We start from the raw sequence: 244829 nt of genomic DNA on the forward strand, positions 1-244829 counted from the left end.
TATTTATCCATTATTTTACCAGGTAAGTTGACTGAGAACACATTCTCATTTACAGCAACGACCTGGGGAATAGTTACAGGGGAGAGGGGGGGGATGACTGAGTCAATTGTAAACTGGGTATTATTAGGTGACTGTGATGGTTTGATGGCCAGATTGGGAATTTAGCCAGGACACCGGGGTTAACACCCCTACTGTTATGATAAGTGCCATGGGATCTTTAATGACCGCAGAGAGTCAGGACACCCGTTTTAACATCCCATCCAAAAAACAGCACCCTACACAGGGCAGTGTCCCCAATCATTGCCCTGGGGCATTGGGATATTTTTTAGACCAGAGGAAAGAGTGCCTCCTACTGGCCCTCCAACACCACTTCCAGCAGCATCTGGTCTCCCATCCAGGGACTGACCATGACCAACCCTGCTTAGCTTCAGAAGCAAGCCAGCAGTGATATGCAGGGTGGTATGCTGCTGGCATAGACTGACCAGGTGAATCCAGGTAAAAGCCATGGTCCCTTATTGATGTCACTTGTTAAATTCACTTCAATCAGTGTACATGAAGGGGATGAGACAGGTTAAAGAACAATTTTTTAGCCTTGAGACAATTGAGACATGGATTGTGTATGTGTGTGCCATTCAGGGGGTGAATGGGCAAGACAAAATATTTAAGTGCCTTTGAATGGGGTATGGTAATAGGTGCCAGGTTCACCGGTTTGTGTCAAGAACTGCAACGTTGCTGGGATTTTCACGCTCAACAGTTTCCTGTGTGTATCAAGAATGGTCCACCACCCAAAGGACATTCAGCCAACTTGACACATCTGTGGGAAGCATTGGAGTCAACATGGGCCAGCAATGCTTTCGACAGAGTCCATGCCCTGACAAATTGAGGCTGTTCTCTGGGCAAAAGGGGGTGGGGTGTCACTGAATATCAGGGAATTCATTTGGAGCTCAGGTGACTGTCGTAAATGAAAAGAAAAGTGTCCTTCAAACAGTATTATATTTATGATCTTGATTGATGTGCTGTGGTAGCGTAACGTCATATAAAAACTAGTGAAGTCATGTCAGGGAAGATATATGCAACTTTATCACTCAGCAACAAACACAGTAAGGCAAGTTGCCTATCCTTAGAAACACTCTAATAGCAAAATAAATGGTAGTCACTGAGAAAGGGGATGGAGAGAAGAAAGTGACTTCACCAGGCCTGGTCCTGAAAGAGTGGATTCATGTCAGAGAGTCAGAGACCTGGCTCTGTCAGTAGGAAATGTTTCTGACATTACAGTGGCTGACTCTCTGTCTCTCTCTTTTTCTCTCCCTCTCTTTCTCTCTTTCGTGCTGACGAGTGTAAACAGAGTGGCAGATGGTGAGCGACCAAGGCCCAGTCAATCTCTGCTTTCTGCACTCCACTCTGCAGAGGGGTACAACAGAGGGGGAAAACTTGGCTGCTCCGGCTAAGGCTAAGCTCAAACATGCTTTTAATCTCCCTCATACAACCCCCATTCCCAAAGGCCACATCCGCAGAGACTATGAGTCTCCCATACATTCTGGTTGAAGTGATAACAGTATTTTTGGGGGATGATTTGTGGTTAGCTGGATCAGGCTTCTGAAGCCTCACCGATCATCTCTGGCTAATGGCTGCTTGTTCCCGTTCCATCATGATATAAACCTAAAAAGTATCAATCCCTGCAGTCCTCTGGGGCTTGGATGGACTCTATAAACAAACATATCTCTCAGGAGGAATGGCTGTCTATGCTTCCCAAATGACACCCTATTCCCTATTCAGTGCACTACTTTTGACCAGAACTCTGTGCACTATATAGGGAATACTATGTCAGCCAGGCACAGGAGAACCAGGTTCTCCCTTTCATCCTGTGCAAACGTGTCACCCTGATGGATATTAATGACTTCCCAACCGTCCCAGTTCCCCTCAGCTTGAACAGAGAGGTAGAGCATGAGAAGAAGGGGGGCAGACAGACCATATGCCCACAGCAACACACTGCCCTAGCAACACCTCCCCCGCTCACCCCACCTTATCGTGAAATTGGGATTACCCTCTTCATGACTGACCCAATCATATTTGTTCTCCATTATTATGACAAACACCTGCCCTCAGACAAAAACACCTGGTTCACAATGTTCTAGACTACCCTGTATGTGGTGTTTAGACTGGCCAGGGGGATGTCTGTCTCCCCCCACACTCCAATCACCTGGCTCCAAACCTCCAGATGGTTTCCCAGGTGCTCTCATCCCTTCTCCCTCTACCCCTCCACCTACCATATACACACCCAAAAATAAACAAGTGGTTAGAAGTGAGAGAGGAGTTCAGTGTCTTAAAATAAACTCTGACTCTTTTGTGAACAAGACTTTTTCAGAAAAGCAACCAATCTTATGTTAAGGTTAAGCCATTATTTTTGCAATTGTGTTAACTGTTGGCCAGGACAAGCTGTGGGACCAGTGTTGTATTTTAGCAGAGTACATTTTGGCCAGACCCCCCTTCGCCCCCTCAACCAGACTACTCCTTGAGGTCAAGTGTGTAATTTCAGAAGGAAGTTGGCAGCTGTCTACCTGCCAGGTTGCCACTATCCAATCACTTGTCTTGAATCGTCCCACAAATAAACACAGGTGTGCCACACGGAATCACATGTAGGTGGACATGGAACCAAAACACTATGTCTATGTGTGTCACTGTCTGTCTCACTCAGATACATTATTATCCTATCAAAATATACCCTTTCAACCAGCTGCAATTACTCTTACCACAAAATACAGGAAATGGGTGAATTTATCCAGGTAAAAAATAGCAGGACAAAAAAAGGCACACAGACAGGACAGGATAACACAACACAAACTTATGAGCTATAGGCCTACAGACACCAGGGTGAGTCTTAAGGAGTTTTGGTGTGAGGGGGAGTAATCATCACAACAATGTGAGCCATCCCAACCCAGACAGATTACAAACAATTGAGACCTTGTTCTTTCTGATGAGACAGATAGTTTTTGTTTTGGGAAAAGTGTTATACTCGGCTCATGCACCGGTGATTCCCTGATTCCCAGACTCAACAGCGGCCAGTGACTTACTTATTTAGAGCTTTGAGACTATCTTCAAAATAACAGGAAGCATGCTGATGGTGAGGTTTTCCACACCAACCTCATGTGTCTTAATGTCACTATTAGGTTAATTAGCTTTCCACTTCTTTCTGTTTTTAGAGGAAAGGAAAACATCAACATGCAGCTGTAATTACCTCAGTCTCAGACACACAATAGCACAATGTTCCCTATTCACTGCTGGTGACCCTAAACTATATGTATATACTGTATTCTATACTATGCTACTGTATCTTAGTCCAATGCAGCTCTGACATAAACTAAACAAAAAAAGAAATGTCCTGCGTTAATTTTCAGCAAACTTAACATGTGGAAATATTTTTATGAACATAACAATGAGCTACAGGCCATAAACGGAATGACAACTGAGACATAAACTGAAAGATTTCCACAGACATGTGACTAACAGAAATGAAATAATGTGTCCCTGAACAAAGTTCCTGGTGTAACTCTGGCAGTTGTTGTTGTCATCCTGCACCTGTCCCACAGGTGTGATGTTCGATGTACCGATCCTGTGCGGGTGTTGTTATACGTGGTCTGCCACAGAGAGGACGATCAGCTGTTCATCCTGTTTCCCTGTAGCGCTGTCTTAGGCTTCTTACAGTAAAGACATTGCAATTATTGCCCTGGACACATCTGCAGTCCTCATGCCTCCTTGCAGCATGCCTAAGGCACGTTCAGGCAGATAACCCTGGGCATCTTTCTTTTGGTGTTTTTCAGAGTCAGTAGAAAGGCCTCTTTGGTGTCTTAAGTTTTCATAACTGTGATCTTAATTGCCTACTGTCTGTAAGCTGTTAGTGTCTTAACGACCTTTCCACAGGTGCATGTTCATTAATTGTTTATGGTTCATTGAACAAGCATGGGAAACAGTTTTTAAGCCCTTTTACAATGAAGATCTGTGAAGTTATTTGGCTTTTTACGAATTATCTTTGAAAGTCAGGGTCCTGAAAATGGGACGTTTCTTTTTTTGCTGAGTATTATATGTATTCTTAATCCATTCCTTACTTAGATTTACATGTATTTTGGGTATATGTTGTGAAACGGTTGGATATTACTTGTTAGATATTACTGCACTGTCAGAGCTAGAAGCACAAGCATTTCGCTACACCAGCAATGACATCTGCTAACCATGTGTATGTGACCAATACATTTGATTTGATTTGATTTACTACCTCTGATAGTTAATATTCCATATTGGTTGTTTAACTTTTAGAACACATACCTAATGACATTTTACTTATATAAGAAGACTGAAATGTTCTCAAGTATACCTGATGTTTGAGAGCAGGGCTGGCCCCTAGCCTTTTGGGGGCCCTAAGAGAGATTTGGTTGGAGGGGGGGGTTCCCCTCTCCTTGCCGGCAAAACATTTGAGTGGTCCCCCTCTTGATGGCAGAGAGAAAAATGTAAAGACATGCTCCCGTACTTTGGCAACTAAGAAAGTATTTTTTAAACCCCGCTTTGGGCAGGATGTGTCAATGTTCATACGTGCATAATCTATGAGCAGAATTACTGTAAATTACTCCAGTGACTGATTTCTTGAAGCTGTGCCGCGCAATTTTTGGTACATTTCCCCACACGTGGGCCAGCCCCCTGGCCCTTGCAGTTGAGAAGCCTGCCCAGCGTTATCCAATGAGATTGCAGAGCAGGCCCAATGGCTCAGAGGATACATCAGAGAGAGATTGAGCAATGAGGTGATGCACATATCTGTGCATACAATATGTGACGTGGTACGCAATTCTTTGGGACCACTTTTGGCTCATGAGTGCTACTTTCAGAACTACTGGCTAAAAAGTATACAAAAGTACCGGATAATCTCTTTAAAGCTGCAATATGTCACTTTTTGGGTGACCCAACCAAATTCATATAGAAATGTGAGTTATAGATCTGTTATTCTCATTGAAAGCAAGTCTTAGAAGCGGTATATACACTACCAGTCAAAAGTTTGGACACACCTACTCATTCCAGGGTTTTTCTTTATTTTACTATTTTACTATTTACATTGTAGAATAATAGTGAAGACATCAAAACTATGAAATAACAAATATGGAATCATGGAGTAACCAAAAAAGTGTTAAAAAAATCTAAATATATTTAACATTTGAGATTCTTCAAAGTAGCCACCCTTTGCCTTGATGACAGCTTTGCACAGCTTTTCGTTTTTTGAGTCTTTTACTTTCAGTTTTGTACACCAGCTTTAAAAAGCAGAAAATACAATATCTGTGTCACACCCTGATCTGTTTCACCAGTCCTTGTGCTTGTCTCCACCCCCCTCCAGGTGTCACCCTTCTTCCCCATTATCCCCTGGGTATTTATACCTGTGTTTTCTGTCTGGGTCTCGCCTTGTGTTGTTATAGTACGAACTGGCCATGACTGACCCAGCAGACTTGGACCAGCTCTGTCCTGTATCCCTGCAGGGAGCTACCATTAGGAGAGGAGGAGCTACTTCAGAACCTGATGGAAGGGTTCCGATCTCTGGCAGAATACTACGACCTGGGGTTCAAGGCGTTGACGGAGCAATTCCGTGAATTAGCTCGCAAGCAGCACGCCACATCTGAAACTTCCCAGCCACTCAGTAGTGGTGGGTCTGTTCAACCTACCCTGGCTCCCCAAGAACACCACTTACCTCGTCCGGAGTGATATGCTGGCGATCCTAGAACCTGCCGGGAATTTCTTACTCAGTGCTCCCTCAGTTTTGAGCTCCAGCCATCTTCGTTCCCTTCGGATCGATCGAAGATATCATATCTAATTACGCTAATGTCCGGAAGGGCACTCTCCTGGGCGATGCCGTTTGGGAGCAACAGTCCGCCGTTTGTCATAACCTGGAAGATTTCATGACGGAGGTGAAGAAAGTATTTGATTCTCTGGTGCCCGGGAGAGAGGCGGCCCAAAAACTAATGAAGGTACATCAGAACTCCCGTAGTGTGGCAGACTATGCGGTAGAGTTTTGCACATTGGCCGCCAAGAGTGCCTGGAATCCGGAGGCTCTGTTCGATACCTTCCTTCATGGACTGTCGGAGGGAATAAAAGATGGAGTTACGATTGGACCTCGATTCCCTCATATAGCCACCTGTCCGGTTAAGAGACCTATTTCTTCAGTAGGTACAAGTGTACAAGTGTAGGTACAAGTGCTCTGGGGAGCCAGACTAGGAATCCTGTAATTCCCATCACCTGCACTCCCTTTTTAGTGATACTGCTGTGGGGAGACCAGTCTATGTCTCTCCGGGTGCTCATTGACTCTGGGGCGGATGAGAGTTTTATGGACGCTACCTTAGTTTCTGAATTAGGTATCCCCACTCAACTCCTCTCTGTTCCCATGGACGCTAGAGCACTGGATGGTCGCTCCATTGGAAGAGTTACTCACAGCATTGTTCCTGTTAATCTGAGGGTTTCAGGAAATCACAGTGAGGCTATACAGCTACTCCTCATTGATTACCCCATGTTCTTGTTGATTTGGGATACTCTTGGCTCCAAAAACAAAACCCCGTTATTGACTGGACCACGAGTTCCATCCTGGGTTGGAGTCCGTTCTGCCATTCCCATTGCCTCAAAGCAGTGCAGCCTTCCCTGAGACGTCCTCCTCGGGGCTTAAGTCAAGCCTCGGACTTCTCTGATGTCCCCACAGAGTAACACGACCTCCTGGAGGTCTTCAGCAAGGCACGGGCTACTTCTCGTCCCCAGCATCATCCCTATGATTGTGCCATTAACTTTCTCCCAGGCACCACACCACCTCGTGGTCGGCTATATTCCCTATCCTGTCCGGAGACCAAGGCCATGGAGGAGTATAATGAGGATTCTCTGGCTACTGGAGGCATCTGTCCTTCTGCATCTCCTGCCGGCGCAGGGTTTTTCTTTGTGGAAAAGAAGGACAAGACCCTGCGTCTGTGCATTGACTACCGGGGCCTTATGACATAACGATCAAGAATCGTTACACCTTACCACTCCTCTCCTCGGCTTTCGAACCTCTCCAGGGGGCGGAATGCCTACCACCTAGTTTGGATAAGCGAAGGGGATGAGTGGAAGACAGCCTTCAACACTATAGGGCAGAGAGAAAAAATGTATAGCTTTAAAGCAAATTTTCTGCAATTCTAAAAAAAGATCCAAGACATATAAGATGATGATGTCTGAGTGCGAGTGACTAACAAAACCAATGGGAGCACAATGTAGGCCAGGGCCCCTCGGCACATGCCCAGTGTGACCAGTCAGTATTCAGCCATGATTACTATACGTTTAGATAGCTGGCTAGACTAACCTAAAAATCAAAAAATTGTTAGCTGACATTGCTAATTGAGTGACTGTCAGTGACTAACATAACATGAGAAAAACTGCTGATGCACAACCAAATGTTGAAATTGCAACTTGGGTATTCTACTATTCCAACTCTCAACAGTAAGTTGAGGGACCCACTGAGATCCTAAAAATATACAGTTGAAGTCGGAAGTTTACATACACCTTAGCCAAATACATTTAAACTCAGTTTTTCACAATTCCTGACATTTAATCCTAGTAAATATTCCCTGTCTTAGGTCAGTTAGGATCACCACTTTATTTTAAGAATGTGAAATGTCAGAATAATAGTAGAGAGAATGATTTATTACAGCTTTTATTTCTTTCATCACATTCCCAGTGGGTCAAAGTTTACACTCAATTAGTATTTTGTAGCATCGCCTTTAAATTGTTTAACTTGGGTCAAACGTTTCGGGTAGCCTTCCACAAGCTTCCCACAATAAGTTGGGTGAATTTTGTCCCATTCCTCCTGACAGAGCTGGTGTAACTGAGTCAGGTTTGCAGGTCTCCTTGCTCGCACACGCTTTTTCAGTTCTGCCAACAAATGTTCTATGGGATTGAGGTCAGGGCTTTGTGACGGCCACTCCTATACCTTGACTTTGTTGTCCTAAGGCTTTGTTACTTTGGTCCCAGCTCTCTGCAGGTCATTCACTAGGTCCCCCCGTGTGGTTCTGGGATTTTTGATCACCGCTTGTGATCATTTTGACCCCACGGGGTGAGATCTTGCGTGGAGCCCCAGATTGAGGGAGATTATCAGTCGTCTTGTATGTCTTCCATTTCCCAATAAATGCTCCCACAGTTGATTTCTTCAAACCAAGCTGCTGTCCTATTGCAGATTCAGTCTTCCCAGCCTGGTGCAGGTCTACAATTTTGTTTCTGGTGTCCTTTGACAGCTCTTTGGTCTTGGCCATAGTGGAGTTTGGAGTGTGACTGTTTGAGGTTGTGGACAGGTGTCTTTTATACTGATAACAAGTTCAAACAGGTGACATTAATACAGGTAACGAGTGGAGGACAGAGGAGCCTCTTAAAGAAAAAGTTACAGGTCTGTGAGAGCCAGAAATCTTGCTTGTTTGTAGGTGACCAAATACTTATGTTCCACCATAATTTGCAAATAAATTCATTAAAAATCCTACAATGTGATTTTCTGGATTTTCTTCTTCTCATTTTGTCTGTCATAGTTGAAGTGTACCTATGATGAAAATTACAGGCCTCTCTCATCTTTTTAAGTGGGAGAACTTGCACAATTGGTGGCTGATTAAATACTTTTTCGCCCCACTGTAGATACTTTTGTACTGGTTTCCTCCAGCATCTTCACAATGTCCTTTGCTGTTGTTCTGGGATTGATTTGCACTTTTCACACCAAAGTACGTTCATCTCTAGGAGACAGAATGCATCTCCTTCCTGTGCGGTATGACGGCTGCGTGGTCCCATGGTGTTTATACTCGCGTAATATTGTTTGTACAGATGAACGTGGTACCTTCAGGCGTTTGGAAATTGCTCCCAAGGATGAACCAGACTTGTGGAGGTCTATCATTTTATTTCTAAGGTCTTGGCTGATTTCTTTTGATTTTCCCATGATGTCAAGCAAAGAGGCACTGAGTTTGAAGGTAGGCCTTGAAATACATCCACAGGTACACCTGGAATTGACTCAAATGATCTCAATTAGCCTATCTGAATCTTCTAAAGCCATGACATCATTTTCTGGAATTTTCCAAGCTGTTTAAAGGCACAGTCATCCTAGTGTATGTTAACTTCTGACCCACAGGAATTGTGATACAGTGAATTATAAGTGAAATAATCTGTCTCTAAACAATTGTTGTAAAAATGACTTGTGTCATGCACAAAGTAGATGTTCTAACCAAATTGCCAAAACTATAGTTTGTTAACAACAAATCTGTGGAGCGGATGAAAAACAGGTTTTAATGACTCCAACCTAAGTGTATGTAAACTTCCGACTTCAACTGTATATATTCATGTATTATGGTCAAGTGCCCCTAAAGAAAGATGCCCAGGGTCCCTGCTCATCTGTGTAAACGTGCCTTAGGCATGCTGCAAGGAGGCATGAGGCCTGCAGATGTAGCCAGGGCAATAATTGCAATGTCCGTACTGTGAGAAGCCTAAGAAAGTGCTGCAGGGAGACAGGATGAACAGTTGATCGTCCTCGCAGTGGCAGACCACGTGTAACAACACCTGCACAGGATCGGTACATCCGAACATCACACCTGAGGGACTGGTACAGGATGGCAACAACAACTGCCCCTAGTTACACCAGGAACGCACAATCCTTCCATCAGTGCTCAGACTGTCCGCAATAGGCTGGGAGAGGCTGGACTGAGGGCTTTTAGGCCTGTTGTAAGGCAGGTCCCCACCAGACATCACTGGCAACAACGTCACCTATGGACACAAACTAGCATCAGAAGTAAAAAATAAAATAAAATAAAAAAAGTATTAATAGGAGACTGAATGCGATCGGACCACCATCTAATTGGCCTCTGTACACAGTAACTCTTACATAATTTCCATGTGGATTGGGATAAAGCCTATTGGAGACAATTTGTTCATAACTTAGACAAAATAATTAATAATTGACTTTTTTCTCCACAACATAGGTACAGCAGATCCCATTATTGTATGGGACACTTTTAAATGTACTTTTAGAGGTCATTCAATACAATTCAATACTCATCATTAATTTAGGTCAAAAGAGATGAGACTAATAAAGGAAATGGAGGAAATAACAGTGCAGGTAGATGATAATGGAAACTGTACTATAGAGGCACATAATAAGTTAGCAGAAAAACAAAAATAATTGGAGGTACTTATTCAAGAATGATCAAGTGTAATGTATTACAAATATAAAGTTAATCGGATGGAAAATGGGGAAAAATGCAACAAAACAATCTGGAATTTTCAATATCGAAAAGCTACCAAAAAGAATTTACAGAATCTTGTTACAAATGATGGACTCTTCCATTATTCACCAAATTATATTTTGAAAGAGGAAGCAAAATATTTTAAGCATGTGTTTTCATTCCAGTCTCCTCCATTTACACTGAATGATGTTAACTGTAAGGTTTTCTTTCCTAATAATAATAATGTAAAATTAACAAATGTTCAGAAAGACCTCTGTGAAGGCCAACTTACAGAAGAGGAACTTTTTGAGGCAATTAAATATTTTCAGTCTGTAAAAACACCAGGGCTTGATTGTACCAGTAGAGGTATATCAGACCATTTTTGATGTACTCAAAGATGCATTATTGGCATGTTTTAATTACTCCTATAAAAATGGTAGACTTTCAGGTACTCAACAAAAAAGTCTGATTTCATTACTACTAAAACAGGACCCAGGTGGTACTGTAAGTATAAAGATCCAGTCCATTTAAAAAATTGGAGGCCTCTACCACTTCAATGTTGGGATGTGAAAATCCTGGCGAAATGCATAGCACATAGAATAAAAAAGGTTTTACCAGATATTGTTCATCCTGATCAGACAGGTTTTTTACATGGACGATATATTGGAGATAATATACGACAATTATTTGAAACAATTGAACATTATGAAACATCAAAGATACCAGGCCTGGTCTTCATAGCATAGCATAGAATTTTGAAAAGGCATTTGATAAAGTACGACTAGAATTTATTTATGAATGGCTGGATTACATTCATTCGGTGAATCTCTTATACAATGGGTTAAAGTTATGTACAGCAAACGAAGATGTAAAATAGTAAATAATGGTTACTTCTCAGAAAGTATTGAGCTTTTAAGATGAATAAAACAAGGCTGTCCATTGTCTCCATATCTATTTATTATGACCATTGAAATGCTAGCTATTAAAATTAGATCCAACAAGAACATCAAGGGGTTAGAAATTCAGGGGATAAAAACAAAAGTGTCAATGTATACTGATGAATCATGTTTTTTTATTAGTCCTCAATCTGGATCCCTGTACAGTCTCATTGAAGATCTTGATCACTTTTCTAGACTCTCTGGACTAAAACCTAATTATGACAAGTATACCATATTACATATTGGATCATTAAAAGGGAAAGGGGGATACCTAGTCAGTTGTCCAACTGAATGTATTCAACTGAAATGTGTCTTCCGCATTTAACCCAAACCCTCTGAATCAGATAGGTGCAGGGGGCTGCCTTAATCGACATCCACATATTTGTTGCCCAGGGAACAGTGGATTAACTGCCTTGCTCAGGGGCAGAACTACAGATTAATACCTTGTCAGCTCGGAGATTTGATCCAGCAACCTTAAGACACAGTGTTTACACTACCTTATAGTTTACCAATAAAGTGGGTATATGGTGAAGTAGACATACTTGGAATTCACATCTCAAAAAATATAAATGAACTTACCACAATCAATTTCAATAGAAAGTTTTCAAAAATAGATAAGCCCCTCAACCATGGAGAGGTAAATTTAAAAAATCACATTGATTAACTCTTTGGTCCTATCACAGTTTACTTACTAATTCCACTGCCTACTCCAGATGACTCGTTTAAAAAAATGTTTTTATCATATGAGCAAAATATATTTCATTTTATTTGGAATGCTAAGCCAAACAAAATTAAACTTGCCTATTTATATAATGAATATGAGTTTGGGGGGCTAAAATGATTAAATATTAAAGCTTTAAACCTCTCACTAAAAGCTTCACTCATACATAAGTTATACTTAAACCCTAAATGGTCCTCCAGTAGATGATTAAGAAAGGCTCATCCCGTTGCTCAAAAATTGCCTTTTTAATTTATACAGATTACAATTTCTCATTTCCGACTGATTGAAAATTAAATTTCATTTAAAGTATCGCCCTTTCTTAAACAAGCCATACAAAGCTGACTACAATTTCAGTTTTATCCTCCAGAAAAGATAGAACAAATATTATAACAAATGTTATTGTTAAACTCAAATATACTGATTAATAAAAAAAAGTATATTTATTAATTATATTGTGAATATAAACGCGCTATACAGGTTGCAAAATAAATGGGAGGAGATTTTCGGTACAAAAAAACACCACTTGATACAACACTTAGAGTTTTTCAATTTAAATGATTATACAAAATTCTTGTCACCAACAGAATGCTATATATATGGGGCGTACAAGAATCTCAGCTCTGTACATTTTGCTGTGAAGAGACAGAATCACTAGATAATTTATTCTGGTATTGATCCTATGTAGCTTGTTTCTGGTTACAGGTTCAGGAATGGTTTAAAAAAAATCACAACATTCACTTAAAAAAGACAAGGCTGCCTATCATACATTCTTCCACTCATTGCACCTTGTTGCGCCTTGTATCCCCCGTAGTTGCAATGCAACCAGAACAGATAGACTTCAGTACTCGGCGTTTGTCCAGGTCCATTTTCCACAGGACCTCGGGAGATGCCTTCAATACCGTCCAACAGGGACAAGTTAACCGTACATGTTTTAATGCTTAACCATCAAGCCTTTTCTGTTTTAACCACCCTTATCTACTTTCACTCCACTCATAGACGTTTATCTCTCCCTGGACAAATGTTGCACTTTCCTCACGTGAGACCATCTTGTCGAGCTGATCATTTCAAACCACACCGCTCTCATTGGGCAAAAACTGGTTGAATCAACATTGTTTCCATGCAATTTACACCAAATAAGTCAATGTGATGATGTTGAATCAACGTAGAAAACTGCTTGGATTTACAAGAAGTCATCAACGTAAGGGAATTTAGTCTTTTTTTCACCCACCTTTTAACCTAAATCCAATGACAGGTGACATTTTTGGTTGATTTCACGTTGAATTCATGTTAGTTGGCAACTCAATCAAATATAAATCAAAACTAGACGTTGAACTGACGTCTGTGCCCAGTGGGCTGTTTCATCCATGGCAACGATGTTGCTCTCCTTTCTCTTCTTTTGCACAATCTTCACGATTACTGAAGTTCACTCCTGAACAATTCATTTAGACCCGTCGTTTATTTGAAACAAGTGTTTATTTTCTGAAATGTGTGCCGATGCCCAGCTGTTAAAAGGGACAGGCGGCTATCTGAGACTCAGCGTTTAATTGATATTTTAAGTGACAAACACATTTAATTAATTGTTTCTGGCATGTCATCTGAGCCTCACATCACAGACAATTTTTGGGTGGGATGTTCAATTTGGTCACTTATCACAAGTCCCTGGTAAAATGACACAGAAAATTGGTTGCATATACCTTCCCATAATACGGAATTAACCTTCGGATTAAAAGATTCCGTGCCCTTCAGTTCTCATAGATATAGCACATGAATATCCTGTCACCTCAGCCTTGAAACACTACTGTCTATTCTGACCTACATACAACAGTACATAGTGAGACGGGTAGTCGGGTATACAGGCTCCAGAGACCTCTAACACACAGACACACACGGCAGCCACAGCCGTATCCCCTCATCCCAGGCACAGGTTTCAAAAGAGACAAAAGGGCTCCAACTGAACCAAAATGCACTGGAGAGTGCATGTTACATGTTAAATAAACATACAGGCTGGCTGTAGTCTGTGGTTCTGTAATCCTGGAGGCCCCTCTCTCCTCTCCGTGCTTCCCTTTGATATGTGGCACAACCTGCCACCTTCAGGGGCAGACGAGACTCAAGGGGAATGTTAAACGCTGCTTCCTTTAGAGATGAAATGCTCCACATAAATCATTGATTAGCCTCCACCCCTCCAATACCCACCCCCCTCTACCACCTTTAGCTAGATAGCTGAAATGGTGCAAACAAATGTTATGTTCTCATTAAGAGTACTTTTGTCAATTAGGGACTACTTTTTGTCAGTTCGGCCTAATATCTGCTGAGCTGTTTGAAGAGAGCAGTCGTAAAGGAGTGGCCACGCTGTTCATCTTCAGAGGGGAAATAGCAGTAACAAAAGAAAAACAGAACAGAGGTTGTTGTGGATGTGAAGTTGGTGATGCATGCTCAGTTATTTGATGATAGATGATAAATGCATTGTGTGTGCACGTGTGTGTGTGTGTGTGTGTGGGGGGGGGCTCTCAACTTTGTTTTGGTTGGAGAATTCTATGGGTCATGTGAATCTCTGACAGTGGTCCTCATCTCTTGTCCTGTCTTGCCTGAGGGCTGCTAGCCTATACTATTAATTTGATGGCACCCATTCCCCTGACATGTGTCTGTCCAGCTCTGTCCCACCACGGATGTGGAGCGAGACAGATACTGTATAATGATCCTGTCCTACTAGTGCCTCTTCAGCTCTGGTTACAGTACAGACTGTTCCCTGCAGATAGTGTCACAGACATCTATGTGTGAAAGCAATACAGTGTTTAACAGAAGTATAGCAGGTTTAACCAAGGCCAGCTAGTTAGTTAGTTAGTTAGTTAGATAGATAGATAGATAGATAGATAGATAGATAGATAGATAGATAGATAGATAGATAGATAGATAGATAGATAGATAGATAGATAGATAGATAGATAGATAGATAGATAGATAGATAGATAGATAGATAGATAGATAGATAGATAGATAGATAGATAGATAGATAGATAGATAGATAGATAGATAGATAGATAGATAGATAGATAGATAGATAGATAGATAGATAGATAGATAAAGACATTCAAACTCAGTTTTTTTTTTTTTTTTTTTACAATTCCTGACATTTAATCCAAGTACAAATTCCCTGTCTTAGGTCAGTTAGGATCACCACTTCATTTTAAGAATGTGAAATGTCAGAATAATAGTAGCAAGAATTATTTATTTAAGCTTTTATTTATTTTACCACATTCCCAGTGGGTCAAAAGTTTACATACACTCAATTAGTATTTGGTAGAATTACCTTTAAATTGTTTAACTTGGGTCAAATGTTTCAGGTTGCCTTCCACAAGCTAGCCACAATAAGTTGGGTGAATGTTGGCCCATTCCTCCTGACAGAGCTGGTGTAACTGAGTCAGGTTTGGAGGCCTCCTTGCTCGCACACGCTTTTCCAGTTCTGCTCGCAAATTTTCTATGGGTTTGAGGTCAGTGCTTTGTAATGGCCACTCCAATACCTTGACTTTGTTGTCCTTAAGGCATTTTGACACAACTTTGGAAGTATGATTGGGGTTATTGTCCACTTGGAAGACCCATTTGCGACCAAGCTTGAACTTCCTGACTGATGTCTTGACATGTTGCTTCAATATATCCACATAATTTTCCTACCTCATGATGCCATCTATTTTGTGAAGTGCACCAGTCCCTCTTGCTGCAAAGCAGCCCCACAACATGATGCTACCACCCCCGTGCTTCACCGTTGGGATGGTGTTCTTCGGCTTGCAAACATCCCCCTTTTCCTCCAAACATAACGATGGTCATTATGGCCAAACAGTTCTATTTTTGTTTCATCAGACCAGAGGACATTTCTGCAAAAGTACAATCCTTGTCCCCATGTGCAGTTGCAAACTGTAGTCTGGCTTTTTTATGGCGGTTTTGGAGCAGTGGCTTCTTCATTGCTCTTTGTTGATATAGGACTCGCTTTACTGTGGATATAGATACCTTTGTACCTGTTTCCTCCGGCATCTTCAAAGGGTCCTTTGCTGTTGTTTTGGGATTGATTTGCACTTGTCGCACCAAAGTACATTAATCTTTAGGAAACTGAACACGTCTACTTCCTGAGCGGTTTGACAGCTGCGTGGTCCCATGGTGTTTATACTTGCATACTATTGTTTGTACAGATGACCGTGGTACCTTCATGCGTTTGGAAATTGCTCCCAAGGATGAACCAGACTTGTGGAGTTCTACAATTTATTTTTTGAGGTCTTGGCTGATTTCTTTTGATTTTCCCATGATGTCAAGCAACGAGGCACTAAGTTTGAAGGTAGGCCTTGAAATACATCCACAGGTACACCTCCAATTGACTCAAATGATGTCAATTAGCCTATCAGAAGCTTCTAAAGCCATGAGGTCATTTTCTGGAATTTTCCAAGCTGTTTAAAGGCACAATTAATTTAGTGTAAGTACACTTCTGACCCACAGGAATTGTGATACAGTGAATTATAAGTGAAATAATCTGTTTGTAAACAATTGATGTAAAAATTACTTGTGTCATGCACAAAGTAGATGTCCTAACCGACTTGCTAAAACTATAGTTTGTTAACAAGAAATTTGTGGAGTGGTGGAAAAATGAGATTTACTGACTCCAAAGTGTATTTTATCTTCTGACTTTAACTGTAGATAGATAGATAGATAGATAGATAGATAGATAGATAGATAGATAGATAGATAGATAGATAGATAGATAGATAGATAGATAGATAGATAGATAGATAGATAGATAGATAGATAGATAGATTAGTTTATTAGTCACATGCACAGGGTTGTAGATGTAATCGCAGGGTAAGGTGGAATTCTTATGCTCTGAGCTCAAACAGTATTGGTCAAAAAACGAGAAGTGAATGACACAATAATAAACATAATAATAATAATATACACCGAATGTACAAAACATTATGAACACCTGGTCTTTCCAAGACAAACTGATCAGGTGAATCCAGGTGAAAGCTATGATCCCTTATTGATGTCACATGTTAAATCCACTTCAATCAGTGTAGATGAAGAGGAGACAGGTTAAAGAAGGATTATTAAGCCTTGAGACAATTGAGACATGGATTGTATATGTGAGCCATTCAGAGAGTGAATGGGCAAGACACAATATGTATGTGCCTTTGAACGGGGTATGGTAGTAAGTGCCAGGTGCACAGGTTTGTTTCAAAAACTACAATGCTGCTGGGTTTTCAAGCTCAAGAGTTTCCTGTGTGTATCAAGAATGGTCCACCACCCAAAGGCCTTCCAGTCAATTTGACACAACTGTGGGAAGCATTGGAGTCAACATGGGCCAGCATCTGCTTTCAGACCTTATAGAGCATGCCCCGGCGAATTTAGTCCGTCCTATTTGCAAGGTGTTCTGCCTTCAGTCGGCTACAGTCGGCTGAGGCGGGCTTTAGAGCGTGGGGAGGTGTGACAGATACTGTAATATCTTATTGGCCAGACATGCTAGACAAACAGCCTGAACATCAAATCAGCAACACTAAAATATGATGTCGTTAATATCCAGACATTCCCACCGCATCATACGTAATGTAGCCTAGCCTATGGATAAATCAACGTGATATCGGGCAATTCAAAGAAGAGATTACACCTACCCATCCCCCGTTCTCTTGAATCCAGTTGTGCAGCGGTCCATTTAGATACTCCGCCATCCACCCGGCGATGTGGTCAACCTGCGACGTCATTTCCTTGTTCACGCATTCCACACATATTGTGCCACCGAACTCGAAGAAGGCTACAATTCGTCCCCAGTTAACCCCGTCCCTGAACAGCTCGTCTATCACCTCTCTGAATCTCCTTTCTGCCATAGAAGACGTGAGATACAATTGGTGTGACATCTCCGCAAAGTCGGGCTGGTACAGTCGTTCGAGTTCGTCCCCGGCCTCACGCAAAACTCTGTGAATAGCTGCATGCGGGTCCGTTTGGGAGAGCCGTTTGGAAAGATGGGGGACGCTGCCCGGTCTGGCGTTATTGGCCCCGTGGCACCGCCGTGCCAAACCAGGCGGAGGAGAAATCATCGACCCATTATTATCAGCATCTTCCTCGGCATTCTCGAAATCCCACGCATATCCCCTTTTCAAGAGTTTGTGACAAATGTACTTTTCCACTATACAGCGGTTGTCGTCGTTTGCCATTATGATTGGCACTGATAATGACCTCCACAATCCTAGTTTTTAAGAATAATACATCGTACTTATCAACATGCACTGCGCCGCGCAATACATCAGATCAGACGAAAACTGTATTTCTGAGAAAATGCTCCTGGTCAAGTTTATAGGATACTATCGAACCGTGCAAAACGAAACACTGCAACGGGAGCGATGTGCGTGGATTGAAAAACGGTCCCTTCACCCAACTAGGCTGAAACCGTGAAAAAGTCCAAGTATATCCACGTAAGAATATCAAAATGTTTCCCCAATTGTGCTATCAAAGGAAATATTCGAAGCCTTGATCAAAAAGTGGCTACAGTTATCTGTAGACTCCCAAATCCAGACAGCCAGAAATACGGAAGAGATTAAAATATTCTCGATGTGCACATAATGTCCACACTACAAAAAAAAATACATGACCGAAAAACCACATAAGAAGATCAACGTCGCATGCATCCAGAATATTGTTATGCGTACGGAGAGCCGTTTCGAGGGACTGTGCAGTGAAGACTGTATCCCACAATAATATTGCTGTCTGTGTTCCAGCTACACACTGTGGGTTGGTTGAACATTCTTTGCTGCTTTGCTGGTGAGGTATTTCTTACGTCACCCATAGAAAGTTATCACTTGTGCATTTGGAAACTCCACGTAGGCCTATGTGTCGTTCCTATTTGGTTACGTTTGATCTGTAGAGAAATGTTTGCCATGATAGGATTTTAACCTTTAATTCTTATCTAATGCAGAAAATGTTGCAATAACCCTAACATTTCCCCAATATTTTATGGGTCGAAATATGGTGAATAGCCATTTCAACTATTACGAACAGTAGCCTATCAATTCGGATCAAGTTGTAGAAATAGGTGAACCTTTCCTTATTTGAAGAATTAGAAGCTTCAAGCTTGCTTTCTTTAGCCCTGCCTGATTAACAATTGCTGAGCCTACTAGACAGGACTACACCATTCTGATTCCCCATGAGGGGACTGCTTTTATCTAGCATCCTTATGGACATCCATCCATCTCATTGGTGGACATATATTTTGATGTTCTCTGTGTTTTTCTCTTTCTTCCAGTGTGTCTGTGTATATCTCGCTCAGTCTCTCTACCTGCCTATATCTTCGACACACTCTGACAGGGCAACGCAGCCTCTAAATCCCCATGCAGTCTTCCTGCTGATCTGAGGGCACTATACCATAGCTACTGTCTGCCCAGGCTGTTCTGTTCCCATCATGGAAGATGAAATAATACTCATACAGAATACGTAAAACTGAACACCTGCCCCCCCCCCCAACAACTGCCCGGCCACAAGCACCTACTGTACATCAAAACTGTATAATGGTATGGAGTGGCACAGAACACCCACTCCACTCAGCTTCTGAATAGACAGGAGTCAGGATGGATCAACTGTAGCCATAGTCCAACCCTCAGCAACTGAATAATGTAAGTTCAGAATCCAGCAAACACAGCTACACGTACAGTATAGGTTATACAGAATCACATAAAAGTTCTTTCAAATAGGAGACTAACCATAGTTGTGTTTTAAAAGGCCTGTGTCAACAGTACTGAGAGCAGACAAAAACATAGGGGGCATTTAGCAGAGGAAATGTCATTTTCCAAGGTTATTTATTTAGTTTTATCATGTAAGAAAATAAGACAAAGCAACATTGTTCTACTTCTTACATTTTTCTTTTCAATGGCACACAAGGTGAAATTCGTACACAGTTGGCCAAAACAAAACAACCAATAAGATAGGAATGATATTCAGTAGCACTGTACTTAAACATTTTATAATCTTCTTTTAAATATCTCTGGACAACACCAATGAATGGGAAAACTAGAGCGTGACTGAGCATTTTAACAATGGTACAACTTGGTTGTAGTGTTTTAACATATTGTAAGCATAGGCTTGATTTGCAAAGCTTAAAATGTGTTCAAACAAAATAGCTTTTCCCATGAGCTACATTATATCAAATGTCTATAAACGTCAACATATATGTGTTGCTACCTAATGATGACAGAGAGTCAGAGCTAACAATGTACAGATGAGGAAATGACAGGTATCGACACACTAAGCGCTGGACAGTGACAATGTGCCTTGAACCAATGTTAAATGAGAACCTCCGAGTTGAATCATCCATTCTCACGTTCTAATTTTGGGTTTGAGTAAGGCCTTTTTGAACAAAAACTAATCTGAAATTGACGAACAAAACACACCAAAAGAGTTGGCATTTTCGCAGAAAAAAATCGAATTAACTGGTAAACCACAAGCGTCTTAAGCCACATTATTTTCTGTGAATAAATTCTATTATTTTATCATTAACATCATTCGTAGTTCTCTCTTAAGGCTTGGAATGGGTCCCCACAGTTGTAGTGCTTGGCTGAACTACAAACGGTTTATAGGATAGTACAGACCAGCAACATCAAACAAAATAAATCACAAGTAGTTGCACTGCATTTACAGAAATGGTCTCTTAATACATTTTGGCATTCAAATATTGGTGGATTAAAAAAAGTATACTTTCTGATTCGTAGCCTATGGTTTGCATTAAAGGTCAGTACATTCTCCCCACAGTTGATGGATGGAAGGAAGACTTGCATGAGTTCACATTTGATCTTTTTTCTCCCCATTAAGCAGAATATTGAGAAGGTAAGAAGGTACCGGGATGTTTAAAAGGCTTGGAGTTAGAGGACTTCGGGAAGGAACTGTGAATACTTACTGAGATAAATTACACAGTTAAGAGAGTATAGGATAGTGTCCACGGTGACTGGATGAAATGTAAAATTAGACAATACAATAGCACACATAGCTCCTTTATGTTGCTCTGCACAGACAGAGTTTGCCAGTCCCTCTTAATCTCTTGGCCTCTATATAAAATAGAGCTCTAGTGCCCTCTCCAGGCCTGAAGGGTCTTTGCTGGAACCTGCGAGTCACACCCCACGCCTTGTCCAGACACTACCCCATCACTTTAATCACAGAGCCCACTTGGATGCTACGTGGCAAAATATGTGCACAGATCACACATACACAGAGATCAACAACTGATAAGACATCATAGGAAGACAGGAAAGAGTGAATGAGGCTGGCATCAGATGTTAGCAGATTTGTTCTCATACTACATCGCACGACTGTCCTATGCCTACCTTTTACATACCGCTTCTACCTCAGGTAAGAAACACAAGTAAAATGTGAAAGTGGCATGCAAATAAGAGGAATAGAGGTTTTTCTTTTTTCCCCAGCCACCACCAGTGTCCAATGGCTTCTCTCTCTCCCTGGAGTAGGTTTGGTCAATGTACAGTCATTTAAACACATTGTAACACTGAATTAAAATCTTTCCCCTCGGCTTCTTCACACGGCTCCTACACAGCACACACATTCTCTCGTACTTGCACATACAATCATTTTACCTAAAAATGCCTTGGATGATCATTTCCAGGAAGTAAATTTACATTTTTGCTTTGCCTTCTCTCATCACTGTTAAATCACATCTAAGCTCCGTTAATGCATCCACAGCACGGGCCAATACGCCACTCTACATAAACAGCACATGGAAGGGCACCGGGTGACACAGAGTGAATAAAGAGAAGCTTTGCCTGCAAAGCTTGGGAAGGAAGGAGGAACACATTTGGTGAAAATAACAGTAGTTTGACGTGATAAAGATAGCTTACTCAGAATGGTCTGTATGACACATGGTTTGTTAGTGTTCTTGTTTCTTCTGATTCTTGGGATTGCAGGTCAACATGCTGACATAACCAGTCAGACTGGCAATCCCTTACTTTCCTCTCTGCATGGAAAAAAATAGGATAGGGTGTCCCAAAAGTAGGCTAAAGTTTCAGGTGTTGACAAGACCTACTTTAACAGCAAGCTAGTAGTGTTTAGTCTGCCCTCATAGACCCTTGGGTAAAGCAGCCTTAACAATAAAAGCAGGTATACAGTTACAATTAAAACGTTTCACAGAGCACTTGAGTAAACAATATCACTGGAATGATGAAAAAAAGGTGGACAAACAAAATAACTGCCAAGAATTGTATGTGTTAATAATAAGTAACAGGACACCTGCCATTTTCTTTACTTCGGTATTATCACTGGCGCACAAGATATCTGGCCATTTAGCCTGTCCAGGGTTGTGCCCTCTAAGGAATGGAGGGGAGGGGAGAGGAAGAGGAGATGAGGGCTGGCTGGGGTGAGTTCTCCAGTGGCAATAATAGTGGAGGATGGGGGGTTGTTACTCCCTCTTGTCCGCTGCTTTGGCCTGCTCCCTCTGGATCATACAGCGACGCACAATGCTGTCGAAACTCCCCAGGTAGAACAGAGCAATGGTCCGGAACAGCCCCATGGTTACAATCTGCACAGAGATCAGAGGCCACATTAACAATTTGGGCTCTAGACAGTAAGACAGTTTTGGGACAATCTATTATTATGTTATAACCATAAAATTGTCATATTTCTAGCTCTATGGTTACAATATATGTGTAATAGATACAAAATGGCTTTGGTAAGTTGATAGTTAAGGTTCAGTTAACACATGTTTAGGAAAATAGTAATATTTGGGGTGTGTTGTAGTGAGACAGTGACAGTGTTGTTCCTGTCGTGTAGTTACCTGCTGGAGGCCCTCTGTGATGGAGGTGACAGGTGACATTCCACAGGTGAGAGCTGAGAGCATGTAGCCGTCAGGCCCCACAGAGCTGTTAAAGTTCCCCTGCTGTGGGGGGCACAAAGACATGACCGTCAGAAAAACTGCTCTATCACACTTTTAGAGAGCAAATTTCTCTGTGTTTCTGACTAGAAGTTATTTATTGATGAAGGTTTTTATGTAGGCCTGAGGCCTGGTGAATTTCATAGTGACATTTGCTGAGAATGCAATGTCTTACCACTGCATCCTTGACAACGATCTTAGCCACCTGCTCCGGCTGAGTCACCCCAGATGTCTCAGAGATCAGCCTAGTCTCTAAAGGCTATGGAAGGACAGAGACAAAATATAACTTGAGGCGTTAGAATAAAATACAAAATATGAGAGCGTTTACACTTTCCCCTTTTCCTGAGGAGACTCACCTTTGTCCTATTCTCCTCTGCTAGTCCTGGAGTGTCAGTGTCAGGGGGGTAGGCCACCGTTACATAAATGTTATATGGCTTCATCTGCAGGGACGAGTAGAGGAAAGAGTGCTCTCAGCCTTAAAAAGACTTATCCAAATTTTATGTTGAGAATTTGACCCATTGGCCCCCAATGTGGGCAGGAAAAGGAACAATTGGATACTACTCACCTCCATCTGCAGGGACTCAGCCAGCCCACGCAGGGCAAATTTGGATGGAGAGTAGGCTGTGTAGCCGAACAGGCCGATCTGGCCAGCCTGGGAGGAGATAAACAGTATGCGTCCCATCCTACGCTCCTTCATTGTGGTGATTACAGCCCGTGTGGGATACACACTGCCCAGGTAGTTCACCTCCATCATACTCTGTTATAGACAAGGGAAGGATCACAAAAAGTAATGAATGTATTATTATTAATAAAAAAGGTATATTACTACTCAGACTGAATAATATACATACTATCAAAGAGTATTCACTTGAGAAAAAACAGCCTCCTAACATGGTAATTGTTATATTTCTGAGCAGTTTCCATGGTAATAGCGTTTCTATGGGGTGAGGTCTAATGACTTCAGACCCTTAACGAGGCATGTGACCAGCATTGGAATGCCAGGATGAGAAGGAACTAGCTAGCAGCACCAGCACAGCCTAGCTCCCTCCAGGAAATCTAATTAAGTACATTAAATACATTAGGGTGTGGGGAACACACACACACACACACATTCACATTTTCCATTGGTCATGATTATTATCTTAGTATCAGAATAACCCCTTCATGCACACACACTCGCAATGTGTACACACAACCTAATTTCCCTGGGTCATTATTGCGGTATTGGTACCATCCCTTCACTGTCAGAGAGTGAAGAAACCAGCCACCTCTTCAGCCTGGAATTAAACCTCTCTCTCATTCTTCCACTGCAATTAAATCTACAGCAGACCTAGACTGCAACCAAATCTAACCTTCTGGCTCACTAGCTACCTCTAAACTGAAAACTGAACCCTTGGTTCCACCTTGGACAGACATCAAACCCTTTGAATCTTCAATCTGGGAAACATCTTGTCTCATTGCCTATTCAGAGTTAGTTTCAAATTATGTTAATTTTGGCACAACATCAAGGTTTTCTGAGGCACACACTAAGGAGTTGGGTTTCTGCATTCTCCCTTCCAGACCTGTCGGTCTATTCCCCTCATTAGTTACAGTACTTACTCTGAAGCGCTCCACCTCCACCTCCTCAAACTTTCCAGAGAAGGACGTCCCAGCACAGTTCACCAACATGTCCACCGGACCAAGCTTTTCTTGGCACTAGATGGATGAAATTATATTGATATTGTTACTTGCAGAGAATTATTATAAAAGTTAGGAATTGATATGATGGAAAAGGCCCCTATCACTTGTGATTTACCTGCTTAATCACACTTTCCACCTGTCTGTAGTCCTTGGACACGTCAACTGATATGCAGAGCACCACCTGAGTGGAAGAGGAATACAAATACCAAAACAGTCAGCGGTCAAGTGAGTTGCTAATGAGATCATCCAGGTCAACATTCAATGATTTGCTTGCATCCCCCCAAAAAGCAAACAAAAAAAAACATTGTCTTTCTTCCACGTTGTCCCAAAACATGTACTGTAGCAACGATATACATACCTGCTTGTCATTAATGGCACATTTCTCCACTTCTTTTTTCGCTTGAACCAATTTACTCTAAAGGAAATTAAAGAATGATTGATAAATGTGCTGACTGAGTGATGCTCTGAAAAATATATATATACACAATACACTTCAAAAGTTTGGGGTCACTTCGAAATTTCCTTGTTTTTGAAAGAAAAGCTATTTTTTTGTCCATTAAAATAACACCAAATTGATCAGAAATACAGTGTAGATATTGTTAATGTTGTAAATGAATATTGTAGCTGGAAACGGTAGTTTTTTAAATGGAATATCTACATAGGCGTACAAAGGCCCATTATCAGCCACCATCACTCCTGTGTTCCAACAGATGCCTCACAAGTCATAAACTGGCAGCTTCATTAATTAGTACCTGCAAAACACCAGTCTCAACGTCAACAGTGAAGATGCGACTCGGGATGCTGGCCTTCTAGGCAGAGTTGCAAAGAAAAAGCCATATCTCAGACTGGCCAATAAAAATAAAATATTAAGATGTGCAAAATAACACAGACAGTGGGCAGAGGAACTCTGCCTAGAAGGCCAGCATCTCGGAGTCGCCTCTTCACTCTTGATGTTGAGACTGGTGTTTTGCGGGTACTATTTAATGAGCTGCCAGTTGAGGACTTGTGAGGTGTCTGTTTCTCAAACTAGACACTCTAATGTACTTGTCCTCTTGCTCAGTTGTGCACCGGAGCCTCCCACTCCTCTTTCTACTCTGGTTAGAGACAGTTTGCACAGTTCTGTGAATGGAGTGCTACATAGCGTTGTATGAGATCTTCAGTTTCTTCATAATTTCTCACATGGATTAGCCTTCATTTCTCAGAACAAGAATAGACTGATGAGTTTCAGAAGAAAGTTATTTGTTTCTGGACATTTTGAGCCTGTAATCAAACCCACAAATGCTGATGCCCCAGATATTCAACTAGTCTAAAGAAGGCCAGTTTTATTGCTTCTTTAATCAGAACAACAGTTTTCAGCTGTGCTAACATAATTGCAAAAGGGTTTTCTAATGTTCAATTAGCCTTTTAAAATTATAAACGTGGATTAGCTGACACAACGTGCCATTGGAACACAGGCGTGATTGTTGCTGATAAAGGGCCTCTATACGCCTATGTAGATATTCCATAAAAATTCTGCCGTTTCCAGCTACAATAGTCATGTATAACATTAACAATTTCTACACTGTATTTCTGATCAATTTCATGTTATTTTAAATGGACACATTTTCTTTTGCTTTTCTTTCAAAAACAAGGACATTTCTAAGTGACCCCAAACTTTTTAACGGTAGTGTATATAATTATAAGAAGCATGGGTGCGCCTAAATTGGGAAATGTAGATGCACACAAAGACATTTTGGAGCACATTTTGTAGACGCACTAGTGTTCCTAAATAAAAAGTTCCAGGTCACAGCAACATATTTAGCCGCATATACAAGTAAAATGGTTGCACTGTAGAGCCCTGCAATGATGTTGATTTGAAGTGGATTTCTACTCACCTCATCTCTTGCCACTAGTGTGATGAAGGCTCCTTGTCTGTAGCACTCCATAGCGATGCTTTTCCCTATTCCACTGGAACCTCCAGTGACCTGTGGGTTGAAAGGTGGTGGTAGGTGAGAGAGGAGGGTCATTCCCTTTAAAAAGTTAAATACAAGGGATGGTCCCCTAGGGTCAAAGTCCAAGTTACAGTAAATACAGTAGGTCATTAGAATGTTGCTTTTTTCCCAAGTTAGTACATGTGTTTCTGCTAAAATGTGTAGTCATTTCTATGAAATTGAGTGTCATTGACTGGCTGGCCTACTTATTGCCATACTAGAGTTTTCACTTTAAGCTTGCAACACGTTGCAAAAGACAATACATTGTCAACTCTGTTACAAGCTGTTAATTGTGGGCGTGTCGTACTTGAAGATGATCTGCTGCGTGCAAGCGCCTTTACTTACGAAACACCTTCACCTGCAACACCCTATAAAATCTACGGTGCAATGGTTATGCAATGCAACGTAGCTAACATAGTACCTTGTTTCTAACTAGCACGTCTGAATATGATACCGTTGTCTAGTTAGGACAATGAGCACTTACCACGACGTGGGCCCCATTTAATTTGAGAGGTTTGGGGCTAATCAAAGGGGATATCATGTATAACAGCAACACGAAGGCAACGACGAATGCAACAACGACTAGAAGCATAATGAAAGGCAAAAGGAGCCACCAGGAACTGAAGAAAAGCCAATCCGTGATCGTTGAACTCAATTCTTCCTCAGAGGACATGGGTGAAGCTGGCAGTTCGGTTAGCTTCTAGACTCAGTAGGAGCGAATCGCGGGGGCTTGCCCTTGTCAAAAGGGGTGGCGATTAAACACAGAGGAGTTTTCTAGCAGTATATTTGGCAGCGTGTCAGCGGGTTTACTTCCAAGATAAAATGCCGTGGTGGACCTTGGATCTACGATATTTTCCTGCCTAGCTGCAATATGAACCAAAACAAGTCGTATTGTGCACTTTGAACGGATGCGACAATTTGACCACCGTTCTAGGTATTTGTAGTTTTTAAACCATGAAGCAAACTGCCACCTAACCGAGGTTTGCTCATATTAAGGACAGCACTTCCCAAAATGCAATGGTGTACTTCCTCATTGTTGGTGCACCCATTTTATTCTACCGACATAACAATCTCAATCGCCAGATCTTGATCTGTCAAATGAGATATTTGTTTATTTAACTAGGCAAATAGGTTAAGAACACAGTCTTATTTACAGTGACGGATATTGGCATTTGTAAAGATTAATTTGAATCCTCAACCTGGACCATGAGACAATACTTTTAATTAAAAAGTCAAAAGTTCTCAATATTACTTTTATTTACATATGCATGGGAAAGAACCATATACATTGACTTTTCAACTCACTGATATATACTGTATCATTCTCTACACTTTTATACTGAGTTAAAAAGATAAACACAAGATGTCCAACACTTTGAAAGATTTGTCTTCGGAATACAATCTCTATAAGATAAGAGTTTACATGAAATGTGCAAATATATTACATTTCAATACAACGATGACAAAACACAATATAGCTGTGCCTCTGGATATCAACTTCCACATTTTTAAATGAACCAAACAAAATAACAATGTATATGTTCTTACTACCTAAACTTGTTTCGGAAGGCACATGGTGCGCATTGCTACATCTTAAAATGTAGTACTGTAAGTTCAAGCGAGCTGCATTCCACCAATGCCATAACAAAAAAGGACATGACGCTGTTATGTGCCTAAAATGTCAATTTCAGGTTACCTCTACAATTCCATTCACAAAAGTATCAGCCCTGTTGTTTCTTCAGCACTGTTAGACAGTGTGACTGGATCTCCATAAGGCATCGCTTTTCAGTAGTTCATGTTGGGAAGATAAGCAATATGTAACAAGGAAATGTGGATGGTCAGGGGGAAAAGTACTGAATCCTAGTCTAGAAGGTGTCTGGTCCAGTACTTTTGGTGATCCTGAGAGTTTAATCAGAATGACAATGAACAAACCACAGAGTAGCCTTCTTGAGAAAAAAAAAGTACATATACACAATATGTCCCAAAGAAGTTTCCACCCCGATTGTTGTCGGTAGTTCTTTTAACCCTAGCCGAAGCCCCACAAATATCTTGTGCATGTAGAATGACATACATTTGCAGTGCTTCAGCTACCCAAACCCATGTCTTTTACACCACCTTGAGATTACAAAGGCCTTTGAAAGTACAAATGGCATGCATTGTAAGTTTCATTCTCTCCAGACCAAAGAGCCATACATCTCCATAAAGTATCTACTATAAAATGAGTTCTCTCTTGTGTACAAAAATAAGTAGAGTATATGGGTGCTTACAATGACAAGTGAGGTGCAATTTGATTGATGGCAAGTGGTACTTGAAAACTGAGCGTAGATATTTATTGGGGAAGTTAGATAAGCACTCTGCACAATAAGCAGCATCTTAATTTGGTTAACAAGCTTGTATCGGTAACTCGAATCAAACTCCCATTGACTTCAAAGCATGACATATGCAAATGTTTGAGTTGAGCATTGTTCTCAAGTTAGGATTCGGGCCAAGATGCTGCTAAACAGATTTCACAGAACATATGCCTATGTAACACCAAGGTTCTTAATTTCCATGCAGCGTTCCATCCACCAATCAAGTCTACCTCAGACATCTTGCAGCAGTGAAGTGATCCGTAATTCTTTGGACATGGGGGGGCATCTAAGAAAATATCCACCTTTGTTTAACCCCTTATGTGGCCAATAGTCAAGCTCAGTAGAGCCATAGAAATTGACTTAAATGGGGATATCGGTTCTAGTAATTCTATGAGTAGAGCAGTCATGTGGCACACTTCTGATGAGCCAACAGAGCATAAAGGGGAGAATGAACACTTTGATACAATCATAATTTGGTTTTGGTAAAAAAAAAAAAAAAGCCACATTTAGCCCTCCTGTCCAAAGTCATCTGTGAATTTTCTCAGTTTGTCCAAATCATGATCATTGACAGTTGGCTTCGTGCTGGACAGGGACCTCAGCATGTCAGACTACAAAGAATAAAGAGAGACATGATCAAGCGTTATTCAACAGTCTTGTTTTCCCAAAAACATTACCATTGAGAAAGAGAAACAGATAATTTTGCACACTCACCATACAAACGACTGGCTCACACAGCTTTTCCCCAGGGACCTCCATCCATGTCATCTCGACGCCGTTCGGGTCTCCCGGGGAGCACGGGGTCAAAAAGTCATCTACCAGGATTTTGGGGTTGTCTCTCAATGGCCCTCGTACCTTCAATAACAAACACAATTTATTGTGTTAAAAATAACAAAACTCAATAGAACAATGGCATAACTTGATATAAAGATTAACACTGAAGAATACACAGACGTTGTTAACTGGTTGTCAATATGGCGACGTACCCGTTTGAAGTGAGTGGCTGATTGAACTTTCCTGACGGGCTGCATAAGCGCATCTCTGACGATGACGCTGATGTCGGCCCCCGAGTACCCGTCTGTCTTCTTTCCGAGGGTGACAAAGTCAGAGTCGTTGAGGCTGGTGGGGGTGGTGCCTAGGTGGAGCTTGAACATGAAGGTGCGGGCGTGTTCCTCTGGCAGGGGGATGTAGATCCTCTTCTCAAACCTGAGATAAAAGTTCCAATGCAGTTATCTCAATATCAAATCATTTCTGGGTAACAACTAAGTACCTCACTGTGATTGGTCAAAAATGTCTTATTAGCAAAGAGCAATTTCTCAAGCAAGAATTTTGCTAGGACTGTCTGGGAGTGGTCTGAGTGGAGAGAAGGGCAGTTGGTGGTTCTGACATTTTGTCAGTCAGTTATTGCCATGGAAAAGACTGCCGGTCACACGATAATTGACCATTAATTAACAAACATGTTTAGCATCTCCGGGCCTCCACACATACAAGCTGCTGATGTGCGCCCTTGGTATCGTCTATATTTCAAAAAGTCTAATAAATCAGTTAAATATACACCATCACAATAAATCCATTACTTTAGGTAGGTCTAAAGAAACATTATGATATGAAGAAAATGGATTTCAGAAGAACAGAATATGAGTTGGCCTGCTGCATGTTATCTGGCTATGCGCCATGCCATAGGCTTGTTCATTTAGCAGACAGGATATGCTTATAAGTCCAGTGCCATTATTTTATATTATATGATTTCATAGTAAGAAGAATCCAAAGGAAAGGAGTAGGTGGCCAGTACATTGCAATAAACTTGACTCAACTACTAACAGAATACATTTACAAAATAATGCATATGGGAACAGCCAGCATAGTGCATCAGGACGCACAACTGCAATGCGTTTTGACTACTAGTCTTCCTCAGGCAGCATTCTGTGAGAAGAATATAACAGAACTTAGCTGAATAAAATAGAAAGGATATTTTTCTGATTCCAGAGCGAGAGTGTGCATACAAAGTGGCTAAGTTAAGCGTAAAAGTGAATATTTGAAACAGGTCCTATACGCTAGATTTACAGTTATTTGACAACTTCAGTTGTGAATGATACAAACCATAGAATTCCTTCGAAAATCAATATATTTGGGCTGCATGATGAGACTATAGGCTATTGAGGATATGAGAAAGTCGCAAAAAAAGCTGAAGCTCTGTTCCTTGCCTCAGGCTGCACATGCTGTTCTCTCATCAAGTGACCATACTTTCACCCATCAGACTATTCTCAATTGAATCTTGTCTTTACCAATATGTTAAATGAGTTTAGATTTAGAATGATCAAATGGGCAGGAACAGGGCAAGAGAAAAAAAAGACATGTAACCTATATGCACTTGAATAGCAAATGGAGGCCACATTCCCACTGGTTCGTTTCACTCATGTTGGGTAGGCTACTCCGGTTATTTCACAGTGGTACAGGTGATATTCCACCCAAACTCTGTATGCCATGAGCTCTCCAACTCTGTTCCTGCAGCTACCCAGTGCTTAATTTTGGAAACCAAGTGAAATATGTTCAGGAACATCAATAGAAACAGGTTTCATTAAACTGTTGACAGCTCCTCCCTCTGCGCGCTGGAGAACGGAATGAAGGAGAGGAGATGGAAATGCATGGCGGCGAGAAATTCTCTAGCTAAAAAGGTCATGTGTCAGGCTATTATAAAAAAATACCTATTTTATTGGGCACATACACATGGCTAGCAGATGTTAATGAGTATAGTGAAATGATTGTGCTTCTAGTTCCGACCGATCAACATCAAATACATTATAATTGTTGGCTAACTCTGAATTTGTTTAATTTAGGCTAGACCAATTATGCAATGAAAGATAGCTTTAAAAAAATGCAGGATTTAAGATAACATGCATATGGGTGTTTTGAATTAATCATCACCTTAGAAAGCACTGTCCATTTCGTTGCGTTAGGCTTTGAAACAACATCCACAACGACCATATTCTCCACTTCGTTTCAACCCGTTGTTGAACTTTTTTTTTCAAATGATCAATCACAGCAAGGTGAGTTTTAAAAGCACATACAAGTGTTTGATGTGATTTTCGATTTAATTTGCATTGATGTCAGAGTGGTTAGAGGGACAATAGAGCCCTGAGTACTAGGCCATTAGCGATCTGGGTACTATCTCCAGAGTGCATAAAAGGAGATTACCATGACTCAAATGTCGCATAGAATTTTACTGTGGTCATGACTGCCGGTAATGTGGTCACCGCAACAACCCTAGTGGGGAGGTGGAAAACTGAAAACTAGCTGTTATTGGTGGGTAGTTTGTATCTCCTTTTATTGTATTGGTCTATCAACGATTTACCGACTGGTGATGTCACCAGGCAGGCCAAAACTCCATCCAACCAAAACAGGCTGATATTTCAGGCAGTCTTTTCAAACAGCTCTTACACTAAAAGGTCCTTATCATAATGTTCACAATATTATTCCAACCTCATAGGTGTGGAAAAATATATAAAATCACAAGGAAATCACATACTCTACAGAAAGAAGAATACATTTACATCCCATACAGGGTAGATCTGAGCAGCAACACAAAGATAAGAAGCAGTGCTGCTGAGTCACAGTATTCTAACTTCAGAGATTTCACATTATTATTACCCAAACGAGTTAAAGCAGGGTGGTACATCTTACCATACATTTGTAAGGCTGTTGTGTCACAGTCAACCATAAAGAACAAGTTATTTGGTACACAGTTGAGAAGGTAGGCTAAGCCAGTAAGAATGTGTCATTACCGTCTTCTGATGGCAGAGTCCAATGTCCAAGGGATGTTGGTGGCCCCTAATACCAGTACCCCATCGTTGTCATTCCCCACTCCTGAGGAAGAATATCTTATTAAACTGGTTTTGAAATGTTAACTTAATATGACCAAAACACCAATACAGTCCACTATAATCTACATACACACACAAGTTTGGGTACACCTACTCATTCAAGGGTTTTTCTTTTTCAAGGGTTTTTCTTTTACTATTTTCTACATAGCAGAATAATAGTGAAGACATCAAAACAATTAAATAACACATTGAATCATGTAGTAACCCAATTTGAGATCTCAAAGTAGCCACCATTTGCCTTGACAGCTTTGCACACTCTTGGCATTCTCTAAACAAGCTTCATGAGATAGTCACATGGAATGCATTTCAATTAACAGGTGTGCCTTCTTAAAAAGTTACACTTCTTAATGTGTTTGACTCAATCAGTTGTGTTGTGACAAGGTAGGGGTGGTATACAGAAGATAGCCCTATTTGGTAAAAGACCAAGTCCATACTATGGCAATAATACCTCAAATAAGCAAAGAGAAATGACAGGCCATCAATACTTTAACACATAAAGGTCAGTCAATACGGAATATTAAGAACTATGAAAGTTTCTTCAAGTGCAGTCGCAAAACCCATCAAGCGCTGTGATGAAACTGTCTCTCCACAGGAAAGGAAGACCCAGAGTTACCTCTGCTGCAGAGGATAAGTTCATTAGAGTTACCAGCCTCAAATTACAGCCCAAATAAATACTTCAGAATTCAAGTAAAAGACACATCAACAGTTCAGAGGAGACTGCATGAGTCAGGCCTTCATGGTCAAATTGCTGCAAAGAAACCACTACAAAAAAGGACAATAAGAAGAGACTTGCTTGGGCCAAGACACACAAGCAATGGACATTAGACCGGTGGAAATCTGTCCTTTGGTCTGATGAGTCCAAATTTGACATTTTAGGTTCCAACCGCCATGTCTTAGTGAGACGCAGAATAGGTGAAAGGATGATCTCCACATGTGTGGTTCCCACCGTGAAGCATGGATGAGGAGGTGTGATGATGGTGGTGACAACGTCTGTGATTTATTTAGAATTCAAGGCACACTTGACCAGCATGGCTACCACAGCATTCTGCAGCGATATGTCATTCCATCTGGTTTGTGCTTAGTGGGACTATCATTTGTTTTTCAACAGGACAATGACCCAATACACCTCCAGGCTGTATAAGGGCTATTTGACCAAGAAGGAGAGTGGTGGAGTGCTGCATCAGATGACCTGGCCTCCACAATCACCCAACCTCAACCAAATTGAGATGGTTTAGGATGAGTTGGACTGCAGAGTGAAGGAAAAGCAGCCAACAAGTCCTCAGCATATGTGGGAACTCCTTCAAGACTGTTGGAAAAGCATTCCTCACAAAGCTGGTTGAGAGAATGCTAAGAGTGCGCAAAACTGTCATCAAGGCAATGGGTGGCTACTTTGAAGAATCAAAAATATAATTTAATTTCTTTAAACACTTTTTTGGTTACTAAACGATTCCATATGTGCCATTTCGTAGTTTTGATGTCTTCACTGTTACTCAACAATGTAGAAAATAGTTTTAAAATAAATGTTTAAAAAAAAAAAACATGAATGAGTAGGTGTCCAAACTTTTGACTGGTTGTGTGTTTGTGTGTGTGCACAATGCCTTCGGAAATTATTCAGACACTTTGACTTTTTCCACATTGTGACATTACTGCCTTACTCCAAAAATTGATTTAAAAAACAATTAAAATCCTCAGCAAGCTACACACAATACCCCATAATGACGAAGCGAAAACAGGTTTAGAAATGTAAGCAAATGTTTAAAATAAACAATTACCTTAATTACATAAGTATTCAGATCCTGAGCACAGATGCATCCTGTTTCCATTAATCATCCTTGAGATGTTCCTTCAACTTAATTGGAGTCTACCTGTGGTAAATTCAATTTATTGGACATGATTTTGAAAGTTTGGAACCAAGACTCTTCCTAGCTGGCCGCCCGGCCAAACTGAGAAATTGGGGGACTTTATCAGGGAGGTCACCAAGAACCCCATGTTCACTGACAGAGCTCCAGAGTTTCTCTGTGGAGATGGGAGAAACTTCCAGAAGGACAACCATCTCAGCAGTACATCACCAATCAGAACATTATGGTATAGCGGCCAGACAGAAGCCACTCCTCAGTAAAAGGCATGACAGTCCACTTGGAGTTTGCCAAAAAGCACCTAAAGACATAGACCATGAGAAAAAAGATTCTCTGGTCTGATGCAACCAAGATCAAACTCTTTGGCCTGAAGGCCAAGCATCACGTCTGGAGGAAACCTGGCACCATCCCTACGATGAAGCATGGTGGTGGCACATCATGCTGTGGGGATGTTTTTCAGCGGCAGGGACTGGAAGAGTAGTCAGGATTGAGGGAAAGATGAACGGAGCAAAGTACAGAGAGATCCTTGATGAAAACCTGCTCCAGAACACTAAGTACCTCAGACCTCAGACTGGGGGAGAAGGGCCAGGAAGCAGCAGCGACTCGATCAATAAAAAAAGTGGTCAGATGAAGCAGATGCTAAGCTACAGGACTGTTTTGCTAGCACAGACAGGAACTGCAACTGGATCCTGGACTTCCTGACAGGCCACCTCCAGGTGGAAAGGGTAACACTTCCACCACACTGATCCTCAACACAGGGGCCCCTCAGGGGTGCATGCTCAGTCCCCTCCTGTACTCCCTGTTCACGCATGACAGTACGGCCAGGCACAACTCCAACACCGTCAATAAGTTTTCCGATGACAACAGTGGTAGGCCTGATCACCTACAAGACAGCCTATAGGGGGGGTAGGTCAGAGACCTGGCCGTGTGGTGCCAGGACAACAACCTCTCCCTCAATGTGATCAAGACAAAAGGAGATGATTGTGGACTACAGGAAAAAGAGGACCGAGCACGCCCCCACTCTCATTAACGGGGCTGCAGTGGAGCAGGTTGAGAGCTTCAAGTTCCTTGGCGTTCACATCACCAACAAACTAACATGGTCCAAGCACACCAAGACAGTTGTGAAGAGGGCACGTCAGAACCTATTCCCCCTCAGGAGACTGAAAAGATTTTGCATGGGTCCTCAGATCCTCAAAAGGTTCTACAGCTGCACCATCGAGCTTCCTGCCATCCAGGACCTCTATACCAGGTGGTGTCAGAGGAAGGCCCTAAAAATGGTCAAAAACGGCAAGTGGTACCGGAGAGCCAAGTCTAGGTCCAAGAGGCTTCTAAAACAGCTTCTACCCCCCAGCCATAAGACTCCTGAACATCTAATCAAATGGTTACCCAGACTATCTGCATTGCCGCCCCCTCTTTTACGCCGCTGCTACTCTCTGTTGTTATCATCTATGCATAGTCACTTTAATCATGTACATATTACCTCGACTAACCGGTGCCCCCACACATTGACTCTGTACTTGTACCCCCCTGTATATAGTCTCGCTATTGTTATTTTACTGCTGCTCTTTAATTACTTGTTACTTTTATTTCTAATTCTTTTTTTAACTGCATTGTTGGTTACGGGCTCGTAAGTAAGCATTTCACTAACGTCTACTGTTGTATTCGGAAGGCTCACCTTCCAATAGGACAACAACCATAAGCACACAACCAAGACAAAGCAGGAGTGGCTTCAGGACAAATCTCTGAATGTCCTCAAGTAGCCCAGCCAGAGCCCAGACTTGAACCCGATCAAACATCTCTGGAGAGACCTGAAAATAGCTGTGCAGCAATGCTATCCATCCAACCTGACAGCGGTTGAGAGGATCTGCAGAGAAGAATGGGAGAAACTCCCCAAATACAGGTGTGCCAAGCTTATAGCGTCATACCAAAGAAGACTCAATGCTGTTATTGCTGCCAAAAGTGCATAAACAAAGTACTGAGTTAAAGGGTCTGAATACTTATGTAAATGTGACATTTCCATTTTTCATTTTTTTAAAGAAAAACCTGTTTTTGCTTTAACATTATGGAGCATTGTGTGTAGATTGAGGGGAAAAAACATTTAATCAATTTTAGAATAAGTGTATGTAATATAATGTATGTATGTATGTATGTATGTAAGTAAATTGTTCTCTGTCGCTCTCACCCTGCATCTGAACCAGAAACTCTGTCTTGATGCGGCGAGCTGCCTCACTCTCGTTCTCACTCCTGGAGCCGCACAGTGAGTCTATCTCATCTATGAAGATGATGGAGGGTTTGTGCTCCCGTGCAAGAGTGAACAAATTCTTTACTAACCTGGAGAGGAGAAAGGAGGCTCAAAGAAACATAAAGCTGGTCATATTATTTTCCCCAATACACACATGGAGCTGGTGTCCCGCACACAGATTAAACTTAAATCCAGGACTAAAAATGCTTTTTCCCCGAACGGGGAATATAATCTCTATCGAGTTTGCTTTTTAGTCTAGGACTAGGCTTAATCTAGGCCTAATTTACAACCATTAAAACGGCATCATTGGATTTATATCTACAAATAATCACTAATGTTTCCCTGGATTAAGAGTAAAATCTCACTTTTCACTCTCTCCCAGCCACTTGGACACCAGGTCAGAGGAGGAGATAGAGAAAAAGGTGGAGTTGTTGGCCTCTGTGGCCACAGCTTTAGCCAGGTAGGACTTTCCTGTACCAGGAGGACCAAAGAGCAGGATCCCCCTCCATGGCGTTCTTTTACCTGACAGACAGACAGACACATGTCTTTGGGAGTGGTCGTGAATAAGTGGGGAAGAAATAGGCTAAACTTCTTATTTTCAAATGACTGAACGGTAATAATCAATTGATTCTATACAATGTTGTTGGATAGACTCATTTTCAGTAGGTTCCAAAGGCCCAACAAATTAGCCAATAGTGGAAGTTTCAGCATGTTTCTCATACATTCTGATATTACATCATCATTAATTCTCTGGAGATCTGAGGCAGTAAGAATGCATTACCTGTGAAAAGATGTGGGAATTTAATTGGCAAAATAACAGCTTCTTTCAGTGCCTCTTTGGCTCCCTCTAAACCGGCAACATCATTCCACTTGATGTTTGGCTTTTCCATAACGATGGCGCCTAAAAAAACAAAATCCAGTATGAAGGGAACATACAAATAATTTTACAGTAAAGGAAAATATTCAGATACATTCATGTGAAAACCTAATAATAAACTGATTTATTAGACACCTCAACCGGGTGAGGTAAAAGTAAAATGAAACTGAGCCAAATAACCTCCTATAAAATTGTGACAGAGCGTTGTAATGCAATTCAAAAGTAAAACTTTCACACAGTATGTCAGTGATACAACTAACCTGAAAGTTGGTTTTGGAACTTCTTTTTCTCTGGGTCATCTCCTTCATCGCTCTCATTTCTGCACAATAATAATCCATCTCAATTATGCTGAAGAGCACACGTGTACACAGAACCACAAGATGTTTTTGATCCAACTAATTGACTCATCACATTCCAATAACCCCCCCCCACACACACACACACACACTCACAGCCAAGCCTCATTGCATGAGCAAAGACTGCGTGCGCACACACACACCCTTTGTCGTCAGCTTGGGACTCCTTCACAGGCTTGGCGGGTGGAGCCTTCTCTTTCTTCTTCAGATAATCTTTGAGCTTCTCTGCTCTGTCAAGGTACTCAGCACACTTGGCCCTGATGCTCTGTTTGGCTTTGTCACCCTGGGCTTCATCTGGAAGGAGAGGAATGCAAGGATTGTATTAAATTTGGTCTCAAGTATCTGTTTTTATTTAGAAAATAATCACAATTACAGTAATCCCCCTGGACTGTGTGAAATGGAAAAATGCATTCTGCTGACAAGATGAAAGAGCAGCATGCAAATATCTCATGGTCTTGAAGCGTACATTTTACTACGTGTAGGAAGTACTGAACAGCGTGTTGGTATAGACGCAGGGCCTCGTCGTAGTTCTGAGCTTTATCCTCCTGGGCTGCCTTGCTGGCCAGATCTATGGCTTTCTGAAAAACAGAAACGAGAAAGTTATTAAAAAGCAAATATATAAGGAAAGCAACAAATTGAAAGAGGATTAGCTGCAAGAAGTTTGATTTTGCTAATCAGAATTAATTGACTCTTCAAAGCTATGGGACTTTCACTAGGGACAGGAGGACATGTCATGAATTTAATGCAATTGTAATCTTTCTATGAATTCGGTGCTAGCATTTAATATAATACAAGTAACATAACACAGAAAACACTTAGTATTCAGAGGAATGTACTGTACATCAAAGCTGGGACCGAGAGACTGAAAAACAGCTTCTATCTCAAGGCCATCAGACTGTTAAACAGCCATCACTAACATTGAGTGGCTGCTGCCAACATCCAGACTAAAATCTCTAGCCACTTTAATAATAAAAAATTGGATGTAATAAATGTATCACTACTGCATCCTGCCTATGCAGCTCAGCCATCGCACATCCATATATTGTTATGGACATATTCTTATTCCATCCCCTTACAATGTGTGTGTGTATAAGGTAGTTGTTAGATTACTAGTTAGATAATACTGCATGGTCGGAACTAGAAGCACAATCATTTCACTAAACTCGCATTAACATCTGCTAACCATGTGTATGTGCCCAATACAATTTGATTTTATTTAAAGGCCGGTCACATCTGCTGCTGGCTTTCACCATCCCTAAAGAGTGGTTATCAATCAGAGCTCTAATAAAAAGGGGCTTGTCAAAGGTGATAGACCAATATCATCACAAAATGCATCTTCAATGACATGAATCAGCCAGGAACTCCTCCTTTCAACCTGGTCTCAGAGCCTTTCGAATTATTCTGCATTTACACTACATGACAAAAAGTATGTGGACACCTGCTCGTCGAGCATCATTAATATGGAGTTGGTCCACCCCTTTGCTGCTATAACAGCCTCCACTAGATGTTTGAACATTGCTGTGGAGACTTGCTTCCATTCAGCCACGTGCATTAGTGAGGTCAAGCACTAATGTTGGGCGATTAGGCCTGGCTCACAGTCGGCGCTCCAATTCATCCCAAAGGTGTTTGATGGGGTTGAGGGCAGGGCTCTGTACAGCACAGAATCATTTAGAATATCATTGTATGCTGTAGCGTTAAGATAATTCCAGTGAAGGGGTAAGGGGCCAAGCCTGAACCATGAAAAACAGCCACAGACCAATATTCCTCCACCAAACTTTACATTTGGCACTGCGCATTGGGGCAGGTAGTGTTCTCCTGGCATCCGCCAAACCCAGATTAATCAGTCGGACTGCCAGATGGTGAAGCTTGATTCATCACTCAAGAGAACGCGTTTCCACTGCTGTCAATGGCGACAAGATTTACACCATTCCAGCCGACACTTGGCATTGCACATGGTGATCTGGGTTTTCATGGCTGCTCAGCCATGGAAACCCATTTCATGAAGCCCCCGACAAATAATTAATTTAGCTGAAGTTGCTTCCAGAGGCAGTTTGGAACTTGGTAGAGTGTTGCAACTGAGGACAGATTATTTTTTACGCGCTACGTGTTTCAGCACTCGGCAGTTCCGTTCTGCGAAATTGTGTGGCTTACCACTTCACAGGTGAGCTGTTGTTGCTCCTAGAAGTTTCTACTTAACAATAACAGCACTTACAGTTGACCAGGACAGCTCTAGTAGGGCAGAAATTTGATGAACTGACTTGGAAAGGTGGCATCCTATAACAGTGCCATGTTGAAAGTCACTGAGCTCTTCAGTAAGGTCATTCTACTGCCAATGTTTGTCTATGGAGATTGCATAGCTGTGTGCTACATTTAACACACCCATCAGCAACGGGTGTGGCTGAAATAGCTGAATGCACTAATTTGAAGAGCTGTCCACATACTTGTGTGTGTATGATTACGTATATACATACACCACCGGTTAAAAGTTTTAGAACACCTTCTCATTAAAGGGGTTATTTTTATTTTAACTATTTTTCTTCATTGTAGAATAATAGTGAAAACATAAAAACTATGAAATAACACATATGGAATAATGTAGTAACCCCCACCCCCCCTAAAAAAAAATAGTTCTATTTTTACATTTGAGATTCTACAAATAGCCACCCCTTGCCTTGATGACAGCTTTAAAACACTCTCAACCACTTTCACCTGGAATGCTTTTCCAATAGTCTTGAAGGAGTTCTCAAATGCTGAGCAATGATTGGCTGCTTTTCATTCACTCTGCGGTCCAACTAATCCCAAACCATCTCAATTTGGTTGAGGTCGAGGGGGGATTGTGGAGGCCAGGTCATCTGATGCAGCACTCCATCACTCTCCTTCTTGGTAAAATAGCCCTTACACAGCCTGGAGGTGTGTTGGGTCATTGTCCTGTTGATAAACAAATGATAGTGGGACTAAGCCCAAACCAGATGGGATGTCGTATCACTGCAGAATGCCCTGGTAGCCATGCTGGTTAAGTGTACCTTGAATTCTAAATAAAAATCACTGACAGTATCACCAGCAAAGAGCCCCCACACCTCCTCCTCCATGCTACACGGTGGGAAATACACATGCAGAGATCATCTGTTCACCCGAACCGCATCTCACAAAGACACGGCGGTTGGAAACAAAAATCTCCAATTTGGACTCATGAAACCAAAGGGCAGATTTCCACCAGTCTAATGTCCATTGCTTGTGTTTCTTGGCCCAAGCAAGTCTTCTTAATAGTGTGCTTTAGTAGTGGTTTCTTCGCAGCAATTCAACCATGAAGGCCTGATTCACGCAGTCTCCTCTGAACAGTTGATGATGGGATGTGTCGGTTACTTGAACTCTTTGAAACATTTATTGGGGCTGTAATGTCTGAGGCTGATGACTAATGAACTTATCCTCTGCAGCAGAGGTTACTCTAGGTCTTCCTTTCCTGTGGCGGTCCCCATGAGAACCAGTTTTTTCATAGTGCTTGATGGTTTTTGCGACTGCACTTGAAGAAACATTCAAAGTTCATGAAATTTTCCAGATTGACTGACCTTTAAGTAATGATGGACTGTCGTTTCTCTTTGTTTATTTGAGCTGTCCTTTACCAAATAGGGCCATCTTCTGTATACTCCTCCTCCTCCCCCCCCCCACCTTGTCACAGCACAACTGGTTGGCTCAAAACGCATTAAGGGAAGAAATTCCACAACTTAAGGCACACCTGTTAATTGAAATGCATTCCAGGTGACTACCTCATGAAGCTTGTTGAGAGAATGCCAAGAGTGTGCAAAGCTGTTAAGACAAAGGGTGGCTATTTGAAGAATCGCAACTATATTTAGAAATTGTTTAACAATTTTTTGGTTACTACATGATTCCATGTATTATTTCAAACTTTCGATGTCGTCACTATTTTTCAACAATGTACATTTTTTGGGGGGTAAAATAAAGAACAACCCTTGAATGAGTAGGTGTTCTAAAACTTTTGACCGGTAGTGTAAATAGTGTAAATCCAAGACACTCCATTTAGTATGATATGTTAATAATTACAATTCCTATTAAATATTTAAAAAATAATAATAATCTAGGTAGCTAGGGGTTAGGGTTACATTTGGGAGTTAGCTAACCCTAACCTTAAAACCCTTTAACCTAAAATGCCAAGTAGTTGCAAGGTTGCTAAAAAGTAGTAAGTAGCTGAAAAGTTGCAAATTAGCTAAAATTGTCCATGATGAGACTCAAATTCACAACCTTTGGGTTGCTAGACATTCAAGGTATGTAACCATACCAAACTTAGCATGTCATACTAATTTGAGTGTTTTTTTTTTTAAACCTTTATTAAACTAGGCAAGTCAGTTAAGAACAAATTATTTTACAATGATGGTCTACCCAGGTCAAACCCGGACACCGCTGTGCCAATTGTGCGCTGCCCTATGGGATTCCCAATCACGGCCGAATGTGAAGCAGCCTGGATTTAAACCAGGTACTGCAGTGACGCCTCTTGCACAGATGCAATGCCTTGACTGCTGCGCCACACGGGAGCCCAAAGATACTGGTGTTACTATGTTATTTCTAGTCTATGAGACCAGGCTGCTCATTCAGATAAAGGCCTGCTAAAATTAAAGCACATTATTTTATAAAATGCTGAGGGTATGAAAAATATTGTTCCAAAGCTAAGATGTTTAAATTAGTGTTTTGAGTGACCCAAATAAAATGTGAAGGATGTTTTGTTTTTTTGGACTTCCATTTTTCATGTACCCTGAAAAAAGTATATGGGGCCAGGAGAGACTAATGCACCGCTTTGTTTTGTTTCAAATGCTACTGCAAAGCTTAGCAAAATTATGTGAACAAATCAACTGAAAGACTTGATTTGAAACAGATTTTCCGTTAGGAAAACGTGGCGCCGGATATTTAATTTTTTGTTAACCGACATTTGAGAAATTTACCAGACCCATACGCATTGGGTGCGTAACCGGATTTAGATAATTGTTACACATCTTTACCTAATTTTGATGCAGACTGCCACATTTACTTTTCCCTCTGGAAACAAGACTAGTAACAAAAAGTAAAATCACCAGCCTATGTCAACCTAATATTGCCCTTAGTAGAAAAGTATACCTATTCTATTGGTGAAAACAAACGTTATTTGTCACATGCGCCGAATACAACAGGTGTAGACCTTACAGTGAAATGCTTACTTACAAGCCCTTAACACTTATTTTTCTTAACTGCATTGTTGGTTAAGTAACAAATCAGCAGTAAAATAACTGTTGCAAGACTATATACAGGGGTACTGGTACAGAGTCAATGTTCGTTCGGGGGCACTGGTTAGTTGAGGTAATTGAGGCAATATGTACATGTAGGTAGAGTTAAAGTGACTATGCATAGACAATAAACAGAGGATAGCAGCAGCGTAAAATAGGGGGTGGGCAATGCAAATAGTTTGGGTAGCCATTTGATTAGATGCTCAGGAGTCTTATGGCTTGGGGGTAGAAGCTTATTAACAGCCTCTTGGACCTAGACTTGGTGCTCCAGTACCGCTTGCCGTGCAGTAGCAGAGAGAACAGTCTATGACTAGGATGGCTGATCATTTCTTGGGCCTTCCTCTGACGCCGCCTGGTATAGAGGTCCTGGATGGCAGGAAGCTTGGCCCCAGTGATGTACTGGGCCGTGTGCACTACCCTCTGTAGTGCCTTGCGGTCGGAGGCCGAGCAGTTGCTACACCACCCAGTGATGCAACCAGTCAGGATGCTCTCGATGGTGCAGCTGTAGAACCTTTTGAGAATCCGAGGACCCATGCCAAATCTTTTCAGTCTCCTGAGGGGGAATAGGTTCTGACGTGCCCTCTTCACAACTGTCTTGGTGTGCTTGGACCATGTTAGTTTGTTGGTGATGTGGACGCCAAGGAACTTGAATCTCTCAACATGCTCCACTACAGCCCCGTCGATGAGAATGGGGGCATGCTCGGTCCTCTTTTTCCTGTAGTCCACAATCATCGCCTTTGTCTTGATCACATTGAGGGAGAGAGGTTGTTGTCCTGGCACCACATGGCCAGGTCTCTGACCTCCCCCAATAGGATTTATCTGCGTTGTCGGTGATCAGGCCTACCACTGTTGTGTCATCAGCAAACGTAATGACGGTGTTGGAGTCGTGCCTGGCTGTGCTGTCATGAGTGAACAGGCAGTACACGAGGGGACTGAGCATGCACCCGAGGTGCCCGTGTTGAGGATCAGCGTGGCGGATGTGTTGTTACCTACCCCTATCACCTGGGAGCAGCCCGCCAGGAAGTCCAGGGTCCAGTTGCAGAGAGAGGTGTTTAGTCCCAGGGTCCTTAGTTTATTCATGAGCTTTGAGGGCACTATGATGTTGAAGCATTCATTCAAACAGCACTTTCATGTGTTTTGCCAGCAGCTCTTCGCTGTGCTTCAAGCATTGAGCTGTTTATGACTTCAAGCCTATCAACTCCCGAGATTAGGCTGATGTAATCGATGTGAAATGGCTAGCTAGTTAGCGGGGTGTGCGCTAATAGCGTTTCAAACGTCACTCGCTCCGAGACTTGGAGTAGTTGTTCCCCTTGCTCTGCATGGGTAACGCTGCTTCGAGGGTGGCTGTTGTCGATGTGTTCCTGGTTTGAGCCCAGGTAGGGGCGAGGAGAGGGACGGAAGCTATACTGTTACACTTGCAATACTAAAGTGCCTATAAGAACATTCAATAGTCAAAGGTATATGAAATACAAATGGTATAGAGAGAAATAGTCCTATAAATACTATATTAACTACAACCTAAAACCTCTTACCTTGGAATATTGAAGTCTCATGTTAAAAGGAACCACCAACTTTCATATGTTCTCATGTTCTAAGCTAGGACCTAAGCATCTAAGCACCTTTTTGGGATAGGGGGCAGCATTTTCACTTTTGGATGAATAGCGTGCCCAGAGTGAACTGCCTCCTACTCTGTCCCAGATGCTAATATATGCATATTATTATTAGTATTGGATAGAAAACACTCTGAAGTTTCTAAAACTGTTTGAATGATGTCTGTGAGTATAACAGAACTCATATGGCAGGCGAAAACCTGAGACAAAATCTAACCAGGAAGTGGGAAATCTGAGGTTTGTAGCTTTGCCTACCGAATACAGTGTCTATGGAGTCAAGTTGCACTTCCTACAGCTTCCACTAGATGTCAACCGTCTTTAGAAACTTGTTTCAGGCTTCTGCTATAAAGGAGGGGGGAATGGGAGCTGAATGAGTCATGGGTCTGGTAGTGTCTCAGGCTCGTGATGTGCGCTCCCGACAGAGTTAGCTCTTGTTCCAGTGCTTTTCTTCAGACAATGAAATTCTCCGGTTGGAACCTTATTGATGATTTATGTTAAAAACATCCTAAAGATTGATTCCATACATCGTTTGACTTGTTTCTACGACCTGTAATGGAACTTCTTGAGTTTTTGTCTGGACGAAGTACTCGCGCCTGAAGATGGATTGCTGGGCTGAACCCGCTAACAACAAGTGGCTATTTGGACATAAATGATGGACTTTATGGAACAAATCAGTCATTTAGTGTCGAACCAGGATTCCTGGGAGTGCCTTCTGATGAACATCAAAGGTAAGTGAATATTTAGTGTTATTTATAACTTCTGTTGACTCCAACATGGCAGATATTTCTTTGGCTGGATTGGGCTCTGAGCACCGTTCTCAGATTATGCTTTTTCCGTAAAGTTTTTAAAAAATGTGACACAGCGGTTGCATTAAGGAGAAGTATATCTTTAATTCTGTGAATAACACTTGTATCTTTTATCAATGTTTATTATGAGTATTTCTGCAAAATCACCGGATGTTTTGGAATCAAAACATTGCTGCATGTAACGCGCCAATGTAAACTGAGATTTTTGGATATAAATATGCACATTATCGTACAAAACATACATGTATTGTGTAACATGATGTCTTATGAGTGTCATCTGATGAAGGTCATCAAAGGTTAGTGATTAATTTGATCTATATTTCTGCTTTTTGTGACTCCTGTCTTTGGCTGGAAAAATGGCTGTGTGTTTTTTTGACTTGGCTATGACCTTTTTTTGACTTGGCTATTACCTATCATATGTTGTGCTTTCGCTGGAAAGCCTTTTTGAAATCGGACACGATGGGTAGATTAACAAGAAGCTTTTCTTTCATTTGCTGTATTGGACTTGTTAATGTGTGAAAGTTATATATTTCTAAAAAATATTTTTGAATTTCGCGTGCTGCCTTTTCAGTGGAATGTTGTCAAGGGGTTCCGCTAGCGCAACGCCTGCACTAGAAAGGTTCAACGTTAGCTTTTTTACATGGCACATATTGCACTTTTACTTTCTCCAACACTTTGTTTTTGCATTATTTAAACCAAATTGAACATGTTTCATTATTTATTTGAGGCTAAATTGATTTTTATTGATGTATTATATTAAGTTAAAATAAGTGTTCATTCAGTATTGTTGTAATTGTCATTATTACAAATAAATACTTTAAAAAAAAAAGTTTTTAAAATCGTCCGATTAGTCGGTATCGGCTTTGTTTGGTTCTCCAATAAATCGGTATCGGCGTTGAAAAATCATAATCGGTCGACATCTATTACATAACTGTGGTGCGTTAAACCTAAAGCCGGATTTACTAAACGTTGTGGAAACAAGCGGGACCTGAAGAGTTAATTAACCAACCTTGCGAAACGATTTTTGGTATCTCATATTTTTATATTTCAAAAGGGAAGTGAGGTATGTTGGAAGCTTGTGGAGCACGGCTTTGTAAACAAGGGAATAATTAAGTGATCTACAGGACTTTAGTGAGGTCCAGGCGACATTCTGATACAGGATGCAGTGATGAGTACTAAAACTGTCACCTGTAATAAAGTGAAGAGCGCTATGGCAGACAGCACCCAATGGTTTAAGAGTAGTGGCTGCCGCATTCTGGTAAATGGTGACAAAGTCAAGAACTGTCAGGAAAGTTGACTGCACAATCTGTTTCCTTCTGTTCATGTAGAGGCAACATCTATTTCTAAAAAAGAAGCCCACTTTAAAACCTTAGCTTTTTAACTAGCTTATCAGTATATATTTTTAAACATTATATCTTTAGCAATCCAAATACCCAGATATTTATTAGCGGGAACCTGCTCAATGAGAGAGCCACCCGAATGGGTGAATATGTAGCCCATCAGATCTTCCGTGAATTAGAGAACAAATTTAGTTAGACAATAGATCCCAAATTAATACAACCATTAGGCCCAGGATACATAGGAAAAACACATAAAAAAGCAAATGAGGCTGATGCAACAGATAACGGTTATCTTAAAAATGTTAAACTATTTATTTATCCACATAAGCGTACAAGGTAGTAGCCTACGAGTGAATGTTCGTTCCATAATGCAATTAATGGGAGAACACCACTGTAGCAGCAGCTTTCAAGTGGTCTGACAGATTTTCCGCTCATAGTTTATTACAGGCAGAGCATACACAGCCTATGAAACTACAGTGGCCAATTCAATTCCGCTAAACCGGTCAATATAATTCCATCGCCTAGTATTTCTATCAATCAATTCTTCTCCCGGACAATTGGCTGGTGCCAGGTTTACTTCAGCTTTTTATTTATTATCTATAAAATTTAAAAATACTTTGATATAGATATCACACACACAAAAAAAAAGTTACAGTGCCTTGCGAAAGTATTCGGCCCCCTTGAACTTTGCGACCTTTTGCCACATTTCAGGCTTCAAACAAAGATATAAAACTGTATTTTTTTGTGAAGAATCAACAACAAGTGGGACACAATCATGAAGTGAAACGACATTTATTGGATATTTTAAACTTTAACAATTCAAAACCTGAAAAATTGGGCGTGCAAAATTATTCAGCCCCCTTAAGTTAATACTTTGTAGCGCCACCTTTTGCTGCGATTACAGCTGTAAGTCGCTTGGGGTATGTCTCTATCAGTTTTGCACATCGAGAGACTGAATTTTTTTCCCATTCCTCCTTGCAAAACAGCTCGAGCTCAGTGAGGTTGGATGGAGAGCATTTGTGAACAGCAGTTTTCAGTTCTTTCCACAGATTCTCGATTGGATTCAGGTCTGGACTTTGACTTGGCCATTCTAACACCTGGATATGTTTATTTTTGAACCATTCCATTGTAGATTTTGCTTTATGTTTTGGATCATTGTCTTGTTGGAAGACAAATCTCCGTCCCAGTCTCAGGTCTTTTGCAGACTCCATCAGGTTTTCTTCCAGAATGGTCCTGTATTTGGCTCCATCCATCTTCCCATCAATTTGAACCATCTTCCCTGTCCCTGCTGAAGAAAAGCAGGCCCAAACCGTGATGCTGCCACCACCATGTTTGACAGTGGGGATGGTGTGTTCAGGGTGATGAGCGGTGTTGCTTTTACGCCAAACATAACGTTTTGCATTGTTGCCAAAAAGTTCAATTTTGGTTTCATCTGACCAGAGCACCTTCTTCCACATGTTTGGTGTCTCTCCCAGGTGGCTTGTGGCAAACTTTAAACGACACTTTTTATGGATATCTTTAAGAAATGGCTTTCTTCTTGCCACTCTTCCATAAAGGCCAGATTTGTGCAATATACGACTGATTGTTGTCCTATGGACAGAGTCTCACACCTCAGCTGTCATTCAGAGATCCTCACTGAACTTCTGGAGAGAGTTTGCTGCACTGAAAGTAAAGGGGCTGAATAATTTTGCACACCCAATTTTTCAGTTTTTGATTTGTTAAAAAAGTTTGAAATATCCAATAAATGTTGTTCCACTTCATGATTGTGTCCCACTTGTTGTTGATTCTTCACAAAAAAATACAGTTTTATATCTTTATGTTTGAAGCCTGAAATGTGGCAAAAGGTCGCAAAGTTCAAGGCGGCCGAATACTTTCGCAAGGCACTAATTATTTATATTTATATATATATATATGCCCCAATCACTTCAATAATTTTTTGTTGGCTAAAGATAGCTCAAGTCGGCATTGACTTTTGAAACAAATCATTTCTCTTTCATAACTTTTTCTCCCCAATTTTGTGGTATCCAATTGGCAGTTTCTTGTCGCATCGCTGCAACTCCCGTACGGACTTGGGAGAGGCGAAGGAAACACGATCCTCCGAAACACAATCCAACCAAGCTGCACTGCTTCTTGACACAATGCCCGCTTAACCCGGAAGCCAGCCACACCAATGTGTCAGAAGAAACACCATACACCTGGTCCGCCACAGGCGTCGCTAGAGCATGATGAGACAAGGACATCCCTGCCGGCCAAATCCTCCCCTAACCCGGGCGACGCTGGGCCAATTGTGCGCCGCCCCATGGGTCTCCCGGTCGCAGCCGGCTGCAACAGCGCCTGGACTCGAACCAGGCTCGCTAGTGGCACAGCTAGCACTGCGATGCAGCGCCTTAGACCACTGCACCACTCCGGAGGCCCGACTTGTTAAACAAATCTTAACCATGGATGACCAGCTCTCTCCTGGCCCCATATATTACTTTCTGGGTAAATGACAAAATAGAGTCATAAAAAAGGTGAAGTTAATTTAGATATATATATATATATATTCATAGAAACTTGAAATATTGTCTGAGTAATTCAACATAATGGTTTGATATAGAAGTCTTCATAAAGACCATCAAAAGTTTTTAAATGGCTAAATAAAACTTAGTTATTTGGTTCAAGGTGCAACACAACATTTATTATTTAATGACCTTTACTCAAGTTCGGTCTTTCATCAATCACTTAAACATGCTAAATAATTATCTTGTACCTACCTCGATGCTTATTTTTGTTATAAAAATAACTACATTGAACAAAAATAAACGCAACATGTAAAGCGTTGGTCCCATATTTCATGAGCTAAAATAAAATCTTAGAAATGTTCCATATGCACAGAAAGCTTCTCAAATTTCGTGCACAAATTAGTTTACGTCCCTGTTAGTGAGCATTTCTCTTTTGCCAAGATAACCCACACAACACAATGCCATGTCTCATGTTGAGGGAGGATGAAATTAACACGCCGACTGCTAGAATGTCCACCAGAGCTGTTGCTGGAAAATGTAATGTTAATTTCTCTAACATAAGCTGCCTCCAACGTCATTTTAGAGAATTTGGCAGTACGCCCAACCCACTTCACAACCGCAGACCACATGAATGGCGTCATGTGAGAGAGCAGTTTGCTGATGTCAATATTGTTAACAGAATGCCCCACTGTGGTGGTGTGGTTATGGTATGGGCAAGCCTAAGCTACGGACAACAAACACAGTTGCATTTTATCAATGGCAATTTGAACACACAGAGATACTGTGACGTGATCCTGATGCCCATAGTCGTGCCATTCTTCCACCGCCATCACATGTTTCAGCATTTAATGCACAGCCCCATGTCGCAAGAATCTGTACACAATTCCTGGAAGCTGAAAATGTCCCAGGTCTTCCATGGCCTACATACTTAGACATGCAAATATGTTAAGGCAAAGGCTGATTTCAAGGTTTTACTGCTAACCTACAAAGCATTACATTGGCTTGCTCCTACCCATCTTTCCGATTTGGTCCTGACGTACATACCTACACATACGCTACGGTCACAAGACGCAGGCTTCCTTACTGTCCCTAGAATTTCTAAGCAAGCAGCTGGAGGCAATGCTTTCTCCGATAGGCAGACCATTCCATAAAAATGGAGCTCTATCTATGTGAGAGACGCAGACTCGGTCTCAACCTTTGAGTCTTTATTGAACACTTATCTCTTCAGTAGGTCCTATGATTGAGTGTAGACTGGTCAGGAGCGTGAAGGTGAATGGAAAGGCACTGGAGCCACGAACTGCCCTTGCTGTCTCTACCTGGCTGGTTCCCCACTCTCCCCCCCTGGGATTCTCTGCCTCTAACCCTATTACAGGGGCTGAGTCACTCGCTTAGTCCCTAGGAGGGGTGCGTAACTTGAGTGGGTTGACTCACTGACGTGGTCTCTGACGTGCCCCCCCCCCTTGGGTTGTGCCGTGGCAGAGATCTTTGTGGGCTATACTCGGGCCTCGTCTCAGGATGGTAAGTTGGTGGTTGAAGATATCCTTCTAGTGGTGTGGGGGCTGTGCTTTGGCAAAGTGGGCGGGGTTATATCCTGCCTGTTTGGACCTGCCCGGAGGTATCGTCGGACGGGGCCACAGTGTCTCCCGACCCCTCCTGTTTCAGCCTCCAGTATTTATGCAGCAGTAGTTTGTGTCAGGGGGCTAGGGTCAGTCTGTTATATCGGGAGTATTTCTCCTGTCTTATCCAGTCCCCTGTGTGAATTTAAGTATGTTCTCTCTAATTCTCTCTCGGAGGACCTGAGCCCTAGGACCATGCCTCAGGACTACCTGGCCTGATGACTCCTTGCTGTCCCCCAGTCCACCTGGCCGTGCTGCGGCTCCAGTTTCAACTGTTCTGCCTGTGGCTATGGAACCCTGACCTGTTCACCGGACGTACTACCTGTCCCAGACCTGCTGTTTTCAACTCTCTCGAGACAGCAGGAGCGGTAGAGATACTCTGAATGATCGGCAATGAAAAGCCAACTGACATTTCCTCCTGAGGTGCAGACCGGTTGGACCCTCGACAACCACTGTGATTGTTATTATTTGACCCTGCTGGTCATCTATGAACATCTTGGCCATGTTCTGTTATAATCTCCACCTGGCATAGCTACAAGAGGACTGGCAACCCCTCTAGGTTTCTTCCTAGGTTCTGGCCTTTCTAGGGAATTTTTCCGAGCCAACATGCTTCTACACCTGCATTGCTTGTTGTTTGGGGTTTTAAGCTGGGTTTCTGTACAGTACTTTGTGACATCAGCTGATGTAAGAAGTGATTTATAAATACATTTGATTGATGTCACCCATTGAGCATGTTTGGGATGCCCTAGATCGACAGTGTGTATCCAGAAAATATCAAGACACTTCAAACAGACATTGAAGGAGTGGGACAGCATTCAACAGACCACAATCAACAGCCTGATCAACCTAATGGGAAGGAAATGTGTTGCGCTGCATGAGGCAAACACACATGTATATATGCACATCTTATCAGAAAACTAGGCATATGTCACATGTCACTACTTCACAGGAGAGGCATTTGAATGTAAACATTTTTTATTTATTAAAATGAGTTTGGCAGAAATGCCATCTGGAACGATATTCATGTGCCTTAATTGTATGCCATCTGTAAATACAACAACAATTGTTAAATTACAAGCCTAGTTGGTTTAGCCACAGAACAAGACAGAGACTTTCCTGCTAGCCATGATTAGCTGTGATAATGGTTGGGCTGGATATGGCGAGAGATGAGTTCGGATTGGTCTGCCATGTAGCAAGTTTGTCTATAAAATGAGCTGCTCAGTATGCGTAGGTAATCCTTTATAACATGTTTTTTCTTAAAGATGCTATTCGCTTTCTGGAGGATCAAGTTTTGAAATCAGTGGAATGTCCGATGGAAGCAGAGTATGATAGCTAAGGATTAGATGGAGAAGATTCTGGCGTTTGATTGCAAATATGAAGAGGGAGTCGAAAAGAGAACACACAAAAGGCTGTTGTATAAAACACCTGTCTCCGGATTTTATCTTCAAACTAAGGGCCACCATGGCATCCGTGACAGAGGGAGAAGCATTCATCCATGTATTCGTGTAAGACAGTCTAGCTAGCTACTTTTTTCAGATATTCTAAATTTCTAATTTTGTCAGAAATCAGTTCCCTTTTCAAGTTAAAGCGTACTGTTAGATAGCTGGCTCCCTAACTAAGACCACATGTATGATCTGTATAGTAAAATTGTATTTCAGAGCCATCTGCATTGCTAGTTATAGCCAAATGTTGGCTAACATTGAACCTAGTTTGTTAATATTAGCTGCCAGCAGATTCATGCAGGGTAGTAACGTAATGAGTTGGGATTATGGTTCATTGCTTAGCTAGATAACCGTGTAAACAAGACTCCACTATGCAAGTAACCATTTCACTGTACCGTTTACACCTTCTGTATCCTGTGCATGTGACAAACATCGATTTTATTTGAAATAGTGTTTACCAGTGACGGTAATGTGAAGAACAACATGACCTGCACCAAAGTCAAATTAGGATATAACGTTAGGCCAACGAGACAGTGTCCCACATTTTAAAATCCTCCGGGGAATGGCCTGCTTTTATATATTCACACTCACAAGCGTAATCTATTTTCTGTCATTAGCTCGCCATTAACGCTTATTTCATGTGAGTTTATTTTCCTGTAATAATGAATACTAATTATCTCAAATTAAGACGTCGTCAGCTAACTGGCTAGCCAGCTAACTTAGCATTAGCTAGAAACGAACCAAACCATTGTTCATTTGCTTAACAGTTAACTAGTCAATTACATTATCATGGTACTAGTTTATTGAAATGTCAGATTGTCTTGGCCTTGCTGGGGGCGCGCTAGTCATCGAGAACGCAAGGCAAGGGGTCAATTATTGTACAAATTTACACCAACATGAACATGTCAACTTTGCTACTGTAACTAGCTTCTAGGAAACGTGCATGCAATCAAGTTTCAGGTAACAGTTCATGTTAAAGTTAGCTAGTTAAACAGGCTTCAACGAATTCTAATGACTAACGTTAACGTTAGTTGCTGCTCTATCCTCAAATCGGTAAACTCGCAGTAACAAAATAACGTTACTCAGCTAGCTAGCTAACGTTACCTAACACGTTAACATAACTTCACCGTAGCCAGATAGCTAAAGCTAGCTAGCGCACATCAACACTGGTATAACGGCAAGTTGGTCATTTGATTACCTAGTTAACAAGATAACCAAAAACGAATCACGCCAAACGTTAGTTATAAAGCTAAACTGTGTGTGTTGCTAACTAGCTACAATAGTAGGCAGCTTTCCCAACTTACCTGTAAATTGTTGTTGGCAGCCATAACGGCTAATTACTTGTCAATAAAATAGTTTCAAATATAATAAGCGCCAAAACAGGCCTTATATTTGTTAATAATTAAAACTACAGCCCAACAGTCGCTATTTAATTTAAAATCAACTGGATTGTTTTCCTTTTCAGGTCGTTGAATAACACTGAAGCTTAAAAAAAAATCCGCACTCGGGGTCGCCACAATCATAAACCCCGCCCATTTATACAATTTATCTTATTAAATTATTATTTTAAATCTAACAGTAAACGCTTTACCCTACATTTTGTTTTCACGATATAGACATTTTTTTGACTTTGTGGCTGTGCTATCCCAGTGAGACACATTATGAGATGTGTGGTTGATTTCCGTAGAACTCTCACGTGAACACGAAATTACGTAACTGGTCGTCAGAGGTGCGTTCAGTTTACTTGAATGTTTGTTACATTGTTAACTGGCGTCCAATTTGTCTTCTTATTAATAGTAACTATAAGACATTAGCCTTACTACTTGCAAAAATAATTGAAGAAGTCCTGGATGCAATCATTGATGAAACACAGTATGGCTTTGAGGAACAGACATATTTCTAAAAATATCTGACTAGTATTAGACATACTTGAGTACTCAGAACTAATAACCAAGGATAGGTTCATAAACTCAGCGAAAAAAAGAAACGTCCTCTCACTGTCAACTGCATTTATTTTCAGCAAACTTAACATGTGTAAATATTTGTATGAACATAAGATTCAACAACAGACATACACTGAACAAGTTCCACAGACATGTGACTAACAGAAATTGAATAATGTGTCCCTGAACAAAGGGGGGGTATAAAAAAAAGTAACAATCAATATCTGGTGTGGCCACCAGTTGCATTAAGTACTGCTGTGCATCTCCTCCTCATGGACTGCACCAGATTTGCCAGTTCTTGCTGTTCTTCCCACTCTTCCACCAAGGCACCTACAAGTTCCTGGACATTTCTGGTGGGGAATGGCCCTAGCCCTCACTCTCAGATCCAACAGGACCCAGACGTGCTCAATGGGTTTGAGATCTGGGCTCTTCGCTGGCCAATGCAGAACACTGACATTCCTGTCTTGCAGGAAATCACGCACAGAACGAGCAGTATGGCTGGTGGCATTGTCATGCTGGAGGGTCATGTCAGGATGAGTCTGCAGGAAGGGTACCACATGGAGGAGGATGTCTTCCCTGTAACGCACAGCGTTGAGATTGCCTGCAATTTCAACAAGCTCAGTCCGATGATGCTGTGACACACCGCCCTAGATCATGACGGACCCTCCACCTCGATCCCGCTCCGGAGTACAGGCCTCGGTGTAACGCTCATTCCTTCGATGATAAATGCGAATCCGACCATCACCCCTGGTGAGACAAAACCGCGACTCGTCAGTGAAGAGCACTTTTTGCCAGTCCTGTCTGGTCCAGCAACGGTGGGTTTGTGCCCATAGCCGACGTTGTTGACGGTGATGTCTGGTGAGGACCTGTCTAACAACAGGCCTACAAGCCCTCAGTCCCGCCTCTCTCAGCCTATTGCGGACAGTCTGAGCAATGATGGAGAGATTGTGCGTTCCTGGTGTAACTCGGGCAGTTGTTGTTGCCATCCTTTAACTGTCCCGCAGGTGTGATGTTCGGATGCACCGATGTTACACGTGGTCTGCCACTGCGAGGACGATCAGCTGTCCGTCCTGTCTCCCTGCAGCACTGTCTTAGGCGTGTCACAGTACAGACATGGCAATTTATTGCCCTGGCTACATCTGTAGTTCTCATGCCTCCTTGCAGCATGCCTAAGACACGTTCACGCAGATGAGCAGGGACCCTGGGCATCTTTCTTTTGGTGTTTTTCAGAGTCAGTAGAAAGGCTTCTTCAGTGTCCTAAGTTTTCATAACTGTAACCTTAATTGCCTACCATCTGTAAGCTGTTAGTGTCTTAATGACCGTTCCACAGGTGCATGTTCATTTATTGTTTATGATTCATTGAACAAGCATGGGAAACAGTGTTTGAACCCTTTACAGTGAAGATCTGTGAAGTTATTTTGATATTTACAAATGATCTTTGAAAGACAGTTTATTTTTTTGCTGAGTTTATTATTATTTTAAATAAAGCATTTGACACAGTAGAGCATTAGTTCCTCTTCCACTCCCTTGAGAAATTTGTTTTGGGGATTTTTTCTGTAAGGCTATTAAGACTCTCTATACAAATGGTAATAGCTCTATCAAATTGAAATATGGCACCTCGCCTATTTGAGTTAAAGAGAGGAATTAGGCAAGGTTGTCCTATCTCTCCGTATCTGTTTTTATTAATCACCCAAATTCTTACATTCTTTAAATAATGGTCCTGTACAAGGTATTTCCATAGCTGGTAAAGAAATTATTTTAAGCCAGCTGGCTGACGATACTACACTTTTTCTGAAAGACGCTAACCAAATTCTCATATTGATCAATGTGATACAATCCTTTTTCAAAGCGGCTGGTCTATATCTAAACATGAATAAATGTGTGAACTCATGGCTGTCAAAGATTGTGTGACACCTTCATATTATGGTTTTCCAGTGAAAGAAGAACTTACATATTTAGGCTTAATGATTACTAAGGATCAGAAGTCTAGAGACTTACTAAATTGTAACCCTTTTATTTAAAAAACCCAGAAGAAGCTAAATCAATGGCTACAGAGGGACTTCTTTAAAAATTAGAGTCGTAATAACCCAGGCTGAAGGTATCTCTATGGCGCTCTATCTTTATATCTTGACGGTAAAATAAGCAAAGAGATAGACCAGATGCTTTTCAACTTTGTGGAGAAACCGTACTCATTACATTAGGAAAATTTCCAATGAACACTTATGAGTATGGTGGGCTGAATTTTCTGGACTTTACTACCTTAAATTATACTTTCAAGATCAAATTATACTTTCAAGATCAATTGGATAAAACAATTCCTAAGAAGACCCACTTCTATGTCGAATTGTATTCCTCATCATGTCTTCTATACTTTTGGTGGCCTTAACTTCATGTTGGTTTGCAATTATAATATTGACAAAGTTCCAGTGAAACGTTCTGCTTTTCATCGGCAGGGTTTCTTGTCATGGTCCTTAATTTATATGCATAATTTCTCCACACAGATATTACACAGTTGAAATCGGAAGTTTACATACACCTTAGCCAAATACATTTAAACTCAGTTTTTCACAATTCCTGACATTTAATCCTAGTAAAAATTCCCTGTCTTAGGGCAGTTAGGATCACCACTTTCTTTCAAGTATGTGAAATGTCAGAAAAAAATAAGCAGAACGATTGATTTGAGCTTTTATTTCTTTCATCACATTCCCAGTGGGTCAGACTTTTACGTACACTCAATTACTATTTGCTAGCATTGCCTTTAAATTGTTTAACTTGGTTCAAATGTTTCAGGTAGCCTTTCACAAGCTTCCCACAATAAATTGGGTGAATTTTGGCCCATTCCATCTGACAGACCTAGTGTAACTGAGTCAGGTTTGTAGGCCTCCTTCCTCGCACACATTTTTTCAGTTCTATAGGATTGAGGTCAGGGCTTTGTGATGGCCACTCCAATACCTTGACTTTTTCTTTAAGTGGAAGTATGCTTGGGGTCATTGTCCATTTGAAAAGACCCATTTGCGACCAAAGTACGTTCATCTGAACGCATCTCCTCCCTGAGCGGTATGATGGCTACATGGTCCCATGGTGTTTATACTTGCGTACTATTGTTTGTACAGATGAACATGGTACCTTCAGGCGTACATGGTACCTTCAGGCGTTTGGAAATTGCTCCCAAGGATGAACCCGATTTGGGGAGGTCTACAATCTATATTCTGAGGTCTTGGCTGATTTCACCATGATGTCAAGCAAAGAGGCACTGAGTTTGAAGGTAGGCCTTGGTACACCTCCAATTGACTCAAATTATGTCAATTAGCCTATCAGAAGCTTCTAAAGCCATGACCTCATTTTCTGGAATTTTCCAAGCCGTTTAAAGGCACATTCAACTTAGTGTATGTAAACTTCTGACAAACTGGAATTGTGATACAGTGAATAAGTGAAATAATATGTCTGTAAACAATTGTTGAAAAAATGACTTGTGTCATGTGTAACCGATGTGAAATGGCTAGCCAGTTAGCGGTGGTGCGCGCTAATAACGTTTCAATCAGTGATGTCACTCGCTCTGAGACCTGAAGTAGTTGTTCCCCTTTACTCTGCAAGGGTCGTGGCTTTTGTGGAGCGATGGTCAACTATGCTTTGTGGGTGTCAGTTGTCTGTGTGTGCAGAGGGTCCCTGGTTTGAGCCTGGGTAGGGTCGAGAGGACGGATGAAAGCTATACTTTTACACATGCACAAAGTAAATGTCCTAACCGACTTGCCAAAACTATAGTTAACAAGAAATTTGTGGAGTGGTTGAAAAACTAGTTAATGACTCCAACCTAAGTGTATGTAAACCTCCGACTTCAACTGTATATGGAATAATCGGGATATATTGTATAAAAATACTTTGTTTTTAGAATATTGGTTCTGAAATAATATCCTATTGGTGAGCCAACTTGTAAATGCAGAGGGTTTTTTACTTAGTTGTAAGGAATTCTTATCACTTTACAAGGTCCCTGTAACACCTAAAGATTTTTCAATTGCTTGCCATTCCCTCAGGTGTTGCTTTATTATTCAGGAACGTGTCAAGACCAGACCCTCAGAGCCTACCTTCCATTAACCCTGTTGACTCATCAGTAGGAAAGATTTGTTTCTCTTTTGGTCCAGTCAACGACCTTGTTTCAGCAGTATGTTGTATACCTTATGTCATGCATTATTGGAATGGTTTGATTGATAACATCTGTTGGAAAAAAGTTAGGATGTTGCCACACACATACCTACTATTAACAAAATTAAGGAAGTTTCCTTTAAAATGGTTCATAAATATTATCCTGCCAACCATTATATGAAGAAGTTTAAGGAAAACATCAACTCAAATTGTACCTTTTGTAATGACCACCCAGAAGTGATGTTGCATCTTTTTTGGCATTGTATTAATTTAAGGAAACTGTGGCAAGACATCAGGAGATATATAATTGAACACATTTATGAAGATTTTACACTATTGTGGAGAGATGTACTGCTTGGGTTCTTTACCTGCGATAGAAATAAGCTGAAACTATTTTATGTAATTCATTTCATTAGGTCAGATTTCATATTCACAAATGTAAATTTACATCCAAAACACCACATTTCAAACTATATTTTAAGACAATTAAATACTCTAACAAAAAGTAAGTGTAGTTTTTAAAGAGCAGTGGCCATGCTGACAGTGTTCCTCAACTCCTCTGCGTTTTTCAACTGGTCGTTCAGTACAGCACCGTTTCCGTTCAATTGAACGTCCCAGAATGTTAAAACGTCACACAGCCCTGTTACCACAGCAATAAAATCATAATTATGGCTAAACCCTGCTTATTTCTAACATTTCTCTTAACTTCTGATTATAAACCTAACCATAACCACACTGATAATCTTATACCTAACCCTAAATTAAGACCAAAAAGCTCATTTTTGTTTTCATGATTTCTTAAGATACAGCCAGTGACAACCCCTTATATTGGAGACTTTTATCTCCCTCACCAACTTCAAACATCTGCTATCTGAGCAGCTAACCGATCGCTGCAGCTGTACATAGTCTATCGGTAAATAGCCCACCCAATTTACCTACCTCATCCCCATACTGTTTATATTTATTTACTTTTCTGCTCTTTTGCACACCAGTATCTCTACCTGTACATGACCATTTATCACTCCAGTGTTAATCTGCAAAATTGTAATTGGCCTACCTCCTCATGCCTTTTGCACACAATGTATATAGACTCTCTTTTTTTCCTACTGTGTTATTGACTTGTTAATTGTTTACTCCATGTGTAACTCTGTGTTGTCTGTTCACACTGCTATGCTTTATCTTGGCCAGGTCGCAGTTGTAAATGAGAACTTGTTCTCAACTAGCCTACCTGGTTAAATAAAGGTGAAAAAAAAAAAAAATATAGGGCGACTGTACTTTCTGATTTGGCTTTGCTTTCGATCATCAAAGGTGAGTTAGTTTAGGGGTATGGTTTGATGTGGGTGTCTCGTGTGTGTGTTCACAGGTGGGAAGAGTTACACAAATTATTTGTCAAATTAGCTTCAGCTGGCTGGTGTGCACCCCTGGCAAAATTGGTGTGACTTTTGATAGCCTATCTGAGGAGCTAGTTAGCGACTACCAATAAATTACACAATGTAAAGGAGGCCATATTTATGTTGCACACCTTTTAGTTCTCATTAAATAATTTCAATATTTGTATATGGATTTCTACAATTTATAGTTGGTTTGAGGTTGTCCCATGTACATTGTGTCATTTAGGGACAGATGGTCCCTAACTAGGGACATCCAAAGTCAAACCAAATTTTACCACAGGCATTAAGATTGTCAAGTGAAGCTTGACAAACCCAACCCTCATTTACCACAAGTCTCACAAAACTCAACACTGACTTTATAACCAAAATGATTTTTAGTAAATTTAGTCAGTAGACTAAATGTTTGACACATATCGATGCTGCATAGGCTGTTTTCTAAATGAGAAGTTGTTAGGGGCAGTTGCTCTTTAAGACATTCATATACAAAAGTGGTTAGTTATCAGTATCTTTTCACTCACCTTGTATTCTTCTTCAGTGGGGTTTATTGTTGGTTGGGATCCAACCTTGTATTGTAGAGGGATGAAATGTCAAATAAGGATGATTCATGTTGACATGTGAAGGATATGCACATCTTCTATTAGCTTTATCCTTACCACAGAGTTGCCGGTCAGATTCATGATAAATATATATAGTAGGCATAACATTGGACCTACTTGTTAGACTACATTATTTATAAAATGTTCAACCGTCTAATAACCTCTTTCTTTTCTAGATACTCCTGTAGTTCTTCCACTCTGTCCAGGTACAGTTTGCACTTGTCCCTGATCTTCTGGTTGCCCTCTTTACCCTGTGGTTGACCTGAGAGGGAGAGAAGTTGGAAGAGACGGTTAGCAATGGTTTTGCCCAGGTATTTTACCACATGCTCTTATCCAGAACTTACATTTTTCTTACTAGTTCTCCAGTGGCAATCAAACCCACAACCCTGGTGTCATGCTTTACCAACTGAACCACAAGGCAATACCAGTAGCCTGTAAACTCAAGGCTAGAGTAGTAGCAGAGATGGAAGTGAGATATCCCACTCCCTAATTTGTTGTGGGTCAAAGTCAATACACTAAGCAGATCAGAGCCAGCTGTTGTCTATGGGAGAGTCACCCAATAAGCAGACTGAACATTTTTTTCTATGGCCTGAGTGAACGATCTTCAATTATCCACCATCTTTGGTAGTAGGTGGTGACAATATACCTAATAGGTGTAGAAGAAGGGGAGAGTAGGCCTATACCTATGGGTAAACTGTAAGCCCCTTTTGTTTCACAGTAGGCTGCTGCCTAAGGCCAAACCCTGATTTTGATTTCTGTAGTGAAATTCCTTTTTTTGTGGCCTGTCTGTCAAGACCGTAATAAACATTAGCCTTTTACAAAACTATTTTGTTTAACTTGTGATTCATAAAACAAAAGCATCTTTACACCATGTTGTATATCAGTTAATTGTATTGACTCCTTGTTTGTCACTGGCTCCCTGGGTACCAGAAAGTGACCATTACCTAAATTAGGCTACAATTTATCAGTAGGCCTAGGCCTAAATAGTATATTTTTTGTCATTTAGCAGATGCTCTTATTCAGGGTGACTTGCATGGGCAATTGGGGTTGGGTGCCTTGCTCAAGGGAACAGTGACAGATTTTTCACCTATTCAAGTTGGGGATTTGAACCAGCAACCTTTTGGTTGCTGGTCCAATGCTGTTCACTGCTAGGCTACCTGTTGCTGCTGCATGCAAGTACGAGCTGTAGGCTAAATGATATGCATTTCCTTAATCAGCATGCATTGACATAAGAGCATCTGTTAAAATGTAATATTCACAGACAACAGAGACTAGACTGTCATCATGTCTGTATGACATTTCCTCAGGAGTCATGGTTACATACATTTTACAATGTGCAGGAAGTACTTGACAGCATGTTGGTAAGATTTGATAGCCTCCTGGTAGTTCCCAGCCTGGTCCTCTTGGGAGGCTTTCTGTGCTACAGCGATAGCTTTCTGACGAGAGGGATGAGTTGGGCAGAAAAGTGTGGGATATAGGGGTGAGTAAGGTAGAAAAGAGAAGGAAAGAGGGATGAGTTGGGAACTGCTGCACTCAGTCACAACATCACTACCTGTCATTGTTCATCACATATTTTCCTATTATGTCTACATTGCTTCATTTGAATGAGACAGACTCACACAATTCTTATGCTCTGATTAGATAATAGAATACATGGGATGGAGCATCAGCATCACAAGCCACTATGGAATTTCTCTTAGCTATGTGAAAGTTAAACACTATTTTATTAAGTAGCTGACAATGGCTTTTACATGTTTGCATGTTTTTCATTTAGACCTATTTATAACGTATTGTGCTCTTACTCTATAGACAAATTGATTAGCTGATCAAAAGTGACAACAGCACGAACACAAGCGACATTTGCCTGACTAGAGTTCTATGTTGGCGCTATCCCCAAGACAGCTTGACCGTCTCATTCTGACAAGTGGAATCAAACCCGTAGGCCCATAAACATGTATTAATCATTTACAATAAAACGTACATCAGCCTACCAAGCTAATCACATAAATTGTCAGTTACTCTATACCTGTAGATTTGTTGGCTCCATGGGAAGTTTCATACGGTCAGTTGCTCTTGAGAACCAACACAGTCTGAGCCCCTTGCCTTGATATTACTGTTTCGTTTACACAGCTATTTCCTTGTTGCTCATCTCACAGCACACACGCGTCAGAGACTTGCCTGAGACTAGTGCCGCGTTCAAAACTACTCCGAACTCGGAATCTTCCAACATGCGACTTTAGTGCGTCGGAGCTCTAGAAAGATGCCAGAGTTTCTGACTTGGAATTCCGAGTTGGATTTACCGTTCAAATGATTTTTTCCCCAGTCGGAGCTTGTTTTTTTCCCCCAAGTTAAAAGTTGTCTTGAATGCACTGAAGACGGAAGTCGACGATTTGAGAGTTTCCAGTTGTTTTGAACAAGGCATGAGAATCCGCCTGCCTGTGAGTCATGATGATAAAATTGTTACATTGAGATAGATAGAGGACTCAACTTTATGTCTGTGCCGTTATAGCGTATGTGACAGCTTGGAAATTGCCATTGAAGCTCAATGGCTCTGCCCATGGTAAACGGCCTTTTGGTCACTAGAGGCATCTATCATTATTCATGGATTGTTATGTAAGTATAGTCAGCAGTCCAGGAAAACATGAGAAGCGCCATTCGTGGTAGGCATTCACTTTAGGCTAATATCTTTCTCCCATATCTGTCCCCCAGTTTGAAACTCCCCTCGAGGGGATATAAATCAGAAAAAAGTATACATCAAATCTAGATAAAGTGCAAGTACATAATATGATCTACCAGTATGAGGTCATCAACAGCACTGGTGTGAGTTTTTTTGCTCAGGAATATTGTAAATTCCTCTCTTGTAAAACTCCCTCATGCAGTGCTGTTGATCCCCACAAGGTGTCCCCCTAGGACCAGTGGTTTACATTGGGATAATGTGGAATCTACTGCCTCACAGGTGGACTTATTAGGTAGTACAGTGTATATATATACCTTTATTTAACTAGCCAAGTCAGTTAAGAACAAATTTGTATTTTCAATGACAGCCTAGGAACAGTGGGGTAACTGCCTTGTTCAGGGGCAAACGACAGATTTTTACCTTATCAGCTCGGGGATTCGATCTTCCAACCTTTCAGTTACTAGTCCAACGCTGTAACCACTAGGCTACTTGCCACCCCATGTGAGTAGACCATGTATTTTTAAGATACTTTTGATCATGAAGTGTATTTGAACACCTGCTCGTCTCATTCCAAAATCATGGACATTAATATGTAGTTGGTCCTCCCTTTGCTGCTATAACATCCTCCACTCTTCTGGGAAGGCTTTCCACTAGATGTTAGAACATTGCTGGGGGGACTTGCTTCCATTCAGCCACAAGAGCATTAGTGAGGTCGGGCACTGATGTTGGGTGATTAGGCCTGGCTCACAGTCAGCGTTTCCAATTCATCCCAAAGGTGTTTGGTGGGGTTGAAGTCAACGCTCTGTGTAGGCCAGTCAAGTTTTCCTACACCGATCTCGACAAACCATTTCTGTATGAACCTCGCTTTGTGCACGGGGGCATTGTCATGCTGAAACAGGAAAGGGCCTTCCCCAAACTGTTGCCACAAAGTTGGAAGCACAGAATCGTCGTTTGCTGTAGCGTTAAGATTTCCCTTCATTGGAACTAAGGGGCCTAGCCCAAACCATGAAAAACAGCCCCAGACCATTATTCCTCCTCCACTGAACTTTACAGTTGGCACTATACATTCGGGCAGGTATCATTTTTCCTGGCATCCGCCAAACCCAGATTTGTCCGTCAGACTGCCAGATGGTGAATCGTGATTCATCACTCCAGAGAATGCGATTCCACTGCTCCAGAGTCCAATGGCAGTGACCTTTACACCACTCCGGCCGACGCTTGGCATTGCGCATGGGGATCTTAGGCTTGTGTGCCACAGCTCGGCCACTGTCCCACTTCATGAAGCTCTCAACAAACAGTTCTTGTGCTGACATTGCTTCCAGAGGCAGTTTGGAATTTTGTAGTAAGTGTTGCACCCGAAGACAGACAATGTTTACTCACAATGCTCTTCAGCATCCGGCGGTCCCGTTCTGTGAGCATGTATGGCTTACAACTTCGTGGCTGAGCCATTGTTGCTCCTAGATGTTCCCACTTCACAATAACAGCACTTACAATTGACCGGGGCAGCTCTAGCAGGATAGACATTTGAATGACTTGTTGGAAAGGTGGCATCCTATGACAGTGCCACGTTGAAAGTCACTGAGCTCTTCAGTAAGGCCATTCTACTACCCATGTTTGTCTATGGAGATTGCATGGCTGTATGCTCGATTTTATACACCTTTCAGCAACGGGTGTGGCTGAAATGGCCGAATCCACTATTTTGAAGGGGTGTCCACATACCTTTGTATACACGTATAGTGTATCTGAACTGCAAATGTAATATCAGTGAGTGAATATTGTATTGCAACGAATAGTTCACAAAGGTGGGAGCTGATAACACAAACAATCTAAACAGCACATTATTTATGTTGCCCAATTGAATATATACGCCCAATGTGTAATTTAACAAATTCTGTAACTACCTTTGGGTGGTATTTAATCTGCTCATAATCCACTATGTTTACATCCTGCACATAATCCCTGACCATGGCACTGGAAATAGCAATGGTATGCAAGAGAAAGGAGTGTATCTCTGGATGAATCTGGGTTATGTTTGCTCGGGTTGGGTGTGGCACAAAATGGCCTGCTGGGGTGTGGGGAGTCTGTTTTTGGATGAGATGGATGGATGTGTTTTCAAACACTGTGATCTGCCAGTTACATTCCACTTTTTCTCTCTGTCAACAAATGCTCATACAGCCTCCTTTATTTGCAGCTAATTAAATCAAGATTCAGTGGATCCCTGCACATTCATATACTGTTTGTGTGGTCTTATTATCATGGCCTTAATGCAATATTACATTTTACTGTGAAACAAATCAGTGGTCAGTTGAAGAATGGACATCATTCAGGAATCACAATTATTGTATGATGCTGTATTTTGAAAGAATTGTCAACTTTGTCTAGAGCATTTCCATCAAAGGAGCCAACATGTGAAGTTCATGGGAGCATACCGAATTTGGTGTGAAATGAAAGCTAAGAGTATATATTTTGGGGATATGAAGGCAAAGATCCATTTTGCAACAATTTTCCTTCTTAAAATTAGGCATAAGTAAAGGGACAGATTTCCAGATAAACAGATGGAACAAAGGTTTTAAAAAACATCTATCAGTTAAAGTAATATAAAAGGCATCAGAAATGCATTAAAACGCAATAATGTTGACATAAAGACCCCTGCCAACTAATATGAACACTCATATTTAGTTTGAGAAATTGTTTACCTTGTGTAAATTTAAGAAATATTGCCGTGTGCCTTGTAATTCTGTTTACCAAAAACTCACAATATATTTTCTAAAGTTCACAGAAGTAACAATTAATGGTAGACCTATCAATTAGTTATAGTGATTTTACTGATATCAATTTTGTTTATGAATTATTAAGTGATTGAAACTCGTAATTCCGATACCAAATTGGTAACGGAACTATCAAGAATGTGAGTAACGGAATTGCTTCAACTGAATTGGCTACAATGGGAAATCATAATAGTCACAAGCCACATTTGGGTCACTTGCTACAGTCCTCCCTTCCACTGGCATACTGTTATGTTAAACTCATAACTGTTTTTAGACTGTAAATCTCTCTGGATAAGAGTGTCTGCTAAATGACAACATTTTTAAATGTGGTCAAACCAAGAGTGTTAAAACAGTCTGAATCTGGACAACCCATCCCTCTCTCTCACTCTCCAGTTAATGTAACCTCTCCTGGATCTTACTGACAACTGCCCATGAGCCCCCTCTCCATTCCATTTACTGTAACCAGCAACCTCACCGAATGAGCATCGAACGACACCAGATGTCCATGGACATTGAAAAGTGGTTGACATTTGGTCAGGCTCAGTCCACGCTGGCATTGATGTTAATGTCCACAGACAGACCAGACTGGGCCAAATCTGAACCTATTAATTTGGATAGCTCAATACAGTACAGTGAGCACAGTACTGTACAATACAGTACAATATAGTACAGTGAATAGGGCACAGTACCGTACAATACCATACGGTAAAGAAAAGTAGAGTATAGTAATGTTTATTGTACTGTACTCTATTGTACTGAACTATACTGTACTGAACTCTAGCCTACTCTGCTGTGCTGTATTGTACTGCTCTGTACTATACTGTGCTCAGCTGTGCTGTCCAAACCTGTGAAACATGAGGAGAATGACATTCATATCCATAATTATGCATTTCTGTGTAGTACCGATCAGGGATCCATGATGTAATTCCATTACCGGGTGTAAATCCACTTCACTTACAGTAGTTCAATAACCAAAATGTATTTTTTTCAAACTCAAGGTGCCACGATATCTAAGGAATTATTGAGGTATTGCTCAATTGAGGAAGAGTATCTCATGATATGCTGTAGACCACACTATTACCTAGAGAGTTTTGTATTTTTGTATCTGTATTTCTTGTAGATGTCTACATACCACCACAGACCGATGCTGGCACTAAGACCAATGAGCTGTATTCCGCCGAAAGCAAACAGGAAAATGTTCATCCAGAGGTGGTGCTCCTAGTGGCCGTGAACTTTAATGAAGGGAAACTTAAATCATTTTTACCAAATTTCTATCAGCATGTTAAATGTGCAACCAGAGGGAAAGAAACTCTGGACCACCTTTACTCCACACACAGAGACACGTACAAAGCTCTCCCTCCCCCTCCATTTGGCAAATCTGATCATAATTATATCCTCTTGATTCCTGCTTACAAGCAAAACAATAAAGCAGGAAGCACCAGTGACTCAGTCAATAAAAAAAGTGGTCAGATGAAGCAGACGCTAAGCTACAGGACTGTTTTGCTAGCACAGACTGGAATATGTTCTGGGATTCTTCCAATGGGGGAGTACACCATATCAGTCATTGGCTTCATCAATAAGTGCATCGACGACACCGTCCCCACAGTGACCGTACGTACATACCCCAACCAGAAACCATGGATTGCAAGCAACATCCTCAATGTGCTAAACGCGAGAGCTGCCGCTTTCAAGGAGCGGGACTCTAACCCGAAAGCTTATAAGAAATCCCGCTATGGCCTCCGACGTAAGCATCAATATAGGACTAAGATCGAATGGTATTACACCGGCTCTGAAGCTCGTCAGATGTGGCAGGGCTTGCAAACCATTACAGACTACAAAGGGAATCACAGCCGAGAGCTGCCCAGTGACCCAAGCCTACCAGACGAGCTAAACTACTTCTTTGCTCGCTTCGAGGAAAATAACACTGAAACATGCATGAGAGCTCCAGCTGTTCCAGATGACTGTGTGATCACACTCTCCGCAGCCGATGTGAGTAAGACCTTTAAACAGGTCAACATTCACAAGGCCGCAGGGACAGACGTATTACCAGGATGTGTACTGCGAGCATGCGCTGACCAACTGGCAAGTGTCTTCACTGACATTTTCAAACTGTCCCTGTCCGGGTCTGTAATACCAACATGTTTCAAGCAGACCACCATAGTCCCTGTGCCCAAGAACACAAAGGTAACCTGTCTAAATGACTACTGACCCGTAGCACTCATGTCTGTAGTCATGAAGTGCTTTGAAAGGCTGGTCAAGGCTCACACCAACACTATTATCCCAGAAACCCTAGACCCTCTCCAATTTGCATTCAGCCTCAACAGATCCACAGATGATGCAATCTTTATTGCACTCCACGCTGCCCTATCCCACCTGGACAAAAGGAACACCTATGTGAGAATGCTATTCATTGACTACAGCTCAGCGTTCAACACCATAGTGCCCTCAAATCTCATCAATAAGCTAACGACCTTGGGACTAAACACCTCCCTCTGCAACTGAATCCTGGCCTTCCTGATGGGCTGCTGCCAGGTGGTAAGGTTAGGTAACAACACATCCGCCACGCTGATCCTCAACACAGGTCCCTCAGGAGTGTGTACTCCGTCCCCTCCTGTACTCCCTGTTCACTCATGACTGCACGGCCAGCCACGACTCCAACACCATCATTAAGTTTGCTGATGACACAACAGTGGTAGGCCTGATCACCGACAACGACGAGCCAACTTACAGGGAGGAGGTCAGAGACCTGGCCGTGTGGTGCCACGACAACAATCTCTTCCTCAACATGATCAAGACAAATGAGATGATTGTGGACTACAGGAAAAAGAGGACCGAGCACACCCCCATTCTCATCGACGGGGCTGTAATGGAACAGGTTGAGAACTTCAAGTTCCTTGGTGTCCACATCACTAACAAACTAACATGGTCCACGCACACCAAGACAGCCGTGAAGAGAGCATGAGACTTAATAGATTTGGCATGGGTCCTCAGATCCTAAAAATGTTCTACAGCTGCACCAACGAGAGCATGGTTGCATCACTGGTTGCATCACCGACTGGTATGGTAACTGCTCAGCCTCTGACCGCAAGGCACTACAGAGGGTTGTGCGTACTGCCCGGTACAACACTGGGGCCAAGCTTCCTGCCATCCAGGAGCTCTATACCAGGCAGCATCAGAGGAAGGCCCTAAAAATGGTCAAAGACTCCAGCCACCCTAGTCATAGACAAGTCTAGGTCCAAGAGGCTTCTAAACAGCTTCTACCCCCAATTCATAAGACTCCTGAACATCTAATCAAATGGCTACCCAGACTATTTGAATTTTCCCCACCCGCCCACCCTGTCTTTTACGCTACTCTCTGTTATTATTTATGCATAGTCATTTTAATAACTCTACCTACATGTACATATTACCTCAATTACCTCAACTAACTGGTGCCCCCGCACATTGACTCTGTACCGGTACCCCCTGTATGTAGTCTCTCTATTGTTATTTTAATGCTGCTCTTTAATTACCTGTTCCTTTTATTTCTTATTCATATTTTTTAAACCGCATTGTTGGTTAGGGGCATGTAAGTAAGCATTTCACTGTAAGGTGAAATACCTGTTGTATTTGGCACATGTGACTAATACAATTAGTTTTGATGTCATAGCTGACACACTCCTTTTTGCAGACATCTTTTAAACTTAATTCGGAGGAGATATTTGAGTGTTTGGAAAACATGGTCGCATTAAAACCTGAGGGGAGATTTTACCATAATTCTGTTACCAAAGTTTTCATCTTCAAAGTTCTTCCACTAAATTTGTTTTGTACATTTTTAAGTATAAGTTGTTACAAGTAGTCATTGTGCATAGACTTGTATGGTTTGTTAAACTTTGAAATCAAGGTTTTGTGTTTGGTAAACATTTTAATGTAAAAAAACGGAGTCAACGCATAATTCCATTATCATGGAATTGCCCTCTAAAATGTCTACTCTGAATTAGGCATGCGAATTCTTTTCATTTTGGCTGTGATTCAAGTGCTGACATTTCTAGAGACCTTTGGACCGAAGTAGTCAATGTTGACACCTGATACGGCTCTGGGTGGCAGAGTTTGGTCAGGGAGAAACGTGAACAAGCTCTTTTTCACGAAGAAACATGTTGTCGAAGGGGATCACAGAGGCAACAGCAGCAGAGCAACAAGTCTAACTTTTACATCAAGAGCCGCACACTGGACGCACGAGTCGTTCCATTGCCAGGATCAAAGGATCCGCAGTGTTTCATGCGTGGAGAGTGCATATTATTTCATTACGATCTAGAAAACATGAACTTGAACTGCGAGTTACTATTTGAATTCAGCATCTACAGGGATTGTTGAGGTGGAACATGGCGAGGGGGATGAAGGGAGCTCATCCCGCCGCTTTATTATGTACTTTTACGCTCTTGCTTTGGGGGGACGTTTACGCGCAAGTGTCTTTTAACGAAATAACGGGGTTTAGTTTGAGTCCTCCGTACTTCAACCTCGCGGAGGGGTCCCGGATCTCCGCCACCGCAACGTGCGGTCAAGATGAAACCGGGAGACCGAGATCTGATTTGTACTGTAAACTTGTCGGAGGACCTACATTCGGACTTCCTAGTCAAACCATACAGGTGAAGAGTGAACCAAATTGACAATTTTATGATTGTGGTTTCATTTTGAAACGTTAATATTGTTGACAACTTTTCTGCCTTTGCTTTTTCAGACAGCTAATAATGTTTACAGTTCAAATGTAAGTTGCAAGTATGCAAGAAATTGGCATGATGAGTGCGTGCGTAAAATACTAAATATTAATGCGCATGTGTTAATAGAGTTGTTCTGAATATGAAGTGAATGGAAAGCCTACCAACAGAGAAACAACAATCCATAAAATCGTATTTGTATTATCCAATCGAAATGGAATCAAGTTGGTTCCTTGCAAACTAGTGATTTTCTTATGATTTTGCCTTCCATACATATATATATATATTCCCATGTGAACTACCATATTTAGTTACACTGTTATTACAGTTGAATCAATGCTCCTTGCTTCCTTTCTCTTGCGCCCATGCTCCAGAATGAGTCACTATAGCACTATGGGAAACATGCCTGCTCTAACCAAGTTTACACCATTGTGTTTAACTCCTGAGGTCTCTAAAGTGAATGCCCTCTTAATAAACTTGCCCCTTCAGGAGTTTGAATACCTTTGGGACACTTAAGGCCCAGGGGCTTTAGAACCTACACAAACAAGGTCTATATATAGCTTTTTACCATTATTGTATAGAAAGACTGTTACAGTAATTTCAGATATCATTTTTACCGTTGTTCACACTATGCATGTGATTACTTGCACTGTCTGCAAAGTGTTTGTCTATGTTTGCATGTTTTGTATTTTGTGTAACTTTTATGTACGTTGTGACTGGCCTATTCATGGACTTGAATACATCTGGACTCTTTATATGTTTTTATGTGTTTTGGGCTCAGAGTAACACCATTTAATTTGCCCTTTCCCTGCAGGGACAGTATTGTGACCGATGCAACTCCAACGAGCCTAACAAGGCCCACCCAGTGAGCAACGCAATCGATGGCACCGAGCGCTGGTGGCAGAGCCCACCTCTCTCCCGTGGACCCATGTACAATGAGGTTAATGTCACCTTGGACCTTGGACAGGTGAGTGAGAAACCCTGGTGGTCTTACATTGGTTCCTACTCAGCCAAGTGCTCTACCTTCACGGTAGCTGTTGATTGATTGACAACGTTGACAACGTTACCATGGTGAGAGTATGAAATGTGACAGTGGGATGTCATGGGGTGAATAGAGACAAGGTTTTCCCTTTCTCAGCTAATTCGAGGTGCATTATGTCATTGGTGTGAGGTGGCAACCTGCCTTCAGTGATGTAGACAGACATCACACTACCTAGTGGTCATCTTAAAGAGGGACTGAGAGGATGAATGGCAATGAGTGGGAAGTTAGTTTTTCGGCTTCTTCAGTGCACTGTTCAGTGTTTGAGTTGAGAGTTGAGTTCAGTTGAGTTGAGTTCAGAGTTGATTCTAGCCATCGTCGACATGAGTGTGTGGAGATAATTGCTGAATGCTGATGTGAAGCAGAGTGGCTGTGTGCAATGTTCACTCTAATTTCTTTTGGCACTGAGCAAATTTCTGCGCAGCGCAAACTTGAACATTGTGAAAATTCTGTGCAACTTCCAGCACGCATTTACTGTGAACACTGAGGCTGTACCCGCTTTAAGTTATAGTTTTAACATTGGCCAAGTAGGCTACTCTGGTTTCCAGTGGAGGCTGGTGGGAGGAGCTATAGGAGGACAGGCTCATTGTAATAGCTGGAATGGAATAAATGGAATGGTATCAAACCACATGTTTGACTCCATTCAATTTATTCCATTCTAGCTATTACAATGAGCCTGTCCTCCTATAGCTCCTCCCACCAGCCTCCACTGGTGACTATTTGATCATAATGAAGGCCTACCAGAGTAGCCTACCATCAAAAACAATAGAGAAAATGCATCCCATGACATTTGAACATGGAAATAACTATTCTATCATTCAGCCTACAATAGCAGACAATGTGGTGTTCAATGTAGGCCTACATTCCATGAGACTTTAAAAAAAATATGCAGGGCTTGACATTAACCTGGCTATCCACTTGACCTTCAGACAAGGAGGTGACTGAAAATGTTGTTGTGTTGTTTTGATGAATGAAACCACATTACAAAATAAAATGCATTATTATTCTCATACCATTCTTACAGAGAATCTGACAAATTATGCTACCCTCAGCCTATTGGCTACTTAGCTTATTCAAGCAAGTCTCTAAATACAGCACTGCCTCTTTAAGGGAAAAAAAGCTTTTCACCTGACTTGCTTTTCAAAGATGTCTAGAAATGTACATGTTTTATTCTCTTGTAGGAAGCAAACACTTCCCTATTGCTGACTACAAATGATCTAGCCTAGTGGTTAGAGCGTTGGACTAGTAACTAGAAGGTTGCAAGTTCAAACTCCCGAGCTGACAAGGTACAAATCTGTCGTTCTGCCCCTGAACAGGCAGTTAACCCACTGTTCCTAGGCTGTTATTGAAAATAAGAATTTTTCTTAACTGACTTGCCTAGTTAAATAAAGGTAAAATAAATAAAAATATAACTGGGCTAACAACTCACTAACTAGCAAAGGATATGAACAAAATGTGCACATGTGGCAACATGCAGCTCTAGCTTTAATCTCAAAACAAGTGCATCTACTCATGACAGCTCATGTTGTAAACACAGTCCAGTTCAATGTAAATGGCACAGATCCATATATGGCAATGATCTATTTGCAAATAGGCCTACTGCAGCTTTGATTGGTTATTCCGCACCGTCTGTGTAGAGTACGGGCTGAGTTGTGCATGTCAATGCAATAGAATCCTACTCTGATCCATTATGCCTACAACAAAATATCTTGCATCATTTGTTTTGTTTTGGTATGTTGGATTGAAAGCTAACATTGCATTTATTCGATCACAATTGCCACAATAAAGGGAAATGTTGATAGTGTTAACAGGGAAAACTCAGGGAAAACTGAGGTCACCAAACTTTTCTGAGTCATGATCACTTTCTGAGTCAAAATGCAACCCGAGATCTACCTTTTTTTTTACCATGACTTAAAAAACGTAAGCCTATGCAACATTAACCAAATAAAACAGTACTGTAGCAATGAGGTTTGTGCAGTAAGCTAATAGGCCCAATACATTATCACCGCATATTAGCTTTGCTGGAAGATGCCCTGCCAATGCATTGTTGTTCGGACCATTTAAAAAAACAAAATGTATTTTTTTCGACAAGGTAGGCTATATGATCACACCGGTAATAGATCTGTTGTTGTATTACTTGTGAGGCACAACTGAGTGAGCATACATTTAAATAATTTATATTTTAGTGGGCTGATGATGCCTGCATCTGGTGGTCAGTCTCAGCGGAGGGAGAGAGCAGTAGACTGAGGGTACACTGACACTGAACAAAAAGGGACACCGTCTTCCTGCTGATGGCGGAACTTGAGTCTCACTGCATTATTTCTGCCTCATGCACAAATTCATGTTACTCCTTTGAACAAAGAAAGTGAGATATTCCTTGATATTAAAAAATACCCAAGCCGCTAATTATACAACAACGCAAACACATCAATACGTTTTCCTACTCATTCATTACTGCTGCAGTGCTTGTTGTAGCGCTGAGTGGAAATAGGAATATCGCACATTTTATGGCTTATAAAAGTGTTGACAGTGCTGAGTAGGAATTTAAACATGAACTCACTCATAAAAACAGCAGCTCTTTGCTGTATTCGTTGACATACTCTCTCTCTCTAGTCATGGTTTTAAACGTTTTGAAATCTCACAGTATCAACTTTGCTGTAGCTTTCTTTTAGGCCTGCTATATTACTGCAGACACGTTAATCTGAGCCATCCAATTGGCCAGTGATAGGTCTATAGTGGATTTGATTTTCTCTCTAGGCCTGCCATGAAGGCAGAGTTTGTACCTTCAGACACATGAAATGGTTCAAAATGGCAACAGTTCACCTACCTGGAACAAGGCTTTATCATTTATCATTTGTTTTTTGTCACAAATGTTTGGCGATCGACTAGGAATGCCTTGGAGATCGATAAGTCGATCACTATTGTCCGGTTGGTGACCACAGGTCTAGAAAGTGGAGTGAAGTTCAATCTTGTGCTTCTCTCCATGGGCTGTTATTTCTTCTGTGTGGCAGTCCTGGGGAAGCGGTGCAGCCGTCTCGGGCTTCTGCGCACCCACGCATGCGTGCAGTTTAGAGGGAACATTGGCTGTGTGTATGTATGAATGCATTTGGGATTGCGATTGACTCTCCGCATACAGCCAATGGTGGGTTTTCTTCTGTCAGTCTGCTTATGCTTTAAGTTACAAGTGTAAGTCAACCTGTCTGAGAAAGACGAGCAGCTGTAGTCATGTGAGTGATGTCCCACAGCTGGCTGCGTGCCAGGAAGCAGACTCAGATCATGCTCCTGTGGCTGGAGGATAGGTAACCATTAGGACCTGTGGCTGCAGCAGGAGTTTGGCTCATAGCCCATGAAATTGCACCTTACGCTCAATTGTCCACGGTGAGGGGGAAAAGGGAGAAATTGTGTCCAGGGATTAGGGATCAGAGGGATTTTAAAGTCTGATCTGGGGGAGTAGGTCTGGGTTGGGTGGGTGGAGTGGGTTCAGAGCTGGACCTGTTTTGATTTGGAAACAGGTTTTGTCTGCGGTTAAGGGGTGGGAACCAAATGGAGACACCTATAAAGTAAATCTTCCTAAAAGTGAGTACCACACTTCATCCATGTTCCCCAGGAGCACTGTGGGAAGAGAATGGGTAGCAGTGGCAAATTCTTCCATATCTGTTTTTAGCTGGGCTGAGCTGAGTTGTGCGGAGCAGCGGGGCTTGGGAGAGGCTAAATATAGTGCCCGCATGGCTTGAAAAAGCGAGGGACGTCTGCGTTTAAGATGTGGTAATACTCAGTTTATTTGGGAGCGGGGAAAGTGGCATTACTGCATTAAGGCGTGCTATAAAGGGCACAGGGATGAAGTATTCTCAGAAACTACCAACCACACGGCTCCCCCCTCCCCATTTGTCCCGCCCAAACAGCAACTGACTGATTCCTCACGAAGCCTGGACAAAACAAAACGACCATGGTTTTTGGTATTTTCATGAGATTTAACCCATAAAATGGTCCTTTGGTGAAATATTGTTGACATATATTTGACATTTGTATATAAAAGCATAATTGAGAAATAATTAATAAAAGTTTGGAATTAAAAAGTTCCTTTAAAACTCCATAGTGTTTAATCTGTAGGTGCTAAAAAGCTAAAGAAATGAATGAAGTTTTATGCTTGCTCTGTAATATAAGTTGCATTATGATCTCAATAATAATTTACTTATATCTATTTATGAATATTGAAAAATATAAACATGCATATTGAAAATAAACCATTTTTGATTTGGCAATTAATTGTTGAATATAATATACTCTACAGGCATATCAAAGTTCCAGAGTGGGATCTCTGCTAGCTTAAAAGTTATGGCCCATTTTATACAGAGAAATTGGCGTAGTAGGCAATGTAACCAATAACAGCCCTCCTTTTACTTGTATCATTGCACATCCTGCAAATTAGCAGCAGAGGGCGACCATTTTGAATATATTTTCACATTCATTTAGTTGGAAATGCTTACAAATTGGATCATATCTCTAAAAGTAGCAAAGATCCCACTTTGAAACTTTGATATGTCCATAGAGAATATTATTTTCAACAATTTTTTCTTTGTAGCACCTACAGATGAAACATTATGGAGTCTTAAAGGAGGTCTGTCATAAATATGCCACCAACTTTAATTATTTCTCAATTATTCTTTAAGATATGTTAACAACCTTACAAAGGACCATTCCATGGATTAAATATTTTTTGTTGTCCATGAGGAGTCACTCAACTGTGATCCAGTGAGGCTCCAGACCAAGCTCACCTGGCCCCTCCCCCCTTATGTCATCCATTTGTTTTTAGCTTCCACTAAGTCTTTTGTCAATGCCAAGAATGTATTTATGAGGCTGTGTGTGCTGAGATTCAATCTGCTTTCATTAAAACAGCTGGTTTTATTGGAGTGTTGCCTTCCAAGGTTATCATTTCACAAATTAGAGCAGACTGATTTGGCAGCATTGACCTGAGACTTATCAATTCAATGGAAGGCAAACAAAAAAGCTAGATTGGCTGCCAATCTATGCTAATTTGTTAAACAGCATAGATATTATGTTCTTCACAAAATCATCCCACCTAATAGAGAAACAGCTGAAAACTGAAAAACGAAGTTAAAGCAGTATTCTTCCATGATAATTGTTAAATACTGTATCCCATAGAATAATTAAGTTTGGTAAAGTTGTACAATGTTATTTTGTGGTTATTAACTCTGGGTATGCATTCTTGTGTAGGCCATGTGTTCACATCAGAGGTGTATGTAGATAAGGAAAGGTGTTGTCGATGCCTCTGAAAGAATTCAGTCAACCACACTTCCATGTGCTTTCAGCACAGATGTCTGTCAAATAGTGTTGGTTCCTATAACCCTTTGATGATTTTACAGTCATAATAAAGCATTTGTCAAAATAAGTAAATGTACCTCCAAGAAACAGAAAGATAAAGAATGTCAAGTTTATTTCAGACTAACTTGCCAGATCCCTTTCGCCCTTCTGCTCAGGTTTATTTAATGCTTGGATAGAATTGATCAGATTTATGTTGCCTGATAGAAGCAGTTCAAAGCCTTTGTAGATTCAGTTAAGGCACGGAACATATGATGCGGTCACAGATATTTGTAAGGGCTGGATCCAGTTAAATGAATGGTCTTTGTGGTCTCTTCTAAGACTAACACAGGTGCTTGCTCCTTCCTTCCCTCCCTTTGCCAGTCTTACCTCCATCTCTCCAAGCGGATAAATTAGATAATGGCACCGTCATTGTTTATGTCAAACCAACCAAGTTCAAAGGGAAGCCGGGTGGTTTTTGACGTGGCCATTTCTGACGGTTCTGTAAAGCAGTGGCACGTTTGAAGCAGCACCAATCTGTCAAGGGCTGATTCCAGCTAAGCTTTTGTGGAATGTTGAATGATATAATAATAGCACAGAAAGGTGAACCCATTTCCTTTGTGGATTAACATGGTCATACGTTTGAAGTTTTTAGAAAAGGAAAGAGTCCGAATTGGCCTGGAACTTTGTATTAGACAAAATACAGTATGTCTTTGTATTTACTTGCTATAAATCTTGTAGTCAGTCAGTCAGTGTGAAACAGTACAACTCCCTTGGTTGTAGCTCCTTGTGCAAATCAACCCAACCACACCGTTGGATTATGTTGACTGAGGCGAACAGCTCTCACACTTAAGTAGCCGCCTGCCTGTGTTATCTTGTGGGCTTTTGACCTGTGACCCGTGACAAAGCCTGCCATAAATCAGGAGGTGACTTTCAACTCCCTCCTACTATGGTCAGATCCTGGGTGTAGGGGTGCTTCTTGATTTGTGTACTCTACAGTAACTGGATCTGGTGGAGGGTATTGCCTTAGTCAGTTTGTCTTCAGGGCATTGGAGCAGCTCACCCAGAAAGACAGTCAACACGTTGATTAGAGCCTTCTGCTGTGAGTTTCATGATGCAGTAGATTTGACCCAATAAATGTAATTCAACATCTTGTTCATTTTTTATTGACCTAACGGAGGCACATTTTCTTAATTACAATATAAATTTAAACTCTTCAAAACCACATATGTCCTCCACAAACGAACACAATGAAATCCTCTCCACAAAACAGCCTGTCTACCTGTACAGCGAGACTTGCCCTCCCTTGTTAAAACTATTTACAGGGTGTTGTGGCGACTCTTTGTCCTAGTGAACATTGGCACCACGGATGGATCGGCCCCACAGCCGCCCATGCAGTTTTTTCTGGGGAATGTATTTTAGGAGCCCTGACCACATGTGCTTATCTGCCTGAGTGCCCTGGACCATGTGAGACAGAGATGCCTGGGCTTACTGCTGTCTGTCATACCACGTTACTGAAAGGCCTCTGATTGGTGGGCGCTATCCCATTGAATGGACACTAATTGGTTTGTGTGAAGCTCTGATTGAACCCTGATTGGTTGCTATTTCAGGGGGTTAGGATTTGTTTGTGTGAGATTTGGTATTTGTCATATCATGAACAACACTGATGTGAGGTGGGCTGCGATTGGCTAGGTGTGAGGTACTCATGGTTCTGAATGGTGAGCGTAGGTATCTGATTGGAGAGTGTCTCTGATAAGTAAGAGTTTGTTCTGATAGGTGGGTTTTGATGCTGTACTTGTTCTCTACTCTGTAGGGTTTGGTAATGAGTGTGTGGTACTTATTGCTGGATGGCTGAGTAACTTGATGGTAAGATAAGAAAGTACTATATCAGGATATATATATACAGTGGGGAGAACAAGTATTTCACTACCGATTTTGCAGGTTATCAAATACTTGTTCTCCCCACTGTAATGCTCCGGGTGTCGTGGGTGTGGAGTCAAAATGCAGGAAACAGAGATTTCAATGCTGTGCGTCTTTTAATAGCGCTTAACACACCACAGGGTGCTCACAAAAGTAACGTTCCCAAACACAGGGAAAAATGTACAATGGAACAAATCACGACCAGGCACAAAACACGTACCTCTACAACAGAGCCGAAGGTTACATAGAAATAATCCCGCACAACAACCAGGCGGGCCGGCTGTCTAATAAAGACAAACTAATTAACCCTACACAGGTGCTACCACTAAACATACAAGGAGGGGGAGGAAAAACAATCAGTGGCAGCTAATAGGCCGGTGACGACGACCGCCGAGCGCCACCCGCCCGGGAAAAGGAAACACCCTCGGTCGGACTCGTGACAGTACCCCCCCCCTGACGCGCGGCTCCCGCAGCGCGCCGACACCGGCCTCGAGGTCCCCCCGGAGGACGAGGCGCAGGGCGATCCGGATGGAGGCGATGGAAATCCCTCAACATGGAGGGATCCAAGATGTCCCCCACCGGTACCCAGCACCTCTCCTCCGGACCGTACCCCTCCCAGTCCACGAGGTACTGCAGGCCCCTCACCCGGCGCCTTGAGTCCAGAATGGCCCGGATCGTGTACGCCGGGGTCCCCTCGATGTCCAGAGGGGGGGGACCTCCGGTACCTCACTGTCCTGCAGGGGACCAGCCACCACCGGCCTGAGAGAGACACATGAAACGAGGGGTTAATACGATAATAGGAAGGGAGTTGTAATCGATAACACACCTCGTTTATTCTCCTCAGGACTTTAAAGGGCCCTACACACTGCGGACCCAGCTTCCGGCAGGGCAAGCGGAGAGGTAGGTTTCGGGTCGAGAGCCAGACCCTGTCCCCCGGTACAAACACGGGGCCTCACTGCGGTGGCGGTCAGCACTCCTCTTCTGCCGTCCACTCGCTTGTCGTAGAGAGTCCTGGACGGCCCTCCAGGTCTCCTTGGAGCGCTGTACCCATTCCTCCACCGCAGGAGCCTCGGTCTGGCTCGGATGCCATGGTGCCAGGACCGGCTGGTACCCCAACACACACTGAAAAGGGGACACGTTAGTAGAGGAGTGGCGTAGTGAGTTCTGAGCCATTTCAGCCCAGGGAATGTATCGTGCCCACTCCCCTGGCCGATCCTGGCAATACGACCGCAGAAACCTACCCACCTCCTGGTTCACTCTCTCCACCTGCCCATTACTCTCGGGGTGATAACCGGAGGTCAGGCTGACGGAGACCCCCAAGCGTTCCATGAACGCTCTCCATACCCGAGACGTAAATTGGGGGCCCCGATCAGAAACGATGTCCTCCGGCACCCCGTAGTGCCGAAAGACATGGGTGAATAACGCCTCCGCAGTCTGTAGGGCTGTAGGGATACCGGGCAACGGGAGGAGACGGCAGGACTTAGAGAACCGATCCACAATCACTAGAACCGTGGTGTTCCCCTGAGACGGCGGAAGATCGGTCAGGAAATCTATGGACAGATGTGACCATGGCCGCTGTGGAACGGGGAGGGGTTGTAGCTTCCCTCTAGGAAGGTGCCTAGGAGCCTTACTCTGAGCGCACACTGAACAGGAGGAGACATAACCCTTAACGTCTTTAGCCAACGTAGGCCACCAATACCTCCCCGAAGGCTCCCACTGTCCTCGTCACCCCAGGGTGACCAGAGGAGGGTAGGACGTGAGCCCACCAAATCAGTTTGTCCCGAACACCAAGCGGCACGTACCTTCGCCCCGCTGGACACTGAGGAGGCGCGGTTTCAGCCCGTAACGCCCGCTCGATGTCCGAGTCCACCTCCCATACCACTGGGGCTACCAACTTTGAGGCGGGAAGGATGGGAGTTGGTTCGGTGGACCCATCCTCCGTGTCGTAAAGGCGGGACAGTGCGTCAGCCTTTACGTTCTGGGAGCCCGGTCTATAAGACAAAGTAAACCGGAACCGGGTGAAGAAGATGGCCCACCTTGCCTGACGTGGGTTAAGTCTCCTAGCTGCCCGAATATACTCCAGATTCTGGTGGTCGGTCCAGATGAGAAAGGGGTGCTTAGCCCCCTCAAGCCAGTGTCTCCACACCTTCAGTGCCTTAACCACCGCTAGCAACTCCCGGTCCCCCACATCATAGTTACGCTCCGCTGGGCTGAGCTTCCTTGAGAAGAAAGCGCAGGGGCGGAGTTTTGGTGGCGTACCAGAGCGCTGTGATAGCACGGCACCCACCCCAGCCTCGGACGCGTCCACCTCCACTATGAATGCTAGAGAGGGGTCCGGATGCGCCAACACGGGCGCATCAGTGAACAGCGCCTTCAACTTGTTGAATGCTCCGTCCGCCTCGGCTGACCACTGCAAATGCACCGGTCCCCCCTTCAGCAGTGAGGTAATGGGAGCCGCTACCTGGCCAAAACCCAGGATAAACCTCCGGTAGTAGTTGGCAAAACCCCAAAACCGCTGCACCTCCTTTACCGTGGTCGGAGTCGGCCAATTACGCACGGCACTAATGCGGTCACCCTCCATCACTACCCCCGAGGTGGAAATGCGATATCCCAGAAAAGAGACGGCTCGTTTAGAGAACACGCATTTCTCAGCCTTGACGTATAGGTCATGCTCCAGCAGTCTACCAAGCACTTTGCGCACCAGAGACACATGCGCGGTGTGAGTGGCCGAGTAGATCAGAATGTCATCGATATAAACAACCACTCCCTGCCCGCACAGGTCCCTGAGAATCTCGTCTACAAAGGATTGAAAAACGGCTGGAGCATTTTTTAACCCATACGGCATGACGAGGTACTCATAGTGGCCTGATGTAGTACTAAATGCGGTTTTCCACTCGTCTCCCTTCCGAATACGCACCAGACTATACGCGCTCCTGAGATCCAGTTTTGTGAAGAACTGCGCTCCGTGGAACGATTCCACCGCCGTAGCGATGAGAGGTAGAGGGTAACTATACCCCACTGTGATGGCGTTTAGACCTCTATAATCGATACACGGACGCAAACCTCCCTCCTTTTCCTCACAAAAAGAAACTCGAGGAGACGGGTGAAATGGAGGGCCGAATGTACCCCTGCCCCAGCGACTCCGTGACATATGTCTCCATTGCCAACGTCTCCTCCTGGGACAGCGGGTACACGTGACTCTTGGGAAGCGCAGCGTCTACCTGGAGATCTATCGTACAATCCCTTCCCGGTCGATAAGGTGGTAATTTAGTCGCTTTCACTTTACTGAAAGCGATTGCCAAATCGGCATACTCGGGGGGAATGCACACCGTGGAACCCTGGTCTGGACTCTCCACCGACGTGGCACCGATGGAAACTCCAAAACACCTTCCAGAACACTCCTCTGACCACCCCTGGAGAACCCCCTGTCTCCACGAAATTTTAGGATTGTGCCGGGCCAACCAGGGAGTCCCCAGCACCACTGGAAACGCAGGCGAATCAATAATAAAGAAACTGATACGCTCCCTATGATTCCCCTGCGTCACCATGTCCAGTGGGACCATGGTCTCCCTGACCATCCCTGACCCTAATGGCCGGCTATTTGGTGAGTGCACGGGGAAGGGAGAATCTATCGGCACCAGCGGAACCCCTAATTTAAGGGCGAGTCCGCGATCCATAAAGTTCCCAGCTGCGCCTGAATCGACTAGCGCCCTATGCTGGGAAGAGGGAAAAAAGTGAAGGAAAAAGGTTAAGACAAACATGTGGCCAACAAGGGGTTCTGGGTGAGTTTGATGCTGACTCACCTGGGGTGACCGAGAAGCGTTCCGCCTGCCATCTCTACTCCCAGACGGACCCCCCCAGCACCGATCAGACGTGTGTCCTCTCCGACCACAGTTGGTGCAGGGAAGGCCTCCTCCTCCGGTACCCCTCGGCGCAGCCCCTCCCAACTCCATCGGAATGGGAGCGGAGGGGCTGGGTGGTGGAATGCACAGGACCCTCTCTGAACGCCCGCGGGCAGCCAGCAGATTATCCAGTCGAATGGACATGTCAATCAGCTGATCCAGTGACAGAGTGGTGTCCCGACACGCTAACTCCCGGCGGACGTCCTCTCGGAGACTACACCTGTAGTGGTCCATGAGGGCCCTGTCGTTCCACCCAGATCCGGCTGCCAAGGTCCGGAACTCCAGCGCGTAATCCTGGGCGCTCCTCCTCTCCTGCCTGAGATGAAATAGTCGTTCTCCCACCGCTCGGCCGTCTAGAGGGTGATCAAACACGGCACGGAAGCGGCGGGAAAACTCTGGGTAGTGCTCCCGCGCTGAGTCTGGGCCATTCCAGACTGCGTTCGCCCACTCCAGAGCACGACCCGTGAGGCAGAAGATGAGGACACTCACCCTCTCTGCTCCTGAGGGAGTGGGTCTGATGGTGGCCAGGTATAGCTCCAGCTGAAGCAGAAACCCCTGGCAACCCGCCGCAGCTCCATCATAAGCCCTCGGTAGCGTCAGACGGAGGGTGCTGGAGTCGGGAGATGGAGAGTCCGGAACCGTGGGTGCCGAAGGTGGAGAAAGGAGACCACTCCTCTCCCATCGGTCCATTCTCTCCATCACTTGATCCATCGCGGATCCGATCCGATGGAGGACGGTGGTGTGGTGGAGAACCCGTTCCTCCATCGATGGGAGAGGGTTGGCTGCTGCTCCTGCTGACTCCATTCAATTTGATAGGTGCGGGATTCTGTAATGCTCCGGGTGTCGTGGGTGTGGAGTCAAAATGCAGGAAACAGAGATTTCAATGCTGTGCGTCTTTTAATAGCGCTTAACACACCACAGGGTGCTCACAAAAGTAACGTTCCCAAACACAGGGAAAAATGTACAATGGAACAAATCACGACCAGGCACAAAACACGTACCTCTACAACAGAGCCGAAGGTTACATAGAAATAATCCCGCACAACAACCAGGCGGGCCAGCTGTCTAATAAAGACAAACTAATTAACCCTACACAGGTGCTACCACTAAACATACAAGGAGGGGGAGGAAAAACAATCAGTGGCAGCTAATAGGCCGGTGACGACGACCGCCGAGCGCCACCCGCCCGGGAAAAGGAAACACCCTCGGTCGGACTCGTGACACCCACTGTATATAGTTTAGGATGACTGCATTTCTGAAGCTTGCTGGTAGTGGTTAATTTATTGTAAGTTATGAAGACTTCCTGTTGAACTTAATCCACTCTCTATCTTTCCAGACCCTGCTGCCTCCCACTGAAGTTTTGTCTGATTGTTTTATACCCACATTTGTCCTGGAATCGATGTAGGCTGATGTAGGCTGTATTGTGTGACATCTGTGCTGTTTTCACAAAGGGTTGGTTCTTTTCAAGGCTTCTCTGAAAGTGATCTGGCCTTTTCTTTACAGTGGGTAAATGGATTGAGGAGGTGCAGTGAATTGGGCAGACTGTGTGGAAAAGACCCTCCTGTCTGCCTCCCCGTCTTCACACACACACACACACACACACACACACACACACACACACACACACACACACACACACACACACACACACAGCTTCATACAGAATTCTTCATCCCCACCCCACCCTGAATACCTACCCACCTTCTATGATAGCTGCATATGATGGAATAAAATATGATTCCCTGTGTGTCTGGTTCTGTGTTTGAGTATTCATGGTGCAAATGCCTACTAATGCGATGCAGTAGCAAACAGCTAATGCTAACAGTCAAAATGATACATAGACAGTGATAAAATGGATTGTTCAGAGGATTGTGTTATAGCAGATATATAGGTATGTGTAGTGTGATGTTGTTGCAACAGCAGCCTGCAGTATTAACTGTATATGTGTTTGTTGTGTTGCTAAGGTGAGCGTACAGGACTGAGTTGAGCAGGGTTTTGTTCTCTCACTGACCGCTCCTACAGTCTATTTCCCTGACAGCCTTGGTACTGACTCAACATGCATATATCAGCAGCATAACTTCACAATTAGGCCCTGGAAAGAACCAGGTGCTTATCAAACCACAGAATACTTTTAGGCGCAAGTACTCTATCATACATGGAATGGAATCAGAACGTAGATCATAAAAAGCAAGAATCAAAATAATCAAAAACATATTTGGAATGGAATAACTTGTGTTACCACTTACGGCATGTTACCAATTTTGTTCAAATACAGTGTCATCATTATTTGGTTCTTAACAAAATCTTAAATTGAATATCCTTTCCTTATGTTGGTGGTGGTAATATTGATGATACATTGTCCAAATAGGCTTCCAATATCATTCCTATACCTTTGTCAGTGTTTACTGTATAGCTGGCATAGTCTAACTCTTGGGACACATGTTTGGCTCCCTAGCTGTTGCTGTGGTGATGATGGAGGTGATGTAAGTAGCTGTGTTTAGCTGGTGGGCTCTGCTCTGCTCCGCTCTGTGGTGGGCGCCATGCCAGCTGCAGTCGGGTGTCTGTTGCACATATTTACAGCCCCGCTCCCTGGGCTCGGCCTTGCAGGCAGCCCACACAGTCTGGTTAGCAACCTCACCCTGGCTTCATGTCTGGATCACATTGTTGGACAGGAATGCCACTACCTCCTAAACCTGGAGCTCCATTGTGGAAAAGCAGAATGGGTTTATCTTAACCCACCTTTTCAAGGCCCGTGGAGGCGATATACATAGTGTTACATAGAAATGCTTATCAGAGGTTGTAGACCTACTGATACAGTCATTGACGCAGGTGTGGGCAAAGATTTTTCCGATATGTATTTTTGATACACGATCACTGATGCGTCCTGTTTGTTCTAATTTAGATCGGTTGTTATAGTTTTATTGTGGTGCTGGTTACAAACACAATATGTTGTAATCAGGTTTTTAAATGTAATCCATTTACTAAACGTGAAGTCTGAACAAGCCATTATAATGGGTAAGCCACCAACACAATCATACCTACTGAGCAAACATACAGGAAACATTCTCAGTCAATTGCAGAGAAGCAGCTGTACCTTTTACAATAGGTTCCTTGCTTGTATAAACTTGCATTCATCACATTTTCACAGTGCATACAATTACCTCTTGTGACTATCTTTGGGCCAAGCCCACATGTTTGGAGAGACTATTTTGAGTATATAGCTTTAAAAAGGATCATTGAGTCCCTGGAAAGAGGTGGAATGTATGCCCACCATGGAGACAGAGAGAAATACCCCCATGACCCACCCCCCTCGCCACTATCACCACCTGTTCCACTTCAGACAAACAGTTGTAGATTGCATTGTTTCAATCCAGACTAAAAACACCCCAGCCCCATTGCGCTGCAACTGTCTGTCTGTCTGGCAGGCTGGCAGGCTGGCAGGCAGGGCCTGATCCGCTCCAACAGAAGGCGATGGCTCCTAGCTCTGCCGTGGTGCATTCCTCTGCCCTAACATCAGACACAAAGAGATCTCTGTCAGATAGATTCTACTGTATCTGTTAGGCTTTTGCTTTTTACAGTAGCCCTCCTGAACCCTCCTGGCTGACTGGCTCCTTCCTGCCTAAGACTTGGAGATTATTTGTTTCTGGACTGTAATTGAACACCTGTCTGTCCTACATTTTTAGAATAACAAGCACATGTAATGACAAACAATGTTATCTAGAGACCATAGACAGTAGGATTTCAACTCTATTAGTTCATTTAATTGAACTTATTTAAGCCCAGTAATAGACCTATTGGCAGCAGACATCGTAGTAGGTGGTGTCTTAATGTAACAATCTCACAGAGTACTCAGTATTAAATGAATGAAAGACTATACAACCCAGTTCATTGAGTTCATTTGATCAACATGGTTAGATTACAGTATGATTGGACAGGTCCACAAGGCAGACATGGCATTAAGTCATAAAGTCACGCAACCAGCCTATTTTCCATAGGCTCTAATACTGTATTAGTTTCTAAGTGTAGACTATTTGTTCAGTGGGAGTATAACCCTGACTGCCAGGCTCCGTTACCTGAAGCACAGGCATGTGTGAAGTCGGGGCAGGAATTCTGCATGGAGCCAACAACACGGCAGTTGTCCGTCATTATACAATTGTTAATGTGCTATAATTCAGTCAATATTTTTTTCTCTCAATAAAACATTGAGTATCTCACTCCATTATGCGGCTGTGTTACATTTATCAGAACAGTATTTTTTGGGTGAGAAGGTGAGACCACTCAGTAAACATGCAGTGAGAGGAAAGTGAGAACACTAGGGTGTGATTAGGCTTGGCCGGTATCCAGATTTTCATATGGTCATTCCCTCCTTCATACCCTCCTCGGGATTTACGGTATTAACGGCATGGCTCATGAGTGGGCGCTACAAATGCAAGGAAATCCCATTGGACCTCTGTTACACAAACTAACAATCACATAGATGCTGTTAGCTAAATGCTAACAAGCGAAAACGAACATAAACTAATTGTAAAGACAGGCAAATCCAGCTCATAAAGTTACACAAGCATAGCTAGTAGCTACTGAATGTCATTTTCGGTGAGTGGACATTAACAAGTAAAAGTGAATGAGAGAATACAAGTGTAACTTCATCATCTCATGTGCACCACACAACAGAGACTCGCTGATAGATATAGACAGCTATGGACTCACCAGCTCCCGACGTCTGCTATGTACAAACAAACACGTGACAGGCTCAACTGTTCTGGGGAACTACGATAAGCTTCATATTGTAAAATAATGTGACAGGTGAAATGAAGAACGCAATCTGCTTCATCTCCTAATGTATTGCCCAAGTTGACTGCCGGAATTAACTTAAAAAGCTACAAATATTCAAATTTATTGAAAAACTTCAAATAAATAGTTTTGGATGGTATTGACGTGGTTGAAAAACCATCCTGTGTCTTTTTCTAAATTTGGAAACGGTGTTTACGGTATACCGCCCAAGCCTAGGCATGATGGTGCAAACACTCAGTAAACATGCAGTGAGAGGAAGGCGACAACACTGGGGCGTGATGGTGAGAGCGGTGTAATGGTGGGAGGTTGCTGAGGCCTCTGCCTGCTCTATTCTCTGGGGTGATAACTGGAGTTTAGATGAGAGATCTGGACACTTAACGCCCTGTGTATATGGCTTGTTTATGGGAGTCACTAGCAGGAATTTGGACTGGGGCTAAAAGCTGAAGGAGGGAGATGTGACAACTCAACCTTTTTGACCCTCCACACCCACCGTCCTCCATAGATATGACTAACACTCCTGTTCCTGTGGCCCAGGCCTTTAGATTTAGGGTGGAGATCACTTCAAGTGTTATGATGAATAAGACCAATATCCCAGTTCATGTTGAGTTTTATTGTTCACAGGGCTTGTCTATTCAATTCTGCTTCATGTCTTTGCAGCACAAACCAGGAGTCTGGACCGGTACTGTTATCATGTCACCAAGATATTTCAGGCTGTTCCAAACAGAAAGTGCTGGATAGCAGTCAAGTATGAATATTTAGACTGGCAGGACGGGGGGATGGAACAGAGCCCTGAGACAGAAAAGAACAGAGCACTGCCAGGCCAGGCCATTCTCTCTCTCTTGTTCTCTCGCTCTCTCTCTCTCTGTCTGCCAGGAGACAGTTGTATTCTTCTGACAGGTTGTCTCTAAGCCTTTTCTCAGTCATTATTTTTTTCTCTATGGATTATACACTCTGTCCTTTCGTATTTTCTTGTTTTATTAATAGGGAGAGAGAGAGACAGAGGGAAAATACTTGTTTAAAGAAGGCCAGTGGGGCCAGGATTCGATCCCACACAGGTAGCACAGGTAGGGGCACATACTGTGTACTGTATATGTGTTTGAGGCAGTAGCCTCAGCCGCTAGACCTAACTCATGTTCTGTCTTTCTGAAGGGTTGGTTTCTTGTGAGGTTGAGTCATCATGGTTTAAATTCCAATCAGGGTTTGGCTCAATTGAATTGAGAATGGCTCAAATTCCAATTCTTGAATTTGAATTGAAGTAGTAAACAGGATACAGAATTGCAATTTGAATTTGAATTCAGTGAAATTCTATTTTATATTTGGTGTAGTCTATACAAATATCTTGTAGATTAAACATCAAACATGTTGTTATATACAGTACCAGTCAAAAGTTTGGACACACCTACTCATTCAAGGGTTTTTCTTTATTTTGACTATTTTCTACATTTTGTAATAATAGTGAAGACATCAAAACTATGAAATAACACTTATGGAATCATGTAGTAATCAAAAAAGTGATAAACAAATCAAAATATATTTTATAATTTATTCTTCAAAATAGCCACCCTTTTTCTTGATGACAGCTTTGCACACTCTTGGCATTCTCTCAACCAGCTTCATGAGGTAGTCACCTGGAATGCAATTTTCAATTAACAGGTGTGTCTTGTTAAAAGTGAATTTGTGGAATTCAAATCAAATTCTATTTGTCACATACATATGGTTAGCAGATGTTAATGTGAGTGTAACGAAATCCTTGTGCTTCTAGTTCTGACCATGCAGTAATAACTGAACAATTTCACAACAACTACCTTATACACACAAGTGTAAAGGAATGAATAAGAATATGTACATAAAAATATATGGATGAGCAATGGCCGAACAGCATAGGCAAGATGCAGTAGATGGTATAGAGTACAGTATACACATACTGTATGAGAAGAGTAATGTAGGGGATGTAAACATTATATAAAGTGGCATTGTTTAAAGTGGCTAGTGATACATTTATTACATCCAATTTTTAATGATTAAAGTGGGTAGAGATTTGAGTCAGTATGTTGGCAGCAGCCACTCAATGTTAGTGATGGCTGTTTAACAGTCTGATTGCCTTGATATGGAAGCTGTTTTTCAGTCTCTTGGTCCCAGCTTTGATGCACCTGTACTGACCTCGCCTTCTGGATGATAGCGGGGTGAACAGGCAGTGGCACGGGTGGTTGTTGTCCTTGATGATCTTTTTGGCCTTCCTGTGACATCGGGTGGTGTAGGTGTCCTGGAGGGCAGGTAGTTTGCCCCGGGTGATGCGTTGTGCAGACCTCACTACCCTCTGGAGAGCCTTATGGTTCTGGGAGGAGCAGTTGCCGTACCAGGCGATGATACAGCCCAACAGGATGCTCTCGATTGTGCATCTGTAAAAGTTTGTGTGTGTTTTTGGTGACAAGGCAAATTTCTTCAGCCTCCTGAGGTTGCTGCGCCTTCTTCACCACGCTGTCTGTGTGGGTGGACCATTTCAGTTTGTCCATGATGTGTACGCCGAGGGACTTTCCACCTTCTCCACTACTGTCTTGTCGATGTGGATAGGGGGCTGCTCCCTCTGCTGTTCCCTGAAGTCCACGATCATCTCCTTTGTTTTGTTGACATTGAGTGTGAGATTATTTTCCTGACACCACACTCCGAGGGCCCTCACCTCCTCCCTGTAGGCAATCTCATCGTTGTTGGTAATATATTTGACCACTGTAGTGTCGCCTGTAAACTTGATGATTGAGTTGGAGGCGTGCATGGCCACAGGGAGTACAGGAGAGGGCTGAGAACGCAGCCTTGTGGGGTCCCAGTGTTGACAATCAGCGGGGTGGAGATGTTGTTTCCTACCCTCACCATCTGGGGGCGGCCCGTCAGGAAGTCCAGGACCCAGTTGCACAGGGCGGGGTCGAGACCCAGGGTCTTGAGCTTAATGACGAGTTTGGAGGGTACTATGGTGTTAAATGCTGAGCTGTAGTTGATGAACAGAATTCTTACATAGGTATTGCTCTTGTCCAGATGGGTTAGGGCAGTGTTCAGTGTGATTGCATCGTCTGTCGACCTATTGGGGCGGTAAGCAAATTGGAGTGGGTCTAGGGTGTCAGGTAGGGTGGAAGTGCTATGGTCCTTGACTAGTCTCTTAAAGCACTTCATGATGACGGAAGTGAGTGCTACAGGGCGATAGTCGTTTAGCTCAGTTACCTTAGCTTTCTTGGGAACAGGAACAATGGTGGCCCTCTTGAAGCATGTGGGAACAGCAGACTGGTATAGGGATTGATTGGGATATGTCCGTAAACACACCAGCCAGCTGGTCTGCGCATGCTTTGAGGACACAGCTAGGGATGCCGTCTGGGCCGGCAGCCCTGCGAGGGTTAACACGTTTACATGTTTTACTCACGTTGGCTGCAGTGAAGGAGAAGCCGCAGGTTTTGGTAGCGGGACGTGTCGGTAGCACTGTATTATTCTCAAAGTGAGAAAAGAAGTTGTTTAGTTTGTCTGGGAGCAAAACACTGTGGTCCGCGACTGGCCTGGTTTTCTTTTTGTAGTCCGTGATTGACTGTAGACCCTGCCACATACCGCTTGTGTCTGAGTCGTTGAATTGCGACTCTATTTTGTCTCTATACTGATACTTAGCTTGTTTGATTGCCTTGCGGAGGGAATAGCTACACTGTTTGTATTCGGTCATGTTTCCGGTCACCTTGCCCTGATTAAAAGCAGTGGTTCACGCTTTCAGTTTTGCGCGAATGCTGCCATCAAGCCACGATTTCTGGTTGGGGAAGGTTTTGATAGTCGCTGTGGGTACAGCATCACCAATGCACTTGCTAATAAACTCGCTCACCGAATCAGCGTATTCATCAATGTTATTGTCCGATGCTTTGCAGAACATATCCCAGTCCAGGTGATCGAAGCAATCTTGAAGCGTGGAATCCGATTGGTTGGACCAGCGTTGAACAGACCTGAGCATGGGCATTTCCTGTTTTAGTTTCTGTCTATAGGCTGGGAGCAACAAAATGGAGTCGTGGTCAGATTTTCCAAAAGGAGGGTGGGGGAGGGCTTTGTATGCATCGCAGAAGTTAGAGTAACAATGATCCAGGGTTTTACCTGCCAGTGTCGTGCATTCGATATGCTGATCAAATTTAGTGAGCCTTGTTTTCAGATTAGCCTTGTTAAAATCCCCAGCTACAATAAATGCTGCCTCGAGATATGTGGTTTCCAGTTTACATAGAGTCCAAGAATTTCTTTCAGGGCCGTCGAAATGTCTGCTTGCGGGGGGATATACATGACTGTGATTATAATCGAAAAGAATTCTCTTGGTAGATAATACGGACGGCTTTTGATTATAAGGAATTCTAGGTCAGGTGAACAAAAGGACTTGAGTTCCTGTATGTTGTTATGATCACACCACGTCTCATTAATCATAAGGCATACACCCCCGCCCTTCTTCTTACCATAGAGATTTTTGTATCTGTCGGCGCGATGCGTGAAGAAACCAGGTGGCTGTACCGACTCTGATAACGTATCCAGAGTGAGCCATGTTTCCTTGAAACAAAGAGCGTTAGAATCTCTGTCTCTCTGGAAGGCAACCCTTGCTCGGATTTCTTCTACCTTGTTGTCAAGAGACTGGACATTGGCAAGTAGTATACTCGGGAGCGGTGCGCGATGTGCCTGTCTATGGAGCCTGACCAGAAGACTGCTCAGTCTGCCCCTTCTGCAGCGCCGTTGTTTTGGGTCACCGGCTGGGATCCTCTCCAGTAATAGAACTTAAGATTTCCTGCGGTAACAATATAATAAGTAATACATAAGAAAACAAAATACTTATCACGATCGTCGTATGAGTGAGACCAAGGCGCAGCGTGGATAGAGTTCCACATATTTTTAATGTACTTAAACTCACCAAAACAAAACAACAAACAACCAAATGAAACGTGACGCTACTAGTGTGCACACAGGCACCTAACTGTAGACCAGATCCCACACCAGAAAGTGGGGGAAAAGGGCTGCCTAAATATGATCCCCAATCAGAGACAATGATAAACAGCTGTCTCTGATTGGGAACCATATCAGGCCAACATAGACATGCAAAAACCTAGAGTACCCACCCTAGTCATACCCTAACCTAACCAAAATATATTGAAAACAGAGATATCTAAGGTCAGGGCGTGACAATACTGCATAGTTTCCTAGGAACGCGAAGCAAGACGACCATCTCTGTCGGCGCCGGAAGTATGCGTTTGAGCCAATCAGTTGTGTTTTGACAAGGTACGGGTGGTATATAGAGATATCCCTATTTGGTAAAAGACCAAGTCCATATTATGGCAAGAACAGCTCAAATAAGCAAAGAGAAATGACAGTCCATCATTACTTTAAGACAATAAAGTCAGTCAGTCATAAAAACCATCAAGCACTATGATGAATCGGCCTCTCATTAGGACCCCCGCAGGAAAGGAAGACACAAAGTTACCGTTGCTGCAGAGTTCATTAGAGTTACCAGCCTCAGAATTTGCAGCCCAGAAAAATGCTTCACAGAGTTCAAATAACAGACACATATCAACATCAACTGTTCAGAGAAGATTGCATGAATCAGGCCTTCATTTTTGAATTGCTGCAAAAAAAACACTATTAAAAGACACCAATAATAAGAAGAGACTGTCTTGGGCCAAGAAACACGAGCAACGGACATTAGACCGGTGGAAATCTGTGCTTTGGTCTGATGAGTCCAAATCAGAGATTTTTGGTTCCAACCACTGTGTCCACCATGATCTCCGCATGTGTGGTTCCCACTCTGAAGCATGGAGGAGGAGGTGTGATGGTGTGGGGGTGTTTTGCTGGTCACACTCTCAGTGATTTATTTAGAATTCAAGGCACACTTAACCAGCATGGCTACCACAGCATTCTGTAGCGGTACGCCATCCCATCTGGTTTGCGCTTCGTGGGACTATCATTTGTTTTTCAACAAGACAATGACTTCAACCCACCTCCAGGCTGTGTAAGGGCTATTTGACCAAGAAGGAGAGTGATGGTGCTGCATCAGATGACCTGGCCTCCACAATCACCCGACCTCAACCCAATTGAGATGGTTTGAGATGAGTTGGACTGCAGAGTGAAGGACAAGCAGTCAACAAGTTCTCAGCATATGTGGGAACTCCTTCAAGACTGTTGGAAAAGCATTCCTCATAAACATGGTCGAGAGAATGCAAAGAGTGTGCCATCAAGGGAAAGGGTGATTACTTTGAAGAATCTAAAATCTAAAATATATTTTTGGTTACTACATGATTCCATCTCAAATATATTTTGATTTGTTTAACACTTTTTTTGGTTACTACATGATTCCAAATGTGTTATTTCATAATGTTGATGTCTTCACTATTATTCTACAATGTAGAAAATAGTAAAAATACAATTTTGACTGGTACTGTACATGCATATAAACTATTGTTGGAACAGTTGATTTTCAGGGCAAACTCTTAAATGATCAAGTAAAGCAAAACCTGTATGTAATTTTTCAAAGTTATTATATTTCATGAATCACTTTTTTCAGAATGCATAACATCCTCAAGTTGACCCCGAGGCCTTCAAAAAGAAGCAAAGCAAATTACATGGTTGGTGGAAATATAATTTGCTATTCTAAGCACTAAGGTTAAAAGAGTATATGAACATTGTTTTCAGAGAAAAGTGATATATTCTTTGGTATCTGGAAGTGTGTCCTGTCAGATTTAATGAAACTCTCATGTTCTATGACTGAGTGGAATTTCTTTGAATTGCACTGAGTTAAATTCTACATCCCGTCACTCAAACTCATATTCAAATTCTATATCTTGTGGGGTGTGGCCAGTTTGAATTGAATTTCAACTCATGAATCACAGATTATCCATTATATTGATTGACCAGATGTTTGAGTGGCCACTCTAACAATGGAAATACATGACCTCATTGGGAGGAGGTGAGATCAGGTGGGACAATTCTAGCCATTGAGAGGGCAGATAGGCCTGTGAACAATAGGCACAACCCCAAACGCATCTCCAATATAAAGTGTTTTTTTATCAACGTTGGCGGGATGTCACATGTCCTACTTATATCAGTACACTCGTCACAACCTAGGCCTTACGAAACTTCTATTCTATCAAATTAGCCTCATGTTACAAATAAACCATAGTGTTTTTTGTTGACTAAATTCAACACTCTCTCATTGACCTCAAAACAAAACCTGATTGTTTGGTGGGTGAAAAACAAAAAAACACCACATGCTGGAGTAGACAGATTTTGGACTGAGTTTCCCCTCTCGCTTCGCCTCTTCCTCTGTGGTTGAATGCAAGGGGCCAGGGTTCCGCTCTAGAAGCACGGTTTCAACTGCCCCTACAGTCTTGCTTCGGTATTGCAGTTTAAGTGTTGCCTGGCTCAGAAAGACTATTTCCATAGATGATCACATAGAGAAGTCAGATTAGAAAATTCCTAATAAAACACTTTAGTTGTAATCTTTGTGCACCAAAAATACATAATAATTCAAATAACTGTTGCTGAGGCAGTTTGTTTTTCTTCATCACTCATTAACATTTTATATTCACCCAATGTCTGCCATGTTTTTGGATGACGTGATGACACGAATGTGATGTTGGTCTGTTAAAACCGGATGCAACCCGTTTATAGACAGTCCATGAATTGGCATATGCGAACGTGAGTAGATTATCGAAAAAAACAACGGTCAGACTTGAGTTCTTTATACCTCATTGGTTGACTGTTTGATTGTTTGTTTGATAGGCTGTTGGTCGACCGAGAATTCTTTAGTACAAGACACCTGTCTGATTCATGCCAGTCTTAGTGGACTAATCCATTGTGGAGGTCATGGGAATGGCACAGTCCATCATTAAGACATGTGCTACTGAAGTTGTATAGGGATAGGGTTATATTACGTAAGAACAATGGTGCAACACTAATAAAAAATAATATTATTTTATAACATGCGTTTCTCCCACGTTGGATAGCGGTCGCTGTCCACGGTTCTGAAACACATCAGTGTGCTGTTGAATTGATGCCTTTTCCTAGACCATGTTGCTACAGAAATAAGACCGATCCTGCTTCTGTTTGAACGTTTGTTTAATAGCCTACTGATTCCGTAGGCTATCAGTAGGCTATTAACATTAACAAACATTCAAACAGAAGCAGGATCGGTCTTATTTCTGTAGAGATATATGTTTGTTTAATAGCCTACTGATTCCGTCATTCAATTCCAAAATTCTGAATTGAGCCCAACCCTGATGCCAATCCACAGACAGGATTTGCTTTTATTCTATTTTATTCATGTTTTATACCTGTACAAAGACAGAGTTCACTTTTTTATTTTTGATTACCACATTTTGTGATTTTTGTTGGACTTTAGGGATATTTCATAGGTAGTTACTAGAGAATCCGTTTGTGGTGGATATTTTTAATCTCACAAATGTATCTGTTTGGTCTCTGTTTTATGTGTGAGCTGCGTTCCTCTGGCCTAGAAGATTGTCGCTGTTGTGTGCCACTTGTCAGGGACAGGTTCCTGAAAGCAGTGGCATGCCCTGGCATGGTGACATGGGGGGAGAGGGGGGAGAAATGTGACGGCATGGCAGGAATCTGAAACAGGCCCACATGCCAGTCGGCACGTCTCTGGCCACCCCCCCACCCCCCATCCCAGTCCCACCATCATCGCATCCCAACGCGTGTGAACGAACATCTTCCTGCTCCTTCCTCTTCAACAAACCCAGTCTATTGATAGCAACCTCTCAGCTCTCAGCCAAGACTTTGCCTTGTGTCTGTTTTTAGGTCTGACAATATGCAGCCTACGTTTTGTTTGTGTACTCTTGAATCTCAGATTATTTTTTTTTGTTCCTTGTGCATCCTGTAGAATGGTGGGTGGAAGTGTTCTCTGATTAGCTTTGAGACACTCCCATGAGCAATAGAGGTCAGAACAGGCTGTTTACCAACGGGGTTAAGACAAGAGCTATAAGATTGCTCACAAATCATTGTCTTTAAGACTTCCACTCATTCATTTTGCTTCTAAACTTAGATCTTTGCACACTTATCTAGGCTACTTGTTGAAAGCAGAGGTTTTGACCAGCTGCTTGGAGTGTTCTGTAATGGTTTTTGTGTGTTGACTTGGCAAGACAAGACCAGGCTCAACATACTATCTGACCCCCTGAACCATCCTCAGATCAATCAAAGCCAAATTAACTACTGGTCATTTCTCAAGGTGGGGGGATGCAATCCTTCCAAGTTAATTGTGGAGCCTGGTTGACAAGTCTCAGACTCCTCGGCCAAGAGTTTGCTTTGCTTTGATATCACTATTAGCACAGCTCTTCCTCGTGCAAGGAGAGACAAGGGGAGACGGAGAACTTGAACTCCAATCACAAAAGCATGCTGGGGTTTTGAAGACTCTAAAGGATCCCCGACTAGTGTGGGCCTGCCTTTATCCTTTTCAACTTTGCCAAAAGCAGCCAGTCTTAAAGCAGGGCCATTCTTTTTGAAGATCATGTTCTTTGTTAGATACAGTTTTCATGCAGTATGTCAAGCTCATGTGTTCATGCTCTTTTATGTTTCTCTCTCATGTTTTAGGATCTCTGCTAATAATGAAATCTTTTGGAAATCATTTCAGCTTGCAGCCTTAAAAGCAGAAAAGTGAGGGTGGGGCGGTCAGGTGTGTTTGTTTACACTGCAATTGCCACTTCTGTGTGGTCTGATGTCATAAGTTCTAATTCCGAGCCGTGCAAGCTCCATGGCAACCACCACAAAGATGGCTTTGACTGTTGAAAAAAAGCAGCTTTTCAATTCTATGTAATGGAACTGAAGCAACCCACTATTGAGCCCTGATGATGATGATGGCGAGAGAGGAACATTGAGTGTGGAAACAGCCATGAGGGTCGTAGAGAAAGGGTAGTGTACACTGGGGAACAATCATCATCATCCGGTGCTCTTGTAAAGCCTGTGTTCTTTGAAAGGAGAAATCTCTCTCCAGAGGGCATGGAGGATGGGTGTTTCAGAACCACCTGCAGCAGTTCCATCCACTCTCAACACAGGTCTCATTGAGCCTCTATAATTTCCAATGGTTGTCTTTTACTGTACCATACTATATGAGCACTTGAGGGCCACATGGTTGTGATATGAGAAATACAAGTTTCAAGTCAACTGTTATTAAAAAGGAAGGAAAGCAGACACAGAATTTGATTAGAACGTTTGACCCAATGCCCAACGGCTAAACCAGCAGATTTCAGGGCATTAGGCTGTGGTGGTTTTCGCTAGCCGGAGGAGGTACAGGTCGGGTAGATTATTGTTGTTGAAGTGATTGTGCTCTAGCCTTCACGTGAAAGGAAATGGAGTATTGTCTGAGGCTGAGCCGTCTGCCAAGACTGAGCTGGTGTTAGTGGACCAAGGCACAGGAAACCACAGCGTTTTGAACCAACAACTTCTACTGCCAGAATCCATTAACAACTTGTTTGTAGCCCTTTGTATTACACTGCTGTACTCTTTGTGTTAATCTTGTTTTCAGCTCTTCCATGTGGCCTACGTCCTGATCAAGTTTGCCAACGCCCCGCGGCCTGACCTGTGGGTCCTGGAGCGCTCCCTGGACCATGGGAAAACATACGCTCCATGGCAGTACTTTGCTCGTAAGTGTTGCTGTTTATTTTCAAATTCACACCATGTGCACAGTATACACATTTATGTATTATGCTTGTGCCTTTTAAGGCTCTTGGTTGGGCGGGACTGACATTTACGTTTGAGTCATTTAGCAGACGCTCTTATCCAGAGAGACTTACAGGATCAATTAGGGTTAAGTACTTTGCTCAAGGGCACATCGGCAGATTTATCACCAAGTTGGCTCTGGGATTCGAACCAGCAACCTTTTGATTACTGGCCCAGGCTAGGCTACCTGCCGCCCTAACTTGAAAACGTTTAAAACAGTTGAAAACAGCATTATTGGAACATGAAGATGACCTATCGTCCAGTACATGTTTTTTCATATACCTTGAAATTCAGATGTGTTGCTGCTTAATGCAGACTAGAGGGAACTGGCAAACATTACCACACAGATGAACATGTCATACTGTGACGAAATGTCTTCGTAAAAGATTTGTGAAGCCCATAACGTGCTGTTCTACAGAGCTGTAATACTAATACTTAACCATGAGTGCAAAAAGCTTGGTTTATGAGTGACTTATGATGCATCTATGATCCAGTCAGTAGGCCTAGTCTCTCCTATATACCGCCCCCTGGCCTACACAGACTCACCAGCCTGCTCTCAAAGTGAAGACATGTCCCGTCCCTGTGAGGCATGTGTGTGAGCACACACACCTTCCCAGCAGAAACAGCTGTGCCTCATCTCTCCTTTTGAATTTAATTTTAGGATTTTCTCTCTCTCGACGATTTACATACTCCTGGCTCTATGTATTAAATAGTCTTGATTCTTGTTATTCAGTAGATGTATCTTCATAAAAATGGCAACGATTTTTCACTGTTCAACATTCCAATTTCGATTCAGGGTTACAGTCAAGGCCCTGCAATAGACTAGCGTCCTTTACAGGGGGTGTACTTGTACATCAAGCTGCCTCATGCTACAGAAACAGGATATAGACTCCTGCCCTATGGGCCGTTCTGGTTCAGACAAGGCTACATGCTTTTTTTCTTCTTATAATGATGGATAAGATCAGAGGCAAAAGATGCAGATGAAGAATTTGATGACGAAAGTATTTTAGACAAATAACCACCAAGGCCTGTCAATGTGGGCCCCTGATAGAGAGAGGATGGTATTTGACCACAGGAGGCTGCTGAGAGGAGGACAGCTCATAATAATGACTGGAATGGAGTCAATGGAATGGTATAAAAACACATGGAAACATTGTGTTTGAGCTCGATACCATTCCATTTATTCCGTTCCATCCATTACTATGAGCCCGTCCTCCTTCCAATTAAGGGGCCACCAACCTCCTGTGTATTTGACAGACCACTCTTTGTGTTCTTGATATCAGATTCTGAAAGGGAGTGCATTGAGAGGTTTGGCAAACAACCGAATGGACGCATAGTTGGAGATGACGACCAGATCTGCACCACAGAGTACTCTAAAACTGTCCCATTGGAGAACGGAGAGGTGAGAAACTGAATTGGGAATGGGAATTGCTGAATCCTGTGAAATGTACCTAAAGACTACTACTTCTGTAGATTGATGGGGATATTGTTGTCTGAGTGATGTTGTGTTGTTGTCCCAGATTGTGGTGTCCCTGGTCAACGGTCGCCCGGGCTCTAAGAACTTCAGCTATTCTCCAGTGCTGAGAGATTTCACCAAAGCCACCAACATCCGCCTGCACTTCCTCAGGACCAGCACTCTGTTGGGGCACCTCATCTCCAAGGCCCAGAGGGACCCCACTGTCACACGCAGGGTGAGTCGCACAACAGCAGCACAGGCACCCAATTCGGTTCATTACAGTTCAGATCAATTCAGTTCAGTTCAATACAGCTCAACTCAACAAGAAATGCATCGTCAGCAGAGTACAAAACACAATGACGTTGTCTCAAACCAACCTGTTATATGCAGCCTACCTGCTGCCTCATCAAATCAAATGTAGCGAAATGCTTGTGTTCCTAGTTCCAACAGTGCAGTAATATCTAACCATTCACAACAATATACACAAATGCGATTAAAAAATAATGCAATTAATAAATATATCAATATTAGGACGAGCAATGTCCGGAGTGTGTGTGTATGTGTACCAGTCAAACGTTTGGACACACCTACTCATTCCAGGGTTTTTCTTTATTTTTTATTATTTTCTACATTGTAGAATAATAGTGAAGACATGAAATAGTTTGGATGATTTATTTAACTCCTTTGGTTACTTCTTTGGTTACCCTGGAATGAGTAGGTGTGTCCAAACGTTTGACTGGTACTGAACCTGTATAAATGCATCTTAAATGATGCTAGTGAGGGTCTGTGGCCTAGACCATGACTAAAAACCAGTTAACCCAATGTGACTCAGATCAGCTGCGGTGCCAGACAATGGCTGGGTTTGTTTAAGTGAGGTTGATATGTAGTGTTTCAAATAGAGCTGATTGTTTTGGTTCTGCTACAATATTCTGACGGTGTTGCTCCCTCTCTGTGTGGTTGACAGTATTACTACAGCATCAAAGACATCAGTGTCGGGGGACGCTGCGTTTGTCACGGCCATGCACAGGTGTGTGGGGGACGTAACCAAGGCAACCCGAATCGGTGAGTTGAGCCCTTTTCTTACCTTCACCTGTAACATCAAGCCTCTGTACTTGTTTTTGACAAGCTAAAACATTGTTTATTTTTAACTTAGGTTCTTATTGTTGATGCGTACAACTGAATGATCTGTCTATCATTTATTCACTGTAGTACGCGTATTATGTATGTAAACGTTTCCCCAAAAGAAAGAGGAGAGGATCCATTGAGCAATCCAGAATGATAAACTCTTCTTTTGTAGATTGTTTATTCATCGTTTACAGGTTTGAATGGATGTGTTGTGTTCAGTCAGTTGGTTTTCTGGAATGTATGGGATGAGATTAAACCTGTTGTTGGTGTAGTTTAGAGCATCTGTGTCTGAGATTGAAGAGATAGTTGGTGGTTTGATAGAAAGGAAATGACCTCATCTGTTTGTTTCCTGGCATTAACATTGTAAAAAGGCAACAGGTTATTTTAGTTATACTGATTAGTAGTCATTGTAAGTGTGATGTAAACCGTTGGCAAGAGGCCAAGATGATGTTGTTATAGAGGTGATGTATTTTATCGGCAATGAAAAACAATAAGGGTTAATGACATCATACTGTAGTTTGACAGTGACGACTGATCTATCCATTGTATTTGCTTCACTCACTTTGGAAGTTATTTGACTGTTTTACACCTTACACTGCATGAAGATGCTTTTGAGTAGAGATGCTCTGTATTGATTATATACAGGTAGGCTACATGACATCCTCTCTTCAAAATGAAATTACATTTTATTTTCACATGATCCGAATACAACAGGTGTAGACCTTACAGTGAAATGCTTACTTACAAGCCCTTAACCAACAATGCAGTTTTAAGAAAAATAGAAATATAACAAATAATTAAGGAGCAACAATAAAATAACAGTAGTGAGGCTAATATACAGGGGGTACAGGTAGAGTCTTCGTGCGGGGGCACCGGTTAGTTGAGGTAATTGAGGTAATATGTACATTTAGGTAGAGGTTGAAGTGACTATGCAAGGATAATAAACAGAGAGTAGCAGCAGCAGCGTAAAAATGGGGGCTGGGGCGGGGGACAATGCAAATAGTCCGGGTAGCCATTTCATTAACTGTTCAAGAGTGGGGGTAGAAGCTGTTAATAAGCCTTTTTGACCTAGACTTGGCATTCCGGTCCCGCTTGCCGTGTGGTAGCAGAGAGAACAGTCAATGACTAGGGTGGCTGGAGTCCTTGGCAATGTTTTCGGCCTTCCTCTGACACCGCCTGGTCTAGAGGTATTGGATGGCAGGAAGCTTGGCCCCATTGATGTACTGGGCCATACGCACTACTCTCTGTCGTGCCGTGCGGTCGGAGGTCGAGCAGATACCATACCAGGCAGTGATGCAACCAGTTAGGATGCTCTTGATGGTGCAGCTGTAGACCTTTTTGAGGATTTGAGGACCCATGACAAATCTTTTCCGTCTCCTGAGGTGGAATAGGCATTGTCATGCCCTCTTCACCAATGTTTTGGTGTGTTTGGACCATGTTAGTTTGTTGATGATGTGGACACCAAGGAACTTGAAGCTCTCAACCTGCTCCTCTACAGCCCCGTTGATGAGAATGGGGACGAGCTCGGTCCTCCTTTTTCTGTAGTCCACAATCATCTCCTTTGTCTTGATCACATTGACGGAGAGGTTGTTATCCTGGCACCACACTGCCAGGTCTCTGACCTCCTCCCTGTAAGCTGCCTGTGATCAGGCCAACCACTGTTGTGTCGTTGGCAAACTTAATGATGGTGTTAGAGTCGTGGTCAGTACAGGAGGGGACTGACTACTCACCCCTGAGGGGGCCCTGTGTTGAGGATCAGCATGGCAGATGTGTTGTTACCTACCCTTACCACCTGGGGGCGGCCGTTAGGAAGTCCAGGATCCAGTTGCAGATGGAGGTGTTTAGTCCCAGGGTCCTTAGGTTAGTGATGAGCTTTGAGGGCACTATGGTGTTGAGCACTTAGCTGTAGTCAATGAATAGCATTCTCACATAGGTGTTCCTTTTGTCAAGGTGAGAAAGGACAGTGTGGAGTGCAATAGAAATTGCATCATCTGTGGATCTGTTGGGGCGGTATGCAAATTGGAGTGGGTCTAGGGTTTCTGGGATAATGGTGTTGATGTGAGCCATGACCAGCCTTTCAAAGCAGCACATAGCTGCAGACGTGAGTGCTATGGATCAGAAGTCATTCAGGCAGGTTACCTTTGTGTTCTTGGGCACAGGGACTATGGTGGTCTGTTTGAAACATGTTGGTATTACAGACTCGGTCAGGGACAGGTTGAAAATGACACTTGTGCCTCCCGGGTGGCGCAGTGGTTAAGGGCGCTGTACTGCAGCGCCAGCTGTGCCACCAGAGACTCTGGGTTTGCGCCCAGGCTCTGTCGTAACTGGCCGCGACCGGGAGGTCCGTGGGGCAACGCACAATTGGCCTAGCGTTGTCCGGGTTAGGGAGTGTTTTGGCCGGTAAGGAAATCCTTGTCTCATCGCGCACCAGCGACTCCTGTGGCGGGCCGGGCGCAGTGCGCACTAACCAAGGTTGCCAGGTGCACGGTGTTTCCTCCGACACATTGGTGCGGCTGGCTTCCGGGCTTCCGGCGCTGTGTTAAGAAGCAGTGCGGCTTGGTTGGGTTGTGTATCGGAGGACGCATGACTTTCAACCTTTATCTCTCCCGAGCCCGTACGGGAGTTGTAGCGATGAGACAAGATAGTAGCTACTAAACAATTGGATACCACGAAATTGGGGAGAAAAAGGGGTAATATTTAAAAAACAACAACAAAAAAACACACAAAAAAAGAAAAAAGAAAATGACACTTGTCAGTGCATGCTCAGAGTATACATCCTGGTAGTCCGTCTGGCCCTGTGGCCTAGTGAATGTTGTTTAAACCAGTTTAAAGGTCTTACTCACATCGGCTATGGAGAGCGTGATCACACAGTCATCCAGAACATCTGATGTTCTCATGCATGCTTCAGTGTTGCTTGCCTCAAAGCGGGCAGAGAAGTTATTTCGCTGTTGCCTGTAATCCATGGCTTTTGGCTAGGGTATGTACGTACGTACGGTCACTGGGGACAACGTCATCAATGTACTTATTGATGAAGCCAGTGACTGTTGTGGTGTACTCCTCCATGCCATCGGAAAATCCCAAAACTTTTTCCTGTCTGTCCTAGGAAAACAGTCCTGTAGCTTAGCATCTGTGTCCTCTGACCACTTCCTTGTTGAGTGAGTCACTGGTACTTCCTGCTTTAGTTTTAGCTTGTAAGCAGGAATCAGGAGGATAGCGTTATGGTCAGATTTCCCAAATGGAGGGCGAGGGAGAGCGTTGGACGCATCTCTGTGTGTGGAGTAATGGTGGTCTCAAGTTTTTTTTTTGTCTTCCTCTGGTTGCACATTTTATCCTGACACAAGGCGAGACCCAGATAAAGATGGTTGGAGTCTTACAATGTTTATGAATACAAAAGGAGTAGGCAAGAGAATGGTCGTGTACAGGCAAAAGTTCAAAACCAGATCAGAGTCCAGGTGGTACAGAGTGGCAGACCGGCTCGTGGTCAAGGCAGGCAGAATGGTCAGGCAGGTGGGTTACAAAGTCCAGAAACAGGCAAGGGTCAAAACCGAGATGACTAGAAAAAGGAGAAATGCAAAAAGCAAAAGAACGGGGAAAACCGCTGGTTGACTTGGAAACATACAAGACGAACTGGCACAGAGAGCCAAGAAACACAGGGATAAATACACTTGGAAAATCAGCGACACCTGGAGGGGGTGGAGACAATCACAAGGAAAGGTGAAACAGATCAGTTAACATGTTAGTAGAAATGAGGTAAAATAGATTTAAGTTTCCTTGCATTAAAGTCCCCGGCCACTAGGAGCGCCGCTTCTGGATGAGAATTTCCTGTTTGTTTATCGGTTTGTGGTGGTAAATAGACAACTACGAAAAATATAGATGAAAACTCCCTTGGTAAATAGTGTGGTCTACAGCATATCATGAGATACTCTACCTCAGGTGAGCAAGACCTCGAGACTTCCTTAATATTAGATTTCGTGCACCAGCTGTTATTTACAAATAGACACAGACCGCCACCCCTTACCGGAGGCAGCTGTTCTGTCTTGCCGATGGACCGAAAACCCTGCCAGCTGTATGTTATCCATGTTGTCGTAAAACCACGACTCGGTGAAACATAAGATATTACAGTTTTTAATGTCCCGTTGGTAGGATATCCTTGATCGGAGCTCATCCATTTTGTGATCCAATGATTGCACGTTGGCTAATAGGACTGACTAAGAGGGGGTTTACTTACTCTCCTACGAATTCTCAGAAGGCAGCCGACCTCCGCCCACTTTTTCTCTGTATTTTCTTCACGCAAATGACGTGGATTTGGACCCGTTCCAGAGAAAGCAGTATATCCTTCATGTCAGACTCGTTAAAGAAAAATCTTCTTCGTCCAGTTCGAGGTGAGTAATTGCTGTAGCGGATGTCCAGAAGTTATTTTTGGTCATAAGTGATGGTAGCAGCAACATTATGTACAAAATCAACGCAAAAAATGAACAAAATAGCACAGTTGGTTAGGAGCACGTAAAACAGCAGCTTGGAGAGTCATACGTGAAAGAGTGATGCAGGAAACCCAGATGTCTCTTCTTTTCTCCTCCTGTCTTTAGGCTGCAGTGCGAGTGCAAACACAACACCTGTGGTGAGTCATGTGACCGTTGCTGTCCAGGGTTCAACCAGAAGCCATGGCGGGTGGCGACGACAGACAGTCCCAATGAGTGCCAACGTGAGTACCACCCTCCACCATCACTCTCCTCTCTTTGCTACCCTCCACCCTTACCCTCCTCGCTTTATCCCCCTCAACTCTCCTCTCTCTGTCACCCTCCTCTCTTAGTCAGTCTCCATCCTCACCCTCTTCTCTTTGTTCTCTGACTGTTCTGTCTGTGTCCCAACGTTAGTGCCATGCTCCACCCTCGCTCTGCTGTATCTGTTCTCTATTCACACTACTGAGTCAAACCAAGCCAAACCAAGCTGTACTGAACGGCCCTGCTTGCACATCCACGACAATACATAATTACTGGAACTGTGCTGAAAAGTACAACTTGTAAAGAACTAATAGCCAAGCCAGCATAGTTTGGTTTGTGATGCCACGATATTGTTAACTAGGTATGTGGGTATGACCGTTGTTTACTATCTCTGCTTTGTCACAAAGGAGTTTTATATGCATGTATTTTATTCTTTCCATGGTAGCAATATCTTATCATTATGATTCTCCCACCATCTCTTCTACCGTTAGCTTCAGTGCTAAATGCCCTGATATGGTGTTGGAACTAGGAAGAGTCCTCAGCAAACTGTTGAGGGCGTTACTCATGTGGTATGTGGTGATGAACTGCACTGTATGCAGTCTACTGTAGCTAGCCCAGCGCCACTACTGCTGTACTCTATACAGCCGGCCAGTCAGTCCCAATGCCAGCTGGTTCCAAATTGCCTTGGCCTGTTGACAAGATCCTGAGTCGGAGATGCTGAAACTTGACCCTGCAACTCTACAACCGCAGAACAAGAGAGAGCAAAAGAGAGATAGCAAGGGAGAAGTCTGTAATTCAATCAGTACACTCACGTATTACAAATGCACCCTAACCATTCATAAACATTAACCAGGCAGATTTAGGAGGAGGTTTTACAGGAGAAATTAGAGGAAGTACAGTCCTGTTAAAAGGCCTCACATAACAGAGAACAAAACAGAAACAATGTCTGATAAAACTGCAGTTCCTCACAATAAAATTACAGCTCTTAATAAAGATTGTTTAAAAAAAGAAACCGCTCTATACGACATTAAAACAAATCGTTTTGAGCTTGATAGACTTTATAGTTGCACTTTTTGGAACGGATATTAACAGATAGTAACGGATATTAACAGATAGTAACGGATAGTAATGGATAGTAACAGATAGTAGCTAGATATAATATATAAAATACAGTACTGACTCTTACCTGTCTGTGTGTGCGTGTCTGTTTCATGTGTGTCTCTGATTTGTGTGTTTGTTTCTGTTTTTTCTCACAGCCTGTCAGTGCCATTCACATGCCACTGAGTGTTATTACGACCCAGAGGTGGAGCAGAGGACAGAAAGTTTAGACACCTTCGGCAGTTACAACGGGGGAGGAGTGTGCATCAACTGCCAGGTATGAAGCCTGTTTTAAGTCCGAATAGATTCCTGTGTGTGTGTGTGTGTGCGTGTGTGTGTGCGTGTGCGTGTGCGCATGAGAGATAAGCGCCATAGACTATATTTTGATATCCTCATCAATATATGTCCATCTTTTGGATTTTATGCGGGGCATGCAACATTGTAATTTGGCATTTTGTATGGTATGTATAGCATGCATGTGGGTGCTCTTTAAGGGAGCATGCCTACACTAGAATGAGGACAGGGGTAGTGTTCAGTAGGCACAAAACAGAAGTGAATGGAGTGAAACTAGGCACTACTTGCATTTGATATGATTTATTAGGATCCCCATTACCCGACGCCAAAGGCGACAGCTGCAGTGCCTTGCGAAAGTATTCGCCCCCCTTGAACTTTGCGACCTTTTGCCACATTTCAGGCTTCAAACATAAAGATATAAAATGTATTTTTTTGTGAAGAATCAACAACAAGTGGGACACAATCATGAAGTGGAACGACATTTATTGGATATTTCAAACTTTTTTAACAAATCAAAAACTGAAAAATTGGGCGTGCAAAATTATTCAACCCCTTTACTTTCAGTGCAGCAAACTCTTTCCAGAAGTTCAGTGAGGATCTCTGAATGATCCAATGTTGACCTAAATGACTAATGATGATAAATACAATCCACCTGTGTGTAATCAAGTCTCTGTATAAATGCACCTGCACTGTGATAGTCTCAGAGGTCCGTTAAAAGCGCAGAGAGCATCATGAAGAACAAGGAACACACCAGGCAGGTCCGAGATACTGTTGTGAAGAAGTTTAAAGCCGGATTTGGATACAAAAAGATTTCCCAAGCTTTAAACATCCCAAGGAGCACTGTGGCAGCGATAATATTGAAATGGAAGGAGTATCAGACCACTGCAAATCTACCAAGACCTGGCCGTCCCTCTAAACTTTCAGCTCATACAAGGAGAAGACTGATCAGAGATGCAGCCAAGAGGCCCATGATCACTCTGGATGAACTGCAGAGATCTACAGCTGAGGTGGGAGACTCTGTCCATAGGACAACAATCAGTCGTATATTGCACAAATCTGGCCTTTATGGAAGAGTGGCAAGAAGAAAGCCATTTCTTAAAGATATCCATAAAAAGTGCTGTTTAAAGTTTGCCACAAGCCACCTGGGAGACACACCAAACATGTGGAAGAAGGTGCTCTGGTCAGATGAAACCAAAATTGAACTTTTTGGCAACAATGCAAAACGTTATGTTTGGCGTAAAAGCAACACCGCTCATCACCCTGAACACACCATCCCCACTGTCAAACATGGTGGTGGCAGCATCATGGTTTGGGCCAGCTTTTCTTCAGCAGGGACAGGGAAGATGGTTAAAATTGATGGGAAGATGGATGGAGCCAAATACAGGACCATTCTGGAAGAAAACCTGATGGAGTCTGCAAAAGACCTGAGACTGGGATGGAGATTTTTCTTCCAGCAAGACAATGATCCAAAACATAAAGCAAAATCTACAATGGAATGGTTCAAAAATAGAATGGCCAAGTCAAAGTCCAGACCTGAATCCAATCGAGAATCTGTGGAAAGAACTGAAAACTGCTGTTCACAAATGCTCTCCATCCAACCTCACTGAGCTCGAGCTGTTTCGCAAGGAGGAATGGGAAAAATTTTCAGTCTCTCGATGTGCAAAACCGATAGAGACATACCCCAAGCGACTTACAGCTGTAATCGCAGCAAAAGGTGGTGCTACAAAGTATTAACTGAAGGGGGCTGAATAATTTTGCACGCCCAATTATTCAGTTTTTGATTTGTTAAAAAAGTTTGAAATATCCAATAAATGTCGTTCCACTTCATGATTGTGTCCCACTTGTTGTTGATTCTTCACAAAAAAATACAGTTTTATATCTTTATGTTTGAAGCCTGAAATGTGGCAAAAGGTCGCAAAGTTCAAGGGGGCCGAATACTTTCGCAAGGCACTGTAGTCTTAATGTGGTCCGACATTAAATGAAAAAGACATTACAGACAAAATAGTTTACAATTTACATACACACACACACACCATGTTAATGTTTTTAAATGTGTGTGTGTGTGTGTGTGTGTGTGTGTGTGTGTGTGTGTGTGTGTGTGTATCTATCAGTTACACATACATGTCAGTACATACACACACAACAAGTAGGTCACAACAACAACTAACAGCAGGGGTCTAGACAGCCACAAGCCCGGGACAATTCATGGTCCCAGCCACAATGGCTAACCGTGTCCCGGGCTGCGTTCAACCCTTCATGAAAACCTTGCTAGCTTGATAGGCAGCTAGCTAGCAGCTAGGCTAGCTGCTACGCCTAAAACAACAAATCGAGCTCTCTCTCGTTCCGTGTTCAACAGGAAGTGGTCACAGATCTGTTAGCAGCATTTGTCCAATAAAAAACACACATTTTTTTCTGTGCCATTGGAAAAGGTTTTGCTATTTTGTGCCATAATGAACATGACCCAGATCTACGAGCAGGCATGGAGGTCTGTAATGGAAATTTCAATAAGCACGGATCAGTTTTAAGTCAACGTACACACGGTGGATATTCTCTGTACTAAACTCCTTGTGCAAACGGCATGAAGATAAATCCCTCTCTGTGCAAACGTTGGCATGTCTTCCAAATCAAACAAGATGTCAGCCAGCTCATTTTGACTAAATCTCCCAAGACAAAGTAATGTTTCACAAAAACAATTATGAGATGCACTGTTATCATTTGGGACTAAAATGCCCTTGCAGGAAGCATGTTTAAACAAGCCATCTACACGGCATGCACACTCAGTGTGAAAGAAGATAAGGTCCCAAATGCAAACAGATAGATTAGCAACAATAAGGTGTGTTTGATACAAACATTTATCTATAGTTTTAGAAAACAGTTTTGCATTTTGTCTTCTTGCTTTAGAGAAACCTTAGTTGCCCTCCAAAACATTGTGTCCCTCTGACCCACTCACTCCATTCATTCTAAAGCAGGACAGGAGTGTGTTGTGTGGCGTTTGTCTGATATCTCTGTCTATTTCCCTCTCACTAGCACAACACGGCGGGGGTGAACTGTGAGCTTTGTGCTGATGGATTCTACAGACCCCATGGAGTGCCTCCACAGTCTCACAGTGGCTGTATTCGTGAGTGAGACCCTTCCTTCTCTTCAAACTGTATTTCTTAGTTTTTCCTTTCTCTATGGTCGTAGTGTCTTCCTTTTTTCCTAAGTGCCTAATGATGTGAACGTATCACATTTAGTTGCAGTACAGTACCATTCAAAAGTTTGGACACACCTACTTATTCAAGGGTTTTTCTTTATTTTTACTATTTTCTACATCAGTCAACGTCAGTCAATCCGGAACGTCAGTCAATTTCATGAACTTTGAACGTTTCTTCAAGTGCAGTTGCAAAAACCATCAAGCGCTATGATGAAACTGACTGTCATCAGGACCGCCACAGGAAATGAAGACTCAGAGTTATCTCTGCTGCAGAGGATAAGTTCATTAGAGTTAACTGCACCTCAGATTGCAGCCCAAATAAATGCTTTACAGCATTCAAGTAACAGACACATCTCAACATCAACTGTTCAGAGGAGACTGTGTGAATCAAGCCTTCGTGGTCAAATTGACACCAATAAGAAGAAGAGACTTGCAACACAAGCAATGGACATTAGACTGGTGTAAATCTGTCCTTTGGTCTAATGAGTCTAAATTTGAGCTTTTTGGTTCCAATCGCTGTGTCTTTGTGAGACGCAGAGTAGGTGAACGGATGATCTCAGCATGTGTGTTTCCCATCATAAAGCATGGAGGAGGTGGTGTGATGGTGTGGGGGTGCTTTGCTGGTGACACTGTTGGTGATTTATTTAGAATTCAAGGCACACTTAACCAGCATGGCTACCACAGCATTCTGCAGTGATACGCCATCCATCTGGTTTGCGGTTAGTGGGACTATCATTTGTCTTTCAACAGGAAAATGACCCAGCACACTTCCAGGCTGTGTAAGGGCTGTTTGACCAAGAAGGAGAGTAATGATGCTGCATCAGATGACCTGGCCTCCATAATCACCCGACCTCAACCCAATTGAAATGGTTTGGGATGAGTTGACCGCAGAGTGAAGGAAAAGCAGCCAACAAGTGCTCAGCATATGTGGGAACTCCTTCAAGACTGTTGGAAAAGCATTCTTCATGAAGAATGCCAAGAGTGTGCAAAGCTGTCATCAAGGCAAAGAGTGGCTACTTTGAAGAATCTTAGATATAAAATATATATTTTCCATATGTGTTATTTCCTAGTGTTGAGGTCTTCACTATTGTTCTACAATGTAGTAAATATAGTAAAAAATAAAATAAAAACTCTTGAATGAGTAGGTGTCCAAACTTTTGACTGGTACTGTATATAAAAATAGTTGGGGTATTAATGTTTAGTAAAGAGCTAGTGTAGCTTGCTTTCTGACCTATGACTAATACATAAGACCAAAATGGAACAGAGACTTCCATAGACTTTGGTGTTGTTTCTGACAGGCACACACATACACACAGTGGCACCAACCACTAGCACTAGCCACTTGTATTGTTGCTAAATTCAGTGCCACACTTGTGTACATTGCTAGCATAGTATGTCATTGTTGTTCCTCGCCACATAAATAGCTGCAAGTTGTGATTGGGCTTTGAGAGGTGATGGAATTAAAATGGTTGCCCTCAGTGCTTAGAAAAGAGCAAAGAAGTCACAAACTCAATTAAGGTCAATGCCCATTCGCCACTCACTGTGCTGTTGCAAACTGTAACCGGTTCCGTTGGCTGATATTGAAACCTGTAACAAATGAATGATTTAACGTGATAGAAAATCCATAGATATTGTTTTACCTGCTCATAGCTTACAAAGACAATAGGGATCATTTATACTGAACTCCTTTGGACTCCCATTGTATTAGTATATGAAGACATGTTATTGTATATGGTGACATGTTAGATACAATTCCTGTTTTCCTCATTTGATACTACCTCGACCAATTAGTCACTCATTCTGCCGAGCATATGTAAACCAAGCCTGTGTTATGGTAGGTGGCAAGGAGCCACGTTCAAGTGATTCATTATACACAGTTAAAAGTAAAGGGGCTAACTTGGTATAGAATTTCTTAAAGAACTCAGTTGTAAACCCATCAGGCCCTGGAGCCTTGCTGCTCTGCATTGACTTGATAGACTGAAGGCTGAGAGGGGAATCAAGGTCATCTGCAGTTTCAGCCTCAACTGTGGGAGTCTCCAGTTCACCCAAAATGTAGTCATATTGGCAGTATCTGATGGAAATAGAAAGGAATAGAACGATTTGAAGCTGTCATTGATCCTCGTAGGGTCAGAAATCAAGCTATTAGAGGAATCATTCATTTTGGGAATCAGATGGGTAAACTGTGTTTTAACTGGTGTACGAGCAGACTACTTGCCCTGTCGCCATGTTCATAGTAGGTACCACGTGAATGCAATAGTAACCGTTTTGCATCTGTAGTGGACAAGAGATTGAAGTCGTATTGTAAGTTCAAGCGTTGCTTATATTGCTCTGGGGATGGCGTCTGGGCATACTGATGGTCTAAGTCAAGGAAGGCTTTAGTGAGTTATTTAGTGAGTTTAGCTTTCTAAATTTTGTTCAAATGAGAAGAATAAGAAATCATTTATCCTCTAAGATAGGCCTTAAGTGATTCCAATAAGAGAGAATGAGAGGTTGAGCTTGTCTGATTTGAAAAAAGAAAATGATCAGTAGAAGTGTAGATAACGTTACAGAAGTCTGCATCAGACAGGAGAAGAGAATTGAATCTCCAGAGAGGAGTAAGAGTCTGTCGAGGGCTAAAGGTCCATAGTCAGAAATTACAATGGGTAAATATTCAGAAGGGGTGACATTTGGAAGTAACTTATGATCAATAAAGAAATATTTAATACGAGAAAAATAATGGTGTACATGTGAAATGAAAGAATATTCTCTGACATCTCCAGGGATCTGACATCTCCAGGGATCTGTACACCCATTCTGAACCATAAAATCTGAGAAGGACTTTGACATAGCAGAGGGAGACATAGTTCTGGGGTTGGAGCGGTCTAAAGCCGGGCTAATAACACAATTCAGATCCCCGACAAATATCAAAAGATGCGTGTTCAGAGAAATGATTTTCCTCAGCAACCCATTGGCAAATTCAACATCATCAAAATTAGGAGCATATACATAGACCAATAATACAGGTGTGTGCCAAATGGTGCCAGTTATGATTAAATATCTCCCATTACTGTCTGAAATAACATTAGTAGTAGAGAAATGTATTTTTACTAACCAAAATTGCAACCCCTCTGGCTTTGGAGTTAAAGTCTGAATGGAAAACCTGACTAAACCTTTAGTTTTGCAGCCTTGAGTGATCTTTAATGCGTAAATGGGTCTCTTGTAAAAAAAAAATACCACATCTGCTTTTAGCTTTTTCAAATGAGAGAAGACCCTAGACCTCTTGACAGGATTGTTCATTGCCTTAGTATTCCAAGATAAAAAACTTTATAAGATTAGCCTTCAGAAGCATTTCGCTACACTCGCATTAACATCTGCTAACCATGTGTATGTGACAAATAAAATTTGATTCGATTTTAAAATATTGAAATGAAAAAGGTGTGAAAACAGACCAAGCATTTGCAAAGATAAGAGAAAACTGATTAAAAAAGCAAAGGGAAATTAAAAAAAATAATAATAATAAATTTGGACCGAATGTCACTCCCCCTCCCCTCCCCAGCGAATAGAAACAGCGCAGCATCGGTGCATATAAACAGAAAACCTTCCTATCCTAATGCGGAGAGGCACCGTAGCACCAGTCGTGAAATATATTTGAAAAGGCATTCACAAAATGGTAAGGTAGGTCAACGCGCGGCTCCAGCTGCAGGACCATGATGATGATCCCGGGGATCAGGAGCGGACCGGGAACCTACCGAACTGGCTGAGGCGCGGGAGCATGACGACCTAGAGCACCAGAGAGAGAGCATATGTGACAGTACCCCCTCTCCGGCTCGTTCAGCTCCAGCCACAGGACGCTAACCCCAGGGACAATCCTGGGGATCCGGAGCGGACTGGTCGCCTCTGCTGAGGCGCAGAAACCTGACGAACCGGCTGAGGAGAGAACCTGATAAACTGGCTGAGGCACAGGAATCTGTTCACCCAGCTTCGGCTTGGGAGCCTAACGAACCCGCTGAGACATGGGAGCCTACAAACCGGCTGAGGCCTCCCAGGTAGCACTGGGTCCAACACCCGGACCCGACATCACCCCCAACACCAAAACAAAACAAAAAACAGTCCCTGATGTTTCCATTTGTTGAGTCGTCATTCTGTAACGATGTACGCTGAGAGTCGGGAAGCAAGTTTAGGGAGTGAATACATTTAATAAATAAACAAAACAAGAAACACAAAGGGAGTAACATATATACAGTTGAAGTCGGAAGTTTACATACAAGTTTACATACACCTTAGTCAAATACATTTAAACTCAGTTTTTCACAATTCCTGACATTTAGTCCTAGTAAAAATTCCCTGTCTTAAGCCAGTTAGTATCACCACTTTATTTTAAGAATGTGAAATGTCAGAATAATAGTAGAGAGAATTATTTATTCGTTCATCACATTCCCAGTGGGTCAGAAGTTTACGTACACTCAATTAGTATTTGCTAGCATTACCTTTAAATTGTTTAACTTGGGTAAAACATTTTTGGTAGCCTTCCACAAGCTTCCCACAGTAAGTTGGGTGAATTTTGGCCCATTCCTCCTGACAGAGCTGGTGTAACTGAGTCAGGTTTGTAGGCCTCCTTGCTCGCACACACATTTTCAGTTCCGCCCATATATTTTCGATAGGATTGAGGTCAGGGCTTTGTGATGACCACTCCAATAACTTGACTTTGTTGTCCTTAAGCCATTTTGCCACAATCTTGGAAGTATGCTTGGGTCATTGTTCATTTGTGACCAAGCCTGTCTGATGTCTTGAGATGTTGCTTCAATGTATCCACATCATTTTCCTGCCTCATGATGCCATCTAGTTTGTGAAGTGCACCATTCCCTCCTGCAGCAAAAGCACCCTCACAACATGATGCTGCTTCCCCCGTGCTTCACAGTTGGGATGGTGTTCTTCGGCTTGCAAGCCTCCCCCTTTTACCTCACAACATAACGATGGTCATTATGGCCAAATAGTTAATTTTTTGTTTCATCAGACCAGAGGACATTTCTCCAAAAAGTACGATCTTTGTCCCCATTTGCAGTTGCAAACGGTTTTGGAGCAGTGGCTTTTTCCTTGCTGAGCAGCCTTTCAGGTTATGTTGATATATGACTCGTTTTACTGTGGATATAGATACTTTTATACCCATTTCCTCTAGCATCTTCACAAGGTCCTATGCTGTTGTTCTGGGATTGATTTGCACTTTTCACACCAAAGTACGTTCATGTCTAGGAGAACGTGTCTCCTTCCAGAGCGGTATTGCAGCTGCGTGGTCCCATGGTGTTTATACTTGCGTACTATTGTTTGTACAGATGATTTTGCTCCCAAGGATGAACCAGACTTGTGGAGGTCTTGGCTGATTTCTTTTGATTTTCCCATCACCGTCAATTCGGCGGCCTTGTTCATCCGCAGCGGCTCGGACACCATCTAGGACGGCGGAGAAGTGGGCCAGAGCAGCGCCGATGGCAGTTTTGAGCTGAGTGGCAATGGTAGCTGTAATTCCCGAGACCAGAACCGTACGGAGGTTCTGAAGATCTCTGGGGAGTGTGACCACATGAGCCTCTGTAACAGTTGGACTGGAGTCGGCCCCATTACCATTCACATTTGCCATCGCAGTTGAAATGTTAGTTACAGGTCTTCTGCTCCTCAGGTCGTGTGACATTTTTATCAAAAAGTTAACTTACGAACTCATCAATCAAATATGATATGTAAGAGAGTGGAATGCAAATGACAAATTTGGAAAAATGAACTAATGGGTAGGAGCCTCATCCACGAGCTTCTTCTCCATTCACATGCTGAACCGGAACTCCAAGAATTATATTTTTTCTGATCATAACCTAGGCCTACGTCATAAAGTGACAACAACACAGTGGATTCCAATGCAGATATTCATGCATATTTGGTACATCATGTGTGAATTTCATAAGGGCTTGTGGTTCGTGATCTGTGTAATACATAATATTTGTCTATGCAGGATATATACTGCGTACTGTAGCTGTCAGAAGTCATAATCTTCCTAGGTCGGTAGATGAAAGATGCGTCACATCCCTTTTTATAAGTCTAGAACCCAGCGAACATATACAGCTGTTACGGTTTTCTTCCGGTGAAAGAGAGGAGGACCAAAATGCAGCGTGGTTATTTATAAACATCTTTAATAAAGATGAAAATACGAACAATATACAAAAACAATAAACGTGAAAAACCGAAACAGCCATATCTTTTTAATTTTTTTTATAAAAAATAATTTATTACCTTCAATACCATTCATTCTTTACAACTCATAATTTTCATACATACTCCAACAATGGTATTATAATTTAACTAAACAAAACAAAAACCCCAAACAAAACCTCAGGGGAGCATCGTCCCTCCCCGTCACCCTACAAACTACCTTTCCCTATCTCCCCGTCCCTAATCTATCCCCTTACAAATCTAAATGACACCCAGCCCTAAACCCCCCTTCCACCTCTCCCGAGCAGCATGCTGCCCCCACTTCCTCTCCTCCCTCTTCATCCTCCCCCTCAAATCTCCTTCCACCCTCCTCACTATCCCTTCCACCCCCAATCTCTCCCTGTCTTCACCATGTTCTGCCTGGCTTCCCACAGCCCCCGTTTAAAGAGACTCATGAGAAGCCAGAGCAGAAACCTGTCCCTATCCGTCCCTCTCGCTCTCCCTACACCTCTCTCTAACCTGGCCCACGTCAATACAAAATCCCCCTTACCAAACCTAACACACCCGTGCCCTAGCCCATACTACTCCGGCAAAGGCACATTCCCAAAAGACATGGCGCACAGTCTCCTCCCTGCCACAAGAGGATCTTGGACAGGTGGGGGATTGCACCAAACTATACCGGTACAAGATGGAACGTACCGGCAAGCACTTATGGAGGCTCAACCAATTCAGGTCCTTGAGCCTGTTGTCCAGACCCCGCGCCTGCACTCCCTCCCAGACCACTTCCGAGATGCCCACTACAGGCGCCGGACTCCCTGCCTTTCTGACCTCCTCGTACAGGTGCCTGTGATCTAAACCTACTCGGGCAACTTCAACCTCAGGGTGTGCACGCAGCCACTTGGCCGCATGACCAAAGTGCCACGGCAGCTGTTCCGCCCGAGGACCCGTGTTAGACCACACCATTACGCTTCTCGCCTGATACGAGAAGAACACCCGCAGGAGGTAACCGGACGGGTGTATCACTGGATGAGCAAGCTCCGTTAACAAGAAAGAAACAAAATTGCGTCCAGCTTGAGGGGGAAATGTGGTACCCCCTACCTCCCTCCCCGATGGGACAGAGCATGCGTGCCCTGGCGACCCACTCGCACCTGCCACTCCACATGAACTGAAACACAAGCCTCACTAGAGGCCTCCTCAGACAAGCCGGCAATGGGTAGATGTACGCCAAATACAAAAGAGACGGCAACACATCCACCTTTAGGACCAGGACTTTGCCCATAAAAGACAAATACCTAGCCTTCCACATTGCTAGCTTCCTCTGTACCACTGCGATACGCATGTTCCAGTTTAGCGTCGCTGAGCCGGAGGTCTCAAAATGGACCCCGAGAATCCTCAGGGCCCCCTCACAGAGAGATAACCCCCCAGGCACATCCGTTCTACCGCGCCATCTACCGAAAAACTTGACGGAAGACTTTGCATGGTTCAGAACCGCTCCCGACGCTCGGGTGAAATCCCCAAAGATGGCAAGGGACCTTGTCAGGCACGAGTCCTTGCACAGCAGCAAGGAAGTGTCGTCGGCGTACTGCGTCATCTTAACACGCAGCCCACCACTTCCAGGGATCAACAAGCCTTCCACCCCTGTGTCTGCCCTAATGGCAGCCCCCAGAGGCTCCATGTACAGAACGAAGAGGAGAGCCGAGAGTGGGCACCCCTGCCTGACCCCAGACGACACCCAAGTGACTATTTACACTAACTCGGCACCCCGCTCCGACATATAATATACGAATCCATCCTATGAACTTCTCCCCAAATCCTAATCGACCTAACACTCTGAATAAAAAGGATCTATTCACGCGGTCAAAGGCTTTCGCCTGATCTAGCGCTGCTACCATTAAAGGCAGTCCTCTATCTTCAACCCAAGCGATGGAGTCCCTGATTAACTGTAGGTTCCATCTAATAGAGCGGCCCTCTACCCCGCACGTCTGATCCTCATGGACGACGTAGGGAAGGGCTGTGCGCAACCGGTCTGCTAAAACCTTTGCAAGTAGCTTGTAATCTACACACAGCATGGTCAACGGCCGCCAGTTGCCAAGGTCTGTTACTTCCCCTTCTTATATAAAAGTGACAGCACACCAACAGCCATTGATCCCCCGGGACCCCCCGTCTCAAGGATGGCCTTCAAGACTTCGAGGACCACTGGTCCAAGTATACCCCAAAACTTGAGATAAAACTCAGCCGGCAGCCCATCCATCCCAGGCACCTTCCCTTTTCCCATCCTCCTAAGAGCGCTCTCAACCTCTTCTAGTGAAATCTGGGCCTCCATCACTTCTCTAATGTCCTCCGGCAACCGCCTGGACAAGTGTTCTAAAAACACATTTCCCTGCTCTACATCTATTTCCCTTTCCTTAAATAAACCTTGGAAATGATCAGTTGTCACCCTGACCATATCCTCTGGTTCTCTAACTATACTACCATTTTCTTCCCTAACGCCATGCATTACCTTCCTACTCTGTCTGGCCCTAACCGACTTAAAGAACATAGCAGAACAAGTCTCATTGTGTTCTAGAAAGCCACTATGCGCACGCTCCAGGAAAGCTCGAGCCTTCCGCTCCTGCAACTCCCTGAGCTGCGCCTTTAGGGTTGCGGATCTCTCCCAGTCAAACGACCCGCCGAGGTTGCCTGCCTCGTACTCGAGTTCAATTAACTTTTGGATACGATCCACCTCCCTCCTCTCCTCCCTTTTTTTTCCTCTTGCAATACCCTATTATAAAAGCCCTAATCCTCACCTTAACTAATTCCCACCACTCTAACACCCCCTCGCACATGGACCGGAGGCCTTCAAGCCTCCAAAAGAAACCATAAAACCCGTCAACAAAAGCCTGCTCCTCCAGCACATCCCGATCTAACTTCCAGTACCCCCTACCAAAGAGGCAGACTGGCGACCCCACCTGCAGGAGCACCCCGTCGTGATCCGAAAAGAAAACAGGCAACAGCCGCCCAGACAACTTACCCAAAGACCTGGGTACAAAAAATAGTCGAGCCTCCGCTCAACCCCCTGGAGTTGCGCCATGTAGGACCGGCCATTTTCGGAGTAGTGTGCAGACCACCATCAACCAGACCATGGCAAGCCATTAGCCTGGTAATGGCGCCTGCACTGCTATCCCCCTATTCCTAAATCTGTATTAAAATCCCCCTATCACTAATTTCCTATTTGTGACACACAGGGGCGTCAGACAGTCCACCATCTCCCTCCTGTCTGCCACCACCTGTGGCCCATACACCACCACTAATCTAAATTTACAATCCCTTATTGTGACATAAACCCCTATAACCCTCCCCTGCATTACCACAAAAGAATCCTCCACTTTTACCTCCCTGTGCCCACACAAAATCCCTACCCCCGATGAGTGCACCCCCCCAATACCCCAAACCGACTCCCCTTTGTCCCACTCCCTCTTAAACCTACTAACATCCCCTCCATCCCTCAGGTGAACCTCCTGTAAAAAACAAAAATCAAACCCCACACCCTCCAAATAACTAAAAACCGCCCTCCTCTTAACAAAATCCCTTAAACCCCTTACATTTAAACTAACAAAAGTAAAATTAGATGCCATGAAATAATAAAATAAAACATGTAATACACTCAAATTCTAAACCCAGACAGAAAAAAAACAAAAACAGGAGACTCACCCGATGCTCCCCTGCTCCATATCTACCGGTGAGAACACCATCTGTACTCCCGACATCCCCCCCTCTTCCTCCATCTCATCAACCCAGGATGCAGGAATAGTGTTTGGCTCCGGGGTGCCCTGCACCCTGGGTCTATCCCCACACTCCTCCCCCTCCCCAGTGCTGCAGCTGGTTTGGAAAAAAATCGGGGAGGCTGAGTCCCCAAACAAAAAACTCCCCACCTCCTCCTGTACCCAGTCTTGAGTCTTGTTAGGTGTGTCCCCACCCAACAGAAGTTGAGGGCCTGGGGAAACCAGCAGCAACCCAGAGGTTTCTCCCACCCCCATCACTCTCTTGGCCATCCCCTCCCTCTCACTGTCGGCCAATCGCTCCCTCCTCTTCATTCTCTTCTTTGGTGATGGCGGCAGTGGAGAGATACCACCCTCCCCCCGCCAGCTCCTCCACCATACCCCTCATCTCTTCCACCAGGGCACTTTCCCCCAGTCCACTTGCTCTTCCACCGTCTTCTTCTCCAACACTCCTCCCTCGCTTTCTTCTCTCTCATGCTTCTCCACTCGGTTGCCTTCTTCCGCCGCTTTTCCTGGTTCTCCTACTCCCGTGCCTTCCGTTTCCTTCTCTCTTCCATCCGCCGCTTCTTGCTCCTCCTCCTTCCTTGCGGCCTTCCCCTCTGGACCTGTACTCTGGTCATGAGGCGTGCTTCCTTCCGCTCCTCTTCTTCCCCCATCCCCCGCTCCTGCTCCCCACCAGCCGCAGACGCAAATGACCTCTGACGAGCCGGGCACCCACGCCAGGTGTGCAGACGAGCCACACCCGTGGCACGCCTTAGGCTTGTCACAATCCCTCGCCTCGTGTTCCTCAGATCCACAAAATCGGCATTTTCTTGTGCTGCACGAGGCGAATATGTGGCCGTAGGCCATACAGCACCTGCAAAATGGGGGCTGACGTGCATAAAACAACGTCCCCCTGTCAGCCCCTAGGGAGAACATAGCAGGAGGATGGAGGTAGCCACCATGTCCCTTTGGGTCCTCCCTGAGGAGGGCCTGGAAGCCTCTCCTCCCATTCCAAAACCCAAGGGAGTCTTTGAGGTGCCTTGCTGAGGAGACGTTATCCATGTATCTCCCCAGAAAGGCCCTCACCTCTTCGTCCATAACGTATGGGTTGTAAATGTTGACAGTTACAACCCTAAAGTTGTTCTTCGCCAGGCTTGTTATTTCATAGTGGCTCATCGGCCTCTCACCTCCCACTGCTCTTGCCCTTCTCAGGATGTCATCGTGTTTCTCCTCTGTATATAGTGCCACGTCGTATGCTCCCTCCAACGAGTTGCCTTGGAAACAAAACACGTCCTTCACCGTCAGCTTTAGAATCGTCATCAATATTATCCTTCCAAAAGTTTCCCGTCCTAAAGGCTCCAACTCCTTTTCCTTCCAAGCAAACCGAATCGTGTTGGCCAGCCCAATCCCAGGGACCGACCGTGTTGATGGATTTAGCACCATCTCCGCAAGGAGAATGGCGCTCGTTCTTTTCTCTTCCAAAACAATGAAAAAAGAAAAACCAAAGTGACTGAGCCTATCTGGTGCAACAAACACAGAGACAGGAACAATCACCCACAAAACACTCAAAGAATATGGCTGCCTAAATATGGTTCCCAATCAGAGACAACGATAAACACCTGCCTCTGATTGAGAACCACTCTAGGCAACCATAGACTTACCTAGACTACTTCACTAAACCACAATCCCATAACCTACAAAAAAAACCTAGACAAAACAGTCCACATAAATACCCATGTCACACCCTGGCCTGACCAAAATAATAAAGAAAACACAAAATACTAAGGCCAGGGTGTGACAACAGCCCTCCTATTTTAAACTTGAAGTATCTGTCCTCAAGTATTTCCTACTCCATCTCTCCATCTCTGTTAAATGTTGCATCAGGATGAAAGGGGGGATGGAGGGAGGGGGAGAGGGAGCGGCCTGGGTTATTCTGGAGTGAAGTAACAAGTCCTACAGTAAAACTGTGTTCCCATAGTCACCTTGTTAGCCCTCCTCTGCATCTAAAACCTCAGATGAGAAGACATTCATATGAATCTTACGTTTTAGTATAATGTTCTCATATTCAATCAAATACTGTAATTTCAAGGAAAACAGTGATGCTTCAATTTGAGATTGTAAACACTAGCCTGTGACCATTTGAAATGCAGATCCATCATAATTATGAAGGGAACATGTCATACAACAGGCAAATGAATGTGGTACTGGAGTGTAAGGTAACCCATTTACTGTAGTCATCCATATACAACTGTAGTAGCCCAACTAATAATAGTAAATTAAATGACAGTAACAGGTTGACACGTGGCTTGTGATCCCTTGAAAGCACAACAGAGGTCAACAGGGTTAACTCATGATGATAGATGCATCCCTAGAGTTACAGCAGGCTTTACTAAAGCAATCCAGCATTTTGAGATTATTCTAGAAATCAGGAGATATGGTTTACCAGGTAATCCATTTGAACAACTGAAAAACATTCAACAATAAAACTAAACATATATATTTTATAGCCTAAACTGTATCTTTGTTCATCTAAAAAGGTGAGAATTAGTTCACTATAAAGTAGGAATAGGGCCATAGATTATCCTAGAAAACCACCCCTATTGTGTGACAAATGACAGAAGCAGGATGTGGCTGCACCAGCACAGCAGAAACCATCTCTCTTGTAAAAAGCCCTACGGACCTTATTAGAGAATAGAATTAAAGTAAAGGTCATTTGGTATTTGTCAGGATACATATTTTTTGTTCATTCAAGTAAGAAGAACCTGTGTGGGCTTCTTGGAGAAAAAAGGCAATTATTATATAGAACAGAATGCATGGAAGGCAATTTAATTTTCTTGCTGAATTATGACTAACTACAAAACAAATTGCTCTTGTCTATGTTTGTCGCTGTAATGATTTTCCTACTCTTCTGAGGAGGAGTAGGAAGGATCAGATTAATATGCAACGTGGTACGTGTCCATGTTAATATTTATTAAAACTGAACACAAAAACAAAATAACAAGAGAACGAACGAAAACGAAACAGTTCTGTCTGGTGCAGACACAGAGACAGAAAACAATCACCCACAACTCAAAATGGGAAAACAGGCTACATAAGTATGGCTCTCAATCAGAGACAATGATAGACAGCTGCCTCTGACTGAGAACCATACCAAGCCAAACACATAGACAAAGAAAGAATACCCACATCACACCCTGACCAAACTAAAAATAGAAACATACAAAGCAATCTACGGTCAGGGCGTGACAGTCACGGCCGTCTTCCTGGAAGGAATAAGTGGACCAAAGTGCAGTGTGGTGAGCGTACATTTTCCTTTATTATGGAATGACGCCAACAAAACAAGAAACCAGATAAACAACCATGCAGCTTACAAGGGCCAAATGCCACTAACACAAGTCAACTACCCACACTGAAGGAGGGATAAAGGGCTACCTAAGTATGATTCCCAATCAGAGACAACGATAGACAGCTGTCCCTGATTGAGGACCATACCCGGCCAAAACATAGAAATAAAGAAACATAGAAAACAAAACATATAATGCCCACCCCACATCACACCCTGACCTAACCAAATAGAGAAATAAAACGTCTCTCTAAGGTCAGGGCGTGACAATGTTTATGTGAACAAGCGAAACACTTATAATTTGACAATCAATAATTTGAATACTGGTTAACTAAGACAGCGGCCTCTTCCAAACCATAATGACGGTCCATCTGATATACAGTTGAAGTCGGAATTTTACATACACTTAGTCATTAAAACCCGTTTTTCAACCACTCCACAAATTAATTGTTAACAAGCTATAGTTTTGGCAAGTCGGTTAGGACCTCTACTTGGTGCATGACACAAGTCATTTTTCCAACAATTGTTTACAGACAGATTATTTCACTTATAATTCACTGTATCACAATTCCAGTGGGTCAGAGGTTTACATACACTAAGTTGACTGTGCCTTTAAACAGCTTGGAAAATTCCAGAAAATTATGTCATGGCTTTAGAAGCTTCTGATTCTGGTTAATTGACATCATTTGAGTCAATTGGAGTTGTACCTGTGGATGTATTTCAAGAACTACCTTCAAACTCAGTGCCTCTTTGCTTGACATCATGGGAAAATCTAAAGAAATCAGCCAAGACCTCAGAAAAAACATTGTAGACCTCCACAAGTCTGGTTCATCCTTGGGAGCAATTTCCAAACGCCTGAAGGTACCACGTTCATCTGTACAAACAATAGTACACAAGTATAAACACCATGGGACCACGCAGCCGTCATACTGCTCAGGAAGGAGACACGTTCTGTCTCCTAGAGATGAACGTACTTTGGTGTGAAAAGTGCAAATCAATCCCAGAACAACAGCAAAGGACCTTGTGAAGATGCTGTAGGAAACAGGTACAAAAGTATCTATATCCACAGTAAAACGAGTCCTATATCAACATAACCTGAAAGGCCGCTCAGCAAGGAAGAAGCCACTGCTCCAAAACCACCATAAATAAGCCAGACTATGGTTTGCAACTGCACATGCGGACAAAGATCGTACTTTTTGGAGAAATGTCCTCTGGTCTGATGAAAGAAAAATGGAACTTTGACCATAATGACCATCGTTGTGTTTGGAGGAAAAAGGGAGACGCTTGCAAGCTGAAGAACACCATCCCAACCGTGAAGTGTGGTGGTGGCAGCATCATGTTGTGGGGTTGCTTTGCTGCAGGGGGGAATGGTGCACTTCACAAAATAGATGGAATCATGAGGCAGGAAAATTATGTGGATATATTGAAGCAACATCTCAAGACATCAGTCAGGAAGTTAAAGCTTTGTCGCATATGGGTCTTCCAAATGGACAATGACCCCAAGCATACTTCCGAAGTTGTGGCAAAATGGCTTAAGGACAACAAAGACAAGGTATTGGAGTGGCCATCATAAAGACCTGACCTCAATCCTATCAAAAATGTGTGGGCAGAACTGAAAATGTGTGTGCGAGCAAGGAGGCCTACAAACCAGACTCAGTTACACCAGCTCTGTCAGGAGGAATGGGCCAAAAATCACCCAACTTATTGTGGGAAGCTTTTGGAAGGCTACCCGAAATGTTTTACCCAAATTAAACTATTTAAAGGCAATGCTACCAAATACTAATTGAGTATATGTAAACTTCTGACCCACTGGGAATGTGATGAAAGAAATAAAAGCTGAAATAAATAATTATCTCTTCTATTATTCTGACATTTCACATTCGTAAAATAAAGTGGTGATCCTAACTGACCTTAGACAGGGAATTGTTACTTGGATTAAATGTCAGGAATTGTGAAAAACAGAGTTTAAATGTATTTGGCTAAGGTGTATGTAAACTTCCGACTTCAACTGTATATTCTTAAACAGAATATTTAGTTTAAAAAATAAGGTGCACATCTCTTAAATTAAAGAAAATGAAAATAACACAAAACTGTGACCATACATATTTGTGTGTGTCACATATAATCTGACTGAGAGACAATTTAGCAGGAGATTGATAAAACACAATCCTGACGTCACTGTGCTGTTTATGCCCACATAGTATGTTCATTTAATTTCCATTCTGATATCAGTCTGGATGAGAAACTAATGCATCGCATGTATAGGAAATGCTTCTAAGCCCTTAAGTGAGCTCAACAGCGGAAGGTGTTTTCTTGGGAAAACACAGACTGTGAAAGCTTGTTAGCTCCATCATAATTTTCTTTGATTGTTGTCGTATACAGTGCATTCGAAAGTATTCAGACTCCATCCCTTTTTCCACATTTTGTTATGTTACAGCCTTATTCTTATTCCTCATCAATCTACACACAATACCCCATAATGAAAAAGCGAAAACAGGTTTTGGACATTTTTGCAAATGTATAAAAAATAAAAAAACAGATACTTACATAAGTATTTAGACCCTTTGCTATGAGACTAGAAATTGAGATCAGGTGCATCCTGATTATCTTTGAGATGTTTCTACAACTTGATTGGAGTCCACCTGTGGTAAATTCAATTGATTGATTTGGAAGGCACACACCTGTCTATATAAGGTCCCATGGTTGACCGTGCATGTCAGAGCAAAAACCAAGCCATGAGGTCAAAGGAATGAGCTCCGAGACAGGATTGTGTCGAGGAACAGCTCTGGGGAAGGGTACCCAAGAACACATTGAAGGTCCCCAAGAACACAGTGGCCTTCATCATTCATAAATGGAAGAAGTTTGGAACCACCAAGACTCTAGAGCTGGCCACCTAGCCAAACTGAGCAATCGGGGGAGAAGGGCCGTGGTCAGGGAGGTGACCAAGAACCCGATGGTCACTCTGACAGAGCTCCAGAGTTCCGTTGTGAAGATGGGAGAACCTTCCAGGACAACCATCTCCAGCCTGAATTCCAAGAGTCATGTCTGGAGGAAACCTGGCACCATCCCTACGGTGAAGCATGGTGGTGGTACCATCATGCTGTGGGGATGTTTTTCTGCTGAAGGGACTGGAAGACTTGTCAGAATTGAGGGGAAAGATAAACAGAGCAAAGTACTGAGAGATCCTTCATGAAAACCTGCTCCAGTGCGCTCAGGACCTCAAGACTGAAGTGAAGGTTCACCTTCCAACAGGACAACGGCCCTAAGCACACAACCAAGACAACGCAGTAGTGGCTTCGGGACAAGTCTCTGAATGTTCTTGAGTGGCCCAGCCAGAGCCTGGACTTGAATCCGATCTAACATCTCTGGAGAGACCTGAAAATAGCTGTGTAGTGATGCTCCCCTTCCAAGCTGACAGAGCTTCTGAGGATCTGCAGAGAAGAATGGGAGAAACTCCCCAAATACAGGTGTGCCAAGCTTTTAGCGTCTTACCAAGAAAAGTCAAGGTTGTAATCACTGCCAAAGGTGCTTCAACAAAGTACTGAGTAAAGTGTCTGAATACTTATGTAAATGTGATGTTTCAGATTAAAAATTGTAATACATTTAAAAAAATGTCTAAACCTGTTTTTGCTTTGTCATTATAGGGTATTGTGTGTAGGTTGATAAGATTTTTTTTAATTCAATTTAAAATAAGGCTGAATTGTAATAAAATGTGGAAAAAGCGAAGGGGTATGAATACTTTCCCGAATGCACGTATGTCACAAGCAGCAAGAGCAGTTTTTTCCCATGACTGTGTGTGTGTGTGTGTGTGTGTGTGTGTGTGTGTGTGTGTGTGTGTGTGTGTGTGTGTGTGTGTGTGTGTGTGTGTGTGTGTACTACAGCCTGCAGGTGTGATGCCAGGACGACTGCTGCTTGTGAGATGGGGACAGGACGCTGCCGATGCCGGGCAGAATTCACGGGAAACAACTGTGAACGCTGTGCAGATGGTTACTATGGCTACCCGCAGTGCATCAGTACGTGAACTCTCCTCATTTCTAAGATGTACCAATTATTTGTATAAAGCAATTATTTGGGATTGGAAATATGTTGTACGCAGAGGAAATTAATGACTGAATGAAGGGATGGCTGGTCAGACAGACGAACTAATTAACCAACGAACAACAAATAAATGACTGAATGACCAGTGGGAGAATGAACAAACGTATGAATGAATAACAAATAAGAAGGCGTATAATATAGCCCTGCCCTAGCTTGGTTTACATTTGGACACAGGGTGAGGAAGGAAACTCCTTCAGAAGCTCTTAATTGAGGAAGTCCTGCTTTTGACCTCAGAGGAAGCTTTACTATACAGTAAGAGCCCATGCAGAATGTTGTGAGGAGTTGGGATCGGAAGAAGGCTAATTGACCTCATTCCTATATAACATGTATGAATTTTTGTTGAATTATTTCATGTTTTGATCAACATTCCCAGATCTAAAGCAAAAAAAAACAAGTATGCAGGATATGTTTTCTGTGGAGCTGTGTGAGGGAGCTGGCCGATGCCCTCTCACATTGACGAGACAGAGATGGTGATAGGCTATTTTTATTAAAACTTTCATGCAATACCAGCAGTCCTCCTCACACTGAACATCATCCTCCATTTTTAAAGAAACTGAGCACTTGAAGCAGGAAGCCACAGGTGTGTGCAATTAGCCAATTAGAAAGGCTCACAAGTAGTCAACTGACAATTAAAGGGACATTCTACATTCTATGTGGCGACGTCCTTTAAGTAAGGGCTTGTCAATCATGGACTTTGGTCTGACACCATGAGAAGCACGAGGAATGTTCTGATTACAGAGTTGAAATACTGTACATTCACACAAAGGTAACGTTTGAGTTGATTGGAAAATATCAATGAACTGGATTTGCATGTAATAACGAATTTACATTTTAGGATCATAGATATATAAACACACAATAAATACATTAATACAAATTACAGTGAAGGCTACTCATCCAAAGACTGCAGTACTGCTACAACATATTCTCAGAAGAAATGAAATATCAATCCTTTACCACACTCTCCTCATTCTGTCGTACCTTCAACTTAGCACGTCAACACAGACACACGCCTCACCCTGCATGTCTTTAGGTTGAGTTGTTCGTTCTTCTCGTATTCTGATTATTGACCTTTAGACATTGTGTCAGTGCGTGATGATGCACAAGGTCATGTTTCAACTCTGTATTCAGAACATTCCTCGTGCTTCACATGGTGTCCGACCAAAAGCCATGATTGACAAGCCCTTACAATCACCATGTGTCACACTATGTGTTTGTGAGAGAGTTTGGCAGTTCTACTGTACTGTCTTATCTATTCTCCCAAAGTAGCTTGTCTATTTTCTTAAATGACCAAGTCCTTATTAGAAACACAGTTGACTAATATATGTTACTTTCATGCCCACTCTCATGTCTTTCCACAGTTGCTGTATTAACAAGGACAGTGTCATCTTGAAGATGCGTTCTGTTCCTCACTGTTTACTGATATTGTAAATCTGGAATCTGTTTAACTGATGTTCTCTGGATCAGTCCAATCCCATAGAAAGTGAAACATGATGTTGTCCTGGCTAAATTCCACAACGAACCTCCTCATCCCCATAGTCTAATCATGCCTTCCACAGTAAAAACTAAAGGGGCTGTATACATATCTTGATTACCCCGTTGATTTAGCTATGGTAGACACAAATCATTAACTAAGCCTTTCATGTCAACTTTTATACAGATGTTTTATACAGAAATTCTAATGAGTGAGTAATCGACCCCAGGTGGTTAGCTTTCCCTTGTCATATAAACAGAAGATTTAATGTGGAATGAAGAATTTGGGTTGGCATTTTATTAATACAGTACAGAGATTTATTACTGGATGCGATTATTAAAAGCAGGATTTTATCTTTTGGAGGCTGTGAGTGCTCCAAGAGCAGTCTAAACATGAATAGTATGACTCCCTGGTAGTAACTAAATCAGGTTCTGTTTGGGGTGGGCTGCTATCATCAACAATATCTCTATTTGCCAGGAGGTTTTCTTTTTGGTCTTTGTCTTAAAGCTCATGAATCAGTCTGATTAAAATGATGTTGCAGTATTTAGCATTTTCATGGGGTGCTCAGTACAATTTCTTTCCTACTAGCTCTTAGCTTGTTCCTCGTACCAAGTAGATTACAAGATTACTGGGGTAGAGCACAGCACACAAACCACTGTAGATATTCATGGTGTTGAAATAGATTTGACGCTTTTCTTTTAAATCAGGATATCCAATCTACCAGCCCACCACTAAATCTCCTGCCGGCCATATAGTGGGTAAGTGTTGTACACATTATACTATAATGTAACCACAGTGTAATGTAATCTAACATACCCTTTTATAACAAGACAAAACATGACCACATAAACATAAACTACCAATTTTTTCTCGTTATATGTTAGTCTGATCACTCTGATAATGATCTTGTTTATCTGATTTAGTTTATCACCTTCTTTACACCTCTCTTTTTCTCTCTTTCTCCCTCTCTCCCTGCACCCCCCTCTCTCTCACGCTGTCTCTGTGTCTCCCTCTACTTCCCCCTCCTTCTTTCATCTCTATCCACAGGGCCCACTGCTTGCCCTGCTGGTTATTTCGGACCACCCAGCTGTCAACGTGAGTGTGATTAGACTACCCCTACGCTATACTAACAGCTTTTACAGCACCTCAGCTCTGACTCCTGTAAGGCAGTAGGGCTCCTGACACCTCTAAGGGAATGAGGCTGAGAATCTATCTTTGTCTCTGTGTTTTCTCTCTCTCTCTTTCTCTCTCTCTCTCATCCTCTCTCTCTCTCTGCTTTCTCTCCCCTCTCATCCTTTCTCTCTCCCCCTCATCCTCTCTCTCTCTTTATCACTCTCGCCTCTCATCCTCTCTCTCTCCGCTTTCTCTCCCCTCTCATCCTCTCTCTCTCCCCCTCATCCTCGCTCTCTCTCCCTCCCTCCCACTCTCTCTCTATTTGAGATGTCCTGCTTGTAGAGAGCACTGCCTCAGACTCTTTCTGTGGGCCATGCCTTTGAGTTATATATGGACAGGGCAGGTCATAAAACAGAGGATTACTAGACCTTTTAGGGGACCACTCAATCCAAATGGGTTTACTTTGTGTCAAACTGCACTGTGTACTCATCTGATTTCAAGATCCCGACTTTGGAATATCAGCATGTTTTCTTTAATGGGGTTCTGAAGGTTAAGTGCTCTTTCTTGCCTGATGGTTGCCAGCATGTCTTCTTCCCATGATGCCACTGGGTCAGCTGGGATGGTTCAGGGAGAAACAAACAGACATTCTATTAATATCTATGAACGGTCCCCTCCCAAATTTCCGGTTGACTTTGTTTTCTCTCTTGCTGGGATCAACTTGGGGGAAAATGCCAGATTAGAAAAATAGCTTGTTTTTATTTGAAACAAGGATATAAAGGATGTCTTTTACTCTGTCTCAGTCTCCGATTTTTATTGTTTGTCTGGGAATGTGGGCGACAAAAATCATTTACTTTCATACAGTGTCCTGACAAGAAGGAATTTAATCTTAAACTGTGTTAAAGAAAGGCCCATTGCTAATGGCACATGTCGTAGGAAAGGCTATGGGGCTTCCCATTATATATTGAGCCTCAACCTAGCTTTTCTGGTGTTGTGTGATGAAATGTGTTTTCATTCAGATAGTGTGTCTGCAGTCAATAATGTATTTTTATTTTGTATTTATTTTCAGAGTGTTTGTGTGACCGACGTGGATCAGTTCTGGAGCTGTGTGATGCGTCAGGGCGCTGCGTGTGCCGTGAAGGGGTGGAAGGCAGGCAATGTGACCGCTGTCGACCAGGACACCACACCTTCCCTAACTGCCAAAGTGAGGAACAGTTCCCTCTCACCAAACCACAGCACAAATAGATCAACAATTTTCATTCTCTAAACCTCTTTGAAGTAGATTTTACAGCAAAATATGACCCCACAAGATTCATTAATTGTTTTGTTTCATTATTGACCAAATTCAACCTGTAGTAGACAGAAACAGTCATCTCTTTCCCACCACTTCTTTTCACAGTGACAGTGTGTCGTTGTGACGGTGCAGGTGCGACTGACAGAGTCTGCGGGCCCAACGGACAGTGCCATTGCCGTGCCAACTACGTGGGACAGCAATGTGACCAGTGTGCCCCCAGTTACTATGGATACCCAGACTGTGCCTGTGCGTGTTTTCACCCTTTTGTTTTGGCCACACCCACGGGAGGGCTATTGCACTGCAGACACTGATTCGCCCACATCAACCTTTACATGACCTAGCTGCTGCTGATGGAAAAACTGATGCGTAGTCTCACAGGGTTTAATGACCCTATTCAGCACTGTAGCTACAGATTCTCCCACAATGACCCTTAAAGCCCATGTTGATTTACCCCACATAAATAAAATCTGTCTTATCTAGTCATTCTATTTTTATGATTTACCCATAATTGTCTGAACAAAACAAATCACTGAAAGCAAAGCCGACCCATATAGACTTGATCCATTTAAACATGAGTGTATTCCTGTCTTTAAAAGATACATATTGCAGATTTACTATGATCTGTGCTGTTAGAGGCATTTGATTTGACACTACGTCATCTCATTCTCCCATGACACATCTCACAGTCCCTCGCTCTGTGCCTTTCTCTCTCCCCGGTCTGCCAGTTTTCTGGGGAGGGTTCCTATGACCCCATGTGTAACCCAGTATCAGGCCGTTGTCTGTGTCGCCCTGGGGTGGTGGGCCAGCAATGTGATCGTTGTTCTGTGTCAGGCCTCCGCTTTCCACAGTGTTCAGGATACCTCACTAGATTCTTTCTTTGCATTTAAAAAAAAACTCTCTTCATATTTTGGGGGTTTATTTAGACAGCATAGAAGTAGAGGGGGACATAGACTATTAGGCAAACATTTCTCAATGTGATTTATACAACGTGTAAAATTGATAATTGTAGAGAGAGTTTTCATATCCAGCCGTGTGATATAAGTTACTTCAGTCACCCCTGGTGTGACCTTGCCAACAAAGTACTGTTCTGTAAATGTAATCCGTGGAGCACAGCTGTCTTTCTTCTTCATAAAATAACAATTTGCGTGACGTTTTTACAGACGTTTTTACATCTTCTATTCCAGCTTCTATCAGCCAGTGTAACCCAGCAGGGTCAGAGGTCACCACAGCAGATCCACAAACGGTATGCAACCTATGCCTCCCACAACATGGCTGACTGAGAAATACTTTTAGTTTTTTTTGCCTCCCCCAACATGGCCCACTGTAAGCCTCTTCGTTCTTTATATTCTTTATAGTTTTATTAGCTGAGGTAATGGGAGGACCTACAAGAGAAAAAGCGACTTCCTTAAATATTACAGAGGAAAAAGATGCAGCAATACTTCTGAAACACAGGATTTCCAGAGGTGTGGCGGGGTTGCTTTGTGTGAAATGTTTTGTTGGAAATAAAACATCACTACCATTGTGAATGGTTATTGAAACATTTTACCTTAGTTGTAGGGTTTTGTTTCCGCATTTCAAAAAAGCATATCTACTACTGTTTAAGCAATACGCTGTAAGTACGTAGCCTTGTCTAAGCCAGATGGGCCCATGGGGCAGGAACCTATCTCCTCTTTCTGTAGTGTGAGGCAGTAATTCACCCCCTGGACTCCCCCAATCTGTCTCCTTAGAGATAGCAGGAAGGCCAAAAAAAACAAAAAAAAACGTTTTTTTCTTTTTGACACTTCAAGGGGTCTTAAAATTCCAAATCAAATATCTAAATGATCTTTGGGATGTGTCTGTCTGCACGTGTGTGTCATCCTGATATAGGGTTCCTGTGGCTGCCTGCCCAATGTGGATGGAACCCTGTGTGATACATGTAAACCGCTCTACTGGAACCTAGCAACAGAGAACCCCAGCGGCTGTAAAGGTGGGTGACCTGAATATGATCTTACTTGACTAATGTATCTCTGCAGCTATACTGTCTTGCTCCACTCATAACAGATACTCATTTTAAAATGAAGCCTTCATGACATCCTGATGTACACTGAACAAAAATATAAACAGAACGTGTTTCATGAGGTGAAATTAAAGATCCCAGATATGTTCCATACGCACAAAAAGCTTACTTCTCTACAATTTTATGCACAAATTTGTTTACATCCTTTGCCAAGATAATCCATCCACCTGACAGGTGTGGCATATCAAGAAGCTGATTAAACAGCATGATCACTACATAGGTGCAACTTGTGCTGGTGACAATATAAGGCCACCTTAAAATGTGCAGTTTTGTCACACAACACAATGCCACAGTTTTGAGGAAGTGTGCAATTGGCATGCATATTGCAGGGATGTCCACCAGAGCTGTTGCCAGAGAATTGAATGTTGATTTCCTTACCATAAACCGCTTCCAATGTCATTTTAGAGAATTTCATGTTAATTTCCTTACTATAAGCCACTTCCAACGTCATTTCAGAGAATTTAGCCATACGTCCATCCGGCTACAGAACCGCAGACCTGTCACGCCCTGACCATAGAGAGCCTTTTTATTCTCTATTTTGGTTAGGTCGGAGTGCGACTAGGGTGGGTAATCTAGGTTGTTTTATTTCTATGTTGGCCTGGTATGGTTCCCAATCAGAACCAGCTGTTTATCGTTGTCTCTGATTGGGGATCATATTTAGGCAGCCATTTCCCCACTGTGTATTGTGGCCTGTGAGCACTCCAGAACGTCACGTTTAATTTATTCTTTATTGTTTTTGTACGGTTCACTTCAAATAAAATATGTCGAACCGATTTCACACTACGCTTTGGTCTGAATGTGATTACGATGATCGTGACAAGACCACATGTAACCACGCCAGCCCAGGACTACCTCATCCGACTTCTAAACCAGCGGTATCAATTGAAACCAGCATTCCGGACAGCTGGTGAAGCTGTGGGTTTGCAAAACAGAAGAATTCCTGCACAAACTGTCTCAGGGATGCTCATCTGCGTGCTCGTCATCCTCACCAGGGTCTTAACCTGACTGCAGTTTGGCGTCGTCACCGACTTCAGTAGGGGAATGCTCACCTTCGATGGCCACTGGCACGCTGGAGAAGAGTGTTCTTCATGGATTAATCTGGTTTCAACTGTACCGGGCAGATGGCAAGCAGTTTTCTGATGTCATTGTTGTGAACGTAGTGCCCCATGGTGGCGGTGGGATTATGATTTGGGCAGGCATACAGTTCATTCGGAAAGTGTCCAGCCTTATTCTAAAATTGATTAAATATAAAATGTTCCTCATCAATCTACACACAGTGCCCCATAATGGCAAAGCGAAAACAGGTTTTTAGAATGTTTGCAAATGTATTAACACTAAAAAACCTTATTTACATAAGTATTTAGACCCTTTGCTCTGAGCTCAGGTGCATCCTGTTTCCATTGATCATCCTTGAGATGTTTCTACAACAGGATTGGAGACCACATGTGGTAAGTTCTATTGATTGGACATAATTTGGAAAAGCACACCCCTGTGCATGTCAGAGCAAAAAGCAAGCCATGAGGTCGAAGGAATTGTCCGTAGAGCTCCGAGACAGGATTGTATCGATACACAGATCAAGGAAGCATACCAAAACATTTCTGCAGCATTGAAGGTCCCCAAGAACACAGTGGCCTCCATCATTCTTAAATGGAAGACGTTTGGAACCACCTAGATTCTTCCAAGAGCTGGCCGCCCGGCCAAACTGAGCAACCGGGGAGGTGACCAAGAACCTGATGGTCATTCTGACAGAGCTCCAGAGTTCCTCTGTGGAGATGGGAGAACCTTGCAGAAGGCCAACCATCTCTACAGCACTCCACCAATTAGGTAGAGTGGCCAGATGGAAGCCACTCTTCAGTAAAATGCACATGACATCCCACTTGGAGTTTGCCAAAAGGCACCTAAAGGACTCTCAGGCCATGAGAAACAAGAGTCTCTGGTCTGATGAAGCCAAGATTGAACACTTTGGCCTGAAGCGTCACGTCTGGATTAAAACCTGGCACCATCCCTACGGTGAAGCATGGTGGTGGCACCATCATGCTGTGGGGACTAGTCAGGATTGAGGGAATGATGAACAGAGAAAAGTAGAGAGATCCTTGATGAAAAACTGCTCCAGAGCACTGCACTCAGGACCTCAGACTGGGGCGAAGGTTCACCTTTCAACAGGACCCTGAGCACACAGCCAAGACAACGCAGGAGTGGCTTCGGGACAAGTGTCTGAATGTCCTTGAGCCGCCCAGCCAGAGCCCATACTTGAACCCGATCGAACATCTCTGGAGAGACCTGAAAATAGTTGTGCGCTCCCCATCCAACCCGACAGAGCTTGAGAGGATCTACAGAAAAGAATGGGAGAAACTCCCCCAAATGAAGGTGTGCCAAACATGTAGCGTCATACCCAAGTAGACTCGAGGCTGTAATCACTGCCAAAGGGGCTTCAACAAGGTACTGAGTAAAGGGTCTGAATATTTTTGTAAATGTGCTGTTTTTTGTTTTTTTTCCTTTCACATTTTATTTTACTTTATCTCTTTGGTGTTTAACTAACAGCAGTCATTTAAACTGTGTTTCAGGAGGTAAAAGCTCAAGGTTTTAAATGAATATCTTTGTGAAAGTCCAAGAATAACCTTACAGTGGAATTGTAGGACATACAATTCCAGTCAAAGGTTTAGACACCTACTCAAGGGTTTTTCTTTATTTTTTATTTCTACATTGTAGAATAATAGTGAAGACATCAAAACTATGAATAACACATATTGAATCATGTAGTAACCAAAAATGTATTAAACAAATCAAAATATATTTGAGATTCTTCAAAGTAGCCAACCTTTGCCTTGATGACAGCTTTGCACACTCTTGACATTCTCTCAACCAGCTTCATGAGGTAGTCACCTGCAATGCATTTAAATTAACAGGTGTGCCTTGTTAGAAGTTCATTTGTGGAATTTCTGTCAATCAGTTGTGTTGTGACAAGGTAGGGGTGGTATACAGAAGATAGTCCTATTTTGTAAAAGACCAAGTCCGTGTTATGGCAAGAACAGCTCAAATAAGCAAAGGGAAACAACAGCCCATCAATACTAAGTCACGAAGGTCTGTCAGTCCACAAAATGCCAAGAACTTTGAAAGTTTCTTCAAGTGCAGTCGCAAAAACCATCAAGCACTAATGATGAAACTGGTTCTCATGAGGACCTCCACAGGAAAGGAAGACCCAGAGTAACCTCTGCTACAGAGGATAAGTTCATCAGAAATTGTAGCCAAAATAAATGCTTCAGAGTTCAAGTAACAGACACATCTCAACATCAACTGTTCAGAGGAGACTGCATGAATCAGGCATTCATGGTCGATTTGCTGTAAAGAAACCACTACTAAAGGACACCAATAATAAGAAGAGACTTGATGGACCTAGAAACATGAGCAATGGGCATTAGACTGGTGGAAATCTGTCCTTTGGTCTGATTTGTCCAAATTTTAGATTTTTGGTTCCAACCGCCGTGTATTTGTGGGATGTGGACTAGGTGAACGGATGTGATGGTGTGGGGGTGCGTTGCTGGTGGCACTGTCAGTGATTTAAACTCAGCAAAAAAAAGAAGCGTCCTCACTGTCAACTGCGAATATTTTCAGCAAACTTAACATGAGTAAATATTTGTATGAACATAACAAGATTCAACAACTGAGACATAAACTGAACAAGTTCCACAGACATGTAACTAACAGAAATTGAATAATGTGTCCCCTGAACAAAGGGGGGGTCAAAATCAAAAGTAACAGTCAGTATCTGGTGTGTAACCACCAGCTGTATTAAGTACTGCAGTGCATCTCCTCATGGACTGCACCAGATTTGCCAGTTCTTGATATGTTACCCCACTCTTCCACCAAGGCACCTGCAAGTTCCCGGACATTTCTGGGGGGAATGGCCCTCACCCCCCGCTCCCGCTCCAGATTACAGGCCTCAGTGTAGCTCATTCCTTCAACGATAAATGCGAATCCGACCATCACCCCTGGTGAAACAAAACCACGACTCGTCAGTGAAGAGCACTTTTTGCCAATCCTGTCTGGTCCAGGCGACGTTGTTGCCGCTGATGTCTGTTGAGGACCTGCCTTACAGCAGGCCTACAAGCCCTCAGTCCAGCTTCTCTCAACCTATTGCGGACAGTCTGAGCACTGATGGAGGGATTGTGCGTTCCTGGTGTAACTTGAGCAGTTGTTGCCATCCTGTACCTGTCCCGCAGGTGTGATGTTCGGATGTACCGATCCTGTGCTGGTGTTGTTACACGTGGTCTGCCACTGCGAGGACGATCAGGTGTCCGTCATGTCTCCCTGTAGTGCTGTCTTAGGCGTCTCACAGTACGGACATTGCAATTTAATGCCCTGGCCACATCTGCAGTCCTCATGCCTCCTTGCAGCATGCCTAAGGCACGTTCACGCAGATGAGCAGAGACCCTTTCTTTTGGTGTTTTTCAGAGTCAGTAGAAAGGCCTCTTTAGTCTCCTAAGTTTTCATAACTGTGACCTTAATTTCTTACCATCTCTAAGCTGTTAGTGTCTTAACGACCGTTCAACAAGTGCATGTTCATTTATTGTTTATGGTTCATTGAACAAGCATGGGAAACAGTGTTTAAACCCTTTACAATGAAGATCTGTGAAGTTATTTGGATTTTTACGAATTATCTTTGAAAGACAGGGTCCTGAAAGGGGGACTTTTTATTTATTGCTGAGTTTATTTAGAATTTAAGGGACTCTTAACCAGCATGGCTACCACAGCATTCTGCAGCGATACGCCATCCCATCTGGTTTGCGCTTAGTGGGACTATCATTTGTTTTTCAACAGGACAATTGCCCAGCACACCTCCAGGCTGTGTAAGGGCTATTTGACCAAGGAGAGTAATGGAGTGCTGCAGCCAATGACCAGGCCTCCACAATCACCCGACCTCAACTCAATTGGGATGAGTTGGACCGCAGAGTGAACAAAAAGCAGCCAACAAGTGCTCAGCATATGCGGGAACTCCTTCAAAACTGTTGGAAAACCATTCCAGGTGAAGCTGGTTGAGAGAATGCCAAGAGTGTGCAAAGCTGTCATCAAGGCAAAGGGTGGCTACTTTGAAGAATCTCAAATACAACATATATAACTTTTTTTGGTTACTACTGTTACGGTTTTCTAGTTGTGAAGGAGAGTCGGACCAAACTGCAGCGTGTAGATTGCGATCCATGTTTAATAAACAACGTGAAACACGAATAAACACAAAACACTACAAAACAAAGAACGTAACGAAAACCGAAACAGCCTATACTAGTGTCAATAAATAAAGAGATAGGAACAACGACACTAAGGACAATCACCCACGACAAACTCAAAGAATATGGCTGCCTAAAAATGGTTCCCAATCAGAGAGAACGATAAACACCTGCCTCTGATTGAGAACCACTCCAGACAGCCATAGACTTTGCTAGATAACCCCACTAGCTACAATCCCAATACATACACACCAAAACCCCAAGACAAAACACACCACAATACAAAAACCCCATGCCACACCCTGGCCTGACCCAATACATGAAGAAAAACACAAAATACTTAGACCAGGGCGTGACAACTACATGTTTGATGTTCACTATGATTCTACAATGTAGAAAATAGTATAAATAAAGAAGAACCATTGAATGAGTAGGTGTGTCCAAACTTTTGACTGGTACTATATGTGGGTTATTGTGGAGAGAACTCTCTGCATAAAACATCTGCCCCCCCATCCTCATAATTCTACCATGTACAGAACTGCCTCTCCTCAACCAGCCAGTGAGTACAGTATAGAAACAGCCCCAGCCTTTGTCCAGATACCTGTCTAAAGTTACAGTTCTGCAAGAATGTTATCACCACTGCTTGCCTGCCTGCTGCCAGGAGATACAGTATATGGATGGAGGGAAGTTAGAAAGAAGATATTATAATATTTAGGAATTCCTCAGGTTTTACTGTGGCCGGATGAATACTGAGGATTGTTCTCTGACGGTTGACAGGGTTAGGAGAGTAAGAGAGCAGTGGCTCCCCTGGTCTTTTGTGGATATGTGCAGCTCAGAAGATTTACATTTGTTGTTGCTGCTGTTTTCCACTCATGAAAGTGGTGGAATCCGGAAAAAGAGTCTTGTTCCCTATACCCTAAAGTGCCCTACCTCTTCATTTCTCTCTCTCCCCCCCCCTCTGTTTCTCTCTCTCTGTTTCTCACACTTTTAATCTTCCCTTTTACCGTATTTGTTATTCTATCACCTCTCTGCTTATGCTCTATTGTATTGTCATTGCATCGCTGAATAATGTGTGACTCATTTGTCTCAAGTTGTACCTATAGAGCAGACTTTTCTCACTTTATACTTCCTATCTCTCTCCCAGAGTGTCACTGTGATGTCAAAGGGACCCTGAGTGGGGTAGGAGAGTGTCAACAGGTGAGTCTGTCTACCTCTGTCTGCTCATACTCTACTGCCATATGTCCAGCACACCAGTACTAACTGATTTATACACAATTTTACCATAAATCGCTTAATGTTTAACTAAGGGGTCCGTTTGTTTTGGATATTTTCCTTTAAACCATGTCATTGTTGAAGGCCTTTCTATAACGCACTGTATATATACACGGTATAATTCAGTGGCTATTGTTTGAGCTGCTTTTGAAAGCAAAGTCGAATTGAAAACATTTGGCATTGTTGAATTCGATTTTCATAATGGCAAACAAGTCTGTTGTTTGGTTACCAGTGAAATAACTGTAGCTATCTAGTAAACTTGCTAGCTACTTCAGTGGATGTTGAACACATTTCTACCGGGAGATGTGTTAAATTACAGCCATGGTATAAAAGGGATAATCAATTCAGGGCTCTGTGCGTTCTCTGGAAAATAATGCAACTAGCGCGTAGTTCATTATTTTCCATAGAAGGCATAGTCCCTCGTTGATTATCCCTGAATTATTACACTACTAAATCACAATTTACTTTGCAACGTTCACCTCTCACAAGCAGTTCCCCATTAACTTCAGCATTGTCTACTATTGTAGAAAAGTGGGCAGTGTTTCTGCAAGCCCAACGTGTGCAGCCATACCTGTGACACATGCAAGGAGGGCTACTACCTGCTGCAGAAGAGGAACTATTTTGGCTGTCACGGTGAGTCACCTACCATGAAGCAGACCGGCTTCCTATAAATACACAATCTTCTTTTTATCTTATCAGTTTGTCTAACGTGTGGGGAAGTAGCTTAATCAACCATAGAATGTGTCACAAAGGTGTGTCTTTGTCTTACAAAGACTGTCTCACTTGACCGAACATGTTGTGTGAGTAATAGATCAATAATTAACATGTAAGGTAGTGAACTACCTCGAGTCAGGAGTTGACTTTATGATCTGTTATGGTTGTTTTAATCAGAATGACCTCGTTGACCTCCTGCCTCTCTCTGATAGGCTGCCAGTGTGATGTGGGTGGGGCCATCAGCAGAGGGTGTGACGAGATGTCTGGACAGTGCCAGTGTCGGAAGAACATAGTGGGCCGCACCTGCAATGAGTAAGGACTGACTGAAACTAAACACACAATGACAGGATTTATTGCTTCTCAAGTTATCACATAAATTAACGTTTTTTTCTTCCATTGAAACCCTTGGGTGGGCCGCTTAGCATTTTTTCAGTGTCTAGTTCTGAGTGACTAACCAACATTTCTGTTTTGGGGTTTTTAAACAACTAATTGACCAACATTGGTTAAATTATTTGAATTCCATTAATTTTTTTCTATGAGGGCAATGCACAATTTCTCTAAAGATAAATCAGATCAAGCCCAAACTGTGTGTGTAACATCTGCTTCCAACTCATACTCTCAAACACGTAGATCCCCTGAATGCAGCTCACTCTCCAGATCCCAATCATCTGAATTCTGATCACCTGTTCACACACCTGTATGTCATTATCACACACTATTTAGTTCTTTTTTTATCACACACAAAAGTTCTTTGTGCCCCATCATTGTGAGGTATTGTTTGTTTTGTGACACGCTTCTATTCTGAGCTCTGTTTTTCACATCATGTAATCCTTCCGTGTATGATAGTTTTTGCCTGCCTCACTAACGATGCCTTTTGCCTATTCCCTGCCTGTACTTTAGCCTATCAGATTTCCTATTATCAACCTATTGCCCGATCTCCCAGACAACGTTACTAGCCTTTTCCCTGCCTGTACTGTCGCCTTTTTGGACCCACTGTGTATGCCCTTCTGCCTGCCCCTGGACCCAGCTACCTGCCTCCTCCTGTGGTCCTTTACAAATAAACACCTGCTGCACCCTACGCTTGAAACCAGCTCGCTGTCTCCCATTGTGTTCATTATAGTGTGATGTATTTCAGAGTTGTAGTTTCCAACAGGCGAATATACATATACACAAAAGTATGTGGACACACCTTCAAATTAGTGGATTTGGCTATTTCAGCCACACCCGTTGCTTACAGGTGTATAAAATCTCCATGGTCAAACTTTGGCAGTAGAATGGTCTTACTGAAGAGCTCCGTGACTTTCAACATGGCACTTTCACAGGATGCCACCTTTCCAACAGGTCAGTTCGTCAAATTTCTGCCCTGCTAGAGCTGCGCTGGTCGACTGTAAGTGCTGTTATTGTAAAGTGAAACGTCTAGGAGCAACAGCGGCTCAGCCGTGAAGCGCGTAGCATGTAAAAATCGTCTGTCCTTGTTTGCAACACTCACTACCGAGTTCCAAACTGCCTCTGGAAACGTCAGCACAAGAACTGTTCCTCGGGAGTTTTTTGAAATGGGTTTCCAGAGGCAGATTATCATGCGCAATGCCAAGCGTCGGCTAGTGTTGTAAAGCCCGCGTCATTGGACTCTGGAGCAGTGGAAGCGCGTTCTCTGGAGTGATGAATTACGCTTCACCACCTGGAAGTCCCGGCGGACGAATCTGGGTTTGGCGAATGCCAGGAGAATGCTACCTGCCCCAATTCATAGTGCCAACTGTACATTTTGGTGGAGGAGGAATAATTGTCTGGGGCTGTTTTTCATGGTTCAGACTCATTAGTTCCAGTGAAGGGAAATCTTAATGCTACAGCATACAATGACATTCTGGATGATTCTGTTCTTCCAACTTTGTGGCAACAATTTGGGGAAGGGCCCTGACCTCAACCCCACCTAACACCTTTGGGATTAATTGGAACGCTGACTGCAAGCCAGGCCTAATTGCCCAACATCAATGCCCGACCTCACTACTGCTCTTGTGGTTGGTTGGAAGCACGTTTCCACAGAAATCTAGTGAACGTCTAGTGAAAAGCCTTCCCAGAAGAGTGGAGATTGTTGCTATAACAAAGGGGGGGACCAACTCCAAATTAAAGCCCATGATTTTGGAATGAGATATTTGACGAGCAGGTGTTCAAATACTTTTGGTCATGTAGCTTAGCAGAGAAAGCGTGGTAATTAACTACAATGACCATAATCCATTGCGTGCCTACTTGTCTGTTCTGAGACGGAGAGAAGAGAAAAGAGGGATAGAGAGCAGTTGCTTCGTGAGCTATCTCTATCTGAAAATAAATCATCTCTAAGTGATTGATAGTTGGTATTTAGCAGTCATAAAAATATGTCTTATTTACTTTGAAGAACTACTTAAATAGTGATTTTGCCAGACAGCATAGGCAACAGCTCTATGGAGATGATGACTTGGAATGAAATAATCAAGTCATCAAATAGTCTTAACACAAATGTAATATACACAACAACTGAAATATTATGTTGAAGGAAAGCAATGTGATTAAATGGTGGTTAGTAAGTGATAAGCAGTAATGGGCAGTCACTACCATCATGGGACTTTTATTCATTGGTTCATTCTTTATTGTTACAGCACTCAACCCACATAATGCATAGAGCATTTAACGTAAAATATATATATATATCGAAGTCGAACACCGTAATGAATTATTAATAATCAAACCAAAACCGAACCAACCTCAAAAAGCACTATTTGCTCAGCAGTCGGAAGTTTCCATACACCTTAGCCAAATACATTTAAACTCAGTTTTTCACAATTCCTGACATTTAGTCCTAGTAAAATATCCCTGTCTTAGTATCACCACTTTATTTTAAGAATGTGAAATGTCAGAATAATAGTAGAGAGAATGATTTATTTCAGCTTTTATTTCTTTCATCACATTCCCAGTGGGTCAGAAGTTTACATACACTCAATTAGTATTTGGTAGCAGTGCCTTTAAATTGTTTAACTTGGGTCAAACGTTTTGGGTAGCCTTCCACAAGCTCCCTACAATAAATTGGGTGAATTTTGGCCCATTCCTCCTGACAGAGCTGGTGTAACTGAGTCAGGTTTGTAGGCCTCCTTGCTCGCACACACTTTTTCAGTTCTGCCCACAAATTTTCTATAGGATTGAGGTCAGGGCTTTGCGATGGCCACCCCAATACCTTGATTTTGTTGTCCTTAAGCCATTTTGCCACAACTTTGGAAGTATGCTTGGGGTCATTGTCCATTTGGAAGACCCATTTGCGACCAAGCTTTAACTTCCCGACTCAGGTCTTGAGATGTTGCTTCAATATATCCACATAATTTTCCTGCCGCATGATGCCATCTATTTTGTGAAGTGCACCAGTCCCTCCTGTAGCAAAGCAACCCTGAGTACACAGCTCCATGGCAGAGTATGTAGAATCACATGCAATGTGCTTTAAAACTGCAAAAATGTATCTCAGCTCCATGGAGTATTTGTACAATTGCAGGACATTTGTTTAAAAAATTAAAAATGTTGCTACACCGCCAAGATGGGGGGCCTCAAAAATGTTATTTGAAATTCAGACACACCGATGAGCTGACCATGCTCTGGCCAAGCCCACCACCTAAGGCTCTTCTTGATCCTGAAAGAAACCTGGATTTGGAGCAAATGTTGTTACATACTGATGAATGGCAAGAAACAAACTGAAAAAGTCAATAAATCTAGACTGCCATGATTATGTTCCGAACATATGAAACATAGCTTAAGTGTTTTGTTTTTACTCTTTCCCTCCTTCTCGCTCCTCCTGTCTGACAATACCAGGCCAGCACCTAACTACTACTTCCCCAGCCTGCACCACCTGAGGTATGAGGTGGAGGATGGCATCACCCCTAACGCCAGGCCTGTACGCTTTGGCTACGACCCCAAGGAGTTCCCGGAATTCAGTTGGAGAGGATACGCCATCATGTCCCCAGCACAGGTAAGACACGTGTTGATCTTGATAAAAGGACCTCCAGTCTGTGCTTGCCTGACCTGCCTGTCATTTCAATGATTTAGTAGTGGCTTTTTCCTTTTTGCTTTAAACCTCATTTCTGCTGTACGTTCTCTGTGGAAGTGCTCCTACAAGCATTTCTTATGATGGATATTCTTGGTGGTTCCTTGCAGGTTCTAACCTGTTGAATGTGTTGGGTCTGGCGGTCGTGGATGGTAGCTGGGTTTTGTGGTGAATGTTGTGGTGGCTGTGTTTTTCTTTTGAGTGTGTTGGTGAGAATGTTGGTTGTAGCTTTCTGAAAAGAAGCAGGCCATTCTCCCAGTCAGTCTTAACCCTTGGTGTGTCTGAAATGGCACCCTATTCTCTATTTAGTGCATTACTTTTCACCAGGCTCTGGTCAAAAGGAGTGCACTATATAGGGAATAGGGTGCCATGAATTCAGACTCCACCCCTGTTTCTCCTCAGCCAGAGGTGATCCTATCGCTAGCTGTGGGTTTCCCCGGCCCCTTCCACATAGTGTTTCGCTACATCACCACTACCCCCCTCAGGCCCACACAGGGATGGCGGCACAGGGGGATAGTCCGAGCCAGGATCTTGGTGGTGGACGAGTCTGGTTTTCACTCTTGCTGTGACTGTAAGTGATGGGTGTTTCCCCTTTGCTGCCCAGCTAGCTCTGCTATAAACTGGTCTTAGATCTGTTTGTGCTGTCTTACTACTCCTGTGGTCATGGGACCAGGCTAGCTCTGCTCTGCTCTCCTCTGTTGATCATATTAGCTTACTGCTTGCACTTCTTCTCCTCTAACTCTTTCTATATCTCCAGCTGTCTACCAGCATGGCCTTCAATTCTACTAACAGTAGAGAGCAACACATGCCCCTCCCCCCGACCATCACCACCACCATCCTGCACCCCCTCCATAAGTCTGTCTAACTCCTGTCCCTGCAGAGTGAAGTGAGAGTAACAGTGCATGTGGACAAGGCAAGGCGATCCTTGTTCCGACTTGTCCTGCGGTACGCTAACCCCAGCAGCCAGGACAGTGTGACTGGTAGTGTAACGGCTACCTATATTCGAGGTGGCCAAGGTAAGGCTGCCTCTCTAACTCCTGCTTCACACAAGTCACATTAATCTCCTAACAATCGAACACAAACAGTTTTATCTCCCATACACCCTCAAAAACACAGATACTGTACATAGATAAGCCTACTGTATAGGCTGTTAAAGGGTTTGAGCTTTCATCAAAGTCTTTCATTGATCCTTGCTTTTTTGTTTGGCAATGCATTACTACCCTGAAATGGCATGGAGTGCCTAGACATACCCTTGATATTCAGTGTACCTTGAACTACATAAAAACATGTCAACATGTGTGCTGTTAGCTGTGGCGTCTTGTGTTGATGTGTTTAGCTTCATTCAGCTGTATCCTGACTGATTGATTGTATCCTGCAGGGTCAGGTCAGAGTAAGGAAGTGGTGTTTCCTCCTAGCTCCTCCCCTGCCTACCTCACAGTCCCTGGCGATGGCTTCTCTGAGCTCTTCTCTCTGACCCCTGGGAAATGGATCATACGCATCCGGGCAGAAGGGCTTCTACTGGTGAGACCAGAATCTGTAATAACATATACAGACGAGAAAATAAGGATGCAAAAAGGTAGAGGGATAGATCATACATCTGTTATTTTCTCTCTCTGCTCTTCACCTCCCTCCCAGGACTATGTGGTGCTGCTGCCAAGTGATTACTACGAGGCTCCCGTCCTCCAGGAGAAGATCACCCAGCCCTGCACGTACACATCCACCGCCAACAGAGACGCAAAGTAATCCCTGTGTTCCCCCAATCCTCTTTACCATGCCATACTATTCTGTCATGTGAATGTTGGCTCCAGACAGTGTGCCTGTTGAATGTATGGACGCATGGGGAGTGAGTAGCTCCGTTTTGTACTGACAAAACTGTGGTTATATGTAGAAGCCAGACAACAGAGTTTAAATTAAGCTTCTAAAATCGACAGATCAATATATCCCCAAGCAACTGGGAGAGAGTGAGTGGTCAGTTATGTACAACTGCGAACCAATCAGTTGGTAACGCAACGCAGCGACACAAACCCAACAAGCCACGGCTACCTCAGAGGAAAAGACAAGGAGCAACTTGGAGACGGAAACGAGAGTAACGAACAGCTAAGGATATCCAGGAAAACATGGCTAAAATGCTCTCAATGCCACCAAAACAAACCAACTGTTACAATCTGTTGTTAAGAAAGGAGATTTGCTCTGAAAGAATGTGAAGTCTATCGTGTCAGACATGCACAAGGCGTGCGCATGAACGATCAGGACAACAACATTTGCCTTCTGGGAACAGGGTTGCAGACTTTAGAATATGAACTGGACCAGCAGAAAATAGAATGAGATGAAACATGAGAATATTGTCCTTACCAGAAGAAGGAAAAAGGAGACGTTTCAGCTACATGGTCAAACGGATATCAGAGGAGCTTGGCGTGGATATGTCACCAGAGAATCTGGAACGATGCCATCGGATCGGCGTGAAACAGAAGAATGTTAAATACCGTTGTATGTTGATTCTCAAGTTGTGGAACTATAAGATCAAAATCAACATTCTGCAGGCACAGGGGAAATCAAAATCCACTGTCAGTCCATTGGATTCGTCCAGGACCTGTCCTTTAAGCTGAGAAAAAACTCGCAAGCAATTCATTCCGATCAGACATTCAATGGCAGAAAAAGGAATCAAGTCTCAACTCTGCTTCCCAGAAGTGCTATGGGTATGGAAAGGAACATGAAAGATGGAATTCACAAGCGCAGATGAAGTCCTTTCCAGTTGAAGAAGAGCTCACTGCTCTTCTTCAAAGTGTGAAACGAAGTGTGAAAAAGCGATAAACACACTAGGCTACATACAATGATATCTAAGACCAGCTTATCAAAGTAATGATAGAAGTAGCCGATGCCAATGAGCGACATGGAAAGACAATACAAAAGATGAATTATAAGCGGGGTGATTTGAGTCCTGAATGCTGATTGGCTGACAGCCGTGGTATATCAGACCGTATACCACGGGTATGACAAAACTTTAATTTTTTACTACTCTAACCTCAGGGGTTTGTGATACAGTATATGGCCAATATACCACGGCTAAGGGCTGTCTCCAGGCACTTCGCATTGCATCGTGCGTAACAGCACTTAGCCGTGGTATATTAAACATATCAACCCCCCCCCCCCCACACACACACACACTCTCAGTGGACCCACTTTCCCCAAGTAGACGCCTATCAGCCACTATACGTTAATTTTATTTACAAGGTAACACAAACTGACCACAGTACTTAAGTGGCATTTTTCGTCCAATTACATAATCCAGTCTTTTGGTACATTAGGAGAGGAGTTGGAGCTTAAAAGCCCTAAAAAGGCGCCTCAAAGTACAAAGAAGTACTTTGCTTTATGTTTTTTGTGTGTGTTCTGTCTATTCAGACCACATGCTCACATGCTCTATATGCATGTTTGCATCTATGTATATGTATATAATAACTATGTATTCATACCATGACTCCCATTTCATGGAATGCCCAACGCCCTCATATGACATGTCTGCTAAAATATTTAATCTTTGATTCCATAAAGACCAATAAAATCCAACTTACTTTACTTGGAATGTGCACAGGGGGGGATCATATGGTTCTGGAACAGCAGATGTGGTCTTCCTTCAAGAGTTACATAAAAATTTTAAAAAAGGAGAAATGTAATATTTCTGCTGCCAATGACTGGAACGAACTGCAAAAATCACTAAAGCTGGAGACTCTTATCTCCCTCACTAGCTTTAAGCACCAGCTGTCAGAGCAGCTCACAAATCACTGCACCTGTACATAGCCTATCTGTAAATAGCCCATCCAACTACCTCATCCCCATACTGTATTTATTTATTTATTTATCTTGTTACTTTGCACCCCAGTATCTCTACTTGCACATTCATCTTCTGCACATTCTACCATTCCAGTGTTTAATTGCTATATTGTAATTACCTCGCCACCATGGCCTATTTATTGCCTTACCTCCCTTATCCTTCCTCATTTGCACCTGCTGTATATAGACTTTTTCTACTGTATGTTTGTTTACTCCATGTGTAACTCTGTTGTTGAATGTGTCGAAATACTTTGCTTTATCTTGGCCAGGTCGCAGTTGCAAAGGAGAACTTGTTCTCAACTAGCCTACCTGGTTAAATAAAGGGGAAATAAAACAAATATTTAAAGAGGAGCTGGGCTGGAGAGGCCTATGCTGCCACCTACTGTAGTAACAGCAGAGGTATAGGCATCCTGATGAATAAGAACACCACTTTTTTCCTTATATCCGAGCACACCTTACATGGTGACAAATACACATATCACACCAGGGGCAAATCTGGTGTTTTTTAGATGGAATTGAAGCTATATCCAGACAGGAACTATTATCCAGACAGGAACTATTATTTTAGCAGGCGACCTAAATCATATATTCTATAAGATTGACAGAGTGTGTAATAAAAAGGCAAATACATTTTTATCTCAGTAAATAATTAACTGGACACCTGGAGACTGACATTCCAAACTACAAAAGTTCTAAGTAAGAAAAGCTATTCAATCATTTTTATTTCCAAAAATGCACTCAAATTTACTGGGTTCAAAAATCCATAAAATAGTGATATAGGATCTTTCTCCGTTATCGTGCTTAATTACACCAATCACAAATACACTTAGCGACAGAGTATGGAGAATGAACAGAGTACATCTTCAAGACCCGAAATGTATTAAATACGTAAATATATATATTTTTAAACCTTTACCATTACAAATGTAGACATGGAGAAAAGCCAGTTCCGGATTATAATTTGGAATGATTTTAAGGCGTACATTGGGGGAATGATAATCTCATGCTCTACAAAAGTTAAATCTGAGTTATACATTTTTATTAAATTAATAAGTATCTTAGAACTAGCCCATTAAAACAATCTTTACAAAGTAAAGACAAAAATAAAATGTCTGAACAAGCAGGTAGATAATGGCAAATAATCCTGGTAAATATCTCGCAGCCCTCACAAAACGAATACACACCAAACCAGTTATAATCTTAGAAGATAAAGATACAGATGTGTTAATTATAAACAACAACGTGATTAATTACAATTTTAAAAGCTTCTTAGAAAATCTATATAAAATCAGAATTAAACAGCAGGATCACCCAAAAATAATTATTAGACACTGTTGTCATTTGTGTAAATGCTGGCGCTATTTTGTACAAAAATATTCACGCAGAGAAAAGCACCAGGAATGGATGGCTTTCCCATAGAATTCTATTTAATATTTTTGTACAAAATAGCGCTCCCATTTACACAAATGACAACACACGTCACTCAATTCAGTGCCTCCTAGTTTAATGTATCAAAGAGTTCTCAGTTATGTTAAAATCAGATACATGTCTCCTGCTGATTACAGACCCATAAGTTGAATAAAGTGTGACAATAACATTTTAACAAAGCTCATAAGCAATAGAAGGGCAAACATTTTACCGGACTTGATACATATTCATCATACAGGGTTTATTAAAAACATACACTTACTGTCACGTTCGTTGAATTGACCTAACCAAAATAATAAAGAAAACAAAGAATACTAAGGTCAGGGCGTGACACTTACAAATAAACACAAGAACAGTTTAATAGGATACGCAAAAAAACAAGATATAGATTTATCAATCATGGCTGATGCTGAAAAGGCTTTCTACTGTCTAGAATGGACTTTTCTATTCAAAACTTTGGAAATGTTTAACTTTCCATCTGAAATAGTACATTTGAATAAAAATATTATATAAATGTCCTAAAGCAAAAATATACACAAATAATACATTATCGGATGAAATTGCTTTAGAAAGGGGCAGAAGACCGAGATGTCCTCTCTCCCCCTCCTGTTTGTACTGGCAATTGAACCACTAGACAGGACCCACAGGTAACAGGTATCAGTATTGGTAAACAGGAATATAAACTAAACTTATTTGCAGACAATCTTCTGATATACCTGACCAATATTGAAAAGTCAATGCCCCCCTGCTAAAAATATTTTCAGAATACTCTAAAATCTCAGGATATGAAATTTACGTGGGAAAAAAATGAAATAATGGCAATAGGCTAAATAAAAATAACTCATAATCTACAGCAATCCTTTAAGTGGATTACAAAAAATATCAATGACTTAGGATGTTTAAAAAGTGACAACAAAGATATAAAGATAACTTTATCCCATTACTCAACAATATGAAACCAGACCTTATTAAATGGAACAATCTTCCCATAAATCTAACGCTGTAGACTAAACTTCTTCAGGATGGCATGGCTCCCAAAGTTTATATTCTTATTCTTAGAAATACCAATTAATCCACCAAAGACGTTCTTTAAAAAATATACTCTGTCATAACAGACTTCATATGGGCAAATGAAACTCATAGAATAAAAAGGAAAGTTTTACATGTCCCTAAATCTGACGCTGGTTTTAACCTTCTAGATTTGGAATGGTATTAGGCTTTTACTTGCGACATATAAATGCACTAAAGAGGAACTATGGGTACATATTGAAGATGCGCATGCTCATCCCCAGAATCTTTTCATGAGTCTATTTTTGAAGGATAAAGCTCAGAACATTAACAACTTCATAGTTAAGTACAACATAACAACATGGAAGAAAGTGAAACAGATTCTACAAGAACCAATATCACTCCCTAAAAACACAACCTTGTGGAACAATCCTTGGATAGCTATTCAGAATTCACCCATAAATTGGTCCATGTGGAAAACGTAGAAACCGTAAATTACTTGGTAATAGGAAATATGTTTGTTTCCATGACAGCATTAAAAAGAAATTTTGGACTGACCAATGTAGATATTTTCAAATACATGCAACTTTATGCAAGTTTATCACAAAATGTAGATTTTAAATATTTTCAGCATCAGAGCAACCTTGAGAATCCTATTTGAGTCATAAAAGTGTTGGAGATGGGGGTGTGAGCATATCACTGTGAGCAGGGGTGATGTAGTTGATGTTTGAGTTATGTTGTTGTTTGTATGTTTTGTATTGTTAATACATCTTTTATAAAATCTTACAAAGAACATTTTGTACTGTACAAGTTGTAGACGGAGTGATGTTGTCTTTGTCTTTTCTGTGTTTTCCAATGTTATTTTTTTTAAATGCATGCCATCTCCAGACTATTAACCACTCTTGTGTCTCCCTCCCTTGGTCCAGCTGTCTGCTGTATAAGCATGTGGCGATGGACAGGTTGAGCTCTGTGCTGGGCTCTCAAGGCCAGTTTTCCAGCCGGAGGAGACGCAGGAGCAGACAGGCTCGTGTCCGCCGGCCCACCCCAGACCACCCTGACATGGCCTCTCTCACCGGGAGACAGGTGGGTCTAGGTCTAGGGCTTTGCTGATCCACGCTCACACACATGCATGCTTGCACGTACGCACACACACAAACACGCTCACAAACATACTTTTTGTTGCTATGATTGGATAGTTTATGGTTAGAAACAATTTTCTAGTTTGACGGTATGTTGACAGTGTGACACTGGGAGAATGTATCTGACCTCCCCTATGTCTGTGTGTGTCCTGTAGGCCCAGTTACAGCTGAACCTGCGTGTGTCTCGCCCCGGTCCCTACATCCTGGTCCTGGAGTATGCCAGCGAGGTGGACACGGTCCAGAACGTCAACCTGATCATCACTGGCCAATCAGAGAGCCAGATCCAGGCCAGAGCCAACATCTACAGCTGCCAATTCAGGTTTGTGGGTTTACTGTATGTGAGTGTGTATTCATGCATGCATTATTCATTCCTTTCCTTCTTGAACACAATATATTGTTTATATCGTATGTACTTGAGAGGCAGTTTTGACAAGTCATTTGTGTGTCATTTGTGTAATAAACCTGTTTTAATGCAGCTCTCCAGCTCTATAATGCCATTGATCATTGAGTGTTTACCTAATACAGCTTCCTGTGTCGGAGTGTGGCAGTAGATGGATTAAATCGCATGGCAGTGTTCCAGCTTACCCATAAGGCCGAGCTCCTTCTCCAGACCTCCACAGCCTCACTGTTGCTGGTGAGAATGAACTACGCCTCTCATTGCATGACAATAACTTGTGCATCCTCTTCTGCTTTGTCGTCCATTTCTTATTTTGAAGTGTGCATGTTATTTAGTAAGAGGAAGGTTACCGTCCCTATAAGCGAGTTTATAAAGTTTATATTAAAATTAAGTATACTTTTATTTCCTGTCACTATATTAACTGTATATTCCTCTCAGTATAAAGTGTATGCAGTGCCTGCGGAGGAGTTCTCCATGGAGTATGTGGACCCCAAGGTGCTTTGTGTATCTATCCATGGACGCTTCACTGAGGACAGGTAAGCCATTTTACATAATAATACTATGTTTTTCGATTGCCAGAGGACTTAGTGACTTCTTCAAACACTCTCTAAAATAGACAGCTGGTGCCTTTGACAGCTAGTCATCAGCAGCAATTACCAAACGTGGCAGTAAAGGTAGTGTTTTATATTTTACAGGCAGTCGGCTGTTGTGCAACCAGTACGTACCCCTGTCTCTGGGGGTGGATACTAGCTGTTGTGCAACCAGTACGTACCCCTGTCTCTGGGGGTGGATACTAGCTGTTGTGCAACCAGTACGTACCCCTGTCTCTGGGGGTGGATACTAGCTGTTGTGCAACCAGTACGTACCCCTGTCTCTGGGGGTGGATACTAGCTGTTGTGCAACCAATACGTACCCCTGTCTCTGGGGGTGGATACTAGCTGTTGTGCAACCAGTACGTACCCCTGTCTCTGGGGGTGGATACTAGCTGTTGTATTGTAGATGCTTATCTTCCACACCTGTTTTCCAGGTGTGATTCCATGCATTCCTCAGGCAGGGCACAGAGTCTCCTACCTGAAGCTGTCTGATCTATGGGCCAACCTCTCACTTTCCCCTCTCCCTCTCCTAACCCCTCTCCTACAGTATGTATGGACTGTACCCTCTCCCTCTCCTAACCCCTCCCCCTCTCCTAACCCCTCTCCTACAGTATGTATGGACTGTACCCTCTCCCTCTCCTATCCCCTCTCCTGTACCCTCTCCCTCTCCTATCCCCTCTCCCTCTCCTAACCCCTCTTCCTCTCCTCTCCTATCCCCTTTCCCTCTCTTAACCCCTCCCCTCTCCTATCCCCTAAACCCTCTCCTAACCCCTTTCCTAACCCCTCTCCCGCTCCTATCCACTCTCCCCTCTCCTAGGCCCTCTCTCCACACGCCAAGATTTACTACCATGTCTGCTCCTGATGACTAGCTGTCAACAGCAACAGTTTTGTTATTGTACAGCTGTTTTTTCTGTCTGTTTTACTCCACTTTACCCACTGACTGTAAATTGACTGCCTGCCTGGCTCCACTATTGTTGAAGGCAATTAGCAAGTTCATATTTTATTGAAAATAGTGAAGGGAGGGGGGGATCTATTGTCAAGACACTTGAAATAACTAATTTCTTTGATGGTGATGGTTTATGCACATTACAGAAGGCCTTTACTTTCATGGTGCTCTGCTGTTTCCACTAAAACAAATACGGAGGGACAGCATTAAAAGATCAGGCCTGAGAAAACAAAAAGCTTGCCATGTGTTGGTGATAAGAGCAAAGATAAGGACTTAAAACTGAGAAAAGAAAGAGTGAGCATTTGACTAAAAGGGATGTTTTGTCAGATTGTGAAAGGAGTCAGGCTCCAGTATTAGACTTCAGTAAGAGGAACAAAGCGAAAGGGAGAGGTAACCTTTTACTGCAGTGTACTAAATCAGGGTCATACAGAGTGTTTCTTGGTACATTAGTCTTAAACAAATCTACTTTGAAACAAAAGTATTCTCCTCAGACACACGTTTATGGGCTTAAAAAAAGAAGGCAGCTGTACCATGTCAGATATATAGTTGAAATGTATTCAATTTTGAGTTTGCATTCCAATATTACACTTTATATATACTGAACAAAAAATATAAACGCAACATTTAAAGTGTTGGTCCCATGTTTCATGAGCTGAAATAAAAAATCCCAGAAATGTTCCTAATGCACAAAAAGCACATTTCTCCTTTGCCAAGATAATCCATCCACCTGACAGGTGTAGCATATCAAGAAGCTGATTAAACAGCTGTACCTTGTGTTCGGGACAATAAAAGGCCACTCTAACATGTGCAGTTTTTTCACACAACACAATGCCACAGTTTTGAGGAAGTGTGCAATTGGCATGCATATTGCAGGGATGTCCACCAGATCTGTTGACAGAGAATTTAATGTTAATTTCCTTACCATAAGCCGCTTCCAATGTCATTTTAGAGAATTTGGCAGTACGTCCAACTGGCTGCATTTGCATGTTTGTCATCCTCACCAGGGTCTTAAAGTGTTGAGTGAGTGTGCAATTGGCATGCTGACTGCAGGAATGTCCACCAGAGTGGTTGCCAGAGAATTTAATGTTAATGTCCTCTACCATAAGCCACCTCCAAAGTTGTTTTCGAGAATTTTCCAGTACGTCCAACTGGCCTCACAACCAGAGACCATGCCAGCCCTGGACCACCACATCCGGCTTCTTCACCTGTGGGATCGTCTGAGACCAGCGACCTGGAAAGCTTATTAAACTGAGGAGTATTTCTGCCTGTAATAAAGCCCTTTTTTGTGGGGAAAAACGCATTCTGATTGGCTGGGCCTGGCTCCCCAGTCGGTGGGCCTATGCCCTCCCAGGCCCACCTTCGGGCCATGGATCATCACTACAGGCTCTGGGCCATGGATCATCACTGGAGGCTTCGTGCCATGGATCATCACTACAGGCTCCGGGCCATGGATCATCACTGGAGGCTTCGTGCCATGGATCATCACTGGAGGCTTCGTGCCATGGATCATCACTAGAGGCTTCATACGTGGAGCCGGAACAGGTCTCACCGGACTGAGGAGACGTACTGGAAGCCTGGTGCGTGGAGCTGCCACAGGGCTTACCAGGCTGGGGAGACATACTGGAGGCCTGGTACGTGGAACCTGAACAGGTGTCACCGGACTGGGGAGATGCACTGGAAGCCTGGTGCGTGGAGCAGGCACCGGATACACTGGGCCATGGAGGCGCACTGGTGGTCTCGAGCGTAGAGCTGGCACAACCCGTCCTGGCTGGATGCCCACTTCCGCCCGGCAAATGCGGGGCGCTGGCACAGAGTGCACCGGCCTGTGAATGCTCACTGGAGACACAGTGTGCATCACTGCATAACACTGGTCACATGCTCCTCACGGTAAGCACGGGGAGTTGGCTCAGGTCTAAACCCTGACTCTGCCAATCTCCCCGTGTTCCCCCCCAAAAAAATGTTTTGGAGCTGCCTCTCGGGCTTCCGTGAACGGGTCTTGTCCCCTTCCATAATCTCCATAAGCTCGACCTCCAAGTTGGCGCACGCTGCTTGGTATTTTTGTGGTGGGTAATTCTGTCACGTTCACGGTCTTCAAACTCCCTGTCATAAATGAGCCAAGGCGCAGCGTGTATGTAATTCCACAGCTTTAATAAAGTGAAACCTTCACAAAAAACAGGTAAACAGAAACCGAACGTGATGCAACCGTGGCACACACAAACACACACAGAAAAATAAATAATGACCCACAACATTAGGTGGGGAAAAGGCTGCCTAATTATGATTCCCAAATCAGAGACAACGATAGGCAGCTGCCTCTGATTGGGAACCACACTCGGCCAAATACAAAGAAATAGAAAACATAGAATGCCCACCCAAATCACACCCTGCCCAAACCAAATAGAGAAATAAAACGTCTCTCTAAGGTCAGGGCGTGACAGAACCCTTTCCACAGAACCAAAAAGGTTCTACATGGAACCAAAAAAGGTTAACTTATAGAGACAGCCGAAGAACCCTTTTTGAACTCTTTTTTCTAAGACTGTAGTGCACTATATATAGGGAATAGGGTGCCATTTTAGATGCACCCTCAGAGTTGCTTCAACCTTCCCCTCATCTGTTCTGTTCCCCCTCCTCTCATCCCTCCTTCCATCCCTCCCTCCAGTCAGTACTGTGTTCCCAGCCAATATGAAAGGCCCTCCTCAGCTCTGGTTCTGGACGCAGCTCGTGACGGGCGCCTCTCCTCCCACCGGGTCATCCCCCAGCAGAGGGAGATTGAGGAGTGGAGACAGAGACGACAGTCAGGGGCAGGGGGGTTCCCTCTCCCTGGAGTTCAGAGTGAAGGGGTACTACTAAAATCTCCACAGGTACATGCATGGAGATGGCCCACATAATGCTGCTGCTGCTTGGAGTGGGACCTGACACTGGAAACTATGTGGGGCTTGAGACATGAAGCCCTCAGCTTCACTAACATTAATGGCAGTAACTCTGACATATTTAGTTCTAAATATATTATAGCTGTATGTTAGATAATGAGCATGTTTCAAATTATGCAAACACACTTTCTCTCATCTCTTACTGTCTCTGTGGTATTGACCAGAGGATGTTTCTCAACATGTGTTCATCCTGTGTTGTGTTTCTCCAGAATGAGATCAGTTTCAGTGCCAGAGTGGAAGCTCCTGGCAGGTATGTGTTTGTGGTTCACTACTGCCAACCTGAACACACCACCTTCCCTGTAGAGGTGCGGGTGGAGGCTGGACGCACCTGGACTGGTGAGTTTGGTGCGCAATGTAGGTGTATAAAGAGGTTGACCCAGATAGATATGGTTGGATAGAGAGTGTATATGATACAGGATCTTACTGACCCCCGACATCACCGTCCAGGATGTTATAAAATCTACAAAGAATGAATGTGATATCAGTTGTCATAAACATAGTAGCTAGTTCCTTATTCTAGTTGGTATTGTTGTAGAAGGAAAGGTCTTGGGGGGTTCTAGTGGTCTCTGGTGATGGGGGTGATTCTCTTTTAAGAGCAGATTAGGCATCTGACTCTCGCCCCACATGACAAGATGATCAAAGGTCTCGGACACACTTATGATGGGAATGGGGTTTGATGGGGAGGGATTACCGTGTGGCGCAACTGATGTCTTTCCCCTTCCCTCTTTCTACTCCTCCCTCTCTCTCCTTTACCTTGCCTCTGCTCCTCCCCCACATCCCTCTCTCCCCCCAGGCTTTGTAAACGCCTCCTTCTGCCCTGGTGTCTCTTGCTGCAGGAAGGTGGTCATCGCTGAGAGGCGCATTGCTCTGGACCTTCCCCAGCCAGACCTGGCCATCTCTCTCAAGGTTCCACCCAGGAAGACTCTCACTCTGGTCAGTCACATACAGTTTGTTGGTCAGTCATGGTCACTGGGTCAATTCCTTACTCTGGCAATGTTCAATGTCTATACTAGCATACCACTAAGAATACATGCCCAAATTGTTGCTTCAATGGCCTCCCGGGTGGCGCAGTGGTCTAAGGTGCCACCAGAGATTCTGGGTTCGAGCCCAGGCTCTGCTGCAGCCGGCCGCGACTGGGAGGCTCATGGGGCGCTGCACAATTGGCCCAGCGTCATCCGGAGTTAGGGAGGGTTTGGCCAGGCAGGGATATCCTTGTCTCATCGCGCACTAGCGACTCCTGTGGCGGACCGGGTGCAGTGCACACTGACCAGGTCCCTAGGTGTACGGTGTTTCCTCCGACACATTGGTGCGTTTGGCTTCCGGGTTGGATGTGCGTTGTGTAAAGAAGCAGTGGGGCTTGGTTGGGTTGTGTTTCGAAGGATGCATGGCTCTCGACCTTCGCCTCTCCTGAGTGCGTCCTCAACCTTCGCCTCTCCCGAGTCCGTACGGGAGTTGCAGCGATGAGACAAGACAGTAACTACTACCAATTGGATACCTCGAAATTGGGGAGAAAAAGGGGTAAAATAAATTTTAAAAATATATATAAAAAATTGCTGCTTCATTTCAAGCAGCATGTTAATGTGGATCGTAGAAGAGAAAAGAGACAGTTTGTCAGTTGATCATCTTTGCCCCTACTGTAAGGTGGTGAACAGATATTCCTGTCTTAAAGAAAACCCAGACTAGGTGATGCCTGTAGTGTAATTTAGGAGCCAAGAATCTCGGCCTTTAGTATGCTGTATTAGAGGTTTACAAGGTTGGCACTGTGAGACTCTCTCCTCTGTGTTATATCATGTCCCAAACAACAACAATGCGGTACTGTATTCTACCTGGCAACACTCCACTGCACACTGTTAGAGCTTTCCAACCTTGTAACAAAGTGAAACACACAGCTAAGTTTCTATTTGCTGTAGAGCAGGGGTAGGCAACTAGATTTAGATGCGGGCCAATTTTTTTGTTCGGAGTAGATGGTTGGGGGTCCGGAACATAATTATAATCATTTGTACACTGCAAATTTACCAAATTTAAGCCCAAAAAGAGAAAGAAAATTGCATAGATACAAGATTACATACCCTATGTCTATTTTTTCATTTCTGGGAATACTTGGGGACAGATTTCCTAAATGAAACCCATTTTTATCTGGATTACTGGTGATTTTAGTCTTTTGTTCACCCCAAACAAACCCCTGAGGTGCCTTATTGCTTTTATAAACTGGTTACCAATGTAATTAGAGCAGTAAAAATAAATATTTTGTCATACCTGTGGTATACAGTCGAATATACAGTACCACGTCTGTCAGCCAATCAGCATTCAGGGCTCGAACCACCCAGTTTATAATGCAGCATACCCCACGTAGTATGCCACTGCAGAACAACAACAACAAAACAGCTCAACGTGTCACTGAAATGCCCAGTCTTTTGTTTGTTTTTAAACCTTTTTTCAATTTAAAGTCTGTCAGATAAAACCGTTTCTTAAACTATGATAAGTATCAACGTGGAAGTAATTCAGAGAGACAAGCCTACAGCATTGTTTGGTTTTGACAAGATTTGTTATGTTTTGTTCCTTTTCTTCAGGATTATATCTTGGTGGTTCCTGATGATAGCTACACCCCTGATCTACTGAAAGAGAAGCCACTGGATAAGTCATCTGATTTCACCAGACAGTGTGAAGGTCAAGGCTTTTATATCGAGTAAGTATTCAGTTCACTGACCGTGCTCTCAAGACTTAGCCCTAGCAAAACAACCTGCCTTGTGGAATGGGTTCAACTGCCTTGCTGAGTGATAGAAGATTAGATGAATGAGTAGGATTGATATTGTAGGATCATTTGATGTTTATTTGAAACTTAAGTATATTTGTGGTATTTGCTTCCTACACTAATATAATATCCTTCCTAGGGAATCCCATCCACAATACCGTCCTAAATAAAGCCCTCTAGTGGTTGATCAGTGGTGAATTTTCCAATAATTTTAAAAGCTTTTACAATGCATGTTAAAGGTAAAGGTTGACCGGGCCTCCATCGCAGTTTCTAGCTGTGCCACTAGAGATCCTGGTTCGAGTCCAGGCTCTGTCGCAGCCGGCCTCGACCGGGAGACCCATGGGGCAACGCACAATTGGTCCAACGTCACCCGGGTTAGGGGAGGGTTTGGCTGGCAGGGATGTCCTTGTCCCATCGTGCTCTAGCGACTCCTGTGGCGGGCCGGGCACAGTGCACGCTGACATGATCGCCAGGTGTACGGTGTTTCCTCCGACACATTGGTGTGGGTGGCTTCCTGGTTAAGCGGGCATTGTGTCAAGAAGCAGTGCGGCTTGGTTGGGTCGTGTTTCGGAGGACGCATGGCTCCCTACCTTCGCCTCTCCCGAGTCCGTACGGAGTTGCAGCGATGAAACAAGACTGTAACTACCAATTGGATACCACAAAATTGTGGAGAAAAAAGGGGTACAAGATTTAAAAAATGCATTAAATAATTTGTAAAGGTAGACTCAGCGATTTGACGTATTTGCAGAAAGTAAACATCATAGTGGGTACATTTTCGCAACAACACCACTGTTTGGTGCCCTGGCTACTTTGCTCTGAACAGCGTGAGGCGAACCCGTGCACATGCGCAGATACTGTGTGTGACTGCGTGAGAGCGAAGTCTTGCGTCTCGTTCATCTCAATATCTGTGGTGCTGCTCTTGGAAATGTCATTTTGCTTTGTCTACCTTTAAATGTGTGGATGTAAAAACTGTAACTGGAGAATTTCAGAATTACTTTTTTTGATTGACCCCTGACCTAAATGTTCTCGTCCTGATCCAACTTCCCACAGCCCTAGAACCTCCTCCCAGTTCTGCCAAGTCTCAACACGCTCCCTGGTAGCAGCCTACAGTGATGGGGCCCTGCCTTGCTACTGTGATAAGTCAGGAGCCACGGGGCCCACCTGTAACCCTGTAGGGGGCCAGTGTCCATGTCGGCCCCATGTCATCGGTCGACAGTGTACACGATGCGCCACAGGATACTATGGCTTCCCCTACTGCAAACGTGAGTGGATTTGACTTACTAAAATGTCTCTCTCTCTCTCTCTCTCTCTCTCTCTCTCTCTCTCTCACACACACACACACACACACACACACACAGTGTCCTACCCTAACCTGTCTATATCCTTTGTTCCCCTTCAGCCTGTGAGTGTGGCCAGCGGCTGTGCCATGAGGTGACAGGCCAGTGTATCTGCCCGCCCCAGACAGTGAAGCCAGCCTGTGATGTGTGTGAGAGCCAGACATTTAGCTACCACCCTCTAGTGGGCTGTGAAGGCTGTGACTGCTCCCCCAGCGGAGTCAGGCCCAACACAGGGAGAGACTGTGACCGTGATACCGGACAATGCATGTGAGTGGCCTTCTGTCTGATCTGACATACACCATACTGTATGTGTCACTAATGCCAGTGTGTATCATATGTGGTGATTGTGAATTATTGTTAGATTATTGTGTGTTTATTCATATATGCCTATTCCCTCCAAATAAAATGTAAGTGTGACCATAGCTCTTTAAATTTGACCCTGTTCTGACATGCTTTGTGTGTGTGTGTGTGTGTGTGTGTGTGTGTGTACGTACGTGCGCGTGCGTGCCTGTAGATGTAAGCCCAGGATCGGGGGGCGCCAGTGTGACCGGTGCGCTGCAGGTTTCTACAGGTTCCCTAAGTGTCTCCCATGTAGCTGTAACCAGGGAGGAGTCACAGCAGACGTCTGCCACCCTGACACAGGGCAGTGCCTCTGCAAGGTGACTGACTATACACAATAAATATATTACTTGTAAAAGGAAGAATGATTATCTACAGTACTGTATGTGACATTTACAAATAGGAAGACTCTGTACACTGCCATATAATTCCCTTAAGGGTTTACGTACGCCATAACAATATTTTGACCACTGGCTTTCGCAGTTTAACATGTTTTTTCTGTTGTTGTAGAGAAATGTCCAGGGAGCCCTCTGTGATGCCTGTAGAGACGGGTCCTTCCACTTTGACCCCTCCCACCCCAGGGGCTGCATCAGCTGCTTCTGCTTTGGAGCCAACAGCCAGTGTCAGAGCACCCGCAAACGCAGGGGGAAGGTGCGTGTGTGTGTGTGTGTGTGTGTGTGTGTGTGTGCATGCATTTGTATGGTTGTGTGTTTGTTTATGTGTGTGTGAAGATTTAAAGGTGTTTTCATTGATACATTATTGGGTTTCTGGTCTATAGAAATCTAAAATGGCGTGTTATTATTATTATGTACTTGTTCAGACACATGATCCAACAAACACTGATCTCGCCACATAACCAGTGTTGCATCAACCCAAATTCCATAGACTGGATATACCCACAGCTTTGCCACACCTGCGGAACATAAACCCATTGCGCTCCATTGCATACCACAGCATGCTATTCTATTCCTATAATGGTATTTCACCTAATCACAGACCTATAATATATAGTACAATTCTCTTTCCATCCGCTTCCACTAGTTTGTGGACATGCATGGCTGGCGTCTGGAGAGAGCTGACCAGGAGGAGGTGACATCAGTTCTCAACCCATCCAGTAACACAGTGGTAGCAGACATACAGGAGCTGCCTGGCACTACTCAGCTCCTCCACTGGGTGGCGCCTCCATCCTACCTGGGAGACAGGGTGAGTGGGACTCAGGAGGAGCACATGTACTGTTTATAGAATAGTTCAGTTTAATAAAGAGGATATGTTTCAGTAATATTTGGAAGGTCTTTTTATATTAGACTTGAGCATTTTAAGCTAGAATCATTAGTTACTACATCCATTTTTGGGCTCATGAGGTTAGTTCAACTGTCATACACCAACAGAACCCAAAATATAAGCTTGTTTTGCTCCAATGTTTGTAAACAATGTAAATGTAAACAAACACTATCTAGCGTTAAAACTATAATTTTGATATCATGGATGGTCAGTCCTTGCATCCATAGCTCTGCCTGTATATTTGAGAGTGGTTACATTTCTCCAGGCCCATCCCTCATCTTTTTTTTACCAAAACAGAGGCGGGGCGATCACTTTATTGTTTTAATTAAGGACTCTAGTTTTAACATTTGATCAATTGTTATTTAGTGGTGAATTCAGTGTCAACAGGAAAAGTATACGAGGAGTCAGTCTTAGCAGCTGCCATAGAGCCTAACCAATAGTGCTTTGACCTGGGGGGTATGCTACAAAGTAGGATCTATGCGTTATCCAGCTAACTTCAATAAACAACCAGAAATAACTCAACTTGGATGTGTGTTCTTGGTTGCTGAGTCAATTAGACCATGCCCATTTCAAGCTTGTCTTAAATATACAATATATACCCTAGCATTCAAAAGTTTGGGGTCACTTAGAAATGTCCTTTAAATTATTTATTTTTTAAAAAGCACATTTTTTTTATCCATTAAAATAACATCAAATTGATCAGAAATACAGTGTAGACATTGTTAATTTTGGAAATTACTATTGTAGCTGGAAACGGCAGATTTTTTATGGAATATCTCCATAAGTGTACAGAGGCCCATTTTCAGCAAACATCACTCCTGTGTTCCAATGGCACGTTGTGTTAGCTAATCCAAGTTTATAATTTTAAAAGGCTAATTGATCATTATAAAACAATTTAGGTTAGCACATGTTGTTCTGATTAAAGAAGCAATACAATGGCCTTTTTTAAGACTAGGTGAGTATCTGGAGCATCAGCATTTGTGGGTTAAATTTCAGGCTCAAAATTCTTCTGAACCTCGTCTATGTATTCTTGTTCTGAGAAATGAAGGCTATTCCATGCGAGAAATTGCCAAGAAACTGAAGATCTCGTACAACGCTGTGTACTACTCCCTTCACAGAACAGCGCAAACTGGCCCTAACCAGAATAGAAAGAGGAGTGGGAGGCCCCGGTGCACAACTGAGCAAGAGGACAAATACATTAGTGTCTAGTTTGAGAAACAGACGCCTCACACGTCCTTAACTGGCAGCTTCGTTAAACAGTACCCGCAAAACACCCGTCTCAACGTCAACAGTGAAGAGGCGAATCCGGGATGCTGGCCTTCTAGGCAGAGTTCCTCTGTCCAGTGTCTGTTCTTTTGCCCATCTTAATCTTTTGTCTTTATTGGCCAGTCTGAGATATGGCTTTTTCTTTGCAACTCTGCCTAGAAGGCCAGCATCCCGAGTAGAGCAGCGGTCTAAGGCACTGCATCTCAGTGCTAGAGGTGTCACTACAGACCCTAGTTCAATTCCAGGCTGTATCACAACCGGCCGTGATTGGGAGTCCCATAGAGCAGCACACAATTCGCCCAGCATCATCTGGGTTAGGGTTTTGCCGGGGTAGACCGTCATTGTAAATAAGAATTTGTTCTTAACTGACTAGCCTAGTTAAATAAAGGTTAAATAAATAAAAAATAAATAAACAACTCCTTGTTCCCGCTTTGTAATATACCCCCCAGTTCTGCACTGATTCAGACCATAGAATTAGAATGATTGCTAAGTCATTCATGAATGTTCTATTCATTCTATTTCTATAGTTTAGAACCAGTCCCAGTGACTCTGACGGTATGCTCTGCTCCTGTCTCAGGTGTCTTCCTATGGGGGCTACCTGACCTACCAGGCCAAGTCATTTGGGATTCCTAGTGAGGGGATGTCTTTGCTGGACCGCAGACCTGATGTCTTGCTCAGTGTATGTACAGTATGACATATCATCACTCACGGCTAATTATGACATCTCTCTTATTGGTGTATAAGTCGTGTATAACTCACTTCCTGTTGTGAGTAACCTAGTGTTGTTTCTCTGTGATGTCTTCAGGGCAAGGAGATGGCCCTGGTCCACATGGCCCCAAAGACCCCCGAACCAGACAGACTCCACCAGGGCAGAGTCCAGCTAGTGGAGGTATAGAAAACAGTTTTTCCTACCTAAAACGTGGTCAAACTGAGTCCTTATTCCATTCTATCTGTTGTGAACAACACCTTTAAAGCACTTCAAAGTGTACACTCCCTCACTAATACCTATCTGTGTGTTATGTGCAGGGGAACTGGCGTCACGCCGGCACCAACCGGCCTGTGTCCAGGGAGGATCTGATGGTGGTCCTGGCTGGGCTGGTGGCTCTGAGGGTGCGGGCTCTTTACTTCACCCAGAGCCAGAGACTCAGTTTGGGGGAGGTAGGCCTGGAGGAGGCTACAGACACGGGGTCCGGGGGCCCTGCCAGCACCGTGGAGCAGTGTGCCTGTTCCCCTCTCTACAGAGGAGACTCCTGCCAGGTTTGACACGGGCCGTAATGATCTTGTTCACTCCTAGTCCCCTAGGTGTTTCATATTGACATACAGGGGTCATACAGGCATAAGCAATATGGTTAAAGATTTGAAGAGTACTCCTGAGGTGCCTTGGAGTCTTATTTTGGAAATGGTAGTATGTCCAAGGCAAGTTGGACTTTTAGCTCTCAGGTGCACAACAAGCAGGGCTGGGAGCTTGGGCTAAAGGTCAGTTTGGGATTGGGAAGGAGAGGTGGGAAAGACAGTGGGAGAGCGAAAAGGATTAGGAGACGGTAGTAGAGAGAGAAAGAATACAGGAGGGGCTGAGAGAGAGAGGTGACGACTGATAGGTCTAGTCATTTTAGAAAAGAGAAGAGTTGTGACACGCCCAAACAATGGTGCCACGCCCGGGGTGAGTGAGGTCAGTGGCAGGCAGAGGAAAAACCCTTCAGCCCATCAAAGAGACGACGGTTTAAACAACCCTGTGTGGAATGTCCTGGAAAAAAACCCTGTGTGTCTGTGTGTGTGTGTGTGTGTATGAGTTCATCAGCCAAGCCCAGTAGCCCCAGGCAGAGGGAGAAGATGTACAATCACCATGACATAATATTAGACATTCAATTACTGCTGTAAAGTGCTCCACTGTGGCATGGTAACAGCAGTTAAAATAAAATACAATAAAAAAAACATTTACAGTACAATGGTCATCAAGTTTCAACAGAATTCTTCCCCTTGGGGTGTTTAGTGCATGGGTGGGTCTCTGTAAGCATTTTCCCCCTGAAAATCCACATATTAAATTGAATGTAGATGAAACCATTTTTGGTCTGTAACCCCTAGGGATGGGCGGCTGACAGTGAAGATGTGGTCTTGTTACCCTGGCAACAGTGTCCTGATGACTTTACAATAGATTTTCATTTGACTTGATTGAGTTGTTTTTTTCCCCATTTTGTGGTTGTGCTCTAAGCAGTGTTATTTTGTGTGTGTGTGTGTGTGTGTGTGTGGCATCAACGTCCTGTAATCAGGTGTGTTCAGAGGAAATGGATAATATATAGCCGGCGGCAGTAATAAAAAGGAGAGGCACGCTGACACACAGCCAGTGTGGTATCTGGCAACCTGGGACGGTGTTACTCACCACCCTCAACCAGACAGACACAATGTGTGTGTGTGTGTATTCTAGGTGTGAGTGATCTTCTGTACTGTCTGGAGGTCTATGAGTATTATTCACAGAACCACACAATCACACTGGAATACTCACAAAGATACCCTTGTGGACACACATTAACACACACGATCCAAAACACACTCATTCTCCCAGGTGGAACCACACCCGAGCAACATTAGGATTTTCCTTTAGACTGTTTGTGTAAGCGAAGTTGTATTTTTGAAAATAGTTATGAGAATAAATGTGTGTGTGACGTGCACGTATGTCAGTGTGTGGGTGTGCATGCTGCTACATTGCTCTGACTGCGGCACTGACTCAGGTGCTGTACGTGAGTGATGGGGCGTGTCCTCTACGTGTGAGTCTGTGAGTGTTTAAGAGGCAGAGGCAGGGAGTTATTTCAGACTAAACGGGAATGATGTCAGGCACGAGTGCACACAGACACCAGAGAGGGAGAGACGTGCTACTACAGGTCCTGCTATGGGGAACCTTACTGGGACTATGCAGCGCAGGACACAGACCATATTCCAGGGGAGAGAGGAACCGCTATCCCAGACAGCATGATCGAGAGGCACAGAGAATAGATTATCCTTTCATACATTACCAGGGAGGACAAAGAGTACATTACCCTTCTGTGAATGATCAGGGGACCCAACGAGTCCAGTACCCTTCTGTGAATGATCAGGGGGCCCAACAAGTCCAGTACCCTTCTGTGAATGATCAGGGGAACCAACGAGTCCACTACCCTTCTGTGAATGATCAGGGGACCCAACGAGTCCAGTACCCTTCTGTGAATGATCAGGGGACCCAACGAGTCCAGTACCCTTCTGTGAATGATCAGGGGACCCAACGAGTCCAGTACCCTTCTGTGAATGATCAGGGGACCCAACGAGTCCAGTACCCTTCTGTGAATGATCAGGGGACCCAACGAGTCCAGTACCCTTCTGTGAATGATCAGGGGACCCAACGAGTCCAGTACCCTTTTGTGAATGATCAGGGGACCCAACGAGTCCAGTACCCTTCTGTGAATGACAGAGGACAGACTGTTCAGTATCCGTATTTTGATGACCAAGGTTCCAGTTCTCAGATCCAGGTAAACCTATGGAAGTCAAGCAGTGGTGAAGTCTGCTGGCTTACAAACGGATGTACTGTCTGTAATGTATGTGTGGCTGCTCTGTGCATGAGTTAGACCTGTAGGACATCAGTTGACTTCCAGACTGTTATCTTACAGAGCAAAGGGTATGTTTGGCAGTGGTGCGTGGTGTGATGTCTTGTATTCAGTGTGGTGCTGGTGACACACCCCACCTGGGAACAGTTTGGAACATTTGTGAGATCAGTCATTCTCTGTTGCTAGGCAGATTAGCTGAGGTAAACTCAGACAGCCTTTACCTACTCAAACACTGCCACTTTGAATGGTAAAATGTTCTTCTGTGTGGGAATTAAGTGTGTTGTTTTGAAACGTGTATTTAGTATTGTGTTCTGTTTGTGTAAGAACTTGTGTGGCTCTTTCATATTTTTTGTTATTCATCCATTGAGTCCCATTGAGCTAGACATCACTTTTAAAGCTCTGACTTTCCATGAAGTATTGCTGTATCTACTGAATGTATTTGATGTGTCTGTATTCTTGTCTGATGTTTGTGTTTCTCTGTTCCAGAAATGTGCCACTGGTTACTATAGAGACGGCAGTGGACCCTACCTGGGTCTCTGTGTGCCCTGCACCTGTAACGGCCTGGCCAACGAGTGTGACGAGAGGACTGGGAGGTGTCTGGTAAGAACACACATGTGCACACACACACACACACACACACACACACACACACACACACACACACACACACACACACACACACACACACACAGACACACACACACAGAGAGAATAGACTGGGAGGTGCCTGGTAAGAACAAACATGTACAAAGACACACACACACACACACACACAGGTTCTGACTCAGCACTCATGAGTGAAGTGACCATAACCGCATATGAAGGTGCAATACCTAAGTCATCCCATCCAAGGTAAGCCACAGTCCAGTCATAGTCTGGACATCTTACCCATGCCACTGGGCATGTCTGTGGGTCCCCCATGGGCATCCCACCCTACCCGGGTGTTACCACATACTGTTCTGTACCATAGCAGGCTAACCACATTAAAGTATTGGCTGATGTGGGTCTGTGTTAGTAGATGTGATCACATATAAATGTGATATGGGTCTACATTAGCTCCTAGGGGAGCCTTCATCTGTCTCCTTCTGTCACGGATGGCAGGGTGGAGTGGAGGGTGAAACTCTAGATCTCTAAAATCCCATGCAGCACTCTATATTCTCCTCTCTCTCGTTCTCCCTTTCTCTCTCTCTTATCTCCCTCTATCTCGCCCTCCCCCCCTCCCTCTCTTTCTCTCTCACCATCTATTTCATTCTCGCTCGCTCGCTCGCTCTCTCTCTCTCTCTCTCCCTCCATTTCTCTCTTATCTCCTCTCATCTTACACAAGCCCCTCAAGAGCAGTGCCTCTCTCCAGGCCTAAGGAACCCAGAGCACTACGGACAGACAGACGCACATGGCTGAGCACGCTTTCTCTCTGCAGTGAATGTCCATCAAAATCACTTTAGTGAATGGATTAGAACAGAAATGTTTGGAATCCCCCTATCATCATCCTCCTCTCTCATAAAAACAACCACCCTCCTTTGTGGTAAAAATAGGATTTATGGAGTGTACAGTTAGATCTACCCTGTGGTGGGGTATGGCAGTGTGGTTATGTCCACAAAAGGACAAAGAGTGTTTAGACTCACTATGATCTTTATTATGGTATTTTCATTAAATTAGTGAGGCTATAGTTATCTTTGTTACTTGGTAATTTAATAAGAGAGCACATAACTACTTTGTGCTCCTCACTGTCTAAACAGATACGGACATATACACTATGATGGATCACAGCTCTATTACTTTAAGACTCTACTATTTAGATTCTCTTAATGGCATGCTTAAGTGCTCTAACCATGTTTTTAACTATTCCTGTGGACAGAACTGCCAATACAACACGGCTGGAGACAGATGTGAGCGCTGCAAAGAGGGTTACTATGGAGATGCTGCCCAGAGGTCATGCCGGGTGTGCCCGTGCCCCTTCAGTGTGCCAGCTAACAGGTCAGTGTCACCAAAGAACCAATCAGTGGCAAGGTCAACCATAGTAGATGCTTCTTTGGTGGAATCAAACCTGTGTACTGTATCATGACTTATTGTTGTTGGCCCAGTATTCAAGTGTTTAAATGTACTGTTCATCATTCCACTATAGTTTTGCAGTGGGTTGCAGAGAGGCTGCTGGAGGGTTCCAGTGTGTTTGTAAACAAGGCTACGCAGGAGACAGGTGTGAACGATGTGCCCCTGGTTACTATGGTGATCCATTGACAGCTGGAGGAAGCTGCAGGCCTTGTGACTGTAACAATGTAAACAGCTGTGACTCCAGGACTGGGGGTGAGTGGTGATGTGACTGAGACATGATGACACATTCAGAAAACACGCACCATTGAGTGTATTGGTATAGCTTTATTCTCAGTTCATTATTATTATTATTTATTCAATGGCATTGTAGTTACTTTAAAAAAAATCATGAATGCATAATTCTGCTCTTTCTACAGTGTGCAAGAACACTTTGGAGCCAGGGGACACTAACACTGATGAGCAGTGCCACGGTTAGTGTCTGTTGTGAATGTCTGATGGGTTCAACGCGAGGACAGGACATGGGGGCACCTACCTCGTCATGATCAACTACTGATTACACTTGTCTATGTGGTTCTCAGAGTGTGATGACTGCGCCAAGACCTTAATAAACGACCTGCAGCGTCTGGATGAGGAGCTGGCGAGAATTAAGACTCAGCTGGACAGCGCCAGTATCTCCGCCTCCTCTCGGGACAGACTCGGGAAGCTGGAAAATGCCATCACAGAGACCAAGGTACTAATGTGTTAATGGCCTATATCTACTGTTACTGTAATGAAGTGTACCACCATGCCCTCTGGCTACACAGGCCACAGAGAGGGAGGGAGAGGACTTTACATACACACACAGTGTACACTTACTTCTCAATGCACGCACACATGCACTTGTGTGTGCTAACACACATTTCAACACACCCACATGTTTGTTTTACTATTCTTGTGGGGACCAAACAATTGATTCCCATTCAAAATCCTATATCCCCTAACCAGTAACCAAACCTAAACCCTCCTTCTAACCCTAATTGTAAACCTAACCCTAAACCTAACCCCTACGCATAACATTTCTCCTTGTGGGGGACCGGCAAGGTAACCCTACTTGTCCCAATTTTCCTTGTTTGACTATCCTTATGAGGACTTCTTTAAAACCAGAAACACACACACAAACATATTATCAAATTACATTTTATTGGTTGCGTTTCAGATTTCAGAATCCTCCTGATCAGCGAATTTTTTTAAATTATTTTTTATTTCCCCTTTAGTTAACCAGGTAGGCCAGTTGAGAACAACATTTACAACTGCAACCGGGCCAAGATAAAGCAAGGCAGTGCGACAAAAAACAACAACACAGAGTTACATGTGGGATAAAGTCAGTCAGTTTGTCCCAGAGCTGTGGGTCAACACATGTCAGAGACCACACTGTACGGCAGTGGTAGTGGTCTGGTCAGGACTTGTTGTAGCTAAACTCACACGTTTGTGATAACAGCAGCTCCTACACTCCATGTGAGCATACGTTAATGTGAGCATTTATTAAGCTAACAGGAGTAAACAAGTTATTCTGTCAACCTCTCAAACAGCCTGAGGAGTCAACAACCTGATCCCACTGTACTGGAGTTCTCTCCCTCCTCTCTCTCTCTGTCTGTCTGTCTGTCTGTCTCTCTCTCTGTCTCTCTCTTACTCTCTGTCTCTGTCTCTCTCTCTCTCTGTCTCTCTCTCTCTCCCTCTCTCGCTGTCTCTCTCTCTCTCTCTCTGTCTCTCTCATTCAAAGGGCTTTATTGACATGGGAAATATATGTTTACATTGTTTATTTCACTAGCTTTGTCAATCAGAAAATAACAGTAAACATGACTCATCCTCTCCTCTCCTCTCCTCTCCTCTCCTCTCCTCTCCTCTCCTCTCCTCTCCTCTCCTCTCCTCTCCTCTCCTCTCCTCTCCTCTCCTCTCCTCTCCTCTCCTCTCCTCTCCTCTCCTCTCCTCTCCTCTCCCTCCCTACCTCATGTCATAATAAAGCATTGAACAATAGGCTGTGTGCTCTCTCCACAGTCTCTGGTGAACAAGTTCAGTTCCAGTGTGAACAGCCAGAAGCCCAAGGTTAGCCAACTAGAGCAGGACACTCTCAGTGTCAACGAGGATATCAACGCTCTCAAAGGCAAGGTACTGGACTGGAACTTCTTGATGTCTTTTTATTAGGGTTCGTCATGAGTGGGGGAAATTGTGCATATGTTTTGGTGTGTATATGCTGGCTGTGTAGAGCTAATGTGTGTTTGTTTGTTTGTTTGTTGTCCATTCAGGCAGATGACAGGGCTGTGGATGCCCAGAGAGTCCTGGAGGATGTGGGTAAGACTCATCTGAGAGCTAAAGACCTGGATACTGAAGCTAAGAACCTGCTCAAGAAGATCCTGGGTAAAAAAAAACTATTCCTGTTTATTCGCTTTTTCTCTTTTTCAATCTCTTTGTCCACCTCGGTCTGTCTCTCTATCATATTATCCTCTTTTGTTTTATTGTGACTTTTATTTATCTGTTTTCTCTCTCACTCTCTTCTTTCTTTCTTTCTTTCTTTCTTTCTTTCTTTCTTTCTTTCTTTCTTTCTTTCTTTCTTTCTTTCTTTCTTTCTCTCTCTCTCTCTCTCTCTCTCTCTCTCTCTCTCTCTCTCTCTCTCTCTCTCTGTCTCTCTCTCTCTGTGTCTCTCTCTCTCTCTGTCTCTCTCTCTCTCTCTCTCTCTCTGTGTCTCTCTCTCTCTCTCTGTGTCTCTCTCTCTCTCTCTGTGTCTCTCTCTCTCTCTCTCTCTCTCTCTCTCTCTCTCTCTCTCTCTCTCTCTCTCTCTCTGTGTCTCACTCTCTCTCTCTGTCTCTCTCTCTCTCTCTCTCTCTCTCTCTGTCTCTCTGTCTCTCTCTCTCTCTCTCTCTGTGTCTCTCTCTCTCTCTGTGTCTCTCTCTCTCTCTCTGTGTCTCACTCTCTCTCTCTGTCTCTCTCTCTCTCTCTCTCTCTCTCTCTCTCTCTCTGTGTCTCTCTGTCTCTCTCTCTCTCTCTCTCTCTCTGTGTCTCTCTCTCTCTCTGTGTCTCTCTCTCTCTCTCTCTGTGTCTCTCTCTCTCTCTCTGTCTCTCTCTCTCTCTCTGTGTCTCACTCTCTCTCTCTGTCTCTCTCTCTCTCTCTGTCTCTCTCTCTCTCTCTCGCTTTCTCCCCCATCCCACCCTCCCTTTTATCTAAACCTGAATGTGTGTTGGATGTAGTCCTGCTACAGCAGCTGACAGAGTCTGGCTCCAGTGGCGGTGTGGTGCCCAGTGAGAACCTGGCTAAGATGTTATCTGAGGCGGAACGCATGGTGAAGGAGATGGAGAAGAGGAACTTCAACCCACAAAAAGATGCAGCTGAGATAGAGAGGGATGAGGCCCAGAAACGTAAGACTTCTTCCTGGTTCATTCAATAACAAAAACTCTTAAAATCCCTAAAAGCTATTCTTTCAAAAGATTAGAATATCAAACGTCTGATGTTCGAGAACACTACCACATTAGGTTGAGCTAAAATACAGATAAGAGGCCTAATGTCACAATAACAATGACTACATTGTTTGATACCATCAGCAACCAAATAAAATGGTGAGATTTAAATAAAAACTTCAGTCGAGAATGTCAGTTTCTATTTCTATTCGAATCTGTTCCTCTCTCCCAGTGCTGGACTACATCAAGGCCAATGTGACGAAGCAGTATGATCAGAATGAGGCAGCAGCCAAGAGGGTGAAGGGTCTGCTGAAGGACTATGCAGCTAAGTTGAAGGACCTGGAGGAGGCGCTGAAACAGGCTGGGGACATGGTCAAGAAAGCCAACTCTCAGAATGGACTCAACACCGAGGCACTGGAAGACATCCTGGTAATAATAAAAGTCCCAGTACCAGACTTCTAACATGATGGTACTATGAAGTCATGTATAGGCTGTTAGTGTGTGCAGTAACCATGTCTCCGTTGCTATGGTTAATTCATGGTTGGTATCAGTATTGTTTGCACAATTACGTTTCCAGTGGCTTAATGTTCTCTTAACCAATTGAATCGTGTTTGTTCTTCAGAAACGTATGGAAGATCTGAGGAAAGAGCGTAAGAAGGTCCAGGACCAGATAGCCATGGCAGAAGATCAGTTGAAGGATACAAAGGACCTCCTTAGAATGTTGGATGACAGCAAGACAGTAAGCACACAGACCAGCCATGACAATACATCAGGGTTCCCCTTTTATGAAATGTTGATTGTTGGACATAAAAGACTGTAAAAACACTGTGACCCTGTCGTCTTCCTCCTCTCTCCAGGAGTATGAACAGCTAGCTGCCCAACTGGACGGGGCCAGGACTGCCCTCACCAAGAAAGTCAACTCTTTGTCCCAGGCCGTGGCCAAAGAGGACATTGTGGAGCGAGCAGAAAAACATGCTGAGAACCTGGCCAAGCTGGCCAAGGAACTACAGGAGTGAGTTATAGGGAATTGGGTCCTGGGTTGTGAGGACAGTGCAGTTTCTGCTGGTTGTATAGCTCAAGTTCAAATCTTTTTGTGTTTTAGGTAATGGAAGTCGCTATATCATTTTTACAGGATAGAACAAAAGATGCCAGATAATAGCTCAGCACAATTAATGAGAGCTATAGAGGCTCAGTGTAAACGACCTACTATTGGAGCCAGGCGTTGTGGTTCTGTAACAGGGATGTTTATGTTGGGTGGTTTCCATCCTCAGTGGGTCGTGCCAGATAGATCTGCGATCAGATAGATCCCCCACAGGCTGCATGTTTGTTGTTCTGCTTTGTTGAACATCCAGATGCGTGTGTTGACCTGTGTACTCTCACTCTGCCTCCTTTCCTCTCTCCTCCCTTCCTTCTCTCTCTACTCTCACTCTGCCTCCTTTCCTCTCTCCTCCCTTCCTTCTCTCTCTACTCTCACTCTGCCTCCTTTCCTCTCTCCTCCCTTCCTTCTCTCTCTACTCTCACTCTCTCATCCTTTCCTCTCTTCTCCCTTTCTTCTCTCTCCACCCCCTCTCTCTCCTCCTTTCTGCTCTTCTCCCTTCCTTCTCTCTCCCCCTCTCTCCTCATTTCCTCTCTTCTCCCTTCCTTCTCTCTCTACCCCCTCTCTCCTCCTTTCTGCTCTTCTCCCTTCCTTCTCTCTCTACCCCCTCTCTCCTCATTTCCTCTCTTCTCCCTTCCTTCTCTCTCTACCCCCTCTCTCCTCCTTTCTGCTCTTCTCCCTTCCTTCTCTCTTTACCCCCTCTCTCCTTTCCGCTCTTCGCCCTTCCTTCTCTCTCTACCCCCTCTCCTCATTTCCTCTCTTCTCCCTTCCTTCTCTCTCTACCCCCTCTCTCCTCCTTTCTGCTCTTCTCCCTTCCTTCTCTCTCTACCCCCTCTCTCCTCATTTCCTCTCTTCTCCCTTCCTTCTCTCTCTACCCCCTCTCTCCTCATTTCCTCTCTTCTCCCTTCCTTCTCTCTCTACCCCCTCTCTCCTTTCTGCTCTTCTCCTTCCTTCTTCTCCCTTCCTCTCCTCCTTTCTGCTCTCCTCCCTTCCTTCTCTTTCCCCCCTTTCTGCTCTTCTTCCCTTCCTTCTCTCTCTACCCCCTCTCTCCTCATTTCCTCTCTTCTCCCTTCCTTCTCTCTCTACCCCCTCTCTCCTCCTTTCTGCTCTTCTCCCTTCCTTCTCTCTCTACCCCCTCTCTCCTCATTTCCTCTCTTCTCCTTCCTTCTCTCTCTACCCTTCTCTCTCTACCCCCTCTCTCCTCATTTCCTCTCTTCTCCCTTCCTTCTCTCTCTACCCCCCTCTCTCCTAATTTCCTCTCTTCTCCCTTCCTTCTCTCTCTACCCCCTCTCTCTCCTAATTTCCTCTCTTCTCCCTTCCTTCTCTCTCCACCCCCTCTCTCTCCTCATTTCCTCTCTTCTCCCTTCCTTCTCTCTCTACCCCCCCTCTCTCTCCTCATTTCCTCTCTTCTCCCTTCCTTCTCTCTCTACCCCCTCTCTCTCCTCATTTCCTCTCTTCTCCCTTCCTTCTCTCTCTACCTCCCCTCCTTTCCTCTCTTTCTATCTTCCTATGTCACAGTGCTGTGAGGGACTCGAGTGGCCGCTCTGATGTGCGTGATGCCATGGACGCCATTAAGGCCTACAAGAACATCACAGATGCGGTCAACGCTGCAGAGAAGGCAGCCAAGGAGGCCAAGGATGCAGCTGACAAGGCCCTCAAGGTCAGTTCACAGTCCAGCCACTAGACCCTTATCACAGAGATAATGAATCCTCAGCACCTCAACTTTTAGCTGATGTGGCTTTGCTTTACCTTCTGTTTTAACAATATTCTTAAACTTCTGTTATTATTTTGCAATATAGGATGTGAAGAAAGAGGACCTGACAAAGAGAGCTAAGAATCTGAAAGACAGCGGGAACGACCTACTGAGGGAAGCAGAGGATGCAGAACAAGATCTCAAAGGTATGTTGCTATAAGTTCTAATAGAGTTTTTAGAGTTGGCAGGGAGCCAACCAAATATATGTGGCTTAAATGACTTTGAACTGAACTCTGGTTTGACTCCACAGAGGCCTCTGATCACCTCACAGCCCAGCAGAAACGCCTGAAGGACGCAGAGAAGAAGAAGAAAGCATTGGAGAAGGACCTCATGGACGCTCAGGCAGAGCTGAACAACATCATGAGAGGTAAACCGGCTCAGATAGTAGGAGGAAGTCTGATAGATCAGCTCAAATTATAGAGAATTACTGATCAATGGAGGAATATGCCCCTCTCCTCCTTCCCTCATTCCCTCTCTTCTCTCCTCCCGTCAGATGACATAGGAGACATGTTGGACGAGGCGAAGAGCAAGGCAGCGTCAGCCAATGATACGGCTAGCACCACCATGGACAGACTGAATGCCATCAGAGAGGAAGTGGATAAGATCAACGTCATGCCCTCCGACTCCAACCTCAGCAGCGTCATGGATGATGTGAACAAGTCAGGTGAGGGATCACTCCACTAACATACGTCTGCATAGGATGGAGGGAATATACACCCGTAGACAGGGCTTCCTTGTAAAAAGAGATTTCTATCCTGTACCAATGAGACTCACCTGGAAAATAAAGGTTGAATTAATACTACTTGTCTTATTTGCTGATATTACCATGCATGTACAGTACTGTATGTACAGCGATGTCTGTCCACTCTGTGCCCATTTTGTACAGGTGTAAAATGGTTAAAAGGTCTAACTATACTCTCTCTCTCTCTCTCTCTCTGTATCTCCCTCTCCCCCTTCCCTCTCTCCCCATCCACAGTGAAGAATCTGTTGAACACAATCCCGTCTCTGCAGGATAAGATCTCAGAGGTGGAAGAGCTCAGCTCTCAGCTGTCCCCCGTCACCAACATCTCCGAGAACATCAAGAGGATCAAGGAGCTGATCGAGCAGGCTAGAGACGCAGCCAACAGGGTAAGAACAGAACACACACACACCCACACACACCCTGGGTCTATACCCCACCAGATATGCCCACTGTGTATTACCTATTCCCCTTCCATTGGCCATACAGTATGCAGGTGAAAGGATTGCAGGTCTAGGTCTTGACAGAGGCCTTTGGTGAATATGTACCATCATTTGTTATTCCCATAAAGGAAAACAATGATTTATCTTTACACTGCTGATCCCTTTAACCATGTACAACCTCTCTCCTCATCTCCTCCCCCTGTCTCTCCAGATTGTGGTCCCTATGAAGTTCAGTGGTGAGGGCCATGTGGAGCTGCATCCCCCCAGGGACATGGAGGACCTGAAGGCATACACTGCCCTGTCCCTGTCCTTGCAGAGACAGATGGAACACGCGGATGGAACACGCAGACGCAGACAGGACAGCACCACCACAGATAAGGGAGACATGTTCGTACTCTACCTCGGCAACAAAGATGTGAGTGGACTGGACAGCACTTGGGTTGCAAAAGGAGGGTATATTATCTAAAACCTTCAAAGTTTACAAGTAAACTACCAAAATGTTGGTATCTTTCAAGGATTTTAAGTAATGTATCACAAGACATCTAGTTGCCCTTTTGGGTATTTCAGATTATCACAGATGTCTGTAATTATCTCTGGCCCTCTGTGTGGGATTATCATATGAAAATATACAAAATAACCATTTAAAATCATTTTAAAATAGAATTACAATACTGTAAAATATTATCCTAAATATAAACCATCAACTTAGTGAATAACAATGGTGTTTAATATGAGTGTTTCAGCATGAAATATTATCTATATTTTTTTATTATTATTTTTTACTTTGATTTATTTGACTATGTCAATATGTATTTGAAGTCAATTTTTGGTCCTGAAACTGGTGGCAGTTGTGAAAAAATAAATAGTTGGAAGAGTTTTTTCTCTTGGACCATGTGGTCTATCTAATAGAAACTCATTGACAGTGTGGACACATATCTTTTTTCTAAGTTGTTCAAGTATATATTACCAAAGTTACAATAGATTGCCATAGATTTTCTGTTAATTACCAAAATTACTGAAGGTTCCGGTAACTTTGGTAAATTACCAGCAGCTTTGTTGCCCTAGACAAGACACAACCTGGCCCTTGTAGTTCCTTGTTCTCCTAGTGAAAATAACTGGATGGTATAGATTTGGCAATTTGCTTTATGGTCATAAAACTCTCTCTGGCACTTCAGTCGCCATCCTCCTGATACATTTGAGTCATTTAGCAGACACTCTTATCATTCTTTTTCATACTGCTCCTGTGTGGGAACCCTGGTGTTGCAAGTACCATGCTCTACCGACTGAGCCACACTGGATCCTGTTATATAGGATCATTTGTATACCTCTCCATTGAAATAATGGCACCGTATACATTTGACAGTTTGCTTGTGGTTGGAAATGCTGCCACTGATGGTCCTCACCTCTCTTCTCCACAGTCATCTAAAGACTACATTGGCATGGCCCTGAGGAAGAATGTGCTGTTCTGTGTGTACAAGCTGAGCGGGGAAGAGTATGAGATCAAGACAGACTACATCACTAGGTCTCCCTCTGAGCCGGCATTCTTTGACAAGGTGGACCTGCACAGGTAAAACCATACCTTCGTCCATCTCAAGTCTTAGGAATTGGAAATGTTATTTGAGTGACTAACCCTGATCTAACGTTGACCTTTTTTACAATCTCTTAGAATTTACCAAGACGCACAGGTGATCCTCACCAAACTGTTCACATCTAATGACCCGGACCCTCCTCAGACCAGCAGTAAGCAGGGAGAGCTGACCAGGAACCTTCTAAACCTGAACCATAGTGACGTGGTCTTCTATGTCGGGGGCTATCCCTCCAACTTCACTGTAAGCAACCCAAAACATTGACTGGAAATTAACATTTCAGTTCCTAGGTGACAGTACTATTCCTGACTATTGAAACATTCTTAGTCTTATTATACCTGAATATGCTTTGTTTCTATAGCCTCCAGCCTCCCTCAACTACCCAAACTATAAAGGATGCATCGAGCTGTCCACCTTCAACGACAGATTCATCAGTCTGTACAACTTTAAGAAGGCTGTCAAGATCAACCTGGAGACTCCATGCAAGAGGTTGGTTTAGAGCTACTGAAAGCCTAATGAGTTATTGACGGGAGATAATGCTTCTGGATCAGAGGACAACAAAGACCAAAGGTCCCATATTCAAAATGCCTCAGAGTCCTTGTTATACAGTCAATCTAACCTGTCAGTCACTTGACTGCTAAACGTCTGAAGTGGTTTGACTATTTACGCTGGACGTGTAACCTTTTCACAGTGTGACATGGCTCCTATTCATTTCAACGAAACCTGGGCTTTAGCAGCACGGCTCCGCGAGAGGCTCACACTGCTCAGCGTAAAATTAGGCCGCAGTTCTATTTTCGCGCCTGAGAACACTGCTCGCGCACATCCAGTGTAGCATCTAAAAACGTATAGTTTTCCTCATACCCCAGGTAGTTATGAGTGTTTACATCTTCTAACCTTAACCCTATTCTGATTGAATCCCCCTGTGCCCAGGTATATGCAGCCAGTGGTGTTTGACTACTTCGAGGGGACTGGCTATGCCAAGGTGTCCACCCAAGGTGTCATGGTGTCCACCCTCCTCCTGACCCAGACCATCTCCACTCGCTCAGAGAATGGGCTTCTCCTCTACATTGGAAATGAGGTAGGCTACTTATTCTTTCTACTGGGAAACATTTGGTGTGGTAAAGTTGATGACACTTGAATAGCTGTTGAAATTCTGTACTGTTGTCAGTCTGTCCACTGGCTGTGTTTAACGTTGCTTGTTTTCTTCTTTTCGTAGTACAACTACTACAGTGTGACGTTCGAGAGAGGCTACGTTGTCATCCACAGTAACCTGCTCAGAGAACCAGCACGAAGCACCACCAAAGTCTTCCCAGTGGTAAAGGCAGTTGGCGCTAGATGGGTGGAATAATTTGTCTGTTTGATCCTTTTTGATATTTGGTTAATTGTAGAATTTGCATTGTTTTTGCTTAAATGGTTCCCCCTGATTTTTCCTTCTCTTTAGGATGCAGATTCGGCAGAAGTGTTGATCATCATGGAGTCTAAAGGAAGCCAAGAGATGAAGATCCGTGTAGCAGGAAATGAGGTGGTCAAGGCTAATGTCCAGTACACCCCTGGTGACTATGCAGACTACTACATTGGTGGCCTACCACAAGCCCTGAGAGAAAGGTGAGTGCATTTCATCCACTTACTAGGAACATTATTATTATGTTTGGCCCATGTTTGGTATTCCATTTTGATGATCAAACTCTGCCCATGTTACATGGATGTTGAGTAAGTTTTAAATCGTTATTGGTAGTACACTGTTTCCCTAAACCTACACCATACCAGAGGAGTCTAAATAAAATTGTGTTTCGTGTGTTCTTGCTCACAGACACAACATCACCTCCCAGCCACTGAAGGGCTGCATGAAGAACGTCAAGCTCAACAGCAAGTACCCCAACTTCCAGGAAAAAGTGGGCATCAGCCGGGGCTGTCCCAAGGACCTCCTGGTAAGTCTTCATCTTTCACTAAAGTTTTCAAATGTGGTCAACACAGTAAGTCAGCGTTTTCAGGTCAATTTGAATTGAAGGTAGCTAATTCAGGAAGTAATTTGTCTGTAATTTGTTGAGTTGATTTTAAACTTAAAAAAATGTTAAAACCTTTGAAATAAATAGATTTTACTTTTCAGTTTATTGATAAGTCATTGAAAATAGACTGCCTTTTTTCAATTATTGAATTCTCACATAATATCAATACCATGGAATTATATTTTTATTCATGCCACTATGATATTTACTTACTGGAAACTATAACTGATACTGTCAGGAAGCCATTTCTGTGTGCCAGTACCGTGTATTTTGATGCTACCAAGATGCTGTAACTGACTCCAGTCCACTGTTAGTAACAGCATGATAATGTCTCTGTGTTCCAGGCATCTCGTAAAGCAGAGTTCAAGGTGGGCAGTTCTCTGTCAGCTGCTCTTAAAGGCTTCAGCCTGGCCAATGATATCACAGTCTCACTGGGATTCAAGAGCTCTGAGAAAGAGGGGCTTCTACTGCAGAACACCGAGTCGGTTAGTAGACTACTCCCTCCCTCCCTCCCTCCCTCCCTCCCTCCCTCCCTCCCTCCCTCCCTCCCTCCCTCCCTCCCTCCCTCCCTCCCTCCCTCCCTCCCTCCCTCCCTCCCTCCCTCCCTCCCTCCCTCCCTCCCTTCAACAGTTGTTTTAACAGTTTAGCTTTAGGATACAGCAAATGTAAGTGGACTGACTGTTTGAAATAATCGTTATCCCCACCCGGTCTCCGACAGAGCATTGGTGCCATCGAACTTGCCTTGGTCGACGGCTACGTGGTTCTGACATTCAAAGACGAAGTTTGGAAATCTTTGAAATCAAGCAAGCAGTACCAGGATGGCAAATGGCATTACCTAACTGCCACCAGGAGAGTGTCTCCTCAAAGGTAGAACATCAAACAGTCAAGATAGATTGATAGAAGTCTATGAAAACCACATGTTCAGAAAAAAAAAGTGAAATGAAGATGAATGAAGATTGAGACTTACTATATGATTGTTGTGACAGTACAGTACACACTCGCTATACCGATTGGTAACCACTGACACATATACTGTAAGTACCATATATGTGAATGCATGTCTCGTGTTGCCCTACAGTATTGAGCTCCGGATAGATGAGGATGATTTGGGAGGGCAGATAACCTCAGGTTCCTTCAGTTCAAACCCAGACTCTGTGTTCCTGGGGAAAGACACCTTCAAAGGCTGCATCTCCAACCTCTACCTGAGAAGGTAAGCTCACATCTCTGTGTATTATTTCAAAGTCTAACGTTAGTAACAACACAGCAGTAGTAATAGTTGTTATATACATGTCGTGATCATCATGGCTGTTGTCGTAGTTTTATTTATTCAACCTTTATTGAAGCAGGGAGTAATATTGAGACCGTTGTGCAAATGAACTCTGCAGAATACAAAAAATACACATTGAATATGAAATGCAAGTAATTAATTAGAACATAACATAGCATAACGTAGAAGTTTATTTTTGCAGGAAGGTTTCATGGTAGTTTTAATGTTGACATTAAACATTCAATAGTTCACGTTTCATAGTGCACTGATGTCCTGATATTAGATACTATCCTGGTTGTATCACCTCCTGAAAGTTGCTGTGTGTGTTGTGTTGTGTTGCAGGCCTGACTCTCTGTACAGAGCAGAAGACCTGAGTCAGTTCAGCTCTACAGGAGATGTGCTGCTAGATATGTGTAGTGCTGACAGACCTCCACAACTGATGCTCGACCGAAACACCTCCAGGAAGGTGAGAACGAACAGTGAACTCAGCTAGCCAAATTTACAACGATTCACTTACAATAATGACCTACCTAACTGATGACTACCTTTATTACCAAATAACTTGTGAGACCGTCAGGAAAGCGTCATGTTTTTTTGTATGTTTTGTGTTTGTCAAACCAATCACGATTGTATTTTTTTTCCCTTGTCCTAATGTTGGACCGAGACAATCCAAGTTTCCAATAACATTGTACTATGATTACCTACTGTAGCAACAAGCCAGTCGTTGGTGTCAGTTATCACTTCAGCATCTATCCCATGCTTCACATGCATGTTGAGTTTATGTGGTGTTCACAGTGTTTTGTGCTGCTTTGTTTCCAGAGATGAAGAGAAGGACGACCTGCCAACTAATGAGGATGAATTGATATTGACATGAGAAATATGAGCATCTCACACAATGTTTGCACAAGCCCATTGCTATTGTACTGCATGGACATCCACATCATCATGACTACTATTATTAAATACAAACTAACTATTAAAAACAATTATTTAATGAGCATTGTTTCGCTTTTGATTTGTACACTGTTCAATCTTAAGCATGTTTCATGACAATAAACCAATTTTCTGACCAGTGATTAACAAGCATCTATTAACTCACTCATTCACTATCATCATCAGTCCATTTGGTAACAACCAGCCTGATGTTAGGTCATTGCCCTGCCCTCACTCATTTTCTGCTCTCCCTATTAACAATGACTAGGACCAATGAACTAATGAATGATCTATGGTCTATACAGAGATACTATCATAATAGGATATACTATCATAATATTATTATACTATGGAATGACAGAGGGTGTATTATTGGAACATTGCACTAGGAATGAACAGTATTAGTTATGGTCTGTGAATACCTGGAATGTATACTGGAACATTACACAGAGTATTGAGTAAAGCAGTGCATCATTGTCATGCATAAGCAGTGTTAGAGTTTGTGTGTGCATCATTGTCATGCATCTCTTACTGTATGCCAAAGGAGGCTGGTGTGGGGAGGACGGCTCAATAATGTCTGCAATTGAGTGAATGAAATGGTATCAAACACATGGATACCATGTGTTTGATGTGTTTGAGACCAATCGATTAATTCTGTTCCAGCCATTACTATGAGCCTGTCCTCTCCATTTAAAGTGCCACCAGCCACCACTGACTGATGTATGCTCTCTCAAGCATTTTTACCTGAGAACCTTGGCCTCTGTCTATCCAAATGATTTGATCTTCTAAGTCTCCAACAATAAATCAACCACTAAGCTCACTTATCTCTTTCTTTGTGAGCACCTGTCAATCACTGTCACTCTAAACACCTCAGCTCTGTTGATTAAAATGCATTAATAGACCAACTCTTCCCAATGAAAACATGCAATGACTAACAGATTGGCACAACCATATGCTAGGATTACAATTACCCCCATGAATAATATAATAACCATATAGTTTTGGTGGAGTATTTAAAATGGTGCCAAGCGTGAGTGTCCTATTTGGTTGTTTATAAGCTATTTCTTCATATGCATCTTTATTAATGCAAATACAGTACATGCAAGCAGATCTTATAATGATTATGTGTATACTAAGAGCATATACATGGCACACACATGTTCAGAGGCAATTATGACGAGGTATCTTGCCAAAAGAATGTATGCCATATCAAAAGCTACACTTACTGGCTCCTGCCCTCATTCCTTCCCTCCACACCTAAACTGAAACGAAACAACAAAATGACAGACTGGGAAGTATCATGTCATTTTTGTGGAGGAAACACGACTTGTGATACATCTCACACATCTTAGAAATGAGAAGATCGTGATCGTGATTCAGGTTTCAGTAAAGAGATGGTGATAATGGGGAAAGTGTGGTGGAAAATATGCAAGCCTATCAACAGATTACTATTCAAAGCAGCTTTCACCCCCAAATGGGAGACATCTTTAACAGTTTCTAACTCCCAGAGGCCTACAGTAGACAACAAGGAGGACTCAGGAATGAGAATGGGCTCATAACTGTTTTCTGTGGAACACTGAGTCTCCTTGTTCAGTTAGTTGACCTTGTTCAGTTGGTTGACGTTAAGGTTTCATTGAGCAGAGTGTCATATTCACCAAAGCTCTATATCCTCCAAAATCTGTCTTTGCATTTCAGAATCACATTTCCATTGACTAAGGCAAGTCCCACCCCAGTGCTTTGTTGGAGGTTAATCGCATACACATATTTAAGCCATTGTCTCTAATATTGAGTTCCCGTTTCTCTGTGTCTGTGTGTGTTCTGTATAGGATGGTGTTATTGAGGTGTCAGATGACAGTCTCTCTGTGTGTGCACACCCTGCCCTGGTTGAACATGCTTACCACATTGGGGGCACTGTGAGTAGCCTGAGCTATAGCCTCACTCCCCAGGAACTCCAGCCCAGGTGAGTAGACACGCTCACACATTCTCTCTCTCACTCTCTCTCTCTCTCTCTCCTTACTTCCTTACCTACTTACTTACTTACCTACTTACTTACTTCCTTCCTGACTCATGTCTCTTTCCTCCACCAGACCTAATTTCTCCCTGGACGTGAGGACCAAGTCTGCCAAAGGCCTGTTGTTCTATGCAGCCACCAGAGGGGGGAGCTCTCACGTGGCTCTCTACCTGTCCAAGGGCAGGATCAGACTGTCAGTAGACAAGAGCAAAAAGATCTTCAACAGGGAGAAGTACAACGATGGAAAGTGGCACTCGGTCAGTGAGTTACAATCTAAGACAATCTGCACTCTGTAATGTTGTTTCACGTCATATATTCACAAACAGTTGTCTGCAGTAGTTATTTAGTAGCTTTTCAATGTTTCATGAGAGAAAACTTACCAAATTACTCTGTGGCACTATAATCAGTCAGTGACAGGGATGTACATTTATTTGTCCTCTGTGGTGACCTCACCTCTGCAGGTAATATTCAGCCTAGAGAAGAAGAAGTTCCGGTTGGTAGTGGATGGTATCAGGGCTCAGGGTGGACAGCTAACCACCCCCATGGAATTGATCTCTCCTCTTTACATGGGAAGTGCTCCTGATTCCTTGAACAAAGAACTGAAGGTAGCCAACACACACACACACACACACACACACACACACACACACACACACACATGGACACCAGTGGAGGCTGGTGGGGGGAGTTATAGGAGGACAGGCTCATTGTAATGGCTGGAATGGTATAAAAGGAACCGAGTCAAACGGGGTTTCCATATGTTTGATACCATTCCATTGATTCCATTCCAGCCATTACAATGAGCCTGTCCTCCTACAGCTCCCCCCACCAGCCTCTACTGATTGACACACACAGGCACACACAGACACAAACACACATACAGTATACACTCATACCCCCAAAATTGTATTGTATTTTCTCTTTACTTTCAGTGGAAGCGCCTCCCAAAGCAAAGTGTGATTGGCTGTGTGCGCAACTTCAAGATGAATGGCACTCCCATGCCAGAACCAACCACCAATCATGGTGCTGGTCCCTGCTTTGACGGACAGGCACAGAGTGGGGCCTACTTCTCAGGAAGAGGGGCATATGTCATTATCAGTGAGTAGAAAACAAAATATTGAGATTGGTAATATGGTGCAGGATAATCTCCATTAACCCAGAAGTAAAATCTTGCGTAATTTGGTCAACTGCGTGATTAACTTCTGTGTTCATACGTGTTAGAAATTTTGAGTTCTGGCAAAAAAGGAAGCCTCCACCCTCGCAAAAGTAAATTCTCAGCCAAAGCCCCCCCTCCGATCCGTGTGGGCACACGCGCCAAGCACTCGAGGCGAAGCAGTTCAAGCTTTGCCTTCACCCAATTCTGAAATGTTTAAATAACCAGTGACGAAAACCCCACAACCAGAACTACTGCAGCTCGTTATCTCACACATCCCATTCAGTCCCGTCAGATTCTTCAGTCTACACGCTGAGTCTGCCCACGGGAGATTAGGTGCATGATGAAGATGAGAATCATAACAACGATGATGCTGATGATGATGTCTTTTCCAGATGATTCCTTTGTTGTGGGCTCCAGCTTTGAGGTGGTGTTTGACATCCGTCCCAGGAGTCTGACTGGTGTTTTGCTCCATGCGGGGGACTCCAGCAGGCCTCGCCGTGGGCCCAACACTGGACACCACCTCAGCCTCTACATGCACAGAGGCGAGGTGAGCCTGCCCTGCACTATGCTGTCTGGACTGGGCCAGTCACAGCCTTGAAATTGTTTCCTTGACACATGATTTCTTGGACTAGTTTGACCCCTCAAGTGTTAGATTTGACCTTTCAAGCTGACCTTTCAGACCTCTCAAGGGTTACATTTGACTTTCAAAGCATTTAAAACGTGATTCTAGTTCAGGCTGATTTTAGGCTGAGTTTCCTTGCAGACACTGGTACCTGAGCAGCCATAAGTCTGTTGTGCAGTGTTGTGATGCACATGTGTTTCTCCAGGTGGTGGCACAGGTGAACAATGGAGCAGGTGAATTCAACGTGTCCGTCCAGCCCAAGCAGCCCTTGTGTGACGGAATGTTCCACAGAGTTGCAGGTACAACTTTAGTTATAACATTTTATATCGTGCCTCTATTCAACTAGCTAGCTACAAATTCATAGTAATAAGTATATTTAATATGTAATAAGTGACGCCCATGGGGAATGAGTGTGTTTGTGTGTGTTTCTCACTTCAGTGATCAAGAGGAACAATGTTGTGGAGATGCATGTGGACACCGAGGGTGACCACAAAATAGGACCGTCCTCCTCGTCCTCTACTCTAACCAAAGACCCTCTCTATGTAGGCGGCATTCCAGGTAGGTACTCTGGAGGAGAGGACACTGGATTTACAACTACATTCAAACTCTTTCAGACCTGTCGTCCACTGTAATGAAGCCCCTCTTGTATTTTACACAAATAATAACCTTTACATCCTATAGGACGGTGAATGATAGAATCAAAGATATAGTCAGACTGAATTTAGACTCCATCACTATTTTGCCTCTTGAATACAGTACTGTATCTGACTTTTCCTTGTGCAGAGACGTCCATGCACCTGACCCTCCCTGTCACAGAGTCCTTCAAGGGCTGCATCCAGAACATGAAGATCAACGAGGACCCGGTTTCCTTTGAGAAGCTCTCTGGGGTGTTCGGTCCAGTCAACCTCAGAGAGTGTCCTGCTGAGTAGAGTCTAGTCCATGACCACATCCTGGGATGTTCACTGTCTACTGGCTGCCATGTGCAATCTAATCTAAAGACAGAGTGTGTGTGTGTGTGTGTGTGTGTGTGTGTGTGTGTGTGTGTGTGTGTGTGTGTGTGCGCGCGCACACATTTGTGTTGATAGGTATACGAGCGGCTCAGAGATTCATGTATGTTGCTCTGTATGAGGAAACTAAAGATAAAGAGAGATGAGCTAGTCTGTAGTGTTACACTATAGTATATTTATTTTGTGATAAATGTGTTCATTATCACCATCTTGTTATTGAATATATTCTAATATTCTAATGTTGTACCATCTGGGTTAGACATGTCTGTTTCACCCCATTAGGCTCTTCCTTTGTGCTTCCTGTCCTCCTCCCCCATAGTATATAAAAGCTTTCCTTAGATTTTTAGAGTGGATGTGGTGTGTGTTTGGTCAGTATTGCATCATGGCCAGCAAATTTAAGCAACCCTGCACTTTAAAACACAAAAGCCATGTTGACCAGTTAACAAAGAAAATGTCAGTCACAACAATGGACTCGATTTAAATTACCATTCTGTATCTCTTGTGACATGTAACTCTGAACTGATCAATTTTTGTATGTAGGGCCTACTATAATTGTATTGGGATATTTCTTTATGTGAATGTTGTCTTTCAGAATAATTTTTAATAATCAATATGAATTTGGGAATAGTCAATTCTTGGTGAAAATTATTGGGGTGGCAAGTAGCCTAGTGGTTAGTGCGTTGGACTAGTGTCCAAAAGGTTGCAAGATCAAATCCCTGAGCTGACAAGGTAAAAATCTGTCTCTCTCTCATTGAAAATAAGAATTTGTCTAGTTAAATAAAGGTTCAAAAGCAAGACATTTTCCCTCAATAGATTAGTCTCGAAAATGATATTCAACCGAATTGGGACCACTGAGAAATGTAAAAAACTAAATATTTATTTTGGTTTTCTCACATACAAGTGGATATACCTCAGACTAAGCTATGTATATAATTGTGTATAATACTTGATTACTATTTTCCATAATGAAACATTCAGTGCAAATGTATTCACTGTTGACAGTTACACCAGCTACCATTTACTTTACACTTGGCCACCCTTTATTGTACATGTATGCATTCCTACCTTTTGACCACTGATATCATTCAACATTTGTGAGTGGGTTAATCATGTCTGTCCATCTGTCTGTCTTCATTGCCTATTTATGTCAGTTCTGAATGCTTGTAATTCTTTTGAACTTGGTGTTTAAATTTTATGTGTAACCTTTTAATAAAATACAGCAGACAGCATGCCCATATCCAATATTAAAATGTTTTGGATATTATTCTGTACATTATGCACATGAGTTGATATATAGAATATAGAGCATATTACCCTCTCCCTGATGTTTTATATATATGTTTTATATATATATATATACCTGCTGGAGCCAGACAGTATTGGAAATGTTGGATAATTAGTGCTTCTCACATGTGCACACTTAACGCTCATTGGCTAGTCCCTGTCGACAAGAAAAATATGATCGCGCTGCGTTTCTATTTCGGCACGTACCCCGACCCAGAGAAAGACGGACATACAAAAGGGTGAAGAAAACGATGTAACTAAACGGTATTGTTGTACCGCAAACACTTTTTGCTGGAATTAAAGTATTATTTATAAGAACATGAAATAGCCGTTGTTAGTTCGAAGTGGGTGGTGCTAGCAGGCTACTGTACAGCAGTTGCAACGAGACGAGGTGCAGTGCACACCTCCCCCACAAGTCTAGCCGCTGTCACTTCCATTTCACTGGTGTGTTTTGGTTCGATAGGCGGTGCGCGCTGACAATTTGTCAATCCGTTGTCGACACTAAATATACGGGTTGTGATCGATGGCGAAACCAGAACCAGCCCAGCAACATGTGGAGGAGAAAGCGGAGCAGATTGACGACGCAGAGTTGGCATTTAAAGGAATAAACATGCTGCTCAACAACGGATTCAAGGAGAGTGACGATCTGTTCAGAAAATACAGGTCAGACTGTCCCGTTCCGTAAATAATGAGATGATAGACTATCACTGTAATTGGTTAATTAATTTAGGAAATATTGAAATTGAGGAGCTATCATATTTTGTTCCGTGATCTGTTTATTTTTTTCGATTGTGCAAGCCCACGTGAAACGGATTATTATAGGCTAATGTGTTGCAATGTAAGTTAACTCACGAGTTTCACGTTTCAATCACCTATTACAGCAACAGCTCTAAAAATGACATCTTGACATTGGGTTCCAAGTGGCCCATCCAAGTGTGCAAGATCACAATGGGGACTCAAACTGTCCCTCATCAGTTGTCAGTGTGCATTGGTGCTTAAACATGAGACAAAAATAAATCACATTTTAGTCATTTGGGCCAAATTTTCCCTTTTTGACTAGTATTTGTGCCTACACACGTGGTATTCTGTGTGTGTGCTTGCACACGAGTCCAAGTACACACACACACACACACTTTTATTGGTGTATCCTCAAGCAGACCAAATAAGGAGGGTGCAACTGAGGGAACCTACACATCTCATGACATACTGTAGCCATGACTCAGTGAAGTGTGAAAGTCGTCCATTACACAGCAGATAGCAGCAAAGCACCTTCTTCCTCTAGTCTCTGTCACCCCTGCAAGCTCTCTCTCTCCCACAGATCTTATGTTGTTTCTCCCCACAGCTACCTTCTTATACACCTCACTCTTGTCATGCTAGATAATTTAATTCAGTGTTTGTTTGTAGTTCTGTATTATGAAACGTTTCCCTTTTCCCCTCAATGCAAAACTCTTGACTCCAAGCACATTTGCAATAGTTTATATCAGTATCACTTCACTATTCTGCTATTTTGAGAGGCTTGTTGTGATGAGTAAGCCAAACTGGACTAGACATATACAGTGAGCTACAAAAGTATTGGGACAGTTACACAATTTTGCTGTTTTGGCTCTGTACTCCAGCATTTTGGATTTGAAATTATACATTGATACACAAGTGCAGACTGTAAGCTTTAATTTTGGGGGTATTTTCATCCAGATCGGTAAACCGTTTTGGAAATTACAGCACTTTTTGTACGTAGAGCACCCATTATAGGTGACCAAAAGTATTGGGACAAATACACTTATGTGTATTAAAGTAGTCAGAAGTTTTTAGTATTTTGTTCCCAAATTCTTAGCATGCAATGATTACATCAATCTTGTGACGCTGGATGTGTTTGCTGTTTGTTTTGGTTGTGTTTCAGATTGTTTTGGAGTAACTTATTGTAAATAAAATAATATGTTTCTATATACTTCGACATGAATGTGGATGCTACCATGAATACAGATAGTCCTGAATGAATCGTGAATCATGAGTATGGTTGCAAAGGATCAGAAACTTAGTGGTACATATCTGGACATTTTTCATGGGAAGTTACGCCCTGGAATTTGGGGAATTTTGCTTAAATTCATAAAAAATGTTAGCTTACATCAGTGGACCTTTTTTTGTGGGATACACAAGGCAATTTTAGACCTGGTGGCATATTGTGGTTATACTATCCCCAATTCAATGGAATTGCAACCCTCTGCATGTACAGTGCATTCTTCCATCACATGTGCAGTGCACTCTTCCATCACATGTACAACTGATTCTCAAGATCTTGCACACTAATGAGATGCTATTGAGCCCACACGACTAAACTGTCTGAGCCAAGGACTACATGCTCCCTGGTAAGCTTTGAATACAATACTGGGTGGGGTGAATATATTTTACATGACAAACAGTATTTTTGTTAACTAGTAAATAGTAGCCTACAGCAAAGTGTTTAAATTAGTGATGCACCGATATGACATTTTTGTCGACGATATCCAATATTTTCCTTGCTAAAAAACCGACACCCATAACCGATATTTAAAATTTTACCGGCCTTTTAAGCATTCTAGTACAGTTAAATAGTTAACACACACACATGGACGCAGTGGTCTAAGGCACTGCATCTCAGTGCAAGAGGCGTCACGACAGTCCCTGGTTCGAATCCATGCTGTATCACATCCGGCCGTGATTGGGAATCCCATAGGGCTGCACACAATTGGCCCAGCGTCGTCCGGGGGAGGCCGTCATTGTAAATAAGAATTTGTTATTAACTGATTAACTGACTTGCCTAGTTAAATAAAGGTTACACACACACACACACCACACTGACCAAAAAGTTATTTTTTTGTTGGCATTTAAGTATGTCCCCATTACCAGTAAAACCATAATCAAAACCAATTTCTTTGACTTACTTGCTGTGCTGTTTTGTTGTTCAGTCGTTTCATTCTCAACCAGGATTTCTATGGAACATCTTTTGGGTCTTTGCGCGTTACCAAAAAAGGTGCATGTTAAATAACACTTTGTTACACAATGATTACACTATTACTCGTATTTCATATGTCACAACGATTCATCGATATGTATGCTATGGTGCTGGTAAAGTTGTCTCGCGCGGGGAGCACGTGATGCCGCGGAGCAGACGTTGACAAGCCGACCTCTTCAAAGTTATTCTATTATTACCTAAATAACAACATTGAAACAATATTCTAACATCGGCTGATAAATTGTCAAGTACTTACCTTCCCAAAGAGCCATGGACCTCCGACCGAGAGACAAGAAGGACGACCAAAACGTTGTTGATTCCCAAGATAACGCTAACGCTACAACTAGCAAGATTAGCATTAGCCCTCATAACTCAGACGACAGTTCCAGACTGTTGCTCTCGGCAGCTTCTTGCGAGCCTGACGACATGCTGGCTACTATCCTCCGGGAAATTCAGGATGGTAACAAAGGTCTTTCTATGAAAATTGATAAGAAATCGTCTGAACTCCATTCTTCCATTGACGACCTGAAATCCTCCATGAATGATCTTCTTTTGAGAACGACTGAGGAAGAGTTGCGCATTAGCACAGTTGAAGATACCATCACTCGACATGACCAGGTTCTGATACAACTGTAGAAGGACAATGCCTACCTGAAAAACAAGGTAGACCAGATGGAGAACCAGAACAGACTTAGTAATATCCATGTGGGGGGATTGAAAGAGGACAGCGAGGGTCGTGACCCGGTCCGTTTCTTCACTCAATGGATCCTGGATGTCCTAGGTATAATCAACTTCACCAAGCCGCTGGAAATCGAACGCGCCCACAGAACATCAGCGCCGAAACCCCGGCCAGATGAGCCCCCACGGGCCGTCCTGATCAGGTTCCTCCATTTCCAAGACAGAGAGAAGATACTGCAACTCGCAAGAGCCAAAGGGGACATCACCATCGATGGCAAGAGGCCTTTTCCCGGATATGAGCGCGGATCTCGCCAGACGTCGCAAGCAGTTCAGACATGCCGCCAAAGCACTGAAGGAGAATAACATCCCCGGCTACCTCATCCACCCTGCGCGGATGAAAGTTCAGTACAAAGGCACACCGGGAGAAGTGCACACTTTTCTCAAAGAACTGCGCAACGTCTGAGCCAGGACAGTCTCTCTGGGGGATAAGATGCAGTTTGTTTGTTTTCTCTTATCCGGACTGAACTTCTGATGTCTTCCGGTCGCTATAATTAATTTGTACATTTTCAACTAACCGTATCTTTCCGGGGTGAGTTCTATTACATTTACAGGAGAGTATATTTTGGTTTAGTCCATATCCACTGGGCAAAGCAAATAAGTGGGTTTATGCCCACTGCTTTCCCCCTCATTTATGTTAATCTTTTGAAAAGAGACTCAAGCAGCCCTTACCGTGGGCAGTAAATATTCAGCCATAAATATCTATTCACAATGTTTGTTTTCAATTTAGAGAGCTCGCAGGTTTTAGTTTACGCCAAGGTTTAGCTAGTAAGAGCAAGATGGAAAGCGAGCAGCAACGTATCTCTACAAGTGTATTCATGTTTGATTGTTGGGATTGTGGTTTTAGTCTGACAATCGGGGTGGGTGGGATTTTTAAATTTTTTAATTCCTTTTTTTAATGTTTATTGTTTCCTTCCTAAAGAGACACATGGGTCACTTCTGTGTTCAAACCAAAGTTGAAACATTTCCTAACTATCTACATGTGATAGATTTCCATTCAGTTACATATTTGAAACCCAACCTATGCTTAATCCACTAAAATATGTCACATTCAACGTAAAAGATCTTAATAACAGCCCGATTAAAAGGAAGAGTCTATACATACCTTAAGAAATTAAAGGCTGACATTGTGTTTTTACAAGAAACACATCTTACAGCCAGTGAACACAAGAAATTGAAGAGGGAATGGGTAGGACAAGTTTTTGCATCCTCTTTTAACTCCAAAGCAAGAGGAACTGCAATTTTGATAAGTAGACACATCCCCTTCTGTGTCAACAACACCATCTCTGATCCCTCTGGCAGGTTTGTTTTGGTGCAGGGGCATATGTTTTCAGAGTCTTGGACCCTATTGAATATTTATGCTCCTAACTTCGATGACCATATGTTTATTCAGAATGTCTTCCTTCAGGTCGCTCAAGCACCACCAGGATGGCTACTGGTTGGAGGAGATTTTAATTTTTGTTTAGATACAGTTCTTGATAGGTCTTCTGATAAACCCTCACTTCTTACCAAAGCCGGCAAGCTCACCATGTCATTCATGAAAGATCTCAATTTACTAGACATCTGGAGACAGTTGCACCCACAGGATAGGGACTACTCTTTTTATTCACACCCACATAAGACACACACACACATAGATACCTTTTTACTATTGACACAACTGGTTCATACAGTGTTAGATGTCGAGTATCTCCCCAGATTGCTTAGTAACCATTCTCCTCTGGTATTATCAATCTCCATTCATACCAAGGTAAATGGAGCATATAGATGGAGACTAAATTCTACACTCCTAAAGCAACCTGAATTTTGTGCATTCATCAAAGAGCAGATCAATATTTTTACTTTGACAAACAAACCCTCCGCTCCTGACAGGCCTTCAATGTGTCCCAAAGAATTAAACTATCTGAGGGGACAGATAATTTCCTATACTAAAGTGCTGAAGAGAACACGGTGCGGAACTGAGTGCCCTTGAATCTGAAATCTCCGAGCTAGAGAGAACCTACCAAAGAGGCTCGACTAAAGACCTATACAGGCTTTTGGTAAATAAAAAACTGAAATATAATATTCTGAACACATATCAAGCTGAGAGGGCCATCACTAAATCAAAACAGCGTTATTACGAGCTTGGAGAGAAAGCTCACAGTATTGGCATGGCAACTGAAAGCAGAGGAAAGTAAAAGGACAATTTAATGATATAGAAACTCTTACTAATGAGATCTTTCGACCCTACTGAAATTAATAATACTTTTTAAGAAATACTATGAAGACTTCTACACTTCCCAATCAAGCGATGATCTATCAGAGATCGACTCTTTTCTCTCCTCTCTCAACCTCCCAGGGGAAGACAGCGAACGCCTGAGTGAACACTTCTCAGTTCCTGAATTGTTGGAGGCCATTAAATCCTTACCTTCTAATAAATCTCCTGGGGAGGATGGCTTCCCTCCGGAGTTCTATAAAGTATTTAGGGAGCTGTTGGTCCCCTGCCTTATGGAGGTACTTAAAAAAGCCAGGGAAGACAACTGCTTTCCAGAGTCTTTCTCTCAAGCAGTGATTACTGTAATCCACAAGAAAGGGAAAACCCCGCTAAAGTGCGCCTCCTATAGACCAATCTCTCTCCTTAACACAGATTGTAAACAGGTCACCAAGATGCTATCTAAGAGACTGGAGTCATGTCTTCCCCTGTTGGTCAACCCAGATCAGACTGGCTTCATAATTAATAGATTGTCCTCCAATAATCTCAGAAGGTTCTTTGATATAATTCACCTTGCTAACAAAAACAAAATACCTAGTGTCGCAGTCTCCCTCGACGCTGAAAAGGCCTTTGATAGGGTTGAATGGCCATACCTCTTTCGCGTCTTGTAAAAGTTTGGTTTAGGTACCGTGTTTATAAATTTGATAAAATCACTCTACAAATCTCCTAAAGCTAGGATTGCTACCAATGGGATTACTTCCTTCTCTTTCCCGCTTTATAGGGGGAACAGACAAGGTTGCCCAATTAACCCCCACCTCTTTGCCCTCGCCATCGAACCGTTGGCTGAGGCTATTAGAACGTGTCCTGACATACATGGCTTTGAGGTGGGCCCCCATACCCATAAATGATCACTCTTTACGGACGACCTTATCTTATTTCTAACAAACCCAGAACACTCCCTCTCTCACTTGCAGATCCTACTACAGTGTTATAGTTCTTTCTCTGGATATAAGGTCAATTTTGATAACAGCGAAATCTTACCGTTGTCTGTCTTTGACCATCATACCATCAAGCACAAGTTTCCTTTTTAGATGGTTGCCTATGGGCTTCACATATTTGGGCATAATGGTGGATGGTAATCTGAACAAACTCTATAAACCCAATCTGGCCAGTTTGTTGCAAAAGGTGGAGGGTGACCTTTGTAAATGGATGGACTTACCTCTTACTCTACTGGGTAGAATCAATGTAATTAAAATGAATGTCCTGTCCAGATTTCTGTATCTGTTTCAATCTCTCCCTATCCCTGTTCCCGCAGCATTCTTTTCCTCTCTCGACAAGCTTGACCAGACGCTTTATCTGGAAAGGCAAAACCCCTAGGGTTGGACTGGATAAACTGACCCTTGATTACAGTCAAGGGGGCTTAAACCTCCCCAATTTTAGAATGTACTACTGGGCGGCACAGTCTAGGTTTCTGGCTGAGGTTTGACAATGGTCCCTCTCCCTCATGGTTGAACATTGAAAAGCTTGAGGTAAATAAATGATGACACTGGGGCAGAATTGTTTTACAAATGGGACAGAAAATCTATAAAAACCATCACAGACAACCCTTTAATCATACATTCTGTCCTGGTGCAAACTACATGAGCTGTTCGGACGAGGGGGATTCCTTTCCCCTAAAACCCCTTTAAGAAACAATAGATTGATCCCTATGTTTTTCCAGAATAGTAACTTTAGACCATGGTCTGATAAGGGGATCACTCTTCTGGAACATTGTTATGAGGAGGGAGTTCTTATGTCTTTTGATCAGCTGAAACAGAAATACCACTTGCCTAACAGGGACTTCTTTAGCTACCTACAACTATGAAACTTTATTAGAGTGACTCTCAAGGGACCTAAGATGTCACTTATTGAACAACTCTGCCACGCAGACCAACCACTGTTCAAGACCATTTCCCGTGTTTACAATGCTCTTATGTCAGGACTAACACTGCCTGAGCTAGATAAACCCCGACTTAGATGGGAAAAAGATCTGGGTATTAATCTTGATGAGGGTCTATGGAGTGACCTATGCAGGGATGGTGTTACATCCACATTGAACTCCAGATACAGACTGATCTGGTTAAATTTCCTCCATCAGCTCTATATCACCCCATCTAGACTGCACAAGTTCAACCCAGATATCTCCTCCCTATGTTTTAGATGTGGCTCAGATGAAGGAACATTCCTCCATTCCACTTGGCTGTGTTCAAAACTACACGGTTTCTGGCAGGGGGTATGCGATACCATATCCTCAATTCACGGGGTTGCATTCCCTTTAGACTCGGAGGTCTGTCTACTGGGCAACTTTACTAACACCAATCTTAGGCAAAGCCATACTATAAAGCTAACAGAAATATTGCTAACGATTGCCAAGAAATGTATTGCCTTGAAATTGGATTCCTCCCTGCCAGTTGCAATGTGGCTATGGGAAGTTAATAGTTGTATCCCACTGGAGAAAATCCCACTGCTTGAGGAATAAGTTAGACATTTTGCAGAATTTGGCAACCTTTTATTGACTATATGGAGAATCTCCTCCCACATCACATTGATTGAATCTATATAATCCTCACATAATGTTTCACACGTAATGTATATTATGTACCCTACGGCAGTTAACCATATGATCCAATGTCTCAGTATTAATTTTTCATTGTATGTTTGTATATATAATTATTTTTATTTTTTTGTTACGCTCGTCTGTTACTGTCACTTTGTCCTATTGTTGTCTAATATCTTTTCACTTTTGTTTTGAATGTTCTTAATTGGAAAATGCAAAAATAAAATATTTTTAAAAAAAAAGTTGTCTCGCGCACCTACAGTGCTGGTCATAAAAAAAATGCTATTTGCATCCATGAGCTAGCCAATGTTCTTCTTCAAAAACATTGCAAACATTTCCGTAGCTATAGTTAGCTAGCTATTTAGCTAGGTGTCCACATCTAAAATAACCCTAATGTATAAGACGGGTCCGACCACCATTAATCAAATAAGAACTATCTATGTGAAGCTGACCACAATGGTGGACTTTGCGGTTAGCCCTCAAAATAAAAGTACGGCATAATAGTAGAATTTATTCATTTGCATCACTGTCAATGACAAACTTTTATTTTCAAAGCAAACCGCTAATTCCACTATTGTGCCTACACCTTATTGTGGCTAGCTTCACAACACATAACCCGGTGCGGTTGAGCCTCATTAGCCAGATGAAGCTAGCTGGCTGCTATTAACATTAGCTTTGGGCAACAGGGTTAAGTTGCTGGCTAGCTATTTATTTTCATGAACTGAAGTTCAATTTCAATAGGCGAACAACAAGTGGCAACCTAGCTAATACTTATTCACAAGGATTCCTAAATCATTGCTAAGAATAATGAAAATGACTGCATTTTCTACTGGTCATTGTTTTCAGGCTGGTTGTATTGGTGCTAGCTAGGTACCAAGCTAAAGCTAGCTACCCCAGAAGTTGCGGTCAAACAAAATTATGCTTTATTACCAATGCGGTATTGTAAACACATCGTTCGTGGCCAGTGTTTACTTGTTTGCAGACATTTTTTGTACAGCATTGACAGTGCTGCTGTGTCTTTTTTAACATGCAAAGACCCAAACGGCGTTCCATAGTATGTATGTCATAAAGCTAATAGCAGTGACGCTATTACTGTGTAACTCCGGTAGGGCAACATCTGAAAAATAGCGCACTTGTTAGTGTACCGGTGCTCGACCAGTCGGCGAAAGCCAACATCACCCACGACAGAGAACAGTTGATGGTCAAGGGCAATGAATTCCATTATCTTGGCTTTAATGGATTTCGCCTTGGAGTTGTCTTGCTGAAATAGCTTTGACATCGGTTTTGCACATCAATATTAAACTAGACATGTTCACCGATTAAAAAAAAAAAAAAAATGTATATTGTGCATCCCTAGTTTAAATCATTTCTAACTTGTTAACAATTTCTGCTAGTTAGTTTTTGCTAACTGAGGAGTGTTCATTCACCTGTTTCCATACATGTTTCTTTGAAAACATTTATCTTACAAAGGAGTCGTCTAGTCTGACTGCTTAACTATTTATATGTAAATGGAATTGTGTGTGTGTATATATATATATATTATATATATATTTTTATCCTTTTATTCTAATCTTTACAAGAAAATGCCACGGGCACTATCTGATGTGTGGAGACATTTCACTGCGGCTAATGTAGAAGGAAAAGCTGTGTACATTTGCAAATACTGTGCCAAATCATATGTGAAGAATGCAACAAAGATGCAGAATCATCTAGCATAAAGTTCCCTCAGCGCTCACAACAAGCAACCTCTTACAAAAGTCCCTATAGTTCTATTTGAGGTTAAAAGGATGAATCAGACACATTATCGATAGCAACAGCACATGGTCCTCCTGGAATCAAAAGTTTTTTTGACTCAATGGAGGAACTTAGTCAGAGATGCTGATGAATGTCTTGCTCAAGCTGTGCATGCAACTGGTTCAACTCTGATGCTCACAGGCAATGTGTATTGAAAGAGATTTCTGAATGTTTCTGAATGCCAAACACCCTCGTAAAACTGACCATCCTACCGATCCTCGACTTCGGTGATGTCATCTATAAAATAGCCTCCAACACTCTACTCAACAAACTGGATGCAGTCTATCACAGTGCCATCCGTTTTGTCACCAAAGCCCCATACACTAGCCACCATTGCGACCTGTAAGCTCTCGTTGGCTGGCCCTCGCTTCATACTCGTCGCCAAACCCACTGGCTACAGGTTATCTACAAGTCTCTGCTAGGTAAAGCCCCGCCTTATCTCAGCTCACTAGTCACCATAGCAGCACCCACTCGTAGCACGCGCTCCAGCAGGTATATCTCACTGGTCACCCCCAAAACCAATTCCCCCTTTGGTCATCTTTCTTTCCAGTTCTCTGCTGCCCATGACTGGAATGAATTGCAAACATCTCTGAAGCTGGAGACTCACATCTCCCTCACTAGCTTTAAGCACCAGCTGTCAGAGCAGCGTACAGATCACTGAACCTGTACATAGCCCAACTGTAAACAGCCCATCTACCTACCTCATCCCCTTACTGGTATTTATGTATTTATTTTGCTCCTTTGCACCCCAGTATCTCTACCTGCACATTCATCTTCTGCCGATCCACCATTCCAGTGTTTAATTGCTATGTTGTAATTAATTCGCCACTATGGCCTATTTATTTCCTTAACTTACCTCATTTGCACTTTCACTGTATATAGACTTTTTTGTTTTCTTTTGTTCTGATGGTTGGTCGAATGTTCGTTAGCACGGAATAATTAACTACATCTCCACTAGAGGTCGACCGATTCATCGGAATGGCTGATTAAATTAGGGCCGATATCAAGTTTTCATAACAATCAGTAATCGCCATTTTTGGACCCCGATTGTGCCCGATTACATTGCACTCCACGAGGAGACTGCGTGGCAGGCTGACTACCTGTTACGCAAGTGCAGCAAGAAGCCAAGGTAAGTTGCTAGCTAGCATTAAACGTATCTTATAAAAAAAAAATCTTAACATAATCACTAGTTAACTACACATGGTTGATATTACTATTTTATCTAGCTTGTCCTGCGTTGTATATAATCGATGCGATGCCTGTTAATTTCTCATCGAATCACAGCCTACTTCGCCAAACAGGTGGTGATTTAACAAGCGCATTCGTGAAAAAAATCATTATAGTTGCACCAATGTGTACCTAACATAAACATCAATGTCTTTCTTTAAAATCAATACAAAAGTATGCAGATTTAAAAATATATATTTAGTTTAATATTGCCTGCTAACATGAATTTATTTTAACTAGGAGAATTGTGTCTCTTCTCTTGCGTTCCGTGCAAGCAGAGTCAGGGTATATGCAGCAGTTTGGGCCGCCTGGCTCGTTGCGAACTGTGTGAAGACCATTTCTTTCTAACAAAGACCGTAATTAATTTGCCAAAATTTTACATAATTATGACATAACATTGAAGGTTGTGCAATGTAACAGCAATATTTAAACTTAGGGATGCCACCCGTTAGATAAAATACGGAACGGTTCCGTATTTCACTGAAAGAATAAACGTTTTGTTTTCGAAATGATAGTTTCCGGATTTGACCATATTAATGACCTAAAGCTCGTATTTCTGTGTTATTGTGTTATAGTTAAGTCTATGATTTGATATTTGATAGAGCAGTCTCACTGAGCGGTGGTAGGCAGCAGCAGGCTCGTAAGCATTCATTCAAACAGCACTTTTCTGCATTTGCTAGCAGCTCTTCACTGTGCTTCAAGCATTGAGTTGTTTATGACTTCAAGCCTAACAACTTCCAAGATTAGGCTGGTGTAACCGATGTGAAATGGCTAGCTAGTTAGCGGAGTGCGCGCTAATAGTGTTCCAATCGGTGATGTCACTCGCTCTGAGACCTTGCAGAGCAAGGGGAACAACTACTTCAAGGGCTGCAGCTTTTGTGGAGCGATGGGTAACGATGCTTCGAGGGTGGCTGTTGTCGATGTGTCCCTAGGTCGAGCCCAGGTAGGGGCGAGGAGAGGGACGGAAGCTATACTGTTATACTGGCAATACTATAGTGCCTATAAGAACATCCAATAGTCAAAGGTATATGTAATACAAATGGTATAGAGAGAAATAGTTCTATAATAACTACAACCTAAAACGTCTTACCTGGAAATATTGACGAGTCATGTTAAAAGGAACAACCAGCTTTCATATGTTCTGAGTTAGCTTTTTTACATGGCACATATTGCACTTTTACTTTCTTCTTCAACACTTGTTTTTGCATTATTTAAACCAAATTTAACATATTTCATTATTTACTTGAGGCTAAATTGATTTATTAGATTAAGTTAAAATAAGTGTTCATTCAGTATTGTTGTAATTGTCATTATTGCAAATAAATAAAAATATTAATTGTCTGATTTAATCTGTATCGGCTTTTTTTGTCCTCCAATAATCGGTATCGGCGTTGAAAAATCATGATCGGTCAACCTCTAATTTCCACCCCTCCAGTGTTCTACAAGAACACAGACACAAGGGACAACAGACACATCGGTCTCTACATTGCAGATGAGCTGAAGGCAGTCCTCAATGACCTTGGACGACAGAAGGTATTTGCTGCAAACATGAAAGCTGCTTGGTCTAAAGTGGAGTCCTACCCTCACTCCATTGGCTGTGCTGCTCATGCATTGAATCTGCTCCTCAAGGACATCATGGCACTGAAAACAATGGATACACTCTACAAGAGAGCCAAGGAAATGGTTCGGTATTTGAAGGGTCATCAAGTTATAGCAGCAATCTACCTCACCAAGCAAAGTGAGAAGAATAAGAGCACCACATTGAAGCTGTCCAGCAACACCTGTTGGGGTGCTGTTGTCATCATGTTTGACAGTCTCCTGGAGGAGAAGGAGTCTCTCCAAGAAATGGCCATATCACAGTCTGCCTATATGGACAGCCCCATCAAGAGGATCCTCCTGGATGATGTATTTTGGGAAAGAATGGTAATCAGCCTGAAACTTATAACAGTAGAACAGTAGAACCTATAACAGTAGCCATTGCATGGATTGAGGGAGACAATGCCATCCTGTCTGATGTTCAGACTCTGTTTGAAGATGTAAGAGGAGAAATCCGTACTGCCCTGCCCACTTCACTGTTGCTCCAAGCAGAGGAAACTGCAGTTCTGAAATACATAAAAAAGCATGAAGACTTCTGCCTGAAGCCCATACACGCCGCAGCGTACATGTTGGACCCAAAGTATGTTGGCAAGAGCATCCTGTCTGGTGCAGCGATCAGCAAGGCCTATGGTGTCATCACTACCATGTCTCGCCACCTTGGCCGTCTGACGAAGTACACTTCCAAGCAAGGGTTTTGGGATGGAGATGCAGTATGGCAGTCATGCCATCATATCTCATCAGCGACCTGGTGGAAGGGAGGCTCTTTCCCGTTGACCAATACAAGGGTTGAAAAATAAGTGGACGTTTTGAGCTTGACAACAAGCCATCCTCAACAAGGTTGGAAAGTGAGTGAAGATGAGGCCCCAGTCTGATGATCAAGAGGTGGACATGGAGGAGGTCCAGGGATAAGACATGGAAGCCTGATAGTCTAGACACTAAAGCTTTGGTTGTCTTCCTATCATTTTACGGATATATGTTGAAAAGGTTTTTTGGGAGATGCGATGGATCATTCAATATTCCCTTTCTTTTGTTGTTCAGTGAAATCATCCCATGTTAAGAGTCAACTCTTTCAATTAAAGTTAAATTTGTAACTAAATTGTTTTTATTTCTATTGGAAGGATTTAATCATTTGCAATTGTCTACTTATAAGAGGAAAGGTTTATGTTTCTGTCTCCATACGGTAAATATATCCAATGCAAAAAAACATCTACATTTAAATGGTATTAATATTAATTTGCATATATTCCCGTTAATTCCCACGGAAAGTTTCCACCTCTGAATATTCCCCAAAATGTGCAACCCTAATGATGAGAGAGAAATGGATGCACAAATATAATACCCCGAAGACATGCTAACCTCTCATCTTATTGTAATGGTGAGAGGTTAGCATGTCTTGTGGTATTTGTGCGTGTACATTTTTCACTCATTATTCATGATTCATTCAGGACTATCCATAGTCATAGTAGCATCCACATTCATGTAGAAGTGTATAGAAACATCCAATTTTTATTTCCAATAAAAGTGATTCCAAAATGACACAATACATTATTTACCATGTCATTTCTATTGAGCACAAAATAATCTGAAACTCGACCAGAACAAACAGCAAATGCGTCCAAGCTTTTGACTTTACAAACTTGTTGATGTAATCTATTGCGTGCTACTGTAGGAATATGGGACCAAATACTAAACTTTAATGCACATAAGTGAATTTGTCGCAATTCTTTTGGTCCCCTAAAATTGTTGGACTATGTACAAAAGTGCCGTCATTTCTAAACAGTGTACCCAATATGGATGAAAATACCCATAAAATTAAAGCTTACAGTCTGCACTTTAACCTCAGCCAGTGTATCATTTCAAAGGCCACTGTATATTAGAAGGATAGTTTAATTACTTTTTTTTGCTATACATCTGTACTTTATCAAATAACGTATTCATACTTGCTTTTTAGCCAAGATCACAAACCAGTTGGGAGAATTGCATCTGAGTTAGCAGTGGTTAGCTGCTATGCAAGCAGGCCACAAACATTCATGTCAGTCATTGAATGTTCTTCAGTAACTAAGGTTACACTCTGAGAGGAAACAAGTTGCTGTTCACGTGATTTGCTAGTACCACCTCACTCCTCAAATATCATCGGCAACCTAATAATTGTCATCACTGTCCATACCTAGATCGACAGCGTGATTAGGCCTAAGTCGGTGTTCTTGTCTCACTATGAAAGGTCTTGCATTGGAATTATAAGTGACTTACAGTTGTGCTCTAATATATTGGCACCCTTTGCACTTTACAATGGAGTGCCATGTTCTGTTTTCTCTTTCCAAACTGGTTCAATGGACATGTTTACCCAGTCAGTACCTGCAACTTAAGGTGAGAGAAATTACACAATAAACGAGAATCACCTGCCTCCAACCAACCAAATTAATTTGAATTCTTCTGAATTATTTAGTCCAGAACATTTATTTGTATTTATTTTTAATTTGAGGTGAATTTCAGTTTTGATTGCTGTGCTGTTGTAAATCAATCAAATGCATGTGTGAACACCAAACAAGTTTTTAATTTCAAATGATTTTAATAGGAAGTAGTGAATCATTTTTAAAATATTGAAGGGTCAAATCAAATCCAATTTTATTTGTCACATACACATGGTTAGCAGATGTTAATGCGAGTGTAGCGAAATGCTTGTACTTCTAGTTCCGACAATGCAGTAATAACCAACAAGTAATCTAACTAACAATTCCAAAACTACTGTTTTATACACAGTGTAAGGGGATAAAGAATATGTACATAAGGATATATGAATGAGTGATGGTACAGAGCAGCATAGGCAAGATACAGTAGATGATATCGAGTACAGTATATACATATGAGATGAGTATGTAAACAAAGTGGCATAGTTAATGTATTAGAGCTCAACTGTATATTAAATATAGCATTGTTCTAAAACTTGATAGGCAATAGTATTAGGCAATGTACTGTAACTAGGCTACACAGGCAGCAGGTGAAGTGCCAATCAGTGAAAGTCAGTGATTACAGATTACACACAGCAGGCTTAGTTAGACACACACACACACAGCCTTGTCTCCTGCTGATTTCTTAAATGTCACCTCTCTCACTAATTACATTGAGCTCAGAGCTCCAGAGAGAAAGACACACTGTGAACTGTACGTCATAAGGAACTGAAAGTAGACCGCTGTCGACAAAATCCAGGCTGATCAAACTTCTGTTCACCTCCCTCATCCCATATTTCTATACTGCAGGCTTTAAAATTAAAACATAATATGGATAGAATCTAGCCAACTACATTCTTGGAAATAATAACCTTCCAGACTTTGAGAAATGAATGCAACTACTATGACATGTTATCCTGGAGTACAAATCACATTCCTTAAGTACTTGCTTTTGCGTGACTCGCGCCTTTTAAAGTCTCCTGGTCATTTGCATGTAAAAGGATCTATGAGCACCAACATGAAGTTCATAGGAGTATGTCGGCGGTCAAATGAAAAGCTAAGATTATATGTGTTTGAGAAATTGAGGCATAAATACATTTTTCAACCATTTTCCATCCTAAAAATTAGGAATAAGCAATGGCTTTGATTTCTGGTCAAAAATGCAGAAAATGGGTCTTAAAAAACATCTACCAGAAAGTCTTAAAAGGTATTAGAAATGCATCAAAAGAAAATGTTGACAAAGACCCATTTCAACAATGTATTTATGTGTGTGTGGACACCCCTTCAAATTAGGGATTCAGCTATTTCAGCCACACTCGTTGCTGACAGGTGTATAAAATTGAGCACACAGCCATGCAATCTCCATAGACAAAGATTGGCAGCAGAATGGCCTTACTGAAGAGCTCAGTGACTTTCAATGTGGCATGGCCATGGGATGCTACCTTTCCAATAAGTCAGTTTGTCAAATTGCTGGCCTGCTGGAGCTGCCCCAGTCATTTTAAGTGCTGTTATTGTGAAGTAGAAATATCTAGGAACAACGCCTAATCCGCGAAGTGGTAGGTCACACAAGCTCACAGAACGGGACCGCTGAATCGCACAGCGCTTAAAAATCGTCTGTCCTCGGATGCAACATTCACTACAGAGTTCCAAACTGCCTCTGGATCAATGTCAGCACAACAACTGTTTGTCTGGAGCTTCAGGAAATGTGTTTCCATGGCCGAGCAGCCGCTCACAAGCCTAAGATCACCATGCGCAATGCCGAGGATCAGCTGGAGTGGTGTAAAACTCCCCGCTATTGCACTCTGGAGTGTGTACTGAATCAATGTACTTACTATGACTGTGATTTGGTTTTCCCAACTAGATATCTTAAGATGAATGCACTAACTGTAAGTCACTCTGGATAAGAGCCAAATGCCTGCTAAATGACTAAAATGTAATCACTTAATAATTCATAAACAAAAGTTTTACTTGTTACTTCTGTGAACTTTCAATATCCTCCCTCATGGGGGGCAGGAATGAAAAAATACACTATACTAAAATATAAAAAATGTCCCTTCACTGGAACTAAGGGCCCAAACCATGAAAAACAGACCCAGACCATTATTCCTCCTCCACCAAAATTTACAGTTGGCACTATGCATTGGGGCAGGTAGCGGTCTCCTGGCATCCGCTAAACCCAGATTCGTCCGTTGAACTGCCAGATGGTGAAGCATGATTTGTAACTCCAGAGAATGTGTTTCCACTGCTCCAGAGTCCACTGGTGGCAAGCTTTTCACCACTACCAGCCTCAGAAATTACAGCCCAAATAAATTCTTCACAGAGTTCAAGTAACAGACACATCTCAACATTAACTGTTCAGAGGAGACTGTGTGAATCAGGCCTTCATGGTCATATTGCTGAAAAGAAACCACTACTAAAGGACATCAATAATAAGAAGAAACTTGCTTGGGCCAAGAAACACGAGCAATGGATATTAGACCAGTGGGAATCTGTCCTTTGGTCTGATGAGTCCAAATTTGAGATTTGTGGTCCCAACCTCTGTCTTTTTGAGATGCAGAGTAGGTGAACAAATCTCCACATGTGGTTCCCACCCACCGTGAAGCATGGAGGAGGTGGTGTAGGGGTGCTTTGCTGGTGACACTGTCTGTGATTTTATTTAGAATTGTGAAGGAAAAGCATTCCAGGTGAAGCTGTTTGAGAGAATGCCAAGAGTGTACAAAGCTGTAATCAAGGCAAACGGTGGCTACTTTGAAGAATCTAAAATATATTTTGAATTGTTTTAGCACTTTTTTGGTTACTACATGATTCCGTATGTGTAATTTAATAGTTTTGATGTCTTCAGTATTTCTTTTTGCAATGTAGAGCAGATATTTATGTTTTTGGAAAACATGGACATAAAAAAATCTGAGATTTTACCCGAAATTCTCTTACCAAGCTTTGCATCTGCACAGTTCTAGTAGATATCTTTTTGTAAATTGTTATAAGTAATTATTGTTCATAGAGTTGTTTGGTAATCTTTTGAAATCAATGTTTTTTTTTGTTGTTGGGCATACATTTTTAAGTGAAAAAATATGATTCAGCGCAATAAAGCAACTCGGATATCTTCCAGCCATACCATCGGAGTTTGATTTAGTTTAACTCTAGCCCTCACCACACTTTACCTGTCCTAGCTGTCTTTTCTTAAAAGCTGGATCTGTTTCAGCTGTGCTTTGCAAGCCAAACGTCTATCTTAGTCTATTGACATTTGACAAGGCTCTTTCCTCAACCATCTCTGTTTCTCCGTCTCTCTTCCAGGACCCACAGTCCACTGATGAGTTTCGGAGCCAGTTTTGTCAGCTTTCTGGTGAGTAGTGGTGGAGAGGACAGAGGAGGTCAACATCTCGTACTGATTTACTGTATCACTGCTATTCTCATTTGATACTTCTGCAATGCAGACCATTGGAGTTAGATATCTCTTCCTGTTTCCTATGTATTACGGAGTCTATATTGTATGTTTTTTATTGAATGCCAACATGTTCAGTTGTTGGCTTTTGACAGTACATCTCTATCTCAAACAGACCAACGTGTTCAGTTGTTGGCTTTTGACAGTACATCTCTATCTCAAACATAGACCAATGTGTTCAGTTGTTGGCTTTTGACAGTACATCTCTATCTCAAACAGACCAATGTGTTCAGTTGTTGGCTTTTGACAGTACATCTCTATCTCAAACAGACCAATGTGTTCAGTTGTTGGCTTTTGACAGTACATCTCTATCTCAAACAGACCAATGTGTTCAGTTGTTGGCTTTTGACAGTACATCTCTATCTCAAACAGACCAATGTGTTCAGTTGTTGGCTTTTGACAGTACATCTCTATCTCAAACATAGACCAATGTGTTCAGTTGTTGGCTTTTGACAGTACATCTCTATCTCAAACATAGACCTAGTCATAAAGCATCTATTTATTCAGCCAATCTGTACATCAGAAGGTCACACAGATAATAGCACACTAGGGATATCCTGATCAGTAGTCCTGCTGTGCATCCCCTGCTGCTGGACCACATACTGAATCATCAATGATTCACCAACCTGATATAACTGGCTCACTGTGGGCTAGAGAACTGACTGGGAAAAAATGATTTTGTGCACATCTCTGAAAATATTTGGATGAAATATTACTCTGGGAAGTCATATAGTTGGTTGTCTAGCTGTGCTTTGTATTGTTTTATGTAGCTGCTGATAGGATCTGTTTCTATTCAAACAATATGACTGCTACAGGATGATATCATGACGAATGAGATGACCGCTTTGCTTTGTGTATTACTCTCAGAGAAAGGCCCTGACTGACTGGTACTGTGATTGTGGCTGTGTGTGTAGAATGCCATGATGACGTTTGAGGAGGAGAAGATGCAGATGGCCTTTGATGACCTCCGAGCCACTGAGAGACTGTGTGAGAGCGACAACACTGGGGTCATAGAGACCATCAAAAAAAAGATCAGGAGGAGTGTGGGTGAAGTGCAATACACACACATACACACCTAATGAACCTCCAAGGAGTTCATACCTATTGACTGCATAGCACCTCACGCAGCCCCTCTAAATTCACACGAGAGGGTTGTCAGATTGTTCGTTCGTAAACTGAGTGTTTCACTCGGTGTTCAGAGTGCACACTGGACACACTGGCCGAGGAGTAGGGTTGATCTGAGTGTTCTGACCTCACAACGGCAGTCAAGCACCCAAGATAACTATTTCCAGGAGTGTGTGTGTGTGTGTGTGTGTTTAAAAAATATATATATGTGCCCACACACACCGTTGAAGTCAGAAGTTTACATACACCTTAGCCAAATACATTTAAACTCGGTTTTTCACAATTCCTGATATTTAATCCTCGTAAAATTCCCTGTCTCAGGTCAGTTAGGATCAGCACTTTATTTTTAGAATGTGAAATGTCAGAATAATAGAGAGAATGATTTATTTCAGCTTTTATTTCGTTCATCACATTCCCAGTGGGTCAGAAGTTTACATACACTCAATGAGTATTTGGTAGCATTGCCTTCAAAATCGTTGAAAGTGGGTCAAATGTTTCGGCAAGCATTCCACAAGCTTCCCACAGTAAGTTGGATGAATTTTGGCCCATTCCTCCTGACAGAGCTGGTGTAACTGAGTCAGGTTTGTAGGCCTCCTCGCTCGCACATGCTTTTTCAGTTCTGCCCACAAATGTTTTATGGGATTGAGGTCAGGGCTTTGTGATGGCCAGTCAAATACCTTGACTTAAGCCATTTTGCCACAACTTTGGAAGTATGCTTGGGTTCATTGTCCATTTGGAAGACCTATTTGCGACCAAGCTTTAACTTCCGGACTGATGTTTTGAGATGTTGCTTCCTTCCTCATGATGCCATCTATTTTGTGAAGTGCACCAGTCCCTCCTGCAGCAAAGCACCCCCACAAGATGATGCTGCCACCCCGTGCTTCACGGTTGGGATGGTGTTCATCGGCTTGCAAGCCTCCCCCTTTTTCCTCCAAACATAACGAGGTTCATTATGGCCAAACAGTTCCATTTTTGTTTCATCTGGCCAGAGGACATTTCTCCAAAAAGTACGATCTTTGACCCCATGTGCAGTTGCAAACCATAGTCTGGCTTTTTTATGGAGGTTTTGAGGCAGTGGCTTCTTCCTTGCTGTTGATATAGGACTCGTTTTAATGTGGATATAGATATTTTTGTGTTTCCTCCAGCATCTTCACAAGGTCCTTTGCTGCTGTTCTGGGATTGATTTTCACTTTTTGCATCAAAGTACGTTCATCTCTAGGAGACAGAACGTGTCTCCTTCCTGAGCAGTATGACAGCTGCGTGGTCCCATGGTGTTAATACTTGCGTACTATTGTTTGTACAGATGAACGTGGTACCTTCAGGCATTTGGAAATTGCTCCCAAGGATGAACCATTCCGTCATTTTCTGGAATTTTCCAAGCTGTTTAAAGGCACAGTCAACTTAGTCTATGTAAACTTCTGACCCACTGGAATTGTGATACAGTGAATTATAAGTGAAATGATCTCTGTAAACAATTGTTGGAAAAATTACTTGTGTCATGCAAAAAGTAATGTCCTACCCGACTTGCCAAAACTATAGTTTGTTAACAAGACATTTGTAGAGTGGTTAAAAAACTTCCGACTTCAACTGTATATAACATTGACAATGTTTACTGACATGCGTATTCGGCCTTGCTCTAAAACTTGGATGTTGACATCTATAGATGTCACTGTGCTCACTGTCTGTTTTGCCTTCCTCCAGGACTCCCAGAGGTCAGGGGTGGCAATAGTAGACCGTCTCCAGAGACAGATCATTGTGGCAGACTGCCAGGTGTACCTCGCTGTCCTCTCTTTCATCAAACAGGAACTCTCATGTGAGACCTCATCACTTCTACCTTGACCTACATGTAGGCTTATAGCTGACTGATGAACCATGTATTTGACTGATTGGCTGCACTGTGTTGTTTCAATATCTGCTCTTGCATACTGATTTATAATGCATGTCCAATAAGTTGTATTCTATAATGCACATTGGTATGTAGACCATATCTCTCAGGACTCAAACGTCCTGGTTTATGTGTGTTATTTCTTATGGACTTCCCCTCTCCCAAACCCACCCAGCATACATCAGAGGAGGCTGGATCCTCCGCAAAGCCTGGAAGATGTACAACAAGTGTTATAGCGACATCAGCCAGCTGCAGGATTGCAGCAAGAGGAGGTCCTCCGACCAGCAAGGGTCTCCCTCTCCATCCACTGAACAGGCCAACCGCGCCACGCCCCCAACCCAGATGACCAATGGGGTGAGCCCGGAGGCCCTGGAGAGGCTCAAGGGCTCGGTCAGTTTTGGCTACGGCCTGTTCCACCTGTGCATCTCCATGGTACCGCCACACCTGCTGAAGATCGTCAACCTTCTGGGTTTCCCTGGCGACCGCCACCAGGGGCTGTCCGCCCTTACATACGCCAGTGAAAGTAAGGACATGAAGGCCCCCCTAGCTACGTGAGTAGGGGTACCACTACTGACAACAGGGACATTGGGTGTCAAAATGCATTTTTTTTGTGTCTTGGTTTATTTAGACTTTTTCTGACTGTGGTGACTGTTTGATTCTGCCGACACATCCACAGCAGACGCCAGAACACACATTCTGCCTCCCAAATGGCATCCTATTCTCTATATAGTGCACTACTTTTTTTGACATCAATAGTGTACTATGCAGGGAATTGGGTGCCATTTGGAAGGCAACTACAGCCTTTAACAGGCCTGAAACCCATTAGTCAGGCCAAGATGAAGGGCGGCAGGTAGCCTAGTGCTTAAGAGCGTTGGGCCAGTAACTGAAAAGTTGCTGCTTCAAATCTCTGAGTTGACTAGGTGAAACATCTGTCTGTGCCCTTGAGCAAGGCACTGAACCATAATTTGCTCTGGATAAGAGCGTCTGCAAAATGACTAAAATGTAAACTGCTGTAATAATCGAGAGGAGCTGACCCTAGCCCCTGGTTAAACTGACGCCTCCCATCAATGCCTTGGCAGAAAACAAAGATCATTTTAGGAGGAGGGGCTCCCGATTGCCGCATCGGTCTAAGGCACTGCATCTCAGTGCTAGAGGCGTCACTACAGACCCTGGTTCAATTCTAGGCTGTATCACAATCGGTCGTGATTGGGAGTCCCATAGGGTGGCGCACAATTGGCCCAGCGTCATCCGGGTTAGGGTTTGGCCTGGGTAGGCCGTCATTGTAAATAAGAATTTGTTCTTATCTGACTCGCGTAGTTAAATAAAATTTAAAAAATTGAGTACACATGTTCAACATTTTAAGATAAGATTAACTTTATTTTGCCTGAAGGAAAATTTGTCTTGGATATTCAAGTGCTGTTGCTTTCACATCTAAGCTGCATGTAACGGTTGATTCTGCAGAGTTTGGTAGCAAGCTTTTCAACTTGAAATCAGTCGTATGTTTACCGACAGATGTGATATGTCTTGGTTTCTTGACTGACCCTCTGAATGCTGATATTCACCAGTAAAACTCTCATGAACACATTTACATGCACACCAATATCCAATTATTATGTTGGATACTCAAGTATTCTGTTTTTGAGTTGGAGCATATAAATATCACATCCCGTTTACAATAACCCAAAAAGTTTATAGCGGTTATGAGAAACCCAGATAAGATGGCTGGGATATCCTGATCTTAGACGGGATACGTTTGTGTGTTTTCATCTGATTGTCAAACAAATCCCTTCAAAAAGTAGGCTACCTGCGCAGTTCAATAATTCCATAATCATTTATTTGCTGATACGCCGTACTGGACCGTACAGACTACTGGCTACATTCACCCCTAATTTAGACAACGTTCTACTTATAGTTCGAGCTGACATGCAGCTTCTCTTGTCATAACTTGTTGCCCGAGAAGACTAAATAAAGTAGTGCTCACCAGAATTTCTAGCATTTGATAGAAAGAATGAATGCATTAGTACTTTACCATGTTAACTAGATTACTATGTTTATTTTCGGGTTTGGGTAGAACATGCAGTAACTCCAACACAGTGGAAAGATTGGTCCTGTGCAAAATGTCCAAATGTCATCAGCTTGACCGGTTTTAAGGAAATGAAAAGCTGAGAAAATGATTAAACATTTCTGATAAGACTTCAGTTTGTCTTGGTTGCATATGTTATGTGGTTGAAATACTATCTGCTTGCATAGCATTAACACAATACATTTGCATTTTCTCAAGAGATGCTGAAAGAAATCAAATTTCTCCACTTCTGTTCCTAAGATTCTTTTTTTAAATATTTGTATAATTTTACTCCAAGAAATGCATACTTCTGCAGGAGTTAATATTATATTACTCTACATGTGAGATGTTATTGGCCTACAGTCAGTGTCCATGTTTCGGGTACATTCCATTTAACCCATATGAACTTAAATGAGAAATATTCTGTTTATTCATGAACACTTGTGAGCGGGATATCAAAGGTGCCTGGAAACAGCTTATCCCCGAACTATCCCTTAAGTGGGATATGAGGTACTATCCAGAATACTGTGCGCATGTAAACGTGGTCACTGTTGTCATGTTGGGCCAGTAACCGAAAGGTTGCTGGATCAAATCCCCAAGCTGAGGGGTTGGGTTAAATGCGTAAGACACATTTCAGTTGAAGGCATTCAGTTGTTCAACTAGGAATCGTCCTTTCCCTTTCCCAATAACGAGGATTTCTGTCCCCCTGTGGCAGGTTGGCCCTCTTGTGGTACTATACGGTAGTGCAACCCTTTTTTGCCCTGGACGGCTCAGACACACAGGCCGGCCTGATGGAGGCTAAGGCTATCCTCCAGAGGAAGGAGCCTGTATACCCTAACTCCTCCCTCTTCTTGTTCTTCAAGGGCAGGGTGCAGCGCCTGGAGGTAATGACCTGGGTCATGTTCAGTAGAGGGAAAACATTTTTAAATGAGTTAAACGAGGTACAACCTGAACGCCTCTAAGTTATTTTTGTGCTATAGTGTACCCTGCCAAGAAATGAGTATAAATAACAACACAAGGTAACCTGTGTCTAGGACTGTGGCTGTAGTGTGTTGGTCTTCTTCCCCCTCTCTCCTCTCCACTTCCAGTGCCAGATTAACAGTGCCTTGATGTCCTTCCAAAATGCCTTGGAGCTGGCTACAGACCAGAGGGAGATCCAGCATGTGTGTTTGTATGAAATAGGTACACGCTTTTATCCCTCTTCACTTCAACATCATCTCTAACTAATGCTCTCCATTGCCTTGTTGTTTCTGAGTGACAGTCCATTCTCTCTGCTCTTCTCAGGGTGGTGCAGTATGATCGAACTGAGGTACAGTGACGCCTACAGGGCCTTTCAGCGTCTGGCAACTGAGTCACGCTGGTCCCAGTGCTACTACGCCTACCTAACTGGAGGTGAGAGGGCAAAGGTTAGAGGTCACTCAATTGGTGTTGAGGTTAGAACATCCTCTTGTTTTCATTCTTTTCAAAGGTAAAATAAGTACTAGGAATGCTAATTCAGCTGAATGAAAAGCTTCTGAGTCTATTAGCGATAATGGCATACATCCCCTGATAACGGTAATATGTTGGCGTTGAGGTACCCTGCAGATTCTAACCCCTGGGCCTTGTCTCTGTGGTCCACTATAGTGTCACAGGGAGCATCAGGAGATCTGGAGGGGGCTGCCATTGTCTTCAAGGATGTGCATACGCTTCTGAAACGGAAGAACAATCAGATAGAACAGTTCTCTATGAAGAGGGTGAATGTGGGACTGGCAACAGCACATCTCTATAGATCTATACTACTGTTCAAAAGTTTGGGGTCACTTAGAAATGTCCTTGTTTTTTAAAGAAAAGTCAATTTTTTTTGTCCATTTTAAAAGAACATCAAATTGATCAGAAATACAGTGTAGAAATTGTTAATGTTGTAAATGACTGCTCCAAGTTTATAATTTTAAAAGGCTAATTGATCATTAGAAAACCCTTTTGCAATTATGTTATCACAGCTGAAAACTGTTGCGCTGATTTAAAGAAGCAATACAACTGGCCTTCTTTAGACTAGTTGAGTATCTGGAGCATCAGCATTTGTGGGTTTGATTGCAGGCTCATTTGAAAAGCCTTCATTTCTCAGAACAAGAATAGACTGACGAGTTTCAGAAGAAGGTTCTTTGCTTCTGGCCATTTTGAGCTTGTAATCAAACCCACAAAGGCTGATGCTCCAGATACTCAACTAGTCTAAAGAAGGCCAGTTGTATTGCTTCTTTAATCCGCACAACAGTTTTCAGATGGGATAACATAATTGCAAAAGGGTTTTCTAATGATCAATTTTTTAAATTATAAACTTGGAATAGCTAACACAACGTGCCATTGGAACACAGGGGGGATGGTTGATGATAATGGGCCTCTGTACACCTATGTACATATTGCATAAAGAATCAGCCGTTTCCAGCTACAATAGTCATTTACAACATTAACAATGTCTACACTGTATTTCTGGTCAATTTTATGTTATTTTAATGGACAAAAACGTGCTTTTCTTTCAAAAACAAGGACATTTCTAAGTGACCCCAAACTTTTGAACGGTGGTGTATGTGAATTATTACTTCTAATGAGAATTAATCTTTTTCATTGTTGTACAGTTTCAAGGTGATCTGAAGTCATTATATGGAGGAAAATTGGCAGTTGATTATGTGGTAGGCAGAATTTTGCTTCTTGACTGAGATGGTAGTGTGTGTGCAGGCGGAGAGGCTAAGGAAACACTCCCCATCCAGAGAGCTGTGTGTCCTGGCTGTGATCGAGGTACTTTACCTGTGGAAGGCTCTGCCGAACTGCTGCCCCTCTAAGCTACAGATCATGAGCCAAGGTACACAGTGTGAGAACATACATCGACAAACTACACATGATCAAACTCCCAGTCCCAACTACCATGTTTGCAACACAAATCAATTATAAACTATTCTCTTTTGGTTGTGAAGGACTGCACACACACAGAACAATTTGTGTGAGTCGTTGCTGTGGTGCCATAAAAGTGCATTCCTGTGAATGTGGAAGGAAACTCAGTGGGTTGTCTGTCTCCTTAGTTCTGCAGGAACTAGATGACGTCTCAATTGCTGGCCTGAAAAACCTGCTTCTTGGTGACATACACAGATGTCTCGGCAACATAAAAGACGCCATTGAGGTTCTGTCTCACCACCCCATTGATATGTATTGAAAACAAAGTACACACATCATATGTATCTGCAAATATTAGTTTAATGAGAATAGTGAATGTTTTCTACTCTTCATTATGTTTCATTGAACATTGCAGTGCTTCCATCTGGCTGCCGGAGATGAGGTGGGTCGTCAGAACAACTCCTATGTGCAGCCCTACTCATGCTATGAGTTGGGCTGTGTTTTACTGGACAGCCCTGAGGTGAGCTCAGTGTATACAGTGTGTTGCTATATTGTATTGTGCAATGTGTCAACCCGGAGGAGAGAAAGTGTATGTTAAATACAGTAGTTGATTGAGTATATCTGATTGTGGTTTTCTTCTCTGCTCAGTCTGAAGCGAAGGGCAGAGCTCTGATGCTTCAGGCCAAGGTACAGTAGAACTTTCTTCCACCTATAGTGTATTTTTGGAACTTGTCGTTGTCAGTTATAGTATCTGGAATGATGTGGGACTGGCATTCATGATATGCATTTGAAATGATTTACGTAGCCGACGTGAGTAAGACCGTTAAACAGGTCAGCATACACAAGGCTGCGGGGCCAGACGGATTACCAGGACTTTTGCTCCGGGCACGTGCTGACCAACTGGCAGATGTCTTCACTGACATGCTCAACATGTCCCTGTCTGTGTCTGTAATACCAACATGTTTCAAGCAGAGCACCATAGTCCCTGTGCCCAAGAACACAAAGGCAACCTGCCTAAATGACTACAGACCCATAGCACTCATGTCCGTAGCATTGAAGTGCTTTGAAAGTAATGGCTCACATCAACACCATTATCCCAGAAACCCTAGACCCACTCCAATTTGCATACCTCCCAAACAGATCCACAGATGATGCAATCTCTATTGCACTCCACACTGCCCTTTCCCACCTGGACAAAAGGAACACCTATGTGAGAATGCTATTCATTGACTACAGCTCAGCGTTCAACATCATAGTACCCTCAAAGCTCATCACTAAGCTAAGTCTCCTGGGACTAAACACCTCCCTCTGCAACTGGATCCTGGACTTTCTGATGGGCAGCCACCAGGTGGTGAGGGTAAGTAGCAACACATCTGCCACGCTGATCCTCAACACTGGAGCTCCACAGGGGTGCGTGCTCAGTCCCCTCCTGTACTCCCTGTTCACCCATGACTGCATGGCCAGGCACGACTCCAACACCATTAAGTTTGCAGACTACACAACAGTGATCACAGACAACGACGAGACAGCCTATGGGGAAGAGGTCAGAGACCTGGCCGTGTGGTGCTAGAATAACAACCTATCCCTCAACGTAGCCAAGACTAAGGAGATGATTGTGGACTACAGGAAAAGGAGGACCAAGCACTCCCCCATTCTCATCGATGGGGCTGTAGTGGAGCAGGTTGAGAGCTTCCAAGTTCCTCGGTGTCAATATCAACAACAAACTAGAATGGTCCAAGACAGTCATGAAGAGGGCACGACAAAGCCTACTCCCCCTCAGAAAACTAAAAAGATTTGGCATGGGTCCTGAGATCCTCAAAAGGTTTTACAGCTGCAACATCGAGAGCATCAGTGCCTGGTACGACAATTCCTCGGCCTCTGACCGCAAGGCACTACAGAGGGTAGTGCGTACAGCCCAGTACATCACTGAGGCTAAGCTGCCTGCCATCCAGGACCTCTACAACAGGCGGTGTCGGGGGAAGGCCCTAAAAATTGACCCCAGCCACCGAGCCACCATTCTCTCTACTACCGCATGGCAAGCGGTACCGGAGTGCCAAGTCAAAAAGGCTTCTCAACAGTTTTTACCCCCAAGCCCTAAGACTCCTGAACAGGTAATCAAATAGCTAAACGGACTATTTGCATTGTGTCCCCCCCACCCAAACCCTATTTTTACACTGCTGCTACTCTATCATATTAGCATAGTCACTTTAACTATACACTCATGTACATACTACCTCAATTGGGCCGACCAACCAGTGCTCCCACACATTGGCTAACCGTGCTATCTGCATTGTCTCGCCACCCACCAAACCCCTTTTACGCTACTGCTACTCTCTGTCCATCATATATGCATAGTCACTTTAACCATATCTACATGTACATACTACCTCAATCAGCCTGACTAACCAGTGTCTGTATGTAGCCTCGCTACTGTATAAAGCCTTGCTACTGTGTATAGCCTGACTTTTTACTGTAGTTTTATTTTTTTACTTACCTATTATTCACCTAATACCTTTTTTGCACTATTGGTTAGAGCCTGTAAGTCAGCATTTCACTCTAAGGTCTACACCTGTTGTATTCGGCGCACGGGACAAATAAACGTTGATTTGGAATATTTCCTTACCAGTATGTGCCCTTTTGAGGATGTTATATGTGATGTAGTAATCTGTGTTTGTTTCTACAGGATGACTTTGCTGGCTATGACTTTGAGAACAGGCTCCATGTACGCATCCACTCAGCTCTGGCTTCCATGAGGAAGGAGGTGGCCCCACCTTGACTACTGCCCCATTCCTCCACCATACATCCACTCAGCTCTGGCTTCCATGAGGAAGGAGGTGGCCCCACCTTGACTACTGCCCCATTCCTCCACCATACATCCACCCTAGCTCTGCGTTGAGGGTAGAAGGATCTGGAAAAAACTCCAGATGCCATCTTGATCTTCACTGTGATGGTTCACTGCAATGTGTTTGTTTCAGTTGACTTATGTTTGTATAATGAATGTGCCATCAAGTTTGTAATGCGTAGTTTACAGTAAATCTCCTGGAGGGATAGTGCAGACTACTGGAGTGTAATCATGTGTGTTTCAACCAGATCAAATATGTACAGTAGTTGCTGCTGGGAGGCAAATGTAACTCTTTTTTACCAAGGAAAAATATATTGGGGGGAAATCTGTCAGTGAGACAGCAGGTGGTCTGGTCTAATGGTTAAGAGTGTTGGGCCAGTAACTGAAAGGTTGCTGGTTCAAATCCCTGAGCCGACTAGGTGAAACATCTGTCGATATGCCCTTGAGCAAGGCATTAACCCAATTGCTCCTGTACGTCGCTTTGGATACGAGCGTCTGCTAAATGGCTAAAATGTGAATAGTACAATAATATCTTTCTCCCATAAGATATGAAAGGGCTCTGATTGAAAACGGTGTATGACACTTCATTATAAAGCAGTGAACTTGTGCCATAGAAACCCTACTGTCTAGGTTTCTGCCAGATGACCTCAAAGTCCTGTTGCTCTTACAGTAGTAAACAATCTGAATGCAAAATCCCTATGCTACTACTCATCACCTGGCCATTGTCACTGTAAATTGACCTTAGGTTATAGACATTGTGAAGCCATTAAAGATGGTAATATAAGCAGATTTCCTCAAACATGTTACAATGTTGTTACTTTAAAAAGAAATGTTTTTACTGGTTTTAATAACAAGTCTATTGACATTGAAAGGGAAAACCCCTATTCATATCACTGTAAATATACTTTAATACTATAGATATGGTACTAGCTAAATTACATTGTCCTTTTGGCACTCACTTACGTGTATAACATCTACACTCTGCTGTACTTGTATTTGCTGGAGACTGGTTTTCCTTTGTTGCTGTGTTTTTTATGTATAAGATCATGTGTTAAAACAATACATCTCTTAAATCTATGGCCATTTTATTTCCATAATGTGTTTTAAGATGCATGTAGTCTCATGATTTATTTATTTGTTAGGGACAGTACTTCTCAATTAACATTTCTGTAAATGGCAGATTTGGCTAGTTTTCATCTGTAGCTTAGTTCTTTGGCAGTTAGTGATTTTTAAAAATATATTTTTTATCACTAACAGGCTTTAAAAGAATAGAAGCAATACATTTGAATTAGTTATGAAATTATGATCGACTGTGGTGTTCAGGCAGGCCTTCAGGTGCTTTACCGTTGAAAGGTAAATCAACCCTTGCCAAAAGTGATAGAACTGTCCATATTATTTGATTATAGAAATAGGTTACCTGCCAAGTTATCATATCTGATATGCCTCGTTCAAAACAACTGGTAACTCATTAGCAGTTAAATGCCTCATCCGCGTAGAGTGTTGAATATTCCGACGGGATTTAAGGATTTGATTGAGGGAATGAGCAAGGCTGTGGTCAAGTATCAACCAGAAACTATTCCTGCCTTCACAGCGGTCTTCTTCAGAGACTGTAGGCTATTCTGTGCTTGAATTCTAGTAGACCACAGTAGTCTGATGCATGTAACACTTTGAAACATATGATTATTGACCTAATCACTTTGCATTGTTTCGCAGAGAAACCAAGCATGCCTATTGATGATCTTATGAAACAATGAGAGCCTTTTGTGGCCCTGAATTCTAAGTAACTTTTTCTCATCAGCTGTCATGGTGGTGTTGTTGTTATTGTTTATCAAATCGGGGCAAAAAAATTATAATTCTATCACGGTTGGATTTACAAACTGGCATGCAGGGTATGTGTCCCAAGCAAAATCAGTTTCTTTTAGTTTCCATCTTGTAAATCATAATCTGCTTTTAATGCTGCCCCTGGGGATGGGTTAAATGCGGGAGACACATTTTGGTTGAATGCATTCAGTTGTGCATCTGACTAGGTATCCCCTTTCCAGTCTACATGAACAAGAATAAGGCTGTAAAAACAAGTACAGTCGTGGCCAGAAATTGAGAATATTAATTTCCACAAAGTTTGCTGCTTCAGTGTCTTTAGATATTTTTGTCAGATATTACTATGGAATACTGAAGTATAATTACAAACATTTAATAAGTGTCAAAGGCTTTTGAGAATTACATGAAGTTGATGCAAAGAGTCAATATTTGCAGTGTTGACCCTTCTTTTTCAAGACCACTGCAATCCACCCTGGCATGCTGTCAATTAACTTCTGGGCCACATCCTGAAGGCAGCCCATTCTTGCATAATCAATGCTTGGAGTTTGTCAGAATTTGTGGGTTTTTGTTTGTCCACCCGCCTCTTGAGGATTGACCGCAAGTTCTCTGGGATTAAGGTCTGGGGAGTTTCCTGGCCATGGACCCAAAATATCAATGTTTTGTTCCCCGAGCTAATTTAGTTATCACTTTTGCCTTATGGCAAGGTGATCCATCATGCTGGAAAAGGAATTGTTTGTCACCAAACTGTTCCTGGATGGTTGGCAGAAGTTACTCTCGGAGGATGTGTTGATACCATTCTTTATTCATGGCCGTGTTCTTAGGCAAAATTGTGAGTGAGCCCACTCCCTTGGCTGAGAAGCAACCCCACACATGAATGGTCTCAGGATTCTTTACTGTTGGCATGACACAAGACTGATGGTAGCGCTCACCTTGTCTTCTCCGGCCAAGTTTTTTTCCGGATTTTAATTTTTAAATTTTTTATTTCACCTTTATTTAACCAGGTAGGCTAGTTGAGAACAAGTTCTCATTTGCAACTGCGACCTGGCCAAGATAAAGCATAGCAGTGTGAACAGACAACAGAGTTACACATGGAGTAAACAATTAACAAGTCAATAACACAGTAGAAAAATAAAAAAAAGGGAGTCTATATACATTGTGTGCAAAATGCATGAGGAGGTAGGTGAATAATTACAATTTTGCAGATTAACACTGGAGTGATAAATGATCAGATGGTCATGTACAGGTAGAGATATTGGTGTGCAAAAGAGCAGAAAAGAAAAATAAATAAAAACAGTATGGGGATGAGGTAGGTAAAAATGGGTGGGCTATTTACCGATAGACTATGTACAGCTGCAGCGATCGGTTAGCTGCTCAGATAGCAGATGTTTGAAATTGGAGAGGGAGATAAGGGTATCCTGGAAGGATATTGATCTCATCCCGTCAGTAGAGGATGCCTGGATATTTTTTTTAAATGCCTTCCTAACCATCTTAAATGAACATGCCCCATTCAAGAAATTTAGAACCAGGAACAGATATAGCCCTTGGTTCTCCCCAGACCTGACTGCCCTTAACCAACACAAAAACATCCTATGGCGTTCTGCATTAGCATCGAACAGCCCCCGTGATATGCAGCTGTTCAGGGAAGCTAGAAACCATTATACAGAGGCAGTTAGAAAAGCCAAGGCTAGCTTTTTCAAGCTGAAATTTGCTTCCTGCAACACTAACTCAAAAACGTTCTGGGACACTGTAAAGTCCATGGAGAATAAGAACACCTCCTCCCATCTGCCCACTGCACTGAAGATAGGAAACACTGTCACCACTGATAAATCCACCATAATTGAGAATTTCAATAAGCATTTTTCTACGGCTGGCCATGCTTTCCACCTGGCTACTCCTACCCCGGTCAACAGCACTGCACCCCCCACAGCAACTCGCCCAAGCCTTCCCCATTTCTCCTTCTCCCAAATCCGTTCAGCTGATGTTCTGAATGAGCTGCAAAATCTGGACCCCTACAAATCAGCCGGGTTAGACAATCTGGACCCTTTCTTTCTAAAATTATCTGCCGAAATTGTTGCCACCCCTATTACTAGCCTGTTCAACCTCTCTTTCGTGTCGTCTGAGATTCCCAAAGATTGGAAAGCAGCTGCGGTCATCCCCCTCTTCAAAGGGGGGGACACTCTTGACCCAAACTGCTACAGACCTATATCTATCCTACCATGCCTTTCTAAGGTTTTCGAAAGCCAAGTCAACAAACAGATTACCGACCATTTCGAATCTCACCATACCTTCTCTGCTATGCAATCTGGTTTCAGAGCTGGTCATGGGTGCACCTCAGCCACGCTCAAGGTCCTAAATGATATCTTAACCGCCATCGATAAGAAACATTACTGTGCAGCCGTATTCATTGACCTGGCCAAGGCTTTCGACTCTGTCAATCACCACATCCTCATCGGCAGACTCGACAGCCTTGGTTTCTCAAATGATTGCCTCGGCTGGTTCACCAACTACTTCTCTGATAGAGTTCAGTGTGTCAAATCGGAGGGTCTGCTGTCCGGAGCTCTGGCAGTCTCTATGGGAGTGCCACAGGGTTCAATTCTTGGACCGACTCTCTTCTCTGTATACATCAATGAGGTCGCTCTTGCTGCTGGTGAGTCTCTGATCCACCTCTACGCAGATGACACCATTCTGTATACTTCTGGCCCTTTGGACACTGTGTTAACAACCCTCCAGGCAAGCTTCAATGCCATACAACTCTCCTTCCGTGGCCTCCAATTGCTCTTGAATACAAGTAAAACTAAATGCATGCTCTTCAACCGATCGCTACCTGCACCTACCCGCCTGTCCAACATCACTACTCTGGACGGCTCTGACTTAGAATACGTGGACAACTACAAATACTTAGGTGTCTGGTTAGACTGTAAACTCTCCTTCCAGACCCATATCAAACATCTCCAATCCAAAGTTAAATCTAGAATAAAGGTGAAATAAAAAAAATAAAAGTCTCCAACTTCAGCGATTTTTGCAATTTGTTCCAGTCACAGGCAGCAGAGAACTGGAACGAAAGGTGGCCAAATGAGGTGTTGGCTTTAGGGATGATCAGTGAGATCCACCTGCTGGAGCGCGTGCTACGGGTGGGTGTTGCCATCGTGACCAGTGAACTGAGATAAGGCGGAGCTTTACCTAGCGTGGACTTGTAGATGACCTGGAGCCAGTGGGTCTGGCGACGAATATGTAGCGAGGGCCAGCCGACTAGAGCATACAGGTCGCAGTGGTGGGTGGTATATGGTGCTTTAGTAACAAAACGGATGGCACTGTGATAAACCGCATCCAGTTTGCTGAGTAGAGTGTTGGAAGCTATTTTGTAGATGACATCGCCAAAGTCGAGGATCGGTAGGATAGTCAGTTTTACTAGGGTAAGTTTGGCGGAGTGAGTGAAGGAGGCTTTGTTGTGGATGCCCCAAACAATCGGAAAGGGGATTCATCAGAGAAAATAACTTTACCCCAGTCCTCAGCAGTCCAATCCCTGTACCTTTTGCAGAATATCAGTCTGTCCCTGATGTTTTTCCTGGAGAGAATTGGCTTCTTTGCTGCCCTTCTTGACACCAGGCCATCCTCCAAAAGTCTTCACCTCACTGTGTGTGCAGATGCACTCACACCTGCCTGCTGCCATTTCTGAGCAAGCTCTCTACCGGTGTTGCCCCGATCCCGCAGCTGAATCAACTTTAGGAGACGGTCCTGTAGCTTGCTGGACTTTGTTGGGCGCCTTGAAGCCTTCTTCACAACAATTGAACCGCTTTCCTTGAAGTTCTTGATAATCCGATAAATGGCTGATTTAGGTGCAATCTTACTGGCAGCAATATCCTTACCTGTGAAGCCCTTTTTGTGCAAAGCAATAATGACAGCACGTGTTTGCTTGCAGGTAACCATGGCTGACAGAGGAAGAACAATTATTCCAAGCATCACCCTCCTTTTGAAGCTTCCAGTCGGTTATTCGAACTCAATCAGCATGACAGAGTGATCTCCAGCCTTGTCCTCGTCAACACTCACACCTGTGTTAACGAGAGAATCACTGACATGATGTTAGCTGGTCCTATTGTGGCAGGGCTGAAATGCAGTGGAAATGTTTTTTGGGGGATTCAGTTAATTTGCATGGTAAAGAGGGACTTTGCAATTCATCTGATCACTCTTCATAAAATTCTGGAGTATATGCAAATTGCCATCATACAAACTGAGACAGCAGACTTTGTGAAAATGTATATATGTCTCATTCTCAAAACTTTTGGCCACGACTGTACAGGCGCAGGTCACTGTCCAAGGTCCTGTAATGTTCCCCCACCCAAAGCGAATTCTGGAGTGGGAGCCAGGCAACCTGCTAATGGAAACTAGATGTGAGGACATCAGGGAGCCTTTCCCCTTCGTCCCTAGTGACCAGCCCTACAGCAGCCGAGACATCCAGGCTACGGACACAATGGCAGGGACATCTACTGACAGTGAACAGAAAGAGTGTGGCCTGCAGGTCTCTGCCACCAGCATCACCCTGTCCAGAGGGCCCATCCCAGCAGACATTGCCCAGGGCCTGGCAGTGTACCGCCGCAAGATTGCCCCAGAGTTGTCCCCTCAGGACTCTCCTCCACTCGGGGCTTCCTCCAGCAACTCCTGTTCAAGCATCCGTTCTAGAGGTCGACCGATTATGATTTTTCTACACCGATACCGATTATTGGAGGACAAAAAAGCTGTTTAATCGGCCAAGTTTTTAAAAATGTATTTATTTGTAATAATGACAATTACAACAATACTGAATGAACACTTATTTTAACTTAATATAATACATCGATAAAAATCAATTTAGCCTCAAATAAATAATGAAGCATGTTCGATTTGGTTTAAATAATGCAAAAACAAAGTGTTGGAGAAGTAAGTAAAAGTGCAATATGTGCCATGTAAAAAGCTAACGTTTGAGTTCCTTGCTCAGAACATGAGAACATATGAAAGCTGGAAAGCCTTTTAACATGAGACTTCAATATTCCAAGGTAAGAGGTTTTAGGTTATAGTTCATATAGTATTTATAGGACTATTTCTCTCTATACCATTTGTATATCATATACCTTTTAACTATTGGATGTTCTTATAGGCACTATCGTATTGCCAGTGTAACAGTACTGGCAGTACTCTCCTCGCCCTTACCTGGGCTCGAACCAGGAACACATCGACAACAGCCACCCTCGAAGCATCGTTACCCATCACTCCACAAAAGCCGCGGCCCTTGCAGAGCAAGGGGAACAACTACTCCAAGTCTCAGAGCGAGTGACGTTTGAAACGCTATTAGCGCGCACACCGCTAACTAGTGTTAGGGAAGATTCAGAATTTGTTGGTAACATTTGTAAGATGTTTAATATTCATCAAATGTGTGTAAGTTACTTCTCATCAGAATGGTATTTTTGATAATACTGTGGCGAGGTTGCAGTTATCTGTTCTATGTCAAGACTAAGTTGCATGGGCCGCTGAGAGGGGAGAGGTCAAAGTGTCATCATGTGTAAACATATCTTTTACTCCCTACCTTTCCCAGTGGAGAAAGGAGGGTGGCAGTGTCTGGAATCATTCTATGCTCCCTCTAATGTTGTTTCTATCTTAACCTATAGCCTCATTCTCCTCTCCGTGAGTTTGTCCAGGAGTTTGTATTTAGAGTGGGTTGTATCTAAATGACGATTTGATATATGTCTGTTGATATGGATGATTGGTTTATGGTTCTGGGGTTTGGGAAAGGAGACAAAGCTGAACGATGAATTATGTCTATGCTGTCTGACTATGTGTGATCTTTGCTATAAAGGATCCCATTTTGCCATTGTGTGGGGACTCTCAACTTTTCATTAGAGATACTGAACTGTTGAAAGTCAAAATGCTATAGAGCTTATATAATTAAAGATGGACTTTTATAACTAACTCTGACTTGTGTGTGGTTTGCTCCCATGGCTTGGTAAATAGAGGAAATTTCCACGACACTAGCTAGCCATTTCACATCAGTTACACCAACCTAATCTCGGGAGTTGATAGGCTTGAAGTCATAAACAGCGCAAAGCTTGAAGCATTGCGAAGAACTGCTGGCAAAACGCACGAAAGTGCTGTTTGAATGAATGCTTATGAGCCTGCTGCTGCCTACCACCGATCAGTCAGACTGTTCTATCAAATATCAAATCATAGACTTAATTATAACATAATAACACACAGAAATACGAGCCTTTGGTCATTAATTAATATGGTCGAATCCGGAAATCATGATTTGTTAAATCATCCCCCGTTTGGCGAAGTTGGCTGTCTTTGTTAGGAAGAAATAGTCTTCACATAGTTCGCAACGAGCCAGGCGGCCCAAACTACTGCATATACCCTGACTCTGTTGCAAGAGAAGTGACACAATTTACCTAGTTAAAAGAAATTCATGTTAGCAGGCAATATTAACTGAATATGCAGGTTTAAAAATATTTACTTGTGTATCGATTTTAAGAAAGGCATTGATGTTTACGGTTAGATACACGTTGGAGCAACGACAGTCTTTTTTCAGAATGCACACCGCATCGATTATATGCAATGCAGGACACGCTATATAAACTAGTAATATCATCAACCATGTGTAGTTAACTAGTGATTAGGGTTGATTGATTGTTTTTTATAAGATAAGTTTAATGCTAGCTAGCAACTTACCTTGGCTTCTTACTGCATTCACGTAACAGGCAGTCTCCTTGTGGAGTGCAATGAGAGGCAGGTGGTTAGAACGTTGGACTAGGTAACTGTAAGTTTGCAAGATTGAATCCCGGAGCTGACAAGGTAAAAATCTGTTGTTCTGCCCCTGAACAAGGCAGTTAACCCACCGTTCCCTAGGCCGTCATTGAAAATAAGAATGTATTCTTAACTGACTTGCCTAGTTAAATAAAGGTGTAAAAAATAAAAAAAAATTGTCCAAAAAGACCGATTTCTGATTGTTATGAAAACGTGAAATCGGCCATTCCGATTAATCAGTCGAGCTCTAATCCGTTCGGCCCTCTTTAAGCGGGTCTCCCTCAGTAAGATCAGCCAGGAGTTGGATGCGGTGCCTATCTGAACTGGCGTGCTCCCGACAGAGTCCCTAATCATCGTGCAGACAGAGGAAGTACCCGAGATGATTGTGTTCCAGGCTGATCCCCAATTGGCTGAGAACACAGTCCCTGTTAATCTGATTTGTCCCTCTCCTTCTGCAATGAGAGTGGAAATCCAATCTTCCATGCTGGCTTGTCCCCCTACTGTTGCAACTGTGGAGACACAATCCTCCAATCTGATTTGTCCTTCTGTGGTCACAGTGGAGACCGAATTGGCCAATATGCTATCTCCCTACTGCAGTGACTGACGACATCATGGCCCATGTTTTTGTGTGCGTTCCTGTTGTGTCACTAGAGGATACAAGCATCCCCAGTGTGCAGCTCCCACTGCCCGCTACTGCCTTAACAGCGGAAACTCAGTCCCAGTCTGCTCCACCATGCCTACCCACCTTCACACCCGCAGGAGACACCAGAACCTCCTTCCTAGTCTACCTTTCACTGCCTGCTCCAGAGCTGGCTAACACCCCCAGTCTGGTGTGCCAACTGTGCCTGGGACGAGAGGTAAAGAGCCTCCCTTTCCTGTCTGTCCCTATGACCTTAGCCGACATTCCCAGGGTCCCAAGTCTTGTAGCTTCCAGCCCGGCTCCAGCTCAGACTGCGGCTTCGGCTGCTGTTTCAGAGATACCAAGGACCCCATGTTTTGTGACCAACCTCCCTGGAGTGACAGATATCCTCAGAGCAACGAGTTATGTAGCAGCTGGAGCTCAGGTGCTAGCCTGCAGGAGCCACTGATGGCCCCCAGCTATTTGGCTAACACCACTGGAATCCAGGAGTCACCGAGCAGGAGCCTTATTAAGGGCCCCTGTTTGGTGTGCCGTCCCTTCTCTCTGTATCCCCAGGGAGCGCCTGGGATTGGCCACAGTACCCACTCCCCAGGGTAATGGCAGCCTGCTGCTGCAGAGACACAGGACATGGCTCTGCCCAACCATGGACTGCAGACTAACTTCATGCCCCAGTGTTTTCACAGGCCCAGTGAGACATTTCAGTGTGTTCATTTAATGTTCAAATCATTGCACTGTCAGTAGATTTTAGTTGTAAAGTATATTGTAAAAAAAATCTGAGCTATACATTTGTTGGTTCATAGCTGTACACGTGATTCATCTATGGGTTTTACCTTAATATTTCAGACATGATATACTGGGGGATATTTGTGAGACTTCCATCATGTCTTATGGTTTCTCTCTTTCCCTGTCTATCTCCTCAGGCATGTGTAGCAGCCTCAGTGGGACCAGCAGCCACTGGCACCTCTTCCACCTGACTGGGTCCGAGTCCCAGTGCAGGATGGGTGGCATGATCTGCCCCTACCAGAGCTCCCTGACCATGATGCACTATAACTCCCTGGAGCAGAACATCCCCATGTACTAGGACTGTGGCCAGTACTCTGGCATCTGCTGCCATCCCACTCCGTGTCGTCCCACGGCAGCCTGCAAACCGACCACATGGCTGAGCCCCATTGCCCCGCTCACAAACTGGGCACCTCAGCCCCATTCGTGCTATCTCTGACCCCGTCTTCCACTTCCCCCAGCAGTACCGCCTGGGGGAAATCCCCTTCCAGGTGAGGCAGCAGACCCAGGGGCTGCAGCAGGGCCACAGCTCCCTGCTCTCATGTGGGCACCAGGAGGAACTCAAAGGGTGGGCTCCTCACGCTGGGTCCCTGTCACCAACGTGGGACAGAACCAGGGAAGGGTTACAGCAGAAGGACAGCATCCGCAGATGTGAATCGCTTCACAACAAAGGATCAGACACACACTCCAACAACAATCAAGATAGATAAATGTGTTGCCGCTATGAAATGTATGGTTATTTTTTGTTTATGTATTGATGAATTTCATCCATGACTACCATGTATGTAGGAACATAAACTTATGGTATTAGAAGTGGTTGAAGAAGCTGTGTTATGATGCAGTTATATATGGACTCTCTTTTTTTCTTGCCACAGGCTGTTAGGAACTACAATCCCCAGAGCAACCAATCCTGTCTTTACATGAGAAGGACCTACTTTTTGTAGTTGCCATTTTCTCCTTTGCATTCTTTTAAGATGGTAATACTCAATAAAGATATTTAATTCCTGCATTGCATGAATTATCTGTATATCTGTTATCTGCCTCAATTTTGATATTGTACAATCACGCAATCAATTACTACAAAAATATAGAATTTAAGGTAATTGCAGCTATATAAATGCTGTAGATGGAGGGTAAACTTCCACAATGATACAAAAGACTGATAATGTGAAGCTTCAGTATTGGGGAATGCACACAGTGTTGTCCACTCAATCTATGATTAGAACCATTGGAACACTCACAAAATGAGTCATAGAATGTCACATCCACATTGCTTAGTAACAGATTCCATGGGTGTCAATGTGGGTTTAATAAACAAAACAATCACCATTACCTTTCAAATCTGTCTTGCTTGAGATCAACAGAGGCTGAAGTGACTGAGCCGAAGGCAATTTGAACCTTTTAACATCTGCTCAGTTACTTGTCCAAACTCAAAATGACCTGTTTGCCAGGCTGTTGTGATGCAGATCCATATTTTGCATGGGGTAAGCAATGCATTTTAAAAAGCTAGATTAGCCTACAAGTAGCTATTTTTTGTTTTCCTGCTATTGAAGCGCAACACATTTTATTATCCACATCTAATGAGAATAAGTTAGAACATATGTATTTAGAGAAAAGCACAACGATACAGTATCGTTAGACTAGAAAGTGATAGCGACACTAACATTTTATTTTGGCTATGTAGTGGTGGATGAGCCAAGTAATGGAATCTCAACCATATGGCCCATGCCTGTCGGTTGCCACCAGCAACAACAAGCAAAACTCTCCATGCCAGTGCCCACTGCCAGTTACCACCACCAACAACAAACAACTCTGTCAACATCAGTGCCCATTGCCAGTCCAATGAAGGGGGATTTCAATTCCACAGTCGGACCTGCATCCCCCACTGAGCCAGCGTACAGTCCCCCCAATCTAACTGGGACAACAGCTGGTTCAGAACCAAAGGTGAAGGTCAAATCTCCCCCAAACAGAATGTCAGAGAAAATGAAGAACATTCTGATCCGCCAAGGATCAGAGAATCCTGAGCTCACAATTCTGCCCAGCAACAGGCAGAGTGCCCTGGTTCGCCTGGCGGGTCAGTTAGAACCAGGAGATATCCCTTCTTCTGTACCCGTCCGTTTCAATGCCATCCCTGGGTATGGATCACAACCTGTGACACAAGTAGTTTCACATCCAGCTGCTGCTCCTCCTGCTACTCCAGGGGCACTCATCAAGGCCTCCAGTCCTCCCCCAATGACAGCGTCCCTACCTCCAATCCCTGAGAGTGTGTCGGGCTGCACCAGCCACTGTACCATCAAGATAAAGCTGGACAACCCCAGTGCAGGGATAGTGGTGCTGCAGAAGGTCAGCCAGCCCGCCCAATTCTCCAGCCCCCCCTTTGCAGGCCATAGATCAGATGTGGTAGGGATGTTACCCTTCAGCCATCCACCTGGGGTCAAGGTCACAGTGGTCAACCCTGTCCCTGTGGGAATGGTACAGCAAAGATGCAGCAAGGTATTCAAAAGGGAAACACTCAACTTGGTGAAAAACATATTGTATATTCATTCTATGTTAGCAGACTGGATGTTTTACAAGTATTGCCAGCTAGGGTCCATACAGTGTTACCAGCACTAACATCATCTATTCTGCTATCCCTTTACTACACACACTAACTATATACACTGAGTACACAAAACATTAACAACACCTGGTCTTTCCATTACATAGACTGACCAGGTGAATCCAAGTGAAAGCTATAATCTCTCACTTGTAAAATCCAAGATTTTTTAAGCCTTGAGACAATTGAGACATGGATTGTGTATGTGCGCCATTCAAAGGGTGAATGGGCAGGACAAAATATTTAAGTGCCTTTGAACAGGGTATGGTAGTAGGTGCCAGGCACACTGGTTTGTTTCAAGAACTGCAATGCCACTGTGATGTTCACCCTCAACAGTGTCCTGTGTGTATCAAGAATGGTCCGCCACCCAAAGGACATCCAGCCAACTTGACACAACTGCGGGAAGCATTGGAGTCAACATGGGCCAGCATACCTTTGGAACATTTGACACCTTGTAGTCCATGTCCTGACGAATTGAGGCTTTTATGAGGGCATAAAGGGGGGGGGGCTTCAGTATTCCAGTGGAGCCAATTACAGTGTGCTTGTGGTCGCCAGGCCTCAGGCCCACATGCCTGTATTTATGGGGCCACAGTGTCCTCCTCCTGGGGTTGTGATGGTAAGGGCCCCTATGGAGTATGCCTGGCCAACTGTGAACCCCAGCCATCCCTACCTATGTTGCAGAGGTACTCCACCTTAACTTGTTATTTAAAAAAACTATATACCCCTCTGTTGTGGCACCACTAAGAATACTTCATGAAAGCAAAGAATTAATTTTAGTAGCCTCCTCCACTGCAGCTACCGTGGGAAAAATGCCCCTCCCCTTTTTGACTACCAAATTAGGTATCATACAGTAATTCACTGTTTTAATGAGACGGATTGATGTTTTGGATAAACAAGGATCTGCATTCAGTAATTACCCTTGGTCTGTTTTCACAGGCAGACAGCTAAACTTTACTTGACCCTTTGGTGGATCTTCAATTGCAAATAAAACCACTCCTTGCAAACATACAGCTGCTGCTTTTCTTGCTGTGTCTTATAACTTAGGCATCAACTGACACTGTAAATCTTAAAATAAATAACTACTGTTATTCGCTAAGAGGTCAGAGAAAATCTTTGGATTAATAAATCAATAAATCCAGAGGGTTTTATAGATTTAGATAGAGGGTGAAATATATTCCAAAACAACAGGGTGTGTTATAAATATGTTTGAATCTCATTTAATATCAATCACAATGCTGATAAAGCCAATGGAAACCGATAACCTAACACATCTGTCAGATATCGATGTTTTATCTACTGTATGTCAAATCAAGCATTATTATGACGTAGCCCACGCACTGTATGTAACCCCCCCAATTGTGACACCTTTTTCAACTTTTACGCGCAAACGGACTGTATTACAACCAACAACAAAATACCGCATGTTTGCCATGTTTTGAGAACCGTCCTGTAAACACAGTGATGAGGTAAGTGTGAAACGAGTAATTTATAAGTCTATAATATGACCTACGCTAGTCTAAATGCATCTAGGCTGTGTGCGGAATGGAATCAAACGTGAAATATTTAGCTGTCCGCTCTTCTCTTCATCTCACCATAATAGAGATTAGCAATAGCAGGTGCATCACGATTGCATTGACTTTCACACAAGTGTCCCTGGTTGTGAAAATGAACCACCCGCCGACGCTTATCCTACCTTGGGGGTTGAAGAGCTGGCTAGTTGCCGTCAGTCGCGCGGTTCTGCTTGAGGAGCCTCCAAATGTCATGGCGTTCATAGCGTCTTACAGCGGCCAGCTTCTGCAATTGAAGAAAGGTGCAGTGCTTATAGAAAAATTAATTCACACTTCATTAACAAATTCCCCAAACAATGTTTAGTATATTCATATGAACTCTAAGCTACATAAACATTTATCTGTGCAGTTGAATTACATGTAATTAGTTATGGTTTATTGTGCAGAACATCCAAATCTTGATATTCAAGAGCTCTCATACATCGCCAGAGATTTAAGGGGTAAGGCCTTCCTTGTTCCACAAGTCCAAAATACCTAAATGTATACCCTACACTTTCCATAATATATTTCCACTGAAAAGATGCAATAGATTGGTCATGTAATGAGATGTGTTTTCTAACTCCCATCTCTCTGGTGGGTCTGGGGTTGTGTTTGGAAGGAGGTCACACTAAGGACTACCAGGGAACCATCTCCTTCACTGGTCTGGCGGAATCTGTTTTGAGTGAATGCTCTCACAAAATATCTGAGGAACGAGACAACGCAGCACCAGGTCTGTCTGCATCTGATACATCATCGAGCCATGTACACTGTGAGGAGCCTGGCCACCAGGCCATGGAGGATAATGCGGTCAGCAGTTCAGTGGTCCAGTGTGCCGTGCACCAGAAAGATCCTTCAGTCTGCGGCGTGGTCGACGTTGAGAACACTGTGCTGATCCGCACTTCCAGGGCTCCGTCCGAGCATGTGGTTATAGTTCACTCTAAGTGTCTCCCTGAGACGCTCATCTTCCACAGCAAAGCCTTGCCTTCATCCAACGGATCCCACACAACATGTGACCTGTCCCCTGCTCCTAGTCCTGTCCCTAGTGATAAGGAATGGGAGGAACCAGAGGGAGTGTCTAGTGTGGTCATGTTTTATAAGGTTCCCTTGTTTGAGGACCTGCCTCACCCACCGTCCGTGGGGGAACTCCCCTCTGTTGCTGTTGTGGAGACTGTGACTGATGAGGATATATCCTCAAGCAGTGACACATTTCCCTCGCAGGAGAAAATGTCTGGTACTCAATCTGTTCAGGTCTTTTTCTCAGCAGCCTCTGAGGTAGAATCATCTGGTCAGATGAGAAATTCAACAAGCAGCTTTGAGGATCTGGCTGTGGACAAAATATCTGATATGATCATACCTCAGAAGGCCTCTTCCTATAAAGAGCTGCCTCAGTCAACATCACCTATAAAGCAAACTTCAGTTGTTTCCCCTGAATGTTCGGGAAGTGAGATTACTGCAAAAGCTCCATCTGAAACAGAACTAGTTGATGCAGCACAGAGCGTGCCCTCAGACAGGATACCCAGTAGAGAGGAGAGTGTGGGGAGAACAGCAGAGACAGCAGAGAGACACACATCTCCCAGAGTATCACCAAGAGCTTCTCCACAAACTTCTCTGGTATCAGGTACAACGGTCATCCATACTCTGAAGAATGAGCGACTAATAAGCTACTAATAAGAAATGTTTTAGGTAAAAATTGGCAAAACTTCTGAGGTGAAATGTATACAGTATGTGCCAAAATTTGTATCTGCATCCACAGCTCATGTTGGTGAATCCAGTCTGCCTAGGATTCCCTCTGCACCATCAATGGACAGACAACCAGTTTCTCAAAGAGTTTCTCCACAATCCAGTCAGTCCAGGATTCCCCCTGCTCCATCAATGGAGGAGCTACTGGTGTGTCCATCTGCTTCTGTTGTTAGAATTTCACCAGCAGTTCCAAGATCTTCAAGAAGTAGTTTGTCAGAAAGAGCTCCTTCTGAAACAGTAGTAGGGAGAACAGCAGAGACACGAGAAAAACACACATCTCCCAGAATATCTCCACAAGCATCTTCTGCGATGATTGATGATCAGGTGACTAATCCGGAGACATCTGAAAGATTACTGACTACCTCAACTCTGCATTCAGAAGATTTCAAATTTGGTGAGATTATGTACTTTAATCAACTCATACATTGATTGATTTGATGGGGGTCTATGTTGATATTATAGTGTGTTTATAGATATTGGAATGAACCATGGCTTAAGCCTTACAATTTATATTATTGTTATAAGCATGCATTTCCTTTCACAACTTGGCCCATGGAATCACACAAACTGATGAGAGACCAGCGTCACATGGAACTACACAAACTGAACTTTCAGCATTACATAGAACTACACAAACCAAGAAGAGGCCAGCAACCCACAGAACTACACAAACTGAAGTTTCAGCATTCAATGGACCTGCACAAACTGATGAAAGACTAGCATTGCATGGAACTACACAAACTGAAGAGGGACCAGCGTCCTCTCGAACATTACCCTCAGCCTCTCCTCTGCCTGGTAATTTTGGATATGGAAAATTACTCAGCTCGTTATCTATTCTATTCTTTGTATTATAATCTGATATTATCAAATCCCATTTATCTGTTGGGATACATATACATATAAAAAACATGAGCTGGCGCACACCCAGAGGAAATAATTTTATGTAGAGGTGCTGACTAACGGCGAACATAACATGTTTTAGGATTCTGATGTTCCATGGCAGCACCGCCTTATAGTGAGAAAACATAATACATTTTAGGAATTATACACAGAAAAACTAGACTCATGTATATGTACCACATAATATATTTTTTAAAAAGAGTTGCACATTCCATATATAAACTCCCAGTAAATGATTGGGTAAATCACCAATGTTTCAGCATTACTGAAGAAGGCACACTTTGATGCCGAAACGTTGCCGATTTACCCAATAAATTACTGGGAGTTTATATATGGAGTGTGCGGCTTCATTTTTATAGATTATGTGGTACATATACATGAGTCTAGTTTTTCTATGTATGATTCCTAAAATGTATTATGTTTTCTCACTACAAGGCGGTGCTGCCATGGAACATCAGAATCCTAAAACGTGTTATGTTTTTCTCATTACCAGGCGGTGCTGCCACAGAGCATCAGAATCCAGTAGAAGAACTGGGATTGGGACCTTCACCTGCTGAGGATGTTACTGAAGTAGCAGGGTGGGTCAAACCAGACAACATAGAGACCAGCAAATCATCCGACTTGGTCAGTCCTCAACATGTAGAGAATGCACCAATACCAGAATTGGTCAGTCCTCAACATGTAGAGAATGCACCAACATCAAGATTGGCTTGTCAACCACATGAAGAGGCATTAACATTTGAAAATCCTCAAGAGAGTGTTGAAACAGAAGAGAATGTCGAAACATCAAATGTGGAGGTAACTTCCAAACCCCAACCTGAAGACACGACCAATGCTCCACCCTGTCCTGGGCCAGAGACACCACAGATGATCCAGGAAGAATCAGCCACCGAGACACCAGAGGAGGAGTCTGTCCAGGAGGAAATAACCACCCAGACACCAGAGGAGGAGTCTGTACAGGAGGAACTAACCACCAAGACACCAGAGGAGTCTTTCCCAAGAGTCCCCACACCTCAGTTCCTCTTGCCAGTTCATACTGCAGAGGGCTGTCAGCAGAACCGAACCAAACCTGCTAACCTGATCAAGATGGCTGTCGCTGAGAGGAACCACCTGATCAAGAGACTTGCCAAGTCAGACCCACTGAAGAACAGATTGGGTAAGGCCCGCAGTTCACATAGCAAGGAACAGTACTTTGTGTTTGGTGAGGGCATGGTAAACTATGTTGAGGTGATACATTAATAGCCTCTGCATGTTGTCTATTTCAGATGGGTCTAAGTCTGCTACCGGAGTGAGAGAAGTGTCCTACGCCACCAAGTTGATGAAGCAAAGGTCCCAGACAGCCCCACAGCCCAACCTCAAACGAATGTTGAGCCTAACAGGTTATTATATATCTGATAAGATAAAAGATTACTGGCCCTTGTCGTGTCTTTGGCTATGCCGGATTAAGTGATATGACATGCTATTCTATAAAATCCTTTCTCCGTAATTATTATTACCTGATTGAGCTAATCATGTAAATGTAATTAACTAGAGAGTCGGGGCACCACAAAATAATATTTATAGACCTGTTATCTTCTGAATAAACTCTTAAAGACCTAGTAATATTTTACATCAATAGCAGTCAATATTAATCGTCACCTTAATTCACTCATCTGAATGTTGTAAATTCTTGGTTATCTTCACGAACCCTGGCTAACAAGTTGAATCAGCAATGCAAAATTGGGTTTAATTATTTATTTACTAAATACCTAACTAATCACACAGAATTACATATACACAGAATGAATTATACCTTGATTACAAATGACGTCATAAAGGAAAACGTCCCTAGCGGACGGAACAGATATGACAGCTGGTTACACAAAAGAAAAGGGGTTGGGTTTGAGTGAAAGAGCGGGAAGACAGAGGGACAAAGGAAGAAGTTGTGCTATCGTAAATACAGTATCGTATGCATTCTAAATTACCGCCCATTTGGAAAAGGAAAATGCAATAAATATTTACTCTGAGCTGCGCTTCGGTAGGTTGGTGGTAGATGGAAGGCCGTGTTGCCTAACCGAGTCCTTTGAAGAATGTCTCTGGCGGTCAATTGGATACGTTGTAGTAATGTCATTGTGTGGTAGATGGGATACTCTGTCTGTTCTTTCATAGCCCGTGTTTGCAGCTGCTGTTGCTAACTCAACGGCTAGGAGGTTCACTTCTGTAGTGAATAAAAGTTAAAAGTTCATACCATTCGCAACCAAAGCTCACGCTGAGGTTGGCTTAGTTCTGTAGTTGACATGTTAGTCCTTTTAACGCAGAGGCTGCAGACCTCACGTACTTGGAACAGGGAGGTTACATTTTCGTCAAGGCTTTATATAGTGGAGCGAGAAGGGTGTGTCTGAAAAGTTTTATAACCCATGTCTCTTCACAGGGGCAGGCCACTGATTTGGAAGCTAAAATTACATTTCATCTCTCCACCAATAATTTTATATTCAAACATTTAAATTGAACAAAAATTCCATGTGAATCCGATAACTCTGATGTGTAGACTTTCCACTGTAGAGTGTATGTCATCCTATCATTGAGGAGAATGTCTCAGATGACAACCGAACTGACATCATATTCATTAAGTACCACCGCATATGTTCAATTGGTTGGATTACCAGAATATAGTTAATTTCCCCCACCTTCTGATGTTCCCAGAATCTCTATGTTAACCAAGGGGTTTTCAAATTTTACATCAGTAGGGTAGAGAGAGGAAAAAGGGGGGAAGAGGTATTTATGACTGTCATAAATCTATCCCCAGGCCAATGTCATGACACCTTAAAAACTCACTGTATGATATTTCCTAGTATCATTGATATTTTATTATTGACACCTCTGAAACATGTATTTTCTATCCACCTCAATTTAGAACGTTGCTATGGGCACAGCCAAACAACAGAAGGGATGGATTTGACTTCTGCTTTACTTCCCTACTGCAGCGTGCTGGTCGCAAGCTTGCGAGAGTAAATTATTTGAATTATTTGAGTATAATTTTATATTTATGAAATTCAAGTTCACTAACGTTAGCTAGCTCTGTTGTGATAACAACGTTAGTTGTGTTGTGTCAGAGGTAAGCCAATAAATATAACTAGACTGAACAAAAATATATATGGAACATGCAACAATTTAAAATAATTTACTGAGTTAGTTCATATAAGGAAATTGGTCAATTGAAATACACTGAACAAAAATATAAGCATAAATTAAAAATTTTGGTCCCATGTTTCATGAGCTGAAATAAAAGATCTCCGAAATGTTCCATTGCACAAAAAGCGTATTTATCTCAAATTTTGTGCACACATTTTTTACATCCTTGTGAGTGAACATTTATTCTTTGCCAAGATTATCCATCCACCTGACAGGTGTGGCATATCAAGAATCTGATTAAACAGCATGATCATTACACAGGTGCACCTTGTGCTGGAGACAATAAAAGGCCACTTTAGAACATGCAGTTTTGTCACACAACACAGTGCCACAGATGTCTCAAGTTTTGAGGGAGCTTGCAATTGGCATGCTGATTTCAGGAATGTCCACCAGAGCTGTTGCCAGATAATTTAATGTTAATTTCTCTAACATAAGCTGCCTCCAACGTCGTTTTAGAGAATTTGGCAGTACATCCAACAGCCTCACAACCACAGACCCCATGTAACCACACCAGCCCAGGACCTCAACATTCGGCTTCTTCACCTGCAGGATCAGCTGAGACCAGCCACCCGGACAACTAATGGAACTGTGGGTTTGTGCAACCGAAGCATTTATTTCAATTGACTGATTTCCTTATATGAACTGTAATTCGGTAAAGTCTTTGAAATTGTTGCATGTTGAGTTTATATTTCTGTTCAGTGTAAATACTGTTTTAGGGATGTAGGCGAAATATGTACCTGTCAAAGTGCAAGAAAAAAAAGTGAACAGTTATGATTGGCAGATCCAGCCTGCACACTGTGGTCCCTGGGCAGGCAAAGCTCCACTATTTATAATTAGGCCTAGGTCTACGGTTTTAGAGAAGAAAATTATTATAGCCTATCTGTGCTACAACAACACAGTGCAATGAGGAATTTATTATTGTTATCAAGTGCGTACACAATTGTTGTCCATAGGCTGTAAACTGCAGTGATGTAGGCTAATTTTGAATAACCTCCCAAATGACCTAGGTAAAATGTGTTTTATATTGGATAAAATCCACTGCTTTTATATTTTGGGGAAATGTCTTCTTTTGTTTTGCTTTCAATCTTCAATAGATCTTACACAACAAAACGTACACTTTGACAATCATAAATCAAAAACAATGAAATGTAAATTTTTTAAAAGCTGTGGATTTTTGTGCATCCTCTGGTGATTCAGAATATATAATTTTCATAATCATGGCACGCTTTGCCTTAGAGCAATTGAAGATTGAAAGCAAAAATAATAATAAATAACAAAAATACAAACCGAATATCCACTGAATATCCAATATATAACATATTTTACCTTGGTGGTCAAACTTCTCTTTTGTTTCATGCCGAAATAACTGCATAGCCTACAGCCTAGGCCTGATTATGCAACTATTTGGATCCGTATGTGTCTATTCTCGACAGTTTAGAAAGTCCAGAAAGGTACATTAGCAAGCCACTCATATGGTGTATTTTGTTAAGATATGCCTGCTACTATAGGAAAATATGGACTTCTCCTTTCCAACCCCCCACGCGTTCTTAATGCTGTTGCCTATTTTACGTACCGAGGTAAAGTTGGTATTATATTCACACATTCGGACATTCAACAGACATTCATTCGACATTTGCCAAAAGCCATTTCAAAATGTAAAAATCCATAACTAATTCACTGTTTGTCACAGAATCATCAAACTAGTTATGATTTATTCTATAAATGTCTAGTATAGTTTTACAATCTTTGCTTTGAGTAGAAATTCCAGTTTTGATCTGGTAGAAATACATAAAATCTCCAATATTGCATTTAAGAAATCAATAACTAATTTAGTGATTATCACAGAAAAAAAGTGAAAATATGCATTTATTTGCAACAACTTTAAAGAAATTGTAAATTCAAGTGCAATTTGTTCTATATGAAGTTAGACAATGTTCACATAAAGTTGTACAATGTTTACAATCTTAAATTTTATGCCAAATCAATGTTTGCATTTTTAGTGCAACAGTTCCACATTTTAAAGTAGTTACAAGGCACAAGTCATTTATTTATACACCTCTAATTTAACAGCAAAGAGGTCTCTTCCAATCATTTTCTATTTTGGCTTTGTTGAAGTCCTTCTTTGTCATCCCCAGACAAGCTGAATGGTACCATCTCCTGAGGTAATAGATTAAACTGTTCAACACTTACAGCCAAATGTTTAATAGCCCGGGTATTCTCAGAACACATTCTGGAAAGTCAACAGATTCAGTGGTCACTTTATTAGGTACAACCCCATTTGCATCTGGAACAGCATGAATTCAAAACTGTTGATGCAACTGGGAAAGGAGATAGACTGTTTAAGTCCAGTTGGAGTTTATTACAGTCAATACAAGTTTTGTAACTTTTCTGAGTTACAAAAGTCCATCACAGACTGTGCTGTCATTTTGCACATTCTAAAGTTCAAACAAACAGTAACAGAATACCTGAATACTTCTCTTCATGCTTTAGTGTCTAGCAAGCCAAGACCACGGGACTTGGTGTATGTAGGAGCAATTTATTTTCGTGAATAGGGTGGAGAACCTAATAAAGTGGCAACTGAGTGTAGATATCACAAACAACTCCTTTTGAACAGTGCCTGTCTGTTATACGTTTGATCAATGGGTATAATGGTAAAACTGATCCCCAAGGTCCTCATAGGCTCACTTGGATATATAGAGTTGAATGTAAAGAAAACAAGATGAAACTAGGACATTAAAACACTGGCCAAATTCTTTCATCCACATCCATACACATAAAACATGTATTTGAAAGTATAAATACCCTTCTAAGACCACTGTCTTTGGATGTTTTAAAAGGTTTGCAAATACTTCTTTCTGCAAGGAATGTGAATTGAAAGGGATATGATAATACCTATGTAGGTGATGTAGTTTATCCACTGGTATAGTGTGTGGTAGTTGCACACCTCCCTGCTGAATTATGTAGTGCTGATTTGGGCCAGTAATTTTTTTTTTCATGATCTTTTGTGAAAAACCAAATTTGAACTTAGGCTTTGTGCTAGCAGTTTAAGAGAGAAAGAGAGCAAATAGCAAAGGGACAGCCTGGGTGAAGTCCTAGTTTTGAATGGTTAGTGCCAGTAGATTGCAGAGGGGTTCACATACAGTTCAGAGGTAAATCATAAGGTATACATTCAGCCCAAAAACAAAACATGTACCGTCCACTTCTTATATTAGTGCTCTTTTTTGATATCCACCCTCTGGTATCTTTCATTACCCATGCTAATATATATACAGTATATACGTACACTACCATTCAAACGTTTGGGGTCACTTAGAAATGTTATTTTTTGTCCATTTAAAATAACATCAAATTGACCAGAAATACATTGTAGACATTGTTACTGTTGTAAATGACAATTGTAGCTGGAAACGGCAGATTTATTGATGGAATATCTACATATGCGCACAGAGGCCCATTATCAGCAACCATCACTCCTGTGTTCCAATGGCACGTTGTGTTAGCTAATCCAAGTTTATCATTTTAAAAGGCTAATTGATCATTAGAAAACCCTTTTGCAAGTATGTTAGCACAGCTGAAAACTGTTGTGTTGTTTAAAGAAGCAATAAAACTGGCCTTCTTTAGACTAGTTGAGTATCTGGAGCATCAGCATTTGTGGGTTTGATTACAGGCTGAAAATGGCCAGAGACAAATAACTTTTTTTCTGAAACTCATCAGTCTATTCTTGTTCTGAGAAATTAAGAATATTCCATGCGAGAAATTGCCAAGAGTCTGAAGATCTTGTACAACGCTATGTACAACTACCTTCACAGAACAGTGCAAACTGGCTCTAACCAGAATAGAAAGAGGAGTGGGAGGCCAAGAAGTGCTCAGCATATGTGGGAACTCCTTCAAGACTGTTGAAAAGCATTCCTTATGAAGCTAGAGAGAATGCCAAGAGCGTGCAAAGTTGTCATTTGAAGAATAGAAAAATATGCAATATATTTAGATTTGTTCATCACTTTTTTGGTTACTACACGATTCCAGATGTATTATTTCATAGTGTTGATGTCTTCACTATTATTCTACAATGTAGAACATAGTAAAAATAAAGAAAAACCCTTGAATGAGTAGGTGTGTTCAAACTTGACTGGTACTGTATATATATACATCTCACAAAAGTAGTGCACTGGGCCATTAATAGTCCTGTATTAGCGGAACATTGTAGCCATCTGCAGCGCGGGCAAAACTTTTTTTACAGACCCCCCCTACGCTCTAGCACACAAGACGAAAGCCAGAGGGAATTTACGAATGCACCTAGTATGTAAAATATGTTCTTTTGATTGTTCATTCACTCTCGTCAACTCACAGGTGGACCGACACAGGAACATTCAGGCCAGACCGCGCAGACTGTCCGTAAATTAGACACTCCCGACACTCAGCAAATCAAAATCCCCAACTATCTCCTTGTGGAACGTTCATCCGGAACCTCGGACACAGCTTCTTCCCAAGAGAGAAAGCCAGCAGATCAAGATAGTTGTGTGGTCAGCAGGGGACGCTGTACTGGTTTCCTGTCCTTCTCTGTGCCAATTGACAGTTTCTGCGGAGCAGAGTGGGGCTGTCGACCGCAGTTCCTGCAGATCACAACCGACGATGGAGACGTAGTCTATTCCCCTGCGTTCATACAGGCTATCAACCCATGCAGACCTGGTGCAGATGAGGTCGCGGAGAGGACAGACACGCGCCCGACAACTTCACATGCCCACATGGAATGGTCTTTTAAAATCAGCATAAAAGGTAAAGAAGTGTAATGCTATGCTGTCCTCGTGCAAAAGAAGATCTACGTGAATACTATTTTGTTGAGTGCATTGATTACAGTATTATTGTCGTCATGGTAACTTTATATATACATTTTCTTCCAACACAGGACAGAGTGTGGGGGATGATGAAGTTAACCAAGAAAAGTGATAGATCAAATTTCAGTTTTTCCATCCACATTGAACTCTTGTAATAAATGCAATTCATCTGAAGACTTAACTTTTCTGTTTGTTTTTCAATTAATTGGGTGTATTCATTTGTAAACAGTAACATGACAACTTAAATGTGCATTATTTAAACATTTCCAGATTTGTTTCCCCTCTATTCAGTTGTGAAAATAACACTTTTCTCAAGTAGGCTTTTTTATGCTTTACATTTGCAAGTTTAACTGTAAAATACTAAATAATTTTGTTATAAACCTAAATTACCAATCTAGGTTTAGATCATTTGTCAAAAAACAAAGTATTAATGATTGACAACCTTGGGAAAAAGCGGTGGTGTTATGGTACTTGAGGAGAAATCAGCACCAGGGACAGCGCCTATTTAGCTCGTAGAGTGATGTGCTAGGACGATTTTTTGGCAGCTGTCTAGTGACGATTTCTGCCAGTGCTTTTTGTTTTTCATCCGCCACTGAAACAAAATGTCTCAACGGTTCATAACTGATTTTATAAATGTAATTGATTGCCTGGCTATTTGATTAATTATTTAATGGATTTATGACGTTTTAAATATATATATATATATATATATATATATATATATATATATATATATATATATATATATATATATATATATATATATATATTTGTTTATCCATAAGTTATAACTTTTGAGAACTTCAGAGCTTCTTGTCATATGAATTCTAATGTAGCGAAAGGCCATTCCATTCCAACCATTATGACTTAGTTACTTCAGAACATTGTTAGGTCCGCGATAGCAACGAAAGTCGACAACTCAGACAACTCAAAATGAGCCGCTATGACCAATAACATGTAAACTGATCCTACTCTCATAGATCAACAGACAAATTTACAATTTGCAAATTCAAGGTAAGTTTTCATACGTCTCGATTGTTATATTTTGCTACAGAGCCATGATCAGTTGAATGAATCTGCCTCATGGGCGATCAATTGCTAGTCTGGGTACCACAGTACAAGTGTGTTTA

At 42.8% G+C, this 244829-nt stretch overlaps 5 protein-coding genes across 14 annotated transcripts in view; 2 read left to right on the forward strand and 3 right to left on the reverse strand.

The window, feature by feature from the left end:
• Window positions 1-18665, reverse strand: part of LOC112260550 (apoptosis regulator Bcl-2) — a 46872-nt gene extending 28207 nt beyond the window's left edge. For both annotated transcript variants that reach the window (XR_002955028.2, XM_024435752.2), the window contains exon 1: window positions 17543-18665. Coding sequence is in view for 1 of the 2 variants with exons in the window: in XM_024435752.2 (XP_024291520.2) it covers window positions 17543-18082 (540 nt within the window). In the remaining variant the exon portion in view is untranslated. The remainder of the gene's footprint in view (window positions 1-17542) is intronic.
• A 1035-nt stretch (window positions 18666-19700) lies between these two features.
• On the reverse strand, window positions 19701-27350 carry kdsr (3-ketodihydrosphingosine reductase). Its single transcript, XM_024435755.2, has 10 exons — window positions 26923-27350; window positions 26343-26432; window positions 24827-24883; window positions 24584-24649; window positions 24388-24483; window positions 23354-23545; window positions 23145-23228; window positions 22964-23047; window positions 22693-22794; window positions 19701-22437 (listed from the first exon to the last, which is right to left on the reverse strand). The coding sequence occupies exons 1-10, from the start codon at window positions 27109-27111 to the stop codon at window positions 22318-22320; spliced, it is 1080 nt and encodes a 359-aa protein (XP_024291523.1). The 5' UTR covers window positions 27112-27350; the 3' UTR covers window positions 19701-22317.
• Window positions 27351-27677: 327 nt separating this feature from the next.
• Window positions 27678-62991, reverse strand: LOC112260551 (vacuolar protein sorting-associated protein 4B). 2 transcript variants are annotated; one of them, XM_024435753.2, is made up of 14 exons: window positions 62680-62991; window positions 61978-62089; window positions 60815-60915; window positions 60576-60620; window positions 38465-38576; window positions 38142-38292; window positions 37903-37961; window positions 37547-37666; window positions 37131-37287; window positions 36706-36854; window positions 32569-32650; window positions 29773-29992; window positions 29501-29641; window positions 27678-29397 (listed from the first exon to the last, which is right to left on the reverse strand). In XM_024435753.2, the coding sequence occupies exons 1-14, from the start codon at window positions 62710-62712 to the stop codon at window positions 29296-29298; spliced, it is 1584 nt and encodes a 527-aa protein (XP_024291521.1). In that variant the 5' UTR covers window positions 62713-62991; the 3' UTR covers window positions 27678-29295. The 2 variants fall into 2 exon arrangements, with proteins under 2 accessions (XP_024291521.1, XP_024291522.1); XM_024435754.2 differs by lacking the exons at window positions 60576-60620; window positions 60815-60915; window positions 61978-62089; window positions 62680-62991 and adding an exon at window positions 53888-54225.
• A 7208-nt stretch (window positions 62992-70199) lies between these two features.
• On the forward strand, window positions 70200-189068 carry LOC112259612 (laminin subunit alpha-3). 5 transcript variants are annotated; one of them, XM_042328809.1, is made up of 76 exons: window positions 70204-70723; window positions 70816-70842; window positions 71607-71759; window positions 98283-98400; window positions 99760-99878; window positions 99997-100167; window positions 100897-100994; window positions 105644-105759; window positions 107035-107153; window positions 110198-110288; window positions 127496-127627; window positions 129894-129944; window positions 130234-130281; window positions 131366-131500; window positions 131696-131836; window positions 132775-132833; window positions 133457-133556; window positions 140013-140065; window positions 140668-140773; window positions 141067-141166; window positions 144680-144836; window positions 145314-145482; window positions 146290-146432; window positions 146547-146650; window positions 152102-152258; window positions 152470-152633; window positions 152840-152948; window positions 153150-153247; window positions 156910-157111; window positions 157390-157516; window positions 157974-158113; window positions 159751-159866; window positions 160983-161194; window positions 161332-161536; window positions 161784-161928; window positions 162119-162259; window positions 162650-162811; window positions 164733-164834; window positions 164961-165044; window positions 165182-165412; window positions 168214-168327; window positions 169583-169701; window positions 169850-170028; window positions 170193-170246; window positions 170355-170506; window positions 171811-171921; window positions 172059-172170; window positions 172999-173166; window positions 173438-173634; window positions 173828-173944; window positions 174063-174217; window positions 175820-175961; window positions 176101-176200; window positions 176305-176421; window positions 176548-176718; window positions 177031-177182; window positions 177448-177651; window positions 178655-178803; window positions 178903-179065; window positions 179184-179311; window positions 179753-179900; window positions 180039-180137; window positions 180264-180427; window positions 180633-180750; window positions 181173-181313; window positions 181547-181695; window positions 181907-182038; window positions 182438-182561; window positions 184855-184988; window positions 185116-185296; window positions 185501-185644; window positions 185972-186137; window positions 186588-186742; window positions 187023-187116; window positions 187256-187375; window positions 187601-189068. In XM_042328809.1, exons 1-76 carry the CDS (start codon window positions 70460-70462, stop codon window positions 187744-187746), a joined length of 10188 nt encoding a protein of 3395 aa, XP_042184743.1. In that variant the 5' UTR covers window positions 70204-70459; the 3' UTR covers window positions 187747-189068. The 5 variants fall into 5 exon arrangements, with proteins under 5 accessions (XP_042184746.1, XP_042184743.1, XP_042184745.1 ...); XM_042328811.1 differs by lacking the exon at window positions 145314-145482 and adding an exon at window positions 145792-145927; XM_042328810.1 differs by lacking the exon at window positions 70816-70842.
• A 153-nt stretch (window positions 189069-189221) lies between these two features.
• Window positions 189222-219680, forward strand: LOC112260554 (tetratricopeptide repeat protein 39C-like). Of its 4 annotated transcripts, none has more exons than XM_042328815.1 (15): window positions 189223-189771; window positions 207978-208026; window positions 209040-209168; window positions 210952-211063; window positions 211311-211686; window positions 213913-214081; window positions 214286-214379; window positions 214482-214589; window positions 214821-214930; window positions 215910-216033; window positions 216251-216348; window positions 216478-216582; window positions 216711-216749; window positions 218746-218790; window positions 218864-219680. In XM_042328815.1, the coding sequence occupies exons 1-15, from the start codon at window positions 189632-189634 to the stop codon at window positions 218909-218911; spliced, it is 1746 nt and encodes a 581-aa protein (XP_042184749.1). In that variant the 5' UTR covers window positions 189223-189631; the 3' UTR covers window positions 218912-219680. The 4 variants fall into 4 exon arrangements, with proteins under 4 accessions (XP_042184750.1, XP_042184749.1, XP_042184748.1 ...); XM_042328814.1 differs by having other exon boundaries at window positions 189225-189771; window positions 218746-218863; window positions 218937-219680; XM_042328817.1 differs by having other exon boundaries at window positions 189678-189771; window positions 209040-209112; window positions 218746-219680.
• The last annotated feature ends 25149 nt before the right edge of the window (window positions 219681-244829 follow it).

The sequence above is a fragment of the Oncorhynchus tshawytscha genome, linkage group LG10, assembly GCF_018296145.1.
Source record: "Oncorhynchus tshawytscha isolate Ot180627B linkage group LG10, Otsh_v2.0, whole genome shotgun sequence".
Lineage (NCBI taxonomy): Eukaryota > Metazoa > Chordata > Actinopteri > Salmoniformes > Salmonidae > Oncorhynchus > Oncorhynchus tshawytscha.

Coding starts and splice junctions, on each gene's coding strand:
- LOC112259612 (XM_042328809.1), top strand. CDS start 70,460: ATGGCGAGGGGGATGAAGGGAGCTCATCCCGCCGCTTTATTATGTACT. Junction 157,517..157,973: donor GGCTGGACGCACCTGGACTG/GTGAGTTTGGTG, acceptor CTCTCCCCCCAG/GCTTTGTAAACGCCTCCTTC. Junction 173,635..173,827: donor AGGCACTGGAAGACATCCTG/GTAATAATAAAA, acceptor TTTGTTCTTCAG/AAACGTATGGAAGATCTGAG.
- LOC112260554 (XM_042328815.1), top strand. CDS start 189,632: ATGGCGAAACCAGAACCAGCCCAGCAACATGTGGAGGAGAAAGCGGAG. Junction 214,590..214,820: donor CTACGCCTACCTAACTGGAG/GTGAGAGGGCAA, acceptor GGTCCACTATAG/TGTCACAGGGAGCATCAGGA. Junction 216,583..216,710: donor TTTTACTGGACAGCCCTGAG/GTGAGCTCAGTG, acceptor TTCTCTGCTCAG/TCTGAAGCGAAGGGCAGAGC.
- LOC112260551 (XM_024435753.2), bottom strand. CDS start 62,712: ATGAAACTTCCCATGGAGCCAACAAATCTACAG. Junction 60,916..61,977: donor CTTCCTGCACATTGTAAAAT/GTATGTAACCAT, acceptor TCTCCCTCTCAG/GTCAACCACAGGGTAAAGAG. Junction 32,651..36,705: donor GTTTCTGGTTCAGATGCAGG/GTGAGAGCGACA, acceptor ATTCTTCCTCAG/GAGTGGGGAATGACAACGAT.
- kdsr (XM_024435755.2), bottom strand. CDS start 27,111: ATGTCCTCTGAGGAAGAATTGAGTTCAACGATCACGGATTGGCTTTTC. Junction 24,650..24,826: donor GTGCCATTAATGACAAGCAG/GTATGTATATCG, acceptor TCTTCCACTCAG/GTGGTGCTCTGCATATCAGT. Junction 23,229..23,353: donor CTGAGTCCCTGCAGATGGAG/GTGAGTAGTATC, acceptor TCGTCCCTGCAG/ATGAAGCCATATAACATTTA.